The sequence below is a fragment of the Dipodomys merriami genome, unplaced genomic scaffold, assembly GCF_024711535.1.
Source record: "Dipodomys merriami isolate MVZ:Mamm:240054 unplaced genomic scaffold, mDipMer1.0.p SCAF_8, whole genome shotgun sequence".
NCBI classification, from domain to species: domain Eukaryota; kingdom Metazoa; phylum Chordata; class Mammalia; order Rodentia; family Heteromyidae; genus Dipodomys; species Dipodomys merriami.
In genome coordinates, this window is record NW_027206401.1 from 16,106,442 (window position 1) to 16,382,854 (window position 276,413).

At 39.7% G+C, this 276,413-nt stretch overlaps 1 protein-coding gene across 3 annotated transcripts; it reads right to left on the reverse strand.

Moving 5' to 3' along the window:
* Window positions 1–17,746: 17,746 nt before the first annotated feature.
* Aig1 (androgen induced 1) lies at window positions 17,747–234,564 on the reverse strand. Of its 3 annotated transcripts, XM_070011003.1 has the most exons (7): window positions 234,484–234,564; window positions 234,144–234,263; window positions 185,651–185,806; window positions 160,570–160,671; window positions 59,197–59,312; window positions 22,912–23,075; window positions 17,747–18,404 (listed from the first exon to the last, which is right to left on the reverse strand). In XM_070011003.1, the coding sequence occupies exons 1-7, from the start codon at window positions 234,562–234,564 to the stop codon at window positions 18,367–18,369; spliced, it is 777 nt and encodes a 258-aa protein (XP_069867104.1). In that variant the 3' UTR covers window positions 17,747–18,366. The 3 variants fall into 3 exon arrangements, with proteins under 3 accessions (XP_069867104.1, XP_069867106.1, XP_069867105.1); XM_070011005.1 differs by lacking the exon at window positions 234,484–234,564 and having other exon boundaries at window positions 234,144–234,341; XM_070011004.1 differs by lacking the exons at window positions 17,747–18,404; window positions 234,484–234,564 and adding an exon at window positions 21,891–22,170 and having other exon boundaries at window positions 234,144–234,347.
* Window positions 234,565–276,413: the final 41,849 nt, after the last annotated feature.

Genomic DNA, 276,413 nt, shown 5'->3' on the forward strand with positions numbered 1-276,413 from the left:
TTAGAATTCTTGATTTTTGCCATTCTAACTGGAGTGAGGTGGTATCTCAATGTTGCTTTGATTTGCATTTCTTTTATGGCTAGGGATGTTGAACATTTTTCTTCATGTGTCTATTGGCCATCCTTCTTTCTTCTTCAGAGAAGTTTCTCTTTAAGTCTTTTGCCCACTTATTCATTGGGCAGTTGTTTCTTTGAGGATTTGTTGTTGGGTGGTTTAATTTTTTGAGTTCCAAGTATATTTTAGATATGAGACCCTTGTCCATTGTATGGCTAGTAAAGATCTTCTCCCAATCTGTGGACTTTCTATTGATCTTGCTAGCTATGTCGTTTGCCGTGCAGAAGCTCTGCAACTTTATGCAATCCCATTTGTCCAACCTTTCTTTGATTTGTTGTGTTTCCAGGTCTCTATTCAGAAAATTTCGGCCTGAGCCAAGGAGACCTAGGGTTTCTCCTATTCCATCCTGTAATGTTTTCAGAGTGTCTGCTTTGACTTCGAGGTCTTTGATCCATTTGGAGTTGATTCTGGTGCAGGGTGATATATAAGGATCTAGCTTTAGTTTTCTACATGTAGTTAACCAATTTTGCCAGCACCATTTACTGAAGAGGCTGTCTTTCTTCCATTCTATTGTTTTAGCTTCCTTATCGAAGATTAGATGGCGATAGGTCTGTGGGTTCATTTCTGGGTTTTCAATTCTATTCCATTGGTCCTGAGGTCTGTTCTTATGCCAGTACCAAGCTGTTTTGATTACTATGGCTTTATAGTAGAGTTTGAAATTTGGTATTGATATTCCTCCAGCAGTGTTCTTTCTGTTGAGGAGCGCACAAACACATTTTTTAATTTAAATTTTATTGTAAAAGTGCTGTACAGAGGGGTTATGGTTACGTAAGTAAGGTAGTAAGTACATTTCTTTTTGAACAGTCTTACCCCCTCTTCATTTTCTCCCATTACCCCCTTCTGATTCTCCTCCCCTCAAGTTGTAAAGTTCATTTCCAAAATAGTGTCTAGTGACAATTACTGTTGAATTAGTTCACCCTTTGTCCCACCATGTCTGTGATTCCCCTTCTCTTCCCTTCCCCAAATCAGACCAACATATTATAAGACAAAGGGTACAGAAATAAAAAAAATGACAACAAGGAGTAAGCCAAAGGGAAAAAAGGAAAAAAAAAGAAATAACTTCAAACAACAAAATCCTCTTGTTTCCATTTCTTGGAGATCATTTCGATGAAGATCATTTTATATGATCATATAGACATAGCTATTGAGACATTGTGATCCTCTCCTAAGAATATCTTCCTTTATTCTCATCTTTGTCAGAAAATAAAGGAGCCTATAGGGAAAGTTCATAAGTTCAACATAACTAGTTTCTCAGTTACAAAAGTTTGCTTTAAAGAAAGACATAGTGGTATACACCTATAATCTCAGCACTCAACAGGCTGAGGTAAGGAGAATGAGAACAAGGCTACCTTGTGCTATAGAATGAGCTTAAGGCAAACCTGGGCTGTATTGTGATACCCTACCTCAAAACCCAAAGAATTTGCTTCACCAACCATTCAGAAGATGGGGAGGTAACCTGGCAGCATCCGCATCCCCTATGGCTGATGCCACAGACATCCAGGAGATGCCTGGAACTTCCTGAACAGGTGTAGTAAGAGCCTCACATCCCCACGTGGGAAGGGCACAACTGAAAACACTGAGACTCTTTAAATGCTTCTCCAAATATACTTTTCAAGTGTATTAATTTGCTATAAAACTGGGAATGATAGCTAACCCCAATATCTAGAAGGTGGCCTTGATTTCATGAAAGACACACATGTCAAACATCACGAGGTGGCATTTATTGTGTGCCAATGATATCTCAGCAAAAATACTTTTAGCATTTTAGAAGTACATCCCCCCAAGTATCCCCTCTAAGTTTACACTGTCCAACCGAAGCCCAAGTGCGTTAAAATGAAATACATTTGGAAACTCAATTTCTTCATTGTGTCAGGCACATTTCAAATGCTGGGTGCTTACAAGTGGCAAATGGCTACCATAATGTTGGAGACAGAGAATGTGTCTGACATGTTCTATCAAGTTCATAGAGTACTTTAAATATCTCTCCCATTTACTCTGCCCTCCACCATTTCATTTTCATGTTCCGCTTTGTATTTATTCCCCTGCCAAAGAAGAAATCTTCTGCATTGATTTATAACTGCAGTGAGGCCTTCCTAAAATTTGAATCTGCCCATGTCAATCTCTGGCTCACAATTCCTCATTACCCCACCAAAGGGAATCCGTTCCTCCTGCAAATGGAAGCTAAAGAAAGGACTTCGCCCTCATTTCCTGCCCTTTTCTTTCCATGTTTCTTTCTCTTTAGAAACATTGATGATTCAACCTTTTCTCCTAGGGAGCTTCCTGTTTGCATCTCTATTTACTACAATTTTTGCTTATGTTTTATAATTTAAAAACTCCAATATTATCTATTTCCAGGTATCTGGACAAATACAATGGCTATTACCTTTTGCTAGCATATGTGTACATGATCCTATTTGTTTCAAGGATTTGTTGAGAGATTTTGTGGGTTAATATATAGTTATGGTTACTTTTGTAAGGTTGTGTGTGTGTGTGTGTGTGTGTGTGTGTGTGTGTGCGTGCATGTGTGCATGTATGTTTGTGTGTGCTAGTCCTGGGATTTGAACTCAGGGCCTGAGCACTGTCCTGAGCTTTTGTTGCTCAAGGCTAGTGTTCTACTACTTGAGTCATAGTTCCACTTTTGACGTTTTGGTAGTTAATTGAAGGATCTCAAGGGCTTTTCTGCCTCTGGCTTTGAGTTGTGGCCTCAGACCTCAGCCTCCTGTGTAGACAGGATTACAGGTGTGAGCTAATATCCATCTAACATATTGATGTACAGTACACATACATAAACAATCATATACATATATGAAGCTACAAACCTTCAATTGTGATGTACCACTCTCAACCTCTCCTATTGACTTCACAGTGCACTGGTGGCTATGTCATTTGTGTGACCATCAGTCCACCAAGCTGAACTTTCTCAAAGAGCCTGCTCATGGCATCTAATAAATCTAAGAATAAAGTCTACAGATACAAAATTGGAGGAGATTGAAGTGTCCAGATAAGTTTTCTAGTGTGAAACTTTCAGTTGGCAATTCCTTGAACCTGCTCAGAGATAGAATTTTTTAGTCTTACTTTTACAAAGAAGGATAACTAGGAACTTTTTCACTCCTGAGGAAATCTCTAAATGGAAGACTCTAAAATTTGCAAGCAGAAAAAGCAACTTTCCATATACAAAAATTGTATAGAAAGAATATATTAAGTATATATTCTGCCCCAGAAATAAGGGGAGACAGTGGTATTCAGAAAGTTATTTGATATCATAATGATAATATTCAGGATTCTATAAACCCCGAACATTCAAGAAGCTTGAACTTTTGAAAGTTAAATAGCTGGTAGCAGTTGAAGAATGTAATAGATGGACTAAAGGATAACAAAAACCCAATTTCCAAAATCGTGGATTAGAAAATGTAAAGAGAAAAAGATTAGACAATAGATTGCTCCTCTTCTGTAATCAAATTTCCCCAGTGTTAATATGTGAAATATTTAATAATAACATTTTTATTTGGAGGGAAGGTGATTTTTTTCATGGTCTGACCAGTGTTTGTTCTTTTAGATAACTAAGCATTGAGGACACAGATATATGACAATGTCCAAAAGGTGACCTTGACCTCTCCCTATTTAGACCTCATGCACCTAAAAGACATAGTAGTTTACTGCACAGTGTCTAAGATCTGAGGCAGAGGTGAGGAACTTTGTGACTATATGGCTGTTTCTGCAGTTATCTTATTAAGAATTTTTTCTTGTAACCTCTTTGTACAACTACTTAATAAAAAGTGAAATAATGTGTTCTGCAAATACAAAATAAATCTTTCTCTTTTTTCCCTCTCTCCCTCCTCCTCCTTCCCTTCCTTCTCCTTTCTCTCCTTCTCTCCTTCTACTATATCCCTCTCTTCTTCCCTCTTTCTCCTTCTCTCTCTCCCTCCTCCTCTTCCTCTCTCCCCTTCCCTCTCCCTTCTCTTTTACTTCCCTCTCTCTCCCTTTCTCCTCCTTCCCCATTCTTCCCTCTACACTCTCCTGCTCCTCCCCCTCTCTCATGCCCATTAAGACCAAAAGTTAAAGTATAAGCCTATGTAAAAGCCTTTAAAATCTTGAGTAATTTTCTGCTGCCTCTGAATTTAACGATGATGAAAGAAGTTCACGAATTGCTATACTTAAATATTGCAAATTTTTTACATTAATTTTTTATGTACCCTGTGTGTCATCTTAACCCTTTCTTCATTATTCCTAAAGATTTCATTTCAGGATCTTTACAAGGGCTATTGTGATCTTGTCCTGAATTACATGATTTATCCTTTCGTTTTGCTTCTCCAGCTAGATTATGATATACTATAGGGAAGCAAATAAGGTGCACCTCTAATTTTTCCTTCCTACCATTGCCCTGGGAAGGAGTACTGGCTGCATCTCTTGAGCTCTTACCCCAAGGGGAACAAACATTCACCGCTGTCTCACTGGGTCCGGACAATATCCGAGATATTATTATCTCCAGTTTCCAGATGAGGAAACAGACTGAGTCAGGTTGAGGACCAAGTGTCTCGGGCCCAGCCCGTGAATGGCAAGCTAGGAGGCAGAACCGTTCCTGAATGATACCCCAAGCTCCTAAGCCCTGTGCTGTCTCAACTGCCTTTTTGTTTCAGATGCAATCGCAATCATTCCCTTTCAGTTTTAGGAATAACAATTCAAGCATTTGTCACAAAAGGCAACGAATGGTGCTATTCTATTATTTCCTCCTGTTCTTGTCTCTCCAGTCTGGATTATGATTTTCTTTTTGCACAGGGACCCGTGGCTGGGTCAGTGACAGACATGAGGGATCTTAGGAAATCTAGAGACAATCTAAGAGTGTGTGTGTGTGTGTGGGGGCAACACTCCCATGCTAGTCACAATCCTCAGACCATTGAGCCGTGGTGGGTCTAGCCACAAAAATACTTCCCGTTTCCATCCCCGTTCCCTGAGTCACACAAAAGAACACTGTCCACGATTGGGGGAGGGGCAGGCAGAATCCCAGAACCAGTCTGTCCCCATGCCCACACCCTGGTCTCAGGCCCCCTTGCCTGTCATTTATCTGGCGAAAATAGGTCAAAGCTCTCGGCACTGGGGAACGCCCACCACTCCCGCAGCAGGCTATGAAAATCCACTGTCTCAAAGAAAGAAAGGGCATTGTTGGGAACAGGTTTTTGTGGGCAGGGCTAGGCTAAAGAGCAGGGGTTGATAAGTGGGCAAAAAATAATGAGTTGAGAAAGTGTGCCACTTGAAAATCTATAAGGAAAGTGGGTGTAGGCTGAGAAAGAAGAGCGGTCCTACTAAGAGAAGCAAATTGTGCACCACCACCATTTAGTGGGCATCTATCTCCGGGCCATCTCCAAATTGCTTCTTTCATACTATCTTTAGACATTCAATATTTGATACAATACAATAAAATAGAATATACATATGCATAGCTACGTTCCTTTTCTTTTTCTTTTTCTGTCGTTCATGGGGCCTGAATCTGGGCCTGGGCGCTGCCCCTGAGCTCTTCAGCTCAAGGCTAGCACTCTACCACTTGAGCCACAGCATCACATCTGGCTGTTTCTGCTTATGTGGTGCAAAGGAATTGAACTCAGGGCCTCATGCATGCAGGGCAAGCGTTCTACCACTGAGCCACCTTCCCAGCTCTGATACATTTCTTTTTAAACCATTAGAGTGTCTGGGCTAAATAAGTATGAGAAAATACATGTAAGTAAATCACCTGCATGATCAAGCAAGAAAGAAGACATCATTCTTTATCTAGAATCTGGGACTGGTAATTTTTGCCTTGACTATTTGAAAGAGTAAGGCTTAAGGAAACAAATAGCTCTTCCTAGTTTTCAGGGCTTATATTCACATCCCTTGGAGAGGTGCTTAGATCTTAGGTCCTCTTACAGGGAATGATCTGCTTGTAGTCTCAATTGATGCTACTCATAGCACACTTGGCACTTCAGATAACTCTTCTAAATTACATTGTGTAGAAAGAAGTTAACTTAGAGAAGGCTATTAACAAGAAAATTCCTTAAAGGTCATTGTTCAAGGGAAACTTGTCTAAGAGTAGAAATGTGGTGCCCCTACCAAATGGATTATTTCACCCACATCAAATGTTTTCCTGTATCAGCTGGAATAGCATGTTTTCCTCTGTCGTTCATCTAATAGGGTGATTTGAGTGATTTAGACTATTAAACCTTACATTGCTGGCATGAACTATTCTGCAAGATGCCATCCTTCCTATGTTGTCAGCGCCCACTTGCTAATGATTTGTTAAGAATTCTTGTGTTTTTGATCCTGACAGACACTAGTCTTCTGATTCTCCTTTTTATATGATGCATTTGGTTTTGATATTGGTAGGAATGTTCCTAGAATATGTAAGGCTTCAGAAGAATATTTTTTTCTAATTTTGGGCCAGGCTTTTGCTGATAAAAAGTTCCATCAAAACATATTATAAAATTCATCGTCCTATGTGTGACATAGTGAAGATCTAGAAAACAGGTAGGGAGAATGCACTTAGTACTTGTTTATGGCCTCATCTGTGCACATAAAGTATCTCTGGAGTATCCACTCTTCCTATTTAGGTGTAGGAACCACCTCTTCCAGGTCTTTTGTCAAAAAAGGCATGGCTCCGGCTTCTTGCCTATCTCTCTTCTTGAGAAAATGTAGCAAAATGTTCTTACTTACAATGTGACTAATCACTTACTTGGGTTGAAACAACATAGATATTCCTACCTCTGAAATTCCCTCATGCCATTTGTTTACCACCACGCACACTGGTTCTCATGGATACTTCACCGTGCATCTGCTACCCCTCCAGGAACACTAGCTTCGAAGGGGGCGGAGTGAAAGTTGTGACTGGGCTCTGTGAATGATGGATACACATCCAGGTCTTACCCAATGTGCATAACAGTGTGTTGTATGGTCATTGGCTGTTTAGAATTTTCTATTGTCAACAAATGGCTCTTTAGACTGTAATCAGTGCATTTCAAAAACGTGTTCTCTCTCAATGCTGGCCCACTGCTGCCTTCCACCAATGGGAGAAGAGAGGAGCCTGTGGTTACTGCAACAAGCTCCTCTTATGCCCAGAATGTCCATTCTGCATCTGTCATAAATGCAAACTTGTCTTCAAGAGCACCATTACACCAAGCACAGGCAAGAGGCAATATCAGTCAAAAAGGCAAATGATCTCAAAGGCTCCAAAGAGTCACTTTCAAGGGTCCATGTGATGTGTTGGCTTGAGCACATGGAAGAGGTTAGGAACTAATTGGTGTCACAGACAAAGGGTTTTCAGAGTGCAAGGTGATTGGTGTGTGTGTGTGTGTGTGTGTGTGTGTGTGTGTGTGTGTGTGTGTGTGTGTGTGTGTGTGTGTGTGTGTGAGTGTTGGGTTTGAATTCAGTACCTCCTCCTGCTTACTTGCTTTTTTCAGAAACCCAAGGTTAATATTGAACTCTTGATAGTGCAGAATCCTGAACTTGCTGTGTCTGATGTACATGGCCTTCACTCAACATCAGGCTTCCAACACCACTCTGCCTTCCAACACCACTCTGCAGGCCTGATATTATGATTCTATAAAATAGCAGGAAGCAATCTTCTTCTCAGTCCTCCCTCGGAACTGGAATCATGTCATGGGAACCTGGGATGACTCCCGTAGGGATAAGCCTTTGAATGACTATGGGGCCACATTGGTTTCTCATGCAGGGCAGAGGAAAAGGACTAATCCGGGACCAAGGCCTTTAAAGTTTCCATCCAAACTCAGTAAACCCCACCCAGGTAGCATTGCCATTCTCAAAAATTGGAAACTTTGAGGAGGCGACTCTACATGGGGGCAGGGGATATCGAGGTGACAATGATTGATAGAATAAGAACATTCTACCTTCTACTCGGTAGTGTTTGAGTGTGATGGCTCTTGTTCTTTCTAATATTGGTGAGATTTGCTGGTGAAGCCATTTGAATATAGAGTTATCTTTATGGGAATAAACTTAAGAATTAAATTCCTTGGGGCTGGGAAGGTGGCTCAGTGGTAGAGTGCTTGCCTGGCATGCATGAGGCCCTGAGTTCAATTCCTCAGCACCACATAAACAGAAAAAGCTGGAAGTGGTACTGTGCTAGCCTTGAGCTGAAGAGCTCAGGGACAGCGCCCAGGCCTAGAGTTCAGGCCCCACGGACCACCACCACCAACAATAACAACAAAAGAATTAAATTCCTTCAGTTAAATGGAGTTATTCAGATTTTCTCTTTACGAATCCATTTTGCTAAGTTTTGCTTTTTAAGGGATTTATCTATTTTATGAAAGTTGAAATTAGGAACACATCGGACAAAATTGTTCATAATATTCTCAACACTTTGAATAGTGTGAATTTCCTGCATAAATAAACCTTCCCTCTCCTATTCCTATTATTAGTAAATATTTGTCATTTTTCTTTCATCAGTTTATCTGTAAGTTAATCAATTTTAGGATTGTTTTCATTGGCTTTATTTGGCTTTTGTTCACGTCTACTCTTCATTATTTCCTTCCTCTTTTGAGTTTCTACATTCATACAGTATTAGTTATTAGACTTTGGATGCTTTCAAAAATAAACATGTAAAGCTATTCACTTTTAACATACTGATTTAACAATTTTACTTAGTTTACTCTCATGACAATTGAAGAATATGCTTTATATGATTTCAGTTCTTGTACATATTTTATTTCCACACATTTTATGGCTCAATGATAATGCACTATTTGGTGTGTATCATATCACATGTGCACTTGAAAAATATCTGAATTCTATAGTCTGCTACAGTTTTCTGTAAGTCAATTTGAGTAATTTGATTGATGATGTTATTTAAGTCTTCTATAGCCTTATCAATTATTGAGAGAGAAGAATTAAAACATATCATTATAGATTTGTCTATTTCTCTTTTGCAATGCTCATTTTTTGCCTTATATATTTTGAGGCTATATGGTAAGATGTATACACATTTAATATTGTTCTATATTCTTTTTTTTTTTTATTTTTGGGTCCGGTCGTGGGGCCTGAACTCTGCGCCTGGGCGCTGTCCCTCAGCTCTTCAGCTCAAGGCTAACGCTCTACCACTTGAGCCATAGCACCACTTCCGGCTTTTTTTCTTTTTGCTTATGTGGTGCTGAGGAATCGAACCCAGGGCCTCATGCATGCAAGGCAAGTGCTCTACCACTTAGCCACCTTCCCAGCCCCTATTGTTCTATATTCTTGAGGAATTAATCTTCCATAATTATTGGTGAAGCTCATTTTGTCTGCTACTGAGATAGCCATTCCAGCTTCCTTATGATTTGTGATGCATTATATAGACTTTCAATCTTAAAATTTTTCCTTGAAAAATAAGGTCTCACCATGTAGACATACCATGCCCAGCTAATCCTTTTATTTTTAACTTGTATTTGTACTGAAAATATATTTGTTATAGGTTACTATGATTTGGTCTTGCCTTTTTTCTCAGAAAAATTCTGAATTTTATTGAAATATTTAGACTATTTACATAAAAGTAATTGCCAAGTGGTTTGATTTAAACCTAAAATTTTGTAATTTACTTTCTATTTGCCTTACCTTTTATGTTTCTTTTTTTTCTTCCAGTTGTGGGGCTTGAACTCTGGGCCTGGGTGCTGTCCATCAGCTCTTCAGCTCAAGGCTAGCACTCTATCACTTGAGCCACAGTGACACTTCCAGCTTTTTGTTTAGGAATCGAACCCAGGGCCTCATGCATACAAGGCAAGCACTCTACCACTGAGCCACCTTCCCAGCCCATCTTTTTCTTATTTTTATTGCTTACTGTTAGATTTTCATTAGCTTTACTGAGAAATAATTTATGTACTGAGGACTAATTCATGTCCAACAAACTGTCCTCTTAGAGTGGACGGGGTGATGAATTTTGACACTTGTATTTGTGCAATAAAAAGTAGCTCAGGAGTTGGGTGATTTTAGTGTTGGGTTTTCTCTCTTTTATAGTAGTTGCTCTAAGGTTTACAGAGTGTCTCTTTGATACCATATATATTTAAATAAGACAGCATTGATTATGACATTGTGAATTATGAGGAAGAACCTTACAATTGCACACATTCACTGCCTTCTTCCATTCTATTGGTATAATTTTTATTTCTATGTGTATTTTAAACACCATGATACATCATTTTATTTTTTATCTTTCAAAGAAACTAAACATGAGAAAAATGACCTTGGTCTACTATAGCTATGCCATAATTGTCCATCAGATTCACATCTGCTATCATTTAATCTCTGCTTACAATGCAGATGATGATGTATTCTCTCAATGCTTGTTGCAAAAATAATTCCTTACTTTTGAAAAATATTACTCATAGTATGTAACTCTCAGTTCCACTTTCAAGATATCATTCCGTGTTGTCTAAGCTTGTGTAATTTCTTCTATAAACCTTTTTCCTATGGATACTCAAAGTTTTTTCTCTTCACTACTTATTCCTTGTGAAATGAGTGCTATTTTTCTCTGAGTGATTATGTTTTTTTTTTAAAATCATGCATCGGACTTGCTGAGCTTTGAGATTTATACAGTTACAATTTTCAAAGAATTTGGAAAATATTCTATTTATCCAATTTTTTTGCCTTTTGTCTTTCTTGCTTTTTTATGAATATATATTGTTTCATAGAGCACTAGGTCAGAGTTCATTTTATTTGATCTTCTATTCTCTGTACTTCAGCTGAACATTTTCTATTACATTGTTCACATCCATTGAACCTTGTCCCTTGCAGGTTCTAATCTTCCATTGATGGCATCCCACCTATTTTTTCTATCTAAAAGTTCTACTTGCAATTTTTTGCTCCATATTTTGGGTGTAGCCCTCTTGCATCTTGGTATGTCTAGAAACTTTTCTTGGATGCCAAACATGGTAAATTTTATGACTTGACGGGAGGTCTTTCTTAATGAGTCTTGCGAAGTTTCATTACTGAGGATTAATTTAATCTTTATGAGGTTTTTTTTTAAAGCTTTAAAGAATGGAGCTTATAGGAATAGAAAAGACTCTATTTGTGTCCACGTAGGTCCTAGTTCAAGCTCAGTGCACCCCACCCAGATGACATTGCTTGTCTCAGAGATCATGGGTACCAGAGGAGCACTGTGAAAGTTAGAGGAAGCTACTCCAAGTGGAGGTCCTGAGGCACAGACCCAGCTTTCTTAGGTCTAAGGGTGTAATCTTCACTCAAGGACTCAAGAACTATGATTAGCACTTGGCCCTTGTAGGCTCTCTACTGAATGCTGTGAGTGTTCAGTAAGGATTTTTCACTCCAGATGAGGAGAACATTTATGATTCTTGACCTGGGGTGAGCTCAGATTGATTCAATTTATAGTACCTTGGCAACTGTGCCATTAGCCAATCAGCTGAGGGGTCTTTTGCAGTTCTCACGTCTTCATTTCTTCTCAAACTGAAATTATGGGTAGTCAAGGTGCAGGTCCCTGAGTGTCAGGGACTCCAAGCCTGAGATGGCAGGACATTTTCTCTCAGTGTTACATTTTGAGCTTTAAGTGCCAGTATCCTAGCACCCAGCAGCCAGCCACCAGAATTAGTAGTTTGGTGGCTTTCTGGAACTCCAGCAACCAGATCTTACAGCTCTTCCACAATATCACCTCTCTGTAGTCTCTCACCTTCTCAGTGTCAGCTCTTGGCAGCCATTTATTTACCTTCCTTTGTGTCCTAAAGCCTCTGCTAGTTCCAGTATCCCTCCCAGTTGCTCTTGGGAACTTTTTGGCCATCTTTTTTTTCTTTACCCCTCCTTCTCCTTTCTTTCTTCTTTCTTTCTTTCTTTTCTTTCTTTCTTTCTTTCTTTCTTTCTTTCTTTCTTTCTTTCTTTCTTTCTTTCTTTCTTTCTTTCTTTCTTTCTTTCTTTCTATCTTTCTCTCTCTCTTTCTTTCTTTCTATCTTTCTCTCTCTCTTTCTCTCTCTTTTTTCTTTTTATTGTAAAGGTGATGTACAGAGGGCTTGGTTGCAGTTATATAAGTCAGGAAATGAAGACATTTCTTTTCAAACAGTGTCATCCCCTCCCTAATTTTCTCTGTTTTGCTCCTCCCTCTTACCCACCCCACCCCCAGGTTGTATAGTTCATTCCAACATAGTGCTAGTGAGTATCATTGCTAAATTGCTTCACCCTTTCCCCACTGTTTCTGTGCTTGCCCTTCCCCTCCCCAAATCAGATAAACTTATATACACGAAAAAGGGTATGGAAATAAAAAACAGCAACAAAAGAAAATAAACAAAAGGGGAAAAAACTGGAGTTCATTTCAATATGCATCATTTTATATGATCATATGCACATAGCTATTGAGCCCTTGTGATCCTTTTCGAAGAATATCCTCCTTTAGTCTCATTGTGTGAATGTTTAGAGTCCTGTTTAATTAATCATGTCCAAGTATAATTATTTTGTCTTTTACTATCCATTGGGTTTACTTGCAGATTTATAGGCACATTCTAATGATTACAAATGAGGGAAAACATTACGCTGATTGTGAGAGTGTAAACTTGTTCAACCACTCTGAAAAGCAATATGGAGGTTCCTCAAAAGACTAAACATAGAGCTTCCTTATGACCCAGTAATCTCATTCCTGGGCATTTATCCTAATGACCACGAACCAGGCTGCACTAAAGCCACTAGCACAATCATGTTCATTGCAGCATTGTTTACCTTATTTAAGATATGGAATCAACCCAGATGCTTCTCAGTGGATGAATGGATCAAGAAAATGTAAGATATACATATATATGCACATACATATATATACACACATGTATATGTGTGTATATATATATTTTTACATATAATGGAATTCTATGCTTCCATCAGAAAGAATGACATTGCCCCACTTGAAAGGAAATGGAAAGACTTGAAAAAAATGATATTAAGTGAAATAAGCCAGACGCAAAGAAACATAGGCAGCTACCTTCATTGTGCTGTGCTGCTGGGTGTACCTGGGGCTGACCTCCTCCAATCGCCTGCTCTGGTATTACCGGCTCATCCTGTCCTATTCATGCTGAAGACAAGAAAAGATAATAAGGCACTCAGATAAGGGCTTGAACTGCAGCCCAGTGGTTGCAATTCACAGGAAGGGGGCCCTGGCCTGTTTTAAGGAGTGTGAGGCAGGCACTGCTTCCATAGCCTAGCTGCCATAGAGAGGAGAGGGACCCTCCTTGATTGGGTGGAGGACTGCCAAGATACGGTGTCTTGGAATGTTCATCTGGAGTGGCTGATACACTGAAGAAGCAAAAAGTGAAGCTGTGGTTGGAACTCCCAGCTGTGGAGTCTCCCAGGACAGGAATGAAGTCTTCCCAGGCGCCTGCAGATGGTTTCAAGAATTCATTAGTTATGTGACTGGGTCAGAATCTCCCTGCTAAGATGTTTAACCTAGCCTTGGATGACAACTCAAGGAATCACAAGAGAAGGTGGAGTTTGCGTGTAAGATCGTGGCCATTTCTGCACAAATGGCACAATCGTAGTGACAGTTGTTGCTGTTTTTCTGTAGCATCAGAGCTTCAACAGTGTTCTTCTTGGCTATCGCCAGATGCCCCAGAGATACAGTAAGGAAATGAGACTGCTGTCCCTGCCTGCCTTGAGGAAATCTTCAGGTTCCTTTCCAGGGCATTTGTCACTGAGGGCTAGCCTATGGGAAAAGGGTGGACAGTTGTCAATCAAGCAGCTCCGGGGAGGGTTGGGTTCCTGACAGCTTTCTTCATTTAAAGAAAAGGAAAAAAAACTCCATTAAACTTCAATACCACAAGATCAATTAAGAAATTAACATTCTTAACAGTAACTCCCAGCCACAAATCTGGAGGAGGGTTGAATCCTCCTGGTGTGTCTGAGTCATAATTTTCCCCAAATTATTCTTTGTACATTATTGCTGTGAAGATAGATATGAAGTCAAAGAATAAAGGAACCCTAATGTGAATTTCAGGACTGTGTCTCTAAATAGCTCCCTCCCATACAGGAGAGTGGCGTACAAATTCTAGTCACTTCAGTCTTCCTGAACCATTCACTCAGTAAGAGCCCAGGCTTTGCGTGGGTCGATGCTCCTCCAGGGCTATCATCTGAAAATTGCTTCTAGACAGAAATCCAGGGCTCCCTCTGGGCTTATACCATGTATTTCCTTTCCTAAGGGATCACCGCGTTTTTCTTCATTATTTATAGAATTCTTTATTAGTTTCAAACTCATGTAGATAAGACCTTACAGGGACCATTGTTTTAAGCAGTTCTGTTGACCAGTGTCTGACAGTTTATAATCATTTTTTCTAGTTATAGTTGTGTGTGTGTGTGTGTGTGTGTGTGTGTGTGTGTGTGTGCATGTGTGTGTGTGTGTGTGTGTATGCATTCCAGATCCTATTACTTCACAGCAGGAAGCAGTAATTCCCCAGATACAAAATATTTTGAACTTTGTCTCAATATTCTACTTGGAGAGAGAACAAATGTTGTGGATTGCTACACTTTCTCACAATTGGTAACATCTATTTGTTTAAGTTAGACTTCCTCTTCTCATTTCTACTCCTTCCAGTTCTCAAAAAACTTTTTAATCTTAGTTTCACTTGTTAACAGTACAGGGACCTTCCAAATGACTGCCATGATTGTGACCTTAAATTGATTTCAAGGGAAAACTTACTCCTTGGAGGGATAGTCTTACCAAACGGATCCGTCTTTGGAAAACCATTTTGTAATATAACAATTCTAAAATGAATGGTGACCTTTGTACCAGGATGACCAACATATGAAAGTAATAGAAGAAAGGGGGTGAAGTTTGTGTTTTCTTGTAGCTGCCAACGGGAGTCTATAGTTCAGGTTGGAACTTGCCAAGTATCTCACCTTGTAAGTTCAAAGAAATGCTTTCTCCATGCCAGTCACGCAACATGGACCCACTAATAGATGGCACCAAGCAAAACCAGTTTCTTAAGCTCAAGTCTTTTGGTTGTTGTAGGCTAAAACACACAGAAGAATGAGGATATATCAATTCTTTTTAAGAAAGCAAGAGGTTCTTGAAGCATTGACAATGCCCTTCCCTTTCTTCCCCTTCTCTTGGTGGAAAGCCTGGCAGGCAGAGAGCAAGAAAGTTACAATTTGTTCCACCCTCTTCTCTTGGAATCTGTGCTTCCCGGGTCATTCCACTCCCAGGAATGGATGTGGGAGAGGGGTGTGGTATGTGACATTGCGCTGACAGAACATTTAGCGATGCTGTTGAGGGAGAGAGAGCGGCCCCTGGGCAGCCTATGTTCCCACCCCACCCTTGGTTTGGCAAGCAGCGGTGAGTGCCTGCCATGGAAGGTAACTGGGGTTTGCCTGAAGCAGAGACTTCTAGTGGAGTGGACTGCTTGTTGCCATGGGAATAGAAGAGAGGAGGGTGGGGCAAAACGTGAGTCCAGATGGAGATAAGTTCATCTCTTCTCAGAAGTCACCAGTCCCAGCACAGAGCTGAGAAGCAGCAAAGGGACTTAGAGCATCTGATGTCATCTGCATAAGCCTAGGATTGTCCTTCATGTTTCCTAGGCTCAAGGAAGTGAGGGAAGGGAGAGGTACTTTTGGAAGTTTGAATTTCAAAAAGCACAAAATTATTAATTGGGAATTAGACAAAAAAATAAGAATTTTGGTGTCATCAATGTGCAGAATTGAGGACCCAGAATATTTTGTGTTACATATATCTACGTGGAGATGATTTCATCAAACAGTATGCTTTTCAAACATGTAAAATTTAACACAGCATTAAAAAGTCTTTAATATTTTGGTTGTTTTTACACATTTGCAAAGTTTCCAAAACGTATTGTTTTGACTTATGCTTAAAAAAATGTTTATTTTCGGGCTGGGAAGGTGGCTCAGTGGTAGAGTGCTTGCCTTGCATTCATGAGGCCCTGGATTCAATTCCTCAGCATCACATAAGCAGAAAAAGCCAGAAGTGGCGCTGTGGCTCAAGTGGTAGAGCGCTAGCCTTGAGCTGAAGAGCTGAGGGACAGCGCCCAGGCCCAGGGTTCAGGCTGGCCAAAAAAAAAAAAAAAAAAAGCTGAAAAAAAATGTTTATTTTCAGTGAAGCTCTCCAAGTCAGCTTCCATCTCTTCCTAGCAAATCTAGCAAACTTTTTGCAAAGTATAGACATTTGTGATTACTCTAATTCTTCAACTTGTATTTCCACTTTTTTCAATGTACCGATGCACAAATATGAAAGCTCCTCATTCTCTTCAATGGAAAATGCTGGAAGCCTCTTCAATGATCCTCAGATATTCCATGCCCATAAAGCAGATGATTTTGAGTGCTTTTTGATAATCTCATTGGCTTAATGAAGGACAACACTATCAGTGCTGGTCACTCAGTAGAAAATCACAAATGTAACTTTAGATTATAACTGTGTGGTTGTTGCTGTGTGTATGTGTTTAACATAACCCATACAGATGTAAACATGATTACTGCTTTTCAAGAATAGATAATATAACTTAAAATGAGTAAGAGTATATAGAATGAACAATCTCCCAGCAACGGGGCTTACAGACATGGAATGAGTTTGTCAGGAGAGACCTTGGTCTGAGCTCTCACTTTTTTGTAGTCCTGTATTAAAATCACAACACTTGTTCTTTTCTGTGTCCCAACTTAAGGTGTAATTTTGCCTGTTTTCAATCTTTCAGAATTCAGTTTTTGTCTGTTTTACAATATGCAGTTTTTCCTTTGTGATCTAGTATGAAAATTTAATCCTTTTTGAACACAAATCAAATCCTCTTGTATTTATTGATCCTGTTATATTTGGATGCAGTTCTTTCAAGGTATTTTATTATATGTTTTCTGTTTTCTATGTAAGCATAGTTATTAACAATGATTGAAATTTTTAATAAAATCCTGTGGTAAAATTATATGGTAAAGTATAAACACATTTATTATTGAAGTATGTTTACTTTGAATTATGTATAAATAATCAAGAGCCTTCTAGAAACGTCTCAGGTCAGTACTAGGCCATTGGAAGTAGCCAATGGGAACAATCAGGCTCACTTAGGAAGTGGTTATAGATAAGAAAGAAGAAATAAATATGTGCATATGTATATATGTGTGTATATCTACACATATATAGAGACAACATTTAAACTGTTAGCTAAATTTAATATTTTTTCCAGTCCTGGAGCTTGAACTCAGGGCCTGGGCTTTGTACTGAGCTTCTTTTGCTTAAGGCTAGTACTCTACCACTTGAGCCACAGCACCACTTCTGGCCTTTTCTGTTTATCTAGTACTGAGGTATCAGACCCAGGGCTTCATGCATGCTAAGCAAGCACTCTACCACTAAGCCACCTTCCCAGCCCAAATTTAATATTTTTGAGTAAATGGTTTTATATCACTTGTTGATACTAGCATGTGCAATCAACCACTACATTTTTGCTAGGTAATATTTTATAATTTATGTAACATTATATTTCCTACTTTGAACATAGTTACAGTTAAGATTTTGTAAATTAGTTTTTGCAAGTAATTCTTTTTGGTATTATCCAAAAATACACTTTACAAACAACAACAACAACAGAAATTACAGAAAAGAACCAGGTAGCACCAACCCACTGTATCAGGCAGATGAGAGAAGCAAAAGGAAGGAAGAGATTCCAGTGTTTTTAGGACTTTGAGAGGCACCATGAAGACATCAGGCTCAGATTGACTGGTCTTTATTAAAGTTGAAGTTTGCATCTAGGAAGAGTTTCACAAGAAGAAATCAGGAGATCCAAGCACACTCAGGGTTTTGACTAAGTTGATACCATTCTTACTAACATTGCTCTTTTGAGGCAACCGTGGCTTTATTGCAACAGGAACCATCTATCCTGCTTTCTGTCTGCCTCATGCTGTGGTTCATTATTCCACCCACCCTCATGTCTACATACATCAGTGCCTTGTGTCACATCTGCCCCTTTCAGTCTTGGTAAGAAACACAATGGAATTTTATTCTTTCTTGATTTAGTGGATTTGTAATTGTAGAAGTGAAACTCAATGACCAATTTTAGTTTTAAAACTAGAAAAGCAAAGATATGGTCAATCAGGGATTTCTTTGGAGTGGGGAACACCTTTAAGTCACAATGAGATGAATTAATTTGGACACCAGATTACTCCATTTTTTAAAATACATATTTCTACATTAAAAGTTGTCCTTCCTCCAAGCAGGAAGATGAGGCTGATGTCATTTGCTTCCTCTAAAGTTTTCCTTCCTGCACCATCAGTGCCGAGGGATAACACTTCAAAGACAGACTGGTTTTGCTCATCCCGTAGAGTTGGATGTCATTCCAATTTAGGCTTCTCTTTCTCTTCTTCCATACCTAGAAATTATAAAAAGTATTTAATTTGGCCACCAAACTAAATTATGAGTAGGTTTGCAAAAGAGCTCACAAAAGAACGTATCTCCCTACACTGTTTTCCTGTCCACCTTCCTTCACAATCCCCTGTTGTACTCCTAGCTAAGAAAAGCCATTTATAACTTCTCCCAGAAACATCCTCCGTGACTTCTCTGCCCACTCTGTCCTTGAGTCTGGACACAACACCTCTGCTCCATAGCCAGCTCGTCAGGCTCTTGGGAGTAAGCACCGTGACACAAGCAGAGTCTTGATTCATTAGTTTGCGTGGCAACCCCAGCCCGCCTACTTCTTAACCAGTTTCCAGCAACAAAGCCATGTAGTCATCTGTGTTTTTTTTTTTTTTTAAAAAACCTCAAGAGATATTTTGCTCTAGCTCTGTCCCTTTCCAAGGCCCCAACTATGGATTTTCAAAAGCCAAAAATGTCTTTATTAAATTTTTAAATTTATTTTTTGAAAGCTCATGGGGACCTTAGTAGCTGCAAGAACTGTTTGTTTACATACTTGCATATACTTAAAACATTTTTTAATAGTCAGGCTTCAGTAGCTCATTCCTGTAATCATATCTACTTGGGTGGCTGAGATCAGAAGGATCAGGATTTGAGGCCGACCCCAACAAAAGTCTTCAGACTTTTGTTTGATTTCCATGGCTAAGGAATTGCCAGGTGTACACTTTTCCCAAAGTTCTTCTTATAAATCATATTAAAGAAAACTTGAGACTGAGGAGCAAGTGCACTTGAAGGATGAATAGGGATGAGGGTAAGAAGATACCCTTGTGCTTTAGTTATTGGGTATCCAAGGCAAAGGCTGTTCAAACAGGCCAGGCCACTTCAGACACCACTTCACTCCCATGTTCTCTCTCATGGGGAGAAGGAGCTATCAGTGTTTGCTTTTCCTGAAGAAAAGTTTCCTTCGAAGCACTGCCTATTTGGGGCTGTCGTGGCAGGAGAATGGTGCAATCTTCAGTGGTGAGAACTGGGGTTGTTCATTGATAGAGAGGGAAAATGGTTCCCAACCCACTTCAGTTTGACAGCTGAGAAGCAGAGGGGAAACTTGATAGTTATACATGATGTTTGTAAGATCCAAAAGTGCAATTTCCACAAAGTACAGAAAGCGACCCTTCCTCAAGTTGAAGTAGGCCGAACTAGAATGACCAAACTGGAGACCGACTGGGAGAAGAACTCCACCAGGGGGCAGTGTTCCCACAGGGCCAGGGAGAGGAGACTGGGATGGGTGGCTGAAGAAGGAGGGTGTTTCCACATACTGGGGCATCTATCCACCCACTACTTGCTTGCTTGCTCTGTCCTCACCCAACCTTCCACTCTTGGGCGCTATCAGTTCTGATCTTACAAAATTTGATTTTGATAAGACTCATCACTCACTCAGGTATATTGCAAATGGAAGAGATGCTGAGACAGTACAGACATGCAGCTGCTGTCATGGGCAGAACTGTGTCTCCGCTCTCCCTTACCTCCACCCTGCCCTTCATGTTGAAGTCCTGACTCTCAGTTCCTCAGAATGGGAGAGAATGCCAAGCGTGTGGTGGGACAGCCATTTGCTAAAGAATTAGGCATCTGACTCAGGGATCCAATCAACAGCCTCAGCAGCAGCAAAAAATAGAGGTGATTGTTCTGGGAAGACTTATAAAACATCTTCTCCTCTGATGGCCTAAACCTTTTTGAATTGTAGGAAGAAGACAATACTATGTATCTATGTATCTCTATCTATGTATCTCTATCTATCTATCTGTCTGTCTGTCTGTCTGTCTGTCTGTCTGTCTATCATCTATTCATTTTTGGTGATATGGGAGTCTGAAATCAGAGTTTTGGGCTTGATAGGCAAGTGTTCTATCACTTGCATCCAGCCCTTTTTTCTGGTATTTTTGTTGTTGTTGCTGTTTGTTGTGGGGCTTGAACTCAGAGCCTGGGCACTGTCTCTGAGCTCTTTAGTTCACTTGAACCACAGCACCACTTCTGGTTTTCTGATGGTTAATTGGAGATAAGAGTCTCATGGATTTTCCTGCCTGGGCAGTCTTTGACCTGCTATCTTCAGATTTCAGCCTGCTGAGTAGCTAGATTACAGGCATGCGCCACCGACGTCTGGCCTGGTGTTATATTTTTAAATTTTTAGACAAGGCCTCACTGGACTCTGATTCGCTTACTTATGTTTCTCACTATTGCTCAGCTGGCAGGCACATCACCGCACCCAGCTTCTGTGGAGACCGGGGGCCGGGGTGGGGTGTCTCCTAACTTTTTCCCTGAGCTCCCAGTCTCCACCTCCAAGTAGTGAGGCCTACAGGTACAAGTTCCTGGCTCCTGGCAGAAGCCAACACTATTTTTGAGACTTTTATACCAGCAATAACACTGCCAGCCTGGAGTGGGAAAGACAGAGACAACAGGAAATAAAGGACCAATGGCTCCAAAGAGGGGTCAGGCAACTAGCTCCCCCTAGGTTCCAGATGGTGGGGTTGCTGCTACCTAGGGCTGAGGGGCAGAGAGTAGCTGCCACAGACCATGAAGACCAGGTCACACCTCTTTTCATGATCCCTGGGGACAGAGCACTCAGCCAATGAGGATTATTCACAAGCCTTCAAGTGGAAGAGAATTTGCCCTGCTCCCTATCAGACCAGGATCCCTATCCCCATCGTGTGCTATTTCCCCCTTTAGAAGGGCAATGTACATCATGGATCACCTCAGTGTTCTAGCAGCAGGTATCTTCTGCTTGGTTTCATAGGTTCACTTGCAGATGGAGCACAATTTTTGTTTCAGGAAAGAATCATGCCCCAAGTCTCACCAATACCCAGTTTATATTCTTATGATTAAAGACATTTTTGGGTTCATTGGGATGGAGTAATGTGTTCTGCATGAAGGAAGGACATGGATTTTCTTGAGGAGAGAGGGTGGGGTGCAGTGTTTTTGGTTGAATTAGGTCTCCCCAAATTCACAGGTTGAATTCCTAAGCTCCCAGTGTCTCAGAATGGGACCATAATAGATAGGATCTTTACAAAGTTTAAATGAAGTCATATGGGTAGAACCTCATATACACACCACAACACACACAGGGCTTCCATTTAAAGATAGCAACTGACACTCAAACAAATTGACTGTTGGCAGAGAAGAAGCATGGACTCCATGGTGTCCAATCTTAAAAGACCTGAATTCTGGCCTTTGTGTGAAATTTCCCAATGGACAGAGAAAGGTTACTATTCCTATCATGCAGAGGGAGGGAACATTATCACAAGATTAATGCCTGGTTCCTCAATTCGTGGTCTGATTAATGAACCATTTTGATATTTTCTAGTAGGCTACTTATCAAAACCAAAAGCTGCTGACCAAAGAAAGCTCCACTTCTTGGAGCCTTTTAGTAGTGCTTAATACCTTGAAACAATCTTAGACCCATGCACAAAAACAAAATTCGGACTCAATGTCCACGAAATGCTGTGGTTTATTTTTCTATTAGACTGAGCTCCAAGGGCAGTGTCTGACACAAAGCAGGGTGCTCAGTGTCTGTGGGACCGAGTCCATCTAAAACGCCAGGACTGGATGGGAGATGATCAGGACTCCCTGCAATCCCCACAGTATCTTTGGATATACTTCCATGCAGGACTCAAATCACGACAGATCTCTCCTGTTGCTTCCCACCTTCCAGTGCTGACGGCAGCTTATATACACCCTGGACAGATTTGGCTCGCCTTAGCCAAGGGTGTGTGTGTCGTCAGATGGAGGTTCTGCTCCTCAAAATGGAAACAAGAGACACCAAATCATAGGTTAAATGAGCATTTGTAACTATGAAATATCACCTTTTGCTGCTTATCCCTCTTGACCACCTCCAAACCTTAAAAAAAAAAAGGCAGCCACTTAGAAGGGAGGGTATCCTTCTTGGCAGAAGCATTTTGTGTGCTATTTTGACTTCTCATGGCATGGTGGTGAGACTCTTTGAGTCTTCTGTACTCACACAATAGATGACTTTAAAAATCTGAGAAATCTGTTTGGAGGGTATGTAGTCCATGGTGGCCTTGAACTTAAAGTCTCCCTGACTCAGCTTCCTAAGTGTTAGGATTGCAGGCATACCATGTTTGGCTCGGGTGACAGTTAATGAGACTATGTGGTGACATTTAATAACTTATCTACTTTATTTGATGTTCTTTCAGCCAAGGCAGATGTTTTTTTGTTATCAGAGTCACCATTTTAATTTTATTTTTCCCTGTTAATGCTAGATTTTTCCCCCCTCTATAAAATTTTATGGAGATGCTTCTTTTCTCTTTAGATTTGGATTACCACCTAAGAAGACGGAGTAAGTCATAAAAACTTTTCAGATAAAACTGCCAGCAGCTCCTAAATTAATATTGTAATTGTCAAAATGAAGTTCGAGCAGAGATCCTGCGTGAAGGACTAAAGACGAGGCACCTGCCCCCTAGTCCCTGCCCTTGAAGGCAGACCTCCGATTTTTATGATTTCCCCAGAATGATACTTACTTCTCTGTGTGTCCCAGATGTAACTGTTCAGAACTTCTCCCAGCACATACAGGAAGTTCATTAGGATGGTTGTTGCCCCAAAGAAGACGATTCTGGCTCCAGAGCCGATATGTTCCAGGAAAGGATACACCCACATGCCAGTGACATGATGCACCCAGCACACCCTGCCAGGGAAGAGACCAAGATGCCGTCACTCTCTCAGCTGACGTCAAACCTACTGTGCAGTCAGCCCCCATGGCCAGCCTTCAGTGGTCATCTGTCACCAGTGTGCCTCTGATACTCAGGAACTACCAAGAATTAGGCGTTTTTCACTTCTCTTTTTAAATTCTGAGAAGAACTTTGAACTCACTGAAGGGGTGGGCGTATTGGATGTCCCAGGTTCAGACTGGAAACATCTTGTTAGCATGCTGTATTGCACCTTGTATAATCCTTGGGGTGTTACTGCAACTCACTGGTACCTGGCTAACTCAAGTTCACGTTATTGGGATGTTCCTGGTCCCAGCAATGTCCTTTTTCTGTGCTCCTCTGGGACCCCCACACTGCAATTAGTTTCCTCCATGCCAGTACTTCTGTGGTCTCCTCTTGTCTTTGATGGTACTTAAAAGATTTTGGTTAGGTATTTGACACTGCTGGGTGATTTAATACTGCTATATAATCTTTGTAATCCCTCCTTTACACAAGGAAACAATGTAGCTTTAGACAATCCCGCTGTAATAAAAGCCAGATAAGGGTGTACCAGGTACCTTGCCAGGCTGCCTGTCAGCCAGGCATAAATTAGAGCTGCGTGTGCAGGCAGAACTTCCCGAAACCCAGGAGATACCAGGATCCCCATTCCCCCCTCTACATTCACTTTGTTCTTTTTCTTTTGCTTGTAATCATTTTTGTTTGTGCTTTGGAGATATTTCTGGCTCAAAGGGAACAGCAACCTCATCAACCGCATTGCTTTCAGAAGTGTCGCTACAGTGTTTGTGCCATTGTGTCCGTCCTGACATGACTGTTAGGAGCCATTTTCCATCATGCTCAACGAACCCATTACTTTACCAAATGTTACAGTTTTGGAGAGCAGATGAAATACAAATAACTCTTTTTGCCTTAGGAATAATAATAATAATGATAATGATAATAATAATTATTTTGTGCTGGTACTGGGGCTTGAACTCAGGGTCTGGGTGCTATGTCTGAGCTTTTGTGCTCTAGCACTGGAGCCACAGCTCCACTTATGGCTTTTTAGTCATTAACTGGAGATAACAGTCTCAGGAATTTGCCTGCTGGGCTGGCTTAGACTGGGATCCTCATATCTCAGCCTCCCGAGTAGCTAGGATTATAGGTGTGAGTCACTGGTGCTTGGCTAAGGATTTCTTTTTATACTTGTATGTTTGGAAGTCATTTATTTTTTTGGCTTCATTCTATTTTATTTGGGAGGGGATTAAGTTTATTTTAATGGCTTCATTCTTTATGGAACTCTTACTTCCTTTGAACAAGAAATTTGGCTTTAGCGCTTGCTTATCAAGGCGGATTAGCCACCAAGGCAGTGGTTATGAAGGGAGGGTTGAGAAAACTTTAGAGCAAAGAAGCATTCATAGATCCATACAGTAGTAATGGTCCAAAATAAAAGTTGCTTTTTTTTAATCAAAAAGGAGGCCATGTTAGTTAAAACAAAAGCTGCAGCATTTATGAGAAGCAGTAGCTGTTAAACTGTTAGAACTACCATGTAAGGTTCTGTTACAGGACATTCTGTTTGTTCGTAAATTGGAAGCAATTTGGTCTCCTCAGTTCAGGTACTGTGCATCTATCAAGCCGCTTATTCATTTCCTCAGAGGGAATATGCAATATTCTCCAAATTTAATATCATAAGCCATACATGATTCTTCCCAATCAATTGAAACAACAGTGATATGACTCATGGCAAAACGGCTTCCTTAATTAGGCACATTGGGAGCAATTCAAATGAGAAATTTTCATCATACTTTTTTTTTGGTCGGTTATGGGGCTTGAACTCAGGGCCTGAGTGCTGTCTCTGAGCTTAAGACTAAAGCACTCTACCACTTTGAGCCACAGCTCCACTTCTAGTTTTCTGGTAGTTAATTGGAGGTAAGAGTATCCTCAACCTCCAGAGTAGCTAGATTTACGGATGTGAGCCACCAGCAACCGGCTCATTATACTTTTTATATCTTTCTGATATTCTTTGCTTTTAGTGGAATGAACTTCCACCTGCAGGCTTTAGGATTGTTTCCGATGTCAGGCCTGAGTCTCTGACACTGTTTGCAATCTACATTTGTTATCCTCAAATTCCAAATCAGTACAACAACAAAAAAGATCATAATTGATCTACCTTTAGAAAACTTATAGACTTAGGTTACCAACCTAAGTCTATCTTCTTAGCATCAGAAATGCACTTCCAGCCACCTACCACACATACACTTCCCTGATGTCTACCTGCATTTCCATGCCACCATCTTCCTTGTACATTGATTCTTGTACAACTATACTGTGTATGGTGGAAGTTACCATATAACTTCCCCTCATTTGGGTATAATTATCCTATTTTTCAGGTGAAGAAAAGGAGGCAAGGTTAAAGAACTTCCCAACTTTCCTGGTCAGATTGCTATGTGGCCATGATTTCACTTAATAAAGTATTACACTTTGTGTACAAAGTAGAAGTGATGGTATCCCTTCCCTCCCCTGTCCTTCCCTCCCTTTCCCTTCTTTTCCTATGCTTTTTCCTTTCTCTTCCCATTCCCTTCTTCCTTTCCCTCCCCTTCCTTTCCTATCCTTCCCCACCCCTCTCCTCCCCTTCTCTCCTTTCTTCTCCCCTTCCCTTTCTCCTCTTCTCTGCTTTCATGATTTGGTAGGGCATCAAATGATCCTGGATACAGAAGTCCTGTTATTGGGGGTTTCACCTGGCTTAGCATGGTTGATACACCCACTTGTCCCAACAGGCTGTGCTTTTACCATTTGTTTCCTTGATGTTATCAAGCCTCAATTTTCTACACAAAGATGACTCATGGCCTTGTTCATCCATGGTAGAGAGTTCCTAGTTCCTAGCTGAGTTTCAACTTCTTACTCATTGTCTTAATGCCCAAACAGCTTATGCTTAGGGTAATGGCACCTATTTTAACTTTAGTTCTAGAAATGAACATGCATGTGTTTGTGTATATGTATTTTAGTATAGGACTTGGGGATGATATATTGTATTCAAGTACTTCCGTTTCCATTCATCTTAAATGTGTAATTAAAAAATAATAACACTTACCCATGTCTCCCATCTGTGCACATTGCTAACAGGGATACAGAAGTGAATGAGGATGAATAATTCCTATCCTTTTTCTTGTGGAGTACTGTCTAAGGAGGGATGTACCTATTATAGGAGCCTTGCAAGTATAGCCAGAATTAAGGAAAGGCCAGGGAAATGTGGTTAGGCAGGGACCAGTCTCTGCTTTTTCAGTTTTTTCCCCCATTACTAGTGTTTAAACTCAGTACCTCTTGCTTTTGGTATGCGTTTTTGCTCTACCATTTGAGCTACACCTCCATTTCATCTGCTTTTTAAAAATATATTCATGGCTGAAAACTATGTTCAAATGCCTTCCTTTTCTTTTCTCTCCTCCCTCCTTTCCTCACTCCCTTCTTTCTTTCCACCAGCTCCTGGCCTTAAATTAGATATTTTTTAAAGTAGTTGTACAAAGAGACTACCATTCAACATGCCAGTTCATAATTATGATGTGTCTTGATCAATAGCATATCTTTTATTATACTCCCTTCCCCTCAAATTTCCTAGTTCCACTTTGACATATATACATTGAATACTGTGATTGAATTCTCCTCCACCTTCCTCTCTTTCTCTCTCTCTCTTTCACGTGACCTGGCTTTATTTTAGCAGGAAGGGAATAGTACCAGAGCACCCGAGCTCCAGCCAGGCACTCCTAGTAACATGACAGAGACCCAGTCAACGCACCAGCCACCTGCCGTTCAGGTCCGTGTTTTAGGCCACAGAAAGAAATCCGGGTATACTGTTTATTCTTATCACATCACCAAACTAAAAATCAGCTAACTGAGCTAGCCAGACAGTGAAATCATATTTCCATACACTCCCCGAACTCATATGACCTCAAGCTTCTGGCTGCTGCAAAGAGCATGCGCTACAATGCAAGGAATAAGCACTTCCAATACAGGGAACACCGGTGGGCAGACAAGAATATATATGAAGAGAGATCCTAGATCTACTATCCCTGACATTTATGGCTCCACAGAAAGTCAATATCTATGCAGAATATGTACATCTCCACAGGAAGGGTGGGCCAGCCCAGGGAAGACCCTCAGCAGGTGGAGGCTGGGCACAGGGACATAGGAGAATCATGGCATGTAGTAGGCACAGAGGAAACCACAAGGTGTGACAATGACAGCCTGGATGTCCCATCCCCCAAACCCTCAGTGCCACAGCTAGTACGATTTGGGTCAAAGAGATAGCGAGGCCTTTATGGTCATCAAAACGATCTTGAGGCTGAGAATCATGTGCGGGCCACAGGTAAAGGTGAGCACCACGAAGAGAGAGGTGAGCAGCCCCATCCAGATGGGGGGTGGAGGTGGGGGAGAAGAAGCTGGCACAGTCGTGGGGTAGGAGAACCGTTCGCCTGTCACGTTAAGAGCTGGGACCCGGAAGTCCTTCAGAGTCACCTGCCAGAGGGAGGGCCCCTTGGCCGCCACCAGGAGACTGCTGACCTAGCCACAATGGACGGGGCAGGGGCTGCCCCTGTGACCTGGGAGGCACTGGAGCAGGTGACCGTCATGGGTGCAGATGTCCAGGCACTCCAAGGCAAACCAGTGGTGGGTGGACACTGGGTAGAAGCGATTCTCCAGAACGGACGTGAGGGTCACTTTGGGGCCAAGGAGCTGTTGGTAGGTCAGGGAGAGGCCCGCAATGGAGTCGTTCCAGAAGGAGCCTGTCGGGTGGGGCTTCTGCACCCCAAAGGTGAACGTGGTCTGGTCTTCCCTGCAGGCCACAGAGAAGTTCTGAGCCCAGAACAGGATCTGGGAATCATGTTGTTCAAAGTCACTGGAGGACAGACCACCACTGGCGCTGCTGGCTGCATATGAGCAGGGGCCGGCCCCCAGCTTCTCCCGCAGATAAGCGGGGACTCTGTCACTGTGATTGCCCTCAAGTCCAGCGTCCCGTCATGTGACTCCTTTGCAGGTGTCCTGGACCACTGGCATAGTGCTGGGCTTCTAACCCGACTGGAACTGTGTACCTTCTGCCCATGTGACAGCACTTGTCAATGGCTATAAGAGATGACCCATTATCATAGCAGGAAATCAACACTGCAATAAATTTCAAAAGAAGATACATGAGAAAGAAGTTGTTTAAGGGCTGGTGGGAAATCTCCAGTGAGACCATGTTCACCTCATAAAAGGGAAGAGAGCTGCAAAGGCCTTGCCAGCCCTAGGAAGGTACTGACCTTGATGTAACCTTGCTAGTGACCAGGAGACCATCAGGAGGCTGGTATGGGTGTTTCAAGAGGTTCTAGGCAATGGTGTTTAGACAGACCTTCCCTCCCTTATCAAAATGACTTCCAGTCAAATGCCAGTGGCTCACATCTATAATCCTAGCTACTCTGGAGGTTGAGATCTGAGGATCATGGTTTAAAGCCAGCCCAAGCAGGAAAGTCTGTGACATTCTTATCTACAATTACCAGCACAAAGCTGAAAGTGGAGATGTGGCTCAAGAAGTAGAGCATTAGCCTAGCAAAAAAGCTGAGGGATTGCACCTTGGGCCTGAGTTTGAACCTCAGAACCAGCACAAAACAAACTAAAAGCACTTTTGTCTTTAACTCAATCTACAATAAAAAAATTATTTGTAATCTATGAAATAACTCATAAAATTAAAATTCAGAGCTGAACTAAATTATCTCCATCTTCCTTTATTTGTGCTAAAGTTTGAAAACATATCTGTATAGGATTTTTTTTTCTTAAAGCTAGTACTCTGCCACTGCAGCCACAGCTCTACTTCCAGCTTTTTTATATGGAAATAAGAATATCATAGTCTTGTGGGCTGGGAAGGTGGCTCAGTGGTAAAGCACTTGCCTTGCATGCATGAGGCCCTGGGTTTGATTCCTCAGCACCACATAAGCAAAAAGAAAAAAGCCGGAAGTGGCGCTGTGGCTCAAGTGGTAGAGCGGTAGCCTTGAGTTGAAGAGCTGAGGAACAGTGCCAGGCCCAGAGTTCAGGCCCCATAACCAGACAAAAACAAAAACTAATAAAAAAGAGTATCATAGTCTTTCCTGTCCAGCCTGACCTTCCTTCCCTGGGCTGGTTTCCAACCATAATCCTCAGCTAGAATTGCAGGAGTGAGCCACCAACACCCAACTCTCCATAGGAGATTTTTTAACACAATATTTCATGTGCTAGAGGAAATATTTTTAGTGAGAGTAAGAAGGAATCTTCAAAGTGATGGATACTTATAACAAATTAATTGGTTGTCATGAGTTACCTTTTCTAAACGATATTCTTGCGCATTTGTTTTTAATAGTGAATTGATGTGATCCTCTATTATTATCTTCCAAAGTTATCTGGTTTACTTATCTACCATATTGATACAAATCTAAAGAAACAAAATACAGGAATCTGAGCACACATGACATAATTTGCATAAATGAACCATTTTTGTTTTTAATAATTGGTAACAGAATTTCTTTAAAACAAGTGTCTCACTCTGCAGGCATAGGACCTTAATACCATCTGAGTAGATAGATTATTGGGTTCAGGTTGAGTTCTCTTGAATAGAGTTATAATATTCAAGATACATGTGTGAACAGGGAGCCAGGTAACCTGAGGGTATAGATGGGGCTAGGAGAAAGATGGAAGGGATGACATTGATCAAAATGTGTTGCACTCAGGGGGGCGCTGGTGGCTCACACCTATAATCCTAGCTACTCAGGAGGATCGCGGTTCAAAGCCAGCCTGGGCAGGAAAGTCTGTGAGACTCTTAGCTCCAATTAACCACCAGAAAACATGGACCTGTGGCTCAAGTAGTGGAGCGCTCACCTTGAGCTGAAGAGCTGAGGGATGGTGCCTGGCTCCAGAACCAACAAAAATAAATCAATCTACTTCTGCTTCCCAATAAACAAGAAAGGGCAAAACTAGTATATATAATACAGATTTGTTTTCCAAATGTTATAAACTTCAAGACAGGGAGAGGAGGAGAAATAGAGCTGGAGGAATGATCATGTGACAGAAGCTCACAGAGAAGTTTGCCCTAAAGGTCAAATGTGTGGCAGGAGTCACATGATGTGTGACATGGGATCATGTGACATGGCGGTCATGTGACTTGGGGTTCATATGACATGGGATCACATGACTTAAGGTCACATGACTTGGGGGGGTCACAAGATGTAGGGTTCTGGGACTCAGGGTCATGTGACTTGGGGTTCACACAATTAGGGTCACATGACAGGACCTCGTGAGCCAAGGTCATGTGAATCAGGGTCATGTGACATTGGGTCACATGGGTTGAGGTCACGTGTCTTGAGGCCATGCAATGTGGGAGTCACGTGACTTGGTGTATCCTGAAGGGGAGTCACATGACTGGGAGTTATATTAAAGGAGTCATATAACATGGGTCACATGAAAGAGAAGGTTGATGTATACCCAAAACAATACAGTTAAATAAAGTGGAGATAATTTTCCTAGAGATCTACCCTAGGTAGTGCTCTGCCAGGCAGCTATCGGCCTGGGTAAAAGGTGAGGCTAAAATCTACAAAGAACAATAAAATAAATCTCACTGCCTCTCATCGCCTGCCATGAGGAAATTCTGAATGAGTCTGTCCTGGGGACCCACAGAGTCAGGGGTTCCCACCTGGCCAGGCAAATAGTGGGCGTGAGCAGTTGACTGTTTATGGGTCTCAGCATCCCGGTACCAGTTATTTATTCATACGAATGCAAGTCCCTGGTGTAGAGTCCTGGGATGTTAGCAGGGCTTTCGTACACAAGCTCCAGTAGAAGCAGACCTGGTGAGTGGTCTAAAAATGGCACTGCTCCATGGAGCAGCCTCAAAAGGGTCCCCTGTTCTGGCACTGTAAGAGTTGATCTTCAAGCTGGGTGCTAGTGGCTCATACTCATAATCTTAACTGTGCAGGAGGCTGGGATCTGAGGATCGCCATTAGAAGCCAGCCCAGTCAGGAAAGCCAGAAAATTGAAGTGGTGCTAAGGCTCAAAGTGGTAAAGTGCTAGCCTTGAGCTTTTTCACTCAGGGACTGCACACAGTGCTCCAAGTTCAAGCCCCATGACAAACCTCCCTCCCCCCCAATAAAAGAGTTGGCCTTCAAGATAGGAAAGTGGTGAAAAAGGGAAGTAGAACTTCAGTGTTCTGCCTGCATTAGCATGGAGATGTCCATCTCCAGTCAGATAGGACAATTGGTAGTGGGCTAGAGTAGGTTTCAGAGCTATTCTAGAAATGGGAGGGCTCATGTCTGTAATCCTGGCTACTCAGGAGACTGAGATCTGAGGACCGTGGTTTGAAGCGTGCAGAAAAGTCCTTGTGTGACTCTTATCTCCAATAAACTACTCAAAAAAGCCAGAAGTGGTGCTGTGGCTCAAGTGGTAGAAGGTTACCTTTGAGCACAAAGAGGTTCACGGACAGTGCCCAGGCCTTGAGTTCAAGCCCCAGGACAGGCCAAAAAAAAAAAGAAAAAGAAAAAGAATTAACTGGATGTTGGGTGATGTCACCCTGACAAGCATAGAGGAAGAGGAAGATGGACGGAGGATGGAGTTTGAACAGTTACGTGATAATGTGGAAGAAATTAATCCTAGAAGAGGACAGGGAAGCAGAATTAGAGAGGATAAGAAGGGTCAGAGAGAAGGGCTGTTGTGGATCCTTTTTTTTTTTTTTTTGTGGGTTGTGGGGCTTGAACTCTGGGCCTGGGTGCTGTCCCTCAGCTCTTCAGCTCAAGGCTAGCACTCTACCACTTAGGCCACAGCGCCACTTCTGGCATTTTCTGCGCACATGGTGCTGAGGAATCGAACCCAGGACCTCATGCATGCAAGGCAAACACTCTACCACTGAGCCACCTTCCCAGTCCAGAAGGGCTGTTGTGGAAACCAAGGGAGTTGAGACTTCAGAAAGACAGAGGACAGCCCTGATTGGCGACTGGAGTTTCTAGCGTGCAATAGGAATAATGGATTTAGCCGGGCCTAGTGGCTCACACCTATCTACTATCCTCAGGAGGACCCTTTCTCTGGGACTTCCCACGTGAGGACTGAACAGGACCAGGGCAACTGGATTTGCTCTGCTGCTTTGAGTTCCTGACAGGGGGATGGGAGGTGTGGCTGCCTCCCCTCCCCCGCCAGCTCATCTTCTCCTTCTGCCTGGTTCTACTTCCTCATTCTTACCTCTCAGGTTTTGATTTCCATTCAGCATTTTGCATCTCCAATTCTACCTCATACTCTGCTTCAGAGGACGGAGTCTCTGAAAGACAGTGGGGCAAACTAGGCTTTTCAAAGGTTTGATTGGGGCTGGGAATGTGGCTTCATGGTAGAGTGCTTGAATAGCATGCATGAAGCCCTGGCTTCCTCAGTACCACATACACAGAAAAAGCTGGAAGTAGCACTGTGGCTCAAGTGCTAGGGTGTTTGCTTTGGGCCAAAGAAGCTTAGGGACAGTGCTCAGGCCCCGGATCCAAATTCAGACTGCCCAAAAATAAGTTTGATTGTGTGGGGGCCTTGATGACTCACCCCTGTAATCCTCGCTACTCCTCAGGCTGAGATCTGAGCCTCATGATTGGAAACCAGCCCAGACAGGAAAGTCCGTAAGATTTTCATCTCCAATTAACCATCAATAAGCCAGAAGTGGAGCTGTGATTCAAGTGGGACAGCCCTACCTCTTAAAAGACAAAAAAGGTAAACAGTGAAAAAGCTAACGGACAGTGCCCAGGCTCCGAGTTCAAGCCCCCAAAAAACACACCAAAAAGAAACAATCCTTCCTTTCTTTCTTCCTTCCTTCCTTCCTTTCTTCCTTCCTTCCTCCTTCCCTTCCTCTCTCTCTCTTCCTTTTCATTCTCCCTTTCCTTCCTTGCCTCCCTCCCTCCCTTCCTCCTTCCCTTCCTCTTTGTCTCTTCCTTTTTTACTCTTCCTTCCCTCCCTCCCTTCCTTCCTTCTTTCTTCCTTCCTTCCTTCCCTCCCCCCACTCTACTGGGATGTGAATTCTTTTCTATCCTCTAGTCTGGCTTCTTGGTCCTCTATCAAAACATACCAGCTTCTCTGACACCACTTAATCCTTGTTTTCCTCCTATCACGTCAGTTGCTTTCCCAGGTTCACTTTGCAAGTTTATCCTTCATACTTCTACCATTAAATATGATCTTTCTTGAAGGCTGAATGTCAAATCCGTTTCATATTAAGAACTCCTGGCTAATGAAGTCACTTATGGTCATTATGTCAAGCCCATTACATGTATGAATATTTCACAAATGTATATACCAACTTAGACCTCTTTATTTCAGAAAAAATTATCCAACCGTCCTCAAGACATCTCATTTTGCACATCCTAAAGGTTCCTTTGGAAGTGGCACTGTGGCTCGAGTGGTAGAGTGCTAGCCTTGAGCTGAAGAGCTCAGGGACAGTGCCCAGGCCTACAGTTCAAGCCCCACAACTGACAAAAGTTTCCTTAGATCAAAAATACAGCCCCAGACCTTCTGTGTTCTCTTATCTCTAAGAATGACACTACAGTTAAGCTTTGCAACCGAAGCAGCTGCCAGTCACCCTTGGCATCCCCCTCCTCTGCCATCACATGTAGTCAACCCATTACCCTGTCTGATGAAGGGAGCCTTCTATTACATCGATTCCTTTTCCATCTCCATCACCAGCATCTTAATTTGTGTTACAATCATCTCTGTTGAGAACACTGCACTAGTCTCTCATTTGTCTCCACATCTATTTTTGCTCTCTTTCAATTCATCCTCACAGCTGCCATGGGATCTTTCCAAAGCAGAAATATAACCCTATGTTCAACATGTCAGAGGCCTCCCCTTTGCTTTTTAGTTAAAGATAGCAAGTCTAGAATTCCATTTTTACAGTGCCTTCTACCTGTCTATTTGATCCTATCTCATACCTTGCTTCTGCTCCTCTTTGCATTCCTATTATCCTGGCTTTCATTTGGTCCCTTGATTTTCCTGTATTTCTTTCTGCCCAATGTGTTTTCACACATTACTACTTTCTGCATACAGTGTTAGTTAGCAATCTCTTGATATATTTATCTTTATTTATTTTGGCCAGTTAGCACACTTTCTTTGGGAAGTGTCCTCTGATCCATCAGATTTGGCCAGATTTTATAAGCTCTTATAGAACCACGAATCTTTATTTTTTATTTTTGTGCTGGTATTGAGCTTGAACACAGGGCCTGGGAACTGTCCCTTAGCCTTTTTGTACAAGGTTAGCTAATGCTCCGCCACTTGAGCCACATCTCCACTTTCTTTCCCCCCTCCCCCTAGTTAATTGGAGACTTTTTCTCACAGACTTTTTCTCCTGAGCTGGCTTTGAACTATGATCCTCAGATCTCAGCATCCTGAGTAACTAGGATTACAGGAGTAAGCCACTGGCTCCCAGCTGAGTCTTTTATTTTTAATACTTTTTTATTACTACTTACATTTAAATAGCTTTATTTGAATTGAAGTACAAGTTCATAAGTCGAGCAACCAACAATAACAATTTTTACTTTTCTTTGTATTCCCAGCACTTACCACAATACTGGGCATATAGTAGGAGAATGAATGATTGGGAAAAGCATTTAAACTGTTAAAGGGAGATAAGATAGTTGGGTAAAGATGGGGTGGGGGGAACCTTACTAGCCAAAGTGTGTTGCAGACCTAAAGACCTGAGAATAAGAAGTTCCTAGATATTAAAAAGAAAATATTTTGGTTGAAATCAAGTGAGCCAGTTTGGCTCTTGCTGGATTTGGAGCCATTGTAAAGTTGTAGGTTCTAACTCTAATACTCAAATCATTTTAAGCAACACTGAAATAGATCAATTTGGCCTGAAAACCAATTGATTTAAAAAAAATGGTGACCAGCATGGAAAATGGTAGTAGTGGGAATAAAAATTAATAAATGGATGTAAGAGATATGTATACTAATGTCTATCAAATGGTAAGTCACAAGAAATGACAATCTGCAGGTGGTTGTGAGAGTTAATTGTTAAATCTTTAGGAAGTTTCTAGTTAGTTGGCTTGGGAGTCTGCCCTCAGCAATGGTGGGACTATTTACACTAAGGACAATGGTAAATATTACATACCAGGTATTTTCTTCCTTGGCTTGAAAAGTACATAAACTAGTTAATACCATTAAAAATAATAGTAAGAAAATAAAAACAGAAACCAGAAGAGGGCCTTGAAATATATAATAAGGATCAAAACTGTTTTGTAAATCTGCTTTAAGCCCTGTGGAAATGTGTATAAGTGCCTACATGTACACGCATGCTGGCCAGGTCATGACACAAGAAGATGTTTCTTAATTTATAGTTTAAAAAAAAATTGACAAGCACTGATTTAGGAAAGAGTGTTAAGAGTACTTGGTGATTGATTGGATTTCGACAATGAGGGCAGAGAGATGAGTTAGGGATGAATCACAGATTCCTGGCTTGATGAGCTGGGTGGGGAGGGATGTGGTTTCCTGTGATAGGAAAAGTAAAGGAGCTGGCTTCAGGGGATGGGGAGTTCTGTTTGGACTTGCTGACTGTAGGATATCCAGGTAGGATTGTCCTGAAGGGAATTAGTTACATGGATCTAGATCAGAGTAAGACTTGCAATCTGGCAACACAGATATCAAGTTCATTGGCAAAAAGACGATGGTAGAAGTCGTGGGAATATATGGAGAAGTGAAGTAAGGCAGTCTCAACCGGACAAATATCATGAGTTCTCTCATTTGTGGATGTGAGGGGGAAAGCACACTAAATCAACATGCAAAGGAAGCACAAACGTCACAAAAGTAAAAGCAGAACATGAAGAGACATGGAAGCAGTAGGTAAAGGAAACAAGGGGGCTACGAGTTAACGGAGATTTGAATATGAACGAAGTACTTCATATGCTCGAATGGAAATGTTATGGTGTAGCAGCTGACCACGTACAATTTAGCATATGTCCTCACTAAAAGTAAATCAGAGTGGTCTCATCTAGGTAAGAATAAAGGGCAGGAAAAGAGTGGGTCCCTGAGAGAGCACCAGCAAAGGTCAAGCCTGAAGAGGTAGGACAAGAATGAGACTGAAAAAAGGTGACCAAGAAATATAGGCTGATGACCTGGACAAAGAAGAGTGCAGTTTCTTGAAACCAGGAAACAAGAGGTTCCAAGACAGAATAGACAATATCTGTGAGCACAGAAACTTGGAGAACTAAGAATTATTAGACAATTTACTTTCCACTCTTGTGGAAGCAAAAAAAAATGACAGGTTTTGGGTTCCCATCATTTAAATCTATTTTGGATGTTGACTGGATATAAGTGATAAGTATTAAAAAAAAAACTAAACTAAAAAACAAAAACCAACTGAGGTCAGTTGTGAAGGTCAATAGCTCTTCTTGCCACATGGCCATGTTCCATTCCACCACAGAAATCAGAGCAATGGTGGTCACAGGACCTTCTGAAGAACTATCATGAGGTTCATGTATGTGAGAAAAATGGTCCTTTCTATCAAAGTATAATGTTTAAAAGTTCCTGCGTTGACCTGGTGACTCGGCTCTTGTTACAGAAAAGAACAACTGCTTTGGGATAAGAAAGGATGTTTGAAATATAAAGTTTTGTCTAAAACTGGTTTCTTTACAAGATGGAATTACAACATATCATAGACTGTTCAAGAAACAGAGTGTGTGCGTGTATTTTGAGATTACTTGTGAACTGTTCATCTTTTTTCAAAATTACCTCATGTAAACACATTTTTACCCAAGTTAGACTAGCCAATCATGAGCAGATTGTGAACCGGAGTTCAACCAATCTGAGCAGAGGGGCAGGGCCTGCTGCGTTAAGGAATGAATATTGGAGCAGATTGCCTGCTCTGTGAGTTTGCTAGCCTGGTTTCTGGCTGATGGCACAAACCCTTCTGAGCAGAAGTAAATTTTGCCTTGCTGAGACAATTCTTTATTTTTGTGTCTACTGTTGTGACTCAACAAAAATAATGGTTCTTAGCATATTTATAACATGTTACACTTTCCTTTTGAGGCATACTGCCCAAATTTACTTGGTATAGATTAGTAGTAACTAAGAAGCTTCCAGTTTTTAAAGAGCATTGTTTTATCTTTCTTTCTTTTTTCTTTCTTTTTTCTTTCCTTTCTTCCTCATCTTCTTCTTCCTCTTCTTCTCCTCTTCCTCCTTTTCTCCCTCCTTATCTCCCCCTCCCCCTCTCCTTCCTTCCTTTCTTCCTCCCGCTCTCTCTTCCTCCTTCCCTCCCTCTCTTTCCTTCCATCTTTCTTTCATTTCCTTCCATCTTTCTTTCATTTCCTTCCTTCCTTCCTTCCTTCTTTTTGGTGCTAGTACTGGAGTTTGAACTCAGGGCTACTGTCTCTTCTTTAGATTTTCAATCAAGGCTAATATGATGAGCCATACCTCTATGTCTAGCTTTTTGTGAGATAACTGGAGAAAAGAATCTCACAAAATGTTCTGCCCAGGCTGGTTGTGAACAGTTTTCTTCAGATCTCAGCCCTTGAGTAGCTAAGATTACAGGTGCCAGCTGGATCTAGGTTGTTTGAAAGCTAGGTTATTAGCTCATAAGACAAGATAAAAATACATGTTCAGAAGAGTGACTAACAAACTATACTGCATGCTTAGTGATAGAGACTGTGCTAAAGGCTTCACAGAGCAGTTCCTTGGGGAACCATTTTACGGATGAGGACACTGAAGACCAGCTGGGTTGGATGGTGCACATCTACGTAGCTGGTCCTCCATCTATCTACGAGACTCATCTACTGTTTCAAAGGTGAGGCTGATGGATGGAAATTTAGGCCTTGGAAAGTTTTTAATGTGCTCAGAACAAATCAATGAATCTAAGTATGAAACATGTGTCTACAAAGCTTTCCTTTTCTCCCATTGACTATAAAAGAAATCCATACTCATAGGAAATGTGTGAGATGCAGAAATTTTGCAGGATGCTACATAAATTACTTCTGTTGAAGTTTTAACACAAGATCAAGTGTCTTATAAAACTCATGGATCAGGTTTTATAATCTCCTGTGGAGAGGGGAACCTCAGGAATAAAGTAATAAACCCTTCTTTTAGAGAAGGAAGTAACTTACCTCCTAAGAAATAGTCACATCATGAGTGCATTAGTCCTACTATGTTTATTGTGCTGTCAGGCAGGCACAAACATGTGCCCTGGAGACAGAAGTTGTATGTCTGCCTCTCACCCAATGGGGCTTTGCAAACCTCTTATGGGACCTCCATGAAACCTTTGTCTTTTGGCTCATGTTCTCTTTTTGATCTGTCTAAATTTAGGGCCATTTAACAAGCCTCTTGGACTGTTCTCTGAATTAGATTGATGGGGACTTCCTCTTGCTACAGTTTTGGAACTCTGGAATATTCCACTGAACTTTTTAAGAGTTCACAGACATATTTGTTTATTCAACAGATCTCCCCTCCTCATCCCCTTCCACCTTCTCCCCTCCCTTCTCTCTTCTTGCCTTCTCTGTTTTGGTGCTGGAGACAGAACTTGGGTCCTCATGCATGCTAAGATATACTCTACCACTGAGCTTTACACACATTTCTTGGGTGTTTGCATTGTATCACATAAAGTTGTCACTAGTGGAGAACAAGTATGCAGTACTGAGGTCAGATGATGCTGTGGTGGCTTTGCCAAGACTCCTAAGGAATACACCAGAGGTCTCATAGAACTAGAGAACATTTGCCTAGATGGAAACAAGGCTCCAAAAGTTTTAGGTGAAGTTCATAATCCTGATCAAAATATATGCATTAGTCTATAGGCAAATTCCAAGCAGAGGTATCCAGTGTGAAGCTGTGTTGAAATATTTTTAGCTCAGAAATATCTTTAGCTTAGTTACAGATATAACTACAGAGGCCTTTTTTTCCTTTGTTCTGGTCCTGGGGCTAGAACTCGGGCTTTAGGTATTGTCCCCCTGAGCTTTTTTTTTTCTCACTCAAAACTAGCACTCTACCACTGGACCCATAGCTCCACTTTTGGCTTTTTGGTGATTAATAGGAGATAAAAGTCTGCTAGGTCTGACTTTTAACTGTAATTCTTAGATCTTAGCCTCCTGAGTAGCTAATGTTACAGGCATGTGCCACAGAACCTGGAAGAAGTCTATTTTGTGGGTCATTATTTTACAAGTCTTACTATTTGAAGAAAGGTCCCACATTCTGATTTTGTACTGTGCCCCATGCATTATTATATTATTTATAAATAAATATAAATATATATATATAGCTTGTTCTGTCTATGTAGTGTGTCCTCTTTACTTCCCAGTTCATCTATATATTTTTAGATTACCTTGGATACTACAGAACTTTGAGCTTCAGTTTCCTCTTCATTTAAGCTATATGAACAAAACTACTGCCTACCTGAAAGATGTGACTGTCAGATAACATAATGTAATCATCACAACGTATTTTAGATTAAAAAGAAAAACCAAGCAAATACAATGATCAAAAAACCTTTCCACTGCTTTTTATGCAGAAGTATATGATATTTTCCTGTACTTCTCACACACAATATTTTCAAGGTTACAAGTCCCTCCACCCATACTTGGGGAAAGAGGCAAATTGTATGTGCCTCCCAGACTGAATTCCTGTAATGAGGTAAGGAGGGAATGTGTTTTATTCCTGATTCAAAATCATCAATATGATTCTAAATCAGAGTGATTTATCCATAAGGGCAGGCCAATATTTCACTTCAGAATATTTTCCTCTGACATATCTTCTGGCACGTGTATCAACTGGTTACCAATGATTTGTTTCCACTGAATCCCACTCAGTGTACAGTATACCTGGTTTTATTGTGATGTTTTCCTGGAGAGATTTCAAGTTGAATTTCTCTTAGTAAAGATTCATGATTGGTTGTCCTTAACTTTAACCATTTGGAACTTGTCAAAGCATACAGGCACTAAACATCAAGTTGACACATTGGAAAACTGGAAGGAACATGTGTTCTTTCAGAAGGGAAGCAAAGACTCAACATGTAGCCCATGTGACCTTAGAGCTGGCAGCAGGGAGAAGCCACACATTTAAACTAGAAGAGGAAGAGGAAGTGCATTGGTATGTTACCGGTGTTTAATGCATTGTGGTGAGAAAAGGCACTTGGGATGACTTCAGTGTCCTTAAATTTGTTAAGGTTTGTTTTGTGACTTAGCATGTGATATATGCCAGAAAATGTTCCATGTATATTTGAGAAGACTGTGCATACTATTGTTTTTGGATGGGATAATCTATGTATTCCTGTTGGGTACATGCTGATGGAGCTCTGTGGCTGGAGACTGGCTAGTAGGATCCGTGGGTCAGTGGGGCTCCCCCAGTTCCACAAGGAACCTATTGCTGAGATCCACAGGTGGAAATGGTCTGGTATTGCAGTCCCAGGTTCTGTGGTCAGGTGGAATCATTGAATTAATGTGGGTGGATGGCTGAGGGTAAAGAATAGAGAAGACTTCTACCTCAGTGCTGGTTCCTTCCTTCCAAAATGGGAAACAATGACAATTTCTTATCCATTAGACAAACCCAAAAATATTAGATTTCTTTTTGCTAATTAAAGGAGAAAATAATGTTGCTTTTACCTGTCCAGAAACAGCGGCAGAATTTCCTGTTTTTCAAGAGTGGTCTGGCTCATTGTTAGTTTCTTGAAGCAATAGAGAAATCTCTATGCTTCTATGCGCCAATATGAACTCACAATTTAAAAGATAAAAACAAGAATGCATTTATCTGAGACACTAAGTCCCTTAAGCCAATCCAGGTATGGAGCCACTGAGAAAAAAAATGAGTATACGTGTAAACGTAATGCAAACTATTTCCATTCTCCAATATTATTCTCATGTTTTAATACGTTGATTTTTTTAACTCATAGTTTTGCATTGCATTCTTAGTGCACAATCACATACCTGTCTTCCATAAAATTCAGCTCTGATGAAACATTCTACCCATCATTTAGGAATGAAACAAATGAATACCATTAATATGTTAATAAGATCAAAGAGGGCATCAATCCATGCTTAGTGGCAGCTGCTTGAGAAGAAAAGCCAAGCAGACATCCTGGTTTCTCTTGGCGTAACACCCAGAGACCAGCTTCTTGTCTGTGCTGGAATTATCAGCTATCCATTTCTTTTTATTAAGCTGCAACATGTTGAGTATTCAGATACCGTCTAGGTTACAAATGTGAATAACAAAAGGACTGCTACCATGGAGACACACCTGATGGCCTTTGTGGTGAGCTCCTAGTGACTTGAATGCTAGCAAACTCCACACAATAAAGGGCCGATCAATGTTAAGCATAAAACTTCTAGACAAGAGCACTGATTATTAACTTTAATGAAAGCCTTGAACATTGCAATCTGAGGCAGTATTATTTTTGTCCAACCTCATTATTAGATAAGCACAGTGGAAGCTACATTAAGATATACTTTGGATTGTGAAACCAGAGTCAATTCAAGGCCATCTCCCACTATTTGTCATTTGTAAAAACAAACTGCATAGCTGGTTTAAAGATGTATGCACTCAGAAACAAACTGTTAAAAGCAAACTAATAAGGTGGATCATTCCCAGCTACATTTCAATAGATCAAGTTCATTTAATTTGTATATGTTGACTCAAATAAAAATTCAAAAACTTTCAGTTTAACTGTATTATCTATATGTGACTACTTTAAAGAAGAAATATGGGAAAGAATAAATCTCAAGAGATGAATAGATAAAGGAGGGTTAGGAAATAATTAAATAGTACAAGCAATGACCGTAACTACCACATACCTTTAATAATAATGCTGCATGCTAATGATTTCAATTTTGCAATCAAAAGACAACAGACTAGCAGGCTGGATTTAAAAACAAGATCCAAAACACATTCTACAAAAAAAATGCACTTAGCCAAGCACAGTGGTTCTAGCCTGTAATCCTAGCTACTCAGGAGGTAGAGGTCAGAAGAATCCTGGTTCAAAGCTAACCCAGGCAAAAAGTCTGTGAGACCTCTCTCAACCAAAAAAAGCTGTTATCTCAGTCTGTTGTCTCATATCTGTTATCTCAGTCATGTGGCAAGCATAAATAGGAAATTCAAGTTCAGGGCTTGGGCATAAATATGAGACTCTATTGCATTTTTATTGTTTTTGTAAAGGTGATGTACTAAGGAGTTACAGTTACATAGATCAGATAAAGAGTACATTTCTTCATGAACAACATCACCCATTCCCTTGCTCTCTGCCAGTTTTTCCTCCCACCCCAAACTACAAGTTGTATAGTTCATTTTCAACATAGTGTTTAGTGAGTATCACTGCTGCATTTGTTCACCCTTCATCCCGCCATATCTATGCCCCCTTTGCCCTTCCAAAGAGAGATACATGAACACACAAGACAAAAAAACAAATACAGCAATGAATAAAAAGAAAGCTCTTGTTTCCATTTCCTGGAGTTCATTTTGATAAATAGTTTGTATGATCAGATGCACATAGCCATTGTGTCTTTGTGATCCTCCTTTGGGTGAAACTCTCTTAAAAAAAAACTAAGGCATAAAAAGTTTAGGACATACAAGGATGGAAAAACAGATTCCAATGGAGAATGAAAGCAAAAGCAAAAGTGGCTCTAGTTATATCTGACAAAGCAGTCTTTGAACCAAAATTAAGTCAGGAGAAACAAAGACAATAGCTTCATATTGGCAAAATAATCTATCAACAGGAGATAATTTATGTAAATATAAATTTATTGAATATTGGCTCCTTCAATTTAAAAAATAAAACACATAATACTGGACATAAAAGCACAGATAGACCCAAGTATAATAACATTAAGTCATTCAGATCACAAATATCAACAAAGAAATTTCAGAAATAAATGACACTGTAGATCAAGTGTACTTAATAGACATGTATAACATATTTCACCCAACAGCTACACAAAACATTCTATTCAGCAGCTCATAAAACATTCTCCAAAGATCATATTAAGAATTTAAGCCAATCTTGGAACTAATGGAACTAATGTGTATTCTATTAAATCACAATAGACTAAAACAGAAACTACTGAAAATATTCCAAGACACGAAGACCAAACAACACACTGTTAAACCAATGAGTCATCAAAGAAATAAGGAATTAAAAATCCTAGAACCAATGAAAATGAAAACACAATTTATCAGAATCTTGGGATATAACAAAGGCATCATAAAAACTGTATAAATATGGATAGCTATGTTAAAAAAAATTAGTACCCAGGCCTGAGTTCAAGCCCCAAGACAAACAAACAAACTCCAGTGACATTAAAGCAGTCATAGTTTCCCAACAAAGAAAATTCTAGAACTATATAACTCACTGCTGAATTCTACCAGATTAGAAAAGAACTAATACCAGTTTGCCTCAAACAGTGTCAGAAAATAGAAAAAAAAGAAATGCTATCAATGTTTCATTAGATGAAACATTGCCCATTCCCAATCATATCCCCAAAGACCACCAGTCTCAGGTATCTTCAGTGTGTTAACATTGAGAATGTTGTTTTCAGGTTCTCAATGCTACCAAATTCATTCTATAAAACCAGTATTATCCTGATGCCAAAAGTTGATAAGGTCACAACAAAAAGTGAAAATTATATAACTAGTATAGACTTCAATGAACATAGATACAAAAAAAACAAGTACAAATAAATCCAGTAGTACACTGTAAAGACTATTTGTTGTGATCAACTTGGTTTCATTCCAAAGATGCAAGGATGGTTTAATGTATACAGATCACTAAATATAATACAGAATCAAGGGGAAAAAAACCACATGATCATTTCAATAGATGCAGAAAAACCATTTGACAAAATTCAAGATTACTTCATGATAACAGCCTGGGCAGACAAGGAATAGAAGGAATGCACTTTGACGAAATAAAGATTGTTTATGACAAACCTATAGCCAAGATCATATTACATGGGAAAATCTGAAACCATTCCATCTAAAGTGAGAATGTCTCTTCTTCCCACTCGTATTTGATCTAATGCTGGAATTTCTAGGCCAGGCAAGAGAAAGAAATAAAAGGGACACAAACAGGAAAATAAATTAAATGATATGTTAGCAGATGATACAATCATATATTTAAATACCCTAAAAACTCTACCAAAAATACCCTCCTAGATCTGATAAACACTTCTGGCAAAGTACCAGGACACAAAATCAACATATAAAAAATAAGTAGCTTTGCTATATCTCATCAACGAATACTGTGAGAAAGAAATCAGAAAAATCATCCCATTCACAATAGCCTGAAAAAAATGCCTGGAATAAACTTCACCAAAGAGGTAAAGGACCACTGTAACAAAAATTAGAAAACAATAAAGATAGAAATTGAAAAAGACAGGAAGATGGAAATGGTCAGATTTAATGCTGTAAAAATGGCTATAATACAGAAAATAATCCACAGATTCAACGTAATTCCCATAAAAATCCTAACATTGCTCTTCACAGAAATAGAACAAAAATCATTTCTAAAATTCATATGGAAAAGTAAAAGACCATGAACTGCCTAAATGATCCAAAGTAAAAACAGCAATGCTAGAGATACCACAATATTGACTTCAGACTATGCTACAGAATCATCAGAACAACAACAGCACAGTACACACACAAAAACAAAAATGTAGACCAATGGAATGAAAGATATAGAAAGAAAACCAGTTACACTTATTTTTGACAAAAATAGCAAAATATACTATAAAAAGGGAGCCTCTTTAACAAATGACACTTAGAAAACCATGTGTCTACATAGAAAACACAGAAATGAGGCCCCTATCTCTTGTCCTGTAAAATCCATTCAAATATATTAATGTAAGGCCTGAAACTTTGAAACTGTTAAGAAATACATAAGTAAAACACTTGAAGATAAAGACACATTCAACAGCTTTCTAAATAGGTCTCCAATTGCTCAGGAAATAATAACAAGAACTGATAAATTAAAAAGCTTCTGTATGTCAAAGCAAACAATTAGCAGAACTAAGAGACAATCTGCAGAATGGAAGGAAATTGATGTAAAACCTTCATTAAACAAAGACTAATATCCGGCATATAGAAACAGTTCAAAAATAAAAAACCACCGAGGAACTATTAACCCAGTTAATCAATGGGCAAATGAATCGAACAGACAGTTCTCAAGAGAAGTATAAATGGGTATTAAACACATAAAAATATGTTCAGTGTCCTTAGCCATAAGGAATATGCAAATCAAAGGAACACTGAGACTATTTCATTCCAGTCAGAGTAAATATCGTTAACAAATGCTGGTTCAGATATGGACCAAAAGGAACTCTTATACATTGTTGGTAGGAATGTAAATTACTGCGGTCACTATGGAAATCATGGAAGTTTCTCAAAACACTAAAATAGAATTACCACTCACCCTGTTATTCTACTCTTAGGCATATATCTGAAAGAGTGTGGGTGAACACAGAATAGGGATATCTATAACTTATGGGGGAAGTCAGAGGGTTTAATAAAAAGGAAGAAGAATTGGATCAAAGCACCTTCCACGAATGAATGGAAATATCACAATGAAACTCCTTTGTAGCATTAATTAATATGAATAAACATACATTGAAAAAATTCAATAGTTAAAATAGCCCTGTTGCAAATCAAAATGAAAATTAACATTATTTTTCCACTGAGTATATGTACTTTGTCTGGCTATTATCCTGACCTGTCAGCAGGTGTGGACTGGCAAGCAGGAGATTATGGATGAGTTTGGTCTATTCACTGCCTGTATAAATAACTTATTTATTTTATTTTTTGTGCTGGTCGTGGGGCTTGATCTCAGGGCCTGGGTGCAGTCCCTAAGCTTTTGTGCTCAAAGCTAGTTCTTTACCACTTGAGCCACTTTTGGCTTTTGAGTGATTAATTGGAGATAAGACTCTCACAGATGTTCTTGCCTGAGCTGGCTTCAAACCAGGATACTCATATCTCAGCTTCTTGAATAGCTAGAATTGTAAGTGTGATCCACCGAGTCCCAGCTTTGCAAATATTTTTAAATGGGCCACAGGCAGATACAGTTCACTTTCTATATGAGTTAGCTCATAGAGGTTTGCCCTAAAAGTCACATGTGTGTCTGGTTACTATTTTTGAAGGAACTACAACGGAAGAATCAAAATAGACTTATTATCTGTTAGAAAAACAACCAACATTAAAAAATGTTAATCTGAAATCGAAAAGATTTTTTTGTGAGCAAGGTAAAAAAATAAAATAACTGACAAGATGAATAATCTTGATGAAGGGAAAAATAGAATCTTAAAACATACCCTGAAATAAAGCAGGTCATTCTCCAAAGACATAAGTCAGCCTCAAGAGACTGGCAGATAATGAAGATTGAAAGCATGTTACAAGAAAATGTATGAGACCTTTAACCCAGTCAAGATGGTGCTCAGCGGTAAAGGTAACAAAAAGAGAGTTTCAAAAATGCGTAAAAAGCAAGAGGATAACACTGTTCAAAAAGGAATGTACTCATGACCTTACCTGTATAACTGTAACCCCTTCACAATACAAAAACTGTAACACCTTTACAATAAAAATTTCAAAACATCAGAAAAAGAACAAAAACAAAATATACTTTGATGTTTTAAGTTGTCATAGTCACAAATAAAGAGGAAGAAGTATATTAAAAGGGGGCCTTTTTTTAAAAACAAAGTTTGGCCCAGTAGAAGTTCAAATTTTGGATTAGATTTATCTACCTGGGATATGGGTTTTTTGCGGGGAGGGTAGGTACTGGCTTTGTAGTTGCTAGGCAAGTGCTTAAGGTATCCCTTAACCCCCTTTTGCTTTTGCTTTTTGTAGATAAGAGTCTCACACTTTTTCCCAGGCTGGCCTCAAAGTATGACCCTCTCATCTGTTTCCTAAGTAGGTGGGATTACAGGCATGCACCACCATGCTTAGCCTGGGATATGGCTTTTTGCAAATACATCTGTCTTTGTCTAATAGGTAGGCAAACTGTACTCATGTTTACCATGTCCCTATAATACATTTTCTGAAATTCTTCACATAACTTTGATTATAGTGTTGGGCACGTTGAGTAGCAAAGAGAGACTGATGTTGAAGTGTTCATGGAAGGGACTTAGTCTTGTGCGTTGGTTCTTTGACTCATTGACAACTTCTTGTGAGCCATTCATTCTCTAGGGAATAAACACATCTCAAACAACAGAGTCCTAATGACAATTCTTAGATTTCTCTAGAGGTGGGAAAGAATTTATGAATGAATTGTCACTTCTTTCTTGCAATCTTCCAGCAAATCTAGAAAACATCATTAATCCAAATGTGCCAGTCATCCTTAAGATCTGAGAATGACAGACAAAAATCATACACCAATTTAAACAATGTGTTCCAAGGAGCGATAGGATGGCATTACATGGGGCAAAGTGTAAAATATATTTTCTTATACAAAATCACAATTTTTAAAGAAGAACAAATAGAAGAACAAATTTGAGGGAACTCAAATATACATAATATACATAAAGCTTCCAGTAAAATAGCCTCAAAATGTTTTTTTTCTTGAAAAAAAGGACTCCATTTTCTTTCTTATCCAATGTTTCTCCAGAAGAATATCATAGGAGCCACTTCCTCACTATCACTGCAACATGCTTTGTACCTGTAAAATTATGCATCGTTTAAATTGGTGTATGATCTTTGTCTGTCATTCTCAGATCTTAAGGATGACTGGCACATTTGTTTTTTTCTACTGTCACAGCCCAAGGATATGTCACTGAGCAAGAAAAAAAATCAAAGTGCTACCAAACATTAAAAAAAAAATCCAGAAACCTCAAACAGGAAAAAACAAACTATTGAAGAATTTTAAGTAGAAGGATTGACATGACAAAACTTACATTTAAAAACAAATTCTTTGGCCAAGAGAAAAATGGACGGGAGGCAGTATGAGTATGCTCAGTGGTGTGGGGCACTAGGGAACACATGAAAGAAAGCAGAGAAGATCATAGAAGACCACACCCACCCCACCAACTACTGACCATATAGTGAAAAAGTAAAATAAAATTTTGGCCAGAGAGGGGCTGGCATCTAGGTAGAATTTATACTATAATGGTTGAAGGAAGGTCAACTGTTCTGTCATTCCAGGTACATGGAACTTCTTTGGTTCACTGAGGGTGGATTTTCCTCTTTTGCTTCTAGGTCATACTTTTTTTCTCCCCGGGATATGCTATTCTAGATTTTCAAAGGCTAATTCCTATCTGTCCTCAAAGGAGGAGCTTATATGTGACTTCCTCTGTGTAGCTTTCCTCTGGGGCCACTTACTATTTTTTTAATAAGTAGTTCCTATCAATTCAAATATGAGTGCTTTGGATTTCCTCGTATTCTTAGATTACTCTAGAGGCTGGAAAGAATTTCGGAATGGTCACTTCTTTCTTGCAGTCTTCCAGCAAAAACATCATTAATCCAAGTCTTAGGACTAAGAATCTATTGTTTACCTCTTCCAATTTAGCACAATGTCTGTTACATGCTTGGCTCTCAATAGACATTAGTTTAAGAAAATTAATTGAGAAACAAGAGAAGGGGTGACACGGATCAAGATTCACTGTGCTCATAAACTGACATGTAATATTGACATGTATATTACCTGACCCCTGATCTCATTCTCTACTTTCCTCTTTGCTTACTAACCCAGCCAAAGTGACCTCTCTCAGTATCAACAACTTCACCTTCAAATTTTCCACCTTTACACTGCCACCTAAGTGACCAGTCCCTAACCATGATTTCTGCCATTGTCAGAAGTTTATTTCCATGATTGGAAAACAGTAGAAGGGGTGATATTGATCAAGATATTCCGTTCTCATAAATCGACTTGTCAATTTGAAACCTTTTAGCACAGCTCCTGAGAGATAATAAACAGAACAAGTAAGTTAACTTTGTCATAGATCAGCAAGTACCTGCTATCTTAGACTATGGGAGAATATTATAATAACAGTAATCAAGATGATTGCTTCTCAGACTTTGAAAAGTACTAGGGAAACGAGTCTACTGAACCGCGTGAAATCAGAGCTTTCCACAATGATTTTAGGCACATTCCCATTCGTTTCAAACAAACAATCTTTTGCCTTTAAATTCTATTGACTCTTGGACTATGAACTTAAGTCGGTGCAGGTATAGCTTTGTTTGAAGTGTTTACTATTTTCAACCAGTTTTTATTAGGTGCCTCCTGGGAGCCTTATATTGTTTAGTGCTGTGGGCAGAAGAGTGCCAGGAACTTTTCTTCCTGGCTATTGTGGCTGTGGAAACCATCCACTGAAGGTGAAGTTTGGCAGGACTGTAAAGATGGGTGGCATCAACCCTCTCATGCAGCCCACCAGAGAATATGTTCTGAGCTTCCACAGTGCTGCCCTAGTCCCAGAGACATCAAGAAGGCTTGCCTGAGGGAAACGGAGAGGCTGTAGTTTTGTTAATAAGCGAAGCTTGCTTTCTACTTGAGCTGTTTTTACTGCCTCAACTGGATCATCTTCCATACAGACATCAGTCAAGCAAGCGCTGTGGTCTGTGAGGTTTCTCATACAAGCTTACCAGTGCTAGCTGCCAACTGAAATGAATCAGGCTGATGGTAGAAGAAACAATAAGGCTGAATTCAATTTTAGAGAAATAGACAATAAGGGCATATTATAAACAATTTGTGTGGTTACAACTGAGCTAAGTGTATGGAAGTGGTGTGTGTGTGTGTGTGTGTATGGGTATGCATGTGTTTAGTATCCATACAACATGCACAATACATTTATTTTCCCTACTTAGCTTTCATTTATAATTCACATATGATCACAATTTCTCTTATTAAGCAATTTGTCTTATGTTGACTCTGATTTTGATTAATATCATGTCCAAAGATAACCCTTAGGATCATATAGATAAGGAAGGTCTCTGTGTTCTCTAAGATTATTTCAAGTATTGAACTTTTTCTTGTTTTAAATAGTAAAATGAGAGGGCTTTGGGAACAGAATCTGTTCCCAAACAGAAACAAAAAAAGCACAGGACTACAACTAGTTTTGAAATCATTGGCAAAAATAGATAGGGAATTATGGTAATGTACTATAGAGCAGCTGAACTAAGCCTTGGGAATCAGAGTAGGTTTCCCCAAGAAAGAGATATGAAGGCTGGAAACCCAAAAGAGAAGTTCAAACTGGAGCTAACAATGACAGAAGTCATAGTTGGGGAATGATGGTTTGGGTGGTAGCATGGAGGAAGTTATTGATCATCAGAGAAAAGGTCACTTTGTCTGGGTTAGTAAAGAGGAAAGAAGAGGATGAGATCAGTGGTCAGGTTACACAGGGGTACCTAACCCATGTAAGTAGTTTTGGACTTAATCCAATGAAGCAATGAGAACTCATTTATACTCTTGGAGCAAAGGAATGAAGTCCTCACATTAAAAAAATCATCCAGTAAACTGTACATAATAGTTCTATGTAGTTATTGAGGAAAAGATAGTGTGGGCCATGATGTTGGCTATGGAGACAGAGTAAAGCTTGAGGATTCTTAAAAGTATCTTGGAGGTAAAGAGATCAGAAACTGGTAAGTGACTGGCTGCCTGCCATTGTTGGCCAAGAGAGATGGATAGAGAGATGGATAGAGATGGATAGTGTTCTGGCATGTATAAGTGGGTAGGTGATTTTACTAGGTGGATCTAGGTTTGGAGGTGGAATGGGAAATCAGGTGTGGCACAAGGTTATTTTGCAATTGCTAAGCAAGTAGATATGGCACAGGCTCAGGAGATTTGGGTTAAAGGTCTGAGGTGGAGATACTTCAATAATGGAAGGGGCAGGTCGATTGAGGGAGAATGGGTAGCAGCAGAAGCAGAGTCAGGGCGGGGCTTGGAAGAATTATAATATGATGTTTTGGGTAGTGGGTATAGGAAGATGAGAGGGATCATCATGTCATGATGGGAAAGGGAGATGGTTACATAACTAAAGGCAAGAGAGTGTTTTGGTAAGAGGAGGATAAAATGCCAATTGAGAAGATGCCAACGAACAATCTTACCTAAAACAGAGCCTCTGGTGACATCTGTAAAAGGTTATGCTACAGCAATGAAGCTTAAGCCATACTCGAGTGCTTTACATATATTCAGATGAACATTATTCTAACAATCACAATAAACTTATGAGACAGGTACAATGATTCTCCCACTCTACAGATGAGGACATGTACTGACCCAAGGTTATATGACAGAAGAAGAATTCAGAACCAGGCAGTCTGGCTCATGAATACATTCTTTAACTATTACATTATCTGGTCTGTGACATGTGTAAGTTGAGTTGTGAGAATGGAGGCGATGTACATGAAGTTGGCTGCATTAAAGGACACAGAACAGTAGCTGGATGTCAAAGAGAAGGGTTGGCCAATAGCAGAAACTGCTGCAAACTGGAGATGAAGACTGGAGGGTGTGCAGATCAGGAAGTAAGGTTGAAGTTGGAGAAGGGGAAGTGACGATCAACAGATGAGGACCCAGAAGAGCTGGGGGTCATGGCAGGGCACAGAGGAGGACACTGTAGAAATGTGTACAAAGCCATCTTGTGGTGGGAGACAGGATGGCTGCAGGAAGTACGCTTGCAGGAGGAGCTTGAATGAACTCCCCTTTAATGTCTTGACTTTTCTTTGTGAAATACAAATTGGGCCATCTTCCCAGAGGCATGGGGAGGGTGAGGTGGAGGGAGAGGAGTGGACAGAAATGCCCACATGGAGAAACTGCCACAGAGCATCGAGGACACAGCAGCATGGATTCTGGTGACCCCAGAAATTGGAGAGGAAAGCAGCGATAGTGTTAGGTCGTGGGAGGAAGTTGGAGGGTGTGGGAAGGGTCCCGATTACACGATTCCAGGGTTGGAATCATGGTTAGCAGCCATGGGGAGGGAGAATGTCTAGTTCTTCAGGTACAGAATGTCTGAGAATCAGCTCCTGGGGGAGGGGCAGTAGAAGGAGATGGAACTTCCAATAATACTGGGACTCCAGATGAATTGTAAACCAAGGCCTTTTCTGTCCAGATGCAGATGTAAGAGACTGATTTGACCTATACCCCAGTGGACAAGCCACACTCTCAGCTGGTAAGTCCTCAATAGACTTCCTGCTCCTTGATGAGAAAACAACACACTCTTAACAGAGAGCTTGTAAAAACAAGCAGATTTGAATAATGGGAAAGCAATGACATTCTCAATTCTCAAGGGAAATGCAGAACTTCAAGAATAACCTAACATAGGACCCATTAGAACACTGCGGAAAAGTCTTTAAATGTTCTTAATAGGTTTTAAGAAGTCACAATCCCCAGGAAGCAGGAATAACACCCCAAAGATGAAGAGAGGATGATTAAATGAACATGAAGTTGGTGGGAAAGAGAGAGAAAGAAAATGGAACTTTCTTATGGAATCTCATCAGATTCCATTTTTGTCACTAGAAGGAAGAAAGAGATATTTTCATTTTCTGAATGTCTCCATGTTAAGTTTTACAAGTCTGTGAAACGGGCCTTCTTCCTGTCTTATATGACATAAAAATTAGTCAAAGAGAGGATAAGCAATAAGCTCCTAGGGCCCAGAAAAAGGGAAACTGAGCAAGGAGTGGCTAAAAACAATAACTTGGACTTCTGTCCCCTGGAGTTAAGCTGTTAACAGTTCTCTGGTGACTCAGTATGCTGGTGACGAGCTCAACACCAATGGCTGATACATTGAATGCCAATTATGTGATGGGAATCACGTGTCCAGTTTTCTGATTCTCAGAGCCATCCTGCCTGGTAACTCCTTTTATCCTCTTGTTCAGATGGGAAAACTGAGGTCCGCAGTGGTTTTCTCCCATTGCTGCAAAAAATACATTACAGCCAACTCCAGTGGCTTATGTCTCTACAAATTTATCTTCCATTCTGTAGGGAACAGCTTTAGCATAGATCTTGCCGGGCTGAAGTCAAGATGTCAGCAGGGCTGTGTGTTTCTTTCCTGGAGGTTCTAGAGGAAAATCTATTTCCTTCCCTTTTCCAACTTGTAGAGACAGTCTATAGTCCTCACAATGATTCTTCCTCTGTCTTCAAAACTACCCATCTAGCAAAGGTCAAAAGCTATGTACATATGACCATATAAGATGATGCTAAAAGAAAGGACCCCAAGATAGGGACACGAGAGGTTTTATCTTTGTTGCTGTAGTTTTTAATGTACTTATAGTGTACTATGTGATTTTTTGTTTCTTTTGTATGTTCTTCCCCCGTGGTATAACCCCTGTTTTCACTGTATTTGATTTCAGTGTCCTGCATCTTGTATATACATTTTTCTAATTTGGGGAGGAGAAGGGAAATAACAAAATGCTGAAACAAGGATACAGGTTGATCCACTGTAACAATGAGATGTACAAGACATTTTGTTGAAAATGAACTTTATAACTTCGGGCGGGGGGAGGGTGGGAGGAGTTAGGGAGGTGGGGAGGGAAAGGATGGTAGGGGAAAAACAAAGGAGGGGGCAACAATGCTGGATAGGAAATGTACTCATTAACTTACTCATGTTACTATAACCCCTCTGTACAGTATCTTTACAATAAAAATATATATTAAAAAGAGAAAAAAGCTACCCATGCTAGCTTGAGTATTGTGCACATTATATCGGCCACAGTTCCTTTACAGTCCTATCTCTCTGTTTACTGCTGTAGTAGGATTGCCACATCTAAAGACTTCTGTAACTAGATCAAGTCCTGCTGCATCATGCAAGCTAATTTCATCAACTCAAGGTCCTTAACTTCATTCCATGTGCAGAGGAACTTTTATTACACACAACTGTAGGAGATGACATTTTCTGGGGGAAAGAGTGAGCATTATTTTCTCTCATACTAAGGCTGAAATTTATTAAAGAGTCTGGAGTGTATGGATTTTTTGTTGTTGAGAATTCCAGTTACTGGCTCTTTGAAATGTACCCAGAGTCCTGCCACTATCCTTTCTACCGCTGGCACCCAGAGCACTTTGTCCATCACCAGGATGACTTCTACAACCTCCCATCCACCTCTTCTCCCGATCTTATCTTTGCCTGGAGTCCACACGGAGCACAGCAGCAACAGGGATCCTTTCAAAACATCTTAGCTCATGTCAATTCTTGGTTCAAACTTTCCAGTGCCTTCCCATTGCACACTGGCCACCAAGCTGTTACAATGGTCTCCCAGGCCCATTGTGATCTTCCCCGACCCCAGGAGTCTCTGAGATTCTCACTTGCTCTGATACAAGATGCTGGCTTTCTGCTTTGCTCTCATACCAGGTTTATTGCTGAAGTCTCAGTGGAGGGAGCCTTGCATCTTCATTCTACCATGCACTCCAGTTCTCTGAAGAAGAGAGCTCCTCCTGGTTCTTGGGTGTCTTTTCCTTGTCCAAAGGGTTAGTGTATGGAATAGGAGAAGGATAAATGTCTTTTGACTTCATTGCTCGTGGTTGTGCAGTGCCCCTGCTTTGCTCACAAAATCCCACTTCTTACATGTTAATGCCAAGGAGCCTGAAGGGCAAATGCTCACTTCTGCACAAGGTGCATATGTGTGAAGGCTTCTTTCTGCATTGTCCAGGTGTGGGGTACATGGCTGGCTTCCTTGACCTTTGCAGCACTTCCTGACCTCTGTTCTTGGAGGATTGTCCGCAGTTTCCTGCTGCTGGCTAAGCTGCACCCAGGGATTGGGTTTCCAGTGTGGGTGACCAAGTCAGCTCAGCAGCAAGCCTCCCTGTGTGTCAAAGAGATCCACAAGGAATTCTCTGGTCTCTCTTGAAACACCAGCTTTTTATAAAATTATGCTCTCAGCTTATATCAATGCTAGAAAAACTTTCAAATACTATTCTAGATGAAAAATTCAAAAGGATAGGTAGTTATGGTATGGTGAATGGTTTAAGTTGAAAAAAAGAGATACCTTCCTCTGGTCAATGAACAACTATATGTTGGTGGGATTTGTTTCACTAGTGAAGAAGCGCCCAGTTAAATTAGAGAAAAGGGGCCTTAATGTGGTCTAAATGCTTATTTTTCCTGCTAAAAGTTTTACTTACTCATGACTGAAAAATATTTCTCAGATTTGTTAATTTTTAGATATTCTGTGTTTTTCTTTTTTTTGGTCAGTCGTGGGGCTTGGGCTTGAACTCTGTGCTTGGGTGCTATCCCTCAGCTCTACAGCTCCAGGCTAGTGCTCTACCACTTGAGCCACAGTGCCACTTCTGATTTTTGGATATTGTTATTTGTGTTTTCCAGGATGTTTCAATTTAAAGATAATGTATGCAAATGGAAATAATTTATGTGAGAAAATATAGGAAAGTTTCCATAAGAAAACAAAAATGCACAATGGTATCACTAAGGGGTAGTAAAGTTTGGTGCAAGGTAGAATTCAGATATGAGACAATTTAGAATTACATCATCAAAAAGGTCCTACTTTATTTTGAATTTTCTCTGTCTTCTTCATGGGAAATTTATTCAATAAATACTTTTGGGAGAATGCAAACTGGAATATAGACAATAGGAAATGGTCTATATTTTTATATCCTTTCCCTTATTTGCAATAATTAGTATACATTTAGGATAATCGTATCAGATAAACAGAAAAGCTCAAAAGCTATGTACATATATATGTATATCATATGTACATATGTACATTATATGTACATCATATAAGATGATGCTAAGCAAATGAACCCTAAGATATGGACACAAGAGGTTTTTCTTTGTTGTTGTTTTTAATGTACTATGTGATTTTTTTTTCTTTTGTATGTTCTTCTTTCTATGGTATATCCCTGTTGCCACTGTATTTGATTTTGGTATCTTGCATCTTGTATATAGATTTATCTAATTTGGGGAGGGGAGGGAATAACCAAATACTGAAACAAAGTCACAGGATGACCCATTGCAACAATGAGACTCACAATATACTATGTTGTAAATGAACTTCAGCATTGTTTTTGATTTTTAAACCAAAGAGTATAAGATTATATTTAAAAAAGCATTTAGCACAATGTCTGTCTCCAAAGAATAGCACTCATTACGATCCTTGATAATCACTTTTTCATTATTGACCATGAGGATCTCTGTGCATGAGATAATAAGCATCCTCTCTTTTATGACAGAGGTTCCTACAAATAGGGTGCATATATATGTGTGTGTGCATATATATGCACATATATATACACATATATGTTATATATATATATATATATATATATATATATATATATATATATATATATGATAGGAGTCTATGATGGTCCACAGATGACCAGCATGAGGAGGACTAACATGGATTTGGGAAATGGACCAGTGAGGTGGACCAATGAGACACCTGGAAGTATGGGTGTCTGGCCCTTACTTTCTCGACTCATCATCCAAATGTAGGAAATGAATAGAATTAGACAGGGAGAGAGACTTGTGAGAATGGCTAGCCAGTGAGAAGCCAAGAAAAGCAGACAAACAGCTTGACCAGCAGCCCCAAGTTATAGAGTTGACTCAACCTTACTCAGAGTTGTTAAGGAGATCTGTTTATGTTATAATTCGCACACGATAAGAAGGCTTTCTTCCGTCTTGGCATGAGGTTCTGGAATGTCCAGTTTCAACCCTGGTATGCTATCAAAAGATGTCATATCCCAAACTTCTCAGTGTTGTGTCCCTGGCATGTCGGCCCTGAGACAGCCTGGAAAGGAACGAAAGCTAGTGCTTTTTTTGATAACAATTAAATCCTTGGATTTATATAATGTGACATGATGCAAGGGATATTGTTTAGCTCTTGGCATAGCTCGGAATGCCGAGGGCAGAACACCAAAGGAAAAAGTTGACTCTGAAAGCGTTCTCAGAACAAATCTGAGGGAATTCGCTTGGTGAATGCAAATACATGTCCAAACAAGTTACTGCTTTGCGGAGGGAGAACACGGGGCTGGCAAGCTTCACTTGGCATGAAGAGTGTGAGTCATGCTTCATTTTAATGAGGGATCTTGGGGGTCTATAATGAGCACTGTGCGGGATTTCCCATGTGTCTCCTTGGAACATGGACTGATTGTACATACAGGGGAAGGCAGGCCATCAGAAACAACATAGTTCCTCCACTCTCTGGGGTTCTGCAAGTTAATTTAATAGCATAGAAATGAATTCTCAGAAATATGCCACAGATCCCAGAGGGAATAACATGGCTGTTGTGTAGAGTAATGTCTGTATTTGGGGTTGGGGTTACTGGATGAGAGAATTTATGTATGTATGTATGTATGTACATATGTATGTATGTATGTATGTATGTATGTACATATGTATGTACGTATGAATACAGGGCCTAGGTACTGTCGCTTAGCTTTTTCTTGCAAGGCTGGGACACCCTACCACTTGAACCACAGATCCACATATGACATTTTGCTGGTTAACTGGAGATAAAAGTCTCACAGATTTTCTTGCTTGGTGCTGGTTTTGAACCACAATCCTCAGATCTCAGCCTTTTGGGCAGACAGGATTATAGGCATGAGCCATCTGTTATTTTGTTGTTGTTGTTGGCTGTGGGGCTTGAACTCTGGGCCTGGGCACTGTCTCTGTGCTCTTCAGCTCAAAGTGAGTACTCTACCACTTGAGCCTCAATGCCACTTCCAGTTTTCTGGTGGTTAATTGGAGATAAGAGTTTCATGGGCTTTCCTTCCCTGGGCTGGCTTTAAACTGTGATCCTCAGATCTCAACCTCCTGAGTAGCTAGGATTACAGACATGAGCCACTGGTACCCAGCTCCATCCGTTATTTTTAAACTTTGTAAGCATCCCTGGAAAGATCATGTCATTTCACTTTTTGATTATTCCAAAAGGTGACAGTCATTGACCTATAAGTTTGTAGGTATAAAGCATCAAAGCTCATTTTAAAGCACAGCATTGGTCACATTTTTACCTGTGAATACTAATCATCTGGCTTTCTTTATCACAGAAAGTCAGTACTTAAGATTTCAAGGAGGAAGAAAGTCCTAAACCCTAGAGAATGGTTCGAGAAACAAACTCTGCCCTAGTCCTTGCAAGTGGTCTTTCCATGGGTTGGTGAACTGGCAGATAGATAGGCTTTACTGCGTGTTCTTTCTGCAGGGCCTTCTTCAGCACGTTCCTAAGATCCAGCCACATGGTATAACTTCCTCAGCAGATACTCTTTCTGCTTAGCTCCAGGACATCATGTGATTGCTCAGGCAAATAGTCTGTAAAGTCCTGTACTGGATACCTTATCTTGTATTTATAGGCTGGCTGGAGCAAAAATGCTCCATGGAGACAGGACTTCCCAAAGCTCTGGGCTTTTGGCAGGATTAAATGCAGTTGTGGGTGTTTGGGAAGGACATCATCCAGTCCTTCAGGCTAAGAGGAGGGGCGGGGTGGTGACCCATAACTCAGGACAAGAGTCCCAAGAGGAGGGCATGCTGGTGGGAGGGACCTTCTCCATGTGGGTTAATACAAGAGGATTTGGAATTCTAAAAAGAAATAAGGAATCTTCACGTTAAGATAAGGAATTTTTGAAATGTTAAAGCATGATAAAACTGAAATTAAGATGAAGTAAGGTTGGCAGGAAAAAAAAAGTCTTAATCAGATAAATCTTGCATCTCACTCTTAAGATGACCTTTGTCATACCCAACAGGCCATGTGGAAATTTCTTCTGGTTTATTTACCCCCAATATTCCACACATAAATACATTCTATATGGAATAGCTAATTCTGGCATTGGTTTGAAACAGATCCATACAAATGTACATTTTTACTTGTTTCCTATTAAGTGTAAGGTGTTCGTTCCAAGAAGCCATTTTCTCTCTTTGCATTTGTGTTTGTTGCAACTCTCCCATCCCCCAATAAAAGCAGCAGCAGCAACAACAACAAATGCTATGCAAAAAACAAAAAAAAAGTCCTTAAGCTATAAAATGAGTATCCAAGAAAAACATTTAGTTTGAAAAAGAGTTGAAAAATGTAGCCTTGGAAGAACCACTGCTTACATGGGATTGTTCAACAAATTCCTGCTGTGTGAGGTTTGGCATATACTTTCTAAAAATATAAGCATCTGGGGAAACGAGACAAAGCCCAGGTCTTGGACCAAATGAGGCACGCAGTGTGAATCTGTTAGTGATTATATCAATATTGCAACATGTGCCTGAATTTAGCAGTGCAGGATTTAATACAATAGGAAAGCCCAGCAGGCACGGTCCTTACCATAATATATAGCCCACAGAGAAGGTGCAGATGGCAGTCAATCCGCTGCTCCTGCTGGGATACTGATGGTGTGAGGTCCTCATCTCGATTAATATAAAAGGCAAAACGGTTGTGTGCTGAAAAAGAACAGACAGTAGGTGACACAGATTCTCATCATCACCTTTCTTCCTGATTTTCTTTCCGATGGGAGAGGCAATAGTGTGCATTTGCAGGAAGAGCCATAGCAGTTATATGGCTCACCAAGGAGGGAGAATGGACAGGAAAATGTGTCTTCTTGCAATTGCTGCAAGTATTTTCCTCTGTATTTTATTTCTTTACCACAATAGGCAATTTTAAAAGCCTTAGGAAGATGTATAGCAGAAACAAATAATTAGAACAAAGGGAAAGAATAAAAACAACCACAATAACATTCTGGTGTATGTACTATTCTCTTACTCCTTGTTCATAGCAGGGATACATCGTTAACAATGGACTGGGAAGGAAATTTTGGCTTTGGTTTTTATCATGGCCTGAGAATTTTTGATATGTCATGTTAGAAATTCTTCAAGAGCATCAACTCTGATTATAGCTGCTTAAAACTTTACTATGTGGATACGCTACGATTTTACTCAACCAATTCTTGTTCTTGAGCATTAAGTACTGAAAGTTTCTCAGAATATTAATTAGAAATGTCATGATAAATACTTTTATCGGAATGCTCATTTCCTTAGAGTCAAAAAGTTATGAAAATTTCAATGCTACCACTATACACTATCAAATTGTGTGTGTGTCAGTATCAGGTTAAGAAACAACATTGTGCTGGGCACTGATGGCTTATGCCTGTAATTCTAGCAACTCAGCAGGCTGAGATCTGAGGATCTCAGTTCAAAGCCAGCCCAGGCAGGAAACTCCTTGAGACTCTTATCTTCGATAAACCACTTGAAAACTGGAAGTGGCGCTATGGCTCAAGAGGGAGAGCGCTCACCTTGAGCTGAAGAGCGCAGGGACAGTGCCCAAGCCCAGAGTTCAAGCCCCATGACAGACTTAAAAAAAAAGAAAGAAAGAAAGAAACAACTTTGTTATTCAGAAGACTGAGATCCAGGTGGTTGTGCCTGAAGACCAGTATGGGCAAACAGTTCACAAAAACTCATCCTAACTGATATAAAAGCTGGGTGAGGTGTTACACGTCTGTCATCCTAGCTACTGCAGAGCTCTCCCAGAAACACAATGACAGCCAAAGGGCTGGAGGCAAAGCTTACATGGTAGAGTGCCAGCCTAGCAAATTCAAGGATCTGTTTCAATCCCCAGTACACAAACACACACACACACACACACACACACACAGAGAGAGAGAGAGAGAGAAAGAGAAAGAGAACATTAAATTTACTTCTGTGAAGGTTGTGCATGGATTTAGATATGATGTCTACAAGTGTAATCTAACATTCCTTTTTGTCTTTCCCCAATCCAATGGTTACACCAAACACAGTGGACCAGGATGGAAATGAGATGTGTCATATTCAGAGGGTAAGAAGAAAAGAAAGCCAAATGCTTAAATCCTTAAAATCTAAAGAGTATTTAGACTGACTTAAGGGTCTATAAGCTTCTTAGATAAAACTGGGTCAGGATATATGTATGTATATTATAAACACATCCACATACTTATATACTTCTTTCTTGACACAGATGGAAGAACTGAAAATGGAGTCCACAAGGAGGTCTGAATTATATGGAACATCTTCCAAACAACTATGAAAGAATCCTTGTTCTACTCTTTTTAAAAAATACCTTTTTAATTGTAAATACACTGTACAGAAGGGTTACAGTTACATGAGCAAGGTAATGAGTATATTTTCTATCAAGCATTGCTGCCTCCTCCTTTGTTTTTCCCTTACCATCCCTGCCCTCCCACCTCCACAACCACATGCCCTGCCCCCCCTGTCCCCCACCCCCACCCGGCCACCTAAATTGTAGATTTTCAACATAGTGTCTTGTACATCTCATTGTTACAACCTGTATCCCTATTTAAACATTTTGTTTTTTTTCCCCTTTCTCTCCCCAAGCTAGAGAAGTCCATATATAAGATTCAGGCACCGACATCAAATACAGTGAAAACAGGGGTTATACAATGGGGGAGGACATACAAAGAAACAAAATCTTGGTTCTACTCTTGCTGTAATGTTTTCATATATATCAAGCCGTGGGGCTTGAACTCTGGGCCTGGGCGTTGTCCCTTAGCTCTTCAGCTCAAGGCGAGCGCTCTACCACTTGAGCTACAGCGCCACTTCCGGTTTTCTGGTGGTTTATTGGAGATAGGAGTCTCACGGTCTCTCCTGCCCGGGCTGGCTTTGAACCACGATCCTCAGATCTCAGCCTCCTGAGTAGCTAGGATTACAGGCGTGAGCCACCAGCGCCCGGCTTCAAGCTAAATATCTTCTAAGCAATTGTTTATGAAAATAGAAAGACATGATTTTCTAAGCAATGTTAAGATTATGGACATTCTGTGCCTCAACCTTTTCCTCTTGATAACTGTCCTGATTAACAGATCATTAGTAATTTGAATGTGACATTGCAAGGATGCCAGGTGAGTGATTCTACAGTTGGCTTGCTTTATAGTTCTTTGTTTTTAAATCTCTGTTACTATTACAATTGTTTGGAAACAGCATCATTAGCTCTGTAGGGAGCCATGCAAAGCACATATGTGTGCAAGGGAGAGAAAACACATTTTTAGTATTGGCTTTAGTTGCCTCACATGACACTGACTGGGAATTTAACCAACAATTGGAGATGTGAACAACAGTTTTACAATGTAAAGTTAAAATGCATAGCTACATAAGGCTAGGTCTTATTAAATTATACGTAAAAAAATATCCCTGCAAATCGAACTTTTACACTGAAGATCATATTGTTTTGGATGGCTTATGTGGGTTCTCAATGAGTGTTGTTATTTTTGGTTCATTAATATTAAGAAATTTCTAAGCCAGGTAACCAGTGGCTCATTCCTGGAACCTGAGCTACTCAGGAGGCCAAGATCTGAGGATTATGGTCTAGGTGGCAAAGTCCATGAGATTCTGACCTCCATTTAACCAGCAAGAAGCTGGAAGTGGGGCTGTGGCTCAAACATTAAGAGTTCCAGTCTTGAATATTAAAGCTAAGAGACAGCACCCAGGTCTTGAGTGTAAGCCCCAGCACTAGTATGGAAGGAAGGAAGGAAAGAAGGAAGACTAAATGAAAGAGAGAGAGAGAGAAAGAGACAGAAAGAAGGAAAGCAAGGAAGGAAGGACATTCCTAAAGTCTACTTCTTCTTTGATCCAAAATGAGTAGAAAATAAGGCATTTTCAATAAATTTATATTAGTTCAAATAATCAACTTCAATATGGTTAGTTACTAGTTTTTTTTCTGCTTAAGGCTCTCTACCACTTGAGTCACATTTCTACTTCTTAGTTATTACATTTTTTAATGTAGTCTACTGGCTTATTAACAGACGTTACACTTGAAAAGGTTAGGATATATTTTGGTGATACCAAGTAGAAAATATCTTCAAAAAAAGGGAAGCTCTTTCTAGTTCACTTCAACACTGGCCTCTCAACATAAAAAGGGGCAGCTTGGGCTGGGGAGGTGGCTCAGTGGTAGAGCGCTTGCCTTGCATGCATGAGGCCCTGGGTTCGATTCCTCAGCACCACACAAACAGAAAAAGCTGGAAGTGGTGCTGTGGCTCAACTGGTAGAGAGCTAGCCTTGAGTTGAAGAGCAGAAGGACAGTGCCCAGGTCCAGAGTTCAGGCCCCACGACTAGCAAAAAAGAAAGGGGGAGCAGCTTGCTCCATCAGTAACAGGACCAGCGACATTAACTTTGTGTGGTTAGCTGCATATGTGCATAAATTGGCCAGTGGCAAACTTTCTCATGAACAAAAGAACATAGAGTGCCTCCTCTAAATATTTATAATGCAAATTCTCTTTGCTAATAAAGGATATACATTGACAAGAGTAAATATAGTGCTAACTATTTATCACAAATCTAAATGTTGCCTTACATTAACCAAAGGACTTTTTGGTTTGTTTTATGCTTGGTTTTGTACCAGTACGGGGGTATTGTACTTTTGCTTAGCTTTTTCGCTTTAGGTTTGTGCTCTACCACTTAAGCCACATCTGTCTCCTTCTGGCTTTTTAATAGTTAATTGGAGATAAGACTCTCATAGACTTTTCTACCTGGCTGGCTTTGAACTGAGAGCCTCAGATCTCACCAAAAATAAAATTCTGAGACTCTGTATGTGTTAAATACAGATGTTACTAAGTGTGAGAGAGGCATTAGACACAGTGGTGTGAAATAGAAACTCTTCTAAATAGAATCAGAAGAATCAAGGATAACAAAGAGGGAATTAACTTTTTATTTTATGATTGGACATTAATTTAGGGTGATGTCTCTGTGCCACTTAAATGATCTCATGAAGCACTAGATTATCGCTATGGCTTGATTCTGACTGTCCCAAAGACCTCTGCGAAAGGACTGGTTTCTAGCTTGTTTTTAGTGGTTGTGGTCCTGTGGTGGTGGTGGTGGTGGTGTGTGTGTGGTGTGTGTGTGTGTGTGTGTGTGTGTGTGTGCGTGTGTGTGTGTGTGTGTGTGTGTGTGTGTGTGTGTGTGTAGGTGTCTTCATGCCATTGAGGTTGTTCCCTAAGAGGGAATCATGGGAAAATAGTCTGTCTCTCTTTTCCTTCCTAGCCACTAGGCAAGTGGCTTTATTTGCCACACACTTCTACAACAATACGCTGTTTGGAGCATGAGGTACAATTCATTTCTTGTTTAGAAGCAAAACCAGCTTTGCAAGGTGAGGCATAAGCAACCTGGCTAGGTAATAAGGGGGCTGGAAACTCTATGTCTGTTTTTGCACATAAATAGAATATGGGCGGGCACGGGTGGGATTCTCACTGTAGCAGTGTATCTCATCACCAAGTGAATTTGTTCTTGTCTTCATGTGTATTAGACACCTAGGTCTTCTTACATCCTAGGACAATGTAATCTTAAACAACAGGAGGAGTGTGCATGTGCACTTGTGTGTGTGTGTGTGTGTGTGTGTGTGTGTGTGTGTGTGTGTGTGTGTGTGTGTACACCTGTGTCCTATCAGCAAGATGTGACTGGACATGTCTGGGAGGTCCACAAGAAATAAAAATCATATGAAAGGACTGCCCCAGCATATAAAAAGTTGTACACTCCAGACTGTAACTTGAACATCTTGTTTGTGTTTTTCCATTATCCTCTCCATCACCCATGTAATGGAAGGGATTTAAAAAGAATAAAATTTTATTTGGAAATAAAGCAAGAAGAAATTTCTAGTTTGAAAAATAAAACCCACTGCTTTAGTAAACTACAATATAAAGTGATAGAGAAGGTGATACCGGGAACATGGGAAAAGGGACACTGCCTGATCTGACCCCTGGCAGATGCTTGGGCTCCAAAAACAAGTCCAGTGTTGAATGAACACAGCACCGTGGGTGGGGGCAGGCCCAGAGCTGAGGTGGGCCTCCCCTTGGAGCGACTCTGGGGGCATTTCTCCTCTTCCAGGGAGAGAACATCCCAGGCAATTTGAAAACAAAGTGATAGAGGCTCCGTGACAATTGTGATTTTTTTTTTTGCACAACTATTGGGGCTTGAACTCAGGGTCGGGTCTCATGCTCTTTTCTTAGCTTTTTTTTTTTTTTTTTTTTTTTTTTTTTTTTTTGCTTAAGGCTGGTGCTCTGCCACTTCTGGCTTTTTGCCAGTTTACTGGAGTTAAAAGAGTCTCATAGATTTGTCAGCTAGGGCTGGTGTCAAACCCTGATACTCAGCCTCCTGAACAGCTAAGATTACAGGGGTGAGCCACAAGCATCTGACACAAATGTGAACTTTTATCTCTGATAATCTGACATTCGTAGGACCTAGACAAGGTCAGGGAATCTTCTCACAGTAGTTGACCATGCCTTATCATCAGGTGAACACGTTCCTGCCTTTTTGTCTGAATTTTTTTATCCATCCATCAACAGCTCAAAAAGCCACCTGATCTCTGCTTTCCTAGCAAAGATGTTTCTGTGTTTTAACTAAAAGAGGAGTACACCAGTCTCAACAGCTCCAGTGTGTGTTTCTCCGCAAGTCCCATGGAGCTTCTGCCTGCCAGGCACCTCCCTTTCCCAAGGGCTGCAGCGCTTTGTTTGAGTGTGGTGATGCCTGTGAATATGACGTAGAATCCCTCCAGAAACTGCCAGAGCTCTTTCAATGGTGCCCTTTCGGCATGACATTAGCCATCTGTCCCTGATGACTGCCAAGTCAGCATGAATGGCTCTCACACAGGAGCAACCTCACATGCAAAAGGAAGCAAGGACCTCTAACCTAGGGTCAAAAAGGAGGGTTTTGATGGAACAATTGTGTACTGAGGGTTAGAATGTTCTGCTTCCCAAAGCTCTGGATCACTGAAGTACTAAATTTAGGATCCATTCAGGTCTAACATTAGCTCCAACAACTCTTAGGATAGGATGTTAGTAATTAGACTAAATAAACACAATTCACATTCAACAAAGACACACACATCTTTGCAATTAAGATCAAGCTCCGCACCGTAGAAACAATGACACTAGCAGAGTGTCTTGTTCATGGACTCTTCTTTTTATATTTAAAAAGCATTTTTAATGTGACTCCAAGGGAGTAAATATCTCTCACGGAATCTTCTTACTGACAGCATCGCCAGGTGCCAAGGGGCCATGGCATTGTTGAGAGGCTCGAGGCGCCAGGGTGCTGCTGGGAGACTCAGTGTGGGGGATGAATTTCCTCCCCAGCAGCTAAGGCATTCCTGTTTTGAATGTCCCACTTGGTGCCATAAAATGTAATGGTGATTTTTTAAGAGAACTAAGGTTCACTTCTTCCATGAGCATTTCCCAGGAATAACTGAAGTTCTCACAGAACAGATCCTCTCACTGCTGCCTCCAGAGAAACCAATGATGATTGCATGATGAACTCTGGGCAGACCTCAGATGCTGCAAGGACTGGAGATCTACTAGACTCTATTTGGCAGCAATGGCTCAAGGGAAGATTTCACCCTCAGTTATGACTAGGGGTGGAAAAATGGAAGAAAGGGGAAAGCTAGGAGTTCATTCACAAGGGCAAGAAGAAATAAAGTGTGGACGGGCACAGAAGGCTCCACCATGGAGACACCACCACTGCGTGAGGAGAGAAGTCTAGATGGCAGAGGCCATTGGAAGGCAAATCAGGGAAGACCGGTATGTTCGTGTGCCCTTACTGGCTAAATGATTCCCATGCAGTTTAAGGGAAATACACTTGACATTAATAGGGAAAAGATTATGCGGAAGAGAGGAGGAGGGAGTGGTGTGGGGAGGAGGATGAATCTAGCATGTTGCTTTTCTCTGTCCTTCTTCCATTCTGTTTGTCCTTAATAAAAATAGGGGCTCAGTTCTCTCCATGGCTTTCTTTTGGATCTGCCACTCCCTTTATCTACCTCTCTGCCCTCTCACTTACAGTCTCCTCCTTTCTACTCTTTTTCCCACCTTTACTCAGCCAAGTACCATGGTATAAAATAAAATAAGGGAAAGAAAGAAAGAAAGAACAAAATGGCAACTGGTTGCTTTGGCAAGTATCCACTTGGTGTGTAACATGGGAAGGTGGCTTTATAAAGAAGCCTCTTCTGTTATTAACTGATGCACATGAATATGGAATACATAGTAATGAGAGAGCTACTATTAAGTGAGCTGATAAATGCTGAATTTTTACTATTATATTTCATTCTCCATAGGAATCCTTATGAAGTACTTTCTTCACCTTCATTATATACATGTGGAAATAGTGGAATGGGACATTAACTTGTTGTAGGTAGTATAGAACTCACAAATGGTATAGCATTTGATTTCAGACCTACCAGATTCCAAAACCTGTGTTTTAAATGAGGTGTAGTATTGTTCTCATGTTCTTTCTTTCCCGTGTTCCTTCCTTCCCATTTCCCTCCCTCCCTCCCTCCTTCCCTTCCATCCATCCTTCCTTCCTTCCTTCCTTCCTTCCTTCCTTCCTTCCTTCCTTCCTTCCTTCCTTCCTTCCTTCCTTCCTTCCTCCCTCCTTCCCCTTTCCCCTCATAGATATTTTCTACATTTATGGAACATGTACTATGGTCTAAGTCACAAGCTCTTAGAATATATCGAAGAATACAGAAAAGATCTTTGTCTTTAGTGATTTGCTGTTTGGGGGAATGTATTTCAATTAGACTGATAAAACTCACCTATGAAAAGACCCCATTCATTAGGACCGCACACATCATATCCTATAGTAAAATTACTTGCATAATTCATGCAAATAATAAATTTATTCTCTGAAATCTCTTACTCCATGCCAGGAACTGAACTAAGCACTTTAGACAAAACCTTATTTAGTTTTATAGTAATCTTTTGGGTACTTAAAAGAATCATCATCATCATCATCATCATCATCATCAATTCTATTTGATAGAAGTTAAGAAAATTGCTCAGGTTTTTCCAACCGTAAGGTGATGAATTTGTGCTGACACTCGGCAGTTCAACTCTGAGTCCTCCTTTTTAACCCCAGTGCCTGCTTGCCTAAGGAACCAGGATGGGAGAAGATGGGTGGGAAATCATATATATGGGAAGATTAACTCTCCTTCTCATGCCTGTGCCTGAAAAAAGGGACCTTGAAATTTCTTTCACACCCACACCATTCAGGTTAGTGAATTCCAGGCTGAGGGCTGAATGTCTTTTACAGTTAAACATCAAGCCAATCATTATGTTCCTGTTGAAGTGCAAATCCCAGGGGACTGAGGACCTTATGAACAGAGGGGGAGGGAAAGTAGCCCCATGTCCCTGTTACAGAGAAAACCCCCTTTCTGAGATTTGTGAGTACTGACTTGTCTCTTCAATGGCCTTCTCAACCTAAAAGTGTTTTGAAGGCATTTTGAGGGTAAGTAGAAGAGAGCTGGAAGGAAGAACATACAGAGAGAGAGAGAGAGAGAGAGAGAGAGAGAGAGAGAGAGAGAGAGAGAGAGAGAGAGAGAGAGAGAGACAGACAGACAGACAGACAGACAGACAGACAGACAGACAGACAGACAGACAGACAGACAGACAAACAGACAGAGACAGGAATAGAGAAAGATAGAGAGACAGAGACAGAGACAGAGGGAGACAGAAATAGGAGGCAAGAAAAAAAGATATTGAGTTCAGTGATCCTGCAATCAGTAATATTTAAAGCACTGAAGTATTTTCTTAAAGATTATGAGAAAATAGGTAGAGTATGGTAGCTCAAGCTTGTAATCCTAACTACCAGTCAGGCAGTAATTGGCAGCTTGTGGCTCTAGGCCAGCCTAGGCACATAGAGCATGAGACTCCATCTCAACTGATGGCTGGGTGTAGTGGTACCTGCCTGTTATCCAAAGCTGTGGGGGAACTTCAATGGCTAGGAGCTGTGGCTCATATCTGTCATCTTAGCAAGAAAAAGCAGCACAAATACAAAGGCCATATTCTTGGCTTTCCAGGACATAAGGGACACTCTATCTTGAAAATAACTAATGCAACAAAAAGGGGCTGGTAGAGTGGCTCACGTGGCAGAGTAAATGCCTAATATAAGCAGGTCAGGAGTTCAAACCAGCAAACAACAACAACAAAAGAAAAGAAAGAAGGGTCTTGAAGTAAAGACAAGTTTAGGTTGCAAGTACAAAAAAAAGGTGACGTTTATGAACACTGAAATAAAAACAAAACTTAATAAGAAACTAGGATTTTTATACTCTTTACCTGCTTCTTAGGAAGTGCTTTCCCATCCAGATAGGCCAGCATCCCCATCCTTCAATGTCTGACCACTTGGTTCCCTTCTCTAAGATCATCCTATGAACTTAGAGGGAAGCCCAACTTCCTTAGTATAGTGGTGGTACTGGGGTTTGAACTCAGGGCCTTGTGCTTGCTAGGCAAGAGCTCTACCACTTGGGGCATGCTTCTCATTTTTTTGTTTTTAGGTTGGTTTTCAGAAAGGGGCTTTATGGTTTTTGCCTATGTTGGCTGATCTTCCGACCACTGCCTTCTAATAGCTGTGATTACAGATGTGCACCATCATGCCTGCCCATTTTGTAGTCACTCTTTTAAACTTGCAGACCCACTACACAGCTACATGATAGCATTCTATGATTTTCTACCTAGCGATAGCTCTATCTATATACATGATATAGTAGTTCCCCACAAAATACTAGAATTAGACTAAGGAAAAGTGACTCTGAGACCCTGATACCAAGGAAACATTTCAAGGAGAAGGAATAAAACAAATTGGTCACTATAGCCTCAACTTTTGTCAAAAACCTAATAGTCTGACATTCTCTTAAGCAAATCTTATTTTTCTATTAGTTTTTCTTAGGGAAAAAGCCCTGTAATTTAAGAAGAAAGGAAAAATAAGTTCCCAGAATTCAAATGTAAGTAAATATAAAAGTCGTTCGTCTTGAAGTAAAGGTTAGAGCTGTGTATGACAGAGAAGGAAGGCTACTTTGTTCCCTATCATACTCACCTGGGAATAAGTCACCGCATTAAAGCTATAGATTCACAAAGTATAGGGAAGCATCATTTTTTGAAGTAGAAATAGTAACCCAGTTCCATTGCTTTTGATAACATTGTCACAGTTCCTTATCACAGGGTAGAAGTGAATTCCAATGATTCTAGAGACACCTCAAATACAATGGTTCCAAATGGTTTTAATTTACCATGGTTTATGATAAATAAATATTGTTTTGATTGACTGGCAAATGTCTACGAGCAGCAATAAGAGCAATTATGTTTGACATGGAGACATTATAAAATCTATAACCTAAACCTTTTAAAGCTTGATTTGAAATGTCAAATTTGACTTATGAGTTCGAGTTATAAGCCTGCTTCATGCAAAAAGCATTAGGTTAATCTGGAGCAAAGCACTATTGCCAAGCATGCACTGGCATAATTAATCAGGAATAATTCAGAAATGAATCATCTCCAAGAGATTATTGATTTGCTGTCATGACAAGTTTTTCTTAGGGGCTGTGCTGGGACTCTGGAGCAGAGATGCACTGGCATGTATTTTTCAGTGACTAAGCCTTGATCTGTCCTCCTGGATTCCTGCCTTCTTTGCACTGACATCTGCAAATACTCACACTTGACAGCCTCATGCCTGAGTGTGGTGGCTTCCAAGTTGATTAGGATTAGTTTAGAGGGATTTTGGAGTAGTCTCAGTATAATCGAAAGCAGAGAACCATGAATTTCAAGAGAGTGGCATGCACCCTGCAAATGGCCCTATATTAGTAGGGAATGTGAATGTCCATACACAGTCCTGAAGACATATATCAAGCACACACAGGCTAAGATAGGAACACAGTTGCAAACATACCTATACTCATGCACATATATGCAAGCACACACACACACACACACACACACACACACACACATGCACCATGCATACACATACCCCTGAAGACATGCAAATATGTACAATCACACATAGAGCTTCACATACATGCAAGCACACATGCTTGTACACACACACATAGGCACTCATCTGTGCACACTCACATAAACATGGAAATGCATTCAAATACAGATACGCATATGCTCACAAGCACATCTCCATGCAGACATACAGCAAGCATACATCTATGTACTTATAAGTCTATTATCATAAGCCACACATCCATGCATATACATATACACACACAAAGGCACATCCTTGTGTGTGTGTGTGTGTGTGTGTGTATATATATATATATATATATGTAAACACATACACACATGCACACGCACATGCCAACATACTTAGGGAATGGAGATGATTTCAGTTTTAATCTTCAAGGTCATCTCTATTACCTAGTAAACAAAATTGTAGCTCTCAGAGAAGCTATAATAAACATATGAGCTGTTATAACTTGTGCGTTCGCCCCCCCCCCAATGATTCCATGGTGTTTGATGTATCTGTCAGACAGAGTTCTGAAAGCACAAGGTAGTCAAATGTGCTCCCAAAGACTGCAGGGGAAGGTCAAGGGCAAAAGCGACAGTTTAGCTCACAACTCGAAACTGTTCCTCTCTAATCTTTGGTTTTGCAGAGAAATGACAGACTGGCAACACAAAGCAACGTCAATGGTTACAGAGGTGTGGCTGGGCAGATGGTACGGAATGGGTGGAAAAAGGTCTTGGAAATGGATAACATCTCTGGTACCTTGGGCCCAGTTCACCAAATTCCTACCCACTTTCCAAGTTATAAGTTCCCTAACTATTCCCTGTGTTGCTTATGATTATGTCATCAAGGTATAGATAGGGGCTGTAGTGGCCACATTGGTTTTTCTCTGAGCAGAGATGGGGAGAGGATACAATCAGGAAGTCACTCAACTAATTGTCTACTGTATCTTCAACTTGTGCTGAAAAATACAGCCTGACTATGGCAACTTTATACATGGTCCTGCCTGGTGAGCCATCTCGTGACATGAACCCGCGTTCCCTATTAATCAAGCCCTCGCTGGTTCTTCATGTTCTTTAAGACTCATGACATTTTTGTAGCCCTATCTGGTTCTTCATGTTCTTTAAGACTCATGACATTTTTGTAGCCTTCAACATGTTACTCAGAAGAATAAGGCACAGCTGGTTGTGACCATGGTGGACTCAAGGCCCAAGACACCATCTCAGCCACATAGATACCATCATACGCCTATTTTCCCACAATGCACTTGGACTTTGAGCTGCACAAACTGCACAAGAAGGTTGTACAGCCAATTTCTGTTCATTTCCTTTGGTATGTTTTCTTATTTGCATCCAAAGACCAGACCAATATTGTAAATATTTTATTTCCCCAACTATCTCAAGTTATAATCTCTCTGTTTTGATATCATTAATCAAAGCTATATATTTTTCCCAGCTTCAGATAAATATGAGATCAACAGTATCACAACATTGTACTTTCAGGGTTCAGCTAAATCAAAGGAACCTGACATTTTCATTAGCTTTGGCAGCTGAGTCAGGAGTAGAAATACAGTTTTAAAATGTATATACCGAGCTGCGTGCATGAGATGTACATCTGTAATCTTAACTATTCAGGAATTTGAGATCTGAGAATCACAGTTCAAAGGCAGCCTGTGCATGAAAGTCTATAAGACTTTTATTTCTAGTTAACTCCCCAAAAAGCTGGACGTCGAGCTGTGTCTAAACTGGCAGAGCACTAGACTTGAGATAAAAAGAAAAACTCAGGGGCAGCCCTCAGTCCTGAGTCCAAACTAAGGACAGGACTGACATATATACAAAACAATTATCGATGGATGTATTACAGCCATACGTACTTAGCTATCTTTCTGAAGCTTAAGCACAGTTATGGACCCTTCCCCATATCTATGTTTGTTGAATTCCTAAAAGTCAGATCACCAGTCTGTGACCATTTATGTAAACTGAAAAATCCCCAATGTCTGAGTGTTAAACAGGTGTCTTCACCAGAGAAGTCTTCCTCATTAGCGCAGATTGCCCAGTGCTTCTATTCTCTTTAGTCCACCCCTATCTCCAGCCAACACAGCTTCTGGATTCTAGCACCTTTCACTTTGTTGCTCATGAATCCAAGATATATGAGAACCATTCAAGAAGTGATAAGGCTAAATTCTGAGCTCTGAGATCCTTTGCAGCTTCAAGAGTCAGAATGGATGAGGGAGAAAAGCATGAGAAAAAGACAACATAAAACATATAAAACAAGGGAAATTATGGGTTGAATAAAGTAGGCATAACAGCCAATTCCTAAAACACTGCATCTAAGCTATAAAGTGACTTGAGAATTGTAAGAAGCCTGGAGCACTGTACTAAGTATATACGAAGCCAGGAAGTTTATAAGTTCTGAAAATACAACAGACTGAAAGTGTAAATTGAGTCAAAAGATGTTCTGTTAAGTGTGTGAGTATGATCAAAGACTAAACAATGAGGAAGAAAAGCTATGGTCCACTAAGAGTGCCTGGTGTCTTTATTGCTAAGGGAGGACAAACAAGACCCCTGCAAATGACGTCCAAGGACTCTTTTTGTTTTTGTTTTTGTTTTTTTTTGGGTCCGGTTGTGGGGCCTGAACTCTGGGCCTGGGCGCTGTCCCTCAGCTCTTCAGCTCAAGGCTAGCACTCTACCACTTGAGCCACAGCGCCACTTCTGGCTTTTTTCTTATGTGGTGCTGAGGAATCGAACCCAGGGCCTCGAGCATGCAAGGCAAGTGCTCTACCACTGAGCCACCTTCCCAGCCGTCCAAGGACTCTTTCCTGGAGACTCAACTGACATCCAAGGACTCTTTCCTGGAGACTCAACTTGCCCCAGTTCTTACCCTAGGCAGTTCCTGCATCAGTCTAACATGGCTTCCAGAACTTAAACAAAGATGGTGGACTCCTTCAGGTTCTCATGGCAGAGATGTTTGGCAAACATAAATGAAGAGAGGAAAGGGAAAGAAGGAGAAAAAGCAGGATGTTGCAAAGAGCTGGGGTGCCTTTCTGATGCAGGTATTTTATTCCTTGAAGTGGAGCTCTTATTAGCTCGCTTAAATTGGCATGTGATCATGATGTTACCCTTTATCAATTGTTATTACCCTTCATCAATTTTACCTGTTTACTGATGTATAATTGCAAATACTATCTATTTATTGTTTATATATATTCTGTTGAAATTATCACCAGAATCAAATAATTAACATATCCACCAGCTGATGAAAGTGTGTATGTGTATGTATGTGTATGTGTGTGTGCATGCATGAGCAACACTTAAGGTCCCTACTCATAGTAAATTTTAAGTCCACAATACACTATTCCTTATTAATTCCTTTTTTTTGGTTTGTGTGAGGCTTGAACTCAGGGCCTACGTGCTTGCTGTCCCTGAGCCTCTTTGTGCTTAAGGCTTAGTGCTCTACCACTTTGAGCCACAGCTCCACTTCTATTCCTGATTACTTAACAGGTTATCTCTGGGGATTTCTGCTTAACACTTGCAGTGAATGGGCCATAGTCTTTTCTTATTATAATTCATCATCTATGGAATACCTCAGATATGCAGGGTTCTAAATGAATGTAAGGAAGAGAAATGTCACTAAAGGATACTTAGATGCTCCTGGGGATGGCAGTAGCTGAAGATTAATAAAGAGATGAAATGTACATTTAAAGCCTGATTCATAAACACCTCTCAGCGGCCAGAAGGGAGGAATGGGCTCACCCACTTTGGCGAAGGTCTGGACAAGGTCGTAGATGCTTCATACATTTTGTGGAATGAGATGGTGGGCAGAGATTCTGTGGAAGGCATGACAGGTAAAGTCCTGTCATTTTAAGGTCACAGCGAGGACCGGGGATGCCTACTTCTCTCTGTCAGGGTCTCTTCTCAGAATCTTTCCCCTCCCTGTGAGGTATATTATATTTAGCTCTTGCCAGACTTAAATTGCATCCATGTTAAAGAGGAAAGAGGCTTTAGCACATTCCTTTGGGGAATGGAAACAATTTATTTTGTTTGTTTCTAATAGAGAGAGTAAGCTCCAGAATCTTACTGTGAGGTCTGGGAATCTGGGTTGGGGACAGTTAGGCAGCCAGAGGGAGAGTGGGGGAGGAAGAAAGGGAGGAGAAGCAGCTCCCAGATTTTACCAAGGTGATGGAGCTAGCAGGAGCAGCTAGCAAGGCAAGACATACTACATATTGGTTGTCTTGATAGCAGGAAATTCACAATTAGCCGGGTAAGTGAATAGAAATACACTCATGACTACTTCTTAAAAAACAAATGATTGTATTTTGTTTACTAAAACATCCCCAGATCCCAGCACAATCAGTACCCCAGTATAGTTGGGGGTAATGTGTGTATGTGGGGGTAGTTTTAATATATTGTTTTGTTTTCTCTCCTTGTTCTTCATAAAACGAATCTGCCAGGTTCTAGTCTTCCACTTAGGAGAACAGGAGAAGAGCATAAATGCAAATGATTTGGGCTGATAAGAAGCAATGAGATTTTGAAAAGACTCAGACTTCCCAATATGAACTGGGTGATGAGACATGTAAGCACTCATTCTCATCTGCTGGTCTCCCTTGAAAGCTTATTTTATACCATAATTTATTTTCAGAGGGAGGGCTTAGTCTCCTAACAAGAGTGGAATGTAGTCATTGCAAAGCAGTAAGCACCAGTACACAGCCCCCAAGGTTAACATGGAGGCCATAAATAAGAAGGAAAACATATCGCTCTCAGAGTTCTCAACCCTGTAATAAGACTGCTGGTGTGCTGGGTGATATATGGCCTTCTTTTTATTTTCAGCAGAGAGCACTGTGCTTTGGGTCTTCGAAAGACTATTTGATTGCTTCACGGAAACCAATCAATAACTCACAGGTAAAATTTTCTGCAAGGCACATAAATCCTAGCCTGGAGAGACCAGCTGTTGTGAGATTCTGGACTGGCTCCAGTTTCCAACTGGGGAGTCTCAAGGAAACGATCCTGAATCTGGGGCTTTGTTTGGATTTCAATGGAACATAATGGGGCGACATCTGGTCCCCCACCTTGTGTTGGCTTGGCCACACTTCCCCCGCCATGGCTCTGGGCACCTCCTGCAGGGTTTCCTGTGAGTGCCAGGCACCAGTGCCCTGCCCGTCACCAGCTGCCAATCAGTTTTTCACAGTGGGGGACCAAAAGAGAACTTGGGGCCTTGACGATGCCTGCTGAGAACGACTCATAAAAATGATCTTAAAATGCAATTCGGGTCCCACTGCTCTACAAGCTACTGGACACCAGACAAAAGAGAATCACAAAAATAACTCGAGGGGAGGAAAAACAAGCAGAGGAAGAAGGATGAGCGTGAGAAATTAGCAGTGCAGGACGCAGGATAATGGGAAGGTAAAGAAGGGGGGAAAGAATAAATGAACCAAAGCTGATATTAAACAAATCGGTGGCAAACACACATGCATGTGCTCTAACAGTTCACATTTTCACCTACTAAATCAGCAGACCTTTCTCGTAAAAGAAGAAAACATAATGATGCCAGAAAGGGCTGAGAAGCAAATGATCTTGGTCAATGGACAAAGAATAGACTGCGTTACTGTTTTATAAGTATATTGACCTTGTTATCAAGGGCCTACATTTTTTTTTACAGAGTGTAATTCAGTTCTGAGAATCTGTGCTAAAGAAATAATCATCAGTCTAAATACAAGAAACAAATGTAAGATGAAATACATCCTTCCTCAGCTGAGTAAATAAAGATATTTTCCTTTTTGCTACTTATCATAGTGAAATGATGAAAAATAATCTTAAGAATCTTCAATCAGGGAATGGATTTTAAAGATAGGTCTGCCCAATGGAATATTACACAGTCAATAAAAGATACTCAGAAAGATATCTGCATTATCATATTTAGACATCAAAGAATACTTCATTACTTTAATTAGTTTTATAGATTGTACTTGTAAAATTCTAAAAGGAACACATTACAATGTTAACAGTATAGTCCTTTAAATGCCCAGAAGTATCTTTCTTGTTTCTATACTTTTATACTTTTTGAAATGTCTTTTGAAACTGCTTGAAATTTTTACTAAAGATAAAATTAAGAACAATGAAATAATACATTAAGGAAAAAGTGTCATGGGTCTAGAAAAATATTAGAATAAGGCATCTTTTTAAAAGAAACAGAAAGGTCAGGATTTATAGTGTTAAATTGAGAAATAGTAAGACAAAGAGCAACATACAAGTTTCAGCGATCAGAAATAAGACATGGTAAAGAGGAGGAAGATGCTTAAGTGGGAAAAAAGAGTAAAGTATCAGGAGACAAAAAAAAAAGGAAAGCTATCAGATAAAAATGGTATAATTTAAATTCATTGGTAAAACTTAATGCTTGTGTGCTATGGGACCATTTAAAAAATTCTTGGTTATCCTAAGCCATGCTACGGTAAAGTCATGAAATTACAACTTAGAAGAGCCAAAGACAACTGGACTGAGGGAGACCGTGTACTGACTGAGTTCCCTTATCTAATACAGTCAGGACTCATAGAGTCCAAGTTTCAAGCTGGTGCTCTTACAAATATTCCTTGTGGCTTTCCCCTTCAGACTTGATTATTACATTGTTAATCTGATACATAATGATCCAGGGTAGTCCTGTAGATTTGCTTCAAGAGGGATGCAAAAGGGAGAAAATTAGAGAGCATTACAATAAATTAGAGAGTATTATATTAAAACGCATATTGAACCTGAAAAAGTGACCACAATGTTTAGGTAGAGAAGCGTAAATTACACGACTGTCATCTGTGGTCTTCTAAATGACCCATCCCTGGATTAGCCCTCTGGGAAAGGAGAGTGGAAACTTTATTGCTACATATCTTCTAAGACCTTCCACATGCTAGACTGTAAGCCTTACATAAAAGTGTTCAATTTTCAGTTCTGGTTTTGGTATATGTTTTTACCCTTTTAACCCTTTTCTACTCCTGTATAAAATCCCTTTTACTGTTCTAGAAATTCTGAAGCATCCCTACTTCTTAAAACCTAGATATTTTTAAGTAATAGTGATTGATAGATACATGATTCTTGGCAAGGTTTTCCTTATTCGAAGATAAATGGGCTGAGTGTTGGTGGTTCAGGCCTACAATCCTAGCTACTCAGGAGGCTGAGGTCTGAGGATCGTGGTTCAAAGTCAGTCTGAACAGGAAAAGTCCTTGAGACTCTTATCTCCAATTAATCACCAAAAGATGGAAGTAGAGCTGTGGCTCAAGTGATAAGCAAAATAGTTCAGGAACGAGCCCAGGCCCTGAGTTCAAGCTGCAGGACACAGCACCAACTAAATAATAAATAAATAAATAGTCTCTCAGAATTGACTTATTTTCAGAACTTCAGGTGTGACTCAAGTGATAGAATGCCAGTCTTGAGCAACAAAAGGTAGGCAAGAGCAGGAAGCCCTGGGCTCAAGCCCTAACACACACACACAGACACAGACACAGACACAGACACAGACACAGACACACACACACACACACACACACACAAACACACACACACACACACACACACACAGAGAAAAGAATTCCTTTACTTTCTCTGTTCACTTTGTTCTTTGCAGCTTAGAAAAAAATCAGACGTAAAATAGGACAGTGCTTGTTTTCCAGCTAGACCCCAAAGGTAAGGCAGAGCAGTGTGATATTTTTTTTCCCACAGCAACAACAACAAAATTCTTCGTCTCTTTACTTGTGGATTGAGAATTCAAGTTGCTAAAGAAAAATGTACCATGAGAATGATGTCACCCGGGTTTACCGGCATGAAGTATTTGATATTTCCTATGCTACTTGGACTGTGAAGGCCATTTACCTTCCCCTGGTACAGTTCAATTTGCAAGCAGATTTCATAGAAAGATGCCTTTGCTATGCAACATTAGGAAAACACTTCCTCCTGCAAATTCTTCAGCTGTCTTCTATAACGTATTCACTGAATGTCCATGGCTGAAAGCCTCTTCGCTGTAGCACCTGGAACATGTCATCTGACATCTATTTTTCAACAGCAGCATCAGTTAGACACTGTCTTATAACTCACACATTTTCTGAAAGATAATCATTAAGAGAAATTGACCAAAAACTAACCATTCACTTATCCCAGAGTCCAAGGATTATCAATCAGCTTAAACTTAATGCACTAAAACCAAGGTGAGAAAAGGACTTCAAGAAGTATTTTAACTCATTGTAAAGTTAGAACTGTTTGTTTAGATGTGTGTTTAACAGATGACTTTTTTCTTCCCATGAGTCAATAGTAACTGTGTTAATGAGATTAAATGGGGGGGCAGGGGGGGCTTAAGCACATGATAGGCAATTATTCTACCACTGAGCCACATCCCAGCCTTAGACTCAAGCATTTAAAATATACCCCGCCCAACATTTGCTGAAAGGAATGCTAAGGATTATAGTCTATATGTTTTTATATATCTTTATTATTTTTCCCTAGACATTAAATAGATGCTGCTTTTCAGGGGAAAAGTTTTACCCACTTAGGCCAAGGCCACCAGCATTCATGTTTTCCACAAACCAAACCACACACTGACTGAAAGAAATTCACCCCAATGAGTTCCTATGTTTTCCCTCTGCCTTCTCCGCTTCTCTGAAATATCAGAAGTTTCTGGGTTACAGTGAGGTTTTGCATCATCTCCAGGGTATTTTCTTGTGTGTCTGAAACTCAAATTTTCCATCCTTTTAATTTCCCCTCCTCCTACTAAAGAGCTGAAGCCAAAGAGAAAGACATTCCTCTGGTTTGTTGATGAATAAAAAGAAGAAGCCACCATAGGATTTCTCTATGCAAACAGTATTGATCGATGAGTTAGAAGCTGTTCCAAATCTGAGCAAGGGGCTGTGAAGTTTGCCCTAGGTTGGATTCTAGCTTTGTGACCATAGGCCCTCAGTTCATTGAACTAGGTTAAAAAGACTGACCACTTAAGGTAAAATGTGGGAGTATAAAGCATTCCTCCTAGCATCTGGCACTAAGCGAGCACTCAGTGTTTGCATTCTCATCATTTTATTGCTCTAGCTAGTCCTCCCTGATTCTTCCTTGTGACCACAGCATTCCAAAGATATCTGTGTGATCTGAAGATAAGAGTGGACTTCACTGCCCACATAGGAAATCCATAATCACGGATGAGTGATGGAGTGAATAAGGTTTACTGATTGCCAAAGAAAAGCCAAAAAATGGGGAGGGGGAATTCTATCTATAAGCTGGGCCCTGTAGCTCATGTATGTAATTCTAGCTACTCAAGAGGCTGAGATCTGAGAATTGTAGTTTAAAGACAGTGAGGGCAGGAAAGTCCCTGAGACTCTCATCTGTAATGAACTAACAACAAAATAAAATGGAAGTAGAGCTGTGGCTCAAGTGGTAGAGCACTAGCCTTGAGCAAAAGAAGCCCAGAGACAGTGCCCATGTGCATGACTGGTGTGCACAAGAACACAGACACTCTCTCTCTCTCTCTCTCTCTCTCTCTCTCTCTCTCTCTCTCTCTCTCTCTCTCTCTCTCTCTCTCTCTCTCTCTCTCTCCCTCTCTCTCTCTCTCTCTCACACACACACACACACACAAAGTTACCTAACAAATATTTATCACAAATACACCTCATGGAACCGATGCAGTAGGCAGGATTCAGGATAGTGTTTTTAAGATGTGTACAAGACTTACTATCTCTCCAATACAACTGGCCAACAAATGCCATTTGTTAGGAAATGGAAAGACTTGGAAAAAATTATAATAAGTGAAGTAAGCCAGGCCCAAAGAAACATAGGTCCCATGGTTTCCCTTATTTGCAATATCTAGTATATGTCTGAGTCAAGCAGAAAAGGTCAGAGGAGTTGATGTTAGGTGAAATGAACCCCAAGGTAAGTATTCAAATGGTTTTTCTTTCATGCAATTGTTTCTAACATATTTATAAGATGATTTCTTTGTTGCTTTGTATGTCCCTCCCCCATGGTATAACCCCTGCTTTCACTGTATTTGATGTTGGTATAATTTGTGGAGGGGAAGGGAAAAAACAAATTGTTTAAATAGGGATACATATGTCGAAAAATGAATTTTACAACTTTGGTGTGGGTGGGGGAGGGGTAGGTGGGACGGAAGGAATGGTAAGGGGAAACAAAGGAGGAGGCTACAATGCTTGATAAGAAATGTACTCATTTCCTTGCTCATGTAATTGTAACCCCTCTGTATGGTATTTTCACAATAAAAAAAACATTAATAATAAAAAAAGAAAGTTTATTTCCATTCTAAGTCACTACATCCAAATTTTATGGTACCAAATTTTTCAGTCAATTCAAATACAGTAAGTCCAAACTAATTGGATGATCAGCTATTTTTTTTTTTTTGCCCAATCTTTGTGCTTTCAGTGTTTCCATTATCTAACTTATTGCTCATATGAGACATTAGGAGTTCTTTGCATTTCTGGCTGCTAAAACTAGAGAGAGGACACCAGAAGCAGGCCAGGTTTGGAGGTGCACAAAGTTTGGTTCTGAACATGTTAGTAATGAGGAGCCTTTATAATGTTCCATTTCACCTGGCTCTGGAGCTTGAACAAGAGTCTTCCTGGCAGGTAAATGAAACGATATACATAGATATGCTTGCTCAGAAGACAAGTATGTTAAGACAAGTGGTGGGCTGGGGATGTCCTTCCCAGCTAGGCACAGCCTAACATGTGCAAGGCCCTGGTTCCATCCTCAGCACTGCAAAGAGAAAAACAAACTAGAAGAGGTCCTAAGAGTCATCCTTAAAGAAACCTATGTATCATGGCCAGATGGCAGAAGATGAGTTTGCAAGAGAAGGAAGACAAAACAGTGGAGTGATCAATGGCATTTATGACTGCTGGGAACAAAACGAAGTAAGGACTTCCATACGTGTTCTGGCAAATGAAGATTAACAGAAACCTTGTCCAAATCTTGCCAAAGATCATTGGGACGGAAGGCAGTGCACTGTCCTGTATTATCTAATCAAACCTCTCAGGGCTAGAAGTTTAGATCTTTTCTCAAATTCATACCAACTTAAGCTTTCATTTATAACCTCTAAAATGTTTCTTTAGCTGCATTTTACCAATGTCTTTCAAGGTTCTTTCTGCAGTCTTCTTGATTTCTCCCTGCCAATCAAGTCCATAAAATACTTGCATTAGAAGGCAGAGGCTGAAAATTAGGAACATGTAAGAGAAGAAAAATCCTTTAAGAAAGATTTTTTTAAATGAATTTTGCAAAAGGGTATAGAGGAGAACAAAAGATACTTCTCTCTTTTATATTAGCAATGGCTAGGAAATCTCTGCCAGGGATCTCATGAATTCAACATTGCTGAGTTTAAGGTGAGCATTAATTCCACCAATGATTTCAGTTATAACGTGCTGGTGCTGGGAGAATGAATCTGTCCAGCCATACCCACCATTCCCTCCAATAAGAAACTCAGCAAGGTGGAAGACTTACTTTAATTTCACAGAGGATGAAACTTAGCCACGTTCTCTAGAATTTATACTGGAAAAGCTTTGTCTAGTGGGAAATACCTGGCCTCTGTCTTTGGAGAAACATTAAATCCAAATATGACTTGATGCCTATGTTAAGGAACTTGTATGTCAACTTAGTTTTTCTCATTCTTAATATCTGTCAAATGTGATGATGTTACTGTTCTTATGGGATTGTCATGAATATTAAAGTATGTAAACCCATGCTTTGACCTGCAAAGTTTTCAGCTTCTTTCCCCTTCCCTCTCTCTTCTTTAACTTCCAAAATTCTGATTAGAAAAAGCCTATCTCCTACATGTAGCTATACTTATCCTTAAGAGCTGGCAGATTATAAAGAGGTAGGGTCATCGCAGCCTCTCCCCCAACCATGTGTATTTAATTAGAACTGTCTTCTTCCACAGACATTACTGGGCACTGCTGTGAGAGTCCCCTGAAGAAGTTACCTTCTCCCATGAAGACAGCATGAGCACATGGGAAGAGAGGAGCCATAGCTAATATTTCTTCGTCTCCATGGCAGATAGCATAGAACACAGCACCATGAGTACAACAATCTAAGATACGAAGTCAGTACGTTGTCACGGTAAGACATCAAATTTATAAACCTTAGCTTAAAAGAAAAATCTTGGAAGGGAACGGTATAGCAATTTTCTTTCTTTGCTGAACCATTTAGAGTTGAAAATGTTGTAAGAACTAAAGTAAAACATCATAAAGCAGTAAAATTAAACTAAATCAACCTGAGACAAACAGACAAACAAAAAAGCACTCAGAAACGCATTTGCAAAAACATAATACTTATGCATAACAGTTTACTCAAATGTATGCATATAGAAAGTACACATGTCTACAGAAATCACCAAAGATTCATAAGTGTTTTATTTGTGTTAATGTCATGGGTTTAGGTTATTTTAAAGGTTTTTCTCAATTTTTTGAGGTCATCAAATAACAAACAAAAAACCCAAAACAAAAAATAATAAAATTATACTGCTTGGAAAATATCCAAGATCACTCTTAAAGAGAAAAGAACACATTTCAAATTCCATTTGATTTTAGTGATTCTGGTGTTATTCACTCCAGAATGGATGAGACTCTAGCATCTTTGAAAATTTCCCGAAAACTACCAGCATGAACCAAAGTACTTGGGACTGCCAGTTGCCTTTGCAACAGACACTGTGACTTCAGCAAAAATGTCATGGGGACTTTGACACGATTCTTTTGAAAACAATTCACAAGCAACTCAGGAGATGCCTTAAGTGCACAGGCTCTGTTTCTCTAGCTGCATACTTTCACCTCAAATGAAAGCAAAAGTTGAAAATGTTTGGAAGGCCAATGACATGGATTTAAAATTGCCAGCTTCCTTCCTTCTTTTTCATTGTCCTAAAGTGACAAAAGGGAAGTGAGAATGGTCTCATTTTCCCATTGACTCTTGGGCATTTTTACAAGAGGTTGGAGTTTGAGAAAATAAATTGGGTCCAAATAATTCTGCTCTTTAAAAAACATAACCCCAATTCTCCCTCTCTCTCTCTCTCTCTCTCTCTCTCTCTCTCTCTCTCTCTCTTTCTTCTAATATTCCAATATATGGAGATTACTAAATAAACAAAATAAAAATCTGCTTATAAGCCATGTTCCTGTGGCTCACACCTGCAATTCTAGTTACTCTAGAAGCTGAGACCTGAGAATTGCAGTTCAAAGCCAGCCTGGGCAGTCTGTAAGGCTTTTATTTCCAATTAACCACCAAAAAAAAGTGCTAGAAGTGGAGCTGTGGTTCAAGTGGTAGAGAGTTATATTTGAGTAAAAAGCTCAAGGACAGCACCTAAGCCCTGAATTCAAGCTTCAGGATTACCATATGCATGTGTGCAAATGCACACACACACACACACACACACACACACACACACACACATGCACACAAATCTGCTACAGACTGATGGGGTAAAGAAGGAAATATTGATAATACATTTTTTAATTTATTTCAGGAGAACCCCCTTTCCTCTTCTTTTTCATCTACAGAAGTTTCACTTTTATATGTTTAGTATCTATAAAAGATTTTGCTTGGAGTAAGGGTTTGATAACCAAGGAAAATTTGAAATTCACCATGCAAGAAAAATGTCAAAATGTATCAAAATAAAATGGATTGAGAGCAAATAAAAATCCAATGCTCAGGTTCAGCACAAAGTAGACAATAAACTAATATCTCAGAATACAGTGTATGAGGGACCCGGGCAAAGCTGCACACATGTAATGGTTGGAGAGCAAACAATTGTGGGGTAACTTCTTGAGTGTCATTCACCTTCTATTTTTCATTTAATAATTCTGATTTCTTTGTGCACTTTTATGCTATCCATTTCCTAGTTACTTATTTTCACTTTTCCTTCCATACAGTAGAGGATACAACACTTTGTACAGTGCCAGTGAATTTATTCAGTTATTGATTTTTGCAATACTTTACTATATCCTAAATTCTTTATTGGTTTTTAGTTGCTGCTCTCTTTACCTCGCTCAAATCTTTACTTGTTCTTTTATTATATATTTGCTTAAAAACTAAGCTTTCATATATAAAAGGTTCTAAAACTGTACAATAATATGAAATGTCACATCACTAATTTAGACATCATGGCAGGATAAAGAAATTATTTTCTCCAAGTATTCTCTAATGTTTTTAGAGATAAAAAAGAATCCAAACAAAGCAGAATGTTTCAGAATTAAAGGGGACAGAACAAAATTCTTTAGAGACGCATAGAATCTTTGTGAAAGATTAGAGTATAGCATTGTACCTAGCAAAGGAACCATGGAAATTTAATTATTAATTAACATTGAATATCTATGAACATCTTTTGAATTCCCACACGAAGTGTTCACCACACTTTGTATTTCTATGAAAATCTACCCATGTATTCAGTCACTTAGACCTTGCCAACACCATATACTCCCCCATGGACATAGTGGGTAAACTTATATGATGGATTGATTTATATTCCCTCAAATTCTTAAGTTGAAGCCCTAACTTCCAATGTGACTATGTTTAGAGATAGACTCTTTATAAACAGCCAATTAAGGTTAAATGAAGTCCTAATCCTAATCTTAGGACTGGTATCTGAAGAAGAAGTGGAAGGAGGAAGAGAAGGAGGAGGAGGAGGAGGAGAGGAGGAGGAGGAGGAAGAGAGGAGGAGGAAGAAAGGAGGAGGAAGAGGAGGAGGAGAGGAGGAGGAGGAGGAGGAGGAGGAAGAGGAGGAGGAAGAGGAGTAGGAGAGGAGGAGGGGGAGGAGGAGGAGAGGAGGAGGAGGAGGAGGAGAGGAGGAGGAGGAGAAGGAGATGTGGTTACACAGAGAAAAGCCAGCTGAAGATATAGCAGGAGCTGGCCATTTTAGTAAGTCAAGGAGGGAGGCCTTGGGATAACCCAAATCTGCCCAGACCTTCTATTGCAATGACCCAACAGGGAGGAGGTTTACTTAGGCTCACAGTTTCAGAACTTTCTCTGTGGTTTCTTGGTTTTGTTGCTTTTGGGTCTGTGGTAATATAGCAGGGAATAGTACTGCTACACTTATAGGGGTTAAAAGCAAAGAGAGGAAAGAAGCCATAGTCCCAATGTCCCCTTGAAGGGACCTAACTTCTTTCCACCAGGCCCCACCTCCCAGTGGTGCCACAAGACTTTCACACATGATCCTCTGAGGATAACTAAGCTTGAAACCGTAGCACCTTGATCTTGGGCTTCCAGCTTTCAAACTGTGAAAACATACATTTCATTGGTTAAGCCACTCAGTTGGTGGTATTTTGTGCTAGTATCCTTGGCAGAATAATACAGAAGAAAGTGCAGTTCAATTGCTTCTAACAGCAGACCACTTCTGTTCCACCCAGGACCTGTTCTGCATTATGAAGCAATTTAAGAGGATGTTCCTTGAAGTCACATGGGCTGATGTTATTTTTTGATAAGATCTCAGAGCCAGAGATTTCCAACATAGGAAATGCCTATATTTAAGAGCCTCATGATAGGAAATGTTTATATTTAAGGGTCTCGAGAGTTATTGCAACAAGTTCATTAGAAATTGCTCTCTCTCACACACATACACATCCATATATATGCATTATATTTATACTATATATAGATATATCTAAATCTATCTCTATATTATAGATATATTATAGATAGATAGATAGATAGATAGATAGATAGATAGATAGATAGATAGATAGATAGATAGATAGATCATAGCGTGAATCTTTGCAGGAAGGAAAGACTATGAGATTCTTATCTCCAGTTAACCACCAAAAAGCCAGAAGTAGAGCTCTGGCATAAGTAGTAGAGTGCTGGTCTTGAGGAGAAAAGCTCAGAGACAGTGCCCAGGCCCTGAATTCAAGCCCCAGGACTGGCATAACACACACACACACACACACACACACACACACACACACACACACACACACACACACACACACACACACACACACACACCAACCCCCCCCCCCCACACACACACCAAAAACCCAAAGCAAAGAGAGGTAGCTTGATCCCTATACTCCTAACTACTCAGGAGGTTGAGATTGGGAGGATTTCAGTTCAAGACCGGCCCTGGAAAAAAATTCACAATATCTTATTTCAACCAATGAAAATCTGGATGTAGTGGCTGGCTTAGGCAAAAAAGCAAGACATCATTAGGGGAAAAAAAACTTACAGCAAAAGGGATTAGGAGCATGGCTTAACTGTAAAGTTGAGTTCAAACCCCAGTGCTTCCCAAAAGATACATAATTAGAACTAAAATTACATATCTGGCTTGTTAACTTAAACTAAAAAAAAGAGAAAACCCACAAGTGAGTCAATGGAAAGAAAAAAAACTCTTAAGAGCTTTCATTTTAGTTTGTATTTGTAAATAAAACATACCACAAACATGTCTAGGACTGGGCCTCATTGAAGGTTTAGCCATTCCTCTGTCTGGAGAGGGCTCCTACTGAAAGAACTCACATTGTTGCAAATTTCCCATGATGCTTTTGGGGTGCCCACCTGGGCACATATTCCCACCTATATGCAAGCTACTTTAGATGCCTTTCTTTGCTTTATGCTGGCTCCAGAGAACTGAAGCACAAGTAAACACCAGGCATGTGAAGTGCCCTCTGGAGTGTTTTCCTTTGATTTCTATGTGTTCCTCAGCTCTCTTAATAATGTCCAAGAACTACTACTGTCACATAATTTTTGTTTACTGTTGCTTGCACCAACACACACAGGTAAGGCAGGGACCCACCATGTTCAAAAGGCATTTTGATCCCAGTGCTGAAGGGAGCAAGCCTTTGAAGAGGAGCAGGGTCAGTGGGAGCTGAGTTCAAAGTACTCCCTAAAGGTTAGGAAGCAAAAGAAGACTTCAAAAAGATCAGTCTTTGGTGAACCTAAATATTCAAATGAATTTCTGCTGCAGGCAAACCCTCCTACACTGGGCTGTAGGGAGAAGAGCTGGGACCAGGAACTTCAGGATAAAAGATGCAGTGTTGTTGGAGCAAACGTTTTTAATTTACTTAAAAAAAAACCCTGAAAATTGAAATGATTCTTTCAATGACACATTCTGAAAGGGTTGGATAATGACCATGTATGCCCCTTTTAAAATACATATTTTCGTTGCAAATATTGAGCACTTTGTGGAATGACAATACAGTAAACACCTTGATCCACATCAGCTCATAGCTACATATTTTGTTTGGGAATACTCTGTTGCATAATAATAATGCAAGTTAATGCTAGTTAATGATGGCTGTGAACAGCAAAACTAACTTCCCTACATGGTTATGTTGAAGATCCTTTCGTTGGAGAATTAGTCCCAGGAACCCAACTTGAAATCTGTTAAAACACATTGGCACAGAATAACAATGGAATAAATGTTGGTTAAAGGAGTTTGGTTGGCATATTTGGTATATTTTGGGTAAAAGAGGCTTTACGTGTGGGTGTTAAACCTAGGAACTGGATTCCATTGTTTCCACAACAAAATTATAGTTTGAGCTAGGCAAGAAACAACATTTTGGAATGTGATCCCAGTCAATAATTAGGGAAAGTTTATGGTACTCTCTGAGAGTACCATAACTAAGACCATTTCTAAGATTGTTCTCAAAGGTTTGGAGTGCCTGGTATTCACACTCATGTTAAAAGACGGGCTGGGAGTGACTTACTTCTAACTTACATTATTTGGTAAAGTGGATGAGATAGTAGTATTAGGACTGAGACAGATAAGATAATTGGTTCTTTTCTGTTAGCAGGCATTCTCCTTTGTTGACTCTGATTAAGTAAGCTGCCACATTGAGAATGATTTCTTTGAAGGTCTGAATCTGGTCAACAGCTCCAATCAGTCCTCCACATAAGACTCCAACTCTGGTGTCACTCTGAGACTGAGAGTCCTTGTAGCACAACTGGATCATGTATGGGCCCTTTAACTATAGAAACTGGTAGCAAAGACTCATCTAACTATTATGGCATTGCCCATATATGCTTGGCCCCCTGGACTAGGTTACTTTTATTTATCTTCTTAATTGTCTAGCAAATTAAGGAATTTGTCACACAAGGACTCCTCCATTCCTGTTGAACTTCCCCAGTACTCCCCATGTTATATTTAGTGAATTGTCAAATCTATTCCTATATTATTAGCATTTCCTTTACTATTCTTTAAAAGAAGGATGAGCCAGATGGCAAGACCATTCTAAAGTCTTGCAGAAAGGGTATTGTTTGCAAAAATACCTGCTCTCCAAGGTATATAAATGGTAAAGAAAAAGGAAAAAAAGTGTTATGAAGGTTCCAGAGAATATAGGTTCCATATGGGAACTGGATTGAGTGTTGTTGTTGTTGATGTTATTGTTTGAAACAGAGTGTTGCTATGTAGCCCAAGTTTGCATTCAACTTACATTCTTCCTTCTATTGTCTCCCAAGAGATGGGATTACAGACATGTGTCAATGTACCTGAAATGGATTACATTTTATTAATTTTTGGAGATGGAGAAATAGAGAATTATTTTGGAAACAATAGTTTAAACAATATGGTGAACTCCATTTCTGAAATTAAACTTTATATTTGCAATTAAAGAAAAAAAAAGGACCAAAATGGGACTGAAAGACCTGAAAAGAACAGCTACAACGTGCAGTTCCTTTTGGAGCTAGAGGAGTTATAATGGTTTGCAAAACCACAAACAACAAACAAACAAAAGATTAGAGCACCAGAGATTGTTTATTCATTCAGCGGGCATATGCATTTCAAGGCTAGTCTCTGAGAGCTACAGTCCAGCTACCTCAGAACTAGCCACACTGCTATGTGGAGACAAAGTCTGAAGAGTCCACTCTAGTCTGGCCTCTTGCTCCATGTGCTCCTTCCACTGTTGATGTTTTGTTTGTTTGTCAGTTGTAGGGCTTGAATTCAGGGTCTGGGTGTTAGGATGAAAGTTTTTGGTAGAGTTCAAGGGTAGTGCTCTACCACTGGGAGCTACAGCTCCACTTTCTGTTTTCTGGTGATTGAAAACAAGAGGCATTGCATAGAACTTGCCTGTGTGGGCTGGCTTCAAACCCCGATCCTCATTTCTCAGCCTGTTGAGTAGCTAGAAATACAGGAGTGAGCCACCAGCACTGACTATTCGCTACATTAAAAAAAATCAATATCCTTTTTATAATATACCATAATTGTGAATAAAATGGTTTTCAGTGGGTTCTGAAATCCTAGGAGATTCTGAGAGCATTTCAGGTTTGGAGAACCCTCGTTATTACGTCTTAAGTGTTAGAAGTGAAGAAGGCCTTGGGTGAGGACTATTTCATCTAACTTCACAGCTGACTGGCTCTTGAAGTTCACTGAAAAATGTTTGCTTTCCTTCATGTGGTTACCAAGAGGATTGTACCATGTAAAGCACATAGAACAATACATGGCATGTACGTTTCTTGGTAAATGTTGAGCTATTACTTTATGAACTTTGCACACAAACATTTGTGTGTGTGTGTGTGTGTGTGTGTGTGTGTGTGTGTGTGTACTGTATGTTAGTACTGGGACTTGAACTCAAGCATTTTTTTTCTGTTTAATTGTATGTGAGTCTAGAGGATTTGTCTGTTCAGGATAGCTTTGAACCATGATGCTCAAATCTCAGTTTCCTGAGTGGCTGTGGTTATAGGCACAAGGCATCCACTTTCCAGCTTAATTCTTTGCTTTTTCATTCAGTACTTTCTCTGTGCCAGTTTCTCTGTGGAATGATGAAAATAATTCATCTCATTTAATTCTTGTTAACTCTGAAGGAAAAAGCAAATGATACTCAGAAGGTTTCAATAATCTCCCTGTTAAGTCAACTTAGTAAGCAGATGCCAGAACTTGAACCCTGATTTCTTGTTACTTGAGCACAAATGTTACAGATCTGATCAACGACACTTGTCATAAAGTACTTCTATTGGAGGCATGCATCAATTACCTTTCTGTTAGGTTTATAGATGATGTTTATAAGCTCTCAAACCAAGGGTTCAATCAATGAAAACGACAACCAACAGATTGCAAGTGTTATCCTGTGTTGCCTGATAAAAATACTCAAACACTACTATAGAGAGTTCTAGAGGAAAAACTCTACTTTGGGGACTGTATCATTGGATGAGAGTAAAGAACACTCTCATCCCAAACTTGTTTATTTCTTTTCAAAGCAATTATCATTCTGTACAACTGAAGCTTTGGGAGGGGTCATAATTTTTCTTGATTGGGTTTTGTACTGACAGTTGAAATGAATAAACACTTCAGTTTCTGAATTAGAGTATATCAAATTCCGTTATAGTATCAATAAAATGGAAGAAGTATGGTGCCTCAGGGGAAATAATTAAAATCACCATTAAATTCCACACCCTCAAAAATCTCTTCCCTGGAAGCTATGTTCTCTCTTTTTCATTCTTTTATTTTTTATTACTTTTATGTAAACAGATGCCATTTCTGTATACTTTGCTGCTGCACATATCAAAACGTTATCTAGAAAAAGAACTGATACTAAATCCTGGGGCTCCTCTTCTTTGGGGGATTGTACTCATGACTCTCCCCAGCAGCCACCACCTTCCCGCTCCCCCCTCCCCCAATCTGTTCATCTCTGGCTCATTGTCTTTCCTGTACTTTCTTAAAATTCGGATTTTTTAATTCTCTCAGGGGATAGTACCTCTTGTGCTTAGGAAAATGTACTTTAGTAACAGCAATGCTTCAGATTGGAATAACCACTCAAATCTCGTGCTGTGGGACACATTGTTTTTTTTTATTAGGTTCCTCTTTTGGGTGCTTATCTACTCTCAAAAGATTAAAGGGGTCTTTTGTGAATCTGATGGAATTCTTCTATGATTTTACTAGCCTGGGATAGGAAAGGGGTGGTATGTTTAATGTCCACAAATTCTTACTGTAGAAAAGCAGTCAACTCTGTTTTGTATTCTGTTTACATACATTTCTTTTTTTTTTTTTTTGTCAGTCGTGGGGCTTGAACTCTGGGCCTGGGCACTGTCCCTGCGCTCTTCAGCTCAAGGCGAGTGCTCTACCACTGTAGCCACAGCACCATTTCCAGTTTTTTAGTGGTTTATTGGAGATAAGAGTCTCACAGAGTTTCTTGCCCAGGCTGGCTTTGACCCATGATCCTCAGATCTCAGCCTCCTGAGTAGCTAGGATTACAGGTGTGAACCACCAGCACCTGGCTCATAGATTTCTTTTATCTTTTTAAACAATTTTTTTTATGCAGACTCTTGATAATGGTGCTATTTTCCACTAAAACAGATTTAAGACTACTTTTTTTTCCATTTAGCTCCATTCAATGATTGTGACATCAAATGATACCAGAGAGAACATGTTTTTACAACTCTTCTATAAAGTATAAGAAGAGATTATTATAATATTAGCTTGAACAATGCTCAGTGTTCTGGTAAATAACCCACAAAATGGTATTTTTTTTTAAAGGGAGGAGTTATTCCCTAAATTCCCAACTAACAGTGATGGATTTGCTTCTTCAGACCAGATTAATGGTTGAGTATATTTTCTTAAGGCATATTTATTTACATTTAATGATTGCTCAGATAGTGAATGTAAGTTCAAGTGGCTAGGGTTGTGAGAAAGGCCCCCTGGTAACACAGAGATGAGTTTGTGTATCTCAAGTTGGATTTCTGTATTTGTCAAAAATAAATATTGATTATACCTATTTTATAAAACATCCACGAGAACATCCAGGTCCCAGGCCTCTTTTGAAATCCCCACACTTTCCCAGACCATATAGATGGCATAACGCAGTTCAGTGAGCTTTTTGTCCTGCCCCTTACTGCTCATGGTGTTTTGTTTGCACCTAAGCTTCTGAGGCAAAAAGCCTTCTTTTCTCTCCATCTTCCACTTTTATAACCGTGCAGCACACATATATTTCACAGTGACATTATCAAGTACACAGTCATGTAATCAATTTCCTGCATTTTCAGAGGCTCTCCACTTCATATGCTGAGAATGCATACAGTCCTGGTGTAAATGTTCACAGTACCAATGGATCTACATGCCACAGATTTGGAATTATTCTACCAGAAAAAAAACCTTCAATATCTTACTTGCACAGTCAAAGATGTTAAGGCCCTGACCTAAAGCCAATACCCCATCTCCAGTCACCAACTTCCCTGTTGAGACTCAGGCTGACAAAGCCCCTTCCTAAGGCCATGCTGTTTAGAAGCTCCCATTGTTTTGACCACCTTGACTGAGAAAGAATTCCCTTGCCCTCCAATCTCATTCACGGTTATTTTCTCCTTGAAATACTCCCTAATTCCTTCAGGAACAGACAGTTATTCTTCTATCTGTGCTTAATACCATTCGACACAGAAATTCTACCATTTGATCTCACAATATGGCAAAATTTGTTGCGACATCTGTTTCAGAAACTGGATTTTATTCATCGTTGCATTGTAAGTGCTAATCAGAGAATGCAAATGGGTTTCAACTCATGGGCTACCTGTACTGGTCCAAGAGAAGTTTCTTGGAGGATTGAGGGAAGAAGGATTTTGATGCCAGAGGAACAGACTTGTTAGCAAAGAATGCTGTGATTGATTAGTTATGTCTGGGTTGGGAGGAAGAGAGGAGACTCGAGACATGAATGCAACCTGTACAGTTTTCCTATATAGGTTTGTACTCACTAATGCCTGTTGTGTAGATGGGAAATGTTTTCTGGTTCAAAGGAAAAGAACATCCAGTGTGCACAGAAGAGATTAGAAAATAAAGATTACAAATGCCTGTTGCTGTTTTTTGCTGCTTAACTTCAACTCTGTTCAGAAAACCTTCATCCATTAAACCTTCCTTTCTCCCTACAATCCATGGGATTTCTTATCTTTTTCCACACTCAGTGGTATTCAGGCAGTCATCCAGGGTAGTATTTCTGAACCATAGCCAATGCATTCTTTTTCTTCTTCAGCAAGTCATAGAAACTCTCCATTCTCTGCTGCTTAGATCAGTAGTTTCACAATACCCACATTACCACTGTCTATAGCCAAATAAAATGTGCAAGTTAACTTGGGGTGACTCCTGAAAAAAGAGATGTCAGCTGTTCAGAAGATTCCTGGCATCTGGTACAGTATCTAGGATATTATTGTTAACTGGCAGGTCATTTCAAAGAAAGATAAGGCCAAGCTTCCAAGCAAGCATATGATTATTGGAAAGCACCATCCTAATTCCAAGAATGCAAAGGCTTTCTCTTTTGAGGGAAATTCCTTTAAGTGTCATTATAATGATTTCATTTGACATTGTAAGATTGCCACTCCAGATGATCCATCCTAGAATTATTTGGCTTTTATTATCTTCTTGGATTGATTTAAACTGTGAGTATATAGAACTTTAATTCTGTACTCAATAAGGCTTTAATCTCTACACATCCAACTACAAATGCTCCTCTGTAACCAAATTCTTATTTATCAAGGACTAAAAATGAACCTTGATTGAGGATTATTATTACTTTTTTTTGTTAGTCATGGGGCTTGAACTCTGGGCTAGGGCACTGTCGCTCAGCTCTTCAGCTCAAGGCGAGCGCTCTACCACTTGAGCTACAGTGCCACTTCCAGTTTTCTTGTGGTTTATTGGAGATAGGAGTTTCACGGTCTTTCCTGCCTGGGCTGGCTTTGAACCATGATCCTCAGATCTCAGGCTCCTGACTAGCTAGGATTACAGGCGTGAGCCACCAGTGCCCGGCTGATTGAGGATTATTATAAGAGAGAGGAAACAAATTTCATAACCCATGGGGTTATGAAAACACCTTCTAGCCTGGTATCAAGGACCAGCTCCATCTGCATACAAACTTCATACAGATCTAGCCTGGAACTAATGCTGGCAATACCCAATAACTCTAGTGGGTCAATCATGCAGGGCATCAGGTATCCAATAGGTTCAGTGATTGTGTTCTGCCTTCTATGGATCACATGTTATCTGGTTTAAGAGAGACAGATACTCCAGGACAAACACATCGGCCATCATGCATATATTTCTTGCAGAAATACATTAAGACATAGCCATTTCTATGAAATGAAAGTGTCCTGTAGCTAATTCATGAGTACTCTATTTTTCTTGTATTTTATGAATTAAAAAATAAGTTTAATTTTACCCACAGGTGCCATTGTTCTGACACTTCTCGGGCCCAGAGTAACTCTTGGTGAAATGCCTGAGCCACCTCTCTGATGACATTGGGTCATTAACTCTCCCGGGTATGGCTCAGCACAAAGGACCAATGGCTTGTGAGTTAGAACTGGATGTAACATGTCATCACTGTGAGAATGTGCAATTTATTTTAGCTCACAAAAACTTTATTAGCTTTTTCATTTAGGAAACGAGGATAGTCTTATTATCCCCATAGTGTTGTTAGGATTCCGGAGCGTTACATATGCCAACTTCCATAGTGCATAGTATGTTTTATTGACGTTTTTACAGATGTATTGCCGTGTTCTTGGGTATGCATTTGGCCATGATCAATGATTTTGATCCGATTCTCTTCTGTTACAAACTCTACCTCTAACTTAAGGTTGTACTTTCTCATTAGAGACTGGGATGCCTTGTGTTCCTTTTGGGCTGTGGCTGCTTTCTCATGCCAGGACTCTTCCTTCTCCTGCTCTGTTATGGTTTGAATATGAAATGGTCTCCATTTGTGTTGCAGGCGTGGTTCCCAGCTGGTAGCCCCAATTTAGAAGATGGTAGGAACTTTAGGGGCTGAGGCCCGGTCACTAGTGTGATCCCCTGCAAAGAGGTAGTTGGTTCCTGTCACCGTGAAGTGAGTATGTCTGCTCTATCGTGACCTCTCTGCCATGACATCCAGTCTTCCATCAAGCCCAATGGGATGGGCCCAAGTGACAGTGACTCTGGCCTGACACCTCCAAAACACTGGGCCTATGTAAATCCTGTCCCACTTAAACTGTTTGCTCTGCCATTTTGTCACAATAACGAGAAGGCTGATAATACATGGAGTAAAGTTAAAGTCTATCCACACTCACGTTCATGCCACTCTTTTCCCAATGCTTTCCCACCTTGGGAAAAAAGAGCTGTTGAACAGATCAAAACCTACCCAAGTGCCCTTAGGATACATGGCCTGTGGCTGAGTATGCTCATCTCTGTGAAATGTCTAGGGTTGCCCTGAGGATTAAATAAATTGTGATTTGTAAATCCCCTAGAATAATGCCTGATACATAGCAAGCATAGTGGAAATACTCATTACATATAAATGGAATGAAATGAGACAGAAAGTGGAGCATTTGCTAGGAGGTGAAACAGCAGGGCTGCATGGAAGTAAAGTTCTTTCTGTCACTCCTTTCTTCTGATGTGTCCCTCAGCCCAGTAGAAAGGCAGGGGCAGCCAAGTTGGAATCTGCATTTTGGGAATAAGCAAAGATTCTAATAAGCTGTCAAAATAGTCTGGTTTGAAGCGGGCATGTGATGTAGGCTGAAGAATGAAAGACTCCACAGGATTCTAAGATGGTCAGATCTTCCCACACAGTGATTGGGATTCCATGTAGGGATTTGAGCTAGTTCTGTGCTAAAATAGTGTTTCTGAAGTATGGCCAGGGTCTGGCTGTTTCAGGATCTCTCTCTCGCCTTTATTATAAGTGACTTTAGCACTAGTACCGCAAAAAAAGAAAATGACTAACATTTTCTTTGTACTTAACACAGGACAAGCTGTCGAGGCTATTTTGTTGAATTCTTTAAGATCAATTTTTAAATGCCCTCTGACCAATGACAAAGGTTCTTCTCCAGATTGTCTTTCGAGCATCAGCCTAATGTTTGGAAAGGAGAAGCTATAGAAAGCTGAGTAATTTTCCATAAGGTAAGAGTAAACAGAAATGTGTAGAGTTTCCATCGTAGCAATAACTAGCTCTTTGTGGAAATCCTTGAAAGCAGATATTCAGATATGGGCTGCAGACAGGACGGAGCATTGGTACAGAGCCATGGAAAAGGAAACACAGGAACTGAGAAGCAGTACTTAGAAGTGTCTTTAACAGTTTATCTAATGAATCTAGTTATACAAAATGTGAATTGCCTATTTTTTCTTTTGTAGTAATTCTTGTCTATTGTAATATATATGTGTATGCTCATCCCCTCATATACATATTATATATTACATATTATAATAATTACTGAAAGAAAAAGTTAAAAATAGGCAAACATATATATTCACATATATACATATGTATATAATTGGTTCATGACCCATTGGAGACTAAAAAATAAATAAAACAAGATAAACCACATGAAAAAACCCAATACCCAAACCCCAAACAAATGCTCCTTCACCATCAGTAGTTTGTTTGTTTGTTTTGTCAGTTGTGGGGCTTGAACTCTAGGCCTGGGCGCTAAGGCTAGTGCTCTACCACTTGAGCCACAGCACCACTTTCAGACTTTTCTGTTTACCTGGTGCTGAGGAATCAAACCCAGGGCCTCATGCATGTGAGACAAGAAATCTACCGCCGAGCCACCTTCCCAGCTCCATCATCAGTAGATTTATGTGTTAGGAAAATCCTACTTGACATTGGTCCAAGGGTAGGGTCAGAGATAGGACACAGTGCTGAAATCTATGATTTTCTAATATCAAGATCCAGGAAACAAGGGGTATCTGTGGCTGATCTCTTTTATATAGAAACATCTACTTTGATGAAAGAAAAAGTCTAAACTCTCAGCTATTTTAAGGCTACATTTGAATTAATAGGGTTTTTTTTTGCTTATAGCATAATAATATATAGCCATATAAATGTCTTATAATAGAGAATATAGGGTCAGATCTAAATCTCACTCCCAGTTCTGCTACTGATGACCTAACTGACCTAGGACACCTAGATCCTTAATTTGAATGTCTCCAAATGTTCATCTTCTGAAGAGAGTGAAACAGTTATTTCCTAGGGTCATTTGAAGCTCAAGTGGTCAGAACTTGGAAAGTAGTCACTGTTTTCCAAGTTTATAGTGATGAAGAATTACACTACATATATTCATTTAGTCCTTACAACGATTTTCTGAGATAGTTACTATTTTCATTTTTTTCTTAAAGATAGAGAAACTGAGGTACAGAGGGGTTGAATGACTTGCCAGAATTCATACAGCCAGAAAGCTGGGCTTCAAACCTACGAGTTCTAGATGAAGAATCTACAATATAAACCTCACACTTTTTTCTTGAGTTTGATAAATATTTGTTCTTTGCCCACTTCATCTCTTTGTCCATTATAGATAGGCTTAGATAGTGGCTTCATTCTGCCTCGGCCCTCATATAGTTCATAGTTATACTAATAGGGAGACCCTTTGCCTCCACTTCCCCCCCTATTGACGCATTTCAGAACCAATATATGATAATCTAGGGAAGCCAGGGGATCACTGGATCAACTCTACTTGTATAGGTAGCTAACTTAAAAGGTCATCATTGGCAGATTCTCACTTCATTTAGTCAATCATCCATTTATTCAATAACCATGTTCAAAACAGATCATGTGTCAGGCCATGTACAGGCATGGAAAAGACAATTCCTCTTGAATTTTCTGAGACTCCTATTCTTCTGAAGTGTGTCTGTACACATGTTTAGCAACGCCATTCTTTTCTTTTCTTCTTTTGTGCCAGTCCTGGGTTTGAACTCAGAGGCCTGGGAGCTATCTCTGAGTTTCTTTTGATCAATGCTAGCATTCTACCGCTTGAGCCATAGCTCTACTTCCAGCTATTTTTTGGTAGTTTAGTGGAGATAAGAGTCTCATAGACTTTCGTACCTGGGCTAGCTGCGAACCACAATCCTCCAATTTCAGCTTCCTGAGTAGCTAAGATTAGAGGCATGAGCCATCAGTGCCCAAGCGGGCAAAGCACTTATCACATTGTAAGTATGATAGAAATGTGTGACTATCTGAAATTTCTACCCATGAGAGGAAGTGTCTCCATCATCACTGTATCATGATGTCCAGTACAATAAAGTGTTCTGCATAACTGAGGTTTTATTTGAGTCCTACTGAAATCAACCATTCCCAGTAACACTTGGCACTGAAGAGGAAGGGAAGTTGTAACTGTTTCTTCTTTATTCCAAATATAAACTAATGACAGGGAGTTCACAGAGGTGTCTTAATGGCAATCTTATCCCCACCTTTCTGTTTCAGGGACAACAAAGATTTATGCTCAAAGATGTCTTTCCTAGAATTCATGTGTTAAGTATTCCCACCCATTACAATTTTTTTCAGGCAAGTTTTCTAAGGGTAAGTGACCAAATACAAATATAATTCCAAAATAATACAAGTACAATACAGTTCTCTCTGACAGACATCACTATTTGCTCACTCATTTTCTTCCCAGCAAATGAAGCGTAAGATTTTGCAGCTGCTGGGGTTTTCATGACTGTGGAAAAAGCAGAATCTTCACATGCAGATGTAAGGATGAATTATGATTAGCTTAGGGTCTCACATATGACCTCTTCCTACCAGTAAAGACAAGAAAAAGGAAGATGGCTAGAAGAGAGCTATTTTTTTAGAGTGAAATCTAGAAACTTTCAACAAAATTGGGTCATTAATGACATTTTTGAACAACTGAAATAGCACCAGATAAATACTTGCCTATTGAGTGTTTGGTGAGAAAATCAACTAAGTTTGTAGCCATTAGCCACCATTAGTCTATTTCATGTACATAGATATTCTGGGGTTGAGTCACTTCCTGAAGTTCTTTTTCTTGATTCTCTCATGAATCTAGCCTTTGCACTTTTTCCTTTCCTTATAGTTCTAAAACCTAGTCTTCCTTTCTTTATAGTTCTAAAACCTAGTCTTCCTTTAAACCTAAATTCGGTTACAGTAGAAAGTAACTTACATGTTATCTGATCAACATCAGAAAGAACCAAGAGAAAAAGAAGTCAGATGATTTCACCAAGACACACAGAGCGCTTGTATCTATCTTTTCTAGACTCGGAGATTTCTGAGAGGCTCAATTACTAGCAAACTAGACATGAGCATATCCTATGTTTGCTATTGCCTATGCGCATCATGTGAGCCTTATAAAGGTCATAAATAAATAAATAAATAAATAAATAAATAAATACATGTACTCCCAACAAGACTAGACTTCTTTATCAGCATGTCTCTGGGGCTCAGCACAGTACAGAGCAGGTGCTCAAAAATACTTGCTGAGTAGATAAGTAAGTGGGAATTGCTAATAGATAGGTGATACTATATTTAAAGCCTGAGAAATATATTGATTGATTAATTAATATCAGGGGCATGGGATCAATATACTGTGAAGTTACTCTTGAGCCAGCCTAGTTAAGGTTTAGGCTCCTAACTTACTAGAAGCAGGGTCATGGTAAGTGACGACACCTATGTCAGCCTCAACTTTCCTTAACTGATAGGAACTGCATGGGCCTTCACTGAGTTTCTGTAAAGCTAATATGATTGTCTATTTTCTTGCTGAAAATACAATTTCTTTAAGAGGCATGGAAAAGGAATGTGGTTCAGAACATACAAAGCAGTCATTTAGACTGACCTGATGCAAATATTTTATTTGGGGAAGCTTTTTTTTTTTCCTTTTTTCTTTTGATTACAGTATGAAGAGAGAAAAAGCTAAGCAGATGGCCCAGTGACACAGAGGACCGGAGCCTGTGTTGCTAGAGGTTGTAAAAGTGGAACCCCATGGCTGCCAGCTTGGCTGAACTTCAAACAAGTCCTACAAAGAGCAAAACTGGCTCAAAATGGGGCAAGGACTTGGTGGGAGGCTCTCTGAAGAGCAAAGGACAACATCATTACATTCATGGCAGCCTGACTCAGTGCTGGGTCCTGGCCACCAGGCCGGATGGGAAGAGGGTTCAGGAAATCGCACTCTGCACCTCATGGAGAGATGCCAGACACAGAGTGCTTTGAAAGCCCTGACTCCAGAAAAACGACAAATTACCAACAGATGGCGTGAGTCACAGACACGGAGTCCGAATGAGGCATCTGCATACGCAGGCAGAGGCTCTGCCCTGCTGGGCTGAGCTGGACAGACACAGCTCCAGGCCCAGATGGCTTCGAAGGTCACCAGGAGGGACAACAGCCTTGTGTGCTCTACTCCCGAGAGCTGGCACAGCCTGTGAACCTGCAGAGGTTCCCAGGATCAAACAAACCTGATCAGGTGAAACCTCCCATTTAGTTGGGACTTACCACTTACAGGAAAATAGGGATGCAATGGGCAATGCTGAGGGTTTGGAAGAAGATGGAAGAAACCAAAAGGTGGTTTCCATTTTATCCTCATCTCTTTCTCCCCGAGAGCAGGTCCTACACCTAGGAAGCATTTGGGGACAACAAATAGGCCTTGCTGGCTTGCTTGTTTCCTCTAGTTTATAGCACCAAGAGCACAAGAGCAAATGTGTGTGTGTGTGTGTGTGTGTGTGTGTAAGTGTAGTATGGTTTAAATTCAGGGCCTCTTGCTCTTGCTTGGCTTGTTTTTGCTCAAGACTGGAATTCTACCACTTGAGTTTCACCTCTATTTCTACCTTTTTACTGGTTAACTGGAGTTGAGTCTCTTGGATTTCCATCTGATGCGCCGATTTTGAACTGTGATCTTCAGATTCCAGCCTCTTGAGGAGGTGGGATTACAAAGCAACCAATGCCTGGAAAGTGCATACTTATCTTTTTTCCCTTTAGTCAGTCATGTTTCACAACTCTCTATTCTTCATCAAATCTAGCACACAAAAAATACACAGGTTTACTTATTTCTTCAGTGTAGAAAGACTCATGAAAAAGTAAATATACACTTTTATGTTTTTCTCTTGTTAGTCAGTCTTTTGCTATAAGACCTTAGCCATGAACTTAGACTTTTCTTCTATAGCTGAATCCAGGGAGAGGCAGGTGAGATGAGGGCCCTGGAAAAAGAGCATGCAAGAAAGATATCTAGAAGGGAAAGACTGTTTTCTATTCTAGAAGCTTATTTCATAGACTTCCTTTCTCACACATAGGTTTAGTTGCTTCAAGTCAGAAAAAGTCCTATAAATATGTACACTTCTCATGTATTTTTCTTCCTGCTGTTAATCTATAAAACACAGCCGGATGCAAAAAAGGCTACCTATATATATTTCAGATTCTTTTCCTTGTTCCAGTATTATTAACACATGGGGCACATGGCCTCCCAGAGATCTGTGCTGATGAAAGGTTGTACTCAGTTCTATCTATTTAGGAAAAAAGGCTGCATGGAATCAAGTTCTCCCAGTCTCCTATCTGAAGACAAAGCCTGTCTTTGCTCCTTATACTTCCCTAGCACTTCACATTGTAGGTTGCTTCTGCTACTAGAATTTTAGCTCCTAAACATTCATCCGTCTTTAAGTTCCTGGTGCTTAGCTTACAGTCTAACCTGTAGCAGACCCTCCATAACTAATGAATGAGTGAATATGTGCATGTAAGCAGTGATATGTAGTATTCATTAGTATTAGTAGTCATTCATCCCCAAGTGGACATGCATTTGTGCTCGATGAATAAAATCCTGTGTCACATGCCAAAACCACATGACTAAATTTTGTTGTCATCCTCACTGGTGTTTTCCCTCACAGTATATGTCACGCAATCTGCACCACCAGTTATGAAAGGGACTTTCTAGATCAAAGGCCCAAGCATTCCTCATTGCTAGTGGTGGTGCTGCTTTAGGTTCTTAAGTCTAATTCTTAGATGAGCGTTAGACATTTTCTTACATTTTTAAATGTTTTTTTTTTTTTAAACTAGCAGTAGACCATTTTTTTCCCCTCTAATGAAAGGATCTTCATCAAGATCTATCGATGAATGCTCACAGCCCATCCCCCTCCCCAATTCAAAACATCTCTGTGAAAACAGTAAAAAGAGGACCGGCTGGATGAGCTCTTTCTTGAACCGCCCCCTAATGTTTATTTCTCCAGTAGTTAAATTTATTTTCTGTCTAAAGACAATGACTCCCAGTCAGAGCTCAATCAATATTTTCTTCTCCTTTGAAACAAAGCTCCTGAAAGGCCTTTGATTCCCTAACACATGGGGAAGTTGGAAGGCAGGATTTTCTCCTTCCTTTGCGAAGCCCTCTCAGGGACGCTCTTGGCGTTATCAAGGGTCACTTTCATCTACCTTTAAAAGAAAGCAATTGACAAAAGCAACACGATCCAATCTCACTGTTGAAGTTTTCCAGAGCAAAGTTACTTGTTCTTCTTTTATGAGGCTGATGATAAGATGATAAAAAAAAAAAAAAAGAAATCTTTCGCCTTTGGAAAGGAAAATTGACTTGTGTTTTGTTTACCAGTGGGAAAACCAGTCAAATCTAAAGCTCCTCACAGAGATCATGTCCATTGCAGTCTACAGCAGGATGTGAACTAAGAGGGTGTGTGTGGAGGGGACACAGATGGAGTCTTCAGAACATCATTGTCTGTACCTGGAGCACCACAGGCAGAAGGCAGACAGTCTAGAGCTGGCTTCCCAGCTCTAACTCACAGCATAGATTCTTTTCTTTTGCAAGGCAAGAAAAACAGTAAGAACGAACTCATTAAGCATGATAGAGAAACAATCATAGTTATTTATAGCTGGCACAGCAAAATTAAGATGATTCCCCAAGATCCATAAACAGAAGCTATCTTCACCATGCCATTAGACTGCCATCAGTTCCTGCGTCATCCAATCTCTAATTGGAGCAAACTAGATTAATCATCCAATCTCATGTCATCTCAGGACTTGAAATTCAAGAAATATTAGATTTTAAGATTTAAATTTAAGATGTGAAGAGTTAAGAACTGGCTGCAAGGCCAGGAAGAGTCATCCCTGTGGTCCATGGCCAAGGTGATATTGGACTCATTTCATGCTTCAGCTACTTTCTGGGCTTTAGGGACTAGGCGTTTGGGTAGTGACTATAACAGAAAAGGCATCAGATATCCAGGAATGAGACTGGTTACTTTACTAGGAAGGTCAAGAGAATATAGCCTGCCATCTTGGAGTGCATGAGGAGAGTTGCTTTCTTCATGGTCTCCAAGTGGCAGGCTCTATTTTGTATACACTTCAGGTAGGTTCAAAGGGCCCAGGGAGATTTGCCAAAAACTGGGAGAAAGAGAAGGCACACTTAGAATAATATGCTCATTAGCTCTATCCTCCGTACATAAATACATGTCAATACATGGCATTCTGGATTAGGAACCTATGGAGGTCAAAGAGTCCCAATACTGATGAACAAAGGTTTAGTGAATTAAAAATACCAAATATAAATATATATATATATGTATACCAAAACACTCTTAAAATTAGTTACCCACTTTTGTGCTTTTGTTTAATATGGCTTACATTATATTTCTGTAGGACAGTGCTGGACTATGCCCATGCTTATGGACTTTCTTCTCTTTGTCTATGAGATGGTCCCTCCTCATCCTAAGAAGCTTTCCTTGTTGTGTTAATTCTCCTCATTCTTATCTATAATATTCTGTGCTCTATCTTATATACTTTAAACTTTATATTAGAATCACTTGCAATTAGGAATCACATCTCTTTAACTAGGTCGAACTCCTTGGGAGGTAGTCACTCTGTCTCTATAACATTTCTGTATTACTCACTGTCATTCCATGAATGCTACTTTGATTAAGTCAATAGCATTTCAAACTTGAACTTCAGTGACAAGTTAATGAGTACTTGCTATAAGTACTGTGGGAGCTATAAAGATGAAATATTATATTCCCCTATATTTGTATCATTTATTACAAGCTGACACAGTACCATTACCAGAAACTTTCAAGAAATATCCATTGGGTCCATTTATCTTTAGCCCTACATTTTTAGATGAGAAAACTAAAGAAAGCCCAGTAAGTTTAAGTGAATTTCCAAAGGTCACACATATCCTATATGAAAAAAACAACAATGCTTTAAATTGCCTACATATATAGGAGTAGATAATATTTCTCTATGATTGGTGAGATGGAGACATGATAAGCATCAAACTTCCTCCTGTTGGTTAACACTTACCAAGATTCATTCCCTTATCTTTATGAGCCTTCTCATAACTAATGACAATTTGTGCCACTAGTTACTTAGCATTTTAAAAATGGATTCTACATTGGAATTTTCCTATCCTAAAACATAATATACAGAGTTCATATATACCCATTATTATTCAAATTAAATAATGTAATGGCACATTATTTTTCTTATTAACATTAGGTATATCCTTACTATAGAATATTTAATATATTTAATTCAACTAGGGATATACATACAATCAACATCCAAAGGGTAACTCATACAAAGGGAAGTACTGAGGATTTTAAACATGGAAGTAATATAATCAGGTTGGTATTTTAAAGCTTCAGAAATGGATCATCTCGTTGGGATGAAATGAAAGAAGGTAAGGAAATAAGTGTTCTAACTAATAATACGTTATGAAAAGCTTTGTTAGCTCAGAACCACATTTATAATTACTTTGAGATAAAAGAGACACTAAGGTCATGAAATTCCAGTAAAGTCTTATGCAATATCATTTGCTTCTTCAATAATGAAACTATGTAAATGGGTTGTACATGAAATGTTCTTGTATCATATAAACCATCAATACCTTTTCATATGTTTATAGTCAAATGGTTTTCTGAAAGCCCAAATATCAAAACTTTCCAAGTAATATTAATTTAAAATATTAAGAAAAAAAACAAATGACATTTTCCTGAGCCTATATTTCTATGTATGTATGTATCTATCTATCTATCATATTCTATCATATATTAAAAATCATTATCTAATCTACCTCTACCATCAATGTCTATTAACTATCATCTCTATCACATCTATCATTATCTATGTATCTATTAAACAATATCTATCAATCATCTCTCAGCTTTTTGTTTTTGGCAAGGTCAGGGTGCCTTTGTATTTCAGGCTGGCCTCAAACACTGACCTTCCTTTATCAGCCTCTCAAGTACTGGGATGACAGGTGTATGCCACTATGCAATGCTTCTGGTGAGTTTTAAGGATTAAATTTCAAAGGTGAAAATGTAAAATACATTTTCCCCAGTTTTCAGTTGCTTCATCTATATGTAATAGAACAGAAAGGGAAATAGAGGAGAGAGAATTGATAGTAGAGTGTTGAAAATGCTTTGTTGGAATTCCCAACTGGTGACAGATTCATTGTGGAATGCTTCTTTCACAGAAAGAGAAACCAAAAGGCTCCACAAGTAGAGCACAATTACACAATAAACTGCTGTCAGAGCCAGAGTTATAGCTTAATTTTCTTCAGGCTACCTCCTTTTTTGGAGCCAAAGGTCTTCAAATATTCGTGGTGAGGACAAATAGTTTTCAGTGCTTTGTTCAAATTGTAGGTATAGAGTTGAACCACTTTTGTCTCAGGGCCTCAAGGCCTGCATGAGGGTATCCTGGATCAGGCCTCGTTCCTACTGGAGGCCCAGGGTCCATTTACAGCTTCATTCTGCTTCCTGGGCTGGCAGCGTCACAGTTCCTCCCACTGGCCCCAAATCTGGGTTTCTACCATGGCCTTGGTGTGATTCAACACTACCAAAAAGTCTGCCAGACATTCCTCTAAGCAGTGCTTCATTTGTCCACAGAAGCAACTTTTGCCTGTTGAAGGCAAAGAATTGAATTCTTTAATGGCGAATGAGTTTGCGTTTCATACTTCTTATCTTGAAAAGGGGGAAAACCTCCTACACTTTTGAAAAGCTAGCTCCACGCCTATACCAAGAGGCAGATAAAGGTTACTTTTATTTTCCCATCTCTTTAGACCATACCTACCTGTGGACACATTAAAAGAGGTTGATAAGAATTGTTCCTTTATTTGGTGGTGAACTTGTAACAGTCCCCAAGTCTAAACCCCTGGAACCTGCTTGTTTATACAGCAAAGGTGGTCCAGTTTCCCCAATGGCTACTCAGTTTCTCTTGTTGGATTCTCATTTTGCTGATGTTCTTGGACTACTTGTGTGTTACCCAGCCTTTGTTGAAGCCTACCTGAGCCATGTTTTGCCCAGACTTATCCACAAACTTGTCTAGATTGCAACAGATGTGGTCAGAGATAATACTTCTCTCAGGAACAGTACAACATATAAATAGGCCTAGTACAAACCAACCAACAGACAAAGAAAGCCAACAGTCTGAGTCCCCTCTTGTGGGCCTTACGTGGTCCTGGTAAGTCATGAAGAAAAGTACGAAGATATGGTATTTTCAGGGGAGAATTCCAATGGTGTAATTCCTTACAACCACTAACCCACAGTCCACCAAAAATGAATGATCAGAAAGCTGGTACTTGAAAGGTGAAGGGTGGTGCCAAGGGGGTGGGAGCAGATAACGAAGAGAGGAAGGGGCGGGGGATAAGTGCCTGGCAAAACTAATGCCTAGCATAGAAAATGAAGAGGACTGAGGGCAAGGGTCGCATGGGGAGGGATGGGGAAGAACGACCAAAGAGGTAACATCAAGATGGGTTATATCCATGAGCTGACTTGTGGAAAGGTAACTGCTTCGCACCACCACTTAAAGATAACTAACATATACTTAAAAAGGAAAAAGGTAAACTATGAACAAATCCCAAAGGTGAAGAACAGGGCAGAGGCTTTCTAAGCCATGCCAAGGGGTCTTCATGGACACTGCAGTTATTTTTGATTGAAAGTGTAAAGGTGATGTACAGAGGGGTTATAGTAAGTACTGTAATGAACACATTTCTTTCTTTTTTTCTGTCAGTCGTGGGGCTTGAACTCTGGGTCTGGGCGCCATCCATCAGCTCTTCTGCCTCTGATTTTTCTCCTACTCCCCCCTGACCTGCGAGCACGCAGCCTATATATCCCCGGATAGGCTGCGCCCCTCCCCCACTCAAACCACCATCCATGCTCCGCCCCCTCTCCAATCCCAGTGGGCAGCTCACCCTGTGGGGCTCGATGCCCCGCCCCTTTCGGCGACGTGCCCCGCCCCTTTCCCAGGCCTGGCACGCCCATCCGGCGGCGCCCCGCCCCGTGGGGTGGTGACCTCAGCCTCTCCGTGCCCGGCTCCGCTGGGTCCGGTGGCCGGGTCTGTGGAGCGCACACGGCAGCCCCCGGCATGAAGCTGCCTCACCGCCGCCTCACCGCTCGGGCCCGGACCCCACCTGCCCGGTTCGGGGTCCCCGTGGTTGGCTGTGTATCTCCACCGCGGGCCGCTGCCAGCCCACCGCCGAGGCCCAGGCCTGTAGGCCGGGACGTGAAATGCTAAAGAACGCTAACCGGTCAGTGCCGGCGCGCCACGGGGAAACCCTGCCGCCCCAGGACAGCGGGAAGACAGGACCTCGCCATGGTAACAGATTTTAGGCAGGAAAGTCTGTTCTGTTTGTGCGAAGTAACCTTCACCCTTGACCTGGTACCCCATGCCTACCAGGCTCTGAGTAATCTGTTGATAGGCTGACTGTAATTGAAGGGACAACTTCTTGCTTCCTCCTACTGTCATTGGAAGTGCATCTGTGTCGGGAGTATTAACACATCAGTGGAAGGGCATTAGGTTAACTGTGGAAAGCGGACACCTGGGGGCCTGCTTTGGTGGCTCAGAGCTCCCAGAGGGGGAAGGTGAAGGAACTACCCCAGGATAGCTCCATTACTATTTTAATAGTCACCTAAGTTAAGAAATTAACTTGATGATCCACACAATAAACTTAGGTGAACCCTAAAACCTAGCATTTTAAATTCAAGACAAGGTAAGCACCTATACTTTCTCTTTCAGAAACCCATGCAGAGATAAAGGTAAGGTAAAAATATTCACAGCAGTTGACAGAATTATTTGAGTAATCATCTTATGTGGAGAAAATATTTCTGGAATTTAAAAGAAACTTAAGGAGAAGCAGCTCTAGAACTATGGCTTTATGGAAAGACTAAACAGATGAGACTCTAGCACTAGAAGAGGCCTTTTTTTGTAAGTCCAAAGAGCGGATAAGTGTTGAAATGGAAAAAGTAAAATGGATTTTCTGGGGCACCATTATATTGGGATTCACAAGCAATTGCAAAGTCTCTTTGCAAGTGGGCACCATTCTTGTAGAGATTCAGATCAAAACTTTCTTTTAAAGTTGATGAGCACTGTCCAAAAAGAAATGTACTCTTTCCCTGACTTACGTAACTGTAACCCTTTTGTACATCACCTTTATAATAACAATGAGAACATTCAATAAATAAGTAAAGTTGATAAAGTTACTGCCTTAAACACAGATATTCTCTTAACCAACTTTATGCCTTTATAGTTGTAAAACAAATATGCCAAAAGGTAGTGGTGTTGTAAGGTAAATCATCCCAGAAGCCACATTTTAAAATGTAGAATATTGGAGTCTTTATTATACAGTTAACAGGCTGCAGGCCGCCTGTTGTTACAAAGGCCTGCAGCACGCAAATACACATAACACAGCCAGGAAACATGCTAAAGATGAAAGAAATAATAAAAACAATACCAACAAGTCAATTCAGCTCCAATGGAGAGCTGAATTGGAACTCCATGATGATTGGAGACAGCCAGGAAGCAGGACATAGGTAGGGCATGATCAGGGAGACACATGTGGCATGGAGTCCAGTGGCTAGGCTGGTCGGGGCCTAAATAGGTAGGCACAGGGAGCAGATCCTCAGGAAATTCCCAGTTCCAGGCCCTAGACTGATAGATTCAGTAACCTATCAGCCAAGTGCCTGCCCCTGCCTCCAGAGTTCTGGGCATACCCATTACCTGGGAGGCAGGTGATGGGAGGGGGGGAGTAATAGGAGAAGGGGGGAGGGGTAGAGGGGGAGGGGAGGTCCTTCCCCCAGCATGAAGACAAGATGCCAGACCCTACCATACACCATGGGACCAATATGGCGCTGGCCAGACCTGACCTTACTCCAGTGGAGTCATATTACAGATACAATCTGATACAAATCAGATACAAATCTGATTTTCAAATTGGGGCAGAGGCAAGTCAAATTGTTCTAAATATCTTGGAATTTAGGGGCCAGATAGTCAAGACCCAAGTTTAAATATTTTCTACATCCTGAGTTGTAAGTAAATGCTGGATTTTTACTAAATGCATAAAATTTGTCTTTCTGACCAATTATTTTTTTCTTATCAAATAATTACTATTAATGTGAAGATTCGGGAAAAAGTCTTGGGTAGTTTTAGAAAATTTATGTTACTACCATGTTTAAATAACTAATTTTTAAAAGTTTTTATTATCTTAAAGTAGTTATACAAAAGAGGTGCCATTTAACAAGCTCTTTGGTCAGCATTACCCCTTTTCAACATTCTCACTCCACTTTGATTCACACCTTCTATTACTTTTCTTAATTCGGTGGGATATACCAGAAATTTTTGACTTCATTCTACCCCTACTTCCTCCTCTTATACATCTACCCCCCCTTTGGCCCCACCACTACTTTTAATTTAAATGTTTTAAAATCTTGATCAATATTTTCCATGTTTTAAAGAGGCAAAATAAATAAAAATTCTTGTCATAGTCTTAGGATTTGTTAATAGCACAATGGAGTTTCATGTGAAAATTTCATAGGTGTGTATAGTGTTTTGACAACTTGCTATAGTCCATTAACTCACCCTTCCTTTCCCCCTTTTAAGGCAATAGTTGGTAGATTTCAGTTCTGTCTCATATGTATAAGTAATCCATTAAGAGGAGAAAACAGTTGTTAACATTTATGCGTCCAATGTTGTCATACCCAATATCATTATACATATACTATTGAATATACTAGCACTGATAGACCCCGGCATGGCAATGGTGGGAGGCTTCAATAAGCTACTTCCATCAATAGAAAGATCATCTAGATAAATTAAAAAGATCAACAAAGAAACTTTCATCACTATAGACTAGATGGAATTACCACTATCTTTGGAATATTTCACCTAGCAGCTACACAGTACACATTCTTCTTGGCAGCTCATGAAGCTTTCTCCAAAACAGACCCTATTTTATGGCATTAAGCAAATCTTGTCACATTCTTTAGGAACTTTTGGTTACTTTTTTTTGCTACTTTTGATGGCAGAGAAAGTGTTTAATAACTTGGAAGGAAAACGTAATTTTCATTCAGTCAACAGACATTATTGAGCTCCTCTTTTATTATAACTGTCTAAAGTCAAGAGGCAGGAGCCAGGTGTATTTGCTGCTTCGCAACTCTCCTTCATAGGATGTAAAGTATTAGCCTTGAGCAAAACACCTAAAGAACAGCTCCCAGATCCTGAGCCCTAGTATTGGCACACCACACACACACACACAAATACACACACACACACACACACACACACTTTCATCAATGCAGGTCATTTTAAATTGAAATCACTAGCTTCATACAAGTATGATAACTAAATACAGTATGTTCTCACTGTTCTAAACACAAACAAATATAGCACATGTCTTATTTCTAGGAGCAAGAAGTAGTGGTGGGGAGGGAAGGGATGGAAGGGGAAAAACAAAGGAGGAAAAACAATGCTCAATAGGAAATGTACTCATTACCTTACTCATGTAACTGTAACTGCTCAGTACAGTATCATATATATATATATAATATATATTATATATATGTATGTAAAGAAGTGGTGGTGGGGAAGGAATTGGGAGGCAAAGAAACAAATGAGAGGGAAAAGCATTTCAAAAAGCAATACCCCCAACTTTTTATTTAACTTACACTAAAAAGCATTAATTTATTAATGAGAATTTAGTTACAAGTCTTTTCAGTGCTTCACAATTTCAAGTGAGAGGTAATAAGGGCTGGTAGACTTCACAGGTCTAAAACAGTGGATCTCAAACTTTTATCAACACCCAAGTTATCTGGACTTAATTAACTGGGGGATCATGTCAGCATAGATTTCTGGGCCATATCTGAAATCATTTTGACTCAGGAGGCGGAGATGAGTGGTGGAATGCACTTCTAACCAGGGCAAGAAGATGCTGATGTTGTTCACCTAAATAGCCCAGTGTGAGAACCGCTGATGTGCACAGGATATATAGACAGATGCTGGCTGGCTTCTCCCATTTTCACCATTACCATGGAGCACAAACATCCACTAGGGCTCTATTTCTTATGGCACTCTGGAAAATGATTCAACGACATGGCTTCAAATAGAGGTCCAACTTTTTGCCTCATTGTCTGTGTTCTGAATCCAACCTCGTTTAATATTTTGGAAAATGTTAGCCTTTTTTGTACTGAGCAAAGTAAATATTTTGTCAGTTGTTAAGGATGAGCTGCAGAGTAAGACCTAAAGATATATCCAAATTCAGCAGGAAGGCTTGGAGTTGCTGTGGAACTTTTTCCAGATTGTGATTTGTAATGTATTTCAGAAGCCAGCAGAAATACCAACCACTTGATCTATTAAGAAAAGGCTGAATGAACCTTTTCACAGCAGAATATTTTTTTCCACACCAACCCTCATTATCCTTGGCAAAGAAAGGAGAAAGGAGAGACCAAATGCTTTCCTGTCAATAGAATTTCATATAAGCATTGTTTTCACATGAAGAACTTGGCTGCAGAGAGCTTGAAAATTGGAAGAAATAATTTTTTAGAATTTTTTTTCCAGAAATGGCTTGACCATTGACAAAACTAAGGCCCAGTAAAGCTCAATGTCATTTGCTAGAGAACTACACAGTGGCAGAGTTGAGGCTGGAATAACACTTACGGGCTCCTGACTCCTGAGCCAATACTTCTCACCACAATACATCACCTTCTACGTGATCATAAACCATTGATTTATAAAACAAACAAACCAAACCCAAATACCACCACCAATGCAGTTGATGCTATATTTTCCCTAAATATTCCTAAACCAACTGGCTATGACAGTTGGGAAAGCAGATAAAAGGAAGCCCTAGAGGGGGGTCTTTTAAAAAATCTTTTTTACTAAATATTTCCTAATACATCAGTTTCCACTATGGTAATTGGGATCTCTTTAACATTGGATTGCATGGGGAAATATAGAGATGTAATCATCATTATGGTCAAATTCACATTTTGCTTAGGAGCCATCTGAGGAAATCCTACAGTTTGGGTGTGTCTCCTGGAGCTCTTGTGTTGGAAACTGAACACTCTCAAAGAGGTTGAAGGTAGTGGGAAGGGGTCTTTGGAAAGTAACCAAGGTCAAAGGTTAGGGTTCCCATGGAAGCATTAGTGGCTTTAGAAAAAGACAGACATGAGCGAGTATGGCCAGTTCTAGTTGTGTGATGTGCTTTTCTATTTTATGATGTAGCGAAAAGCCTCTCAGCAGATTCCAACACTATGTTGTTGGACTTCCCAGCCTCATAGCCAGACCAAATAAAGCTCTATTTCTTCCCCCCCCCCCAATTACTCCATCTATGATATTCAGTAATAGTGACAGACAAGTCATGGAAGACAGGGAAGATATATAGGGGCAAAGGATCTCAGAGATCACCAGGTTCACACATGTCATTGTAAATGAGAAATCAAAGCCCTCAGGAGTTAAGGGACTTGCTGGGCTATTCACAATCTGTTAAAAGGCAAAGCTATAGCTGACTTTAGGTCTCTCGCAGTGAAATGCTTTTACTACCTTATCATCCTGTCTACTGTAGTACAGTGAGTTGATTTAAGCCAGAAAATTACATGCTCTGCTGTAAGCCTACATCCAGAAATACTGAATCTCTTGAACATCAAGGAAGAAATATGGCCATCAGAAGGTGATGTTTCTTGAGTGTTCAATGTTAGGCATTGTTTGAAGCCCTTTACACAGATTTACTATATCTCATCAGTCACATCGGTGAGGAAGATAGATATTAGAAAGTGGGGAATGCACATTAAGGTTGCAATGAAAAAAATGCATGAAATGAAAAAGGGTTTATACCTATTTTACCAGGTTAAACTACTGGCTACGGAATGTGATAATCCAAGTAAGGGATTTAGGATGGTGGTGCCTCACAAAACATACTACACATTAGCTGCTGCTACCACATTTTTTTCCATACAAGCTTTAGCTTTAAAGTTATGAGCCACACAAGGTTCAAATACTGATACTATTGGTGGCAGCCAGTTGCCACCAGTAGAGACCACAGTACAGTGTGGACCCACAGACCCCAAATAATAGAAATGAACAGATTTATATTGGGTGTCGGTTTTAAGGAGTTCCGAGGGTTCATTCATCATTTCCTCAACAATATAACATACAAGTTGGAGAGGGAAGAAGGTATGGGTATTGAAAAGTTCTCCGAGTGAAGACAAAAGCCAACTGCAAAGACAAAACCAATTACTCAAGAGCAGTACCTTATCTACTAGCTAAGCAAAAGAATATCACCATTACACGTAGCAATGATAAAAGTATTCTTTAAAGCTCCGTGGCAAGTAAACTACCTTGAAAGTTATCTACCAGTGATTGATTTACTAGGTGCTCACCATGGAAGTGAGATGAGGACTCTAAATCATTTCAGAACTAATGTCAATCATTAACTCTGCAACCTGGAAGCTAGAAAGAATTCACTCTGCTTTCTTACTTGTTGCTGCAGCAATGGAAAGGAGATTTTCGTCTCATGGAAAGACCTCTGGGAAGACTGAAAGTATCTACAAAATGATTTCCTGTCACTCAGACATACATGAACAAAGAAAAGCCCAGTAAACACTCAGAGGATAAACAATAATTATCACCATCATCATCACCTTACTAGTATTCTATCAAGTTGATACACGTCTCATTGGAGAGTTGAAAATGGTTCCATAGACAGAGGCTAAATGTTAGTCAAGACCTGCTCTTGGTTAAACTTGAGTTTGAATCCAGGTTCTTGCTGTTTTCTGATGTGACTTAAGAGTTGCTAACTAAACCTCTCTATGCTTTGGTTTCTTCCCCTGTACACCAGAGGTGATGATGACTACTTGTCTGGCTCATAGATGCATTATCCATATACAAATAAAGCACCCACTGTGGGCTACACACTTGTCAAGGTGCTGAGTGATGGGTGAGACAGCCAAGAGAAAGAGTACATAAACGTAAATCTACTGGATAGATAGTTATATAAAGAGTAAAAAATGTGGTGAACTGAAAAAGGTAATCAAGGATGCCAAATAAATTGCTTCTCTTAGGTGACATACAAAGAAAAACCTAAAATAAGAGAAAGGAGCTTGTTTCCAGCTGCATGGCAGCTGTGCTATTGTGTCCTAAACTATTTGAGAAGGATAGTTCCTTTTCCTCTAGAAACATAAATTCTTGCATAACAGCCGTATTACAGAATCAGCCTGGCTGATGGATGGACATCAATGGACAAATGCATTGAGGAAAATGTGGTTACATCAACAGAACTCAGTTATCAAGGAGACTGAAATGTCATTTTCAGGAAAATGGATAGAACTAAAGATCATCATGCTTAGCAAAAATAAGCCAAAGGCAGTATTACATGTATTCTCTGCTTTAGAATTTAGAGAATGAATTTACATGGAAGTAAAGGCGGATATTAGGGTTATGGAATATGAAAAGCATGAGGGAGATGTGGGGATAAGAAAGACTGTTAGTAATAGGATCAAAGTATATACATGTATGAAAATATTACAACGAATCCTATTAATCTGTTTAATTAATACATACTACAAATAAAGGGAAAATAATAAACACATACTAAGGTAACAGTGAGATGCTGTAGTTCCTTCTATTTGTGTGAGTATTTACCAGAGGATGGGAGATGGCCTTCTTGCACAGCAGCAGGTGTTGAGTCAATACTGCTCTTGTGGATGTCAGCTAGAGAACAAACACTGATCTATAAACAGGATCAAACCACATCCTTAGTGTCCTACTTCTGGGAATCTATCTTCTATAATAAAAGTATGTTTAAAAAAGCCCTCTATCCATCAACATGTTTGTGGAAACAGTGTTTAAGAGAGTAATTTAGAATAGGCAAAAAAATTTCAATTTGATTGAATGAATAAATAAATATCTAAGAGGAGCTCAGTGAATAATGGCAAAATTCCATTCCTTAATAATAATCACAACTTGTTACAGGTTGGGATTGAATATATCTCCTAAGTATTTATATGCTGAAGTCTTGGCCTTCAATGCAGCAATGTTCCAAGGTTGAGCTCTGGGGAAGGGAAAGGATCCCGAGGGATCTGGCCTCATCATTAGTGAATTCATAGTTTGATGGGAATGGAAGAGGTAGGACCCAGATGAAAGCAGTGGTTTCTTGGGGTCTGTACCCCAGCCCAGCCCTCATCTTCTCTCCCCAACATCTCTCTGTCTCTTACCCTCCATGAGGTGAGCTGTTCTGCTCCACCTTCTGCTTTCTGCAATGCCCAGAAGCAATCAAGTCAAGTGACCATGGGTTGGCTGATACCAATGAAACCATGAACAAGAATAATCCTTTCCTACCATTTAAATTGATTTTTTTCTCAAGCATTTTATCACAATGATAGAAAGCAGACTAATGCAAATTAATAAAGAATGCAGTGTTTGGAATATTGTGCACCCATAGGGAAGGAGGCATGAGACACTAAGAGGTGGCATGCATATGATATATGAGATTCAAAAAGCTAAACAAAAGAACACACCCAAATATAATCAGGGATGAGAATGGAAAGATCACCTCAGAAACAACCAAGATTCAGAACATTATAAGGGAATACTTCTCAAACCTTTTTTAAAAAATTTTTATTGTGAAAATACCATACAGAGGGGTTACAATTACATGGGCAAGATAATGAGTACATTTCTTATCAAGCATTGAAAGTTTTTTTTGTTTTGTTTTTGTTTTTGGTCGGTTATGGGGCTTGAACTCTGGACCTGGGTGCTGTCCCTTAGCTCTTTTTCAAATCTTTATGCTAATGTTTCAGAATCTGGAAGAAATGGATGAATTTCTAGCAAATATTGACATGCCCAAACTAAACCAAGATGATTTAAACCAATGTAACAGACCAATATCAAGCATCGTAATAGAAACAACAATAAAAACCATCCCACCCAAGAAAAGCCCAGGACCAGATGGATTTACAGCTGAATTCTACAAGGCCTTCAAACCAGAACTCACACCAATATTCCTCCCACTCTTCAATGAAATTGAAAGTGAAAGTTCACTACCAAACTCTTTCTATGAAGCCATCAAAACCCTCATCCCAAAACCAGACAGGGACTCATCAAAGAAAGAGAACTATAGACCCATTTCTTTGATGAACATTGATGCAAAAGTTCTCAACAAAATTTTGGCCAATCGACTTCAACAATTCATCAAAAAAATCATACACCATGATCAAACAGGATTCATTTCAGAGATGCAAAGCTGGTTCAATATATGCAAAGCAATTAATATAATTCATTATATCAACAAGAGCAAGGATAAGAACCACATAGTTATCTTAACAGATACAGAAAAAGCATTTGACAAGACCCAACACCCCTTTATGATCTGGAGAAACTAGGAATCCATGGAACATTCCTCAATATAATAAAGGATGTGTATGACAAACCTACAGCCAACATTATGCTTAACGGTGAAAAACTAAAGCCATTTCCTCTAAATTCAGGAATGAGATAATGCTGTCCGCTCTCTCCACTCCTCTTCAATTTAGTATTAGAATGCTTAGTTAGAGTAATAAGACAAGATGCAAACATAAAGGGGATCCAAATAGGGAAAGATGAAGTAAAACTCTCCCTCTTTGCAGATGATATGATCTTGTATTTAAAGAATCCCACGGACTCCACTCCTAAGTTACTCAAGCTGATCCAAAACTTTGGCAAAGTAGCAGGGTATAAAATTAACCCTCAAAAATCAATGGCTTTTCATGTCAGTAACAAGAAGTGGGCGGCTGAAATCAGGAAAGCGACTCCTTTTGTGACTGCCCCACAAAAAATAAAATACCTAGGATATCTAAAGAAGTGAAGGACCTCTATGATGAAAACTTTAAAAACCTGAAAAAGAACTAAGGAAGTAGAAAAACCTCCCATGCTCCTGGATTGGGAGGATTAACATCGTGAGAATGGTGATATTGCCAAAGGCTCTCTACAAATTCAATGTGACACTTATCAATATCCCAATCTCATTCTTCAATGAAATAGAAGAAGCAATCAAAAAATTCATATGGAACAATAAAAGACCACAAATAGCAAAAACAATCCTTAGCAGAAAGAACAGTGCTGGAGGAATATCAATACCAAATTTCAAACTCTACTACAAAGCCATAGTAATCAAAACAGCTTGGTCCTGGCATAAGAACCTGAGAACCTATGGAATAGAACTTAAGACCCAGAAATGAACCTACAGACCTATAGCCACCTAATCTTCGATAAAGGGGCTAAAAAAATAGAACGGAAGAAAGACAGCCTCTTCAGTAAATGGTGCTGGCAAAATTGGTTTAACACCTGTAGAAAATTAAAGCTAGAACCTTATATATTACCCTGCACCAGAATCAACTCCAAATGGATCAAAGACCTCAAAGTCAAAGCAGACACCATGCAAATATTACAGGAAGGAGTAGGAGAAACTCTAGGGCTCCTTGGCACAGGCCACAATTTTCTTAATAAAGACCTAGAAACACAACAAATCAAGAGAGGTTGGACAAATGTGACTGCATGAAACTGCAGAGCTTCTACATGGCAAAGGATATAGCTAGCAAGATCTATAGAAAGCCCACAGATTGGGAGATCTTCACTAGCCATACAATGGACAAGAGTCTCATATCTGAAATATACTTAAAACTCAAAAAAATTAAATCCCCCAACAACAAATCCTCATAGAAACAACTGCCCAAGAAATAAGTGGGCTAAAGACTTAAAGAGAAACTTTTCTGAAGAGGATAGAAGGATGGCCTATAGACACATGAAGAAATGCTCAACCTCCCTAGCCATAAAAGAAATGCAAGTTAAAACAACATTGAGATACCACCTAATGGCTATAATCAAGAACTCTAATAACAACAGATGCTGGAGGGGATGTGGCCAAAAGGGAACCTTACTTCATTGTTGGTGGGAGTGTAAACTTGTTCAAGCACTTTGGAAAGCAGTATGGAGTTTCCTCAAAAGACTCCACATAGAGCTCTCCTATGAAGGGGAAAGGATGGTAGGGGAAAACAAAGGAGGAGGTAACAATGTTCGATAGGTAATGTACTCATTACCTTACTCATGTAACTGTAACCTCTCTGTACAGTATCTTTACAATAAAAATATTTTTTAAAAAGCTAAACAGAATCATTACATTTACCACAATATTTTAGAGAGAGAGAAAGCAACTGAGAAAGCCCAGAAAAAAATAAACCAAATGTAACAATGACAGCATAATAGATTATGTTTATTTTTCCTTATTTTCCTATAATGTGGTAATACTACCTCTTTTTTTGGGGGGGGGTCCGGTCGTGGGGCCTGAACTCTGGGCTTGGGCGCTGTCCTTCCGCTCTTCAACTCAAGGCTAGCACTCTACCACTTGAGCCACAGTGCCACTTCCAGCTTTTTTTTTTATTGCTTATGGGGTACTGAGGAATCGAACCCAGGGCTTCATGCATGCAAGGCAAGCGCTCTACCACTGAGCCACCTTCCCAGCCCCGTAATGCTATCTCTTAAATAAAAAAAAAACAAACTAATATCAGAAGAGAACCTGGGGAAAATTAAGTAGTGACTAAATGATGATGAAGCACCTAGTGGGCCTAAGAAATTTTACTGAGTTAGAAACTACTTTTCATTATGTATCTTTAGTCGTTGATTAATTGCTAATGTTTTTAATTTAATAAACTAGCTTACTTTAGATGAAGAATTATGAACACTCTAAAGATTTATTGAGCCCCACTTATAGAAGTCTTCATAATCTTAGATAAGCAAAAATCACTCTGAAATGCAAAAGTTAATAAATTCTGTTACTTAAAAGTGATTTATAGTAAAATTAAAAATAGAACAGATATAGAAAAAAAAAAGATTGCTTGGCCAGGGAGAACATGAAGATCTAATATCTTGTTAATGGGCTAAACTTCGCTTCATAGGCTTGGTGTTGAAGAACACGTGAACTGTTGTAGTGCTCACCAAGATGGGAAAGCCAGTGTCCTCTTGGAAAACACTTCCGTAGGGAGGCAAGCAGCCAAGGAAGAGAATCTACTTCAGCCAGTGCAGGAGGTGTCAAACTCAAAGCAAGGAAAGCCCAGTGTGAGAGAGGATTTTCAGGTAATCTGAATCTCCACAATTAAACTGGCCCTGCTCCTCCCAGGAGACCTGAACACACTGACTTCAACGAAGACTGTCACTCAAATGTTCACATGACTAAACTTTGTGGAGTTGCTTTCTTTTGGGTTTTGATTATTATTATTATTTTTTTTTTTGGTTAGTTGCGGGGCTTGAACTCTGGGCCTGGGCACTGTCCCCTCAGCATTTTAGCTCAAGACTAGTGTTCTGCCACTTGAGCCAGAGTGCCACTTCCGGTTTTCTGAGTGGTTTATTGGAGATAAAAGTCTCATGGACTTTTCCTGCCTGGGCTGGCTTTGAATCGCGATCCTCCGATCTCAGCCTCCTGAGTAGCTAGGATTACAGGCGTGAGCCACCGGGGCCCAGCTGGTTTTGATTCTATTCTAATTAAGGTTGCCAAAAAAAAAGTTTCTACCTGATTATTGAAAGGTTCTGGATTTTTTTGTTTTGTTTTGTTTTGAAGCAAGTACTGGTAGATTTGATCTTATCTTTCTACTTCTTTGTGTTCTCCAATGCCACCTGCCTACTACTACCTCGACTCTTGAATTCTGCATATCCTTTTTCTTCATCAGTGGCAGTGGTCACCTACCTTCTTAACCTAGATAAGAAGCTGACATCAGGTAAACAGAACTGCCTTTAACTGATTCATCACCAGAGTGGATGAGGTTTTGGAATCCCAGTCTGGAGCTTTCAATGGGACTTCATAATGTTCTACATAATGTAGGCTAATCAATTTCTAATTCTCTCTGTTTCCTGGAGCATGTCTTCCCTAAGAGCCCTCTTCCTGGGATACATGTCTTTATCAGTCATAGCTTTTGATTAGAAGGAACAGAAAATGACTCCACATTTTTGAAACATTATCTACAGGAAATTATTGGATTTACAGAATGTAACCGTGTTTGAATGATCAGGCTCACAAAGTGCCATTAATAAGTGCTCTGAAAGTTTGATAGTGGGAACTAAGCAAAAATCCTACTAACAGTCTGGTTCAAGTACTATGTTAGAAAGAAATTATACAGAATAAATAAAAAGCATAAAAACAAATAAACTAAATATTGCAGTGTAACATTAAACTTAACAATAACAACATAAAACCCCACTGACTTATGAGTAGATATTCTACCACTTGACTCATGCCTTTAGCTCACAGTGTTGATTTCTAAGAGAGTAGTTTTGCTACTAACTAGTCATATAACCCTACTTGAGCTACTTTCATTACTAAAATAAAACCATCTACAGAATGAAGAACCAGAGGAGAGACTTATGTAAACTACGTGCCCTTCCTGGCCTGCATGTTGTATGACTCTATACCACCAGTGTTGACCTGTGGAAGCCCATCTTCTTGCCCACTCCACACCCTTGAGGATTACCCTGGCCATCCAGCACTGTCTGCTGCTGATTAAACTCCAATGCAGCCCCAGAATCCTCCAGAAGAGCACCTCACGTCATGTCACTACTATTCAGCTGGAGTTTGCGGGTCTGGGGAATCAATTTGCCCTTCCTGCTTCGAACTGCATTGTTCTCCTTTTACAGGATGAGCCAGACCAGAAAAGCCAAGACATCCTAACAGCATCACACAAAGTCTTTGCTGAAAAGAATCTCCAAGACCAGCTCTTGCCCTGCTGTTAAACATCAATCTAGCTTGTACAATCACCCTGGTAACAGAGTAAGATTAAAAAAACAAAACAAAACCCAAACCTATCCATCCAGCCTGAAAATTTCATCCTATAATTCAAACACATTGGAGGATTCTCAGTGTGGTGTTGTTCTTCATTCAGTTATACAGGCCTTGCTTTCTGTCCTTCATTTTCCATGTCCACACACCTGATGTCTGTACCATTTATATTCTGCTGGAAACCTCCAAACTAAACACAATGGGACTGAAAGAAACTCAGAAAAACCTGGGATCCGAGTCAGCTGGACTTAATAATCATAGAGTTTGGAAAGAGACATGTCAGAACTTCACATATTCCAAATCAGGATAGCTAAGGAAGACAGACCTAACTGAAGGAAAAATGTTAAGAAAAAAAAAAAAAGAAAAGAAAGAAAGAAACAAGAGCCTAGCCAGATTCTCTCTTCCAAACCAAGCTTCATCTCATCAAATAAGATGTACTAATTAGGGGAAAACACAGCTATCTATATCTGAAAGACTTGCAATCACAGTGCCTTAGGACAGGAATCCGGCCTATGGACCCAATTCAGTCTGCCACCTGCTTTTCTAATTAAAGTTTTATCCCAGCGTAGTCATTCTTTGTTTATGTATTGTCTCTGCTGCTTTTGGACTACAGCAAAAGTTGGGCAGTTGTGACAGAGACTGCATAGCCCACAAAGCCTAAAATATTTAGTATTTTGCCTTTTACAAAAACATTTGTCAATAGCTGCCCAAGGGCATTAATTTATTTGTCTCATGTGAAGAAGGCCAGAGCTTAGGACTGCAGGGCTAACTGAACCATCAGAGAACCAACTCATTCTTTCTGCTTTGATTCCTCACACATGACACTCCTTCCTCTCAGGCCACCTCGTGGTTCACAAAAAATGCAGGGGCATGAAGCACCAAACCCAAAAACTGAGGCCAGAAAAAAGTAGAACAGTTGGTGGTAAGGGAGACCTTTGCTGTGCCTCCCTGATGTGTCAACTCTCAGTATCAACCTTTCTTTTGCTTCTAGTTTATTTGCCAGAACTTAGTCATTTGTCATAGCTAGATGTAATACAAGGTTTTCATTGTTGTTTTATTCTTGGTGGTCACCAGCTCAGTTAAAAATATGAATCCCTAATGTTCTGGAGAAAGGAGCATGTGGAGGGTGAATTAGGCCAGGGACAGTCTTTGCTATAAAACATGATTTAGTGATCTCAAAAGTATCAGGATTTACACGTAACTCAGACCTCTTTCTGGTTTGGGGATAATATTTTTTTTTTAAAGCAGAATTTGCATTGTGACATTCAAACTACAACTTCTATTATCTTAGGTCAATCAATTAGTGTGCATATTAGACCAGTACCAAGTAGTGACTGACCAATTCTCTCCTTTGACAGGGCTTACTTAGTACCTATCATGTGCCAGGTCCAGGCTGAGGCCAAGGGAAAGTAAGTGTCCTGACCCCGAGGCCCTGATCTCCAGGGGTCCAAGTCAATGCCTGAGACATGAACAAATTATGTACACATATATATTTATAAATGTGTGCATTGTATACATTATTTATGATATATGTGTATAATACATATTATTGTTGTATTACATTGTATTTTATAAATTAATATTTTTAAAATTGTATCACTGCTGAATGTGTAGAAATGGGATTTTTTCTTGTCCTATTTCCTAAACAGTATAGAACAACTATTTACATAGAATTTGTGTTGTATGTAGTATCATAACTAATATAGAGTTTTAAAAGTATATGGGATGATGTGCGTGACATTATATGCAAAAACTGCCATTTTATATAAGGATCTTGAGTATCCATAGATTGTGGTTAGTTATTTTAGGGGGAGGAAGTGGTATCTTACAACACCCCCCTCTACCACTGAGGGACAAGCGTATTTATTTATCTTGATATCTCTAGAGTCTGGAATAGGGATTGGCATTTAAAAGCTTACATTAATGATTTGTAGTTTAATAAAATAGAGGAAAAACGCAACTAACTTATAATTAATATATAATTAATTTAAAGTCGTATCAGAATTCTTAGCACACCAAAAAGATTTAACTTTCCTTGGATTTAACTGCAGAAAAGTCAGAACCTTTGGGAACAACCTCTTGGGCATGGGTATTCAGAGGGGCAGTGCAGGGTTGGTTTGGGACTTAAAACTAGAGTCACAATGGTATTTAAGCAGCTGATCCAGTAATGGCTGCCTTACAGTTCCATTGTCTCCCTTCTGCCATACCTCTCAGAGGAAATCAACAGGCTTTTTGGATTAAACTTGCCTTTGCTTAGAAGCAGAAAGTCTTATGTTGCTGTTGTAGGGGAACAGATGTTCAGCTCAGCATATATAATTTTGAAACCAACTTGGCTTTCTACTGTTTTAAAATTACATTACATTTTTACAATGGTCATTTTAGTTGTTGTATAAAGGCATGCTGTGAGAATGTGACATAAGCACACAGTGTGTGAAGATGAATCAGCAGTCTTGGTTGATGCTTCCCATGAGGAAAAGGCTCTAAGCTTGGCCTGAACAAGAGCAAAAGTAAGGTCCCTCTGCTAGCAGACCCAGCACTTACTGCTATTCTGCCACCTTACTTTTCTTTACTAAAAATAAAGGGCTACATGGCACCAACTTTCATTTTATGATACAGGATTGTGGCCTAAAAGAGGTATAATAAAAGCAACAGTACATTTTTACCAACAGATCAGTATTTGTTATCTGGTAAGTCAGTTGTACAAATCTGTCTGGAAGCATTTGCCTTAAAACCTTCTTTTGGCCCAGGCTTCAACCCCGTTAACTTGTGAAAGCTGTTTCCACCTCCATCTTCCTATCCTCTCTTATTTGGCCCTGTTGAGCATGGTCTCTTCTCTTCCTCTCTTCTTTTGCTCTGAAGGCAACACTTTAAACATCTTTACTGCTTGGGGATGCTGGGATAAGATGAGTTTGAGGGGCAGAATGAGGTAAAAATCCAGAAAAGTTCTGGTGTCACTAACGGGTCATGGGTACTTGATAGTCTATCTGATTTCCTCCCAGTTATGTGTATCTTCCTCGCTGAGGTGCAGGAGAGGGCTGGATGAATGTGTCACATGCCATCTGCTGAGCTTTGAAAACTGTCTCTAGATTTCGGAGAAGACAGACAAAGGTAAGGTCTGGAAGTTGTATGGAAGAGATGGTCTTCAGGAATAGATGGGATTTATATGATCAGTAGGTTACCATGATTCTCAACCCAGAACCATTTTGCAGTTTTGCTCTCTGGTGGGGGGCAGGATTCAATAATAAGGGGAGACAGTTTGGAAGGATGAGGTGGGAGCTTTACTAACAGGAAGAGGGTCAGGGAAGATAAGATACTAAATATCGTAGAATGAACAGGATAGCACTTCACCTCAATAAAGAATTATCTGAACCCAAATGCTAAATAGTGATTAAACTGAAAAGCTTAGAGTCAGGCAAAGAACATTCAGAGCACGTACAATATTATATGAAAAAAATTTCAAAATCAATTTATCATCATAAATTACAAGGGAGAGAGGGAGAAAAATGAGGGAAGGGGTAACAAATTAGACAAGAAATGTAATCACTACTTATGTAACTGTAACCCCTCTGTATATCACTTTGACAAGAAAATTAAAAAATAATTCATATCACACCTCATCAACTTCTACTTGACCTAATGTTTACATAAGAACCAATAGAAAGACATATTTATGTGTAAATATGAATTTGACCTTGCTCCAGAAGATAAACTAGGAGAGACCATGTTAGGATCACTGGCATTCACTCTTTCATACAGTGTTCCACAAATCCTGCTCACAGAGGCACAACAACCATTTGTGTGCTATTTATCTTTATATGCTTCTTCTTTGAGAGTGAAAGCTTCCCAAAACCCAAGGGCGAGGTTTGCTGTACTTCTTGTTTGTCCAAAGCACTCAGAACCATGTCCTGGGATGGGGAGCAGAAGTGGCTCCTAGGGCCAAGTTGGCTGGGGTTAAGACTACTACTAACCAACTGTGTGACCTCACCAAGTCACTTCCCTTTGTAGAACCCATTTATTCATTTGTGTAGATAAGAATATATGGTTCCTAAATTAGAGGCTGAATTAAGTAGCTTAACATAGAGCCAATGCTTAATGTGGTCATATAGCATTAAATGATGGGGATAGTTTGTTAGATAATTTGATGGTTGTGGATGTCATAGTTTGTTCTTACACAAACCTAGATTATGTAGGGGTATGATTGGTGTATATATACATATGTATATGTATATATATGTTTATATCTATGTATATGTGTGTGCATGTATAATTTAAATTCCTATAAGTTATATATCAATATCTATCATATATCTGTCATCTTTATATATCAGTGGCATAGGCCTCTTAGTTGGCTATGAATCTATAGATCATGTTACAGTACTAAATACAATAGATAATTTATCACAATAGTAAGCATTTATGTGTCCAACAGAAAAGGCAAAATAAAACTACTAGAGAACATGACTTTTTCACTTCTATTTCAATCTACTGGGACCATGGTTGCATATGTCACCTATCATTGGCTAAACCACTGTTTGGCAGCAAATGATTATAAATATTTGCAGGCACATGAAGTATTTAAAGAAAAGATAGGGTTAAAAAATCTGTCATGTACATATGACTATATAAGATGATGCTAAGTGAAATGAACCCCAAGATATTACTACTATTTTAAATGTGATTTTATTAATTTTTTTGTTTCTTTTTTTGTATGTTCTTTCCCTCGTGGCATCTCCCCTATTGTACTTGATTTTGGTACCCTGCACCTTGTACATACATTTGTCTAATCTGTAGGGGAAGAGGAATAGCAAAACACTGAAACAAGGATACAGGATGACCCACTGAAACAAGGATACTCATGGGACAGTATGTTGGAAACAAACTTTACAACTTTGGGTAGGGGGAGGTGGGGAGGGAAGGGATAGTGGGACAACAACAAGGGAAGGGGTAACAATGATCGACAACTAATGTACTCATTGCCTTACTCATGCAACTGTAACCCCTCTGTACAGCATCTTTATAATAAAAAAAATCTGTCTTCAATCTGGGCTACAAAGTGAGAGACAACCTAAAAAGAGAAAGATCTGTCTACAAACTGCCAAATTAGGAAGGAGGAAAACCAACAATACACCATGGCCTTTTATCTTCCAGGAGTTCAGAGATTTGAGTTTTCTTCTTCATGATGTAATAAGCAGAGAAGTCATAGAATATTGATAGGCAAAAAGCATTTTGCTTCACAACTAATGTTCTATCTAGTTTGACTGCAACCTCTAGTTCTTGCACTAGATTTATTGCTACAGGTTAGTTCTACTTTTATTGTGACAGTATGGTAAGTCAACATACAAAGGAACTGAATACTTTGTTATGGTTGAATACCACTAGTCTTCTTTCTGTATAAAAATTACTTCATTCCACTTTTATAGTCTTCTCTATCACAAAGCTCTTTCAAACATACAGGATGTTTACATTTTAGTTGTTTTGTAATTGGTATTTCTGAAAATTGCATTTCCTACCTTCTGCTTCCTTGTCCCTCATTGTGTCTAGTTTCTCAGTGTTCTCTCTGTATATCTTGTGGAAGGACAAGGAGAGAGGTGGGATAGGTAATTCATTCATTAACGAACACATTTATTTACTTGGCATGCAAGCAGGACTAATTGATTATGAGTGTACTCAAGGCTTTTGCTCTCAGCTTCTAAGATACAAGAGTAAACACAGCCAGCTAGCCTCTGCTTTCCAGGATGAAATACTTTTGAGGATGAAGGGAAAAACTAAACAAGTATATTCAGCTTTCTCATTGTTGTGCTAAAATACCTGACATAAAGGAGGAAAGATTTCAGAGGCTTCACTCCATCATGGCAAAGCAGAGTAGCAGAGTAGTTCTTCTCATGCAAGCCAGAAAGTAGAGAGAAAGAGAGAGAGAGAGAGAGAGAGAGAGAGAGAGAGAGAGAGAGAGAGAGAGAGAGAGAGAGAGAGAGAGACAGACAGACAGACAGACAGACAGACAGACAGACAGACAGACAGACACACACACACACACACACACACACACACACACACACACACACACACAAAGAGAGACAGGGAGATTCTTAGCCACTGAGAGTCAGCTCTCTCATTTTCTCTTCCTTTTACTGCATCCAGAACCCAAGTTATGAGGTGGTACCACCCACATTAAGAGTCGGTCTTCCACACTTAGTAAATCCTCAGTGGAAATGTCCTTAGAGACACATGCTTCTCAATCCAATGGGGTTGATGGGTAACAAAGATTAACCATCACAACAAGATAATAGATGCAGTCATTTCTAACCTTATTATGAAGAGAATCAATTGCATGTTGTGTTAGTTTTGTCTGGCTGCTATAACAAATTATCATAAACTTATCATAAATATAATAAACTCTTGTGATTGCACTTGGAGCCCACCAGATAGTCCAGGATAACCTTATTGTAAAATAAGCAAATGAATAATCTGCAATTCATCCACATTTTTTTCTATTTTTGAGATCTTATTAGGTAACTGATGCTAAGAACCTGTGATCTTCTTGACTCAGCCTCTTCAGTCCAGGGATTACAGAGGGACACTACCACACCCACAAATAAATGCACTTTTTAGATGAGAACAGAGTTTTTAATAGCTGGGGAAAAAAATAAAACAGTTCAGGAAGGCTTCTGATAACTGAACAATGAGACAACACAGTTTTTAATGGAATTGCTCTGATGCAGTATGAATGTGCTGAGTTTAATTTTTAATTTCTGCAATGGTTGCCGGATTTTATGGTGCCACTATTCTGCTAGATCCATCTGAAGCTTGAAGATTCCTCTCACTGAATTACAGCCTTCTGTTCCTAAAAAGGTCTCATAAGGATGAAGCCTTGACAGTCTAACAAAACCTCGCATCATCAGCGCCCCTTCCTGCCCCTGATTATATAACAGATTTGGCTGCATATGTGTCACTTCGCCTTGTTGGTGTGCAGCCCTCTCTTTCATTCTGGATTCTTGCCTGTGTTCTCCATGCAACTGCAAGCTCTCAGCAGGAGAGAGGAAGTAGCCCATTGCTCTTACGTGGCTGGTCCTTCCGCACAATGGCTTCAGAGTCCTGGTGCCAGCAGTTGCTGAGTTAGATGATTTCATAAAGAGTATGCAGCAGGATGCAGGCACTGTCCATCAGAAAGATTTTGGCATTCCGTTTTCGGAGAAAATTGGTAATACCAACGCACATGTGAGCATCTGTGCACCTGATTCACATGAAGACAAGAACTCCACAACGCATACCTTAGCCTGTTTTCTCTGAGTTTTAGCCTCCTCTTATTTTATATTGAATTAGATCTCATTAGAAATTACCTTTCATACAACACAATTTCATTTTGCTGTAAAAATCTCTGACCTTGAAAACAGCAAAAGAGATCTGAAATTTCCTAAATTTAAGAAATGATTCTTTGGACTGAAATTTTGAGAGAATTAAGTCTTCCAGGCAAAATGAATATGTATGTCAGTGGTAGGTTTATGCTGAACAAAATGAGCTCTGGAAAATTGGAAATTATTTTCTTTGATTCCTCTCTAATTTGTCCTCGAATTTACCCCCCAGGATTAAGTGCCAGCACAACCTCATTTATTTTGCATTCTCTGACTAAGAACATTGAGTCGCTTGGACTTTCATTCTGCTATCACAGCCCAAAGAAATGTTCTCCCCTCTGCTCTGTGGGCTGGAGTGTTAAGGAGATTGTTCTCTGTAACACAAATGTGAAAAGTGTTTGAGTATAGGTGTGTTGTAATTGTTATGCAAATCTGAATTGAAATTCTGCTACAAGTAGCTATAATGTTCACTTCAGTAATTGCTTTTGTGAACATAGTTTCTTACAAAGTCATAGCTTGCTGCTATGGAAGCAATGACATTAACAGGAATAACAGTGGTGCCACAAATCTTCAGGGATCCTTCTCTAATGGAAAGGAAAATTCTAAAACTAAAAATATACTTTTTATTTGCAACTATGGGAATATAAACACCAGAAAAACACAAGAGGACTGTATAATTGGGGCATGGAAGGTATTTTATCTGGTGGTTTTAGAGAAAAGAGTCATGGGATGCAATCGAAGTTTTAAGTCACTACAACTGGCGCAAAAAAGAAAAAACTACACTCAAGAAAGAGGAACTATTAGAAAGGAGGTATAACTTTCCCCAACTGCCTGAAGGTACCCCATTTTCCTCACTAACGGAGTAAGTGTACATCTTACACTAATAATTCCTGAGTTTAGATTACTTATGATGTCATGATTTCTATTCCCACAGGGACAGACAACCATCCACTATCAGGATAGAGTCCTTACCTTAGTTATTTAGGAAATCTTGATTGAACTTTATTTTATAAAGTCATTAAAAATGTGTATGCTTAAAATCCTTCAATATAAGAGAAATACCCCCTTGCTCAACTCTAAACATCAACCCCATTTGGACTTTTGAAAGCATATTATTCAGATCAGTAGCCTCCCTCATTTAAATTGACCTCTATTAGCACTATTAGCAAAGACTATGAAATGGTTTTCTGCATGTTTGAACTTGATGATCTTATTATGCTAGTTGTAAATTATTTATACTAATGCTGATTCATAAAACTTCATTATAGAATATTTCTCAGGGACCTCTTTGTTTCTGGATTTTTTTTTTGCTTTCTTCTGGTTTTTAGAAGTTTTAGAGAATTAAAAGCAGAAATCCAATTTCCTATATTTCAATTCACTGTAAGGCTACGATAGACTTGTATTAAAAAGCAAGACTTGGAAGTGGCACTGTAGCTCAAGTGGTAGAGCGCTCACCTTGAGCTGAGGGACAGCACTCAGGCCCAGAGTTCAAGCCCCACGACAAAAAAAAAAAAGCAAGACTTGGCTTTTTGTTAATCGAATAAATACTTGATTTTTATTTTGGCAGTGCTGGGATGTGAACTTGAGCCCTTGCACTTGATGCGCAACCATATATTCACCCCTTCGAGCTATTTGAAAACAACAAGATTACTCCTGGGATTTACAAGTACATCCTTTTGTTAGCAGGCTGGCAGTAGAATCATCACTTAGAAAGTTGAGTATATTTTATAAAAGATGTTTCTATTTACTTACATTTTCCATTGACTAAATAACTAAGAAAGAAACCTTACCCCAGATTTTGTAATGAGGAAAATTATTAAGGTTAAAGACTTAAGAACTACCTTGAAGAAGAAGAAAAAATTGTTACTGAGAATAGATCTAGAATGACCCTTTAGGTCAGATGTTCCATTGGTGCTGCACTATAACCATTTATAGTGGATGGTGAGGAATTCTATTTTATTTATTTATTTTGCTGCTAGAATCATGTCACAGATGTGGCTAGACAACTCCTGGGACAATGCACATGTAAAACAAATTTTTAAAAGTTATGCAACAACATCATCATGATGCTATCTTGGCCATCCAAAAAAAGATTGAGTAACTAAATAAATATTGATGATTAGCAATGATTTGGAAGAATGAGACTACATAGTAATTTCCAACAGCAAGTCTATCAAAAGATTTCCACTATCCATAAAGTCTCCTAGTTGATACTTATTACTGCCATGCAATCTGTATTTTAATAAAATTTTTAGTTTGGGGAAGTCTTTGTTGCTGGCTGAAAGACCTCATGCAAGCCCTGGGGTATTGTAATAACACATTAATGCAGCATTACATTAATCAGTGGTACCACAGACACACTCATTTTAAAATAAAACAACTGCAAAATCCACATCTGTGCTGGATGGGCAAGTGTGATTCTGACTTGGCAAAACATCACATTTCAAATGCAGCTATCGTGAAACAAATCCCATTTGGTACCCTTTATATCAACAAGAGAAAACACTGACTGAGCAAAGGTAATGTACTTATGCATTCATCATTTATCATCAGAATGCATAATGTGAAAAGAATAAGACATAGAGCCAACAAGAAACATTCCTTTCACATTAATTAGCAAGCTTCTAAAGATCCTTATCAAAAGGATGCAAACAGGCCAGGCTGCATAAATCACCACACTCCAGCCGCTCTGTGTCTCCAGCAGCAGCCAAGCCACAATCACTGCCTCTTTGAATCACAGCCAGACTGTCACCCTCATGTGGCTCTGGTTTTATCCACTAGGGGATTTCAGGAGATTATCTGGATCATTTGGAGAAAGCGGATTTCACATTTTACTACTCGAGCCTCAGTTTGTGGCTGGTGTGCTCTGAGAATGAAGCCACAGATGGACTTATTTTCCAGAGAGGCCAATTTTCCTGCTTTAAGGACTGCCCAAAAATTTAAGATACGTGAAGAGCCTTGAAAGTCTGAGGCCAAAAGTCTTGCAAAACAGTACCTGCCAGGTAGAATTCTTCCTAGTGACTCCAGCAACAGCATATTATCAGAAGAAGAAAGCAATCTCTGGACAGCCAGGTACTGGTGGCTCACACTTATACTCTTAGGGCTACTCAGGAGGTTGAGATCTGAGGATCACAGTTCAAAGTGAGCCCAGAATTAAGGTTCGTGAGACTCTTCCCTTCAGGTAACCATTAAAAATCCAGAAGCAGAGCTGTGGCTCAAATGACAGCATGCCAGCCTTGAGTAAAAAAGCTCAGGGACAGCACCTAGGCCCTGAGTTCAAGCCCAAGTCTTGGCACATACGAATCTATGAACAGAAGATAAAGTAGCATATTTTTCATTGTGGGAAGTAACATTTCTACTAAATATCCCTGGTTTACTTACATTCCAAATGAAAACAACTACTACTTTGCCTTGTTTATAACCTTCAAATTTCTAACTTTCCATCTTGGAAACCATGTCCTCATCTCTAAGACAGAAAATCCCCTCTCTCATTCTAAGGATTTAGCCTTTACTTTTGCTCCCAGGTTGTTTAGAATCTTCTTTTACTGATCATCTCTAAGAGGAGTGAAAGACGACAATACATTTTTCAGGACATCTCCTGCCAGTTCCTCTCCCCTTGAACCTGAGCTGGGTTGCCCAAGGAGTGTAGTGGGAGTGGTGCTCTAAGCTTCTGAGGCTATGTCTTCAAAACCATTATCGTTTTGATTGACATTCTAGAATCTTGCTCTGGGAGCTATAATCTGTCAATAAGAAATCACTAAAGAGGGGAGGAGAGGCTGGTAATAGGGCTCAGTAGTAGAGTGCTTGCCTACCATGCATAAAGCTTGAGGTTTGATTCCTTAGTTCCACATAAACAGAAAAAGCTGGAAGTAGTGCTTTGGCTCAAGTGGTAAAGCTCTGTCTTGAGCAAAAGAAGCTTAGGGACAGTGCCCAAGCCCTGAGTTCAAGCCCATGACTGGTTAAAAAAAGTCACTACAGGGTTAGAGAGGCCACGTTCAGGTGCTTTCCCATGTACCCTACCAAGGCACAAGACCACATAGGCCAAAGGTCAATGCCTCAATTCCACACTAACACAGTCCTGAGAAATACCATGATTGGTGCTTGAAGCCAGTGGGTTTGGGGTACAATATTCCCCACACTATCCACAATTTCTCTTTCTATGGTTTAAATTACCTGTGGTCAAATGGGCTAACAATACTAAATAAAATATTCCAAAATTAATTAGAGGGGTGTGTGTGTGTGTGTGTGTGTGTGTGTGTGTGTGTGTGTGTGTGTGTGTGTGTGTGTGTGTGTGTGTGTGTGTGTGTGTGTGTGTGTGTGTGTGTGTGTGTGTGTGTGAATTGGAGGGGTGTGTGTGTGTGTGTGTGTGTGTGTGTGTGTGTGTGTGTGTGTGTGTGATCCTGGGGCTCTTTCTCAGGGCCTGGGTGCTGTCCCTGTGCTTTTTTGCTCAAGGCTAGTGCTCTACCACTTGAGTCACAGTTCCATCTCTGACTTTTTGATGGCTAATTGGAGATGAGACTCTCAGACTTCTCTGTCCGAATAGGTTTTGAACTAGATCTTCACATCTGAACCTCCTTACTAGCTAAGATTATAGGTGTGAGCTACTGGTGCCCAGCCATAATTAGTAAGTTTTAAATATCACATCACCCTGAGTATGTCATTCATCTAACTTCCTATTAGCACATAGTCATTTCTGTTATCTCACATTATCACAAAGAGGAAGAGTGAGTATAGCACAGTGCATATTTTCATAGAGACCACATCTGTATAACTTTTTATTACAGCAGACTATAACTGTTCAACTTTAAATATGATTGTTAATTTCTTATGGTGCCTAATTTGTAAATTAAACTTTAAGACAGGTATGAGGTATGTACAGAGAAAATACATAGTGCATTGAAGGATTTGCATTAATACTTATTCTAAGTGCAGGTCTCAAGACACATTCCCCTCAGAAAAGGAGGAACCACTGCGGCACATTGAGAAACAATAGGTATCAGAATAAAACCCTCTCCAACCTCTATTTTCCCCTTTTCATTAATTCTAACTTGTAGCTACCAATCTGTTCTTCTTCTCAGTGTTAGCATCCTCCCTTAGGCCTACTCTGCCTCCCTCAGGGGTAACCATCTTTAGGAACACTGGTCTATGCTCACTGCTTCCATTTTCTCACTTCACTCTCTTTAAACACATAGCCATCTGGCTTTCACAGCCTTCATTCTAAAATGGCAGAATTTCAAAGTCTGGAAGGGACCGCAAAGGTCATGTCATCCTGCCATATGTCCTCTACTGAATTCCTCTCTAGGAGGTCTCTTCTCAGCAGTAGGTGGTGTGTCAACAATGCTACAGTATCTCTAGGGATATGATAGCTGGTGTCACCCAAGGATGCTCATTCTATCTTTGGGTATCTGAGATGGTAAGGAAGTTCTCTCTCTGCTTCTGCCCAGAATTCTGTCTTTAAAGCTTCCATTCATAGGTCCTAAATTTTTTGCTTCTTAATGACATAGGAAACACTGAATTTCTCCAGTGTGAAAGAATTTGGAATTGTCCAAGTAAAACAGGGATTACATGATGGTGAGAGAGGAAAAGAAGAGTGCACATCTTCCACTTCTTCCTTTCCGAACATTTTAATGTTACTTTAAACTGATCTTAAAACCAATATATAAAGTTACAGGGTGAAATTCACTCTGTCCCAAGAAGGGTGAAATTCACCTAATGTCTTGAAAAGCATTCCATTTGGTTCTGGGAACTATGGATGTAGTCCAGTTGACTAGAGAATGACACAGAATAGCCTGGTGGTTTATGGTATGCACAGTAAAGTTAGAATGCCTAGGCTAGAACCCTGGCTTGCTTCCTTGCCCTCTAGCTATGTGACCTTGAGGAACATTCGCTAACTAAAATTACAGCCACTTCCAGGAAACCAATCTTGTTCAATTGTTTCACAGTCAAATTCCAACTTAAACACAATCAAATTAGGGTTCTCTCCTTTCTTCTCTTTTTCCTGGGATAGGATGTAAATTCTAAGATAGGTCACATGCATTATGACATCAGCAGAGCAACATCTGGCCCATTTGCTGCTTGTTCCTTTCCCTCTCTGTTGGGAACTTCAGCCCACAGTGTGTTTTTGCTGATGACATCGTTTCTGTTTCCACCGCCCCTGGCACAGAGACAACATCAAATGTGCTGACCGTGTTCCTCCATCAGAACACCGAGGCCCTCTGAATCCCTCTCAGGGCAGCCTCTGACACCATGGGGAAACAAGATGCTCTGTGCTTCCTGGAAACGTCTACCACCCTCCGCTGTGTTTCCTGGCCATTGCTATGCTGCCATTCCCATCCTGGAAAGATTCTTCAGCTCCAACCCAAAACCTATACACTGCAGAGTTTCCCCAAATACTTCAGAGGCTCCCATTCTCAGGAGAACAAGGTCATCTAAACTGCAGATCCTCCTGCCAACGGCTAAAAGGTCATCTCCTTTCCTCCTGGGGACCGACCGTTCTCAAACGTCAGCCTTCCTGCTCCCCAGTTCTAGACTGACGTGAGGATCGTCAAGTTCTGGCTCTTGATATACAAAGCAAATCTTGTCGATCTTTTTTTGTTGCTGTTTACCTTTTTAAAAAAACCCTGTCTTAACTTTTTGGAAATAACAAAAGAAGAGATACAAAACACATTCTGACTATCTTTTATGACTTGTATGACCCAATTTTCAAAGTCAACAACCAAGAATTTGTCTGTTTTTTTGCAATTAGCCTATCCTTGAAGCTAAAAGCCTCAGGGACATGAAGTAAAAAGGAATCACCAAGAAAGCAAAACAAACAACAGCAAAAAATATTTAGGGTTTTAAAAGACAGTTCTGATATAATTCTTTGATTTGGTAGTGCTTAGTTTATTCCTGAAAACTGTTATTAAATTAAATTGAATTTTCCATCAATGACACAATGGGAATGAAGAGAAAAAGATGCGCAGAGGTAGTTCGTATGCAACATGCTAAAACAGAAGTGGTTAAAAGAATCTGGATGTAAAGCCTGACTTTATTCTCACTGCATAACTTCACTCACTGTTCATGCCTCAATTTCTTGCTCTGTTCACCGGCACATGCACACACTCAGGCAGAGTCTGTTGCTGCTCTACTATGATAGATGTGGGTAAAGTTATAGGGAAGGAGTAAGAATGACACTGTCAATTAGATTTACCATCAACTTTCTAGTTTCTGGGGTAGAACAAGAAGTGGTTCCACTTTCCTCTATATCATTGTGACTCTTTAAAAAATACAGTCTATGTGTATCTACTTTACTTTTATCCTGTTTCTATTCTAGTAGGATAGAAGGGATAGGATTCTCCATTCAATGACAAAGAGCAAAACCAGGGTTGATGCTTCCTCACACCTGTGGGCAGGCAGAGGGTGGTGGTGGTGTCCTTGGCCATGGGTTTCTAATAATATTGAGGGGGAAAAATGGAGCATCTGCATCTCTGATGGATTTCTCAGGTCTTTCTATTTCTGCAATCCTCTGGGGTTAGTCTTGATTATTGAGCTATGTGGTTGGCAAGCCAGTATAAGTACTGATAAAATTCTTTAACAATTTGTAGTTTAAAGGCAACCATGAACTTGAAGTAAAAAGCTATCTTTGCACCTAAATCAAATGTTATGTTATAATGAAGTTGCAAAAGAAAGCTTTAGTTTTAAGACCCACACACTTCAGCTATTAGAGAACAAGCTGGCGGATGGATCATAATAGAACATTGAGTAGTGAAATAAGGTTTGCCGGAGCTTCCTAGATCAGTTGTCTTATGAACTCTTTACAAATGAAATGATTTAATGACTCAAGCAGCAAGGTAAATGCTGACGATATTTACTGAAGTAGAGAACAGGCTTAGATAGGGCTCCATATTTCAGTTTGGGATATGCTACATATGAAATGTGTATGAGTAATGCAAGGGACAGATGAAGTAGGATCAGAGCTTAAATAAAATGTAAATATGGGAGCTTCACTGACTTAGATGAAACCTGGAGTAGAAAGAGACCCTTTAAGAGAGGCTGTAGGATGAGAGAAGAGTCCAGAACTAGTCTGTAAATGTTACTAATGTTATTAATTGGTAAATGTTCAAAAGAGAAGAAGCCTGAAATAAAATTGGGAAAGAAGCACCTAGAAGAAAGTCAGAGAGAAGGAGAGATTCTCATGAAAGAATGAGTCAAGAGTTAGAGGAAAAACCAACTGCTCAAAGAATCAGGGAAGTGGGAACTAACAAATGTCCACAGATTTGGTCAACATGATGGTCAGTGATAAATGCATTTATCACAAGTGATGCAGTTATCAAGTGATGATGCAGAATTCTGACTCAAGATGGGGTAAAGGGCACAGAGAATCCAAGTGTTCTAGCTGTTCTACTGAGAAGAAGCCAAGTGTTCTTGTTTAGCATCTCTTGGGAAAAGCCTGAAGCTGAGTGAGAAAAGAAAGCAGAGATTAGATGGCTCTGGAATTAATGAGAATTCAGTGTGTATGAGGGCGAGGACACACATCTTTTCATGCCAATAACTTATATGACCTTTAATGTCAACTGAAATTATGACATCATTTTTACAATGATGTGGTTGTCTTCATGTTCATCCTCTAATAAAACATGTTTTAAAAACTCTTCATTTTCTTGAGGAAATTTAACATCCATTTTTAACCACTTCAGCTATTAATGCATACAGCTGGTTACCAAACCTAACCTGTGTCCCAACACCCACTCTACATGGACATCTCAGCTTGAGTCTCACTAGTACTCCAAATCTGCAAAAGAAGCCATAAAAAGCATTCGTTTTTCCAAGGTGGGCCCTCTTTATTTAATCCCCTGATTTTCTTTAATGGGATATCCAGACAGAGTCATACTCAAAAAAGCAAATCTCTCTTTGCTGTCACCAGAAAACCATCTCACGGTTTCTGGGTTGGAGCCTTTCTCGTGGTGGTCCTTTGCCCAGAATACTCTCCTCATCACTTCCATCTGCTAAGGACTTACCCCTTCCTTTAGAGCTTAAGAAAGCTGAATCAGGGAACTATTTTCCGAGCCTTCCAATGGGATGTGATCTCCAGTCTTTTCAGGCTTCTTACATACTTTCTTCAAAGAGACTTGAGAAACTGCCCGCTGAAAGTTTTACCTCCTCTGTGCCACTTCCGTCAAGGATCATACAGCCCATCCGGAAGTGTCGATACACAGTGCATTAGTCTGGATAACAAAGCTGATATAACATGTACACCTCACATCTTAGAGGTTTTTATCTTGCTACGATGACAGACAGCAGCCGCGCATGAAAGTTTTATTTCATTAACTCAAAAGCAAATTGGGAATGAATGCTGTACATGGAAATGAGTTCTTCCAGGCATATGTATGCATTCAGAATAAGTGATACACTGGAAAGCTAAGAGATGATCTGAAGCGGGGCGCCGGAGGCTCGTACCTGTAATCCTAGCTACTCGGGAGGTTAAGATCTGAAGCTCGAGGTTCAAAGCCAGCCTGGGAACAAAAGTCTGTGAGACTCTTGTCTCCCAATTAACCATCAAAAAGCTGGAAATGGAACTGTGGCTAAAGTGATAGAGTGCTAATCTTCAGCAAAAAAGCTCAGGGTCAGTGGCCAGCTCCTGAGTTCAAGGCCCATGACCAGCACACACACACACACACACACACACACACACACACACACACACACACACACACACATACACACACACACACACACATTTTAACTGTGCCAAATATGAACACTGAGGCATAGCTAAAAATTATTTGTATATCTTGAAACAAGGATTTACTTAACTTTTTAATGGATTGTTTCACGTCTACATAAAATTAGAAAGAATAGCATAGCATCTCTCATCCAACTTCAAAAATCAGCAATATGTTCCCAATCTAATTCTTCTATTCATCATCCCCACTGCCTTGTAAAGCCAAGGCCAGATGTCATATCATTTCACTTATGTATCTCAGTAAATATGCTTTGTTTTATAATCTGGTCTTACATTAAACTTAATAAAATTAATTCTAGGTATTATGTAATCTTAGTTCAAATGTCCTAATTTTGTTGTGCTAATTTTGTTTGGTGAATATTGATTTAATGATTACAGCTTATTTTGAAGCAATCTAATGCAAAATGTCAACTCTTGATTCTTTTACCATATGTGCCAAAAGAGGTTACGTAGAAAACAGATCTTCAATTTTTTTTAAATTTAGTTTCCTTTGTTTAGTCCCTTCCTTTTTCTGTGACAATTATCTGACTCTCTTTGTAGTTCATCAAGAGATGGGAAAGGAAGATATGGCAAAGGCTGCTGTATATAGTGTCTCTTTCTAAAAGAACAAATTCACTAGCACTTTAAAGTGACATTTCCTGGACATTAGTTAGATGCCATGAAACCTTGCAACTTTTGTAAGCAAAGATAATGAGTTCATGCCCTTAACTAGAAAGGAGCATATACATGCTTCTTACATTCCCTTCCTGAGGGCTTAAATGCGGGTATGGTGTGGTGAGCCATTAGCTTCCACATAAGTAAAAAGAAACTGTAGCGCAACAGTAGCAATCAGATGAAAGAGCCTGGGACACTAGATGACCAAATAAATGCAGAACTTTTGACTCTTCTACAGCTACTCTTCTGATGGCTTAAGATAGAAGGTAAAATTCAACCATGTTGGATTACTTTGTGACAATTATTAGAGTTTCTCTTCCCAACATCACAGGTAATCAAATGTTGTTTGCCTTTGTTTCTAATGTAGCTGGCATTCTATCCTAAAGTTCGATGATGTCAACTGATGTTAACAGTTTATCCCACAAAATGCAGCAAAGTAGAAAGTTTAGCTACATTTGATTCCAGGAAAACTTTTGTTTGAACCCTTTTTGTTTGAAACTATTGGACATTTAAAATAATCTGTAAATAGGAACAACAGAGCTCTCTGGGATTCTAACTATAGAGAATAAGTAAGTCTAGGTATATCAGAGAAGTAAATGCAGAACTTGGTACTGTAGGTGGAATAATCTAGATTGCTTCTCTTCCCTTTGCTTCCTGTGAATGTAAGTTAGAGGGTCTGAAAGTTTCCACATATCTAATATTACTGTAGTCATTCAGGTCTCCAAGACTTTTCCAAAATAGTACAATTACCTCTGGACCCAGAATCTACAATCCTGTTTTCTTTTTAAAGGGCAGGAAAGAAGCTGTGGGAGACATTTGTGGATGAAAAACTTGGTCCTTCACTCAAGAATCATATAGCCCATCCAGAAGTGTTGATACACAGTGCATTCGTTTGGCTAACAAAGTTGATGTAACATGTAAGCCTCCCATCTTCAAGGTTTTATCTTTCTATGATGACAGATGTAGTAAAGCTCCATTCCACCCAGGTCATTCAGGGATTCCAGCTGGCAGAATTACTAACCTAGAAACAAAACTCAAGGATTCCATAGGAAGCATCTATGGGCTGGAACTTCAAGGGATCATCGTTGAAGTTGAACCTTATGGATCCAAAAATCCAAGGATACTCAAGTCTCTTACATGGTATTTGCAAAGAACTTACACAATCCTCCTTTGTACTTCAAATAACCTGTAGATTATATAGATACTTAATACAATATAAATTATATACCAACCATTGTAAAACTTTTGTTGAGGAAATAATGTCCAGAGGACAAAAGTCTGTACATGTCCAGTACAGATGCCATTTCTTAAAAAAATATTTTCAAATAGCAATTTGTTGAATTGCACATGCAGACACCACCAATTACATTGAATTGTCCCATGGTGCTCATGGCCAGATTTAAGAGCAATGGATGCTGGGAAATGTAGTTTGCATGAATACCAGGAAGAAGAGAACTGAGTATGGAGATCAGTCCACAGCCTCACTATAGGCAATTAGCCTTCAAAATAATATGATGAATCACTTTATTTGGCTTCAAATTGAGTAATCAGAGAATAAATACTCTTAGAAAAATTTGCTCAAAACCCCTACTAACAGTGTCTTACAAAACCTTTGTAGGATACCAGAAATAAAGTTAATAAAGATAGCTTTTTAAAACATTTGGTCAGGATAAAAATGTCTAAATAGCTCCAAGTGTTCCTGTAACTAATAATTATTACTTTTAAAAAGTTTTCACGTCAAGAAGTCTAAATTATTTTAGTTAAAAAAAAGACTCAAGTCTTGGGTTATTTTCCTATAGGAAAAAAATAAGCACATGAGGGGAAACATCTGAACTTTTCATGGCTTCTCGAGTCATTAACTTCAAGTTGTCTTTTCCTAAACAATGATGTCCTAGTTACTGGATCAACAGCACACAGGTGGCCCAGAAACCACACACACATTCATCACGGCCATTGTCAGAGGCTCCCAGATACACGGGGAAACTTGCGAAGAGGCTGTGACTATTATGTTTCACTATAATGATATTTCCAGAAATAAATAAAGGGAATTACACATTAATAAAGCAATGAAACGATGTGGGTAACCATGGCAACTGCTACACATTCAATAACATTTTATGCTCCTTGAGTTTTTTTTCTCTCCCTCCCTCTCTCTCTTTTTATTACCAGTAAGATCAGAGAAATTATGAGAAAGAACCCAGAGGCATTTATGTCTCATCAGTATGCTCATACCTCCAAAGATGTTATGGGATGGGCATGCTATGCATACTCTAAGATCACCTTCACAGCAACCTCCTTCAAATGCACCTTCAGGATCCTATGTGCATATGTATCTTGAGAAACAGTCAAAGCCTGGGTGGGCCCTTTGTGCCATCAGGGTGGGGAACTTTTTCTCCAAGTTGAGTCCAATTTCATTTGGTTTGTAAAATAACATTTCCCTTTTTGAATCTCCTCAAAAACAAATGGCTTATCTCTAGTGGCATGTCCATGGAAATTTCTGAAGACACAAACATGCCTGAGTCAGATTTGAGGAAATTTAAAGGACAGACATAAAAATCTCAGTCATGCGGTCAGCCTTCCGGTTGATCAAATCATGGGCGTGTTTTTTATATTGTTTTTGCTATTGCTGTTTCTAATGTGTTGATGGGCGAGTCTGCACAAAGGCAAAGCAGTGAAGTTTCCCATTGGTCTTGCAGTCATTTTGACTTCTTCCCTAGTAGCTGCGTTAGGTGCTGTTTTTATGTAGCCCAAGAAGGTTTAACCTAGCCTTCTTCTGGAAGCATTTCCCTTTCTGACTTCTCTGGGGTGATCACCCATACTACAAGACTCTTTCCCCGTCTCCCTCCACTGAGTCCTCCTCTACATTCTAGCAAGTCTCCATTCTCAGCCACCTTTTCTTCCTTCCTAAATCCAGGGCACTCCTAATTGTCCTTACCACTTCTGCCTCAACCCTGAAAGAAAGAAGCCTTTGAAATGCTCACAGGACCCTTCTCCCCTATAGTTAGGATGCTTCTATTATTCCTAAGCTGGTAGGACCAACTGTGTCTTCCCAGTTAGGACCTAGACTGTTTGGGGCTCACCTGAGTATCCCCCGGTCTTCCCCCAATCCCTTGTGTTCTGCACTCGTGCTTTAAGAGGACCAAACTGTATGCACAATTCAGATTGCGGTCTTTCTGTCTGTGCACTCACAGATCTTCTCTCAGGGCCACCTTCCCTTGCTTTTCCCATCTCTCTACTGTGCACATTCAGTTATATTGCTCATATAAGACTTTCCATGTATCCATTTCCTGAAATACAAAAATCTAAACTTACTTCCTGTTACACAGATCTTCCAGGTGTGAGCTTCTGCTTTATTTTGTTAACCACACCTCCAGCTACATCCTCCACCTTTACCTCCATTTCATGATATACCCAGAGTTCCTTAAAGTCAGCATAAATGGAAATTGCTTTGCAAACCTTCATAGTTATCCAACATTTCCAATTTCAACTTCTTAAAACTGGTCATCAGAGCTCTACTTTCATTTCCTCTCACCCATAAAGCTTGTTCTCTGGAAGAAAATCAGTATCGAGAAAAGTCCCAGGCACAAAGGTGATAAATCAAAATCTGTTGCTCGAATCTCTATAAATGAGTGAGTATCTTACATGACTCTTCCTTATTTTCTCTGTCATGCAAAGACCACTTCTTAGGATCCCCCAGTAATACTATTGCCTCCCTCCCCCATCTTCCTCTTTCCCTTCTTTTCTTCCACTTTTCCTTCCATCTTCCTTCCTTTTCCATTTTTCTCAAGCACAGTTTTTGAAAATCAAGCTGCACTGGCAGAAGAAGCACCAAAGAAGTGCTAAGGCTATGACTCACCTCATTGTAATTCTGCTTATAGGATTTATGGAAAAGTAATGAGATCCAAGAAAATAAAATAAAACTTTAAAAATCCCACTGACAAGTAAAAATCCTTTCTGAAGGAAATAGAGTTATATAAAAGATTTATATTTTGTTTCATATAACTCAGAGGAAACCCATATCCCCTGTTAAGTGCAGTCTCTAATTAGTTACAGACCATTGAACTCCATAAATATTTTCAAGGATTAATGATAATTGACACATGTATCATGCCTTGAATGGTTAATAAATGGTAATATTAATTCATTTTTCCTAGAAGCTAGGGATGGTGCCAGTATTTTATTTCAGCAGAAGCCAAGGCGGAGACACCACCTCGTAAGCAACCCACAAGCGTTAAGTGTGCCTGCTTGTTCCAATTTAGTCAGAGTTCTCTCTTTGCCATCACCGCCATTCAGCTCACCCCAGATATCACCAAGATGGCTGACCTCTTCGTGTTCTTCCAATAATCACTTTCCTTGAACCCCAAGGGTGCCAGAGAGACCAATAAATTCAGACTCAAACTGGTATCAAAACCATGTAAAGGAACATTAAAAAAATACAGATGTTATGTGGGTCCCACCCCAGCTTGAATCCATCAGGTCCTCCAAGTATGAGGTCTGGGCCAGACGTGGCTGACCACCACTAATACCACTCTAATGGCATGAAAAAGGCACACAGTATTCAGACCTCTACAAATGAGGTCGGCTTTTAATAGAAAAGGGGATAGAAAGAATTCAGTCATGTGTGCTTGTATGAATACAAACAAAGAGTATGTAGAAATTGTTGTGAGATACAGGAACCCTCCCAGTCACCAACAAGACTATATTCCAAGACCCCCAGCAGATGGATCAAACTTCACATACCTACATTAAAGTTTAATTTCTAAATTAAACACAACAAGAGATTAATAACAACTAAAAATAAAATAATTATAACAGTATACTAAAGAAAAGATATAAGACTGTGGTCTCTCTTTCCCTCATGATATTTGAGTGTACTATACTTATTCCTCATGTGACACAAAGCCTAGAAAATACATAGAGACTGTGATCCTACACTGGACTACAACAGAGGGGTTACTGTAGCCCAAACACTGCAATACTATGATAGTATAGAACATGCAATAACTCAGATAATATGAAGTAATTAATGGAGAGCTCGTCCAGACATCCTGGATACAAAGGGTTAATTTACATCCTGGGCTGAGAAGGTACAGGAATTCATCATATAGAATGGTGGACTAATTGAAACTTGTGAATTGTTCATTTCTAGATTTAATATTTTACGTCATGGGTTACTGTGGGTACCTGAAGCCATGGAAAGTAAAACCACAGAGATGAGGATGACTGTAATTTCCAATGACAAGACATGAAAGTGGAGAGAACAAAACGGTACCCTGTTAGAATAGAGTTGAGATGCTCATTATCCAAGGACTTTGGAAAAATGTCTGTTTGACCAAATAACCTGTCCCAAGACACAGAAAAAAAGTCCTTGATAAGAAAACACTTTACATTTTACTCATGATATATATTTTTTTAAAAAGGGATGGATTCTGCATATTGCTTAAAAGTGAACTTCTCTGGTTAACTTGAATCATGAGAAATTCCCTGCTTCCCTCATATCTAAAATATTCATTAAAAAGATAAATGAAAATATCACAAGAATGAGAAAGGAACTGTGATTGCTGAGTCAGGTATAGTCTTCATTAAAAACTCTTATTTTAATTCTGTCTCTTAGCTCCTCTGACCTTTGATCTAAGACACTGAACACCAGAGGTCATGATGCTCTCTGGGACTGATGTTCTCTGCTGCCCTTTCCTTTCTTTTTGTCTTCCTCCTAAGATATGAGTGTCTGTTTCCTCTTGAAATTTACAAAGTGAAATCCCAGCCTAGAATGGAGCGGAAAAGTCTTTTGGAGGTAATCAGGTAATCAGAAATGAGATCGATGAACTTTAGTGCAGCCATGAGATCCTTTGTCCCTTCAGCCATCTGAGAACACACAGAGAGGTCAGCAGTGTGGAATCCAGAAGAGATTCCTCACCAGGACTTTCCCACAGAGCATACTTATCTTGGATTTCAAACTATGACAAAGTAATGTGTTTATAGTCTCTGTTCAGGTTATTTTGTTAAAGTAAGCTCACTTTATGGGCTAAGAAACATCCCTTTTCTTTTGCATGCTACCACTTGAGCCATACTAGAAGCTTTTTTTTTTTTTTTTGCTTGCTCTTTTCAGATCAGATAGGATATTTTCACCTGGGGACCAACCATCTTCCAACCACAGTCTTCCTATATAGGGGCTCCGGCGTATCTGTACAGTGTGAACCAACACACCTGGCCTGTCCATTGGGATGGAGTCCTACTAACTTTTTTGCCTAGGTTGGCTTCAAACTGTAATCCTCCTGAGTGGCTAGGGTTATAGGTGTGAACCATCACTCCTGTCTCTGATAAGTTCCTTCTTCATCCAAGAAGGTGAGAAACACTTTAGGAAATACATTCAAAATCAGTCATATTAAAAACAGGGCTCTAAATTAGGGATTATGGCTATTATACAAATTGTATTCTTCAATTAAAATCATTTAGAAGTTTTTTTTACTATGGTAGTGCAATTTAAGGCAGATCATTTTAAGAGACACCAATGAAGAAAACAGGAAAATAACAGAATCTTACTGTGCTTTCTTTGCCAGAAATGTTTAGGCAAACTTAGCAAATACAGGAAATTGGGGAATGGTGTGGATTTATGAACAAATAATCTAGTGTACGACCCTTAGTAAAACTTAACTAACAGGAAGCAAATGTGATTTCAGTATAATTACTGTGCAAAAAAACTGTGGGTTTTTTTAAAATATACTATTGGTTCTTACTATAAGTTACTCTATAATATGTGAACCATAAAGCTGACAAGTATAATCATCTATAATTTTTTTATCAGTTGTGGGGCTTGAACTCTGGGCCTGGGCACTATCCCTGAGCTCTTCAGCTCAAGGCAAGTGCTCTACCGCTTGAGCCACAGTGCCACTTGCGGTTTTCTAGTGGTTTATTGGAAATAAGAGTCTCACGGACTTTCCTGCCAGGGCTGGCTTTGAACCATAATCCTCAGATCTCAGGCTCCTGAGTAGCTAGGATTACAGGTGTGAGCCACTGGCGCCCAACTCATCTATAATTTTGACTATCAGCTTAGTTACAAGGCTTGCAAGCAATTATAAAATGATGAGTATTGAAGGCGTAAGCTTATAAGGAAAAAAATGCAATGACTTTACTGATTCCAGTCTAAACTAACAGAAATATCAAATTACCTGTTCAAAAATCCCAGAAATAAAAGAGAATGTCCCTTGATCAGCTGGTTGTAGGTTTGCCAAGAGAGTCTTAGAGACTATGATCACCACTATGAGCATTAAGAGTGACAGCTGGTCACTTACAGTCTTTTCAGAGAGTTTTACAGGAGCTGAGTGGTCATTTGTAACTTTTGCTTGGTCTGAAAGTTGGAGATCTGACTTGAGAGAATATATAATAACCTTCTTCAGTACTGCTCCATTGTCCCAACTTCACTGCTCTGACCACTAATTGTCTCAGTCTCACCACAGACGTGGAAGGCGGGAACTAGGGTGCGGGAATGGGGAGGGCGCAGAGAGACACCTTTCCGAAGCATAGCAACTCTAAGCTTTACTTATTCAAATCACCATATTAGCCAACTCCACCTGCATAAGAAGTGCCATCAGGCAACACACGACATAGCAAGACGGAGAGCCAAAGAACCACCACCAGGTGCCAACATCAATGAACGTGTTTGAATAATGACATCAGTTTCTCTATTTGTATAACCACTGAAATACATAAATTCTCTTCCTCGAGCCCATGTCTGGTGAGTCCAAATCTCACCAATAGGCAACTTAGAAGTCAAAAACTAGATACCATTTCCTACCATCTTTTCTTCATTCACTAATTGCGTTCTTATCTTCCTTTGCATCTTACCCTTCGTTTCAATGCCCCACCTCTCATTTAATTGTACCCTTTGAGCATCTACTTCCTTCACATAAGAGGAACAAAAATGGGACACCAATTTTCTTCATTACCTATTTTCTTCCAACCTGTTACGAAGTGTAATAAAAATCAAGAGTGAATACCATTCTTCCAGGATGTTAAAAACTCCAGTAATCCAGAACTAAATTTGGTGGACAATTTATGACAATGCTGGAAAATATACTTCCATAAATCACTTGAGAAACGGCAATGCTTGAAGGCCCATTTTTCACTAATTTGGCAAAAGTCCGCCTCAAGGTCATTGCCAACTGCTCTTCTAGCGCAGAGAGCAGCATGCGTGGAACGACACCAGCATGGCACTAGGTCAACCTTTTAGTTGCTGCGGAAAGCGGGCGAAGCAGCCAGCTTCAAAGTCAGACAGGCATTTGAAAAGCTACCTAGAAAAGTTTAAGATTCAAAATGTTACAGAGAAGAAGGTCAGCACTTCTTTTAATTGCCTGCTTTCCTCACAGAAGGTTGTTAGGCAAATACTACAGACCTATCCAATGTGGGGGGAGAAAACAGTTTAAAATGTGGTAAGTGAGTTTGTGCATATGTCTTCAATTGAATATAGTGTCGAGTGCCAAATGTCAACCAAACCGATCACACTGTAGGTCTGTGTAAAAGCTGAATGTGGTGGAATCTAGTTGCTATAGTTGCAAATCAAACAAATAAATGAGACACCATGGAATGCAGCAAAATAGCTGTGGTCTGATTAGTTCACATTTGCCATATGTGTGAAGATTAGCTGTCAAATTCTGTGTTTAAGCAAAGCTCTTTCCAATAGGTGCCACAGAGGTGAAATGCTTCAAAATGGATAAGGAAAATCTGAACTCTGGATCCCAGGATAAATACTTCACACTTTAGATGAGCTTTTAAGGAATTTCATTTGCTTTTTTTATGCTAGAAGGATCAACAGAGTCAGTGTTCTTAAAAGTTCATGATTTCTATCATAATTTTTCATTGAAATTTTATATCAAAATTGATACTAACATCCTACTTAATGTATGAAATGCTAATATCATTAGTAAGAGGGCTATTTAATTTTATTATATAGGACTTATATTAATATGGCAGATATTATGCTTTGCACTCTTTTTTCCCTCGGTTGTGGGGCTTGAACTCTGGGGTTCGGGGCTGTCCCTGTACTCTTCAGCTCAAAGCTAGCACTCTACCATTTGAGCCACAGCGCCACCTCCGGTTTTCTAGTGGTTTATTGGAGATAAAAGGCTCAGGACTTTCCTGCCCTGGCTGGCTTTGAACGGTGATCCTCAGATCCTCAGATCTCAGCTAAGCTTAGCTGAGTAGCTAAGATTACAGGCGTGAGCCACCGGCACTGCCTTGCTCTGCACTGTTAAAGTCCACCCTCAAGCCTCCACAAACCGTAAATTTCTTCTGAGGGAACTCAGTGGAGAAATTTAAGAAGACTTGACAGAGAACTCTATTTTGACTAACCTTGTAGGTCATGTATACTAACCTGCTTTCACTAATAAAACCAGGAAAAACTCAAGAGGTCACGTGGTTAAGTCCTGTGGTCCAAGTAGCTCAAGTGTCTGCAGCTATTAGTAATGCAGCTGTTAGAAATGGGATGGCTCCTATGGAAGTCAGTATGGAAGTGCCTCAAATACCTGAAAATGGAATTCCCATATGATCCTGGGCATATATCTGAGGGAATATAAATCAACATACAACAGAAATATCTGGGCATTCATGTTTAATGAAGGACTGTTCACAATAGCTAAACTATTGAATCAGCCTAGGCAACCAGCAACAGATGAATGGCTAAAGAAACATCACACACATACACACACATACACAAACATACACACACACACACACACACACACACACACACACACACACACACACACACACACAAAGAAGAATGAACTAAAGATCTAAAGATTACCATGTTGAGCAAAATAAACCAGACTTAAAAGTAGGCTCAAAAAGGTTAACAGTGCATGTTCTCTCTCATATGTACAACTTTTTTTCTAAGAAAGACATTAACATAAAGGGAAGAGGGACTAGTGGGAGGAGAAGGGGTAAAATGGGTGAAGAATATGATCAGAGTACATTGTATGTACATATGAAATGAACATAATGATATCCATTTTAAAACATCTTTCCAGAAACTAAAAATAGCAAAAGTAGTGTTGGTGTGAGAAATAAAGTCCATGGTGGTCCATGTTCAAGACAAGGCAGCTGACTGAGTGGAAAGTTACTGGGAGCTGCCTTACACAATGACTTGCTTGCTTACACAACAACTTGCTGATGTGGCAACCGAAAATTCCATGCCCCTGGAAGGTCCCTAGGCAAACAGGGTAGAGAAACAGGATGGTAAAAGGGGATTGACTAACAGGCAAAAGAGTGAACCACAATACCATGAGAAAGTAAGTAAAAATTGTGTAGATGCCAAAAAACACTCAGAAAAGCCTGCCCTCCACAAGAGAGCACAGGGAAGTAGAGATAACCAAAGCTCATGTCTAAAATTCAACCAATCCCAGAGGTACATATTACAATTATCCAATAGAAAATAACAAAACTTAGGTGAAGTCCAGACAGCTTGTACTCCCCACAGTACTTAGCCAATGAGGAACAGGGGGGAGGGAGTGACCTGCACATTAGTTGGATAGAATGCTTGCCACAACTCTTTGGGGAATCTCTGCCCACTAAACATTGATCTTGCAAGACCTCCATTAGCCATTACACTCTCATTTTGGCTTTACTTGTGTCCTGATGGGAGGGTGAGTGTGTTTCTCACAATAGTTACTAGCAGAAAGGGAAAAAAGGAAGTGTAACAGAGCGACAAATAGCATCGAAGTAGATTATATGCATGTATGGAAATATCACAATGAAATCCACACCTTTTTTTGTGAACATACTGTACAGAGGGGTTACAATTACATGGGCAGGATAATGCGTACATTTCTTATCAAGCATTGCAGCCTCCTCCTTTGTTTACCCTTCACATCCCTTCCCAGCCTCCCCCCACCTCCCCAATCCTCCCCCTCCCCCCACACCAATGTTGTAAAGCACGTTTTCGACATGACAACTTGTACTTCTCATTGTTGCAACAGGTTGAAATCCACACTTTGTATAATGAATATGCACGAGTAAAAATATTTTTTAAAGAAATAGAATGGTTTATTTGGGTTTTCTTGACATGACAAAAGACCAGAGAGGAAAAGACACACTGTGTCTTTTATGATTATTATTATATTAGTACATAATAATATAACATATTATTATATTCTCATGATGGTGGCAGGTAAGCACAGCACAAATGCTTATCACATGCCTTTTTATCTTAACACAGATAGTGGCTATATGAGCAGCAGTTAGCTGTATTGCCAGGTCAAAAGAAATAATGTATTTCACAGGGAGGTAAGCAGTTGCATTAAAGGGAAAGTTATCCACTGATCAGGATTAAGTATAGCCCCTGGAAATGCTCTTCCTTGCTTAGATGGAAAGGATTAAAAAGGGTAATAAATGTTATCAGTGTCCTAACATTGGACACTAAGTGTTTAAACAGTGTTCTAGTGAGAGATATTTGATGAAATATAAGGATAATTTGTGCTTAGAGGTATGTCCTTCACTAGACATTAACAAGATTTATGGAGGTTCAGAGGTGCAGAGTAGTTGACTAAGGTGTGGATCACTCTCAGACTCCACAAGTGAACTGTGTATTCAAGGTTCCATACAAGGCAGTTAGAGACCAGTACATACAGTTCTGCCATGTGTAGGGGAAGGCCAATCGGGAGAGTATAAGCCAGTGAAGTTGACAAGGCTGATACAAGGTTCTAGATTATTGATCACCAAGAGATTAGAGCCTGAAATACGAAAATGAGGTGGAAACCATAGAATACTGTCTTAGATTCATGCAGAGAAAAGAATCTTACGTCCTTTCTAGAAAGGGTCACCCAAGTGAGAGAGTGAGGAAATTCACTCACTCTCTCTCTCATTCATTGAACATTTTCTGAGCCCTACACTGAGGCTCGATAATGATACTATGCAGAGGAAATTGAGATTGCTTGACATCCCAAAATGTCAAGTTTTAGAGAGATGCAGGCACCACCAGGAAGTACAGCGCAGGAGATATAGCAGAGGTACCACTGGGTAAAGAGGATAATAAAGAAGAGAAAGTTGTGTGTGAGGCAATGTGTGCACTCATGTCAGAGGAAAGGTGATGCAGGCCTGAACAGATCCTGGAGATGCAGAATTTTGCCGAAGGAATGAGGACTGGGGATAGACTCATGGAGGGTCCAGGCCAGATGCAGGTGCAGTTCTGTGAGCCACATGTTAGAAGTGGAGAATCTGGGGACCTCCTGGTAAATTCTTAACTTGCAAAGAAGGCATCAATGGGCTGATGGGAGTCAGCAGGACTTCAGTTACCTTGAGGGCCCATGCTATTTTGGAACAACAGGTTTAATCGTTTAGATTCAGAATCAAATGATCATGAAGAACAATAGTTAGCTCGAACATGTAAAGTTGTTCACTACACCCTTGTTTTGCTTCTCTTCAGTTCAGTTTCTTGTTTCTCTGTCCCTAGATCTAGAAGCCATTTTCTGTGTCTGTCCCTGGCGCTTGCCTTTCCCTTCTACCACTACATGTGTCATTTCCACGTAAATGCCTGTTTCTACCTCTGGGATGAGAACCACTGTCTCACTAAGTTAGGGAATTATGTGGCTCAGATTGACTAAGCTGAAACCTCAAGTTATTTTCTTACTGACATCTCTCACCCGTAGTCTCTGAAGCCACCCCAACGCAAGGGTGAAAACTAAGGCAAACAATTTAAAACAAACATACCACTTATAGATTAAATCCTAGTAAATGGACTCAATGATCCTCTGGTTCTTAGCACTGTGCCTTCCCATAGTTCACCCTGTATTCACACTGAGTTTGCAAGATGGTGTTCACTAGAAATACACCTAACGTACGCTGGAGTCTCACAAAGCAAGATAACAGTAACAGTAAGTAAGATGTCAGAGTTTCAGTGTAAGGAAACTACTAACGATATTAGTGAAGACATAGATAAGGCTAATAAGCAAAGACAATAGCTAAATTGCTTTGTCATGAATTTGTAAAACCATACAAAATTAAAAATAAATACAGCCATGCTAAGGCCCAGTCAGAAGAAATGGTACCTGATGGGAAAAGGTCTCTACAGTATTTCTTCAACATTTACTGAGTGTGAACCAAACTTAGATTCTAAGGACAAGATTAATAAAAGCGTCTATTGTACACAAGTAAACAAGTACTAACCAGCAATGCAATTAGAGAAATCACAGCTGCATGAACCCAAGTGTCCTGCATGGTAGGAGGCACAGGAAGGCGGGACCCACTCAACCTAGTCCACCAAGAACTGCTTCACTCAGAAAGGAATGATCATGATTGGGAGCCTCAGTTCGTAGGCAGCAGTATAGAAAAGGACTGATAAATAGAGCAGAGGAGCAAGAAGAAGGGAGAGCCTCTTGCCTCAGTTCAGCTCAGAGACCATGAGATCTTGAACTAAAGCAGAAGATGGCTAGGAGGAGGCCAGGGTACATTTGGGCAATATGGCTAATAGGACTTGTCATTTAACTCTGGGGGATGAGGTACAAGGAGGAGATTTTTAGACGCATCTTGAAATAGCCAACACAGGGAAAGTGAGAGGCTTCAGAGTAGAGGTCACTGAGTTGGTTTCAATGATACCTGAGGTCCATGTGTCAAATCCAAGAGTGTGTTGCTCCACAGTTACCTGGAGCAGGAAATATAGACTGCGAGTGATCCGTGTATATTCCATAAGGATGAAGCCAAAGCAGGGAGTGTGATCTACTCAGAAGAGAATATGACAGGAGCCTAGAAGGCTGGTATTCAAATCCTTCCCACTGGATGAAAAGAGAAGGCAGATTTGGACTGGTGAGTAAATTCAGTTCTCTATGAGAGCTTTTTCCATAGCCCACAATGTCCCTACAGACACAGTCTACCACTGGAGCTCCATCCCTAGAAATGCTCAAGTAGAAGCTTCAGGACATTGTTCATGAGCTTAAGTATCACATGATGTATGGACCAGATGGACGATCCTGAGGGTCCCATGGCTATAATCCTGGGATTCCATGGCTGTAGAATAGCAAATGTTACTTCTCTTCCCTTTATTCTCTTTGGCCACTACATGGATGTCAGCTGAGGTTGGAGCTTCCATTACAAAGGAACTGCAAGGGATATAGGTTTGGACTTCTCCCAAGAAATGGGTCTGTGGCTCATGAATGATCTGATTATGGCAATGAAGAAGGAAGCCAGTGCCCAGGACAGCACCTTCCTGCTGCTCCCAACTCCTCTGGAAATATGAAGACTTAGGGGCAAATGAATAGAAAACAGACGAATTAAGTTTACTTTGAAATATCTCCGGATTTAAGGATTAAGAGGGAAAGCACTGGAAAAAACCACACTTTGGGTTTTGCTGACCCCAAAATATCTGAACAGAACTTATAGCCCTTGTTATGAAATAATACTGCTGCTGGGCCGGCTCCATTTTTAAAGGAAGTAGGAAAAAGGACAGGAGATAAGCCAAACAGTATTAACCTTGAATTCTACTCTTAAATGAAAAATTAGTTCTAGAAAAATATTTTTTATTGTGAAAATACTGTACAGAGGGGTTACAATAACATGAGCAAGGTTAGAAAAAAAGATTTCTGGTGGCATAAAATTGCCTTCTGAATTCACTGTCTGGCTATTATATAAATACCCAGATAAAATAACTAGCCTATAATGGTGCTTGAAGCTGTGAGATGCTCTGAGTATGTGTTTTCTGCACATTGGTTCAGGCCTTCACAAGCAGTGAATAGCATACATACCATAAGTGAATACCACAGTTGATATCGTACGAATAGAAACTCTCCCGGGGGACCGCAGGACATTGGGCAGGATGTTAAAGCAATGCAGCTGAGACTAAGTGCCAGAAGGTAAAAGTTAGGAAAAAGTGAGCAGTGTAGAGTTGTGTTCTCTATAAACTACCAAGAAAGGAAAGAAAGAATAAGAGAGAAAAGAGAGCAAGAGAGCAATAGAGAACATAAACAATGATAATAATAATAAGTATGTCAACTCATTCAAAAATACTCAATGTTAACAGGGTAAAGAAAGAAAAAAGCAGCATGGGGGATGTCAATGGGCAAGGATGGAATAGCCAAGTGCCTAACTGGCTACTCAGGGTAGGTCTGACTGAGCAGGTAGGATTGAGGAAGGTGGAACAGTGAGCCAAGCAGACCTCTGGGGGGACAGATTCCAGGAAGAGGAGGATACCTGATAGAGAAAGAAAGACTCAATAGGCCTGTCAAGTGATTATGTACCTATAACGTGTGCTATGTTTGGTAAGCCAGACACTGAAAAGGAAAAAAAGTAATCTCCAAGCCTCAAGAAGCTATGGTTGGTGACTTGCCATTGTGCATTCTTTATTTAGGACAGTTATACTCCCTTTCCACTCTAGTCGCCTTCCCAACACTTTCTCCTACCTGTTTTGTGTGTGTGTGTGTGTGTGTGTGTGTGTGTGTGTGTGTGTGTGTGTGTGTGTGTGTGTGTGTGTGTGTGTGTGTGTGTTGTTGGTGGTGGTGGTGGTGGTTGTGAAGCTTGAACTCTCAGCCTGGGCACTATCCCTGAGCTTGGCGAGCTCTACCACTTCAGCCACAGCATCCCTTCTGTTTTTCTGGTGGTGAATTGGAGATAAGAGTCTCACGGACTTTCCTGCCCGGGCTGGCTTTGAACCACGATCCTCAGATCTCAGCCTCCTGAGTAGCTAGGTTTACAGCCATGAGCCACAGGTGCCCAGCTTTCTCTGTCTTTTTTAATACCCATCTCCTTCCGTCCCAGGCCTCCATTGACTCTCTCCTTCTCTTCTCATGTGCTTTTCTCCTTCCCCATCCTGACCTATCCCAATCTTCCCTTTATCCCTCCAGTTTTCTTTATCTCTCCACCTCACAAAATTACTCACAATTCAGCCAAATACTGGCTTAAAAATACATCTCTAATTGATAATATTTTGGGTTAACACAACAAATAAAATAAAACTGGCAGAACTAAAATTGCATGCCTTCACATCTGTAACTGATTGAAAAGAATCATCAATCTTCATGTCAGAATCCACACATGACAAATCTAACAGAAGAGGATTGGAGTTTGTAGAACTCATGATCACAGATGAAGATGCACAATGAAGGCAGCGTGTGCCTGCGTGATATATGAAAAGCTTAGGCACAGAGAACGAGTTACGCAGCCATTCTGAGAAAATTCGGTCTCACTGATACACAACTCTCCTAGTTCCTGCAGAGACTGATTTAAGGACTTAATTGTTTTCTTGGGGACTCCTAGAAGGGGGCTCTGAAGGACTTTCTGACCTCTGCTCAGATTTGTTACTTGGAGGCCAGTTGTTTTCCTAGGAAATTTTTTACAATGTTCTTCTTCCAACTAATGGCTTACTTCAAGAACTATCTCATATATTCGGGTGGCACAGACCCCATGGATCACAAAATGTGCAATCTGTGCATCCCAGAGCTGGAAATTCTCCATGTCATGTGAGCTACCGAGAGAGTAATGCCAATGATCATCCAAGTAGCATTTATTGCCTTCTGTTCTGGGGAAGATGGATGCATAAAATCGTTCTAAACTACCAAATGTCAAAATAATATTGAGCAGAATAGTTGCCCAAATTATGGTTCTCTGCAGGATGGGTCACATGTAACGAGAAGAACTGACAAATCAAGTATGAAGAGAGGTGGGGTTGATTTTTTCCCTCCTCATAAATTACATAGGGAACGAACAACTCCTGCTGTGAAGACAAGAATATCAAGATCTTGTCTGCTTTAAGATCTGCTTTTAATAATAATAATATCCTACCCTTCTGCTGTGTTTTACATTATAAGCATTAATTAGGTCTTCACTCAGTACAGCCACTGTCTCATGGCTGTTTTCTTCCTCTTATAGCATCACTGAGAGTCCATAATAATTCTCGGGTTTAAATATTTATTTATTGCTTTGAAGGTAGGTTTCTCCATTTGGCAATGCTTTGAAATTATAATCAGCAGAAAGAAAGGTTCAGGGCTCTATTTTTGCAACTAAGAAACAGAGCAGAATCATAGTACTTTTTCCTTGTTAGAGTGAAAATAGCCCTTGGGGGACAATTCTATTGGCTCAAAGTACTGTTTTCCCATTTACTTCCATCCATTTCAAACATGCTGTCTCCATGCTTCAAAACCACATACATTTTGTGTTTTCCTCATCCTGTAACTCTACAAGTGCTTAGCAGGATGCTGGGCCTTGACGTTGATGTGTAGAAAAATATTTGCTCCATGAAATTAAATTCATGTTCAAACCCTGTGTTTTGCAGCCTTAGAGGGCCCTGTTTACCACGTTTGCAGTACAGTTTGGAAACTGATTTGTTTGCTGACATGGCCTTGCTTTTCTGTGGTCATCAGTGGGAAAGAGATAGAAAAGTTAACTGTCACATTCTTCCAAACATCTAAAGCGAATGCACATTCTTTTAATGATCAACATGCAGTGGATATTTAATGAGTGTCACACGCTGGTGGAGTTGTGGGGACAATAAAGACAAATCGTATTGCATGGATAGAACAACTGTTTATTTGACGTTGTGAACTGGCTCCAGTGAAATGTGTTATATTTTATAGATCATGTTTTAAACTTCAATAAATTAAAATTTTGGCTATTTCTTAGAGTCTAAATATAACCTACTAGTATACAACAAGACTGCCCTAATGTCTCAGTTCATTTATTTACCCATTTCTTTTTCCACTTCCAGTGAATTCTAGCACTGATTGCTGAAAGAATAGAAGTAGAAAACAAAAAGGAGGAGAAATGATCTTTTCCTTTAATAACAACCACGTCTAACTACTGGCAACATGAGAATAAGTAAAAATAAAAGTCCTGTGAATCTCAGATACTTTGTGTTTCTTAAACTTGTTGTCTGACTGATTTTGTGCTGAGTGGTTTACATGCTGTAAATTCAAGACTGAGCCGATAATGTACTGAGATGATGCCATGACATACCCTGTGGTTCTCAGCTTGAATCCCTAGAAATTATGATGTGACTCTTCAGACATGAGTGTGATTCTGCACATAAGAAAAGGCTACACAGGCAAATGGTAGTGGCTCATGTCTATAATCCTTCTACTAATGAAAATGGAGACAGGGAAGACAGTGAGTGCTTGGGGGCCAGTCAGAGCAAAACCTCATCTCAAGCAACATTTGAAAGCGCTTGTCATCACAGCTGCATGGGAGGCTGAGATTGGAAGGTTCACTGTTTCATTCCAGTTAGACAAAAAAGTTCATGAGATTCTAACACAACAGAAAAACCTGTTGCATACGCCTGTCATCCTAAGTAAGGCATGAAGAAAAAAATGGGAGGGTCACAGTCCAGGCCATTGATTTAGGCAGAGTGAGACCTTATCCTGAAGATGACTAGAGAAAAAAACAACAGCAGCAGTAGCAACAAAACAAAAACAAAAACAAAAGCAGTAGAGCGATTCCCCACCAACCCAGACCCAAAGAAACAAAGGTTGCATGGTTTCCCTCGTTTGTGGTAGTTCAAATGTGCCTATACATCTGTAAGTAAACACATAGGCTAGTATACAAGTGGCTACAAATGAATTAACTCAAGTATAATAGCTCAAATAGTATAATCTTTTAGAAACACTAAGTCAAAGCCCAAGAAAATCAACACCAGGAAATGGGTACATCCAACGGGGCAAGTCTGGCCAAGGGGAGAGGGGTAGACGAATTGAGGAGGAGAGGAGAAGAATGCAGTCAAGAATTCATGGACTATATCACAAATTAAGAAAAGCAAGGGAAGGATTGAAGGGGTGAGAATTCTGAATGGGTGACACTGATCAAAATGCATAGTATTCATAAACTACTTTGTTCCATGGCACCTCTAGCACAACTACTTAAAGATAATTTTAAAAATAAATAAACAAATTTTTAAAAATATTTAAATTACTTGTGACTCCAGGATTTAATGCTTATATTTTATTGCCAACTTATCTATGTGTGTACATATAATTAGAGTAATATCACTTAAAATATTGCATTGTTATTGTTATATTAATTAATATTGTATACAATTTCTTTTGTCAATAATCCTGGAACCATAAATTAGAACATGAAGAAAGCAATGAAATGAATACTGGTCTCTGCTAGGAAACAAAATGCACTGTGAAAGAATCTACTGAGTTCACATTATCTCAGAGGATCAGATGTATTAATCAACTCATGTTTTTCTCTTTCCTAGATATCTGTGTCTCCCATTATGTTTTGAAATAGCGTGCATGTCCAGGCGAAAGAATTTTCTAACTCATCACAGTGAGTCAAGGAAAACAGAATCAAGTTCAAGTTCTAATAGGTATTCATGTGCTAAATAAGCCATTAGTTTGGATCCTTAGAAATTTAGGACGAGGATCTGCGGATTGTATGACTCATCCTCTGGCCTGAAGGTAATACTGGGCAGTTCAAGGATGCAAACAATAGGCCAAGGAGTCCAGACTGTACTTCTGTACAGCCCATGACAGAAGTGCTTGTTCTTAGCCAAGGCCCTCTGAATGTCAGCAAGGTAATTATTTCACACTGGGCAGCAGGCAGTCATTGAAGTAGTCTCCTATTCACTTTCTTTCAGTAGGGGCTTCTAATGAAAAGCTGTCTAGATAATGTCACTCTTACTCATATTTGGACATAACCTCAAAAATGTGGGTTAGTATTTGTGACCAGAGTCTGCTCCTAAAAGAGCATATGGCAGTCTTTTTGTGGTATCATGGCCCCACAACCGGACCAAAAAAAAAAAAATAGAGTGGTGATTTGTAAACCTAATTTCCACTCAGGTTTCTGATATGAAGAATCATGGATGTCCTGATGGGTGTATCTGTATTTAAATACCTAGCTAATTGTCAACTATCTGCTCTTAGACAGATAAACTAAGCTACACAGTGTGAAGCAAGACTTCAAAATACCCTGAAAGTTCTTTTTCCTCCTGTATTTTCTTGGTTTTTAGTTGTTAAAGAACAACAATTTTTATGAATTGATTCATATTTTACATGCTCAGGGGAAAAAAAGAAACAGGCAAAATGGAAGCCAGACAGGCCTGAATTTCGAGGCTACCTCTGCCACCCTAGTTAAGAGACTTGAACAAATTATATAACTTTTATGTATCTCAATCTCACTTGTAAATGAATTTCTTGTTGATATTACATTATGAGAACTAAATGGTACAACCACTGTAGAATTTTGGCACACAGAAGAGTCTCAAAAAAACCAACAAACAAAACTCTATCAGCCACTACTACTAGCTAGTAAAGGATTATGAAAACTGGCTTCAGTAAGTTATTTATCTAATAAGAAGTACATGATTCATCCTACCAAATAACAGGCAACTGGGTTAAGTGCTCAGGATTCAAAGTTTCTGTTGTAGAACAGAAGATACGATGCTGCAGACATGCATAATAGAGATAGGAAATGGTGTGCAAACACAAATAGTGAATCAGCTAACTTTGCTTGGTGAGTTAGGAAAGCCTTCGTAAAGCAGGATGAGTGGGAGTCTGCCCAAGAGGAATGAGAGGGGCATCTAAGGCAGAAGAGGGCAAAGGCATAGAGTTATGCAAGAGCTTTTCACCGTCTTAGACCCATAACCCCCAGCTTTTACTGTGGAAACTAGATGTGAGGTGCCGGTTAAAGTTTCAGCAGTATGGCTGGTCTTGAACTCAAAAGTCCAGTTGTTTGAGAGTTGTCGCATTTGAAGACTTGGCTTAAGAAAGGATGGGCTCAAAATTCTATACGACAGTAATGTTTGTTAGTTAGTATATACCACTTGTCTTAAAATGTACCAGAATTGGGCGCAGGAGGGAAATGGTTATTTTTGACCAAAGACTCGCGATTTCTAGCTCTTCGGGCCCCTATAATTTCTGTGATGGGTTGCCCTTTTCAAAAGGAACATCCTGGAAGTGTTCTAAAAATTGCTGTAACTAAAATGCAGGCTTCTTAGTTAATAACAAAACTGTGCCCGATTCCAGAAACTGGAAAGGATGATGGTACAAAATTGCTCTGCAGAAAAATCTAACCCCAAATCTTGTAAAGTGATGTTCAAACCATCCAAAGTGTTTGACTTAAACTCATGAAGGGAACACCACTGCAAAAGTATCAAAAAATGAGACTGAGAAGGAAAAAGCCTCAGGCAAATACCCCAGCAAAGGGAAAACCTGACAAATCCATTACTAGAGATATTTCCAAATGCCTGCAATAAATCTCTCAGGGAATTAATAGCTTTTGCTGCCCATCTGGGGAAAACTGTCTGAGTATAATAGTTACTTCCAAGATAGTCTTTTGATGGGAGGCGGGGCTGGTGCAGTGCTGATGGTTGTACAGGTGGACATCCGTGCTTATGCTCTGGAGAAAAATGGCACCAAATTCAAATTCATCTCGGAGTGCTCTCCTTGTATGATCTAACACCACAGACATTTCTTAAAACTGTGGAATCATCTACTGTCCAGTTAGGATCAAGACTCAATGTCATAGGGAGAAATTTTTAGTCAGTACCATTCTTTAGTTGTAATCACTCATTATAATCTAAGATTTGACAGCTATTTGGGTAGATGCTATAGGAAGTATAAAGTAGAAAATCTGTGCTTTTATAGATTTTGTTTAATAACAGCCAGTTCTTTAAATCCACTTACCATTCCATGATTCAGCCACCCTGGGATAAAATTATCAAGCAACTTCGGGTATATCATTTCTCTGTCATAGGCATAGATGATCCAGAACACAGCGACAACGAACTGGAAGGGAAAAAAAAAATTTATTTCAAATTCATCACCTATCTACAACATTCATTTGGTTGGCTATCTGTCATTAAAAGATTTCAAACATAATGTGGAATTTATGCTAAGACACAGCATTGACCCCGGGAATGACTGGAAAGAAGGTTTAAGCTTCACTCAGTGGGTGGTGATGGTTAGGGTGCCTCTTCTCTCTTCGGTTGCCAACTTTGTCCTCAGACAGAGGAATCTCTGAGGGAGAGCCAAGAGGCCTGCTGTCAGGAAGAGCACCATTTCAGAGTTAATCCTGCCAGTCTGGGTCCTCTCCAGAGGGTTTAAAAGTTCACTGGTGGTTTGTTTGTATCCCAGTCTCCACTGTAAAGAGTTAGCACACATTCAAGACACTGTCGGGTATGTCCCTTTGCCTTGAACCCACCATATGGTTTAAATTAATCTTCACCCTCTCTAGTTTCCATTTCACCACTAACAACATTGGAACCACTGCTTATAAAATGCCCCAAGTCACATTTCCTGCAAATGTATTAATTTATACAGCCTCAGCAAGGACTCTAAGTTGCTTTGAGAAGCAGGTTATATGGAAGGTCAAGGAAGAATCCTAAGTCCCTTGGAATAACTTAGAAGCTCATCTGGGTTTCAGAAGTTTGTTTTGGCTTATTAGTAATATAATCATTGAAGGAGAATACAGGACTCAAATTAGGTTTTTATGATTAATTCTTCAAACTAACGATGAGAAAAGAAATTCAGATAAAATAGAGAAATGACTACTCCATAGTCTTAACCTTCAGTCTATAACATAAAAGAAAAAAGTGTACATTTTGTACATTTTGTAAATGTCATTAACTACAGCAGGGCAAAGGAACAATCCAGAAGAGTATGAGTTAAGGCTCTGTAGAGTGATATCTCAAAATAGAAAATTCTACAGAACAGAAAGATGCACCAGGAATATTAAACAGAAACAGTTTTTACTTTACTTTTTAATAACTTGAGTGATATATGCATCCAGATTTTATTCATATAAAGAATACATATTTTAACGTTTCCTTTTATAAGAGATGTGGTTACATGGGGCAACTCAAGATTAGTAATGAAATGGCTCCTAACTTGTTCTTAGGTAGCCGTGGGGGATGAGGGAATAATAGCTTTAAAATTTACTGTTTTATATAACACAATGGGTGATCACCACAATAGCCAACCAGCAGTTACATTCTTTGTTCTGATATCAGATTCGATTCTCAGTTATCTATCTTGCTTTTGGACCAACTATTTTCACTGTCAGTTTATAAAAATAATGGTGTATAAACATAGATTTTCACAAACAAAAATAACTTTTTAAGTATTTACAATTTTAAATTGTTTACTTTAGACTGGACTCAGTTTCTTAACCACAATTCATAAGGCACACAGTTGATAGCTACTTTGAATCTTTGTCAAAGTGTCTCTCAACATTCTCTCCTTAAATCAGGCTAGAACACAAACCACTGCATTTTACCTACCCTCAAGGGTTTTATTTCTTCTATTTTAATAACATTTGTATAGAAGTTTCACATATCACAAATGGAATCCCATTATAACTTCATCAGTTTTAATCCCACTAATTTGGATGATAAGGTCAAGAGAATCTACAATGCACTTAATTTATAAACTTCATTAGACACATAACAAACCTAATAGTAAGAAGCATGTTTGTTTGTTTTTTCCTTGAATGCCTTTCAAATTGGCAGTCCAGATAATTGCATGGATTAAAGTCCAGATTGCATTTATAGGATGGTAGAGGACAGACAGAAAAGGCTGAATAAAGTCCCATTTATAACAGCGAGAAAGAGGCCTGTACCGAACCATTAAAAAAAATAGGAGATTTGGTCTGTAATTGAGTGTCTAGAAGTCAGAATGAGTGGAGAAAATGATGGAATGGAAGACAGAGCATGTCCAGAAAGGAAATCCCAGGAGAAGAAAGAAATCAAGATTATGGACACACTTCCTTCTCCACATGTTCTTTTGCTAAGAGCTTGAAAGAGGGCCAAGTAGTTCAGAGTGGCTGGGATTTGGGGCGCTGTGGTTGACTACATACTATGAAGGCAATAAGAATATTTGATTGTCAGACCATGATGAATCAGGATGGTTCATGTGACATGTTAATGACATGATTTTATGGTAGAAACAATCAGGATATTTTCCAGGATTGTGAAGTCTAGGGGGAAAAAACACAAAGATGTAGAAAGCCGATGCTGGGGGTTTCCTAATGCTAGAGATTGGGTGAGTGAGAAGATATGAAATGAGAGGGTCGTGAGATCACGAAGTGACAGATCATCCTTTGCCAGCTATTACCTGACAGAGGGTGCTGTCCAGTAAATTACAGGAGATTAACTTGTGGAAACTTACTCACACGAACAGAAAACATTTAACTAAAGACAGTCCTCCCTGTTTTCACTTTCTTCTTGACAACATCCATCCACTTAGGAGTCACTCCACAAGGATACCAAGGATTCACTGGCAGGCTTCACAGAAGCACTGCCTGTGGACTGAGACCCAGACCTTACAGCCTGCTACGCATACAGTCTCTGAATCTGCAGCACTGGCATCACCTAACTTGTTAGTTGCAGGCAGTTCTGGGCTCTGAACTCAGGGCTTTACCCTTGCTAGGAGTTAGGATCATAGGTACGGATCATCTTACCTGGCTACTTCTATTCCTAATTTACTTGAGAGGCATATTCGTACACACATACACACTCACATACATGAACACTTGCATACACACACACACACACACACACACACACACACACACACACACACACACAACTGCTAATATTTCCAGATGATTTTGTTTGCTGAGATAATCTGTGAGCTTTTCCCCTGATTGTGTCAATTCATAATATACCGACTGGTGTGTGTGTGTGTGTGTGTGTGTGTGTGTGTGTGTGTGTGTCCGTGTCCTGAGGCTTGATACCGACGTGTGTGTGTGTGTGTGTGTGTGTGTGTGTGTGTGTGTGTGTGTGTGTGTGTGTGTGTGTGTGTGTGTGTGTGTGTCCGTGTCCTGAGGCTTGAATTCAGGGCCTGGGTGCTGTCCCTGAGCTTTTTTGCAAAAGGCTAGAGCCCTACCACTTGATCCATAGCTCAATTTCCAGCTTTCTTCTGGTGTATAAATGGAAATAAGAGTCTTATGGACTTTCTTGTCTGGGCTGGCTTCAAACTGTGATCCTCGGATCTCAGCCTCTTGAATAGCCAGGATTATGGACAGGTGTGAGCCACCACAGCCAGGCTTAATATAGCAATTGATTTTAAGTATCAAACCAACATTTGATTCCTGCTTCAGCAGTTAGTTTTTTCCTTCCTTCCTTCTTTCCTTCCTTCCTTCCTTCCTTCCTTCCTTCTTTCCTTCCTTCCTTCCTCTCTCCCTCTCTTCCTTCTTTCCCTCCATCCTTCTTTTCTTTCATGCTAGGGATTGAACCACAAGCATGCTAAAGAGGCACCCTACCACTGAGCCTTATGCTCATGAGAGAGTTTGAATTTATATACAGTTGTTCTTAAACTTTTCCCATGCAAATTGGCAACTCAAATATCTTCCCCACGGTGAGCCAGTTCTTCTGCCACAGCACTGCTGGTGGCCACTTTCTGCTCATCATGAGGGATCATTTGGGACATCGCTAAGACAACTTACTACTGCAACTTCAGTCAATACTTTGATTCCTTCCATATACCGAGGGAACTCTACAGCGTGTTCGAATCAAAGTGACTTTTAAGAAAGTGAGTCATCTTTCCAGGTGTAACCCCAGAAGGCCAGAAGGCACGGCTAACTGAGCAATTCAGTCTTCTGAGTAAGTCCCTAGGTGTAAACATGGCACAGATGGTAGCTTCTTGGCTTTGGGCCCTGATAGGCTCATGATAGCATGGTCATCAGCAAACCCAAAATAAATTTGAACTCTACAACCAGGGCATGGATTTGAAACGAAAATAGTTTCTCATGGACATACCAAGTGATTCAGGAATGTTCCACTGTCAAAAACAAGCTCCTTCTCTGACCAGGGCTCCTTCCTTGACCAGCTAATCATCAAACACCTGTTGCTTCTTGGCTGCCAGTACCAGAATACTGTACTTGCACCATTATGGAAAGAGCTCAGTCATCTTCCAGGTCTTCTGGTTTCAAGATAAAATATCTGAGGTACAGGTGGCATTAGTGCCTCACTTAAACCCCTAGAATTACTGAAACTCAAGAGAACTGGATGCATTGCTTCTTTTTAAAAAAGTCTCTCAGGAAGAGGCAGGTACTTCCATCTTCTGTTTACTTTCAAGAATCTTTACTGATTAGTGAGACTTTTTTCAATTAGAATGCAAAGGATGTTGTAGAGAAACTGCCTATGAAAGAGACTAAGGAGCCATATATGTGAACAATATATCATGATCACAGACACCCACTGTTGAGGGAAGGAAGAAGGCAAGGTAGCAAGCATACATTTCTTTACGATCTTCAGCTTCCGCATGATAATGATCCTGTGAAATTGTTTTCCCTTTTAATAAGCTCCTATTCCTACTATCAAATACTAATAAAGGAAAATTCAAATTCTGTTTTCAAACTTTATTACATTGATTTCCAAGTTCTCTTGGTGTGCTTTCCAAGTTCATATTGTTTCTCAAAGGCAATCTTCGGGGATATTTGGCTATGGCGTATTCCCTTTTTCAACATGGGACATAGGAGTAAGGGGTACATTCTGGTTGTTGACCTGGCTTTGTCTTTCATGGCCAGTCACACAGTGAAGGTCTTATTTTCACATGGCTTCTATTCTCCCACCTTTCCACCTGGGAGAACCCGAGTCCTTATATTTCCTGAACCACCCCTCAAAATCAGAAAGGCAGAGTGAATCATAGTAACCCAGAAAATGTTACCACATTTCCTTTTACTTTTGGTGATACTCAGGTTGGAACTCAGGGCCTTGCACCTGCTGCTCAAGTGTTCTCCAGCTCTTTTTGGCATTCATTATTTTTGAGACAGGAGCTCCCTTCCTGCCCAGGCATATCCCTGCCCCACAATTCTATTTCATGTTGCATGTTCTGTTCCTTTGGATCTAGCGTAAGTAGCACCTCTGTATGGAAGAGCCTTAGCTCTCATTTCCTATTATAGACCCTGGACCTGACAGATAACAAAGTCCTTCTGTTTCTTTTTTAAGTTGTGCCCCGTGGATCATCGTGTGACACCTGCAGAAGAAAAGTATCAGAGGGCAATAACTGATCTGCTCCTTATTTCTTCCTTCCTGGCACATAGCACATAGATAATACAAATTTTCAGAATAAATAAATTAAGTATATTGTTCTTCCTTGTATGTGCCACCTCTCCTGCATGAATAAATACCATTTCACTCCTTCAATTCTTCATATAGACCTAACTTCCTTATGTTCTTTGAGGGGTTTGGACACCCTTTGTGTAAGGAAGAGAATGCGTTGTTTCTCTGCTGTATTCAAAGTTTATATGTTCTCAGATTTCTATCTAGATTGCTTCTCCTTCACCTACGTAAGGCTCTATCATTCTACAGTAATCCTCTGGGTTTCTAGATCAAAATAGAAGACTACAAACGCTTTTTCCTAAACCAACTAAAAATAAGAGGAATGAAGGAGAAACAGAAGTGAAACTAATTTTTAAAACAACAACAAAAAGAAACCTCTGGAATCTAAATATTACACTTTAATAAAACTCTCTCTGCCAAGAATATAGAAGGCTGAACAAAGACAGGGATGCTCTGAGGGAAGAAACAAGATCCTATCACTCTCTGGCTGAGTGAGCAGAACGGAGAGGTCTGACAGGTGGCCTGCCCCGGGGGGACGCTAGCTGACCCTTGATGGGAACACAAGCTCTCAAGACATAGGAGCACTGGGGAAATGGTCTGATCCTTCTTTGGCTTCTCCTATCACAGGTGATGGTGCTAAATGTGGAAACAAGCCAGCACGTCATCTCTGAAGGTGCTGGTGTGGGTATGTTAAGGTCAGCAAGAGAAGTCTGGTGGTCACATGACTGATTCCACAGCCCGTGCTCCTGATGAAGACCAACATCATGGTCGTGGCACCGCATAAAGGGGTTGTGATAAAAATAAGTCATGGAGGCAGGAATGAGTCAAGTGCAGAATGGATCAGTATTCTTGGACAAAGAAAGGGGTGGGGGGGGCAGGAAATGAAAAGAAATTCAAACTGCCCTAGCTCAGTATCCTATCCTGACTCCAGGTTTATCCTTACATACATCTGGCTTAGTAAGAGCCAACTAGTTTAAAGATGAGAAATACCAAGATGAAAATATTAGGCAATCATGTCTTCATAATAGTAAAATAAAAAAGAGGGACTAGATACCAGTGGTTCATGCCTCGTGACTGTAATCCTAGCTACTCAGGAGGCTGAGATCTGAGTGTCATGGTTTGAAGCCAGCATGGGCTGGAAAGTTCATAAGACTCTTATCTCCAATCAGCCACCAACAAGCCGGAAGTGGCGCTGTGGCTCAAGTGGTAGAGAGCTAACCTTGAATAAAAAGCGCTCAGGGAGAGCAATCAGGCCCTTAGTTCAAGCCCCAGGCAGCAAAAAAAGGAAAAAAGAGAAGGAAAGAAATATAGAGAAAATGATAAGGTATTTGAATAATGCAAACCAGAACAATAATGCCAAAACAGATATACTTTACAATCAAATAACATGCCATTACAAAAAAGAGATCAAAGAAGAAACACTGAAACTTAAGATAGAGCTCTCCACGGAAGATAAAAGTGAGTAGACAGGATTCAAGAAGTAAGTAAAATATAAGCAGGCACCAGTGGCTCATGCCTGCAATCCTAGCTACTCAGGAGGCTGAGATCTAAGGATCTCAGTTCAAAGCCAGCCCGGGCAGGAAAGTCCATGACACTCTTATCTCCAATAAACCATTCGAAAACCGGAAGTGGTGCTGTGGCTCAAGCGGTAGAGCGCTCACCTTGAGCTGAAGAGTGCAGGGACAGTGCCCAGGCCCAGGGTTCAAGCCCCACCACCGACCAAAAAACAAACAAAGTACATAAGATATAAAAAGTAAAACTGAAACTTACATTGGGAGCTGGAAAAAGAAAAGTTGCCTTTAGTGAAGAACTGGGTCTAGATTTCTGCAGGCCCATGTGTTATGCCAAGGTCACAGGACCCCCACAAGAAGACCACAGAGAGTCAGACTCTACCGCTATTTTATTTAAACGGGCTATAGCTCGGGCCTTGTCCTACACTCCCGGAGCCTAGGAGGAGAGCCCCCAGCTAAGGATTTGCAGGTCTTATATAGGCACACAATCAACCAGGTGTTTGGATTACCACCACGTGTTGCTTTGCTAGACAAAAACAAGCAACAAGTGGTCACTGCCTCAAACTTTAACCTTTCACATGAACAAGAATCCCCCCTCCCCACACACACACAATCATGCTGTGAAACACGAGGTGCTAAATAAATGACAACAAATACACTTTTAAATGTATTGCTGAGCACACAAGAAAGGGAAAGGAAATCATTAAGAGCCAAAATACATAGGAAGAAGAAAAAAGGGAAGAAAAGGAACAGAGAATAATACAACACCAATTTTAAGCACATAGAGTAGGAAGCCTAGGAAGCCTCCCTCATTTTCTCCCACTTTCCCTCTCTCCCCCGACTCCCCTCCCCCCAGTATGTAAAGTACATTTCCAACATAGTGTCTTGTGTGTATTGCTGTTGCATTAGTTCACCCTTTGTCCCACTGTTTCTGCGATTCCCTTCTCCAAGATAAGATATAAGATAAACCTATATACAAGACAAACAGTACCAAAATCAAAAACAGTGACCACAGGGAATAAACCAGAGGAAAAAAAAAAATGAAAGAAAAAAGAAATAACTCAAATTGTACACACACACCTCTCTTGTTTCCATTATCACAGAATTCATTTCGAGTAGCATCATTTTATATGGTCATTATGTACATACATATTGAGCTATTGTGGTCCTCTGCCAGGACTCTCCTAGTTATATACTAATTATTAGAAATGAATGAGGCAGGGCTAGGAATGTGACTTAGTGGTAGAGTGCTTGACTTGTATGTGTGAAGCCCTGGGTTTGATTCCTCAGTACCACATAAACAGAAAAGGCCAGAGGTGCTGTGGCTCAAGAAGTAGAGCGCTAGCCTTGAGCAAAAGCTCAGGGACAGTGTCCAGGCCTTAAATTCAAGCCCAGGACTGGCAAAAAAAAAAAAAAAAAAAAAAGTAAAGAGAAATGAGGGAACTCATGGAGCTTATGTTTTCTGGGTCTGGCTTATATCATTTAATATAATTTTTTCCAAGCCTTTCAATTTCCTTACAAATGGGGCAATGTCATTCCTTGTGAGGGAAGCATAGAATTCCAGTGTATATATTATATACCACATTTCCTTAAACTGCAAACTTTATTGGTAGCCACCCTCAGCGAAAGGAACCCACCTTTGCCCACGCCCATGTCCCTCCTCAGGAAAGAATGCAAATAAATGACTTGGCTCCCCCCTCCCCCCCACCCAATCATACTCCCCTCCCCGCCCCCCACACCGACATTGTAAAGCTTGCTTTGACATGACATTTTGTAATTCTCCTTGTTGCAACAGGTCCACCTGAATCCTTAAACGACTTGTTTGTCCCCATCTCCTCCACATGTTATACTGACATCAAATAAAGTGAAAGCGGGGGTTACACTTTGGGGGAGGGACATACAAAGCAACAAAGAAATAATCTTATAAATGCGTTAGAAACACATGCATGAAAGAAACAAAAACATTAAAATACATATTTAAGGGTTCGTTTTCCTAACATCACATTATCTGACCTTTTCCGCTTTACTCATACCTATACTAGATATTGCAAATAAGGGAAATCATGGGACCTATGTTTCTTTGGGCCTGGCTTACTTCACTTAATATAATTTTTTCCAAGCCTTTCCATTTCCTAACAAATGGGGAAATGTCATTCTTTCTGATGGAGGCATAGAATTCCATTGTGTATATATACCACATTTTCTTGATCCATTCATCTACTGAGGGGCATCTGGGTTGGTTCCATATCTTAGTTATGGTAAATAATGCTGCAATAAACATAGTTGTGCTGGTAGCTTTAGTGTGGTCTTGTTTGTGATCACTCGGGTAAGATTGCTGGGTCATAGGGAAGCTCTATGTCCCACTGCAATTTTCTTGTTAGAAAACTTGCTAGTTCTTCCAGGTTTAATGAGGATTCCTCCTTCTGGCCCATAATTCTTTCCCTCATTTTATCCAGCTCACAGCTATTGCACTGGTGGAAGCTAGGTACCACACCCTTTAAGAAGCCTCCCACACTTTACCCAGCTGATCTCTTTACTTTGTACATACTCACATAGCACATTATGCTTTTCCTACATAAACTGAGCTGTGCCATGATAAAAAAGAAATAACCATGCAATTAATGACTATTTTTTCTTCCCAGTAGAATGTAAGCTCCATGAGGGAAAAGACCAGTCTATCTCCTCTCTCATCAACTCATCCTCATGCCTCTTTTGGGTGCTTTATATTTGTATCTTTAAGCTCCATTTTAAAATAGTCTACAACTATTCACCTGTAAGAGGCTGAAGAAAAAATCACACTATTTTTGTGCATACTTCCACACAGTTTTTCCCCAATGGGACTACCAAACCTAACCACGGTACCCTTTCAAAACAACAACAAAACTAGACACTGGCACAACACAACTAGCTAAACTACAGATTATCATACTCAGATTTGCCATGTTTTTGCACTCACTTTTTGCAGAGAAAACACTGAACTATGAAGCCTCATCACAGTAAACATCTGTGTAATCATTATGATGATCAGGATACAGAAAAGAGTAAGTATCACACAGAAACTTCCCTACTACTCCTTTGAAGTCCACTCTCCCCACAAACCCAGCCCCTGGCAAGCACTGATTTGTTCTCGATCACTATAATTTTGTCATTTTGAAAACACTGAGTAAATGTAATCTTTCCCAGTGTTTTATTAAGGCTGGCTTATATTTACTTCCTTTTTGTCCCTCTGTAACATATAGACCAGAAACTTTACAAGCAAGATCTCTTTGAGTATTACCACAGCAGGGAGGTAGCACTTCAGGCCCTAGCTATTATTTATTATTTTTCTGATTTTATAGATGAAGAAACTTCACTTTAGAGAACTTCAATCACTTTTCAAGTGTCAAAGTTAATAAGTGGTCAAGCCAGGAGGTGAAACCCTAAAGTCAATGCTTTTAACCTCTTAAAATATGTTTTTGAAAATTGGTTAACTACTTGTAGAAAACTAAAGCTAGATCCTTATCTATCACCCTGCACCAGAATCAAATCCAAATGGATCAAAGACCTCGGAGTCAAAGCAGCCACTCTGAAAACATTACAGGATGGAATAGGAGAAACCCTAGGTCTCCTTGGCGCAGGCCAAAATTTTCTTAATAGAGACCCGGAAACACAACAAATCAAAGAAAGGTTGGACAAATGGGATTGCATGAAGTTGCAGAGCTTCTGCATGGCAAAGGACATAGCTCGCAAGATCAATAGAAAGCCCACAGACAAGGGTCTCATATCTAAAATATACTTGGAACTCAAAAAATTAAATCCCCCAACAACAAATCCTCAAAGAAACAACTGCTCAATAAATAAGTGGGCTAAAGACTTAAAGAGAAACTTCTCTGAAGAGGAAAGAAGGATGGCCAATAGACACATGAAGAAATGCTCAACCTCCCTAACCATAAAAGAAATGCAAATCAAAACAACATTAAAATACCACCTCACCCCAGTTAGAATGGCAAAAATCAAGAATTCTAATAACAACAGATGCTGGAGAGGATGTGGACAGAAGGGAACTTTACTTCTTTGTTGGTGGGAGTATAAACTTGTTCAACCACTTTGGAAAGTAGTATGGAGGTTCCTCAAAAGACTCCACCTAGAGCTCCCCTATGACCCAGCAATCCCACTTTTGGGCATTTACCCAAAGGTTTACAAACAAGACCACACTAAAGCTACCAGCACGACTATGTTTATTGCAGCATTATTTACTATAGGTAAGATCTGGAACCAACCCAGATGCCCCTCAGTAGATGAATGGATCAAGAAAATGTGGTATATATACACAATGGAATTCTATGCCTCCATCAGAAAGAATGACATTGCCCCACTTGTTAGGAAATGGAAAGACTTGGAAAAAATTATATTAAGTGAAGTAGGCCAAGCTCAAAGAAACATAGGTCCCATGGTTTCCCTTATTTGCAATATCTAGTATATGTCTGAGTCAAGCAAAAAAGGTCAGGTAAGTGATGTTAGGAAAATGAACCCTAAGATATGTATTCAAATGTTTTTTTTCTTTCATGTAATTGTTTCTAACACATTTATAAGATTATTTCTTTGTTGCTTTGTATGTCCCTCCCCCATGGTATAACCCCTGCTTTCACTGTATTTGATGTTGGTATGATTTGTGGAGGGGAAGGGGAAAAACAAGTAGTTTAAATAAGGATACAGGTGGACCCGTTGCAACAATGAGAAGTACAAGTTGTCATGTCGAAAACGAACTTTACAACTTTGGTGGCGGGGGGGGGGGGGGGGGGGGGAGGATTGGGTGGGAGGGGGGGGAAGGGAGGCTGGGAAGGGATGGGAAGGGGAAACAAAGGAGAAGGCTACAATGCTTGATAAGAAATGTACTCATTATCTTGCCCATCTAATTGTACCCCTCTGTACAGTATTTTCACAATAAAAAATAAAAAATTAAAAAAAATTACATTAAAAAAATGCTTTTGCATATATGGGTATTAAATAGCTTTGAATGGATTAACAATAGAATGATTGAACAAAATAAATGTGAGAGGCTGTCACAGCTACTTCTGAGTTCCTTAGAAAAGCCTATACTTAACCCCTGCTTTCACTATATTTGATGTCAGTATAACTTGTGGAGGAGATGGGGAAAAACCAGTTGTTTAAGGATACAGGTGGACCTGTTGCAACAATGAGAAGTACAAGTTGTCATGTCCAAAACGAGCTTTACAACGTTGGTGCGGGGGGGGGGGGGGGTGGAAGGGGGGGAAGGAGAAGGATTGGGATTGGGGGGAGGGGGGAGGCTGGGAAGGGACGTGAAGGGTAAACAAAAGGAGGAGGCTGCAATGCTTGGTAAGAAATGTACGCATTATCCTGCCCATGTAATTGTAACTCCTCTGTACAGTATGTTCACAAATAAAATTAAATTAAATTTTTAAAAAAAGAAAAGCCTATACTTCATAGAAATATGGAGACTTTTTGGTGAAAAATTCTAGAAACAAGCAAACAGACAAAGGAGAGGAGAAGTAGACCTACATGGAAAGAAACCATCCAGCTGGTTCTCTGGATCGATCATGACACAACAAGGTGGCAGAGAGGAACAGAATGGAAGAATCTGCTCTGTCTTTGTTAGACATGAATCCATTTGTGGAATATCGAGCATCTTGGAAGGATTAGACTATGCACATAGACTGGCTACAGGAGCAACATGGACTTTTTGCTGTTTGTCATGCCTGAATCTTGTCTTGCACCCCGGACTCATACTCCCTTTGTTACTTAAGTCTTTCCCAGCACTTCAGCTTATGTACATTGGTCTAGGTTTGGGACTCATCCCCACAGTGAGGTGTATACCCCAGTGTAGCAGTGTTGAGAGGAATGAATGCTTTCTTCATTGGATGAGGTCTCCCACACAGGGTACTGAGAGTGGGAGTATTTATAAAAACAAAGTGGCTCTTCCCCTTCATCCTCGAGCATGTATTTTTCCCATGCACCTGGTTTCCCTTTTCTACTTTTCTCCTAGGAACTGACCTGTCATGAAGCACAGAATAGATCAAATAAGTTCCTGTGTTCAGCTGGCTCTCAGACTTTGAGAACGGAATCCCCAGAAGCTGTGCCTGTGACCTCCCTGTGTCGGCAGCCTGAAACCTCACCCCTCTTGCTCAAACCTCCTACTTCTCTATCTTCTTGCAGTCTGCAGCATTTGTTGAGATGGTCCAACAGGACCTGAGACATGAGAATGATGGCCTTTATGTGTTCGTTCTCACCAATAGTATCCAAATTCCCTGGAGTTGGCCTCTGGTGGTGGCAGTGTTCTCTGGCAGAGAATGATATCTGAAGGTTTCTTTTACTGCCTAGAGAGCCATGCTGGTCAAGAGGGGCGTAATTTGCAAGGTGGTGTGCATTATGAGAGGGCCTTGAGGGGAGAAGTCATTTATTCCCCTTATGCTCATCCATGAAGCTACAGGAATAAGGGCAAATCAATATAATGGGACCACTGATGTGCTGGCAAAGTAAGATATAAAACAACAGAAATTACAGCCACCTGAGCAGACAGAATAGAAAGGATGATCAGATAGCCCAGAATGATCCATGGTGCCAGAGGTGGATTCACAGTATGCTCTTTGATCACATACATTTTGGGGCTAACCTTGGTATGTTGGGTATAACCAGTTGTTCAAAGTGGACGTATGGTGAAGCTAACATGTACTTATTGAGGTGCTAATGCAAAGGAGGTACAGAAGGAGGTGTGGGGAGCTTATTCTTCACATTGGACATGTAGGAAAGAGGATTCAGGATTTTGCCACCCAGATGTGTCATGGAACAAATGCCCCAAGTTACCCTTTCAGGTAGCAAAGGAAGATTAAAAGTCTCTGCTAGAGGACATGGCTGATTCAGACTGTGGTGAGGCTCTCAGAAGCAGGGGTGATCGATACACCTCGACTCACTTATAGTTCATGATAGCACCCTGTTTGGAAAGCTTTGTCCTGAAGAATGTCTTTCATGTGTGGATCAGTACAAAATATATACAAAAATGCGTAGAGAAGATTTGCCCATGAATAGGTACAAAACTGGAGGAAAACCCAACATTTACCAATAGCAAATAGCTTCCCCTAGTGAAAATTCTAACGAGAGGTTGTAATTGAAGACAGGCGAAAAATGTATATTGGCAGAAGGTTTCAGGGGAATAGAGTAAACTGCCAATTTGCAACACACTTTAGAAGTAAAGCTGCAGTGATGAGAGACTTCCAGTAGCCGAAAAATGCCTTGAATTTGCAGTCCCACTCCCACAGTTAGTGAGTCCCAGGGAATGGACAACACAGTGACGGATGTTCGGCACTCCACACAGACTAACGGAATGTACCATAGTATCTAGCTAGATTTCTGCCCATCTTCCTGCCTTCCCTTTCTTTTCTATTAAAAAGGGTAAGAATGTCTCTCTGCTACTCTCCTATCATAAAACAGAAAACACTGGAAGAAACAAGATTACTTACAGTAGGCCTTTCTACACAGTACCAAGGCCTGGGACTTATTTTGTCACATTAACTGATTTGACTTATATCACCTCAGATCCTTGTCAAATACCATTGCAGAATACATTACAAATTTTAAAAGGAAAGCAGTTTTCATTGAAAACTCAGTGTTGGTAGAGCAAAACGACTGGCTTTCAGAAATGCTTAGATTTTACTGAGTAAGCATAATTCAAGCGGTAAGATACCATGGGTCTGGTAGAAGGCGCTGGGTCATTTCTTGTCCAAAGTATTTTTTGCAATTGTGTAGTTATGAACTTGGTGTTCTTGGAAAGCTAGAGATTATTTCACATGATATGGAATACATTTGCAACCTTTATTTTTAATGTTGCTAATTTGAATGGATAAAAATATTATTTTTACATACTAAAGACAAACACTGGTGGATGAACCTGTGGCAGTTTAGACAATATGCAGTTGTTGAAATGAGAAGACAAGGTAGGAAAGATGTTTAAACAGTGGTTTCTAGAGTGTGAGGGAAATTATCAAGACAAGACAGCAAAGCCCACAGCCTTGTGGGAACTAATGAGACAATTCTTTCTTTCTTTCTTCTCGAACATTCTCCAACACTGGACATTCTGGTCTGCTCAGGCTCTCTGTGCACCACTGAATCCTGTCTTATGAATCAGAAGCCAAAAAGAAAAGTTTAGTTTGGCTGGGCGTCGGTGGCTCATGCCTGTAATCCTAGCTACTCAGGAGGCTGAGATCAGAGGGTCCTGGTTCAAAGCCAGCCTGGGGAAGCAAAGTCTTTGAGACTCTTATCTCTAATAAACCACCAGAAAACCAGAAGTGGTGCTGTGACTCAAGTGGTAGAGTGCTAGCCTTGAGCTGAAGAGCTCAGGGACAGCACCCAGGCCGAGTTCAAGCCCCAGGATTGACCAAAAAAAAAAACAAATTCAGTTTGGTTTGCCTGAGAAAGTTTCTAATAGGAATCATTCCACTCATGTGGTGTTTGCGTTCAACTGCTGCGTTGGTTTCAAAGCACTCTTTAGTAGCTGCATAAACTCAGGCAAACAAGTTGTGAAACAAAGCTGGTTCTGTCTGTAAAATAAGGTTGGGATGATGGAGACTCCCACCTGCCCCTCGGGGCGAGGAGAGGAACCTCAGTCACACTGTGAGAGCGCTGAGCTTGGCCCACAGCGAACACACAGTAGAGGTTTGCTCTTGTCCTGTACGTTTTCAGGCTCCTGGGTTGTTTGGGGGACTTGCCCCTAAGGTAAGGGAGAATGAAAAGTCTCAGAAAGCACAAGCAGACTGCTGCTTCACAGGCTTGAAACCAAAGCCAGAGGCCACAGCAAAGCCATCTGAGTTTGTGGTGTCTTTTCTAGAGCTCTGGGGTAAGAAGAGACAGGCACTAGTTCCTATTTCCAGAGATTCAGACAAAAATGTTCCTCTCTCAGTCCATCTGAAGATGGCTTTCTTTGTTGACTTGAGGATGCAAATTTTTTTTTTGTGCTATAACCAGGGTCCTGGGCCCACTTGCAGGCTCACCTTACTGGTCATCTTTCTGCTCAGTCGTTCGTCTTGGTATGTAATCAGTCTTCTTATCTTGTAGCTGATTTTCCAGGCAAAACAAAGAGGTAAGAGGGAACCTCCCTGAAAGCATACCAGTTTTCACTTAGGGTCTACACTTTGGGCTGGCACAGCCTGGCACCAGATCCTCTAACCCATGCGTCCATCCAAACAGCTGTGACTAATCCTCTCCAGCTTCGAGACTCATCCTATCCTATTTCCTCTAGGTGGACAACAGAAAAAGTGATAAGAAACCCAGAACAGCTCATATACACAAGCAAGCAGATGAGTGCTGAATGCTCCTTCTTTTGAGGCTCTCTTCACCCTCCTCAGGTAGGGCCAAAAGTCACCAATGTGGCCCCAACCCCCCTAGTATGTGTTCTCCCCATGGGTGAGTAACATACATATCAGAGGTATGAATAAACAGACTTTCTTTTAAAGGGAAGAGAGAATGAGCTAAGTGAGCAACACTATGTAAGAACTGTTGTTCCATCCCCTTCTCACCCTCTCCCATCTTCTCCTCTTCCTCCCTGGTGTTCTGGCAGTCTTACCTGTGTTTCTCAGTATCCCTAATAGGGTGAGAAAACACATGATGAGTGGAAGTCTGCCCAACAGCGGTATGCCTGGTGAAATAAGCAAACCATTCCCATGGTGACCACAGAGTGTAGGAAGACCAATGAGTCCTTCCTTCCATGAACATAGTACACGGATTGGGGCCAAAGCAGGGGAGAGTTACTTCAGTATACCCAAAAGAACTGTAGTAATTGCAGGGAGGCCCTAAAATTTCTATTTTTTTTCTTTTCGTGTACATACACAATTGAGTTGAAGATATGGGATTAAAAAAAGAGAAAAAGTAGATGAAGTTGTGCAGAGAAAGAATAAAATGAATAGTGTTCTCTCTGTGTGTGTGTGTGTGTGTGTGTGTGTGTGTCAACACCACACTGTATCCTGCCCCAAAACAAGGATATTCTGAAGACTGGCTGGAGGACTCCTATTTCTAAGGACAGGAATCATGTCTATTTCATAGAAAATACTCATTACTGAAGACCAAGTATAGCTTGTTTTCTTTGTTTGAAGTACTGAAGTTTGATCGCAGGTCTTTACACTTAGTCTTACCACTTGAACCATGCTCTCAGCCTTTTTATAGATAGGGTCATACAGCTTTTGCTTAGGATGGTCTTGGACAATGATCCTTCTACTCAGAAAGGAAGCTGAGATTATAGACATATACCATCTTACCTAGCTAATTTATTGAGACCAGGTCCCTATAACTTTGTTCTTCATCTAGACTTGGGATAACAGCCATGAGGCACTATGCCAGGCCTTCAATTCTAGCTTTTCTTGCTTTCAAATTTCAAATACATATTTTACTTATGATTTAAAAATAGAAAGAAGATATCTTCATTTTCTGAGTGGAGTGGGGTATGTATGTGTGTGTGTGTGTGTGTGTGTGTGTGTGTGCATGTGTGTGCATTCCCAGAGATGATGAACTCTGAAATGGAACAAAGAAGCTCACAATTTTGTACAATTTCTAGGGAGGAGGATACTAAAAGGAGATTTTATTTATTAGACCCAGCTGTCTGGATTTCTGAGTCAGGGGTCTAAAATAAGAACCACTTCTGACAGATTTTGTAGGGCCTTTCAGAAATTAAACATGAACCAACTGTGTAAGAAATCTGATTTTCTCTGAGAAAGTTTCTCTAGATGTCAGATTTATAATGATTTTGGTGAGAAGGAATTGACAAAGGTATCCGGAGACAATGAGTGGAAAAGCATGTCTTTCTTCACTGCAGTAGCCCATTGTCCAAAATTAGTCTCCCCAAGATTTATGGCATATATTTCATAATGTCTAAAAATTGCCTCAAAATCCTATTTATTTTCACTTACTTGACATTTTACTGTTACTCTCAAAACCTAGTACTTAACGACATTTCTTGGAACTTCTGATTTTGTCTGGGCAGCGATGCATCCAACCCCTAAGGGTAAACCATGACTAATCTAAACTTTCGTGGTGGCCATACTTCCTTCTCTTCTACCTGCTTTCCTGGCCACCCACGCAGCTACTTTTAGCCATGCGGTAGTTCTAAACATGGGGACACGAGGGGGAATCTGCTGTGGAATGCCCAGAATGGAGCATTGCCTGAGCAGGAGAGGCACCCTTGGGGAGGGCTCCCTGTGATGCTTTAGTCTTCTTCGTGAATTCAAAGAATGGGTTCCTTGGTGCTTTGGTAGCAGTATTATGACCTCAGTGGACAAGTCCAAGCTCAAGAAAGGGGACCCAGGAAAGCTAGAAAAGGGGAAAATAGAGTTCAAATAATAATACTGAGCAACACCACCCTGACACTGCCTCTCTACAGGCTTCATGGTGTTTGATGAGATAGTAAGCCTCTGTAGTGCTTAAGCCACAACTGGATAGATTGCATGTGACTAATACGTAACTACATATATAATACTCCTGGTACTTGGAGTCAGCAGAAAATAAACCACACAACCTTCCTGGCTCACAGAATTTAAACCAAGTCTAAGCATATATATACTACATAGGTAAAAAAATAAACATATTATAATATGATTAGAAGTGACCATCATTATGGCAAAGATCAGCAAGGAAGGGAACAGAAGACAAAAAGCTGGTTAAATTCACATAGATTATTCCCAAAGCTTGGCTGAGGGGTGGTTATTTAAGCAGAGGCTTGACTGAAGTGGACAAATAAGCCAGGTAGGTATGTGGACTATCTAGTTACTTGCAGGTAAAAGCATCATTAACTTGCATATCCAATAAATTCTTAGTCATTCTTCAAACCAGAGCTCAGATATCATCATTTCTGGGAAGTCTTCCAGCAGGACCTCCCACTCCTTACAATTATCTCCTTCCTCTTTGTGGCTACATCTCTCAGCTTTGGACACATGTGTTGGTTTACTCTCCTCATGTCTCATTTTAATCTACTTGTTGCTACAGCTAAGAAATTTACTCACTCTAGACTGTGAAACCTTTGGAGGGCAAGGTCAACCCTTAGTCCATACCATCTTTGACCCCAGACCCCAGTACTTGCTATACACAGTGGGCTCAGCCTACCACAAATAATTACAGACTTGAACTTCTGTGTTTACAATCTGAATATAAAGGTGTGGGTTTTCCTACAGTGTCATTAAAAGTAAAATTTTACCTATAATCAAATTTTGTAAAGTGTGATTATTTGTTGTGTTTGGGAAAGCATCCAGAAAGCTGACTAATCTGAATTAGTATGAACATGTGCAAATGTGTGGTTCTCATTTAGGAGAGAATATGTAACCTGGCTGAAAAGCATTTTGGTTCTCTATCAGGTTCATCTATTTAATCAATGTTTAACTACTAGAAAAGGGATTGACAGGCAACTTGCTTTTAATTATAGGAGTTTTTTTTCTCTAATAGGGAAATACTTGGCTTATTTTGTTTATTGATCATGCTGAATTTTTAACTACAAACTTTCCCTCTAAGACAACTTACATCCTTAGTTCTATGCAGGAAGGATTTTTAAAAACTTAAAACATCAGCAGAGACTTAAAGAAGATAGAAAAGAGTTGGCATAAAAATTTAATAGAGAGAATGAAGGAATATTAAGTATATTTTAAAGTTAACTCCACCGTGTGTAGAACAAAGCCAGGGTTTTTTAAATTATCCCTGCTGGGCACACGTGGCTCCTACGTATAATTCTGACAACTCAGTAGGCTGAGACTTGGAGGATCACAGTTCAAAGCCAGCACAGGCAGATAGGTCTGTGCTCTTGATACTTCATTTCCAATTAATTAAAAGAATGCTGGGCTTGGGCTGGCAAAGTGGCTCAGTGGTAGAGTGCCTGCCTTGCATTCATGAGGCCCTGGGTTCGATTCCTCAGCACCACAGAAGCAGAAAAAGCCAGAAGTGGCGCTGTGGCTCAAGTGGTAGAGCGCTAGTCTTGAGCTAAAGAACTGAGGGACAGCGCCCAGGTCCAATGTTTGACAAAGTTCAGGCCCTATGACTGATAAAAGAAAGAATATCGGGCTAGAGGCACGGCTCAAGTGGTAGAGCACCAGTTGTAAGCAAGTGTTCTGAATGAGAGTGAGGCCCCTGAGTACAAACCCTAGTACCAGCAAAAAGAAAAAACAAAAACAAGTGTTTTTCATTATAATCTCAAATAAAATCAAATTGTCTTCCCTTATGTGTTACTTTAATATATATTAACATTAGCAAGTAATGTTAGCATGTTTGCCTCCCATTTAAGTCAGTCTCTTACATTTAAAATTCAGAAGGACGAGGGATGTGGCTCAAGTCATACATAGTACATTTGACCTAGCAAGTGCAAAGCCACAAGTTCCAGCCCGGTACCTCTAACACATGAACAAAAATAAAAGTCAAAATGAAAATGTTTTATGAATTCTAGGGGTATGCTGATCTTAATTACATACATAGCAAAAATGGTCCTCAAGATAACTTAGACTTAGCTAGTATATTGATTGATAATGGTTTTTGAAAATTACTTTTTGAAAATAACATCAGTACACTTTTCCTTTTTGGATTTTGTATTTGAAAATGTGAATTCCATTTTTATAGTAGCTTTTAAGCCAGCAGATACCATACTGTCTCTATCAACAAATAAAACAGCTTTTAGAGATTGTTGAATAGGTTGGTACCTATAATATCTTCACGAAGTCTTTACAAGACATGATTATAATACCAGAAATGGTCATTTAACCAGCATCTTTGAGACTAAACTCAGATAGGAAGGACCAATTCCTGAATGGTTCATAAAACATGTGCTGGACTGAAGCCCAGTCCAGGTGAGACCAGATTCAATTCTCCAAGGTCTCCTTCAACCCGCCCAGAGAGGGGCCTGTGTTTCTACGTACTGGAACAAGCCAGGCCAAGCAACCTATGGCAATACCAGGACAAGGAGGTACTACTGATGTGATAAGCAGCTGCAAATGAACAAGATGCCAGAGCTGAATTAATGGGAAATACAGAATTCTTTGTCATAAAAGAGCTGCTTTGCAGCACATGTAGGTTTTCTGAGAGGGGCATTTTTATACTCATCACGCTCATTTTTTCTTGTTTGAGGGGTTGAAAGTCTAAGCCTATTCTCTTAACTATCATGGTATCTGCCAGCACAAAAGTCAACAAACTCACAGGAGACCCAAAGTGCTCTTGGTTTGATTGTTCCTAATAAACTTCGGGGCTTGCAGACCACATACTGTCAGAAAATTATTTGTAATGCTTCTTTAAAAGGGTGACAGGGTTCAGAAATAAACTGCATGCGGTAAGAAGAGCCTCCCATGGGTTATCCCCCGTGAAATGAGTTGCAAGGCTTTGGGGAGTGGTGGTGGTTTCCGGCCATTAGCATTACTAATCAAGGCTGGCTTTGCATTGATGGGAATGGACACAAATCAAGAAGATCCAAGGGATGTTCATTCCCACAGCCCTGCCGGAATTCTTCAAGGTCAAGCTGAAACCCAAGTTTACTTCAATTATCTTTGATTGGGATGTTTTGTTATTTTTATATCTCCTTGAGATAAGAGACAGTGAAGCAGACATGCTAGGTCTACAGGTCACTACATCACTAAAGCAATTACTGTCAACTCCCAATTAACCTCCTTCCTGCAGGAAGCATTAGTGTAGACGTGACAAGTCCTAGATAACCTACCCAAGGCTTCTGAGGTGAGAGAGAGGAAAGATGAGAGGGGAGGAGAGGGGAGAGGAAGAAAGAGGAGAGGGAGAAGGGGAAAGGAAGAGAATGAGACAAGGGAGAGGAGGGTAACAGAGAAAGGAGGGGAAGGGGAAGGGGAGGAGGGGGAGGAGGGGGAGAAGAGAGAGAGAACACTAAGAAAAGCTCAGTCCCATGAAGTTTCTAAGAAAAAACTAGAGCAGGGAGGTAAACTGGACAGTCCTCTTTTTATGTCCCTTGCCTTTTCGCCTACACAAATAATATTGTTTTCTTAGTAACAGAGTGACAAATAAAACGCAGGGGCTCGGAAGAAGCCAAGCAGGAAGCACGGAGATGCTGGCAGCTGGGGTGACTTGTGGAGACCTCAGCGGGTCTCAAAGCCCAGCTTTGGCACCTTCCCCTACCAGGGGAAGCACCTACCAGGCCAGTGCTCCCTGGTACATAGAGGGAGCTTGACGTGTTGCTGTAGAGGATTTTTTAACTGCACTAACCAACATGGTAAAAGGTGTTCGTTCACTTCAAATGCTGCCATGAACCATTTGCATGCATGGTAAGGATTTATGTGCACTCGGGCTGCAAGTCTCAAATCTGTGTGTTCAGGGCGTGCTGAGCACTAACCCTATTCCCACTCTGCAGTGTTCAGCTCTGCAGGCTGGGCCTCTCCCTCCAGGCCAGGAAAAAAAATGGTAGGTAAGTGACTTCAAAGGAGAAAGAATATGAAAATGGAAATAATGATTCTAAAGTATCAGTGGCCAAGAAAAAAAATGAATTCAGAAAATTGAACAAGGTTGACATATTGCTCACAGTAGAGCACTTTTCTAGGAAAGCCTAAGGGCCAGGTTCAATTCCTAGTGATGCCAAAAAAAAAAAGTCTATGAAGTCCATTTCTGATTCATCATTGAATCCCTAAGTTCTTCTGTGGATATACAGAATACTGATCACTTCCCAATCACCAGGGAATGCAGGAAGCTGGGAAGGCATGCTCAGCTGACATCCGGCTTGCTGACAGGGAACTGCCAACCAGCCAAGGTGCGCACGCGAGCGCGCACGCACGCACACACACACACACACACACACACACACACACACACACACACACACACATCTTCCCAAACCCTTTAAAACAAGCTCCACTGTTCCATTTTTGTATATGCACATAGATTCTTTTTTTTCTTTCTTTTTTTTTGGGGGGGGGGGTCCAGTCGTGGGCCTGAACTCTGGGCCTGGGCGCTGTCCCTCAGCTCTTCAGCTCAAGGCTAGCGCTCTACCACTTGAGCCACAGCGCCACTTCCAGCTTTTTTCTTTTTGCTTATGTGGTGCTGAGGAATCGAGCCCAGGGCCTCTGGCATGCAAGGCAAGCACTCTACCACTGAGCCACCTTCCCAGCCCCCCAATTCTTTTTTTTCATATTCACCCTCCTTCATCTTCTCCACTTCCCACCCCACTTCCTATTAGTACTTCCTCCTCCCCCACAGGATGAGTCCCGCATTCCCATCATTCATTTTTTAAGTGTACACCAATGGTTCTCACTCACTTCAGCCACCCTACCCCGCATTACCCAATAGCTTTCAGTGAGTTTCACTTTGCTATATTTATTCACAAACACAATAAAGTTTAGTGTTCTTGGAAGTAGTGTCATATGACTACTACAATCTTCCTAGCCAGCAAAGGCTTCCAGAAGCCATGCACTTCAATAGAAACTCAAGAGGATGATGGGTTAAAATGAAGAAGAAAATACATATGCATTCACAAAGAGGGACTTGGATCTCCAGATTGAATTCTTTTGTGCAGAAAGTATGTACCTTTACCTTTTCTCTTAGATGACGACTCCAATAAAAACTATTTGAGTTTTCTAAGGCAAGGCCAAAGAAGGAAATGTTATGTAAGAACATGTAAAGCATTGCAGCAGCAGACTGGCTAGATGGCTTCAACGTGAACACCCACAGTATGAGCTCAAGGATGAAGGAATGAGGCTTGTGACCAGGTTATAATGCTCCAGGTTCCCTAAGAAAATACAACTCAGCACGAGAGTGGGGGGGATGAGGGGGGGGACAATGAGGGGAGCAAATCAATGCCAAACATGTGGAGATCTCTGCCAGCTAAAGACCTGGTAGATGGGAAGAGCCAAAGGAAGGATTTAAATGACAACTTTCTGACTTTTCTCACAATGAACCTGGATTTGGTACATTTGCTACCCACGTCACTGTTATTCCCAGAAATCTGTTTTTCCCAGAAATCAGCCTGCAAGCCAAAGACCTGAAATTGAATTAAGTAACACACTCTTGTCCTCACAATTTCATATTTTAGCTACCACAGGTTAAAATCCTCTCATGGGCCCTTTAGAAAAACATGCTTATGTGTAAGACAATGGAGAATTAACAGATGTGCAAAGGAAATTGAGCCATGGAGGAAATCTAATGTAAAATGAAGAATATTAATGATTCCAGAGGAGACCCAAATATGAAGCAGCATTTACTTCAGTGATATTATCTAATGTAATATTTGAGGGAGTGAAGAGGCATGAACCCCTACTGACTTCCTCTCTCAAGTTCAAAAAATATTAAAATAGTGAGCCCAAGGGCCATACATTTCAAGTTGGAGTTGCTGCAGAAACTAACAAGTGAAACCATTAGCCCTGTTAAATCTATACTCAGAACGCTTAAACCCCAAGAAGCATCAGAATATGCTAGTCTTTAAGGAAGTGTCTAAGGTTATGAGGATATCGGGACACTCTGATCTCCTAAAAACAGGAACTGCAAGCCCACACCTATTAATACTAGCTACTTGGGAGACAGAGATTGAGAAGACAGCAGTTTGAGGCCAATGTGCACAGAGTTAACTAAACAAGTTTAAGTGTGGTGGCAGACACCTGTAATTCTAGCTGTGTGCGAGGTTTCATTAGGAAGACCTCAGTCTATGATCAGCCCAGGGGAAAAAATGTAAGATCTTTTCTTAAAAAATAACTAAGGCAAATTAAGGCTGGGTGTGGTTTAAGTGGTAGAGCCCCTGCCTCCAAGGGAAAAATCCTGAGTTCAAACTCTAGTATAACCAGAGGGGGGTATGGGGAAAAGAGGGGAGGGGGGGAGAGGGAGAGAGGAAGAGAGAATGAAGACATGACTAGCACAGAGAAAAGAGAAGGCAAGAAGAAAGCAGCCATCTAGAAGTGAGAGAAATCCTCAGAAGAAACTAACCTGCCAATACCTTGATCTCAGACTTCCAGGCTCCAGCATGGTGAGAAAATAAATTCTTGTGGATTAAGCCACCCAGTCTGCAGCAAACAAATACGGAAACCTCAGGACTAGGAGGTGGATCAGTAACGGAGGATATGCTTAGCATGTGTGAGGTTCTGGGTTTCCTTCTCAGCTCTACCAAAAGAAAGAAAGCAATCTCTGCTGAGCCACACCCCCATTTTCTTTTTCTTATAACCCTGTAATGAGACATGAGTTTCTAAAGCTTCCTCTGTGGGTAAATGCATTCAGTTTCATACTCACAATCCCAACAGGAAAGGCCAGCACAGCTAACATCCAGTCTCGGAGGGAGATGAGCTTCTTGAGCTGCCGCTCCTGCTCTTGGTTCCCGCTTCCTCTGGTCAGAAGGCTGGAAAGATCAGTCAGCACGCAGATGCCAAAGAAGACAGCCTGGATGACCTACAGAGAGATGGCCACCCAAACTGGTCAATACAGGACTACAGAACAGAGAACAAGCTGCAGGTCTGCAAGAGGACACACAGTAAGAAAATACCAGAATCCTCTTAAAATCCTCTACAAGTAGCAAATAATAAGACACTTTCAATTGCTGTTTTAGGTTTGAAAACATCTTAAAAACACTACTTCCTTGTTTGTGACCGTTTAGGTAAATGCCCCAAAGTGGGATTGCTGGGTCTATGTGGAGTTTTCTGAGGAACCTCCATACTGCTTTCCAAAGTGGTTGAACAACTTTATACTCCCACCAGCAATGCAGTAGGGTTCCCTTTTGGCCACATCCCCTCCAGCATCTGTTGTTACTAGAGTTCTTGATTATAGCCATTCTAACTGGGGTGAAATGGAATTCCAACATTGTCTTGATTTGCATTTCTTTTATGACTAGAGAAGTTGAGCATTTCTTCATGTGTCTATTGGCCATTCTTATTACATCTTCAGAGAAGTCTCTCTTTAAGTCTTTAGCCCACTTATTAATTGGGCAGGTGTTTCTTTGAGGATTTTTTATTGGAGCACTAACCCAAATGATCACAAACAAGGCTATACTAAAGCTACCAGAATAACTATGTTTATCACAGCATTGTTTACCATAGCTAAGATATGGAACCAACCCAGATGCCCCTCAGTAGATGAATGGATCAAGAAAATGTGGTATATATATATACAATGGAATTCTATGCCTCCATCAGAAAGAATGACATTGCCCCATTTGTTAGGAAATGGAAAGACTTGGAAAAAATTATATTAAGTGAAGTAAGCAAGGCCCAAAGAAACATAGGTCCCATGGTTTCTCTTGTTTGCAATGACTAGTATATGTCTAGGACAAGCAGAGAAGGTCAAAGGCTAGTACATATGACCACATGAGATAATGTTAAGCAAAGTATACCCCAAGAAAGGGACACACGAGGTTTTTATCTTTCTTGCTATTGTTTTTAATGTACTTATAATGCACTATGTGATTCTTTTGTTTCTTTTGTATGTTTTCCCCGATGGTATAATCCCTGTTTTCACTGGATTTGATGCCAGTGTTCTGCATCTTGTATATACATTTTTATAATTTGGGGAGGGGAAGGGATATAGTGGAATGCTTACATGGGGATGCAGGCTGACTCACTGTGACAACAAGATGTACAGGACACTATGTTGAAAACGAACTTTACAATGTCGGGGGGTGGGTAGGAGTTGGGGCGGTGGGAAGTGAAGTGATAGTAGGGGGAAAACAAAGGAGGAGGTAACAATGCTCTATAGGAAATGTATTCATTACCCTACTCATGTAACTGTAACCCCACTGAACAATATTTTTACAATAAAAATATATAATTAAAAAAACCACTACTTCCATTTTTGTTCACTTTGGGACAAGTGCAAAATATGCACAGAAACATGCACCTCCATGCATGAGAACATACACACACTCACACCTAAACCTGACCAATAGAAAGAATATCAGTTATCAAATGAACGTGTGCATTATTTTAGTTGGTTTTTAATTTTTTATTATTACCTATAATAGTTGCCATTCAACAAAGCAGCTTATGAAGAAAATATATCTTGATCAATGTCACTCCTTTCAACAATCATCATCTCTCTCAACCCTGCCCTTTCCCTTGATTTTATTAGTTTTGTAGACTATGCATTGGACTCTATGACTGCATTCTCTACCATTTCCTCTCTTTACTCACCTACACTCTACCCTTGACTCCACCTCTCCTTGCAAGCATCGCATGTGTAATGTGGCTGTATTGACCAGCAAGATTTAGCAAATAATCTTAAGAAGTAAGAACATATGAATGAGTATAGCTTGAATAATAAAAGAGAGAACTCTGTCCAAATACGAAGAAATGTTTCTTGGACTTTACTCTCTTTGATTTAGACATCTTTCCACCAAAGGAAGTGTTAGGAAGCTTGTTAGGAAGCTGATCCTTGACTCATAAAGATGTCAATTAAACACAATAGTCTGAAGTGATAGGGAGCAACTTTCATTTGTCAAACTTAAATAAAATTATCTCCACAGATTTTCAGTACTTAATGATATAAGATTGTTCCACAGTAATATAAACACAGCATACCAGACCATTTAATCAAAGAAGCTATCAGTTTTTACATTGCCAAATCAATTACAAATTGAATGGCTTACATCTGCCATATTTTTCTTGGACCATCTGAGGGAAGAATTCTGGATCACTAAGCACCAATGATTTGTAAACATCCTAAAGTGGAGGTGAAGGTGTTGATGACCCAGAACTCTGAGTAGAAACAGCAAACTGTGCATTAGTGAGGCAGAGGTCAATCCAAATGATGGGCAGAACAGAAAATCTGTTCCCTATTGTCAAAATTTTACTGACCAGGCATAGAATCAGGGAAAATTTTCAGATTTCTATTAGAAATAATTTACTGATGACTTATTTGTAAAAGAGAAATACTATTCTACTTATTACCTCTTTAGAAAAACATAAGTTCTTTTTTAAATTTTTAGTAAGTATTTTTATTGTGAAAATACTGTACAGAGGGGTTACAATTACATGAGCAAGGTAATAAGTACATTTCTTATCAAGCTTGGTTGCCTCCTTTGTTTTTCCCTTACCATCCCTACCCTTCCATCTCCACGACTACACCCCGCCCCCCCGCCAAAGTTGTAAAGTTCATTTTTCGACATAGTATCTATTTAAACAATTTGTTTTTTCCCTTCCCCTCCCCAAATTATACCAACATCAAATACTGTGAAAACAGGGGTTATACTGTGGGGGAGGGACATACAAAGCAACAAATCAATCACCTTATAAATATGTTAGAAACAATAGCAAGCAAGGAAAAACCACTTGTGTCTTTATCTTAGGGTTCATTTCGCCTAACCCCAGATAGACCAGACCAGAACAGGACATCCCACTGTCACATTATAATCCGCACAGGATCAATTCAGAACAAGGAACATGAGTTCTTTAAAAAAGATAAATCTGTGGAGAGCTATGTGGATGGCTTACTCAGGCACAGGATTAAAGAGTCCTTGATTTGAGTACCTGTTTCCAAGGATGGCAAGGTGGTGCATGCCTATAATCCCAACTACCCTGAAGATGGGAGACAGAAGGATTGAAAGTTTGAGGCCAACCTAGGTAAAGTTAGTGAGATGCTACTTCCAAAACAAATTACAAATAAAAAGGCTGAGCATGTAGCTAAAATAGTAAAGCACTTGCTTAGCATGCATGAGGCTCTTCTAGGTTTAATCTTCAATACCACAAAAAAAAAAAATTACCTGCTTCCAACCCTGACCTCAGCAATAGAACATCCATTATTGTCAAGTAGAAGTGTGGACACCGGAGGGTAGCCTTGGGTAAAAATATAAACCCCACCGCTTTTATAATTGGATTTGAGAGGGCAGTTAGCAAATTTCATTAGAGACATTCTACCTAGTGTTGTCTATGTGTCATGCCATCCACTGCAACTTGAAACTCACTAAGCTGAGTGTTAAAATGTGAAGGTTGCATGGAGAGGTGCAAGTGGTCTGACATAGGATTACCTTGAAGTATGATTCAGCTCCAGTCATTCTGCAGAGCTGGCATTTCCAAACGGTCGACTCAGCGTGATACATACATACCATCTGGCTTTGAGATCTTAGCAGGCTGGCTGCTCTTATTATTTTACACCCCATGTAGAAATAAAGTGGTCAAATGTATCATATCTCTCCAAGAAATATAAATAACAGTTTATCAGAATGAAAGAACAATTCCCGTCCAGGCTATTCTGGAGTATCTTAATGCTTGTTCCTCTAGAACATTCTCTTCAATTCTTTCACAGCTTTCTTCCACCTCCTCAACTCTTTTAGTCCAGAAACCTTAGTAATTTACTGAGTCATTTTAGATTTAGAAATCATTTTCCTAAGTACAAAAATATAGCTAAATTCCATTCATAGTTTTTATCCTTTTTATACACATAGTTGGTTTTGACATTAAAATGTAATAGTATTTCCCTTCTCTGGAAATGATTAAACAATTACACTCTGAACTACAGGGGAACATTCATTTGACTCGACTATTTATCCGCAAATATACACAGTATAGTTTAACCAGAATGTTTTATTTCATTATAATTGTCATCTTCACTACCATCAGTTAAAATTTCATTTCATAGGAAGCTACAGTATATAGGTATATATACATATATATGTGTATATGTATATATACGTATGTATATATATGTATGTATATATACATATATATACCTATATACTGTAACTAAATATATGTATATTCATTACATAATCTGCTGCTGACTTTTTGTATGTCTCCCTCACTTAGGGAAGACCCAAAAATTCATCAAAAGAGGAAAAACAACACATGATTTAAGAAATGAAATCACTGTATGATTTTTAAAGTTCAGAGTACAGCTATCTCTACTGTAAGATTTCTGGGGCCTGGAATATATGATGTCTATGAACACATTTTTTTCACTCAAATATCTTTTCCTCCTAAATACCATGAGGACTTTTAAAAATCTTTCTCTCTGTTTTTGGCAATAGTTGCTTTTCTTTTGGTTGATAGTAAAAGCTCCATGTAAAAATTTTTTTTACTATAAAGTGGTGTATGGAGAGTTGAAGTTAACTAAGTTAGGTGTTGAGTACATTTCCTTTTGGACAGTATCATCCCCTCCTTCATTTTTTTCCCAGTATTTTCCCTTGTGACATGCTTCCCTCCCAAGCTGTATAGTTCACTTCCAACATAGTATCTAGTGAGTATCACTGCTGAATTGGTTGACCCTTCATAAGTTTATCTGATCTGTGGAGGGATAGCGGAAGCACGGAAATGGTAGGAGAAATTATGAACATATTTTGAGTACGGTGTACTTTCACAGAATTAGTATACGTCTGCCATTATGTTTGTCTTAAAGATTCTGCTTCTGTTCAAGTTAATTTTAGACAAAGTAGACAGAAGTTAAAGATGAAGACGGACCTCTTAGGGTAGCAACGGAAACTGGAGTGACATGGATCACAGAAAGGAGGAGGACTGTGGAGAGAACAGATGGGAAGGAGGCAGCGAGATTTATTGATGTCATAAAGGAAGGTCTGGAGGAGTCTTCTTCAGAGGACGAGAACATTAATTAAAGGGGAAATGATAAGGAAGTAATGAAAAACCTACCTGGAATCTTCTAGTTAGAGAACATGAAGTATTATGTGACATTCCATGAATTCAATCCAAGAAGAATCAAAGGGGAGTCAGGTAGTCTACACAAAGGCTGTGTGTCTATCTAGATCTGATGTCTGTTCATCTATTTGGATATACAGGTATAATATACTTGTGTGTGTGTGTGTGTGTGTGTGTGTGTGTGTGTGTGTGTGTGTGTGTGTGTGTGTGTGTGTGTGTGTGTGTGTGTGTGTGTGTGTGTGTGTGAAAGGGAGAGGAAGAGGAAGAGACATTTTTCCTACGCAGAAAGATAAGTAACTCATTTATAGACATAATGTGAGCTTATGGTCTTCCCAAATCTTACCTATGGACAACTATCATGAGGCTAGACACAGCATGAAAAGTCACTGTGCTTTGAGTTTGTAAAACTTCCTACGATGGTCCTACTAGAAACCAACCTTTGCAACGTATGGAGAGTGAGGAGTGAATATAACTGGAGTTAAATAACCCACAGAGACAACATAAGAGCCACCAGCCAGCAGCCCCAGCACATGCCATCTTCACACGAGTCTGTCATTCCATTGACTTCAATAGCACACAATGCATTTCCCTTGATGAGAATCAAAAGTGAGGGGTAAAGACAACTCAGCACCATGAGACAGTGAGAATTCAATCCAACCACTCACCTTGGTTCTAAGAACTAACATGAGGGCACTCTCCAAGGATTGCTTTTCCCTTTGTTCCCAGTGTCTTGCTTGCCTGTCACATATGACAGCGCCACCAATGGATCAATTACCTGGACTCCCTGGACAGGTACGTGTTTAAATGCTACTCTGTAGAGAAATCAGATGCATTTTAAAGTACTCCCTGCTGGCTCACTCTTGCTCTCTGCTTCCTTCTTCCACCTAGACCATCCTCTTCCAATGCACCAACCTGGTAAATGTTCTTCTATGAGGAGATTAGCCTGACCAAGACCTATAGGAGCTTCTCACTAATGAGTATAACTCTCTTTTAAAAAATCTGTCATGTTAGTGGTGTGCACGAAGCTTGAGCTTTTTCAAGAAGCCTTCACCACGCACATTTCTGAGATGGCCTGACTGTAGCATCAAGCTTGTGGTTTGAAGGATGTGATTTAGAATCCTTGCGTGTAGGCACAGATATTTACCTCATACTGCTCTGTCTCATTATAAAAATCGATGAAACCAGCCATAAGTCACCACTGGCAAGCAATCCGTTCAGACAGAGAGAAAGAAAAATAAGCTTTTTCAAGTCAGAAATAATGTACTCTGATAAGCAGTTTTGAGAAGGAAAGCTTGTCAATAAAAGCCCGTCACAATATCACATAATGACTTGCCGTGCATAAGCAGCAAGTACCGTCATCCAAAGAAAGCATCTGGATGTGGTTCACAAAGGAATAGTACAATTATCCTGTGTCCCATGGTTGCTCTAGAGAGACAGAGAGAGAGAGAGACCCTCCCAGAGATGCTGCTCTAATCCACAAACGACAGAAAAATCCCCTCCAAATGGTGTTCTGACTACATCTTCACAAATAAGTAAGGGCAGCTACTCAAAAAGTACATGGGCTTAAAGACTTCTCACTGTGAGTGTTGGCACGAATCACTTGAATACGCCATGGGTCAGCCATTGGAGTCCTTGAGCAGGTCCACATCTAAATGCTTCTCTGTAGAGAAATCGATGCATTGAAAAGTACACCATGATCTCTCTGCCTCCCGCTTCCAAATTTAACAAATATTTATTGATTAACTATTATTTCAAAGTCCTGAGTAAACAATGAATACAGAAATGTATACTATCAAATGATGGTGTGTTAAGTTGCAAAAGCAAATATGTCAAACACGCCTTACTTCCAGCTTAGTAGGCTCGTGATCATTAGTAGCACCGTGATCGTTATTATTATGAAAAGGAAATGTTGTTGCATCTTGAGTAAGGCAAATCTGTCCAGAAGTGCATAAAATTTTCTAACCCTGCACAGTGTACTTTCCTCTCCCTAAGTTTTACCTCTAGTGACAATGTATGTCAGGGATTATTTTAGTACCAAGAGAAGGTGTTAAAGAGCTAGATAAATCTGATTATTTCAGTACCAAGAGAAGGCAGTAAAGAGCTAGACAAACCTGAAACCTATATTTTTAAGTCCTTGGCTTAAATCAAGGTTGGAAAAGGTTTTAATTAATGGATGATACAGAAATCAGATAGTCATATAGAACATATGTACAATCCACATTTAGGAAAGGGAACTGAATGTTATTAGAGCTTACACATACATGCAAATAAAACTGCATTAATAAAGTCAATAGAAAGATATGGCCTTAGGAGCTTCTATTTTAAATATTTTAAATCTATTGATTTGAGTCAGTCCAGACTAACTCTGTGTAAAGGCTCTGTCTATATAATTGTAGATAAATTGCTGGCAAAGAAACTGAATTGTTATGAGATTTATTAAAGCAATTTGCTTCTTTGTTTCTCTGTTTCTTTGTTTTCTTCTTTCTTTCTGTCTCTGTCTCTGTCTCTGTCTCTGTCTTTTTGTGAAGCTCAGGGCCTCATGTTTTCCAAGTAGGTTCTACCACTTGAACCATACTTTGAAACATATTTTGCTTTAGTCACTTTTTCAAATAGGGTCTCACCACTTGCCTGGACTATTCTAGACCATAGTCCTCCTATTTATGCTTTCTTTGTAGCTAGAATGAGAGACCCCTGCTACTATGCTCTGTTTTTTTTTAATTGGTTGAGATGGGCTCTCATGAACTTTTGCTGAGGCTACACTTGAACTATGATCCTCCCTCCACATCTCAGCTAGCTGTTGAGAAGTTGCTAGGATTACAAACATCAGCCACTTACACTGTCTGCAGTTTCCTATTTCTAAATGCCAGTTTCTGATTTGGGAAACAGGACTTTTCAGGCAAAAGTTTCCTGATGAGTTTTGGGAGGTTTGACTTCTTTCGGGGCAATATGTGCTGCTATAATTCATATTGCTTTTGTTCTGTCATATTAATTTTTTTGAATGTATCACTTTAGAGTTTACCAGGTCAGTCAGTTTCCATGTACAAGATGAACCGTTGCTTTCATTTGTACTCACTGTCAATGTCCGCAATAACTCCACTAGATAAAAGAGTTTTTCTATGGGCCCAAGACCCTTGTAATTCGGGCAAGCATGAGGCTGGTGCTAGAAGAGTTCTACTACCACCCAACGTAAGTGACCATGAGGATCTCAGACAAAAGATGAAGTTCTTGACACACTGCATCATCTCATTACTGACACAGCAAAAGAGAATGCCAATCATGGAACAGTGCAAATAGGAGCACTCCTTGGTTCAGAAAATAATGCTTTATCCAAGAGAGTTGAGGAGGCTTATGCCATGAACAGCTTAGGGTATTTCTTAAAAGCTAGAGAAGAGAATGTACTATGGGATCGTATGCAATCATGCTTTTGTCCTTTAGACTAGTCAGCTTAAAAATATAATAAGTGGTCCTCTTATTTATGACAAAGGGAACTAAGAAATATATCCAGTTCACAATATCCTAATTAACTACATCCAATATTTTCTTAACAATGCTATTGCTTGAAATTCCCATTAAGGAATAAACATTGTTTGAGGACAGGGAGTCATTTATTAGCTATAATTTTGAATTATAACTAAAATGTGTCATATGATTTATTTGTACTTTAACAACAACAATATTTACAACATTGGAAGTTTACAATAGGCTTTATGATTGACCTGACTGATTTTTTTAATAGGAAAAAATGTAATGTAGAGGATTATTCCTGTATCGTAGGGGAGGACAACATAGAGAGGTTAGAAAAGGGTTCCCTGGTACTCAGGGAGCAAACCCAAGGCAAGAAAAATTTGGAAGCCTCCCTTGCCAACGGTGGGCTTGAATCTCCCTGTAGAAGGGGGTGTCTGAGGCACACTGGCTGGCAGAGAAGCTCTCCGCATCTCCTGGGAAAGATCTGGTCCACAGTCCCTGGGAAGGCAAGAAAAAGCCCTCCCAGGGCGGGTGAGTCAATGCTAATGTATACTGCACAGGAGGAGCCGAGGGACCCCTGTGAGAAGCATCTGATCATGAAAATACAAAGAACAGAGGCATTTCAGTGTTCCACAGTGAAACTAATCTCCTAAAATTACAGCCAGCAGTCAATCATATAAGCAGTTGAAGAAGACTGAAAGAAAAAGTATACTATTTAAATAAAGTCCAAAAAGAAACATGGAAGACCTAGAATGTTATAGCCCAAGGACACACAAATAGTAAGCTACAAAGCAAAGCAAGGCAATGATCATAGTAAGCCTTACCCATCACCCACTTCATGTCTTCACCTCCCTGTCCCAGTTTACAGTATCAAGGTCACTTTTTCTTTTACCATTGCTTCAAGTGTAATAATAAGTATTGCTAATAAATAATAACAATAACAATAATAATATTAGTGTCTGACTCTCTTGCAGACTGCAGAAGGATAGAGTTTTGTTAAGAGCTCCTGTACACCATCTAGGGCATAGTGTTAATACTCATTCACTCACTACCCAAGTAGTAATGGTGGTACAGACAGTGGAGTGGAATAAGAAAGGATTTGACAGAAGATGGCCCAGAAATGCCACTGGAGACCACAGAGCTAGTTTACTGCTAAGTGTTGCCACTGTTTTGTGAATGGTTTTGCCAGTAATGTTGAGTGTGTGTCCTTGGTACAAGACATGAAGATGGGAACTAAAGAACTGGAAGGTTTGCAAAGCAATCCCAACAAGTTACCAAGGCACTGAAGTGTTCAGAGATGACTAATTAAGAGGATAGCATGGACAGAGGAAAAATCCCTGAAAGCAGAAAGGAGAATATGAGGCTTGAAGATGGATGTCATAGGTGCCAAGGGCATAACCTGAAAAGACTGATGCCAAAATGGAAAGACAGAAACTTGTGGACCAAAAATAAGAAGTCAAACAAAATTAAAACTAAATTCAGGGAGAAACTACACTAAGAACTCTTAAGAACTCACTGCACAAAAAATGTCTGACTTACATTAACTTTTGAAGTGCATTAATTTTGAAAACCAGAAGTACTTTCCTCACTGGAATGATAAAACTATTTGCCCATTATTTTAGAGACTAGAAAGTATGCTAAATTTTATATGAATAACCACACTAACACATTAAATCTTAAAGAGAATAGAAAAGGGCGAATAACAAGCTGATGAAACTTCATGTCCTAAATGTAGTAAACACCTAAGTTTAGGTGTTTACAACTTCCAAGTAAGATTTTCATGAGAAATATTTTAAAAATCAGAATCATTCATAATGTTACTTTAAATAAATAACAAAAAGTTTTACCTGAACAAAATCAAATAAATATGTTTGTAGCCCATGGATTGGGAGAAGATCTTCACTAGCCATACAACGGACAAGGGTCTCATATCTAAAATATACCTGGAACTCAAAAAATTAACCCAAAAACAAATCTTCAAAGAAACAACTGCCCAATAAATAAGTGGGCTAAAGACTTAAAGAGAAACTTCTCTGAAGAGGAAAGAAGGATGGCCAATAGACACATGAAGAAATGCTCAAACTCCCTAGCCATAAAAGAAATGCAAATCAAAACAACATTGAGATACCACCTCACCCCAGTTAGAATGGCTATAATCAAGAACTCTAATAACAACAGATGCTGGAGGGGATGTGGCCAGAAGGGAACCTTACTACATTGTTGGTGGGAGTGTAAACTTGTTCACCACTTTGGAAAGCAGTATGGAGGTGCCTCAAAAGACTCCACATAGAGCTCCCCTATGACCCAGCAATCCCACTTTTGGCATTTACCCAAATGATCACAAACAAGACCATACTAAAGCTACCAGCACAACTATGTTTATTGCAGCATTATTTACTATAGGTAAGATCTGGAACCAATCCAGATGCTCCTCAGTAGATGAATGGATCAAGAAAATGTGGTATATACACACAATGGAATTCTATGCCTCCATCAGAAAGAATGACATTGCCCCATTTGTTAGGAAATGAAAAAACTTGGAAAAATTATATTAAGTGAAGTAAGCCAGGCCCAAAGAAACATAGGTCCCATGGTTTCCCTTATTTGCAATAACTAGTATATGTCTGAGTCAAGCAGAAAAGGTCAGATAAGCTGATGTTAGGGGAATGAACCCCAAGTATTCAAATGGATTTTTTTCTTTCATGCAATTGTTTCTAACATATTTATAAGATGATTTCTATGTTGCTTTGTATGTCCCTCCCCCATGGTATAACCCTTGATTTCACTGTATTTGATGTTGGTATAATTTGTGGAGGGGAAGGGCAAAAACAAATTGTTTAAATAGGGGTACAAGTGGACCCATTGCAACAATGAAATGTACAAGTCGTTATATCGAAAAACGAACTTTATAACTTTGGTGGGGGGTGGAGGATCAGGTAGGGGGAGGTGAGGGAGTATGGGAAGGGATGGGAAGGGGAAACAAAGAGGAGGCAACAATGCTTGATAAGAAATGTACTTGTCATCTTGCCCATGTAATTGTAACTCCTCTGTATGGTATTCTCACAATTAAAAAAAAAAAGACTTACTCAATCCAAATGAATTTAGCAACCAGGTTGCTAAAAAGACATAGTTTGGAGTTTCTCCTAGCACACAGCTCTATTAGCTTCTGTATTTAGCTAATGGTAACGTTTCTATGACAATTTTGCCTGTTGGGAAAGAGAGGAGAAACAGAGACAGAGACAGAAAGAGAGAGGGAGGAAGTGAGAAAGGGAGAGAAGGCGAAGAGAGAGAAGAGACAGAGAGAAAGAAAAGCAAAGAGAAGGGGAGAGAGATGAAGGAAGAGTAAAAGGGAGGGAAGGAAAAAAGGATAAAGGGGGGAGGGAAAGAGAGGGATGAAGGAAGGAGAAAGGAAATAAAAGAAAGATAAATGAGTTAGGTAGTAAAGTGTTGTGTATTGCAAAGTCATAGTTGCTAAATATTGTGAAATAGATATATATTTCATTCTTAATATTATGTGATAAGTTCAATTTACAGTCAATAAGTCTCTTGATTAAATTACAGCCCCTGAATTTGATATTTCAGATTGATAAGTGATGGAAGAAATCATGTAGCTAAAAATGATCCATGGGCAAATAAGAGCAAATCAATTCCGTCTCTTCTATCATTACTGACATTAGATGGTAGGGCTGAATTGGATATATTATCAAATGATTCCAGATTTACATCCTGTCTATGAGGAAGCTTATATGTAGTGCACATAACATCTGCTTCCGTTTTTGTTTTCAATCTATTCTTGATGCTGAGCCCAGACAAAATGTTTCAGTAAATATACAAAGCCCAAGTTTACTTTTGTGACTTCCAAATAACCTGGATGAAATCTCCTCAAATATATAGCACTAGAAGAAAAATCTGCTTAGTGATGTTATCTTCCTGTTACCCTGTGATTGTCCTAGGCACTCCAACCAATGCACTAAATGGGGGTTATAGACAAGAGCCCATGGTTCTAAGCCTAACCAGAAACATTGCATAAGATGCTTCAAAGGAAAAACCTTGAGTAACAGAGGGATAAGCCACTGAGTCAACCAAATCCACAGTGTTTGTGAATGAGTGGGATGCGCTAGTCAGAGAGGAACCTTTGTGTTTGACAAGAAATCTGATACTCCCAGAGCCACCTCATTTCTAAGACAGTGGCTAGGAATTTCCAGTGACACCACCTCAACCTTGCTAATGTAGACCACTGGCAAATACTATTGATGCTGTCTTAACCAATCTCCAGACTCTGACTTTGGATGGTAGAGTGCCTCACTAGCATCTCTCACCTGGACGGTAGGGACAGTGTGCTACAGGACTGGCCACTTCTCTGTGCTTCCTTCATCTATATAGTAGACAGAAGGAGGCCCCACAGGTTAGATCATGTCCCTTTGCTCATGTTCTACCTCAGACCCAATAAGAGCCATCATTCTTAATGACTCATCCCACAAGCCTTTCCCTGTGGTCCTTCTGGTTGTCCCTCATTCCACATCAGGATGGTTTCCCTCCTCTCTTACTTCCTTCAGCTTCTCATTCAAACATTAATGTGTAGTGAGTTCCTCCCTTACCTTCCTTCACTGACCCTTGTTCTTTGGCCTCATCTTACTCTTTTTCAAAGAACAGGTTTTATCTCCCTACCCCACTCCTGGCATCCATACTAGAGTCTAAACTCCATGAGGGCAGGGATTTTTAGGTATTGTATTCCCTGCTGAATCTCAGACACTCAATGAATATTTGCCAAAGGGATGAAAATTTTAATTCTTTTCATTTTCATACTTTACAAGAACAAGAGCCTGCCTTGTTCATTCAGCAAGTATGCTTTGAAGCCTAAAGATGAAGCATGCCTTCTGATGGAACGTCTAATCTCTTCTTTATCATGGTAGGCAAATGAACTTAACCACACACCACTATCTCACCAATGTCAAGCTAAGGCTTGACCAATTATTACTCACATCCCCCTCCAAATTCCAGACCAGTACCCCGCTCAGGCAAAGAGCACTAAAGAAATGTTCAATAACTATAAGAAGAAAAAGAATTTCACCCAGGAAAGATGATAACCACTATCAAGATTGTGAGCCCATCAGTGACAAAGAAAACATTGCATTCATTCCAGTATCACTAGTTCTTGGTTCCATGCCCAGAACAAAAAAAGGGGCTACATTTGGACTAAATTAAAGCATAAAACCACAGCAAGCTAACCCTAACCAGCAATGTTGAGAGTCCAGCTGAAAATGCTGTGGCATTCTGCCTCTAGTTAATTGATAGAGCAGCTAGCACATCTGGTGGGATCTATCTACTACTTATGGACCTATGGATGAATAAACTGAGGGGGACTGAGATTCTGCTCTGTAGCAGGAAGTGCACTCACACTCGATACACTGTCATCAACTACAGGCAGTGCCTATATGCTGATACCTGTGGTGCTTTTCAATTCAGTCTTAATGACCGAAGTCCTTAAGTCACCGAAGCCCTCTGATGGTTATAGGTCATGAGGGCTAGAGTGCCAGCTTCAAGCTTGCACGTACTCCCATGCCTGTCAGAACAGGATTCCTGTCCTTTTGCTTCATTTCATCTCATAAAAGATCCCTTCAAATATAAGCAACTGTAGACATCATACCATCTTTACTTTCCTTCCCTTCTCTGACATAAATACCCTGGCTTAAGCACATAAACAAATGTAATTGTTCTGAATCTAAATTCCATCCCTCTTTTACAATTTTTCACATTTTTTATGTTTACTTATTCCTATCTATTTTAATAGGAAGGGACACTTTCAAATGAGTACAACCTCCAAGCATGTAGTTTGGACATATCAAAGTAATCCAACTGAATCTTATCTGGCTATAAAGATTTAGACATAAAACTGTTCGGTTCAGTGTGGTTTCGACAACTATTACAAATCAAGAAATGGCTTACCTGACAAGATGACACATTTGAAATCTTAAGGGAATAGAAGGTTGTGTCCATATAGTATCATGCCATTCAATAATAACAACTTAAGAAGATTAATTTCCAGAACTAACCCTGAGCCAGGCACCATGTTGATATATTATTAATTCATTCATCCTTGTAATAACTCCACAAGCCAGAGATCCAAGAACCCCAATTTCACTGATAAAGAAGTGGAGACACAGAAAGTAGATTATACACAGCATCATCTCAAACTTATTAAAACACATTTGAAAAGAAATAACAACCTAAGAATAAAGTATTTAGCGAGAGCATTTTGAACAACATAGCATATTATATGGCATAATCCTATGTTCAATTAGTTTATTGATTACTAGGCACCTGACATCCACTGAAAAAATTTGAGTTTAAAATTACAGTTTGAAAATATACACCACTGAATGTTTTATTTAAAATGCAATTTGCTGTGTTCAATCATTAATGAAATAAAAAATAGTGCTGGCTTGATGTTTGCTCATATACTTTTAGCTCTGCCATCACTCCCAACTTTGTACATTTTCTTTCTTATCAGAGATGTTCTTGCATTCATATTTGGGAGAGCTTATTAAACACATGTAAGAAACAGCAAATTAAGGTCAGAGTGCATTATGCAAAAGGTTCTCAAGGCCTTTTCCCTTAGGTATTATCTGGCTTTGTTTAAACTAAGCACACTGTTTTATGGGAGAAAGGAAAAAAAAACCTGAAACAACAAACATGAACTCGAAGATGTTTTAAAATTGGTATGTGTTTTCTACTTTACTTTCCTATTATTTAGAGCTCTCAAATGCTTGAAATAATTGCCTATGTGTTTGAGATCATGGTTGGGATTGAGATTCATAATTAAGAACATGGTCATAATGTTGCTTTTTTATCCACCAAAAAATCCAGTGCTACGGGTTATATGTGAACCCCAAAATTCATGGATTGGAAACTTCGTTCTCAATGCAATAGGTCTGGAAGGTGGGGCCTAACGGGAAGATTTTAGGCTGGGGGAGCACAGAGGCATGGATGACACTCTTACAGGAACAGATTAATTCTCAAGGAAGTGGGTTAGTTATCATAAGAAACTGGCCTTTTTCTTCCTTTTTATCCACTTTCTTGCTTTCTGCCATGATATAACATAACACTTACCAGATGTCTGGATGTCCCAGCCACTTGAATTATGAGAAATAATGGACCATAACACTCAGCAAATAACAAAAATTTGTTCTCATAGATTTCATAGTGTAAGAGGCACACTAAATCACCAGATGAATAAACATAATAAACATAACTCAAAATTGGCAGATCAGCAGTTGTTTACTTTTCAAGAACACTGGTATTTCAATGAAAACCACAACTATTTTCCTCAGATGTATAGACATACTGAAGTTTACATACCTCTTGAGGGACTCTTCAAACTATCTTAAGTTCATTCATCATGCCTAGATTCTATATGCTACCTGAGAAGCCGCTACAGTGATGTAAAAAGAGCAGACTTCTTTGGTCCAGATAAACCTGGCTTCCTTCTCGGACTGAAGCAGTATCATCTCACTCTAAACCACAGCAGAAGAGTCTGTCTATTTCCTCTTGATCTGGTAGGATTGCCCACGGTAGTTTAGAATAGCTCTCAACCACCAAGTGTCCTGACCTGGACTGGAGGTTGAAGGAAACTAAAGACTCCACACTGTAAGACTGTTTTCTAGAATTTGATAACTACATCTGAAAAGGAACAAGACTATAATTATAGAGCTAAGTATATTGTCAAATTACACTTTCAGACAAAGTCAAGATAGCTTTTGATCTCAGTCACGGAATTTTCCCAGAAAGTTCCTGACACATAGAATGAATGTTGATTCTTTCAATTCTTTTAATGAAGTATTCTCAAATATGACTTGGTGTTACTATCATCCACCAAACCAAATGGTATTTATCTATATGACCAGGTCATATTTGTTAAAATTTAGTTCACAAACATTTCTCTGTAATGAAGATCCAAATGAGCATTCTCTAGAGATTAGCTGGTAGAGCTGGCTATGGGGTTACCAGGGTTTTCCTGGAGATGAACTTTACTCTGATGATTATTTTTCCATGCATCATTTTTCTAGGGATGCCTCTAGACACTTCAGTTGAACTCTCTGGGAGCCAGATCACTCCTTCTTCCGTGTTCTAAAAACACCAGCCCTGTGACTCTTGCTTTGCGGCAGCACTGCCTTGAACAGATGATCTTTATTCTCATCTTCTACAGTGAAGAAGATCATGTGAATCCCCAGAACAAAACATATGCCTACTTATAAAAGTAGCTTGTTGTAAAGGGAGAATGTAAATGAGACACATTCCTTGTCTTCAAGAAGTTCAGAGTGGGTCTAACACATAAAAGCTATTTAATATAATCCACAATGGCAAGAAAAGATTCCCCGTAGCGTGCACCCTATGGGAGCTGAGATGTGAAGGAGGAGTAAGAGGCAATCCCAGAAGGTCGGTAAGCGATAAGGAGGGGACAAATGCTCCACAGCAGAGAACATGAAGACCAGGCAACAGTGATGAGAAGCATCTCAGCAGTCTGGAACACAGTCCTGACAGGCAGACAAGGGGTCACATCAACAGGTGAGCCTGAAGACACACAGGAGGCTCCATTATGTCTCAGTTTCTGAAGCCATATTAAAGATCTTAGCTTTTGTGCCAAAGAAAGAATGGACCTGCTGCCAGGTTTTCGACAGAGCACTAGCACAGTTTGGAGAGGTCATTGCGTTACTTATGCACATCTGTGGCAAAATACCTGGGAACACTTTAAAGAGATAATAGATGGATTTTGACTCTGGCTTAGCAGGTGCCAGTCCTTCCTGGTAAGGAAGGTGTGGGAGAGCGGAGAAGTTCCCATTTTGGAGGTCATGGAGCTGAGGGAAGGCGGTGTCTGTGCTGAGCTGGCTTGCTCTTTTCCTCCGTTTATTTTATCCGAGTTCCCAGCTACAGGATAGGGCTGCATGCAGGGCCGTTTTTCCCACCTCTTGCATTCATCCTCTCTGGCACCTCTCCTATTACTTCCAATTCCAATCCAGTTGGTCATCAAAATCATGCATCACAATCACCCTGGTTTAGAACGCAACAATACCAATAGTAGAAGAGTCCGTTGGGAAGCTGGTCAGGTAAACTAGATGTGAGGTTATTTTGAAGTAGATAAAAGGCAGTGATACAGACAGGAAGACCCAAGTTGCAGAACTGTTGAAAGACTGTGAGGAAGAAGTGTAGCCAGGACAATTCTCTGGGAAGGGGGAGATAAAACGGAAATGACCATTTCCAGGTGTCAGCTGAGAGGGTTCATCTTCCTTGTCAGGCAGGAGAGTAGGTGTGTTTGTGAGCAAATTTTTATAGAGGACTCATTAAGAGTAGGAGACCAACTCTGAAGGAGGGCAGCAGCATGCCTTGGGCTCAGGGTCTAGACAGGATAGCATTGAGACAAGAAAACAACCCACTAGCACAGACATTCTCTTTGCTTTCTGGCTGTCATGAGTTGACCATTTGTGGCACACCATGACCTCCTGAATGAAAATGAATGAAAAGCTCTGAAACCATTAATCAAAATAATAGTCACGATGATGATGATGATGATGATAGTAATGCCTCTATTTTGCTCTTCTCAGGTATTTGTCACAGTGTTGAAAATTTACAAGTTCATTGGTCTAATAGTAAAGGTGCTGGGGGCTGGGAAGGTGGCTCAGTGGTAGAGTGCTTGCCTTGCATGCATGAGGCCCTGGGTTCGATTCCTCAGCACCACATAAGCAGAAAAAGCCAGAAGTGGCACTGTGGCTCAAGTGGTAGAGCACTAGCCTTGAGCTGAGAAGCTAAGGGACAGCGCCCAGGCCCAGAGTTCAGGTCCCACATCCTACAAAAAAAAAAAAAAAAAAAGAAAGAAAGAAAGAAAAGAGAAGGTGCTATTAACCAAGGTGAGGAGCTTGTCCAAGTGTTTCCTTTTGACATGTTAGGTTTCAAATGTCTTTATGACTCTTAAATGGTAAGTCCAACAGGAGGCTGGATATATATGTTTGTACAACTGGGTATTTCAAGACCTGGCGTTTTTTGTTGTTGGTGGTGGTGGTCATAGGGCTTGAACTCAGGGCCTGGGCGCTGTCCCGCAGCTCTTCAGCTCAGGGCTAGCGCTCTACCACTTGAGCTACAGTGCCACTTTTGGCTTTTTCTGCTTATGTGGTGCTGAGGAATTGCACCCAGGGACTCATGCACGCAAGGCAAGCACTCTACCCCAGAGCCACCTTCCCAGCCCAAGACTTGCTTTTAAAAACCACAGTATACCAATTTATCAATGAAGTCATAAGAAAACAGGAAGTGTGAAGCTAGCTGTGTGCAACACAAACATACAGGGAATGAAGAAAGTCTAAAATACAGCCTGAGAAAGAGCCTGAGAAGCAGGAAGAAGGCTAGGAGAATAAATATTCAGGAAGTTGAGAAAGAAGACTGATACAGAAAGGAAACATTCTAATAACCTTAAATATCAAATAGAACCATAAATACATTTGTTTTCTTACCTCATCTGGTAACTATCAGGTCTTTTGTCTTGAGGATGAGAGTAAATTCAATGGACTTTTGGAGTCAGATGCCAGTATGGGAAGTGAATTAGAGCCAAGATGGTGAGGTAAGCAAGCAAGAAATAGTCTTTCCCGAAGCACAATTGGGAATGGGAAGAAAATCAGAGTAGTCAGCAGAGGCAATCCCAAGAGATCTCAACCCCTAGCCTGTGCTTATTAGCATCATTTATTAAATTTGAAGACTTTTTTTTATCATGGAAAATACTCTTGATAGCAATTCCAAAAGATGTACCCCTTACTCAGTTGCTTTGATAACATCAGAATCATCCATTGGGAAACTTCATCTCTACTGATTGATGATGGCAAATCAAGGCTTGAGGAAGGAGAGTCCACAAGGCAGTGCATTTGTCTGGACCGGTCATTTGTTTTACAACAATGAATGTGCTGCAGAGACTTAAGATATTCATGGGCTTCTTCATTCAACGATTCAATTACTAAAGGCATTCAGTAACTCGACTTCTCAATATACTCTGTCATTCTTCCCACACACATCTGCTGTGGTGAAAGATATTCCAACGCTTCCATCTGGACAGCACTTACTGCATCGCACCTACCTCAAAGCAACAACAACAACAAAAAATTCCCCACACCTCCTCCTGAATGTGAAGGGCACTTCCTCTCTTCAGTTTCAAAATAGTGTTTCTCTGTAATATGTTGTTAAAGAATGTGAGTTGAAAGGCAGATTTTTGCTTCTATACTAACTAGAAGGAGCTCGTTACCAAGTGGAAAGCATCTAACTAGAAGTAAAGCTAATGAACGTTGTACAAGATCTCCCCAGGATAAAAAAAAATAAACTACCGAGATAATATTCAAGGCAACGAAATGGAAAATATGCAATGAATATTAAGAGAATAAAAGTCAACTCTCCCCAAGTTATAGATTATAGACACATTGGTATCCCAAATAATAATTTCCAATCTTTTGTGTAAAAATTTTAACAAGCTGTTTCTTGTTTCTTAAGATTTAACTTCTAGACATAGTTATGACAAGGGTGTGGCATGGGTATAAAGATAGATAAAGAGACCAATGGAGCATCACAGAGCCAGAGGAATACTGATTTATATAAAAGCGTCCACCAGACCAAACATGAGAATAGTTCATCCGTGACTCCTATCTCATACAGCACACAAAGGATCATATGGGAAACGTAAAATGGCAGAGGGGGGAAATATATTCATGATCGTGAATTAGAGATACTTGTTTAAATACTAATTTCCCTACTGTAAGAAAGTGGATCAACACATTGGGCTTCACTAGAGGTAAGAAATTCAATGGATTCAAAGATGTTGCAAATAGAAAAGGTAAATCACAGAGAAAGAATATATATGTATGTATATATATATATATATATATATGTTCATTGTAAAAGTGATATACAGAGGAGTTAGTTACATAAATAAGGAAATGAGCAACTTTCTTGTCGAAGAGTATTACCCCCTCCCTCATTTGCTCCCACTCTCCTTTCCCCTCGCTTCCCTCCCCCCTGCAACGTGTGAAGTTCATTTCCAACATAGTATTTTGTGAGCATCACCGTTGCATTTGTTCACCTTTTTCCTTTGTCTCACCATTTCTGTATTCCCCCTCCCTCCCCCAAATCAGATAAACTTATATACAAGAATATATATGTGAGTCCAGTACCTGTGGCTCACTCCTGCAATCTTGGCTACTCAGGAGGGAGAGATCTGACGATCACACTTTGAAGCTAGATGGGGCAGGAAAATCCCTGAGACTCCTCCCCCAACCCCCCCACTGGTCCTTGAACTCAGAGCCTGAGCACTCTCCCTAAGCTCCTCCTGCTCAAGGTTAGCACTCTACCACTTGAGCTACAACATCACTTCCAGTTTTTTTCTGTGATTAATTAGAGAAGTCTCATGGACTTTTCTGCCCAGGTTGGCTTCAAATTGTAGTCCTCAGATCTTAGCCTCCTGTGTAGTTAGGACTGAAACTATTATCTCCAAGTAACTACTAAAAAAGCTGGAATGGCACTATGGTTCAAGTGGTAGAGCACTAGCCTTGAGCACAAGAAACTCAAAGACAGTACCCAGGCTGTGTTTAAGCCCCAGGACATATATTAAACAAACAAAACAGTGACACAAAGAGAGTATTGTATTGTTTATGTGTCAAAGTGTTGTAACTCCTGTTGGCAGGAATGCAAATAATTAAAACCACTCTGGAAAGCTGTCCATGAGACTCTTATCTCCAATTATCACCACCAACCCAGCAGTAGAGCTGCGTCTTAAGTGGCAGAGTATCATCCTTAAACAATAAAGCTCAGGGACAGTGTCCAGGTTTTGAGTTCAAGCCCTAGTACTGGCACCAAAGAGATAAAAAAAATACCTACTAAACTACATTTCTGAAATTATGCAATTGTATTTCTAAGCAGCCAAGCCTACCCAGGGGTACCAATGTAGGCTTGGCTGCTTAGGAATAGGATTGGATAGATGGATAGATAGATAGATAGATAGATAGATAGATAGATAGATATGTGTACATATATATATATATATATATATATATATATGTGTGTGTGTGTGTGTGTTTACAGAAGATATTTAGAAGTTTTCTGAACATTGGAAGACTGGAAGTATCCCAAAGTATATCAGCAAAAGAATGTTAGGTAAAGCTTTAAATATGCTAAATGGAATCCTACATAGCAGTGATAAAGAATAAATGTCTGATAGCTGCAGGTATATTGGGTACAGGCAACTGAAGAAAAACACAGTACATAATGTCATTCCTATGGAGCTCATGAACTGGATAGGATTTGCGCCCCGTGAGTCTGACTAATATCCCCGAGGGGACACCATGCAGCTTCTGGGGTGCAAGTCGAGTGGTATATTCCCTTTGCAAAAAGCTTGGTGAGCTTTTCCATAGGATAAGCTCTTTCCAGGATGTCTGCTATGTTTTTATATAAATGAATCAATCAATAGTACAAGTATAAAATAGTTATAAGCAGTTGAGTATGGAGAGTCATGATACCCTACACTGATAAGCCGCACACATTTTAAAGGTATTTCTAACACTAACTACCTTAGGAAGTTGAACACCTGTGTGCATCCACATATACAAGAGCAGAGGCAGTGCTAATATCCTCACCTACAGTTAAAAGTGTAATTTTATACACCAGAGCCAGATTCTGGGCCTCATCCCAGCTGAAGTTGTTAAGTGAGAATTTTCTGAGCTACAAATTGACCTTCTGTGTTTCATTCCTAGAAACAGGTTAGATGGCAAGAAGGAAAAGCAGGCCCCCGGGCTGGGAAGGTGGTTCAGTGGTAGAGCGCTTGCCTTGCATGCATGAGGCCCTGGGTTCGATTCCCCAGCACCACATAAGCAAAAAGAAAAAAAGCCGGAAGTGGAGCTGTGGCTCAAGTGGTAGAGTGCTAGCCTTGAGCTGAAGAGCTGAGGGATAGTGCCCAGGCTCAGAATTCAGGCCCCACGACCGGACCCAAAAAAAAAAAAAGCCAGCCCCCCACCTCTCCTCTCCTCTCTCTCTCTTTCGTTCATTTTTTCTTTCTTTCATTCATTCTTTCGTTCTCTCTCTCTCTCTCTCTCTCTCTCTCTCTCTCTCTCTCTCTCTCTCTCTCTCTCTCTTAAACAGATACAGAAACCTCTGAAACCTATAGGAAGAAGGTATTTCCTGCCTGAGTTTTTTTTTCACTTGGTTTTTAGGTTTCTTGAGAGATTGTCTTAAACTGAGCAACTTTTCTTTATGCTGGGTGACAAGAAATTATTTTAAAATCTTTTTTTTTCCCATATATAGGAGAGAAAAATCTGAAATGTGCTTTGAAATAGACTTGAGTCCATTGACTGGAATCCACACTTCCTGGCAGAATGTTTCTGCAGGAAGCAAGCACAGAGACAGGGCTCTGTAGCAGTATCTCCTCTGCCCCTGGCGCACAATCTTCACTTTCTTAGGAAACATTTGTTGCCACACCACAATTGCAACATGTGTTCCCATATCAAAGCTTCTGCACAGCCACTTCCCTAAATCTAATTGAGCCAAACATGAAACTCGAGTTCAAATAACAGGAGTTCCAAAAAAGGAACGTCTGTTATTTTTGATAGACATTTATTGCATGTTCTATCAGGTATGTAAATAACCAGTGATTTAATGGAAACATTCATTCTGTTTCCCTACATCAGATAAAACACAACCTACACATGAACCACAGAAATTAGAACACACAAAAAGACAGATGAAGTTAACAATGTTCCCACAGTATCATGAGATATCAGGGTATCTTAATTGATTTCCAAGCGCTCAGAAATGACTTCTATCATATGGGCTCAGAAAACTACCACAAAATAAATCCTTTCTATCATTGACCCAGAACCTTCTCTCTTTGTCCCTTGGGCTGTCTATGTGATTTCACCTGCTCTTTGTTTCCAATCCCTTACTTCTCTATTTCTTGGTACACAAGTTACAACTCAAATTTAACCAAAAAAAAAAAAAAAAAGCTGAGCTCTTCAGATCTAGCCATTTGGCATATTTTTATTGCTAGCATTTACTTATTTATTTTTATTTTGGTTTTATGACACAGGGTCTGATTGTGAATTTCCCACATAGCCCAGGATAGCTTCACACCCATGATTCCTAACTGTCCCATCTTCCTAAGTGCTGAGATTACAGATGTGCACCAACAAGGCTGGTATGTTGCTTGTATTTATAAAGGAAGTTTTCTGGTTTACTTGTAAATATCCACATTTTCATTCACAAACTATTATAATTTTAGACAATTAATTTCTATGACCTGGGCAGTAGTTTGCACTCATGTATTGAATAAGCTAATAGTTTGCTAAGTCTAAATTGTCCACTTATATTTTTATTTACTCAAGGTATCTCTCTATAATGAGTAAGCATTTTTATATTAAAATTAATCCTTGACTTTATTTACTCATCAGTTTAAAAAGAACTGCTTTCCTTAACCCCCCGAATCTTAACCAAATGCTTGATACTACTGAAGATTTTAAGCAAAGACTTCCCTGGAATGATGGTATACAAATTTCGCTTTTCTGTAGATACTATGAACATTATTAACATTTTACTAAATACTGCTAGGATCTAGGGAAAAGAAAAATTAATCAAGGTGCTATGATCTGAATGTTTGTGTCCCCTCAAAATTCTTAAGTTACAACCCAATGTCTAGTGTTAAGGTATTTAGAGGTGGGTCTTTGTAAAGGTAGAATCCAAATAAGTACTCTGAGTATCTGTGTAAGAGACTCTGGCAGGAGATCCTTCTTCTCCTCCAGTAAGTGAAGACAAAGCAAAAAGATGGCCATTTGTGACTAGGAAGCAGGGCCTCACCAGATACCAAATCTGCCAGGACAGTGATCCAGAACTGTAGAAAATAAATCTAATAAATCTCTCTTATTATAAACTACTCTGCTCAGGCTTTTTGCTACAGCAGTTCAAATGAATGAAGGCACAAGGGAAGCCATACTAAATCAAACCCAGCACCCAGGTGAGATCTAGAATGAATATCAGAATTAGGAGAACCATAGATATGCTTTCCTTATTGGGAGACAGTCAAGTATTTATAAGTAGAAATCAACAAATATAGTTTTCTCACTCAGTAAATATTTGTGAAGGCCCCATAAATATGCTACGGCTGTTCTTTGTGATGAGGATCTGGGAATGACCAGGATAAAATTCCTCACCTCAATGAAGGTAGAGTGAATTGGAAGCAAAAGAGGAGAAATAGAGACGATCACATTGTTTGTCTGTTAGGGAAACAATAACCAAATCCCAGAAGTTACTGTCTCCATTTTGGGAGGCTAAAAATCTCAGATGAACGTTTCTATAGGATGGGCTGTGAGGAGAGTTCATCTCAGCCTTCTTCCCAGCCACCCCTTCCTGTCCGCTGGAAGTTTGCTTGGATTGTAGCTACACTGCAAGCCTCTGCCTCCATCGCCACATGGTGCTCTCCTGGAAGCCATGTCTCTCTCCATACTTCCCCTTTTACAGGGACACCAGTCCGATTGGATTTGGGGCTGACGTTGCTTTACGTAACGCCATCCACACTAACACTACTCACATCAGCTATGAGCCCTATGTCCAAATAAGCTCACAGCCTGTGGTCCCGGGAGTCAAAACGTCAACTTGGGAATTTCAGAAAGACAGCTCAGTTCCTAACAACACAAAAGGAATGAGGGCAGGGCAAAGACAGGCATCCAAACTCCACATTCACTAGACTTTGCATCTCCTTGTAGCAAAGCTACAGCCTGTAGTCCAACCATCTGTTTCCAAAACCAGTCCCCTGTTCCTCTCAACTTTAGCCCTTGGAGGCCCAGAGATAAATTCTCTTTTCCAACCTGGGGAAGGAAAGGACCCTGCCTTGCATTTCACTCGCAAAGCCAAGAACTCCCCCTCCACAAAATTGTCCCCTTCATCCTATCACTGACTCAGCGGGCAGACTATGCTTGCTGTAGGAGAAATACTGATATCACCGGATACTTCCTTCTCCACAGAACCTACATTTTAGAGTGTTTATAGTCAGTGTGGAAAAAGCATTCTGATGATCAGACCCCTAGTTATTTTAGCTTAAGGTTGTGAGTGATATTTAATTATAATATACAACAGATTTCTGAACTTCCTCATGGGTTATTCTCCAAAGGCCTATACGATATCTGTTCACCCCTCCTGGGCTCGTCCTGAGGACCCCAACTGCCCCCCCAACCCTGAGTTCTACGCAGGTCCTTCCCCTTGTAGCTGCCTCCACATTGTCCCGGCTCCTGTACCATAGTTTAATTTTAATTTTTTTATATCTTTTTTATTTTTTATATCTTTGGTGCAGGTGCCTGGGCTTGACTTCAGAGGATGAGCTCTGTCCCTTAGCTTTTTTGTTTAAGGCTGGGGGTAGAGACACAGCTCCACTTATGGCTAACTGGACATAAGAGTTTATGGACTTTCCTTCCTGGGCTGGTTTCAAACCACAGTCCTCAGATCTCAGCCTCCTGAGTAGCTAGGATTACAGATATGAGCCCCTGGCACCCAGCTTCCACACATTCTTTTTGGTCTTCTGCTTTATCTCCACTCACGCCTGTGGTACCCTTGCCTGAACACACTGGTGTGGATCATGATGCCCTCCTTTTGTACAAAAATGTGATACAAGCTTGGAACTAACTGTGGCAGTGAGCTGAGAGGCACACTGAGAATTCTGCCTGTGCCAAGCAAGCTATATTAGTTACATGCTATTTCCTTCCCAGGATAGACAAACCCACTTCTGGCACTTAATTCCAGTCTCCTAGCTCTCCAGCCTCAACACAGTAGAACCATTCCACTGTGTCTATATTTCCTTTCACTCAGCACTGGACGCAACGCAAAAGAGCTCACCTCTGGGAACGCTAAGAAGCCTTTAGCAAACCAAGCATCAGACAAACTCAGCCAAGATAAAGGACCACTATCCTTCTGAAGGGATGGAGTCTCGGGCTGAGAAAAGAGGCTCTGGTGGAGAAAAGAATCTTGCCACTCCAACAAGGTCAGGATTAAAAGAGGCCATTGTCCTTCCCTTACCCCGTGATGAGACTGGGGGCACAGGGCAAAGGACGTTATATAATAAGCTGCATGCAACGTACCTTTCCAATGTTGCTGTGTGTAATTTTAGTACCATTTCTGTTTCTACAAAAGGATCAGCTGCAAAACTCTAAGTTCTTCAGAAGACACGAGTCAGGCAGTGAAGTCTCTGAAACCTATTGGGAAGCCTACTGGAAGCAGCCCTTGCCTCCGCATTGACTTGAGAAGGAGACCTCCCTGGGTGAGTCAAACCTCCAAAAATTTCCATCACCACACCACATTCAGCAGCAGCAGCAGCACCAAAAGCTATTGAGATCATTGCTAATTCCTTCCACTTAGAGCAGAAAAGGAAGGCAAACTATTTTGATGAGACAAATACTTTTTACTGAGTTACCACTAAAACTTATGGCCAAGAACTAAACCTCTTCGGTGAGCAAGGTAGGGTAGACCTACGAGGAAGAAGGACACTTGGTAACACACTTAGAAAACTTCTATATTTATCAAATCTACACTGTCAATGCTAAAAATGACCTCGGTGAGCTAGCACAGTGTACTTCTAAATACAGCTGAGTACTTCACCAGGGCAACCGCAGGATATGCGTGTGCATGGGTGCACATGCGCATGCACACGCATGCATGAGCGTGCCCATGCGTGCATGCACACACACACGCACACATACTCAAAATGCACCATGTGTGCCTTGGATTAATTTGGTTAACAATTATTAACTTGAGAATCCAACAATGATTTGTGGGGCTGGGTTTCATCAGCTGCCATATCTTGAACACCTCTCATCATACTTCCCTGGTGATTCTCAATGGTGAGGTACAACATCCCCTTTAAATTGTAACATTTTTGCAGACACAGGCTACGTGTTTCTAGACATTGCCAAACCATAATCGACAATAGTGTCACATGATAGGTATGCAGAAAGTATTTAGAAGTGAAATCTCTGAACTGTGAGCTCAAATAACTTGTCCCTCTTTCTAAACACAGTCAACACAATATTCTCAGACTCTGTCACAGCAAAAGATGGCTGACTATTACAAAAATCAAGTTTGGAAATATTATAGTCCTGAGCTTAAATGAATTATAGAAGAGAATAAACTTGAAGTGCAACCAAATTATTCTCTTCTTTCTCTTAGGTTCTTATAAAATCTTCCAGGGGGGCTGGGAAGGTGGCTCAGTGGTAGAGCGCTTGCCTTGCATGCATGAGGCCCTGGGTTCAATTCCTCAGCACCACATAAGCAAAAAGAAAAAAGCTGGAAGTGGCGCTGTGGCTCAAGTAGTAGAACGCTAGCCTTGAGCTGAAGAGCTGAGGGACAGCACCCAGGCCCAGAGCTCAGGCCCCACGACCGGACCGGATCCAAAAAAAAAAAAAAATCTTCCAGGGAAGATCTGAGTATATTGCTTCCCTTTTCAAATACATAAAGACAGATATGGTCGGCCATGAAGTCATTTAAAATTAGGAAGCCTTCATTAACACAATTTCCTAATATTGACTTCTCTTATTTCCTAAGGTAATTGAATGCTTCTTTCATTTTGTAAATCCAAGTTACACCTAAATGTCAGGAAATTTCTTTCCTATTCTCTTTATATAACTAACTGCCAGTATTTTCTGTCTAACTCACACTTAGACAAAATAGTAAAACCAAAACAAAACAAAACATTTTAAGCCAGGCTTCAGGTGCTCATGCTCATAATCCAAATTACTCAGGAAGTTGAGATAGGAGGATTGTGGTTCAAAGACACCCTAATCTAACAAATCTGTGAGACTCCTAGTTCCAATTAAAATCCATAAGTAGAGATGTGGCTCAAGTAGTAGAGCAGCAGCCATAAGCAAAAAACCAAAGCAACAGTACCAGGCCCCACTTTCAAGCCCAGTACCTGCATAGTATATACACGTGTGTGCATATATATGTGTGTGTGTGTGTGTGTGCATATATGTATATATTTATATCACCTTTAATGAGAACAAGTTTCCAACCTCTCTGAAATCTAAGTAAGCAATGTAGGTAAATGAGCTCCACTAAGTTTTCTCAGAAGCAAAGAGCACAAGGCCTGTGGCTCAGAGATGCAACTGTCAGTGAGAATAGCAAGTCCACCACCATGCAAAGGACAAAAGGGACAGCATTGCTCTGTGGGTGGTGGCTGGCACTGGGACCTGTGGGTTTTATCTGCAGGTGGCAGGAGTTTCCTCAATGCTGACTGAAGCCACAGAGAAGGTAAATATGTGTTAAAATCAGCATGACGTTACTGGCAAACAAACCAAACTGTCCTGGAATGGAATTCAAGCATGGTTGAGTTTTCTTAAATGGCTGGCCACAGGCCTGCCATGGATGCTCACCCTGAGGTTTGTCATGGGGCTTCCCAAATAACAAAGCAGCTGACATTCCGCAAGTATATGCTCCTAATAAATTACTCTGTCACTGAGACAGTAAAATGTACATATCTTCCTTCCAGTTCCTAATTGTCTAATCAGATGCAAGTCCAAATTACATAGTAAGTGAAAGCAATAAAAAAAAACACAAGCATGTAAACAACATCACAATGGTCCATTGTACTGTCAACTTGACCCTGCTGAAGCACGCTATTTGTTTGGATAGAGAAAGCTTTCATTTTTATGGAGGCCCTAATCAAGCAAAACTAATCAACACAATATTGTTCTTTAGGAGTACATACTATTTATCAAAGAGAAAAACTCAGCATGCTAGCAACTTCTAGGGGAAAGGGGAAAGTATCGATTGGGCAAAGAGCCTAACACGAAAACAACAGTAGCTATAAAATTAATTTTCTAACTGTTTTAATAGCATACACATACCAAGATGATTCTATCTTTATCATTTCTTTCCTCGATCAACTTTTGAAAAAAACTCTCTTACTGAGAATATTGTATAATCTCTGGAGTGGAGCATCTAAGCTAGTTTACATAGAAAAAGTACCTACATTATTAGAAACACCTTTGAAAGTACTGTTATCTGGATGAAAGCTTATGAGGGTTTCTACAGTAAGAGCAGCAAATAAAAGGAGCTGCTAATACAAACCACTTTCAGTCAAAAACAAATGTCAGCTGGCTTATACTCTAATCCTAGCAATTTAGGAGGCTGAAAATAGGAGAATCACAGTTCAAGGCCCGCCCAGGCAGAGAAGTTCGCCTAACTCCTTCCAAGTCCATAATAGGTAGGCACAGGTGTGTTATCCCAAGCTATACAGAAGGCTGAAAGTTGGGATGCCTAGCTAGCCTGGGTGAAAAAGTTCATGAGAATCTTTCTACACAAAGGGAAGATGGATGTAATGATATGCACCTGTAATCTCAGCCATGACAGGAAGTCTGGAGTAGATGACCAGGGCCTTAGACACACACCTAGGTCAAAAAGGTCTTATCCTAAAAAGAACCAGTGAAAAATATAACTGGATGCATGTCGCTGTTTATATCATTCCAGTCTAACAAGTATAAGCTCCTGAGTTTGAACTCCATTATTACTATATATAAGTTTTAAAATGCACTTCTTTTGGTGAATCAGGAATAGAAGGAGAAAGGATACAATGATTATATTCAATGTACAGTATGTAAAAAATGAAGTATGTAATGTGAAGGCAGGTGTGGGAGAGGGAAATTGGGGGATAATGAAGGAAGGGGTGACATTGACCAAAAAGTATTATACTCACAGCCTGACTTACGGAATTGTAACCCCTATATAAAACAGGAGCAGGAGGGGAGAGGAGGAGGAGGAGGAGAAACAGAGGAGGAGGAGGAAGAAGAAGAAGGAGAAGGAGGAAGAGAAAGAGGAGGAGGAGGAAGAGGAGGAGGAAGAGGAAGAAGAAATAATAATAATAGTATGTGGCTGCTGTTCCTCAACAACTCTTCACTGAAATTTCAGCAAGATCTAACGTTGGCTTCTTTTAAAGTACATTATCATAATATAACGAGTAATACTATACTGCTCAACTGAATCAAAATATTTTAGGGGGAGATTGAACTCAGGGCCTTATGCTGGCTGAGCAGGTGTGATACCACTTGAGTCCATTCCCTTTTGCACTGGTTATTTTTGAGGTAGGGTCTCACTTTATGCCCAGGCCAACTCAGCTTTCAGCTTTCATCCTCCTCCTTTGGGCTTCCCCCCCCCCCCATCATTGCTCCCAGCCATTGTGCTTCCCCAACAGCTGAGATAATGGGGACTTGCCACTCTGTGCAGCCACGGGTTGAGATAAAATCTCTTCAATTTTTGGGCAAACAATGATCCTGCAATCCCTACTCCTAATTAGCTAGGATTATAGGCTTATGCACCTTGTCTGCACAAATTGAAGTGTGTGTGTGTGTGTGTGTCCTTGTCTGCACAAATTGAAGTGTGTGTGTGTGTGTGTGTGTGTGTGTGTGTGTGTGTGTGTGTGTGTGTGTGTGTGTGTGTGTGTGTAGCTTGAACTCAGGGCCTTATCCTCTCACTTGGCTTTTTGTTGTTGTTGGTGGTGGTGGTGGGGCCTGAACTCTGGGCCTGGGCACTGTCCCTCAGCTCTTCAGCTCAAGGCTAACGCTCTACCACTTGAGCCACAGCACCACTTCTGGCTTTTTCTGCATATGTGGTTCTGAGGAATTGAACCCAGGGCCTCATGCATGCAAGGCAAATACTCTACCACTGAGCACCTTCCCAGCTCCTCACTTGGCATTTTTACTCAAAGCTGGATTGCTACCACTTGAACCACACCTCTACTTTCAATATATTAAAATTTTAAGAGTTAGATACAGTTGCTGATACAGTGCTAGTCAAATAAATAAAAAATAAGAGACTTTGGGAAAAATATATAGAGGATACTAATAAAAATGCTATTGATCCCTAAGAATTATGTACCCTGGGGTTGCACAATGCAGTAGATGGTGGTGGAATTTCTTAGATGATGAAGAAGAGATGAGGAGTTGTGTAAGGTGAAATTAAGAATCATTTTGAATATGTTTGAAAAGAAGCAGTAGGGTATAGGAACATGGAAATCAGGAGCAATGAGGGTTCAACACTTCAGTGACAAGTACAGTCATTAGTGGAGTGGATTTAAAGTTAGGATGTGAAGTAACCCCTCCCAGGGTAGTAAAAGACTAGAAAGAGAAGAGGGTCTAGCAGGGACTTACTTCAACAAGGGGGTGAAGAAGAGGAAGATGAAGAAGCAACAAAGACTAATGAGAAACAGGAAACAGAGTGATCAGAGGGCAGCCAAACCAGCATTGTTTTTTCAGAGATCAAATTTTAGAAGGGTTTCAAGAAAGGGAAAATGACCAATTGGACCAAATGTTCCTGAGAACAGAAGTTAAATGATGAGCTCAGAGCTGACCAGTATGTGGACATAGTGAGTGGCAGCCTTCATTAGAGCTCTTTCAGTGGAATGGGATGCATTTAACAGAATAGGGGAAGAGGAAGCGAAAACCAGAAACAAAGACTCCTTCCAAGTAGTTCCACTGAAAATGAACCCAGAGAAAAGGGGGGGAGCAGTAAGATGATGGTGATTTGAGACAAAGACTAATTTTTATTTGTTTTGTTGTGTTTAAGACAACAGATGGCATCCTGTATGTGTGTATGTGGATGGAAATGAGGCTGTTGAAATGGAAAGTCGTGTAATGCAGGAGGGGAAAAGAGACAACTGAGTCACTGAATGCTCAAGTAGGCAAGAGGCTGTGGGTCCAGTGTTCAATGAAGAGATGACCCAGCCATCGTCATCCATCCTAATAGCAGGCAAAGTGAAGTAGCTTCAGGTAAAGACAGGGTGAGCAATTTGACAGTGATAGAATTTCCTCCGACTGCTTTTGTTTTCTCTCTGCAATAAACACCAATGTTATTCTTAGCTCTTTAGCCAATGCAAGGATTACTCTCTGGGTGAGAGAGGGACATGAATGACAGGATGAAGGAAAGGTTATAGAAGATAAGAGGACTGAGCAAAATAGGCAGATGAGGCTCTGTGAAAACAGGAAAGAAAACTGGTTAGAAAAAAATCTAGTAATTGTACATTGTTGAGCAGCACTGAGGATGCCCTCATATCATCAGTCCTGAATATCAAGCCACTCCAAACTGCAGGCTTCTGTGGCATTCTTTAATTGTGCTCAATTGCTCAGTTGCAGGCAAGGGTAGGCAAATCAATCAAGAGAGAAAAAGAGTAGAAATAAAAAGGAATATAGTCATTATAGGGTCTAGAGCATGAAGCATCAAGTTAGTCTCCACAATATAAACTGCTAAGGGGGGAAATAAAATGAAAAAGTGAGTGATGGGGACAGATGGGAGGGTCTAAATTTTCTTGTACAGCAGAATTTATTGGAGAAATTCTCCTACGATAAAATAATGGAGCAAGCCACACTCCAAGAAAAAGCCAGGAAGATTTCATCTGACATTCTCCTGGAAACATAATCTCCTTTTCTTTATAATCTAGACCTTATGGGAATGGCATGCATTTGGGCCTGAAGTCACTTGGGGGAAATTCTAATCAATCTAAGTAGGCCACATCATGATGGCCTTGAGTAACAAACAGAAATTGGTTCTGATATGTTTATTACTATATTTCATCCTCACAAGGACTCTGTGGTAGGTACTTATTATTACTTTATAAAACCAATAAAACAGAAACATTTGGCCTTACAGATAATAAATTTGCCCAGAGTCACAGTTGGTAAGTGACGCACTGAGATTGAAACTCAATCTGAGTCCTGAGCCCAAGCACCCACATATCATACACTACAGCCAGATATACAGTGGGAGAGACTGATACATAATTCTACAGTAAATGGGTAGCATATTTTGCTAAGAAACCACGTTAATTATGATCATTTTATGTATTCAGATATAAATACATACTGGAAACAGACATGGTCCCTTGTCATAGACAATTAGGTGCAAGTAAGCCAAAGACTTCTGAACACACTTAGGTTAGCAAGTCTTAATTTGGCTCTTTGTCCTGTATTCCTGGTAGACCAATAAGCACTGCACAGAGAAGTTTTTTTCAACCATCTGATTTCTTCTGCACTGAAGCAATGAGGAGCAGACTGGACAGAGAATGCAGAGAAATTGGGAGTCTTTCTTTTGCTCACTTATCCTTGTCAGGACCGTGCATACCAGACGAGTACCATGGATCATTACTGCAGACCTAGAAGCACGAATCAATTCTCAGTTTATTGCACACACATTCTGTGATGTGTGGAATAATCTCCACACCTTGCCTATACATATAAACAGTTCCTTCGGTAAACTTTACATATGACATCTGTTTTTCCTGCCTGGACCTGTGCTGATACAGAAGTAATCTCTCTGGCATAGAATAGGTCAGAATATTTTAGAAAAGGCTGTGTTCCCCTTCTATATGGACTTTTTTTTTTTTACTTTTGTTGTTGTTGATTGTGGGGCTTGAACTCAGGGCCTGGGCAGTGTCTCTATTTTGCTATTTTGCTCAAGGCTAGTGTTTTATAAACCACTTTGAACCACAGTTCCACTTCTAGTTTTTGAGTGGTTAATTTATTTTCTGCTTGGGCTGGCTTTGAACCATGATCCTCAGATCTCAGCCTCCTGGGTAGCTAAGATTACAGGCATGAGCCACTGGCATCAGACTGGATTTTTACTCTGTGTGTGTGTGTGCGTGTGTGTGTGTGTGTGTGTGTGTTTGTGTGTGTGTGTGTTTTTAAGTAGCAAGGAGACCAAGCATGGTGGTTCATGTGCATAGTCCAAGTACGTGGAAGGCTGAGGCAGGAGGATCATGAGTATGATGCCACCCTGTTGACAGAGTAAGACCTCATATTAAAAAAAAAAGTTAGCCAGGCACAGGTGCCTCACACCTGTAATCCTAGTTATTCAGGAGGCTGAGACTGAGGATCGCAGTTCAAAGCTAGCCCTTGTAGGAAAGTCCACTAAACTCTTATCTCCAATAAACCACCAGAAAACTGGAAGTGGCACTGTGGCTCAAGTGGTAGAGTGCTTGCCTTGAGCTGAAGAACTGAGGGACTGTGCCCAGACCCAGAGTTCAAGCCCCATGTCAGACAAAAAAAAAAAAGTTTAAAAAGAAAAAAACAAAAAAGGCAAGGACATGTTAAGTATATTACAAGGAAAGGGATGTGTCGTGTTACAGCAAAAATGCTTTCCTTAAATTCATAATGTTGAAAGGCCAACTTTTCAAGTTGGAGCCAATAAATCACTCATGACTGAGCTAAGTGCAATTTTAATGCAAGGTGAATGGAATGCAGAAGTAGACCCACAGTTCCTGTACAGAAGGCCTTCTGCTCTGTTGGGCCTTGTCGACCTGATACTAATTAGCATGCTCTAAGCACATGAAGATTTATGCTTGGCTCAAGGATTTATGAGCCCAATCGCAATGTACCTAATACCATAGAGCTTCATAAACACAGTCAAAGACAGCTAGTCACTTACATTTATGAGATATGTGGTGAAAGACTGTCAGTTAATCTAGACAATTTCTCTACAGGAAATTGTGAGATTTAAGCACCCTGAGTGATTACTGGCATTATTCTATTATGTATTCCATTGTGTTAACAGGAGTACAGAAAAATCAGTACTCCAATGTTCCAAGGCCAGAGAACTAATTTGAGAGAGAGAGAGAGAGAGAGAGAGAGAGAGAGAGAAAGAGAGAGAGAGAAAGAGAGAGAGAGAGAGAGAGAGAGAGAGAGAGAGAGAGAGAGAGAGAGAGAGAGAGAGAGAGAGAGAGAGATTGAGCCGGGGCCATGGGCTTGTGCCTGTCATCCTAAGTAACTTGAGAAGCGGAGGATGAAAGAATTGTGGTTTGAGACCATTTGGGGCAGACAAGTTTGTGAGATCCCTTTTTAACTGATAACGGGCTGGGTGTAGTGATGCACATCTGTCATCCCAGCTATATGGAAGGCTGAGATTGAGATTTAGAAGATAGAGGTTCTAGGCCAGCCCAGGCAGAATAGCCACAAGATTCTACATCAACCAAGAGATGCTGAGTGTGTGTTTCCCCACTTAAAAAGACTAAAAGAGGCAGGTCGTGGTTCAGGCATGCATCTTGGCAGGAAGTAAAACCCTATTAAAAAAAAAGAACAGGTAGTAAAGAGCATTGTTCAGTAGTGAAGACCTTCCGGGCAGGTACAAGGAAGACCCTGAGTTCAAACCTCAGTGCTGCCACACAAAAAAAGTCATTGTCTTAAAGACTTTAGTGTTGCAACCTACCTCTGAGAATGCATCCCAAGTAAATAACCACAGATGTGTGTCAAGATTTAGCTATTCACTAAGATAATCAACAGAAATTAACACATGGTAGAGCATGCAGTCATGAAAAATGACGTTGTAGAAGAATGTATAATGATATAGAAAAACATGTATAAAATATTGTAAGCTTAAAAAATAGGTATTAAAGTCATGTACATCTGGGTGCTGGTGGCTCACATTTGTATTCATAGCTACTCAGGTGGCTGAACTCTAAAGACTGCAGTTTGAAGCCAGTCTAGGCAAGAGTTCATGAGACTCTTATCTACAAATAACTACCAAAAGGCCCTAGTAGAGCTGTGGCTCAAGTCGTATAGCTCTAGCCTTCAGTGAAAAAGTTCTGAGTCCAAGCCCCAGTGCTGGCACAATAATAATAAACAAAACAAAACATAAACATATACCAGCCAATTGTAAGATTATGCCTGTAATCCTAGCAATGAACTCCAAGATATAGAAACAAGAGATGTTTGGGGGTTTTTTGGTTTGTTTGTTTGTTTTTTGTTCTTTAATGTACTGTGTGAAGTTCTTTCTTTTTTCTTTTTTTTCCCTTTGGTTTATCCCCTGTTGTCACTGTTGTTTATTTTGGTACCCTGAGTCTTGTCTATATGTGTATCTGACTGGGGGAAGGGAAGGAGAATAACAAAATGGTGAGACCAAGGACAAAGGGTGAACCAATGTAACAGCAATACTAACTAGACACTATGTTGGAAATGAACTTTCCAACTTGGAGGGAGGAGAGTTGGTGGGGAGGGAAAGTGGGAGAAAATGAAGGAGAGGGTAACAGTTAACAGTGTTAACTGTTCGACAAGAAATGTATTCATCACCTTATCTTTGCAACTATAACCCCTCTGTATATCACCTTTACAAAAAAAATCTAAAGCCCAAAAGAAAAAAAAAATGATGCTGAGATTTGAGGATTGAGATTCAAATAAATTCCTAGAGACTCTTAAATCCAATTAACTAGAAAAAAAAAAAAGTCAGGTGTGGAAGTACAGCTCTAGTCATAGAAAGCCACACTTGAGTGAAAAAGCCTAGCAAGAATGCAATCCCTAAATTCAAGTCCCAGTACACACACGCATACACACACACACATACACACACACACACACGTGCTGATATTGCTGTGCCAGTTCAAATGAGTAACTGGTCATCTATAATCCCAGCTGTCCATTAAAAACTCTGAGCTGATACAAAAGCAACTCCTAGAAGACTTTGGACACAATAGCAGGTGAAATGTGAAGCAAAGTGAAAATTAATCAAGTCCTTCAGGGTGTGTTTGGAGGATTCATTCTTCTTGTTCTCCAGATGTAACCAGAGGGCATCTGATTCTTATACTGACACAGAAATTCCAGAAGAAGCCTCTCACCAGCCAGAGGACACATACTCATAAGACACTATGTTGGCAATGAACTTTACAACTTGGGGAGGGGGGAATGAGGCGATGGAGAAGGTAGAGAAAGTGGGAGAAAACAAGGAAGGAGGTAACAATGTTCAACAAGAAATGTACTCATTACTTACATAACTGTAACCCCTCTGTATAACACCCTTACAATAAAACTAAATTAACTTTTTTAAAAAAGCTTCTTTGTAGTAGAAATTGTGAATCCTCCTTTCTCCCATTTCCCCCCTTCTTCTGGGTATCAAAATCCTCCCGTGTGGGGGAGGGGAACCAGAAGTGAAAGGAAGAATGCTCTACAGGACAAAGGTTGGTATCCTTTCTTTTCTTTCTGTCTTACTCTGAAGGCACACATAGTTCTGTCGACAGCATGACAGGCTAAAAGTCTTAGTAAACTCCATGCACCTGGCAAGGCGATCCAAGGAAAGGGAGAGCTGCAGACTGGAGAGCACGAGAAAAAGATGAACAGCACGGATATATGGCCCTTATGATGGAGCTAACTTGAGACTTAGGCATGAACAAAATGGACCTAAAGCAGAGCAAACACAGCAACAATGGAAATACCACATAAACCATGCTCTTACCTCCAAATCCTCTGAATGGTGCCTGCTCCATTCAGACCCAAAAGGCAGAGAAAAATCTTTGAGATTTCTGATAACAGATTCCTCATGAGACAGAAAGGATCTGAAACTAGCTGGTCTTACTGACTGATTAAAAAAAAAATCAACACTCTCCATAAGGTTTTTTTTAGAGGACACAAAATCTCTCTGTATAATACTATTAAAAAGTGCTTAGGGTATAAACCAAAAGAACATGAAATGCAAAGAACAAAAAATCAGACCTATATTATAAAAATTAGCAGATGCAACCTTTAAGATGGTGCAATATTAAAGTTATTAGGTAAAGATTTTAGGATAATTCTTCAATGATTGTTGTAAGGTGAACACTACTGAAAGGAATGATAGAAATGCATCGCTAGAAAACAGGAACTGTAAAAAGGCACTGGATGGATATACAATGAAACATACAATACCCAAATTTAACAAAACAAAGGATGGATTCAGGAAAAAGATGGAGACAACAGAGGAAAGATCTGGTAGCGCTGAAGATATATCAATAGAAATTATAAAAGATGAGCAAATAAAAAATAATCCTTAAATAGGTAACAAATAAGTAAATAACAATAAAAAATTATTGAAAAAAATAAAAATAGAACTAGAAATAAACTGACCAAATCCACAACAACCTGTAGAATAAAAATCAATATGCCTGACATTCTTACTATTGGAGCCCCAGAAGAACAGACAAGAGAAAAAGCTATTGCAACAGCGTTTGGAAAGGCAACAGCTGAAACCTTTCCAAACTGAGTGAAAGACATAGACCATAGACTCAAGAAGGATACACTCATAAAACTATAACCAGACATAGCCTAAGCAAAGTAGCCAAAATAAAAAATGAGAAAAATCCTAAAGGTAACCACAGAAAAACAATGTATTACATTCAAGGAAGCAATGGTTTGAAGACTACAGATTACTCCTCAGAAATTATAGAGCCCAGATGACGGTGGCACAAGATTTTCAAAGAAGAACTATTAACCAATGATGCTACATCCTGCAAAATTTATCCTTCAGAAATGAAAGTAGAAAAAAAATACTCTCTGCTGAGGGAAAAGGAAGAGAATCTGCTGCCAGCAGATCTCTTCTTTTAATGAAATGTGGAAATCAGTCATCAGGATTATACAAGGGGGAAATGAGGACATAAGGACTGAAGGCAAAACTGAAAAACCGGTAATATCTGGGAAAATAGACTGTACAACTCAATCGGCTCAAGAATTTTATGGTTAGTAATGAAAGTTATAATTGGCTAAGGGATTGTCAGGTTATATAAATGCAATAAATACAACCAGTGTAATAGGCAGGGTAAAAGTAAAAGGGCTTCCATGATTTACTTTTAATACTAAACTAGTTACTTTTATTAAATTATACAGAGCAAGTTGTATATATGGTAATCTTTACAGTGATGTACAAGACTAGGGGTACAGCTCAGCGACAGTGTATACTTAGCATGCACAAGGCCCTAGGTTTGATCCACAGCACCAAAACAAGCAACTAAACAAATAACTAAATAAAATAATAACACATAGGAATAGCCAATAGCTAAATTTAAATGAATAGAGTAATAAAAATATTTAAATAATCTAAATGAAGACATTAGCAACTGAGAAAATCAGAAAGCTAGCAAATAGAAAACAAATAATAAAATGTAACCAAGGGACTGGGAAGAAGGCTCAGTGGTAGAGCGCTTGACTTGCATGCCTGAGGCCCTGGGTTCGATTCCTCAGCACCACATAAGCAAAAAGAAAAAAGCCAGAAGTGGCGCTGTGGCTCAAGTGGTAGAGCGTTAGCCTTGAGCTGAAGAGCTGAGGGACAGCGCCCAGGCCCAGAGTTCAGGCCCCATGACCGGAAAAAAAAAAAAAAAGTAACCAAAATCCAACCATTTGAAGAATTACATTATTAAATTTACTAAATATATGTAGTTTAATATATCATTAAAAGACAGAGATTATCACGCTAGATTTTTAAAAATAAGACTCCTCTATAAGTTGTCAGAAAATCCATTTGAGTTATGTTGATATAATTATAGATATATATGTATATATAGTATTTAGGCATATGTTTATATATATGTATTTTGTCCCTGACATTTTTTCCTGTTCAAGTTTCATATATATATTTATTATTGCAAAATATTATTTTTTTTACCCTAAGAAACGAAGAAGATGGGATTATTTGCTGTCATCTCATGTATTTAATAATATACTAGAAGTTTTAGCCCATGCAATAAAACATAAAAAAGAAATAAATGCCACACTGCCTGGAAAGGAAAACAAAATTGTCTCAAGCTGGGTGCTGGTAGCTCATACCTGTAATCCTAGCTGCTCTGGAGGCTGAGAACTGAGGATTGCGGTTCAAAGCCATCCTGGGCAGGGAAGTCCATGAGACTCTTATCTCAAATAACACTAGAAGACCAGAAGTGGTACTGCGGCTCAAATGGTAGAGCACTCACCTTGAGCTGAAGAGCTGAGGGACAGTGCCCAAGCCCAGAGTTCAAGCCCCATAACCGTCAAAAACAAAAATTGTCTCAGATTAACAGATGGAATTTTGGGGTATATAAAAAAACTTTACATGTATAACAAAGCGCCTAGAACTGATAAATGAATTTAGCAAAATCATAAAGTATAGATTAATATGCTCAAATCAAATATATCAGTATATGCTAATAGTAAGTAACAAAAAAGTAAAATTTAAGAAAATAGTATTGTTTATCTCACTAAAGAGAATTTAGGGAGTAATTAAATATGTCCTTTAGCAGTTGAGAAATGCAAAGTATAACCACAATGAGATAACCAAAATGACTAAAGTAAATAATAATGACAACATCAAATTATTCACACAAATGGGAAGAACTTTATCACTCAAACATTTTGGTGATATCTGCAATTTTAAAATGTGTGTTATAGGAAGGTGGGAAGGAAGGTGGCTCAGTAGTAGAATGCTTGCCTTGCATGCATGAGGCCCTGGGTTTGATTCCTCAGCACCACATAAGCAGAAAAAGCTGGAAGTGGTGCTGTGGCTCAAGTGGTAGAGTGCTAGCCTTGAGCTGAAGAGCTGAGGGACAGTGCCCATGCCCAGAGTTCAGGCCCCATGACTGACAAAAAAAAATGTGTGTTATAAAATATATAATTTTTCTGACACAAATGTACATCTGTAGTTGACGCTATATGTTTCCATGTGTGTATAGCAATCCAAAATGAGTGCATCTTGAAGCACTAATGTGCTGACACAATCTTAAAGGCTAACTAAAGATAACATGGAAAAGTATTGCCTGACTTCTTAGAAATCCAGGGTTCCAGTGTGTATCCTGTTCAGGTCCACAAGGAACAGGGTAGAGCAAATGAATGAGCTCACTGCACAGGGACAGGACTACCTGCAGGTGCAGGAGGAACTGTAGGAGCCCTTTAACTGCCTCACCACAGAGTAAGAGTAGAGGCTATGTTATTATGTAATTCTAGGCAGCAGGATTGTTTCCAAGCACGCTTGGATTACAGAAACATTCTGATCCAGAGTGGAAAACTGAAGTATTGTTCACGCTTCCACAGAACCATGTGACATTTCAGGGGAACACAGTGAATCAGGCAAAAACCCTCAAAAGCAGTTACGGATTTTACTATTATACCAGACATGGAGGATTGGTGCCCGGTTGGGCAAAGAAGTGACTTCAACCAGCAGTCAGCTGACTGTCTGCAATGTCAATAGCAGCTGCAAGTCTGAGAGGGGACAGTGGAAATATGACAACTAGCTCCCCCAGTGTGGCAAACCCACCTTCTGCTTTATGTCTCATCCGAAAGACACTGGCCAAGGAAGTAAAGAGGCATCTATGCAAAGAATCATTCTCCAAATCCTTCCTCCTGCGTAGGAATCAACATTATATGTACATTTGGGAGTCAAGTCTAAGACTCCTATAGGAAAAAAAATGTATCTACTTTTGTATGCCTAAAATAAAAAAATAAGCCAGGCCCAGTGGCTCAAGCCTATAATATTAACTACAGGGGAAGCGGAAATGGGAAAATCATGGTTCCAGGCTAGCCTAGGAATAAAAGTTGACAAGACTGTATGTCAGTCAAGCAAGGGCAGGATGCGGATGCAGTAATATGTGCTTGTCATTCTCAGTGATATGAAGAAGCACCAAGAGGATCTCAGCCCAGGCATACTGAAAGCCCTCACCTGGAAAACAGTCAACACAAAAAGAGAGTGGAGGGATAACTCAAGTTGTAGAGCCTAGCAAGTGTGAGGACCTGAATCCAATCCTCCGTACCTCCAAAATATATAAATGTATGTGATAAATAAAATAAAAAATGAACCAAAAACCCACTTAATTTTGTTCTCTGAGTAGTCACTGACCTAGTGGCCTTCACATAGCACTCTGTAGTTGTGGTGGGCTGTAAGATACATAAGTGACATGTGGAATCTCTTCTTAAAATGTCCTTCCCTATTTAAGCCAAGAACTATACTCGGAAAGGTATCTTATCATAAGCATGTAAGTAAATAGAAGACTCAGATGTAAAATTTAGGAGATTTAGACAGCTTAATTCACTTCTTTCACATTTTTCTAAATGTCAAAATTTCTCACATCCCAAAGCAAAAAAGAAGAGGAGGAACAAGAGGAGGAAGAGAAAGATCATGCAGGTAAGCTTGACCATTTCCAGCTCTTAGAACAGCCTGAATGGTCCACAGGGGTCCTACTTTATTCTGCTCCCCTGTAGTTTTCTTACCCTCCTGTGGCAAGTTGGATTTAGATAACAACAACCAAGAATATAGATTGCCTTACCTTAAACTTCCAAAAAGAAAAAATTCCATTGCCTAGCCAAAATACAAGACTCTGCTTTGGTTTTTTTTTTATAAAATCGTAACCTAAGATGCATGAAATATGCAAATATGTCTTTACTTTTGCTAAAAACAACAAAAGTTAAAGGCGTTATCTACGATGCTACTCCACAATGTCCTATAGATAATAATAATCAGTGATAATCTTGAAAAGTCAGTGTCTGGAAAGAAACTGTCTTTATCTGATAAATCGTGACACTTCCTTTAGTCTACCAGTGTGGGGTTGTTTGTTGTCTGCTCTGGAGACTACCTAAATTTATTTCTTAATTGTAATAACTAGCCCATCTTTGGGGCCTGATACCTGTTTTTCTCTTTTATTTTCAAGCTATAATTTTTTTTAAATTTCAGCTTCTTTTATTATTATCTTTAAGCAATTGTACAAAGGAGTTGCCATTTAACAAAGCAGTTTATAAATACACTGAATCTTTTTATTTTCCAGTCTTGGGGCTTGAACTCAAGGCCTGGGCACTGTCCTTTGGGCTCTTTTGCTCAAGGCTAGCACTCCACCACTTGAGCCAGAGTACCACTTCCCGTCTTTTATGTTTATGTGGTACTAAGGAATCAAACCTAGGGCTTCATGTATGCTAGGCAAGCACTCTACCACTCAGCCACATTCCCAGCCCAATACATTGCCTCTTGATCAGTACTTTCAACATTCCCACCCAGCCTTCCCACTCCTTCCCTCACTTTTCTTAATTCTCCAGTATGTACACTGTGTACACCCATTCATCTACTCCTCTCCCCTGGACTCCATCCCACTCCCTTTCAAGCATCCCCTTCCTGAAGTTTATTTTGTTGAACTTTGACTTTGCCTTTCTAAGAAATCACACTATTTGAGCTCTCCCTTGAATCAACCTATTTCGGTTAAGACATTTGTATACAATTACATACCACATATTTACTTACATGTTTATAAGCTAATTCTAGTCAAGGTACATTTTTACATATTCTTAATCATGTCACAGTGAGAGCACTTTGAATATGTTTTGAAAGTAGACAGAATTAATGCATGCAAGGCTGGGCCCTATATAGTATTTCCTATTGAATTAGGAAATGACACAATGCAGTTCCCAGAAGCCCTAATCACACTAACAGGTGCACAAGAACCACTTGGTGACCTATTGTGACACAAATTATGATTCAGAGGGAGTGGGCAGCCTCAGTCCACACTCTGAGTAGGCGGGGTCTCAACCCCTATATTCTGCCGGCGCATGAATGGAAAGACAGTTAGGAAGAATGCCCTAAGAAATGAAGACTCTCGTAACACAAGCTACATCACAAATGACATAGACAGATGCCTGCTTCCATCTTTAAAATTCCAAAAGCCTCAAATTCAGTATCATTATTAATGTAATTAGTTATAACAATTAACAAGCTCACATTTTTTCAAGTGCATTCTCACTAACTTATTAGGTAGCTTACAATTCACAATGAAATGAAATTCTAGTGGGTATTTTATTTAAGTCTTGTTATTTGAAGATTTTTTGAGAAGTCTTGGGCTTGAAACTTCTGGAGATATTAAATGGAATTGGAAACATTGCCTTGGTGTGCTGGGCAAGGGAGGGTCCCCCAAAGATGCCCACATTCTAATGCTCATGTTAGGTTACACTGAGATTTGGGGATGTTCCTGTGACTGCAAACATTTTCTAAGCCCCTATTTTATTCTAAGTGCTACTTTGAAGCATCAACAAACAATGCCCTTTTGTATTTAATCTATGCTGGCTTTATTTTGATTCCTTTTATTATTTGGGGGCAGAAGGCAATTTGAAGAAGAATTGTGTAACTAATAGGTAATAAATCAACATTCTCAAGAGAATTCATCAGCTGTGATACTAAGGAAAGATTTCAATATCCATTTGCTGTAATTTTTATTTTCTTCTAAATTCCAGTAAAATGTATTCCTTTCCTGAGCCTGGTATGCTATGTCATAGTTTCTGAAATACTTCACGGCAAAGAAGAAGCCCTAGAATTTCCAGTGCTCAGTTGTGCTCAGTCTTTGTAAAGTCTCACATTGCCTATGTAATTCGTAGGTATGCCTCCACATGGTTTCATGGATGAAGCTTTGGTTAAAACTAAAATGAAGTAATTTAGCTAGTTTGTTGTGTGTGGTACTGGCACTTTTTTCTAGGTCAGAGGCTTTAAAGCCAAGTGTATTAGTTTTCTATTGCAGCAATAATGAGTTACCATATATGCAGTGGCTCAAACAATGTATGTTTATTATTTTACAATTCTGGAGGTCAGAAGTCCAAGTTTCACTGGATTAAAATCTGTATCAGGGGCTGGGAAGGTGGCTCAATGGTAGAGTGCTTGCCTTGCATGCACGATGCCCTGAGTTAGATTCCTCAGCACCACATAAGCAGAAAAAGCTGGAAGCGACACTGTGGTTTAAGTGGTAGAGTGCTCACCTTGAGCTGAAGAGCTGAGAGACAGAGACGAGGCCCAGAGTTCAGGCCCCACAACTGACAAAAACAACAACAACAATAAAACGTATCAGCAAGACATTGTTTTTTTTTTGAAATACCTTGATGTTTCCAGGTTCTATGTGCTTTCCACATGCCTTCGCTCATGGCCTCTCCTCTGTCTTAAAGCCAGCCATGTCCATCTGTCATTTTCGTCCATAGTCATGTTTTCTTCGATCAGATTTGGGTCTCTTCCTGCTTTTCCATTCTGCTTTTAGGATCTCTAGTAATTATACTGGGCCTAGCTGAATATTCCAGAATAATCTCTTACCTTCAGATCTGTTGATTAATGACTTAATTCCATTTTGCTATGTCACCTACCACATCCATCAGCTGTGGGCATAGGATGTGCACACCTCTGAGAGCCTGTATCCTGCCTACCATACCAAGCCAGTGTTTCTCTTTCCATCTAATGTTTCCAAAAGCAGTTTAGGTCTTACAGTCTCTCCATATTAAGGGGGAAAACAGTCCTTGGAGAATAGCAACATAAGATGACTGAAAGCCACAATGTGTATTTCAGCTATTGACCATGAGCTGGGTCAACTGGAATGATTCTAATGCCCAAAGAGAGATATGAATCTGGCTGGAATGGCCACAACTACGAGACCCATCTGTGCCAGGATATATGAGCCAGAGATTCCTGACTCCTACTGGAGTAAAGTGATGCCACCAAAAAATACAGAGTCCAACTGTGGCCATAAGACTGGTTCCCTGACTCTGCAATTCAAGTTGGCCAGAAAAGACGCCCTCTTATTAAAATCCGGAGAAGCTAAAACCCTTCTCTAAACTTGCTCCAATAAGCTGAGAACCACTAAAATTGTCTGAAGCACTTGAAAATAAAGCTTTCTCAGTGCTTTAAAAAATAAAGACGTACAAAAAAATGTAAAGGTAGGGTTTAGGAGCCTGCTCTTTTCCTGGCATGCTACAGGACTGACAGATTGGTTGTTTTAACAGCTGTGAGAGGCTTAAGCTCTAAGAACTCTAAATCGTCCATAAAACAAACAGTCACACTTTGCACTGGTGTTTTTACAAATATTTTTCAGATGTGCTTCTCATAAGAACTCTCTGTGGAAGACAATTATTCAATTTCAATCAGGAGCCATAGAGTGTCAAAAATCTGAATGTGAGCTTAAAGTCCTTGTACAAACAGAGGGCCCAGATATAAATACAAAACAAAGTAAAAGTTTGAAACTTAAACTGGTGGTCTACATACTATTGTAGGAATAAAGCAGCATTGTAGCAATCACTGTCAGGTAAGGTAGGTAAGTCCAATTATCTAATGCTAAATTTGAAACTACATTACAAACTAACTCTAGTACTGCTTCATGTCAAAAGGTTATAATTTCTTCTGAAACCTGTTTTCTAACAGACAGTAGGTAAAGCCAACATGAGAAGTGCTCGTCTTTCTTGGGTCAACAGACATCTTTGATTTCTACTCTCTCATCTGCTACAATCATCTAAGACAAGGCCATGACAGAACAGGGCCCAAAGAATCTAGGGGTCACTTGACAATCCTCAAGTCATTCCACGGCGACCTCACTTGGAAACAGAATAGACAAAAGGATATAAAAGGACTTTTGTTCAGATAGTTCCTGAAAGGATTGTGGGAAAAAAATCTAGGCACATATATTTAAATAGCACCTTTGCATCTCTAACTTTTAGAAGGGACACAATTTCTGGTGCTCTGTATAAAGTATAAATGATTTCTATATCTATTTACCAGCATATCCGGGATGATATCAGATATGGTATCATTCAACGATATCAGATATGAGATACCAGCATACACTGAATCTATGCAAAATGACTACTTCATCACTTAATTGGTGAAGTCAATTCTCACTGACAAGCCAGTCAACCCTTGCAGGCACCTAGCTTCTGTGTGCTAAAGACTAGGTGGAAAACCGCAAGCACAGAGCCTTGTCATGTGCTCCTCGTGGGGATGAATAGGAGGAATAGAAGAGTACTGGCAGGGAACTCTCATGTTCAGAGACAAATGAGTCTCAGAAGAGCTGGAACTGGAAGATCTGAAAGTTGAAACCTTTGCAACACTGTTCCCCCGAGGGCAGTCTTCTTGTGCTTAGAATACTGAGGGAGAACTTAACATTCTTCTCCCAAGTATCTCATCTACTACACACTGTAAGATGGTATTTCTAAAGGTTCTGACTGTATTTCTGTGAGCATTTGATGTCTTTGAAGAGATCTTGAAATAGGAATCAAGTTCTCTTCAGTAACATGGAGAGTCCACAAAGACCATAACCCTTCAAGCTTGGCTAACCTGGAGTAGAATCTTGGACAGACAGTTCTAGCATATCAGGAATTGTGCATTTTCTCTGAGAACTTCACTGTAACTTTGGAACTTCACTGCTTTTGTTGAGCCCTCTGCCCAGGTTTAATAATCTTCTGGTTTGTGTGTGATGTTTCAACACAAAAGTCACCTTTTGTTTATATTAGTGACCTTTCACCCTTTTTTAACCATTGCCAATTACAGCTATCAAATTGTGCAAACTTACTTGGGAATTGGGACAATCACTCTGGAATGCACCTTGGAAATCTCTGCCCGCCCCCCCCCCCCACCTTCCCCTCTATTTCTAGGAAAAAGAAGAAAAGAAATTACCGACAATGGGCAGAACGCAGATGCAAAGAAAATAACTTTATTGGGTGCTTTCTCTCCCTTAGCCCGAGGATCTGGGCAAAGCTCCAAGTGACAACTAGACAATACTGCTTCCTTTAGGTGCTGCACGTTCATAGGATGACAGGTGTTCTGGAAAACACCCGGTGGGCAAAGGAGTCAGAAGGCCACTCAGGATCAAGGACATCCGATGCTTTTTGGCAACTGAAGAACCTTCCCTCTGAGAGGCAGGTCTGTGTCCCCACTCCAAATGGCCTGTCACCGGGCTCTGCCCCACCTCCATTTAGCAGGTAACCAGTGGGTGGCTCAGAAGGTGCCAAAGCCAGGCCTACACGCTGGCTCACAGCAGAAGACCCGAGCACAGGGTGCTGAGCGCGGGCAGCGCGCACGCGCACAGGTGCTCACACCCCCAAAACGCAGTCACCCCCCCCCCCGGTGCCGGGTGGGTGGATAGAGGAAGGAAGGGGAGGGGACGGCCTTACCAGATCAATGAACGTCAGGAATTTCCAGCTCCCTCCGTAGGTCTGATGCGAGGGCATTTCGATGGCCTTGTAGTTGCACAGGATAGAGCAATAGGACAGCAGGATGGCCACCCGCAGCACCTGGCACGGGACAAGCGCCATGTTCACCAAAGGCCTGGGCAGGCGGGGCCGGGAGAAGGGCGCGCCGGGCGCAGGGGAGCAACGAGGGGGGGCGGGGGGGACGGAGGGCGCCGTGGGAACCCGCACGGGGCGGGGCCGGAGGGGCGGGGCGGGGCGGGGCGGGGGCTGCGGCGCGCGCCCCGGCGGGTCCGGCGCGGCCTGGAGCACGCGCGCGGGCGACCTGCGCGGGCGGGGCGCGGCTTGCCTGCGCGGCCCGGGGCCGGCGGGGGCGTGGCGTCATCTCCTGCGTCATCTCCGTCATTCTGCTCCAGCCTTCGCCCGGCCACCACCACCACCACCACCTCCCCCTCCCCGCCCCCGACACACACCCCTGGGAGACCCGAACGGGGGGCGCCCCCTAGGCATCCCGGAAAGGGACTGGCGGCCCTCGAGCCTCAGGATCCCGGACCGGAGCTGGTGACAGCTGCCAGGCCCGAGGGAGGTCGGCGGGCAGGAGAGGAAGAGGGGACCCGGGGTCCAAGGAGGGGACCCGCCTTGCTGCTCTTCGGGAATTGCTTTTGGCCCGGGGAGGGGCACGGGGCGCGCAGGGGCGCGCGGGGCCCGGGGAGGTGTCCGCCCGGGTACACAGCCTTCCAGGGACTCGCATTGTTTCGGTTATGTTTTGTCTTGTTTTTTCCTGTTGACCGATCCCTGTTGATGATCCTGAAGCTCCAGATAAATTCTGATTTGAGGACGCAGGCAGCACGAGGAGCATGATCAATGCATCACACAACACAGAGTGGGAACACTCCACAGGAGCCTGGTAAACACAGCTCTGCGAAAGCCGGGAGCGCCAGGTGCCTGCACTCGGCTGAAACACAAATCGTTCTGAGACTGAATGTAAATACAGTTAAACGGATTCTGCCTTTGGGCTTTGTTTATTCTACCCATCCGCTACAACGCCCAGAGCTTAACCGGAGGAAAACAAAATATAAACTGGATTCCCTCTACCTTCCAGTAAATGTTGTCACACTGAAGTTGCATCGGTTTGTGGGCGGCAGTTTTTCTTTAAAAAAAAAAAAATCCTGATCATATTTCAACCAACCAGATGCTGGGTCAGGTTATGAAAAGACCCCATAGGCATTTCCTGCGGATCCATTTAAAACAGGTGTTCTCTCCAAATAGTGTCTGAGTCAGAGGATGTGGAGCGAAGGTGGCTGAGAGAACACAGTGTTAAAGTAGCAAATCATGAAAGTCCCCTTGCTTTCCAATCCATCTCAATGAAAAACATCGGACAGGTCTGCAAAAACAATTCTTTCTGGATAACTTATAGTCATACTATCATGTGAAAAGTTGAGTCTATTTCTGTGTCGGTTTGCACATTCATAAGACTGCAAAAAAAATAGATCTATGTATCTTCGTCCTAAGGCCTTAATAAACTTTTTTTTTTTTTTTTGCAGTAGTAGTGTTTGAAATCGGGCCCTTACACTTTGTTGGTACATCTTAGCCTCCTGAGCAGCCGAGGTGTGAGCAGATGGGTCCAAGGTGTCTTGATTAGATCTTTATGAGTTAACATGTTATTTCCCTGAGATGGATTGATTTTAGAAAATCATTGATGAGATACCCTGTTCGAAAAGGAACGAACATTTTTCATGAAGCCATTTAATAGTTTTTCTAGGGTCAGTTTCTTTTGTAAATACTCCAGTGTTTTGAACCTCTTTCAATGTTTGTTTTTATTATTTTGTAGTCTTTCTAACCATGATTAGATGTTTTTATATCCTATATAATGATACATTTTACATAAGCCTGAACTGAAATACTACTTTATAAGAATGTACAATAAGAATGTACAATTTTTAGAACTTGATCACCATTTGTTAATATGTCCAGTGCATCTCTTTTTGCTTTTTAGCCCATGTCTAATCATGTTGATTGTGTTTTACAGGTATTCTTTGGGGAAATAATATTAATCTACAGATTATAATTTACAGTATAAATAGGACAATTAAAACTTCATGTTTGCTAAGAGCCACTGGATCATACTTGTAACCCTAGCTACTTAGGAGGCTGACATCTGAGGGCTATAGTTGGAAGCCTGGCTGGTGAAGAAAAGCAAGATGTTGAACTAGAGGTGTGGCCGTCATAAAGCACCACCCCTGAACATAAAGGAAAGCAAGAGCATGAAGCTTTGTGTTCAAGCCCCAATGCTAGCACAGAAACAAAAAGAACTTTATTTTTCTCAACATTTTATACAATATTCACTTGTACTTCTTTTTGTTAACATTTTATACATTATTCCTTTGTAAATATTTACAAGAGAATCTCACATTTGGTTTAGTGTGTACCATTTTCATCATAGGAGAAATATCTACATGTCACTTGTTTTTAATATATTTATATAGCACTTTTCCACATTTTTATTCTATCACACAATTAGTGTAATGAAGGAACTGAAGCCTTGTCCAGTTGTCCAGTTGTGTTTCATAAAGGCCAGTAATATAAGAATCACCCAGGGAGCTGGGCATCAGTGGCTCATGCCTGCAAGCCTAGCTACTCAGGAGGCTAAGATCTGAGGATCAAGTTTCAAAGCCAGCTGGGGCAGGAAAGGCCTTGAAACTCTTATTTCCAATAAACCACCAGAAAACTAGAAGTGGTGTTGTAGCTCAAGTGGTAGAGTGCTAGCCTTGAGCTGAAGAGGTGAGGGACAGAGCTCAGGCCCAGAGTTCAAGTCCTATGACTGACAAAAAAAAAACAACAAAAAAACAAAGAATCACCAAGGGAGATTAAGATTCTGTTTTAGTTTTTAGTTATACTAATTTCTTCCTCTTAGAGTGTATCAAGGGTGAAGCTAGTCTTTCTTATATGCTTTGCAAAACAGGTACCAACTCTTTTTTTTTATTGTGAAAATACCGTACAGAGGGGTTACAATTACATTACACGAGCAAGGTAATGAGTACATTTCTTATCAAGCATTGTTGCCTCCTCCTTTGTTTCCCCTTACCATCTCTGCCCTCCCATCTTACCCTCTTCCCCCCCAAAGGTGTAAAGTTGGTTTTTCGACATAATGACTTGTACATCTCATTGTTGCAATGGGTCCACTTGTATCCCTAGTTAAACAATTTGTTTCTTCCCTTCCCCTCCACAAATTATACCAACATCAAATACAGTGAAAACAGGGGTTATACCCTGGGGGAGGGACATAAAAGCAACAAAGAAATCATCTTATAAATATGTTAGGAACAATAGCAAGAAAGAAAAACCATTTAGTCCTTATCTTGGGGTTCATTTCGTCTAACATCAACTTATCTGACCATTTCTGCTTGTCTCAGACATATACTAGTTATTGCAAATAAGGGAAACCATGAGACCTATGTTTTTGGGGTCTGGCTTACTTCACTTACTAGGTACCAACTCTTCATCTGCATGTACTTGCGCTTGCACACTGAAGACTGAAAATATCTGACATAATGATAAAAAAAATGTTGATTCTGGAAATAACAGGATTCCTTTGTCTCCCTTGAGTTGTATTCCAGAAACTTACTTCATATAATTATAGATTTTGTTTTAAAATTTAGGAGCATAGCCTCAGAGCATTTTATACATTTCTTCTGATGCTACATAAGATAAGCTGGATGAGTTTTAATCTGTATAATGATTTGCATCATATAAACTTGCATGCTGTAAATTTAATGAGAATCTTCTATTATTTAAAATTTGTAAGGCATTACATTTGATAATTGTATAGCATAACATTTGAATATACACCCTTATGTTGGATATTTAAATTGATTCCAGTCTGTTTGCTTTTTTGACTTCAATGTACTTGAATTTTTCACTGTTGTTTGTTGCTAGTTTTTTTTACCACTAAGACATACACTGTAATGGCTGCATTTTTTTAAATCAAGAAAGCCACTTTTGGGCTGGGAAGGTGGCTCAGTGATAGAGTGCTTGCCTTGTATGCATGAGGCCCTGGGTTCGATTCTTCAGCACCACATAAGCAGAAAAAGCCAGAAGTGGCGCTGTGGCTCAAGAGGTAGAGCGCTAACCTTGAGCTGAAGAGCTGAGGGACAGTGCCCAGGCCCAGAGTTCAGGCCCACAACCGACAAAAAAAAAAAAAAGCCACTTTTTAAGGATTAATTGGTGGCTCATGCCTATAGTCCTAGCTACTCAAGAGGCTAAGATCTGAGGATAATGGTTCAAAGCCAGCCTGGGCAAGAATATCTGTGAGACTCTGATCTCTAATTTACTATCAGAAAACCGGAGGTAGTGCTATGGCTCAAGTGGTAGAACACTCACCTTGACCTGAAGAGCTCAGGGCCAGTGCCCAGCTCCAGAGTTCAAGAAAAAAAAAAAAAAAAAAGACTAATTGGAACTCAAAGCCAGTTAAGAAACCACACTTTGAAATCTTTGCATGGCTTCTTGTTCATGTGTGTTTACATGAACTGAAGTTCAAGTTCTTTTGCCCTAATGGGGCAGTTAGGGAAAGATTAAATTAAAGAAATAAGTAAAAGTTGCTCATCTCCTACAGTTGATGCTTTTATGCTCATTATAGCTTTTTTGGTCTGGTCGTGGGGCCTGAACTCTGGGTCTGGGCACTGTCCCTCAGCTCTTCAGCTCAAGGCTAGCGCTCTACCCCTTGAGCCACAGTGCCACTTCTGGCTTTTTTTTTATGTGGTGCTGAAGAATCGAACCCAGGGCTTCAGGCATGCAAGGCAAGCACTCTACCACTGAGTCACCTTCCCAGCCCCTCATTATAGCTTTTAAAATTGCTTAGAAACCTAATGTAATGCAATTCATTTAATTAGCTTTTTTTTTGTTTTTTGCTCTTTCCCAGGAAGAGTTACTTTGGTTTTTTTTTTTTTTTCATGCCAAATGAACACTTGGCACTAGCTGTTATGTACAGAGTTACTGAGTTCAAAATGGACTGCAAGCAGGGTGCCAGTTGCTCACACCTGTAATACAGCTACTCAGGAGGCTGAAATCTGAGTATCACGGTTCAAAGGCAGCCCGGGCAGGAAAGTCCAATTAACCACCAGAAAACCAGAAGTGGCGCTGTGGCTCGAGTGATAGAGCTCTAGCCTTAAGGTAAAGAGTTGAGGGACAGCGCCCAGGCCCAGAGACCAAGCCCCAGGATCAACAACAACAAAAACAACAACAACAAGAACTTTACATTTGCTATAAAGAACAGAGGTATTGGATTTCTAAATCCCACTGGAGGGTTGTTTAAAATCTTTACAAAGTAGTGGCTACATTAGTCATGGGCATAGAGTGGATTTCACGCAGACCTAAACCATCCCCCCTACTCCCTAGTGCTCACTGTGAATTGGCCACTAGTCCTCACCTTACCTGACACACTTGCTCTTCTCATACAGGTGCCCAGAGCCAGCACATCCAGCATGACTGGGTGTTAAAGGTCACATTATCAGGCCATCCTTTTTTGGGACTTCGGATATGAACTTCCTGTTCCAAAGGATCTGCCTGGATGGTTTACTGCTGACTCAAACTCTACATGCATACTCCGTACTCATTATTTCCATCTCAAAAACTCTCTTCCCTGAAGTATTTCTAGTTTCTGAAGGCAGCACCCACCTGCAGTGGTATAAATAGCAGGGCAGAGCCGGATGGTCTGGAGATACCAGTCTTGTATGCCTGAAGGCATGGATGAAGGTAATACGTCACCAGAATTCTGTGGAGAAAGCCACTATGTACTATGAGAAATGTTTTTATGAGCTGTATTGTGGTGGTAGTGACTACTGAGACCTCATAAACATTCTACAGGAATAGTAGATGGCTGCTAAGGACACCCTCCATACAAATCCCACAGTGGGAACGAGAGTTTTGTTTCACTGTACAGAGTACAGTAACTCTGTGCAATATTCAGGATTTGGGATGCAGAACAATATTGTTCTGGTTAGTAGATAAGAAATGGGTCACTGTTGCCAGGAGAGCCATGTCGTTTAGTTTCTAACATGTTGGATAAATATTAAAAAATATTTCTAAGGATTTTAAAGAATTTTTATATATATATACAATTTTATGGTTTCATGTCTTTGTTAAAACATAACATGTCATTTAAAAATAAAAAGGTTTTCCAGTCAACAGCTCAATCCTTTGGAGACCTGGCATACACCATAACTGAGTAGAAATAGAGGTAAGTAATAAAGTATGACTCAGGCTGTGAAAAACTAAAACAAATGTTATTTCGTCTTGAGGAATGAATGGTAGAATATTGGAAGGGGTGACCTTGATCAAGATGCATTATATTCAGAATCTGCTTTGTTAAATGACAACTTCTTTGTACAACTACTTAAAGATAATAAATAAATAAATGAAGAAAGAAAGATTGGGTGTCTTAGCTCCTTTTGTGTTGTTCTAAGTTTCAGGAGTGGGGGATATCTGACCTCTGCCAGCAAAATTATTTGGTACCTGCCATGACAGACACCTGGGCTTCTCACCATCTGCCTGAGTTGCTGATGTTATATTGCCTGTATTGATATTCTAAATACCCAAATGGCCCTGAGGAAAATAAAGGCTCCTCCCCCAGTCACAATATCTGACAGTGTTTCCTGCCTCTATTCCTGAGTGGTCAGGCTGCTCTTATCTCTGTCTCTGGAATGAACTTCCAAAACATTTCAATCAGATAACTTCTCTCCTTAAAAAGTCAGTCACTTCCCATGGCCTCTAGGAAATCTCACTCCTTTAATATGATATCTAATGTCTTCCATCAGTTAGCTAACTTTCACCTGGTTTTTCAACTTCCATTAATGTATCTTTTTAACTAATTATGCATTCAACTGCCATAAGAATGGTGTTTTTCCTCTAACACTCAACATTTACTTTTCCTCTTCCCTCAGGCACTAATGATTCACAGCATCTACCCATCTGGTGAAAGTACTCATTCCTCAAGAGCCAGCTCTGACTAAAATGCTACCAGGAGGCTTGTATTTTCACACTACTTTGCCAACTCGGATGCTCTTTCAACCAGACACTCAACTATTTAAGTTACTTGAAAACTCCAAAGAGCTACGACTTCCCCAAAATGCTCTTGGCCTCCATATTATTTAGCTAAAGCAAACACCCTATGGGTTGATAATGGGATTCCATTTGACCACGGAAGGAATGAAAATTGTTATGTTAGCAAAATGGAGGAATCCAGAGGACATTATGCTAAGTGAAATGAGCAAACTAGAGACAAATATCAAATGTTCTTATAGATATATAAAAGCTAAACAAAATGCTGATCTAAAGAAGAGAGTAAAATAGTGCTGACTACAAGCTAGATAAGGCTAGGGAGAGGAGAGATAGAGGATATTAAATCACACAAAGAGGAAATAAATGAGTGTTCTAAAGTTGTGAATAGTTCACAACTTTATAAAATTCTGAAGAGAGCACTTCAAAGTGTCCAAACATAAGAAAATGCAAAATAAAATATACACGCTAATTATTGATTTTATTATTACACAGTATACACATATATTCAATTATCACATCATACTCTAGGAATATATAAAAAATTTTATGTGTCAATTAACAAAAAAAGATTTTTAAAAATAATCATTAAAAATCCCCTCCTAGGGACATCAAAGAACTATCCTCTATCCCTAGATTGTCTAGGATTCAAGATGCCATCCACCTGGTTCATTACCCATATGATTGCTATCTTATTCTCAGCCAATCATAGCAACGTTTCTTTTCTTCCTTCCTTTCTTTCTTTCTTTCTTTCCTTCCTTCCTTCCTTCCTTTTTCTCTCTCTCTTTCTTTTTTCTTTTTTTCTTCTCTCTCTTTCTCTTTCTTTTTTGGTCCATCATGGAGCTTGAACTCAGGGCCTGGGCTCTATAATTGAGTATTTTTTACTCAAGGCTAGCACTCTACCACTTTGAGCCACAGTACTGCATCTGGTTTTCAGGTGGTTCATTGGAGATAAGAGTCTCATGGACTTTCTTTCCTGCACTGGCTTTGAACCGCTATCTTCAGATGTCAGCCTCCTGAGTATTTAGGATTATAAGCAATGAGTACTGGTACTGGGCATTCTTTCTTTCCTTTCCTTTCCTTTCTTTCTTTTTCATTATCTTTAAGTAGTTATCATTTAACAAAGCAGTTTATGAGTACAATGCATCTTGATCAATGTCATCCCTTTCTACATTCTCACCCATCCTTTCCCTCACATCTTAATTTTTTAGAATATACTTTGGATTCCTATCTAAATTTTGCCCCTCTTCTCCTCTTCATTCATTTACCTCTTTCTCCTTGGCCCCTGCTTCCTTGTGTTTATTTTGTTGAACTTTGACTTTGCCTAAGGAATTACACTACGTGAGCTTTCCATTGAATCTACCATATTTCAGTTAATATATTTGTATTCATGTGCATATGACTCAACGTAATTTTTCTTACTCATCCTAAACATATATACAAACCAAATAATTAAAATCACTCACACCAACCAATTATAACACTAAACCAGGCTCACTAGACAAAGATGAATTTCCATTTATTAAAGTTAAGAACACATACACTACAGAACATATTCTGTCTTGTTATCTAAATATACTTTCATTTTCCCCAAGATTTCTTTACAATCTTAGTTAACCTTTTATAGGTATTCTGCTTCATTGGTTTCACATCACTAGTTTATTTGATCCTGTGTTACTATGTGACCTGTTTCTCCACAACACGACAAGTTTTCTATCTCATTGAAGAATTTCAGAAGGCAAGAAGAAAGATCAAGAAGGCAGAGCAATATTCAAGGAATAATGACCATGAATCTTATAAAGTAGATCAAATACACTTAATCTTGTCATTAAGAAACTTGATTAAACCCTTGCTTGTCAACAGGATGAGCATAAAGAAAGCCATGACCAGACAACTGCCACTGAAACAGCTGAGAAGATTGAATAGATTTTAAAATCAACTGGGGTGGGGGGAGTGACTTTTTGATTAGTACAAAAAAGGTAAAGGCATCTGAGTACTACCTTGAAAGTATGGAGAAAAACCAAGCACTGGCCAATTAAATAAACAACTAACACCAAAAGTAAAACAAAAACTGAGAGACAAAACTGAAATAATTTATTGCCAGGAGACCTACTTTTAAATGTTGATGGTAGTTCTTACAGCAAAAAACACGGACTTTGCAACATTGGGAGAGAATGAAAAACTCTAGATGTGTAATTATGTGAGTAACTGGAAAGACCTTGTGAAACATAACAATGCAATGTGAGGTGTGAAATACATTTAGAACTAAATGTGTAATGACTACAACATAAAAGTCAGGAAAGGATAAATGAGCTAGTGGCTAAGGTTCTAGCAGTAACTGAGAAGTAGTAAAATTGGAAATTGCATACAAGTTGTAATTTCCAGAGTAATCATTAATGGGAGAGAGAGAGAGAGAGTAAAACAAGAGCAAAGGAGCCAGGCACCTGTGGCTCATGGCTGTAATCCTAGCTACTCAGGAGGCTGAGATCTGAGGATCATGATTGGAAGCCAGCCAGGACAGAAAAGTCTCCTTGAGACTCTTATATCCAATTAACCACTCAAAAAGTGGTGCTGTGGCTCAAAGTGTAGAGTGCTAGCCTTGAGCACAAACAGGCTTGGGGACAGTGTCCAGGACCTGAGTTCAAGCCCCACAACCCAACCCTCCACCCCCGCCCACAAGCTAATATAGAGAACGTGAAGAAAGGCTCAGTCTAGAGATAATAAGACAAAGATATTAGGCCCACTGGGAAAACCTCTCCACTTTTAAGATCAGCTGATTATTGACCTTAATTCTCCATTGTCTTGTAACTTAACATAGGTTCAGATTCTGAGAATTAAAAGGTGCACCTCTGCATGGTCATTTTCCTGCCTGCGATTTTTTTCCTTGTAGAATTGTCTAAGTAGATAAGAAACGTTAAGTTATGAAAGATTTTAATTACTCAGTGAAGATATTTGTTATTAAAATCTATAAAGTGCTCTATAACCAACATACAAAACATGTAAATGTTAATCATCACTAGATAATAAAATCTCACCAAAAAATAGAAAGCATACTGACATGCTGTCACTTTTTTCTACCACCCCAAATCCCTAAAAGCAGAAATACCCTAAGAATGGATAATAAATTAAAAATCTGGAACCTCTGAGAAGAAAAAAAATTAGTGCTCCAGGGAGCAAATGCTGTGATAAATAACTAAAGGATGGAAAAGAAGAGGAATTGTTTGACAACAAAAAGGTATTCATGAAAGGCCTGGGTTGGGAGATACACTGCGCTGGGAATGTACGAAGAAATAGGAGAATCAGGGATGTTGCTAAGGGGTAGGGCATCTCTCTAGAATGTTCAAAGTCCTAGGATTGATTCCTCAGGAAAACAAAAAAGTAAAGGAGGAAAGAAAAGAAGGAGGAGGATGAGTAGCAGCAGCAGCAGCAATGAAAAGATAGATAGGGTGAGTAGTTGGGGGAAATCCAGCAAGAACAAGCAAATGAATCAGCCTCTGTATGATTCTCCTATTGTCAAGCCAGGCAGCAGCTTGCTGCCTGAGCAGCAATGCTCATATCTACATAGATGAGGTAATATACATCATATTTTCACTGGTGTGTTTGTCCCAGTGATAGTTTATGAATGAACATGAAAGAAAAGTTAAGAGAATATACAACAAAACCACTAGCTAAGTTTGTTACTAGGGGACTGGCTAAATAAATCCCAATGTAACTATGAAATGGAATATTATGCAACTATTAAAAAGATAGGAATTATCTGTATCTACTGAGGTAGAAAGATATTTGAAGTAAAAATGGAATTACAAAAGCAAATAAAGGTTACATGTACATACATAATCTGGTGCATTTGGGATAGATTTATACACATGTTCACAGTCAAAAGGCCAGTTTTCTGATGACAGTTTTAGAAATGATATAGGAATAGAGTAGATATGTTCACTTTTTCTTCTTGTGAATATTTTAAAAGATATTAATGTCATTTAAAAGATGAAAACTAAAAATCAAGAACTATAGAGTACCAATATATAATACAAATCAGACTTGAAGGAAAACCATTTAGTACAAATCAGAACTGAAAGAAAATTTGCACCTACTTCTGGTTTTACACATCTGCATAGATGTGAAATAGGTTAATTTTGAATCTCTGGAACAGAGGTTCTTACCTAGCCTCACCACAGATACCTCTGGGATTATGTCCCTGGACTGAATGATGGAGGGTCCAAAGGACTTTGTCTCTGATCAGGGTACCAGTATGTGGCGCCAGAGAGTCACTACCCCAAACCAAAATCAAGAACCATAACAAAGTAGAGCCCTCCACCAAGTCCTCAAACCCATGTCTAATAATAATCTGACTCATCACACCATTTTCAATCACCTCTACATACTTTGTACCATGGTTCCAAGAACCATCACTGAAAGCCGTGGGGGATGACAGCCAGGACTAAGAATTAAAACTACATTAGTAGCTTTGCCTCGTGGGAATGATGGTAGATCGGAAGAGAATCTCTCAAAGCATGGAAATCCAACTTCAATGGAGGAGGACATCAAATCATAGGGAATGGAAGAGGACTGGAAATGAATGTCGGTAGTTCCCTTGGAAACAGAACACTTTTAATAGAAATTCCCTCGCAGAAGACTGTAGCAGATAGACTACAGCCCCAAAATAAGAAGCTTTCCAGGATATACAAAGGAGCATGTCTCTTTCTACAAGTAACAGTATATCTTTATAGCATCACCTTCAAGGCTAACAAATTTCATTTCCTTTACTGTTTTATAACTCTTTGGAGAGATGATTTAAAAAACAGCACTGTTTACACTCCTAAAATTTTAGAGCACATATGTACTTGGAAAATGATATTTGATGGGCAAAATCCATATGGTAGTAAAATTTTTTATAAATTATTAACTGGCTGGCACTTTTATCTAAGTAAGAGAATCATGAATTTTGCTCAGCATTTCCTTTTAAAGAGGTTATAAAGTTAAGCTGTAAAAGGAGTCATGACATCCTGCTGGAACAATGGATGATAAAGTCCAGGCAAATAACTATTGGCACAAACTTGTCTATCTCCATATAGGAAGGGAAATTTCAAGAGCAACTGCAAGCAAAGTACTTTTTATAGAGTGAAGGCAATGTGCAGTAAAATGTGCATTTGCCTGGGAAATAGACTACTGGATGGAGGCCCAGTTTGGGTATTTATTTATACATGCTATTGCTTAGCTCATCTTGGGCAGCACCTCAAAACTCTGACCCTCAATTTCTATAACAAAAGAGATGAATTGACCCCTATGGTCTCTAAGGTATAACAGCTCTAATTGTCAAATATAAAGGTAGATTTTCAACAAAATAGAGTAGGGTACCCCCCCACACACACACTTACTTCCAGGTAGCTACCACACAAGCATTTGATAAATAGAATGTTAGAATATAAAAGAACCAGTTCAAGTCTATTAAAATTAAAGAACATGGGACTAAGGGAGAAAGAGAAGGACAGAATAAGAAAAGGGGGGGGGAGAAAAGGACAGATAAAAGAAGTGAAGGAGCTAATTATACAGTAACTTGAAGTTTCAGTGTAAAAATATTTTATACATCTGAATATCTCAAATTGGTGAAAGTAATTTTCTGATTAATTTAAAATCTATTTTTTCAACAGTGGAGAGTTGAATAATTATGTCTCTCCTAAATCCATTTTAAGAGGTGAAGCCTTTGCGAAGGAATTAGGTTATGAAGGCAGAGTCCTCATGAGTGAGATTACTGTTCTTAGAAGAGAGGATTGGATAGACCCTTCACCCCTTCCACACAGGAGGGAGCAATGAAAAAAATTACCATCTATGAACTAGAGTGTGAGGTGGCACATTCTTCTTACACTTCTTAACTTCCTGCACTGTAAGTAAATTTCTATAGTTTATAAGCTGCTCAGCTTTTGGTATTTTTACTATGGCAATATGAGTAGACTAAGAGTATGAAGGCAAATGGGTCATTTGGGGGCTGAGAATATGTACATTAAATGAATATTACTATGAAAACATCAGAATATTTTTGCTGTATATGTATGTATATATATGTACATATATGACATACTAAAATTGGAGAATACATATCCCCATGCTAAACCAACCTAGGGCCTACATATTGGTTTATAAAGCTATTCTTCAACCAAAGGACCTGGGCCCCTTGTGTGTGTTGGGGGGGGGGAGACAAAAACAAAAGCAACCTAATTCTAGGTCAAGGGTTGAAAATACATGAGACAAATATGGAGTAACATAAAATTGGATATGTTCAAGAAAGCAAAATAAAGATGAGACTATCAAAAGGGATACTTGAGCCAATACAAAGGATTCCAAAGGCAACACTTAGGAGCACCTGGAGCAAGAAAAAAATATAATATCTGATTATCCTCCAAAGTATAAAAAAACTGAACAAAAAATAATACTTGCAGAATAATTCCAAATATATGATGTATATATTTCCACTCAAGGGCATAAAGGATAACTTCCAGTCCTTAAGTATAGGCTGTGCATAATGACTTCAGTACAAAGAATAACAGATGAAAGACCTCTCAGTCAAGAGACCCTAAGAACACTACTCCAGCCATGAGCTCAACCTTAATATTACTGATTAATCAGGATGATAGTATGTATTCTGGATATGATGTGATGAGGATGGTAGTGTATGTTTATGTTCTTCCCCCAATCTCACAACCTGTACCTAAGAAAGAAATCATCACAGTTTAAGTGAGAGTTTGAAAATACCTAACCATTATTCCTGAGATCACCAAAAGAAATTGAGGTCTGAGAAGAATGATATACTGGATGGGATACAAAACCCCTAGTCCCTTCAGATAGACAGACAGATAGATAGATAGATAGATAGATAGATAGATAGATAGATAGATAGATAGATAGATAGATAGACAGACAGACATTATACATATATATGTACACAAAATCCCTAGCCCCTTCATATATATATATTATATTACAGATATATATTATATATATTACAGATAACACTACTGATAGTTATCTTACAGTTTGTAAAATATGTGATTAGATTTGCAATTTAAGAATTTATTAGAGTTGAGATATATCCCATGCCAGAGGTGAGAAATGTCTCATCGACCCAGTTCTGTAAGATTATATAGAATAACCCAACAGGAAGATTTCCAGCAAGTATAAATGCTAAGTAGAAAGGTCTTCAAATGGTAAATTCAACATAAAAATATGAGAAAGCAAGGAAACTAACATCTCCAAAGATCAGAATGACAGCAAAGTAATTACATACTTTAGTTCAAACAAATGATGATAAGAATGTTCAATGAAATAAAAGGGTACATTTTTAAAGAATTACACAAATTCAAAGATAACATGAGCAAACAACTAAAGGAATCCAAAAAGAATGCAGATGAGAAGCTAAATAAATATAAAATACATATGAATAAATGGCTAAATGAAGTCAATAAGGACACAGCTAAATAGCTAAAAGAGATCAAATATGTGTGTGTGTGTGTGTGTGTGTGTGTGTGTGTGTGTGTGTGTGTGTGTGTTAGACCAAGACAAGGGACGGAAAAGCTGGGAGAGTGAGGAAAGGGGTGACATTGTTCAAAAGGAAATGTACTAATTATCTGATTTATGTAACTGTAACCCCTATGCACATCACCTTTATAATAACATTTAATAAATGCATGAAAGGAAAAGAAAGAAATCTTGAAAACTGAAGTTCTATAAAGGGAAAATACAAAAGCCTTTTGAGCAGGCTAGATGATATGGAAGAGAAAATTCCAGGACTTGAAAATAGTGTAGACACACTAGGTAAAGAAGAAAATACAGAAGATCAAACAAATATTAAAAAAAAGTTAAGATGCCCCTCAGTAGATGAATGGATCAAGAAAATGTGTTATATATACACAATGGAATTTTATGCTGCTATCAGAAAGAATAGTATCACCCCTTTCGTAAGAAAATGGAAAGACTTGGGAAAAAAATCATATTAACTGAAGTGAGCCAGATCCAAAGAAACAGGTCTCATGTTGTCCCTCATTTGTAATAATAGTGTATGTCTAGGATAGTCCTGGAAGAGACTCTTAATAGCTCAATAGCTACATACATACGACCAAACTTATGCTAATTGAAATGAACTCCAAGACATGAAAACAACAGGTCCTTTTTGGTTATTAACTTTGTTGTTGCCAATGCTCTGTATCTAGTTCTTTCTTTTTTATTTTATTTTTATTTTTCCATGGGTTTATCCCTGGCAATCACTGACTTGATTCTGGTACCCTGCATCTTGTATATACATTTATCTAACTTGGGGAAGGAAAAGGGAATAACAAAATGCTGGGGAAAAAAAGGACAAAGGATAACCCATTGCAACAACAATACTCACAAGATACCATGTCAGAAACGAACTTTACAACTTGGTGAGGTGGAGAGGGAGGAGTCAGGGAGGGAAGGGATAGTGGGAGAAAAACAAAGGAGTGCATAAAATGTTTGACAAAAAATGTACTCATTACCTTATTCATGTAACTGTAACCCCTCTGTACAGCATCTCTACAATAAAATAATAATAATAATTAATAATAATAAAAAGAACTTCAGGACTCTATCAAAAGACCAAATGAATGGATAATGAGCATAGGTGAAGGTAAGGAGTGATAGCTAAACACCTAGGGAAAGTATTCAAAAGAATAATAGCAGAAAACATCTCAAAGTGTGAAAAAGATAATCCAATCCAGGTACCGGATTAGAACACTTAATGTAATGGACCAGAAAAGAACCTCTTCATGACATCCTATGGTTAAAATAGAAACTACGGAGAACATAGAAAGATACTTAAAGCCAAAAGAGACAAAGAAGCTGGCATACATATGAGACCCTATTGGAAAAATAATGAAAGCATTGTTGGGGTCATTGTTCCAAGTGCCAGAATGTTTCTCTAGCGGGTACAAAGGCTTGTAGATAGAGAGGTAGATAGGTAGATAGATAGATAGATAGATAGATAGATAGATAGATAGATAGATAGATAGATAGATAGATAGATAGATAGTTATAGTAGATATAATCTATATCATCTTTAATAGTACTCACTTATAGTACTTCATTTATAGCACTAATTTTTCCTATTTATTTGTTTATTTATTGACTCTTTTGGCAGTACTGGGGCAGTACTGGGAAAGCACACTACCATGTCCCAAACCTTTCATTTAGTTTGATTTCAGATCAAGCCTAGCACTTTTGACCTGGCTGGACTTGGATTGTGATCCTCCTAACTCTGCCTGAGATTCAGTGTCCCCACATCCAACTCGTGTTTTTCTGAAGTGACCTTAAATGACATCTTGCTATGTCTGATTCACAAGTAGTTGACCTTTCACACCCAGTTACATTTCCCATATTTTACTATATGTGTTATTCTACAATTTCAAAGAAGCATGTACATTGAACACGTGATATAATTAGGATCTCAAAATGTCCCCCAAAGTACTCTTTGTTAAATTGTTAATACCCAGCTTGGTGCTATTGGGATGTGATAGAAACAATAAGAGGTAATACGTAGTCAAAGATTTTCGTCATTGAGGATGTGCATCAAATGGAATTGTGGGATGTTGGTCACCTCTTTTTTTTTTTTTTACATCCCTGTCATGAGGTGAATAGTTTTGCTACTAGCCACATTCTTTCACTATGATATGTTAACACATGCACAGATCTAACTGTAATTTGTCTGGCTGGCTGGCCATGGCCTAAAAACTCCAATCATGAACCAAAATAAACTGTAGAACTTGAAAAATGCAGTTATTTGCTATGGTAACACAAAACTATTATATCTGTCAAAGCAGAAATGAATAATTTAACTTAGGGTCTGGTGTTTTCTAGGCTGGTGATTTATAAATTGAGACATTCCCCCAGTCCAAGAATACAGAATACATATTATTAAAAAAATAAAAGTGCTTAGAATTTAGACACAAATGTAAAGTCAATGGGCAGAATTTTTTTAAAAAAATGATTGGGCATTAGCATTACTTCTAATGAAATATTTTCACTATGAGAAGATACTTCTGTCCAGTGTTTAAAACTCTAGAAAACTTAAATTTTATTTAAGTATGAGCTAGGGTCTTGCACATGCCAACACAACTTTCTCAGGTGTGTTGACTTGTCAACACAACAGGATTACAGAGCTAATAGTGTTTGGAACATAGTCCTTGAGCTATAAATTAAAATGGTTTATATCACTGTGTCTTCACTAAGTCTTTAGAAATTTGCCATTTTCTATATGTAAATGGTTATTTCCTATTATGAAATCTTATGTATTCTGGTAAAATGATGAAGTCAGTGATGTACCCTTGCCAAGAGTCCATCTAAAATGCTTTTGCTATTTTTTTTAGTTTCTTACATAATTCTTTACTCATCTCCCCAGCTACTTTCAAGACATATAAGCAGCAGGTGTGACCATTTCAACCAACAGATGAAGCGGAATTACCAGGCAGAGTGAGATGAGGACAAGTTGATTTGCAGACCACATGGGAGGAGCAGCTTCAAGAGCCAAGGGTGACGCCAGGGTTACAGTATCAGGTAAAAATGTATTTGCTCAACATTCCTGAGGAAGAACTCTTCTGCTGGCCAGCCTGAGTTTAAGAGCAACTTCTCCCAGGGAGAGACGTTGAAGTTCACTCAGTGATCTTGTGATGTAGAAAATGGCATGCCATCTGGAGCAAAGCCCAGGAAGAGAGCCACATTAGCACACTCTTTTTCCCTTTCTAGATATCTGAAGCTTTCATACTTTCAAAGGAATTACCACTGGCACAATATCTGCAGGTTGACCTCATTGTCCTTGAGAATTCTAAATTAACTCCAATTTTACTGGAATGGGGGTAGAGAAGATTCATCTCACGTATAATTTTTTAAATTAATACAGTCCAGGAAAAACAGACTACTACTTGAAAAGACATGGAAATGTTACAATAAACCCCTGGAAGAAACCCCCACTCCCTCTCTTTCTCTTTCCTTCTCTCCTTGTCAATCTGTCTAGGGAAAATAGGGCTATGTATACACTCTGATGGTTTCATTTCCATAAGAACCTAGACTTTAACCTAAGCAGTTTTCTGGTATAGGCCTCTCTTCAATGATTATCATTCCAGTTTCATACACTGATTACATTAATTTTCATTCTTGTGTTGAAAAAGATGAAATGAAGTTGAAGCTTGATTAAAAAATGTAACACAGTTAGTTTGAAGATTTTATTGACCAAATAAAATGGCCCCAGTGACGATTCTTTCTTTAAAATGGTGAGAGAATCTCTGTTTTTCACAGAAATAACAATGGATATTTTTTCAGGGTCTCAGTTTCATGTCTCAGTGCAGAAGAGACTGAGGTTACTTTCTTGGATTCAGGCAAAGGAGTTTGGACATCAGCCAGGGCTCAACCATGACTGCTTGAGAGCCACTCACCCAGGTAGCATCAGGACACCAGGTGGCTCAGTCACTGCCTCTCGAAAGTTTAGTTTCTCTTTGCATGCTTTGAGCCCAGAGTTTTATGGCTTAATATTAGCCCCATGATTTGGCTAAAGATTTGTGTTTGTACCATTTCATGACAGATATTAGCAAGATCTGACATGATAGATTACCCCCCCCTTCTACCTCTCCATCAGCCCTTCCTGACTTCAGTCTAATTGAATAGAGTATAAAATAATCAAGGTATTTTCCATTGGTAAAATTAATGTCAACAACAATTTTCATTTTAAATCCAATCACTTAGTGGAATAAAAAAGAACAGCTTCTTCATATATTTCTGATTTTTATCTATCATATACTACTCCCACTATTTACTAATATTTTTCAACCTGGCTTTGAAGATGCATAACATAACTACAGCTTTCATCAATAAAGCATTAAACTATTTTCTAATGAAAGAAAGTAGAGCTGCATAGAGAAATGGCTCTTTGTAGGACTAGACAGAAAAATAAAGAGCAAGATGACTCTAGAATATTCAGTGAAAATACTGAGGTACTCCAAAAAAGCTGAGAATATGTCTAAAGAAAACTGGAATCAATTTGAAGAGATTAATGGTGAAATTTTTGGGACAATTTGACCTAAATTAAGTGAATAATGATTATTTCCCATTAAAACCCATTGAATACAACAAGAAGCCACAAACCCAAATTAACATAAAAGGAAGATTGAAAAAATAAATAAGGAAAATGAAAAGCTATTCCCTACAGGAAAATTTGAACAAATATAAAAAAGGGGAGGCAGGGACAAAAACAGAGAACCAGCACCTGGCAAAGATTGTTTTAGGCAGGAATCATGAGTGGACGGCTAGAATTACTAAATGAAGGTATGAGAAACAGGATTGTACATAGACTCACACTATCATCTTATAAATTACTTGACTACAACAGGAAAAGTAGGAACTTGACATAACAACTCCTGGAATACGCCACCTGAACTGCGTGATAACGTTAACCTCAATAAGAATGAGACAGACCAGTAACAAGAGCCTCCCACACCCAAGGGCAAAGCCTCCCTTCTGTAGCATTTATTGTGATTATTATTTTTATTATTATTGTGGTACTGGAATGTTTAACCCAGTTGAACTCAGGAGCTCATACTTGTGAGGCAGGTACTCTATTACCTAAAGCACAGCCGCCGCCCCTCCTCCTTTTCTTTTTGCTTTAGTTGTAATTTAGATCGGGTTTCATGATGTGATCCTTCTTCTATGCCACTGGGATACCTAGACCTACAATATGCACTGGCACACCTGGCACTTCTGTGGTATGCTTACCCCCCAAATTACTTTCAGTTTATTTGTGAACACATATCAGATATTCAAAATTGATGAATATTTCTGAAAAAACAACTACTAGTGCTCTTCAAAAGAGACAAGCACATGAAAGACAATGAGGGATTTAGGCGCCGTTTTGGAACAAAGGAAGTGAAGGACACATTGCAAGGAAAGACAACATGTGATCAACATGATCTGAGAAGAACATTTGGTAAAATTTTAAATAAAGCTTTGATGGATCATCCTCTATCGTTGTTAATTTCTTCACTCTGACAATTTGACTATATTAGAAGGTACTTTTGAGGGAAATGTAGGTAAATGCACATAGCATGTTTTCATTTCACAAAGCATTTGAAATATCTCAAAATGTACAGTTAAATTTTTTTAAATACGCATGCAAAAATTAGTTTAAATTAGTTTTTTGTTTCACATTTCACATAGAATTTGGAGTCCCTTTAGTAGTAACAATCTTGTCAGGTATTAGCTCCATTTAAAACAAATTTATGGTTTTTTTAATTGTAAAGATACTGTACAGAGGAGTTACAGTTCATGAGTAGGGTAATGAGTACATTTCCTATGGAGCATTGTTACCTCCTCCTTTGATTTTCCCCCACCATCCCTTCCCTCCCCACCTCCCCAACTCCTCCCTCCCCCCACCCATTGTAAAGTTTGTTTTCAACATAGTGAGTGTCCTGTATATCTCATCGTCACAATAGGTCAACCTGCATTCCCATTTAAGCATTCCACTATACCCCTCCTCCTCCCCAAGTTATAAAAATGTATATACAAGATGCAGACCACTGGAATCAAATACAGCGAAATTGGATTATATTGTGGGGGAAGAACTTACAAAAGAAACAAAAGAATCACATAGTGCATTATAAGAATATTAAAAACAATAGCAAGAAAGAAAAAAATGCATTGTGTCCCTGTCTTGGGGTACATTTTGCTCAACATTATCTCATATGGTCATATGTACTTAGCTTTTGAACTTTTCTGTTTGTCGTAGACATGTACTAGACATTGCAAACAATTTTGCAGATGAAGAAACATTTTTTTTAAAAAAAGTAGATGGGTCAGGCACAGTGTTCATGCCTTAATCATTGTTATGCAAGAAGGAGAAATGTGTCCGAAGAGAATTGGGGGGAGGGGAACAAAAAACAACAACATTCAAACAAAAACTCTAGACATTACCTGAAGACAAAAGTAAAATAACTGAGGGCCTGACTCCTGTTAGAGTGTATGCCTAGCAAGCATGAAGACCTGAATTTAATCCTCAGTATGGGGTGGGGGTGGGGGAGATAGAGAAACAAGAAGGAAGGAAGGAAGGAAGGGAGGAAGGGAGGGAGGGAGAGAGGGAGGGAGGGAGGGAGGAAGGAGGGAAGGAAACCTACTCACTTACCTTAAAATTACAGACTAAGTGTTGACTTCAGAGATGCTAAGTTTGAATGTGTTTCAAAATTCATGTCATCTTCAGGGTGAAGATATTAGGAAGTAGGTCTTTGAAGGGTGATTAGAGCTTGATGGTAGAACTCTTACAAATGGAATTAGCACTCATGTCAAAGAATCATAGGAAAGTTTTCACATTCTTCCAATGTGAAGAAACCTTGAAGTAGAGGTCCCAGAACTTCAGAACTGTCAGATACATTCTTGTTATAAACTACTAGCATTGACTCTGAAGGCCTAAAAAGTAAGCACCATTTAGAATTCAGTTACCTAATGTACTTGTGCCCCCATTGCTTGTTATTTTTTTTAGATCATTTTCATTGGAAAATAATTCATGCACAATACTATGCAACTAGTAGAGGGATAAAGTTAGGTGAGTTTTGACAAGCACAGACAACCATGTGACTAGCATCACAATCAAGATACAGAACATCTTGTCACTCTAAGAAGTTTCCCGTGTACCTTCCTCATCAGTTGTTTCTTCCAGCCCCAAGCGATCATGAAGTGTTTTCTGTTGCTTTGGATTAATTTGTCAGTTTTAAGGTCTCATACAAGAGAACAATTATAGATTCTTTTGCAACTGGCTTCTCTTGTTCAGGTTAATGTTTTTGAGATTCACCCATATTGTTGCATTTTTATTTTAATAAATTTATTTATTTATATTTATATTATTTATTTTTATATAGTTATTTTATTTCTTCATATGCACAGGCCACAATTTGGTTTATCTATCCACTTACTAATGGGTATTTGAGTTATTGCAGTTTTTGGCTATTATTCATAAAGCTGCCTTTGTCTGTAAGTCTTTTGTGGACATGATTTTCATTTCTTCTGTGTAAATACCTTGGACTGAAATTGCCTGGTTCTTTGGTAAGTATTTGTTAACTTTATTTGAAAGAAAAAAAACACTGACAGGCTATTTTTCTGTGTGTGCCATTTTGCATTCCAACAGCAACAATCACAAGTTCCACTTATACCACATGCTTGTGCTCTTGGAATTTAATCTATCTGGACACACAATTCATGTATTTTGAGAAGAATTCTTAATACATCAAGCAAAATGTTAAGATTAAATCCTTCCTAATCTTACTGATTTCTATATAGCTTTCTTACTACCAAGTGAGGGGTATTGATCTCTCCAATTAATGATAAAAAAGTGTCTATTTCTCAATTCTATCAATTTTGCTGAATAGATTTAGAAGCTCTATTATTATGTATAGACATGTGAGATTTTTATGGCATTTTGATGTAATTTTATGGTCTTGGATTTATATGCCTTGTTCTGAATTCTTTTTATCTAATATTCCCAAAAGAAGCTTCTCTTGGGGGTACCGAGGTGTGAACTCAGGACTTTGTGTTTGCTAAGCAGGTGTTATAACACTTATGCCATGCCTCCAGCCCCTCTTTTCTTTAGAGATTTTTCTTGTAGGAACTTATCTGCCTAGGTTCAGCCTTAGACCACAAGCCTTTTACCCACAGCTCCCTACCAAGTTGGGATCACAGGAGTGGATACCATCTTTAGCTTGTTAGATAAGGTAGGCCCTTGAAGCTAGCTTTATTTTTCATTCATGCTGGCCCTAATTATTATCCTCCTAATCTCTGCCTTTTAAGTAGTGAGAATTACAGGCATATGCCATCATGTTTGGCTTGATAATTCAATTTTCCTTAGAATTATTGTTTGTGCACCTTTTATGTCTTTATCATCCATATGTATGTGTTCTTTTTAATATTAAAAGTGAACATTTTACAAGCAGCTTATAATCAGGTCATATTTTGAAAGTCATTTTATAGCCTCTGTCTTTTAATTGAAATGTTTAAATGATTGAGGTTTAATGTGATTATTAATATGTTTGTGTTTACATTTGTCATCTTACCTAAATACATATTCCTTCTGATCCAATTGTTCTTCATTCCTTTTTTTCTCTTTTCCTGCCTTCTATTGTAAATAAAACATTTTATTAGTCCATTAACTATTCAAGATTACTTCCAATTACTCTTTCCAAAAGGATTATAATTTTCATTCTTACCTTTCTACAGAGTATCTTCAATTATTGTAAATCATTTCCTACATAATGTTAAGAATCCATGGGGCTGGGAAGGTGGCTCAGTGGTAGAGCACTTGCCTTGCATGCCTGAGACCCTGGGTTCGATTCCTCAGCACCACATAAGCAAAAAGAAAAAAGCCGGAAGTGGTGCTGTGGCTCAAGTAGTAGAGCGCTAGCCTTGAGCTGAAGAGCTGAAGGATAGCGCCCAGGCCCAGAGTTCAGGCCCCACGACCAGACCCCCAAAAAAGAAAAAAAAGAAAAAAAAAGAATCCAGCCACAGCAATAAGGCAAGAGAAATAAATAAAAGGGACGTAAAGAGGGAAGGAAGAAGTAAATTGTCATATTGGCAAACAGTATATACTTAAAAGTATGAAGGACTCAGACAACTCTTAGATTTAATAAATACTTTCAACAAAGTACTAGGATATAAAATTAACACCAAAAATGAAAATCAGCACATAAAAATCTATAGCTTTTCTATACCTTAACAAACTCATTGAATTAGAAATCAGAAAAAAAAATTGCATTCACAATAACCTAAAAAAGCCTAGATAAAAACTTAACCAAGAAAGGAAGACCTATACAGTGAAAACTATAAAAAACTGAAGAAAAGAATTATGGAAGACAGTAGCAGATGGTAATACATCCATGTATACTTCTACATTCTTCAATCTCAATCCTCTGCAAAGATCTAAATTCATTATATCATTTACCTGAAGAAAGCTTGTTAACATTTCCATAGCACAGATTTGCTAAGGACATTCTTTTCAGCATTTTTTCTTTTTCTTTTTGCCTGACCTGGGGCTTATACTCAGGCCTGGGCACTGTCCCTGAACTATTTTGCTCAAGTTTAGTATTCTACCACTTGAGCTACAATTCCATTTCAGGCTTTCTTAGTGCTTAATGGAAGATAAGAGTCTCATGGACATTCTTGCCCCAGCTAGCTTTGAACCACAAACCTTAAATCTCAGCCTACTGAGTGACTAGGATTAAAGGTGTGAGCTACTAGCACCCTGTTATATTTGTTTGTTTGTTTGTTTTAAAGTTTTCTGTTTCTTTATTATTAAGTGAAAATTGAAAGATACTTCTGATGATTAAAGCAAAATAGTCTGACAGTTTGTTTCCTTTAGCATTTTATGTATTTATTTTACATATGTCATCACTAGCATGTAGCATCTAAAGACATTTATGTAAACAGACAGTAATTAACAGTGTTAGGGAGGTAGGAAGATAGGAAGATGCTGGTCAAAAGTAGGCAAAAATTTCCATTAGAATTAATAAATTAAAAAATATACTATAAAAATACTGACTATAATGAATAACAATGTATTATATTGTTGAAAATTCTTAATAAGTATGATTTTTCTCACTCAAAGAATATAGTAATTATGTTTGGTAATGAGTATGTCTGTATGTGTGTATTTCAGAACAGTATATAAACATAATAAAATTATGCAATACTTATTAACTATGTTTAAATTTAGCAATTAATAAAAAAGCAGAGAAAAAATAGGCCTAGCGTGTCCAAAACAATATTGATTTTTCAAACAGTGTTTTCTTAGCCATTTCTTCCAGAAGCTGCCCACAGCTTACAGGATAAAATTATTATGCAGAAGTATAATAAAGGGCATTCTTAGGAAACAAAAAGAGGCTCAAAATTTAATAAAAATCTCTGTTCACCTGTGCAGTCTTATATTTACGTGAGGACTCATGAGACAAAACGAAAGCATAGCACCAGACAAATAGAAAAGGACAGCACAAAATAAACATTTGCAATAAATGCATTGGAAGAACTAATTCTTCCAGAGGGAAAAGGAGATATTGAGCAAGCGAATTTCATCCCAATCAAGAGGAATAATTTAGGCACGTACCAGTGCTCTGCTTACACAGAAAATGAGATCTGGCTCCTCCATCTTTCACCCAAAGCCACTCCATGTATTTCTTTAACTATAAAGAAGGAAGTTCATGGTAATTTAATTACTGTGCATTGATAACTACATGAACCCCCATAAGAACATTCATAAAACCTCAGAAACAATGTTTAAAATGTTTCTATATCGCTTTCTTTTTCTTTAGTGTCACTAAAACTTTATTTATTGTTATGGTTTTTATTAACATGTATTATTTTTACAAGGGGGAAGCTTCACTGTGACATTTCCATACATACACACACTATATCCTAGTCAAATCCATCCCCTTCCACCCTTCCCTCTATTCCTCTAAAGCAATGTCTACAAGTTTCATTGTTCTATTTTCATATATGCAAATAAGCTACTTGACCATATTTATTCTCATTGACCCTTCCTCGCCAATATTCACTTTCCACAAACAGCTCATTTTACTTTCAGTCATTTATTTTTTTTACTGTATATTGCATCAAAGAGTTTCACCATATTTCAGATGAACCTAGATTACATTTTAATTGAATTGTTGCTTTCTCTTTCCCCATTCACAACCTCCTAATGATCAGTAGCTTTCACTGAGATTCATCCTGTCATGTTCATATGTGGTTATATTTTGAAATTACTCACCTTCCATCATTCTTTCTCCCTCCTTCCCCTTTTCTTCATCCCCATAAGCAGATCCATAGTTAGAATCATGTTCTCTCTCTATATATATTTATATATGAGTATAAATATACTTATGTACATGCCCACAAATATGTATGTCCTTTAAGTGTAGCTTCCACACATAAAGCAAAAACATGTGCTACTTGGCTGTTTGAGCTTGGCTTAACTTGTTCAATATGATGGCTTCCAGGTTCACACATTTTTCTGCAAATGACATGATTTCACTTTCCTTTATGGCTGAGTCATATCTATGGTGTATATGTACCATATTTTTTTGATCTGTTCATTGGTTGTTGGACATTTCAACTGATTCTAAAGTTTTGTTATTATGTATAGAGCTACAACAATCATGGCTATGCAGGTATTTTTCCTTTATACTGATTTATAGTACTTCAGATTTATGCTCAAGAATGGTATATTTGGGTCATAAAATTATGTCTATTCTTAACAATATGCTAGACTTGTTTCACACCACTTAGCTTAAACAGTTGGTGGGATAGTCATCAGTTTTCATGTAACCCATTAATGCTTTGCTTTTCTTAAAAATTGATTACATGCTTAAATAAACAAAGAATCTATGTCACAATCACACACTGTATAAAAATGTTAATTCTCCTCAATAAAGATGCACTCAAATGCAAAAAAAAGATTATGTCTATTCTTGTTATTGTTGTTTTTAAATGTTTTTAGTATCTTTAGTGGTTGTAAAAGGGGTTGCCATTCAAAGAAGTAATTTATGCAAATAATGCATCTTGATCAGTGTCGTCTCCTTTCTTAGTTTTGAGAAGCATCTATTACTGACTTCCATAGTGGTTGCGCTAGTTTACATTCCCATCAACAGTATGTGAGGGTTCTTTCTGCCTCCCTTATGCTCACTAATATTTTTTGTTTTGTTTTATTGTTGGTAGTCTTTCTAACTGGGCTGAAACAGGATCTTAGTATAAGTTTGTTCTCAAATACAGTGAAGGCTGGAATTATGGACTTGTTCCATAATGCCCAGTATAGTTCACACTTTTCCAAATTATTTTTAACCAGGCACCGATGGCTCACGCCTGTAATCCTAGCTTCTTGGGAGGCTGAGATTTGAGGATCATGGTTCAAAACCAGCCCTGGCAGGAAAGTCTGTGAGACCCTTATCTTCAATAAACTACCAGAAAACTGGAAGTGATACTGTGGCTCAAAGTGGTAGAGCCTTAAGGGGAAGAGCTCAGGAACAGCACCCAGGCCTAGAATTCAAGCCCCACGACCAACACACACACACACACACACACACACACACACACACACACACACACACACACACACACACACACACACACACACACACATTTTTAAATTACAGATAGGATAGGACAAATAAAGGCATTCCAACTTTTTCAATTTTGTAACCAATGTGTCAAGATTTGTTTATATTTCTTAATGTTTCTAAATAGAAAGAAACCCAATTATGATAAAAAAAAGTATATTAATATCTGTACAGATATGAATGACAAATTTCCACGTCTAACTACGGGATTGGAGCTTAGCAATGCAAAATATTTGCATTGAAAGTACTATGAAAATTTACTGTTTCTTTACTATTGATTGTCACATTTTTTCATCACTAATGATGCCATATCGTTTTCAGAATTAAGTATGGTTTTGTCTAGAGTGAAGAAACAGGTGACAGTTGAAAGGATCCATCCCGACCTTCCCAGGGGACCACGCAGGGGCAGGCAGGCACAGGAGAAGGTTTATCATAATAAGGTTTATTGGAGGGGCCATATCTCCCCGGGCGACGGAGCACATGGTGTCTACCCCCATCCAAGTCGCGGTCCATCTTGGGGAGTGAGATAGAAGTGAGGTGAAGTGCGTGCTCAAGTGGGTCTGGGCGCAGAGAGGGAGTGGCCAGTTGTAGGGCAGGAACTCCAGGGCAGGGAGGAGCTCAGGACTGGTGGAGCTGAGGACCAAAGGTGGGGATAATACTAACAAGAGTATTAAAAGTTCCCTCCATTTATCTGATGGATAAATGCTATCCTAGGATAGCAGAGAACACAAGTGCGAGTTAAGGAAAAAACTACAGTAAGGAAAAGGAGTCCATTTGCTATACAATAAGAAATAGCTTACAGAAATATCATAGCCACTGAGTACATCTTACACTTTTGAGAAAGTATAGTCTCTAGATTCCAAGATATAGTCTGTCTTCCTAAGAAGAGATTTCTTGAGAATAATAGCAGTATTTGTTGGTATTTCTTTTATTCCAGGCAGTGGACTAGGTTCCTTGACTTTATCACGTCATTAGAGTAACCCAGATGTTTACATTACTATCACTACAGTGGATCGGAAGCCAGTGAGAAAGGTAATTAGGATTAGATTAAGGTACAGTTGTACCTTAGTTATGCAAAAATAAACTTGTAGCTCTGGCCCCAACAGTTGTACTGTTACAGCTGTGTCTGTTTTCCAGGGAGGCGTTCAGGGAAGAAAGTATGAACCTTTAAGAGGCTCCTCCAGTGAATATTTTAAGTAACTCTTGCTCAGAGTTACTTAATTTTTTCAAAAAATATTTCCCATAGGTCATAGAGTAGCAGAAAACTCTGACTCAAAACCCAGGCTTTAATCCATTATTGTACAGGTAATTTGGTATTTAGCCTTGGTGGGAAATTAAATTGGTACATTTGAGTACACCTACAAACTTCAGAGTAGAAGGAACGTTGGAAGTGTGGGACATGTGTCAAGTAAATGAACAAAAGGAGAGAGGACTTAGATACCGACACTAGCCGGCAGGTCAAGGAGGAGCCCACAGAGCTGGAAAGTATCTCAACTATTTAAACTGGGAGGTCTTGGAAGATATAAATTAGTTAACCAATAACAAGACTTCATGAACAGAGATCTCCCTCAAGGCTCTTTCCTCTACGGTCGTCTCCTTAATCTATGGAGTTATGTTGCCGTCATGCCTGCCAGATGACTGAAACCACAGAGAGCCCTGAATCTTATATATGCTGTGTTCTCCCCCTACATATACATACTTATGATGTAGGCATTAGAAGGTATCATTTAGACTATTATGGATTTCTTACTTGAACACAAGCACTGAATTCCCTCAGGAACAAATCTGACAACTAAATAACTGCTAGATAATTATGAAACAGGCAGTACATACAGTACAAATCCTAAGAACAAAGGGTGTGGAGCAGGATGTAGTGAGAGTTCATCATACTACTCAAAATGGCAGGTGTGCAATTTAAAACCAATGAATTGTTTGCTTCTGTGAATTTCTACTTAATATGTTTGGACTGTCGTAGGTAGTGGGTGATTAGAACTGTGGATCCACCAGTTGCTCAGCCATTTATCTGAGAAAGGCCAAGCTTTGTTCTACTGTGGTAGGCCCAGAACAGGCAAGCAATGGCAAAGGAAACTAGATTTATACTTTCATTAAATTTCTTTTTTACTTTGAGCCAGAAGGGGTAGGAAATCAACAAATAAACAGCAAAAAGGAAAGGGTTTGAAGTACAGATAAGTGCAGTCATGGTAATGGAGAAGACCAGAGGGAGGAATTCTGAGGAGACAGTATTTGAGTTGAGCAAGAATACAGAGGGAGACCTAGCAGCAAATAAAACAAAGCAACTTGGAAAATTGTAAGTAAACAAGGAGGATCAGGGGTGCTAAACCTTCATGGGAAAAGAATGGTGGTGGGCTGAAATCAGCAAAGAAGGCATGGACTAGGCTGTAGATGGCTTTGTATACCCTGGGAATTATTCTTTTTACATTGTTATTATAAAGTGATGTGCAGAGGGGTTACAGTTACATAAGTCAGGTAAAGACTACATTTCTTTTTTGAACAATGTTACCCCTTCCCTTGCTCTTTCCCAATTTTTTTCTCCCAACCCCTACACAAATTATATCGTTCATTTTCAATATATTCTCTAGTGAGTATCTTTGCTGCATTTATTCAACCTTCATGGTTTATTCTAAGGGCAATAGCAACCAGGATCTAGAGGAAAACACGTAAGGACTGTGTATCTTGGTTCATTGACACTTTACAACTTTAACAGAACATTTAGTTGAGATGGAGAATGGAATGGATGAGAAAAAAAGAATCTTAACACTAGGTAACATAGCTGACCAGAATGAGTCTTAAATGATGCTCATAGCTCTGATTCCCCGACTCCAAAGGAGTATTTAGTTCCAACAGAATTGTATTGTAATCCCTGTATCCCAAAAACCGGATTGAACCATAAAAATGCCTTTCTTTAGCTGTGGTGTTGCTAGTGACAGTGAAACTTCTGTTTGCCACTAATAATACTATCTTTGTAAGTCATGGCAAATGAAGAATCAATACATATTATTTTAATGGATGCAAGGAAGTCACAGAATTGAATACTGGGAGAAACAAAATGTAGAAGGCAAATCCACATAGTCGAATTATTTTGCTGTTGCTTTAAAAACGCTGCTCCAAATTACTCAGATTTCAATATCCTAGTTTTCTCTTCAGTTTGTAATTACCATTAGGATTCTGTCAACAACAGTTTTAGCCAATTATGCTACTGAATGCTGTGTTTAAAAAAAACAATTACAGATGGCAATCCACTTGGCAAATGTCTTCTGTAAAAATAAAATAATTATTTTAATTGATTTGTTGGTCAATGAGATGGACAATTAAAGCAACACAGTTGGGGGGGGGGAGATTGGTTCTTATTGGGCACTGGTCAGTTGAGCACAAGAAAATTGGCAGGAGAAACCACAGTACTTTCCGTCTTGTGAAGGTTGCCAAGAAGTGTCCATTGGTTTCCAGAATAACCTTGAAAATGTTCCTCTAAGTTTCAGAGGATAGAGTTTTGTTGAAAAACAAAATCTTTTCTCTTAATTGGAGTCTTTCATTTAAGAAGAATTTCTAAATTTTTTGTTTCTTTTTGGATATTAGTCTCTATAATAGAGTGATTAAATTGCTGGTTAATGTGATGAATGTGACTGATTTCTGTCCTAGATCAGCACATAAGGAGTCAGTTGATTCTATAAAGGATCTGACTCAGCAGGAAGAAGGAAAATATGATACTCTGTCTGGAATGCCCATTTAAAATATGCTCATCCACACCTCTACAAGTTTCCTTATTTTTCCTCTCCACCATGGTTGTTTAGAAGATCTGCAAAGGGAGAACGGACAAAACCAGCATTAAAGAGAAGGAGTAGGAAGCCATGAAGCATCTGCACCATGTAGGGATAGGGAAGGCACAGTTCACACACGATCATGTTTAAACAATGCTTTGTTGAAAGTTTTGTGAGTGTGTTAACACATGTGCATGCACACATATGTACATGGTGGCACACAAATGCTTCCCTATCCTCCATTATCAACTCTCAATCGTAAGGTAGAGTTGGGGCTTCTAAGAGAATATCATTCATTGATTACTCAAATGTAAACTAATTGAACCATCCTTGAGGTATTATATTATGTTAGCCAATCCATAACACTAGTTTGGATTTAATAGCTGCTTTTGATGCTAAGTTTCCTTCTCTAAACATATTTGAAATGAATTCTGTAACCGTTTATGTGTTGAATTTAATTGTAGCAATGACCACAGGACACTTGGTGTCCTTGAGCACTAAGCATCACATTCTATTTGTCCTGATTGTTACAGTCGCTGCTTCCAGTCACTAATTCTATGCAGCGTGAAGGTTGCATTTCAAATTGAGACTCATAGTAATCACATAAGAAAATCTTAAAATGAATACCAAAAGCATGATGTATTTTTGGAAAAGCCGAATTGAAGTTTATGGAAGAAAAATAAGTCAGCACTTAGTGGATGGAACAGAGAGTGGAAACATCTGACAGAACAGTAGGAAACTTTGCTCTGTTCTGAATCCTCACCACTACGCACACCATCTGTCATGCATTGCTCATGAAATAAACAATTTTCAGAAACGTCCTATGCAGGCAAGAGTCATTTTGTATGGCATTGAGTTATTCATCCTATCTAGACTGAAGGTAATGAATGGCATTTAAGAAAGTCCCTTTGGAAGGAGACACTAAAGCATCGATGAAGGACATGAAGATGGAGACCTAGTCTAATAGAGCGATCAAATGGGGAGTGTGGCGGGTTGTTGGAGGAGAAAGGAAGTGCTGCCAAGAGCAAATGCTGACTTTCCTGCTGTTTTTATTCCCCAGAATCAGAGTGGCTGATAGAAGAAGCTGGGGGGGAAAGGGTCACTGGGAAGGAAAGATGAGTCTTCTACTGGGGGGCAGGGTTTTCTTCCCACAAGTTTTGAACTGTTGTCACAACCTGGCAACATTCTGATTCCAGAGGAAGATGGCATCCTTGTCCTTATTTACAATTTTCCTACTACGTCCCAGTGGACTGTTCAAGTCTCTTCTGACTGATTCCTATGTGAAAATGCAATCTTCTTAGTTATCTTTTCCTTAGTAAATAGTCTAATCTCATTTCCCTTATCAGATCAATGACAACTTGGAATTGGAGCATTGGTGGTGGCTTGAGATGTTCTTACACCACAGTATTGGGATTATTTTTTCTATATAATGACTTGCCTTCCATTTGCTTCCTGTTTGTATTTTCCCCTCTATTCTCCAAATACTGATTTTCTCATAGTGAGAAGGTGGTAATATTAGGTTCTGAGTGCAGCCTCAACTTCACTGTAGCTCTGTGCTTTTGGACATGCATCTCCATCCACTATCTCTTCAATTGTATATTTGCTTCTCAGGACCATGGGGGAAGGTTGAGTGTGATCATGTATTTACTGCATCTGGACAGTATTAAGAAATAAATGTTTAATTCTCACCTCCCATACACTTCTCTTTTCTTGCTGTTCCCCCTGATTTGTCCCTCCTCCCTATCATGACTTTTCTCCTCTGCTTCTGCATTGTCCATTGAGTGGACAGAACTAATGCCTGACAAGACGGAGACATTGTGAATACAGAGAACCCCTCCTATTACAGAGGTTCCCCCATTTTTACTTAACAAAGAAATTTAAAAGTAACAGGAATCAAGTCATATTCTAGCACTTACTCATTTTTTTTAAAGCAGTTGTACTGGTACAGCAGGTTATACTGAGATCCAGACATATTTCTTGTTTTCTTCCTTAACATTTTGCATTATTTCTCTGATTCCTCTGATTCCTCTTGACTATCCTTTAACTGGGGGCCATCTTTAGATGAGGAGAGATTTCTTCTGGTCAAATCTAGTGGCATTGCACTACAATTGGATGTTCAATGTTCTCCCCAGCTTTATGTGTTAAAGGCATGGTTTCCAGGAGGTGCTACTGAGAGGCAGTGGAGATGAACCCTTGTGAGAAATGCAGAGGTCACTTGGAAAGTGCTCCAGAACCAGTGACACTGTGGACCACTGTGATATCCTTGCCTTTCATAGGAGATATAAGCAGTTTTGTTATACCACACGCCCCCACCATGATGTGCTAGCTCATCAGTGACCTAAAACAATGGGACCACTCAGTCTTGGACAGGAACCTTCAAAACCATAAGCCAAACCATAAGCCAAAGAGAAACCTTTCCTCTTTATAAGCTAATTCTCTCAGGTATTTGTTATAGCAGTGGGAAGCTGGCTAATACATCTTATATGTCTAAAGTTTCTGTACTGGTACTAATGACAATTGCCGTTAAGAGGAATCTGTTCTTCAGTGGCATCATCTTTCTCTCCACACTCTTCATCCCAATGTCTCATTTTTCTATGTGGAGTTTCTTCACATTATGGTGTCACTTTATCTAAAAAACCTTTTGCAACCTCTTCTCCTTTTCTCCAACCCTAAAAAAAGCCCACATTCTATCCACTTTGTTTTTGCTATGAGTTTTTCTTTGAAGAGGTCCCTATTGTCCCTTACAATCTTTCCCTTCAACCATTTACTTTATAACAGCAATTGTTGTTGTTTTTTTCCGGTTGTGGGGCCTGAACTCTGGGCCTGGGCACTGTCCCTCAGCTCTTCAGCTCAAGGCTAGCACTCTACCACTTGAGCCACAGCGCCACTTCCGGCTTTTTTCTTTTTGCTTATGTGGTGCTGAGGAATTGAACCCAGGGCCTTAGGCATGCAAGGCAAGCACTCTACCACTGAGCCACCTTCCCAGCCCCCTATAACAACAATTGTAATTGTTGATGTGCCTTTTAAATGGTTACTATATTGTTCAGAAACTTGCCTCTGTTTCTCACCACTGGAGACTGAGCTTCATGTATGCTGAGAAGCATTCTTCCACTAAGCTATATCCCCAGTCCAGTTGTCTGTCCTTAAAGTTAGGACTAAAACCAAGTTTTAAGGCTTCTCAGTCAATACAACACGTGTTCTTTATTCTTCTCTGAATAGGCTTCTACTTAGATTTTAAAAAAAAACTATGTAGTTATGGATCCTTTTCTATAGTATGAATTCTCTGGCTAGCAAATTGTTGGGAAGTATAGGGCTGTTAGAAGTCACAAAGGCAAAAGTGGACAAAGCACATTTTCTGGCCCATAGTTCCTAAACTGGAATGGCTATATCCAGTCTTATGGCTTCTATCCTCAAGATATCCATGCAACTGTATGAAATGTCTTCTTAGTTCCTTTCTGACTTCCTCTGGTAGAATGATCCTGTCTTCTCTCCTCTAGACAACATTCCTCACTGAACTGGAGTTAGTGCCTTCTTTGGGCATAGGATAGCCAATCCTTTTACATTATCCCAAGCCAATTTTGTTTTTAATTGTTTTGACTTAAAATAAACTAGACCAGAGAACTTATAGCCTCTCCTTATCTACTCACTTTTCGTTGTTTTTGCTGTGATTTTCCTCTTGCAATCTCTGTAGCCTGAAGCTGAAAGTCTGGACAGTCAGTCTTCTCCTCCTAGCTAGGAAAAGTGTGAAAACTTGACTATGGTCACCTCAGCTCATCCTATGCAGGTGTTCTTGGTGAATCTGTGAAGGAAGACTCTCCAACAGATGTGGGCTAAAATAAAATTACCATGAAGTATTTTTAAATGTAAATCATGGTGCTTTATTTTTATCATCCACCTTCTGACCCATCAGCATAGAGACTTGAAGAAACCCCATACTTTAATTTCTTATCTTTCAGGTGCTTGATGACACCTTTAGAAATCATGCAATAAGAATGGTTGAGCAAAAACACACAGATCTAGGAGCCTGGCCCAGATATCCTTGCAATGTTTAATCCAACTTGTAACACTATCACCCACCTCTCTCCAGTTTTCTTTCCTCTCATTCTCTATCACTTCTTCTACAATGTTATCTCTTGCTTTTGGTCTTGATAAATTAGGAAGGGCAGCATGTTATTTGATCTGTCATGTAGGGCCCTCTCTCCTTGGTTCTGGCCCTTGAAGGACCCATATGAGCTGTAATCTTGAGTAACCTTGATCCCTGTAGTAATGGGAACACCGAAATCATTGAGGTTTTGCCAGTGTCACTAGTTTATAAGTGATTTGGGGATGGAAGGAGCACTACTTGGGCTTAAGCACGGAACCTTGTGCTTAACTCTAAATAAGAGCATATAATTGTTTAATCTACCCTACTTCACATGAAGGAACACCATCCTTTTGACTTTTGGCTGCCGTTGAAAACATGATCTAGACTAGTTTTCAACCTTCATGTCTTCTTCTTGTCATGAATATTTTATAAGATTCCTTTTATGTCCTGAAATAAAAGTGATGGATACTATCGTCTATCTATGTATTATTAAAAATCAACATAATGCACAAATCTAAAGGGAAATAGGAGAGTAACTTACAACAGTTAAATATGACCTGCATGGCACAAATGCCTAGGAATTAGTATCCTAGAAAACTCAACAATGTAGTCAGATGGTCGCACCTATGCAACAAATCAACTTGTGGCAATCACAAATGCACATGGCAGGAAACGTGTTGTATTGGGAGATTCAAATTGGGTAAGTAGTGTCCTTCTGCCAGAATATGATATTTTAGAAAAGTAATGAGTCCAATAACAAAGAAAAAAAGCAGGAGGTAGTCTCAAAAACTGAGGAGCATTTGTTAGGAAATGGAAAGACTTAGAAAAAATTATATTAAGTGAAGTAATCCAGGCCCCAAGAAACATAGGTCCCATGGTTTCCCTTATTTGCAATAACTAGTATATATCTAGAACACACAGAAAAGGTCAAAAGCTATGTATGTATGACCATATAAGATGATATTAAGCAAAATGAACCCCAAGATAGGGACACAAGTGGTTTTTTCTTGCTTGCTATTGTTTTTAACGTATTTATAATATACTATGTGATTTTTTTTGTTACTTCTGTATGTTCCTCCCCGATGGTATAACCCTTGTTTTCACTGAATTTGATGTCGGGGCCCTGCATCTTGTATATATATTTTTATAATTTGGGGAGGGGAAGGGAAAAAAATAAAGTGCTTAAATAGGGATACAAGGTGACCCATTGTAACAATGGGTCAATATAAAAGACACTATGTTGAAAATGAACTTTACAACTTCAGATGTGGGTGGTGAGGGAGGGAGGAGTTGGGGAAGTGGGGAAGGATGGGAGGGTAGGGGATAAACAAAGGAAGGGGTAACAGTGCTCAATAGGAAATGTACTCATTACCTGACTCATGTAACTGTAACCCCTCTGCAGAGTAGCTTTTCAATAAAAAAGAATATATACACACACATATATATAAGAAATAAAAAAAGAAAAACTGAGGAGCATAGTGTTACTATATAAAATGGAAGTCACTTCCACACTCGTTGGCTCAAATAATATAAGCAAGTTTTTAGCACATACCAATATTCTGTGGTCACAGGAATGTTATGTGGGATGAAAGTTGATTCTTTATTGTTTGGTTCTATCCCTGTCATTCCTGGAGCCAGCCTAAGGATCTAATCAAAGGCCATCATTTATTTACCCTGATGATAAAAGAAGTCCCTGCCACAAGAGCCCTCCTTAAAAATACTGCCTATATTACTCATCTGCCAGCGAACACGCATTGGGAGAAGGAAGAAGTAGTGTGTTATTGACATTTGTTGGAACCTACTGTGTTGAAACATCCATGAAAGAATTTTATTTGGTCTTTTTTTTTTCTACTTCATCCCTCCTCCTCCAAATTGACCTTTGAGTTAGGCAGCCTAGAGCCATTAACTTATTGAAAGTCATACTGCGAGGAAGTAACTAGATGAGCAGGGCTTCATTCCATAGGGAATATTCTTGGCTCTCTGGCTGCACGGAAAAATGAAGATGCAGTCAGTACCGCACACAGAGGAGAGGCCCCTTCATGGAAATTTCAAGGGGGTTCCCAGCTGAGCCATGCCAGATGCATGAAAGCCCAGGCCTGACAGAGAACGTCAATCAAGCTATTCACAGACTCCAGCTGAGGGAGGTCCTGTCCACTGTTGTGCTGCACAGTCTAAATCTTGGCCCAAGACCCAATCCTGGAACAATGCCACTCTTTACAGGATTTTTCTTTCTTTCTTTTTAAGAACCTTCATTGTTTGCCTTTTTATAATGGAAATAATAGATGCTCGTTGTAAAATGTTCCTGCACTCTAGAAATGAATAAAACAACTAATGAAAATTCTGTACTGTCTTCCCTTAAAAATATAATTGCAGCTTACATTCTTTTGGATTTTTTTCCTGTGTATAAAAATACTAATTTTAAGTGAGATCCTATTATAAATATTGTTTTTAACTGGCTATTTTTCACTATAATGTGTGACTTTTTTATTCATGCAAACATACAGAAAATTATCCCTTTCTGCTATTCTCCATGGCTGCTTAAGACAGAATTGTGTGTCTATTTTTACACTGGGTCCATAAGAAAGCTTTGCCTGGGGCAAACACATTCCAGAAAGATTTTCTTCTATATTTTTTGCCATCATAAACTGCTATAATGGGATCATTGGACATACATCTTTGTAAAAATAATACAGCATAAATTCTTAAAAATTAACGCACTCAATTGTCCTCTGAAAGTCTCTCCCAACCTATGATTATACCTACAGTACTTGAAAAGTTCCTTAGTTTTCTCCACAAACTTGTCTATTTCCCCAGTTGGTTTTGAGAACATCATTTATGTTAGTTATAATTATTTTAAGGTATAATAAAGTAAGTGGGAAATGATAATGTTTTAAGCCACACCTGTCAAATTTTTCATTGGAATATTTTACTGTTGATAAGTAGTTTGATGGATGCCCTCCAGGAAAGGGCTCTTCACTGGAACCTCTCAAGTTTGACATAGCTAGGAAATGGTTTTTGGAGATATAATTAAGCTAAAGATCTCAAGATGAGATTATAGTGGGCCTGAAATCCAATGGTGTTTAAGAAGAGAAAATGAAGGAGATATGTGACATAAAGGAGACTTGAAGGCAGGGATTGGAGTGATGTGCCCACAAGCCAAGGAATGTTAAGGATTGTCACAGGTCTCCAGAAGCTATGACAGTGGCAACCGCTAGCAGGAACTAGCCCTTCTGACAGCTTGATGTTGAGCTTCTGGCTTTTATGATTGTGAGAGAATGGATGTATGCTGCTGTTCTGCCACCAAATCTGTGGTTATTTCAGCACCTGAGAAAACTGACATCTTTCCTCACATTCACATGTAGGGTATACACCTTAACATCAGTAGGATCATTGTACATTGTGTGGGTTTATTTGCATATTGCTTTCAGTTCAATGATATATTTAGGTTAGTTACAATAGAGCCACTTAAACATCCAGATTGAAAAAGAACAAATTTATCAAGATAGTTTTCACATACCATAAAAGTCATCATTTGAAAGTATATTCACAAGGTTATGCAAGTATCACTTATCTAATTTAGGTCATTGGAGGTGTGTCCTCAAAAGAATTGACATCTTAGCCCCTTCCCTTCCCTCCCTTCCCTCTTTTCCCTTCCCTCCTCTTCCCTCCCCTCCTGCTCTCCTCCTCTATTCTCTGTCCCTCCCTTCTTTCTTTTCCCTCTCCTCTCGTCTTCCCTCCTCTCCTCCCCTTCCTTGTCCTTCCCTTGCCTGCCCTCCTGTCTTCTCTCTTCTCCTCTCATTTCCCTCCCCACCCCTTCCCTTCAGTCTCCTTTCACCATGTGTGTGAATGTGCATGTATGTACAAATGTGAAACTTTATCTCCTCATGGGTTCATTCATTCCACTACTCTGCAAGTATTTTTCACATCCCATGAACAAAGCTAAATTTGTGGTGCCAAGTTTGCTATCCACTAAATCCCTCAGCAATGATCCTTTTTGGGAAATGTTGATGTTGCTTAATTGGTTTAGGCCTTGTTGAGATCAGTTTGAAAGAAGATGCCTGATACTGTGGCTTGGATATGTAATCCTAGCTCCTTGAGTGGCAGAGACCAGTAGAATTATAATTCAAGGCCAGCCTGTGTCAAAAGTAAAATTCCACTATAGCAAATAAACCAGGCACAGGCAGGAGGGTTCAGGTCTATAATCCCAGCTATACAGAAGGTATTGATAGGAGAATTACAGTCCAAAGCCAGAGAGAACACAAAGCAAGAGACCCTAACAGAACAACAACCTAAAGCAAAAGGAAATGAAGATGTGAGTTAGGTGGTAGAGCACTTGCCCAGCAAATATAAGGCCCTGAGTTCAAAGTATTGCCTAATAAATAGATAATTAATTAATCAACTAACTAATTAATGAAAAAGAAAGAAACAAAGAGAGAAAGAGACCAAGAAGGAGCATTTGATTGAAAGAAAGGCTTGGGGAAAAAAATGATGATGATTGTGTACAAGAGATTCTCCAGAAGAGGCAAGAAGGAGAGGGGTGGACTGAGCTGCTGCTGTCACTTGGTTCTTTGTCTCCCTAAGGCTTGTGTATTAAAGGCCTGGTCTCCAGACTGTGGTGCTGTTGGAAGGTGGTAGAACCTTTAAGAGGTAGGGCTTGATGGAAAGAAGTGATGTGATCAGGGTTGTGCCCTTGAAGATGATATTGAGATCCCAGTGCCTTTCGCCTTCCATCTTAGTGAAATGCCCAATGTATCATTGGCCCCCAAAGCAATGTGCCTCTGCCTGCACTGAAACCTCCATCCAATGCTGAGCCAAAATAAAGCTCTCCTCTCTTAAAGTCCATTTATCTTAGTTTTGTTTTCTTTTGTTTTGTTGTTTAATAGAAGTGAAACGCTGTGGTTACAAAGACACCAGACTCCATATGAGTGATGTTTTCAAGGTGGACAGGTGGGTTGGTAGGCAAAAGAAAAGGGTTAGGTGAAGCAGGAAGATGACCACTGAAGTGTAAATGGAACTGGGGTGAAATGGGTGGTGGCCAGAGACAACTTTTGTTTATTTATCATTGTTGCCACTTGGCTCTCCCTGTGACTGGTAGCTGCTAGGGTACCCTGGGAGGATGGGGAGGAGACAGACTGATCCAACCCAAAGTTGCTGAGCTATGGTGACAATGAAAGAAAGGAGGTGAGAACCAGTTAAAATGTCCACATTGATTAAGAAGCCATGCCAGTAGAAGGACAAATGATTGAACTCCTGCCAGGAGAATCACCTCTTATATTTTCAGCCCAGGGAGAGGAATTTTTCTCACGTCTGATCTCTCCATTCAGAAACACCTGAGTTCTGCGTTCTGCCTGTGTAGATGCACGCCTATAAGATTGTCTTCCATGATTACATTTAGTTGCACAATTACACTTCCTCCATGACAGCTTGACTTTAGTTTGTCATGGTTTACTTGTGTGTGTGTGTGTGTGTGTGTGTGTGTGTGTGTGTGTGTGTGTGTGTGTGTGTGTGAGACTAATGTTAGCTGTGGATTTTGAATATGTTTTCTATAACTGGCCTGGCATGGAGAAGAGTTACAAACTGATTTTTAATTATCTTCAATATTATGTATTCCCATAGAGATATGTGATGGGTATTTTTTATTGAACAAGATGTAAATTAAAAGTAAAAGAATATTTAAATTTTCCATATCACACATTCCTATAAATGAAGCATTAGTATTTCAATTTCACAGAAAAAGAAACTCAAGCTTGGCACTGGTGGCCCACACCAATAGTCCTTGCTTCTCGGGGGATGAGATCTGAGAGTCATGGTTCAAAACCACCCCAGGCAGAAACCTGGACACCCATATCTCCAATTAACCAACAAAAAGTCACAAATGAAGGTGTGACTCAAGTGGTAGAATGTCATCCTGAATCAAAAGCCAAGGGACTCGGAGAAGTAAACGATTAAATTTTTTTCATCCTCTGTACAGATGCCCTTTTTTGAACCAAACACCTGGGCACCAATGTCAGAGGACCCTTCTGCTGTGCTTCATCATCACCCAGAGATGAAAACAGCTTCTTCTGCACTCTGTGACTTTGGTTGGTTGGTTGGTTGATTGTTTTTTTTTCTTTAAGCACAAGGCATTAGTATATATTCTTATCCATGTGTACACAGATAGAGTGCTACCACGTTTCACTAACATTATAACTATTGCCTTTTAAGGGAAGAAAGTAGAGCACCCATGTCGCTAAGATTGAACTGTACACGTCTTTGTAGTACCTAAGACTGGATCCAAGCAAAACTTGATTTTGTGTTTATGTTGAAAGAGGAAATTCTTATCACTCCCTTATAGTTCTCTATTTTGTTCTAACTATGTAATAAATTTAATGGAAGTAAAATATGTATGGACTAAATAGGAGAGGCAAAAATGGAAACATTCCATGCCAGGCACAAAAACTAAAGAAGACCTCTGATGTTTCCATGTTGTTATTTTTCTTGTGCTTCCCAGCGTATGCTGAATTTTTACAGAAAGTCAGGAGGTTTAGAAACCACACAGAGAAACATTCCTTGGAAAAGGGAACTCTTCAATGGTCTAAGATTACAGACCCTTGAAATGGAATGGTATGCAGCTGAGTTTTCCATTCACAGTTCCAGGAAAAAAATGAGTTTTCTCCCCCATTAAGCATACTGTTATTTAGTTATTTGGAAGTATACAGTACATACATGCTTTTTTTCCTTCTTAAAACCACTAAATTTCATAAGACGCACACATTTAAGTATTTAAAAAACCTTCTCTATTGACTTTAGATCAGACCTGGGACTCAACTACTGAAAAAAATTGAATTTCAAATACAGAACAGAAGCTGAAATTTCCATAATATGGCTTATAAAGTACTTAAATTCACTACTTATTTCTAGAGAATGACTGAGCCATTTGTATTTATGATAATAAAATCTACATAATTTCCAATAAGTATTGGGAAGGCTGAATGTTCTAGGTACAGTGCAATAATTATTCTATCCTGAAAAACTTTTCTTAAACCTTGTTTGAAAAGAAAAGAACATTGCTTTAAAACTTAAGAAGAATCTTAATTAAACTAAAGATAATTGAAGGACTGTACATTAATTTTCCTACATTTTTTTTCTAATTGAACCTAGATAGATAATAAGTGAGATATATATTTAGAGAGAGAGGGAGAGAGAGGGAGAGAGAGAGAGAGAG

What these genes read in the sequence shown, in the direction of transcription:
- Aig1 (XM_070011003.1), bottom strand. Translation starts at nt 234,564, where the DNA reads ATGACGGAGATGACGCAGGAGATGACGCCACGCCCCCGCCGGCCCCGG. An exon ending in TCTGTGGGCTATATATTATG is followed by an intron (nt 23,076 to 59,196) that starts GTAAGGACCGTG and finishes CTTCCCTGGCAG; the next exon opens with GGTGTGCTGGGTGCATCATG. An exon ending in CATCTGGGACACACAGAGAA is followed by an intron (nt 18,405 to 22,911) that starts GTAAGTATCATT and finishes TATAATTTCTAG; the next exon opens with GTATGGAAGAAGAGAAAGAG.